We start from the raw sequence: 272,389 nt of genomic DNA on the forward strand, positions 1-272,389 counted from the left end.
TGACTGGTGTGTGGTTTGATGTGGGAAAGGTGTATTTTCAACTTTTAAAAAATATATTTTTATTAATTTTTTACAGAGAGGAAGGGAGAGGGATAGAGAGTTAGAAACATCGATGAGAGAGAAACATCCATCAGCTGCCTCCTGCACACTCCCTATTGGGTATGTGCCTGCAACCAAGGTACATGCCCTTGACTGGAATTGAACCTGGGACCCTTGAGTCCGCAGGCCAATGCTCTATCCACTAAGCCAAACCAGTTAGGGCTCAACTTTTTTTTTTTTTAATAATGGACCATTATTTGAGTCACTGACATTATCCTTGTAGATTTTTTAAAATAATAAACTCCTTTTGAAGCACCTATCCACTTTTTAATGAGCCAAATAATTTAATCATGCATCCCTAAAATATAAGACAGAAGACATTTAAAGAGTATTTCATGAAACTTCTTCTTTTATAAAAAAAAAAATCTTTATTATTGGAAGTTAATGAAACTTCTTTATTGTTTGTTTATACCACACTTCCTGCTGATCCGTGTTGTCGAGAGTTGGATGGGAGGGAGTGGGAGCTGTGGAACCCCTCGTCCCTGAGGACCACACAGTTCTGTTGCCATGGCGCTCTACTTGACCTCTGGTGAAGCATTTGCCTTCGATGACACTGCACACGGATCCATCTGCCATGAGCATGACCTTAATCCTAATGGAAAAGCAGGCTCCTAATGGAAAATTGTGAAACGGCATTTGGTTCTGGGGTGATCATCCAGATGGTCCAAGAATGAAAACAGAACACTTAGGACTTCTGATGGAACTCTTAGACCCCCAGGAATTAGGAAGAGGATTAGAAAGAAAAGGAGGTTGCTCAGTGGCCACAGGCACGCGGCCTGGACGTGTCCACTGCTGACCTGCGGAAACAGCGTGGGAAGACTCCAATAGATGGAAGGAGGGAGGGGTGCGTTTCCAGGGACCAGTGTAGACACCTCCTACATTCGAGGAAGAGGTGGCCTCCTCCAGGAAGCCAGGTTAATCCTGGCCAGAGTGGGGCTCCTTCTGGAAGTTAGGGGCATAAGATTGCCTTTCCTCTGTGCTTCCTTGCAACTTGAGCTGCAAACTTCTCAAGAAGGTTAAAAATGAGTACAGTCTGAAAAAATAACAATGAACAATGCTTACCTCTGGAAAGCAGGAAGGACGTAGTCAGGGAACTTCCTTTGCACCCTCGCACACTTTCTGGAGTGTGAACATCAGCACGTCTCACTGACTGTAGAATTCATGTTGTTAGCGAGTGGCAGCCGCGCGTCTTGGGTTTTCTGGCTCCGTACCAAAGTCTGTTTTTTGGTGAAGTGCTGTCTCCCCTGACTAAAGCGTCAGATTCATCGCAGAACATTCAGAAAACACAGTAGAATGGGTAGGAACCAAAGAAATCCCCACCACTCAGAGAAACAATCACCATCGAGTTTTTTAAAAGAATTAGTTGATTCCCTGTCACAGCAAATGGCAGAGCATATGGTTTTCACAGTAATTATGCAAAATTTATAATCTCTGTAGATCTTTGACTGTTTAATACCTCTTATTTTTTTTAATTTTTCAGTTACCATTTACATTCAATATTATCCTGTATTAGTTTCTGATGTACAGGATAGTGCTTAGACAATCATGTACTTTCACCATTAACTTTTGGAAATAGCTCTCCCTACTTCTTCTTTGAGAGATAAATTTCCTTCCCTGGAATACAGCCGTAAGCACACCATGAGGGCAATTCAGTAGTTATTTTTCTTATTCAAGCAACATTAAGACATAAGCATTTCCCCATCATTCAGTCAAGACCAGGTGAACGCCCTAGCTGGTTTGGCTCAGTGGATAGAGCGTCAGCCTGCGGACTGAGAGGTCCCAGGTTCGATTCTGATCAGGGGCACATGCCCCGGGTTACAGGCTCAATCCCCAGTGTGGGGGGGGGGGGGTGCAAAAGGCAGCCAACCAATGATTATCTCTCATCATTGATGTTTCTATCTCTCTCTCTTCCTCTCCCTTCTTCTCTGAAATCAATAAAAATATATATTTTTTAAAAAGGCCAGGTGAACGTATATTTTGCGGGGAGGTAAAAGAGAGTAAAGGGGGTCAATTACATGGTGAGAGGGGACGAGGTGAACACATAATGCGATATACTAGTGCAGATGAGGTATCATAAATTGTACACTTGAAACCTATATAATTTTACTAACTAATGTCACCCTAGTAAATTTAATAAATTTAAAAAAATTAAAAAGTTTAAAATTAATAATGATAACATTTATGCCATTAACTTTTTAAAAAATTCATTTGAGAGAGAGAGAGATTCTCATTGATTTGTTGTTCTACTTACTTGTGCATTCACTGGTTGATTCTTGTATGTGCCCTGGCCAGAGATCGAACCCACAGGCTTGGCATACCAGACAATGCTCTAACCATTGAACACCGGCCAGGGCATATGCTAATCAACTGTTAAGAAGGAAGAGATAATGAACTTACAGTAAATGCAAACACATTTTAATGACCTAGTTATCGTTATGGGTGTGTTCCGTGAATAAACATCTCATCTAATTAGGAGAGTAGATCTTTAAAAAAAAAGAGAGAGAGAGAGAGAGAGAGAGAGATTTTGGAGATTCTGTCTTTATTAATTCATTACCTCATTAAAAAAAATCTTTTCATTGGCACTCTCCCTTCTGGAAGCAAGCCCCTGCTTTTCCCTTGTCCTTTCCCTTAAAAATAAAATAAAATAAAAATATTTTCATTTAAAAAATCAGTCTCACCCTGGCTGGGTAGCTCAGCTGGTTAGAGTGTCCTCCCAATTCACCAAGGTTGTAGGTTCGATCCCCTTGTTAGAGCACATACAAGAATCAACCAATGAATGCATAACTAAGTGGAACAACAAATTGATGTTTCTCTCTCCCCCACCCAGATCAATAAATTAAAAAATTTTAATAACCAGCCTCACAAAAAAATAATAGTCTCACAGGAAGTTGCAAACTTAATACAGAGAGTCCCAGGCACTCTTAACCAGTTTGCCTTAATGGTGACATCTATACTAATAAAAGAGAAAGATGAAATTGACCGTACCTTCGCGACCCCCCCACCAGCCAATCAGGAGTGAGTATGCAAATTATCCCAACAAAGATCGCGGTTTAATTTGTATACACAGGGCCGAGCAGCCGGTGGCAGGATGCTTGCATCGTTGCCATGGCAACGGCGCAGGCCCGCACAGCCCCAAGCCACTCCGGGCCTCTGGGTGGTGTAGGAAAGTGAAAAGGTGGCTCTGGGCCAGAGCTGAGGCAGAAAGGTGGCTCAGGGGCAGAGCAAAGGTGGAAAGGTGGCTCTGGCCAGAGCAAAGGCGGTGCCGGCAGCCAGGGGAAGGAAGGCCCATTCTTGCATGAATTTCATGCATCAGGCCTCTAGTCTTCTATAACTACAGTGCAATATCACAGCCAGGGAACTGGCCTGGGCACCATCGATTTCACCAGCTGTTTCATGCACTCGTATGTGTGGTGACCTCAGTTTTATTGGTGCAGGCAGAGAAACCTAAGGGGCGATTGGCTTAGTATTTGTCCGAGCGGCACTCCTGGGGCAGCTGGGAAGGAACCCAGGTCTGTCTGCTTTGAAGCCTGCACTTTCCTGCCTCACTGAGGGATGGAAGGAGCAGTGGGACACGGATTTTAAGAAACAACAACTGGAACATTAGGAAATTTAAACATCAGTGTTGTCAGAGGATTTGTTTTTATAACCAGGAGAGATTCCGGCTTATTTCTGATATGAACCATAGGAGGTTGGGCAAACTGTTAAATTTCTACGGCTTTGGCGTCCTGTTTGTAAAATAGGGGTGACCCGCACAGCCCCTCCCCCCTCCTCCCGCACCCCCAGCTATTTGTAACATAGACTCAATTCCCACAGAAAGAAAAGTTCACTTCACACACACACACACACACACACACATTATTTTAATCTCAAAATTTAGTAGCCCTCCTAAAAAATTTCTGATTGGAGAAACTAATAGAAATTCCTGAATCTGGAGTTCAAAGATTTAAAATAAGCGAGTATAGTGCAATTACATTTGGTGTCAATTTGAACTGTGGGAGTTTGAAATAATGTGAAAACATGAGTAAGACCTCATGTTATGCCCCATAATTGAATTAAAGAACCCCACCCTGTTAAAAAAAAAACAGTCAAGAATCCCTCGATGCCAAAACTGGTGGGCAGGGGATTGTACACTGTTCATGGCGTTGCCACAGGGTGGCGCCACTTTCTCGGTTTAAAAAAATTCCCATCCTGCATGGATGTCCTGCCGGGCTTCTGAGTTCAAGCGGTCTTGGAAGCGCTGGGGCTGAAAAACACGTCCCTGTGGCTTCGTCACTCTTGCCGGAAGGTCAGCTGAGATAAAGCCCTAGGAGAAGGCCAGTCACTGTGAATGGGTGATATTAATTTGTTGTTGTTAATCCTCCCCTGAGGATGTTTTCCATTTATTTTCAGAGAGAGTGGAAAGGAGGAGGGGACACACAGAGAGAGAGAGAGAGAGAGAAACAATTGGTTGCCTCCGGCACTCACCCCAAGCCGGGCAGGGGATTGAGCCTGCAACCGAGGTACATGCCCGTGACTGGAACCGAACGCAGAATTCTGAAGTCTGCTGGCCGAGGCTCTATCCACGGAGGCAAACGGCTAGGGCGCAGTGACATTAATGGACGTGGGAGCCTCCTGCAAAATGACAGAGATGGTGCAGAGAGCGACAGGTCCGGAGAGCACTACAGAGGTTGGTGCTCTGAGGAGCAGGCTCCCAGCTTTAGAGGTGTTCGAAACTGGGGAAATTATCCTTGGGTTCTGGAGTTTTAAATGATGGGTTTCTCTAGAACCCATCCTCCTCCTGAAATGTGAGCCATCAGAGTCTGACCCCTCAGAGCAGAGCAGCTCTGCTGGAGGACGTGGCCCTTCCAGCCTGTCCCAGGAAGCCCCAGGATACAGAGAAGAAACCAACCACTTTTTAAGTTCCACTCGGTTCTAGGTCATGCTTATCCAGCTTCTCTCATTGGATCCTCACAGCTCTACCTGGTTCTGTTATTCACCCACCTGCCCCCACAGCTGACCCTTGGTCCGCGTCTTTACTTCCTTCAACAGATGAGGAAACTGAGGTTCAGAGAGGTTAAGCAATTTGCCCCAGACCCCACAGCTGGCCGTCTGTGGAGCTGGGATTTGAACCCAGGTCAGCTTGACACCGAAGCCTGCTTTTGTTCCCGTGGACCAGGGGGCGTCTAAGCGAGGCCTGTGCCATCAGAAATCCAGCAGGAAGAAGCAGATGTCTGTCTGTGAGGAGGGCGGAGGGAAGGTATTTCTCAACGAGGTATCGTTGATCTTTCATACACGGCTCCAACGTTTGGACAGGATGACTTGGAAGATTGTTCAGGTAGAAGCAGTCACACCTTCTCTCCAGACGTAATGTCACCATCTGTGGTTAATGTAGCAAAATTCTCAATTGGTGATTCACTTGTGAGACTTGATTGTAGTTGAGTCAACAGCTTCTTAATGTCATGGAGTCAAGGAGAGGTTGGTGTAGGCAGGGCAGGAAGGGCAGTAAATTGTGACACGCAGAAAGGGCAGAAAAGACAAATGCTTCCCAGTTCTTTGGAAATTGTGATGTGATTTAGCCACCCACACTCCAAACACAGATGGTGACCTACGAAGCACGAGACCCTGGATAAGGGACACATTGGCGGGTAACAGGCCGCGCCTGCCTTGTAAAACAGCGTCATTCTGAAAGTAGGGTGGCTGTGGTCTTCATTAAATTGAAAGTAGAAACGCAATGCAGTCTTCTACGTATGATTTAGGGGACGTACATACCATGTGTTTCTTTTCGAAATGCTTTTACATCTGTTATCTTAATCTCTCTCTGCACAACCTCCCTGCCTTGAACTAACTTTTATTGGAGCACTCACACCCTGCAGTTAATGTTTAGTGTATATGTCCATCTCTCCAGCTGGTTTATGACTTTCTTCAGAGAAGAGAGGCTGTGATATTTCATGCATCTATAAAACCTTAGCACTTAGCAAGGTATTGGCTAAGGCAAAAGATAGAACCCCTCTGGGTGCAGTTTAAGCAAAAAGGGGGCTTTGTTTCAAGGCTCCCCAGGGTAGGGGTGCAGCCACCTTTTGGAGGAACAGGAATCAGGCTCTCTGGCGGCTCCTCATCTCTTGCATCTGTCTCATCAACACCTTCTTCCTACAGAGTGTCTTCCACTGCTTCCTGGTCCCCTGGGCACTGAAAGCTTCATCATCCTACTAGAGGCCCGATGCACGAAGATTCGTGCAAGAATGGGCCTTCCTTCCCCTGGCTGCCGGCACTGCCTTCACTCGGGCTGGAGCTGCCTTTTCGCTCTGGGCCAGAGCTGCCTTTCCGCCTTTCCACACTGCCCAGAGGTTCAGAGCAGCTGGGGTGGTGCGGAACCCCTGCATCATTGCCATGGTGATGATGCAAGCATCATGCCCCAGGCCGCTCAGCGCCTGCGTATGCAAATTAACCAGACATCTTTGTTTGGGTTGATTTGCATACTCACTCCTGATTGGCTGGTGGGCATTGCAAAGGTATGGTCAATTTGCATGTTACTCTTTTATTAGTGTAGATTCCTCCCAATCTGCCCAGTCTCCAGGGATTGAGACTTTGATTGGTCTACCCTCAGTGAGGTGTTCACCTCTAGTCCAATCAACTGTGACCAGAGGGGTGTGGTTCAACTGTAGGATGCAGGTTGTTCCTATGGTAACTACAAGGCAGGGGCTGGCAGGAAGAGGCACAGTTCCCAGAGAAAAGGGTGAAGGGAAGAGGCAACTCAAACAATAGGGGGCCTGTATATACTTGGTGCTCCATAAATGCTTACTGATCTGTCTTGCTCTAAATGCTGCAGGATGCTGGCCTGATTTTAGTTCCCCAAACACACTCCCTCAGGGGATCGGTACTTTGTACACACTTCTTGTGAAGCTTTTTCCATGTTTTGTTATGGATGTTTTGTTTCAATCCCAGATTACGAACTCTTTGAGGGTAGTGACTAAATCTTATTCCTCTTTCCCTTCATCTTTAGCCCTATATTGTATCTATTAGACTATATATTCAATACATGTCAAATTAATATTGAATGCATGATTGAAGGAATAAATACAAGAATGAATTAGTGGCTAATTCAGTGAATCAGTGGATAGTTCAAAAGACTGGAGGAGAACACATGAAATGTTATGATTAATTTCCATGCTTTTCTGCTGAAGATACCCGAGGAGTTGGTTGCCCAGATCTTGCTTCCTTTTTTTCTTTGGTTACTTCTCCTTCCCCACCACCCTGTGGTTATAGCATCAGAGAGTTTGGTTTCCATCTTGGTATAACGACATCCTATTCCCTTGTCCCAGCTGATTGGACCAGGACTGGGCTCCTGACCCAAACTGAGCCCATGGACGCCTTCTCCAGGGATTCTTGAATTGGGACTAAGAGAGGCCAAGCTTCAGTCTAACTGCTTTTTTTCTTCTTCTTTTTAAAATAATATTATATAAAATATATTTTATATATTTTAGAGATAAAGTAAGGGAGAGAGAGAAACATGGATGTGAGAGAGAAACATGGATGTGAGAGAGAACATTGATTGGTTGCCTCCCACATACACCCAGACAGGGATGGAACCTGCAACCTGGGCATATGCCCTCACTGGGAATTATAGACTGCAACAGCATGATCTGAGATCCAGCTAGGTCCCCGTGAAGGACCTTTTGTATATATAATAAATGGGGTTTAAGCAATGGTGTGAGGGAATTGGTTCATGAAAGCCAATTGTGCACACATATTTCTTCAATGACATCACATTGGTAGCTTGAAATAAGCCACGGTGGCAGTATTGACACCACAGAAATTGGCCAACGCTACAAACCAGGGATCTGCACTAAGAGCTGGTTATTAAGCACTTACAAGACTGAAACATCTGGGCAAACACCTACCTACTCACGCTTCACAGCCCAGTACCGCTGCTGTGGGAAACCTCCTCTGGTGTTTGTGGGCACAGTGCCTCGGGGACACCATGAGACAACCCAGAGCTCTGAGGCTTACCTGACATAAGCCAAGGGTAACACAGACACCCGATGAGGCAATGACGGCCTATTGCCCCTGGAGTGAAGCCCAGGCTCCTTGGCATGGCAGGCTGGCCCTCTGAGCAGTGGCCCTTGCCCTCCTTGCATCTTTAGGCTCTTTCCTGCCAGCTCCTCTCCTCCCCTCCCTCCCCATCCCATCCTCACACCCTGACCTCCTGAGCCGCCTCGACCTCCAGCCTAGAGCCTCTACCCCTCAAGCTGTCAATCACCGGAGAATCTGATGAAGGTCATGGGCTTTCTGCCTAGGGGAACACACCCAGACACACCGACGTTCGCATCTCGTTGCAGGAGATTCATGGACCAAATACTTTCATTTCTCTGAAGCCTTTCCTGCCTCCCACATCCTGTGTGCCCTCTGCTTTACCCCAAACACACTCTACCTCAGCCCTTTCAGCACTTTGGAATTTGTTTATGTTTGAGTCTTTACTTATTTGAGCCTACAGCCCCCAGTATGCCCAGACAGTCTCCCATCCAAGTACTAACCAGGCCTGACCCTGCTTAGCTCCGGGGATCAGACAAGATGGGGGGCGCGGCCCGGGTGGTGTGGCCATAGACTATTTCTGAGTCTTTTGCTACGCTGGGAGCTTCTCCGGGAAAGCACATGGTACGTTCTTATTCCTGAGCACAGGGGTGACTGAGGTGTGTTCTGACGCCCAAGTTCTAATCGTGAGATCAGGGTGTAGCCGCAGACACCGCCTGCTGTCTAAGCACAAGGGTGCGTCACTGAGCGTGGCACCGGCACGGCTAAAGGGAGGAGGTGCCAACCAAGACGGGGGCCCACGCAGACACCGCGGAGCAGGGCTCTCCGCGGCCAGCATCGTCCCAGCACCATCCTCAGGTGCAACCGAACTGCCAGCCACTGTGCTGGGCGCTGCGCTGGAGGCTCAGCAGGTGTCCTCTTTTTAGTCCTCACAGCCGTTAGCGAGGCAGTATCGTCCCCCTTTTACAGGCGAGGGTACGGAGGCTTGGAGAAGTCACCGACCCGGCCCAAGGTCGCGTGAAAGCACCGAGGCCAGAGCTTCAGCCCCGGCCGGCCAGCGGCACGGTCCTGCTCGGCCTGTCAGTGCGCACTGCCCAGGCTCCGGCTCATTCTGGCTCGTCCAGGAAACAGTCCCCGCCTCACAAAAGATGTCAGTGCCAGGCTTTTCCACGAAGCATTAGGATGTGGTATTTCACACGTAAAGAGAAAACAGGTAGCATACACATGCCGTTTACAAAGTTTAATGAAACAACACCCATGCCTCCCAACTTAAAAATGCACTAACACATTTTTTTTTTTTTTAAATTAGGCTTCATCTTTTATGTTTGTAGAGATTCGTTATGTTTTCCCGTTGAAAACCTTTCTCGGGCTTAGTCTAACTAGAAACCTGAATACCCCACGTGGGTGCGCCAGTTGTCTCCCTCTGTCACCCTTTCTCGGAGGGTCAAGTCCTTGACTGCTTTGTGTTGTTGCTGTTTTAATCAGACTTACACCAGCAAGTCCTGTGGGTTTCACCTTCAAAATACATCACGGATCTGACAGCTCTTGCCTAAGCCACGGTCAGGGCTGGACACTGCAGGGACGCCTCGCTGCTCCCCTTCAGGAAGCCCCAGGGAGCTTTAAAAGGGGGAGGAGGTCAGATTCCGCTCCTCCCTGCTCGGTCCTGGCCCTGGAGACAGGACATGCTTGTCCTGCTGGCTCAGCCCTAATCCTCAGCTCAGACCCAGGGGCGGGGCCCGAGTCTGCTGTGGCCTTTGCCAGGCTGACCAGGCCCGTGGGCTTCCCTGGTCTCCCTCTCCACTCGATGTCTTTACGCTCCCTGTCCCTCTTCCCTACACGTGTCCCTGGCCCCTTCCTCCCTCCCGTAGGACCTCTGATCATTAGCACGTTTGCCCAAATGCCCCCACCGCTTTTTTTGTTGTTAATTCTCACCTGAGGATATTTTCCCATTCATTTTTCCAGAGAGAGTGGAAGGGGAGGGGAGAGGCACAGAGAGAGAAGCATCAATGTGAGGGAGACACATCGATTGGTTGCCTCCCACACGAGCCCCGACCAGGGCCAGAGAGGGAGCCTACAACTGAGGGAGGTGACCAGAATAGAATGCCAGACCCTTCAGTCTGTAGGCTGACATTCTACCCACTGAGCCGAACAGGCTAGGGCCCAAGTGCCCCCTTTTATAAAATTTTACAAGCATGACATAAATTCACAGACAATACAACCTACCGAGGCTCACACTTTTAAAAAACCAACAGGGTGTATTGCATGTCATTCATTCATTCATTCATTCATTCATTCATTCTTTACTTCCCCCAGGAAGTGGGGTGCACTATCTCAGAAGCACTGCAATGCTGGGTCGATGTGTGGAATGGAGCAAGCTCCTATTCCACCTCCCTGCTCCAAAACTCCATGGAATACATTGTCCTCTGGAAGAGGACGAATCAGATAATAGGTACTTAGGAAATTTAAAAGAGAAATAGCCCAGCCGGTGTGGCTCAGTGGTTGATTATCGACCTATGAACCAGGAGGTCGCAGTTTCAATTCCTGGTCAGGGCACATGCCAGGGTTGCGGGCTTGATCCCCAAATGGGGGTGTGTAGGAGGCAGCCGATCGGTGATTCTCTCCCATCATTGACGTTTCTATCTCTCTCTTCCTCTCCTTCTTCTCTGAAATCAATTACAAAATAGAAAAGTAAAGAAAATTAATGTTTAGTAATTTAGTACATATTTTAACATATAAATGTTCTGGCAGCTGTCTGCATTTGTACCCAGAGTTACTATAAATGTGGCAGTAACAAAGATAGGCTGTATTGACTCAAATTTCTCAAAGGTGTCATTCCCTAAAACAGTAAACAACTCTTGGTGCAGTCCCAAAGCAAACAGAATATAACTTTCTTTCTGTGTACATAGCTCTTGAATTCCTGAGAATGCAGTGAGAGATAAGAGATAGATCTGTGTACAAAATACCTTGTGTTTGATTATAAAACCAAGTTAGGTTCCAGGCCCGTAAACTTACAAGCAGGTTTTTCACCCACATGGATGTCTGCTGGCACAGTCCAGACTGCAGGAAGGGTGTCCGTCTTCAGACCGTCATCCCTCCGTCTGTCTTGTGTGTTGCAGGATGTCCTGTGTCCGTGACACCTGCCTGCTACACGTCTGGTGTGCCCCAAATCAATGCAACTAGAAAAGGGCCCCGAATATTTCAAATGTGTCCTCTAGGTGGCGCTAACATCCAGGCGAAAATGTAACAGAGCCCTCGGTTTATTTTTCTTCTCAGCACCCCGCACTCCCAACAGTATTTTGGTTGTGTATTGCTTGTGTTCAGACTTGTGTGAGCTGCAGGGGGGCAGAGCTCGTAGGTTCCCTGACGCATCCTCAACCCCTAGGACATGTGGGCCCTCAGGGAGGGAGGGGATGAATGAGAGGTGGCCAGGATTGCCCTCATTGACATCCCTGGACCCAGCATTACAGTGTGTTCAGAATCATCCCGAAGAGGATGCAAGGTTTGGAAGTCAAAATTGACTCACATCCAACTCCCAACTTTGTACAACATTGAGATTTTTGACCAGGGTGACCACCACCATCCGCTTTTTGTTTGTTTGTTTGTTTGTTTTGTTTTGCTTTTTGCTCAAATCACATTTTAAGCAACTCCTACAATAACAATAGTTAGTGACATTCATGAGGCATGCCCAGCCCTGGGACAAGGATCATCACTTCTGATCCTCTGGGAAATCTCTTGAGTGAGTGACGTGATATCATAATCCCCATTTTACAGATGAGGAAACTGAGGCTCAGTAGAGAGGCTAAGAAATATTCTCAATGTCATGCTCACACCAAGTACAGGGCCTGGGCTTTGAATACCAGACACTCACTGTCCCCCAGCCTGTGCACCCCTCCTGACACCCCCTGGAGCCAGAGACCTGGTCCACGGTATTGTCTGCTGTGTGACATTGAGTAGCCACTGAGCCTCAGCCTCCTCATCTGTGAAATGAAGGATCAGAACGAGTCAAAAAAGCTAATCTGAGCAGAGGTCACATAAATAGACATACTGCTGTCTACTTCAAGAGAAGAGAATTCGCCCCAGCCTGTTTGGCTCAGTGGATAGAGTGTCAGTCTGTTGACTGAAGGGTCCTGGGTTTGATTCTGGCCAAGGGCACATGCCCGGGTTGTGGGCTTGATCCCCAGTAGGAGGCAGCCGATCAACGATTCTCTCTCATCGTTGATGTTTCTATCTCCCTCTCCTCTCCCTTCCTCTCTGAAATCAATAAAAATATATATTTAAAAAGAAGAAGGCGTTAAAAAGGTCTGATTCTACCCCAAGGGAATGGGAGATTGAGCACAAAAGACAGAAGAACTTTCTGGAGGTCAGGCTGTGGGTGCCAGGAGAGCTGCCTTTGATGAGCAGACACCAGTCAGGAACCTTGTCCAGGGAGCTCCCAGCGGGTCTTGAGTCTGTCCTTCCACACCAAGATACCGGACGGTCCCCGACGGCACTTTCAGCTTGACCCACCTGCACCCCATGGCCCCCCACTGTCCCCTTCTTAAGGCTAAGATGCGCTTTTCTTTTCCCACTGAAAATCCTTGAAGGGCTTTCCTCAGGGGTGACGTGGAGGAAGCTGCTCTGACCTGTCCCACCAACCATTCTGGGGCCAGGGCGGCCTGGATATTTCTGGCTCTCCCAAAAGAAAACAAACCTTTACCCACTAATGTAATCAGGCAAAATCTTTACCCAACAAAACAAACAGCCCCAGCTCCTCTAGGACACACCCAGCTTTCCTAATAGAAACTATACCTTGGCATCCGATCTACACGGTAGTCCCACTCCCTGGAGAAGAGGACGGACTGACCCCAGGTGGCAGATAAAGGTCACAGTCGCACGGACGTGGCTTCAAATGGTGGATTCAGGCACGCTCTCCCATAAACAACGAATACTTCTTTAAAAGTTTAAGTATAGCCCTGGCTGGTGTGGCTCAGTTGATTGGAGCATCATCCAGCACACTGAAAGGTTATGGGTTCGATTTCCAGTCAGGGCACATACCCAGGTTTCAGGTTCCATCTCTGGTCGTGAGGGAGGCAACCGATTGATGGTTCTCACATCTCACATCAATGTTTCTCTCTCTCTCTCTCTCCTTCCTTCCTCTTTCTCTAAAATCAATAAAAACAAAATACTGATACTTTAAGAAAAGATTTTAAAATAAAAAGTTTAAGTATACTCCACAGCTCGTTTGGGATATACTTTAAAAAAAATTAGTCATTGTTTATCAGAGATTCCAATCGAACTGGCTTCCTGTACTTATTTCTATTTGCTCCATCGGGCAACTTTTGGGGCTGCATGTAATACGGCAAACAGCAGGGGGCTCACCCGGGTCTTTAAAGGCCGTGAGCAGCTGTCAAGGAAGGACAGTGCTGGTGGGTGATTCAGGGCTTCTTCCTATGTCGTTTACCCATGAAAACTCAGCCCCATTTGTCCTAAAAACAAGCGAAACGGAAATGGCTGCTGCTGAGTGGGTCTCACCGTTTGAAAAGCTGGAGGGAGGCTGAAGTCAGCTTCAGCCCTTGGGAAATACCTCTGAGATTCTGTTACTGAAGGCGTTGGCCACCGCTCCCCCCATGGTTCCTCTCTGAGGAGTCATTTGCAAGAACAAAATCCTAAGTAAGCTTCAGGGTTAAAGACATCAGTCAGCACTACCTGGAATAGCTGCTGTCTCTCTAGTCAGACGTACGTAGCCGTATCGGGAACAGTTGCTAATACTCAGATGACCGTGCTGGAAGCGAATTGCCGAGTCCTCACAATAGGATGGAGCACTGGAGAACAGCTCTGTCCGGTCTCAGGGGACCAGTTACGTGAGCTGATGGCCCATCACCAGGCGAGATACCAGGCTGTCGTTAAAACTAATGATTATTAAGACTTTTACAACAGAGAGCATACTTGAGGTATGATGATGAGACGGGGGAAAGCAGGATATAACATTAAAACAAAAACTCGTTACCTATTTACAGAACAGACACTGGGAGGAAATACATACTGTGATGGCTAGGTAATTTTTTTCTTGCCTGGTTTCTTTTTTTCTAAAGATCCTTTAATGGGTGTGTTATTCATTTTATCTTTAAAACACAAAACAAATTGAAAAAATCACCCAGAAACTTCACTTTCTCCCGGGGTATAAAAATAATATTTAGTAAGTGCCTCTTGGCCCTGGCAAGGTAGCTCAGTTGGTTAGAGCGTTGTCCGGATACAACGAAGTTGTGGGTTTGATCCCCAGTCAGGGCACATATAAGAAGCATCAGGGCACATTCAATGAATGCACAAATAAGTGGGAAAACAAATTGATGTCTCTCTCTCTCTCATCAATTAAAAAAAAAATTCTGAGCAATTGGAATATGGAATTGAGAAACACACAGAGCCGGCCCTCCAGGGTCTTAGAGTCACAACATCTTTTTTAAAAAAAATCTGTTTTTATTGATTTTAGACAGAGAGGAAGGGAGAGGGAAAGAAAGATAGAAATATCCATTAGAAAGGATGAGAATCATTGATTGGCTGCCTCCTAGCTGCCCCCTACCAGGACCCGAACTTCCAACCTGGGCCTGTGCCCCGACCGACCAGGAAGCGAACCAGAGACCTTTCTGTGCACGGGACAGCTCTCAACCAGCTGAGCCACACACGCCAGGGCGGGGAAGGCTGTTGTGTTTCTCGCATTTATTTATGCTGACCTCAGAGGCAGAGGAATTTAAAAATTGTACTCCCTTTCGTTGCGCATTATCATCACTGGTGCGTGCAAAGGGCCACTCTTGTTTATTTTTTTAGTCCAATATTTCCTCCTTCCTCCTAAGAATCCTCCTCCGTTGGTATGAGTTGGGGCACCTACAGAGGTATTTGTTTTCAAAAGCTCTTCAGTGAGCCATAGCCGGTTTGGCTTAGTGGATAGCGCATTGGCCTGCAGACTGAAGGGTCCTGGGTTCGATTCTGGTCAACGGCGTGTATCTTGATTGCGGGCTCCTCCCCAGCCCGGGTCCTGGTCAGGGCTCGTGCAGGAGGAAACCAATAGATGTGTTTCTCTCAGATCAATATTTCTCTCTGTCTTTCCCGCTTCCACTCTCTCTAAAAATCAATGGAAAATTATCCCTGGGTGAGGATTAAAGAAAAAAAGGCAAAAAAAAAAAAAAAAAAGCTCTTCAGTGATTCTAATGTTCAGCCAGGGACCCACTGATCTAGAGTGTTATTGGAGTTCTGAATATCTCTCGGCTCAGAACGGCCCATGCACCAGCGGCGTGGGCACTGCCTGCTAGAAATGCAGGGCCCAGCCCCCCCGCATCAGAGCCTACACCTCCAAGTGACACGCGTGCTCATTTAAGCTGCAGAAGCATACAGTGTGTGTGCTGGGAATCTTTTAGACGCAAGGGTGCGGAGGCACATGTGCTGGGAGCTGGGTTTTTCTTTTCTTTTTAAATTTAGCGTTCTCATAAAGCGAGTCCCTCTGCACTTCTTGTCTGGCACAGCCCAGAGGGTCAGACTGTGCCAAGAAAATCAACTCAGGACCTGAGAGGCCACCAGGGGCCTCTTTCCCCATGACCCCAGAGGGTGAAGGTCCCTGGGGCTCATGGGCTGCCAGGGGTGGGCTGTGGATGGCATTCCTTAATATAGTTAGTCAATAGCTATGTTTTCGAAGTGCCACAGAGGACTAAAGGAATGCCGCTAAATGTCTGGAATGGGGGGGCCGGATGGCTTTGGGAAGGACGTTTCCCAGGCTTCGGAAGGAGGACAGATATAGAAGGGGGCTGACATGGAGACAAATCCCCACGCACAGGTCTGGGCCGTACTTTTTCACTGCTTCTGCCATGGGAATGAAGGCAATGGTGTGAGCAGAGCGCTAGCACTGCCCACAGAGGCTCTGGTCTTGTCATCCTGGGAGCTTGGTCTTGCTCAGGCCACAGCAGAACTGGCCGCTGCTGACTTCTGCCCTCTGCCTTGGTTTACTGGCCTGTACAAAGGGCACGTTGCTGCAGCTAGCTGCATTTCGAAACTCGATTGCACGGCCTCTTCTGAGCATTTCCTTCCTTCTTTCCTCTGGAGGTCTCAAGAAGAGCGTTCCTGTCCTCAACCCTTCTTTGTCTCTTCCCACAGAAACGGAATCGGGGGAAGGCCAGCCTGAGGGGCCAGGCCACACTTGGCCATCAGCACGTGACCTCCAGCTGGGCAATTCACCCACTGGTGTCCTCAGCTGGTAAAACGGGGAGCACACAGCCTTCTTTGCAGGATGACTGCAGAAATCCTCATAGCCACGAGTTAAGGAGTTCGTTGGAAACCAGGTTCAGGGGCTTAGTCACTGTGCATACGCTAATGAACATTTCTTGAATCGAATCATCTCCCTCCCACTAAATCTAGCCCTGGCCTGTGTGGCTCAGTCGGTTGGGCATTGTTCTGTGCACCAAAAGGTTGCTGGTTCGATTCCCCGTCAGGGCACATACCTGGGTGGCAGGTTCCATCCCTGGTAGGGGCTTGCAGGAGGCAGCCAATCTATGTTGCTCTCACATCGATGTTTCTCTCCCTCTCTCTCTAAAAAATCAATTAAAAAAAAATCTTTTAAAAAAACATCTCTTCTATCCCACTTCTTCTAGGGATGACAGCCACTTTAGGTAGATAGTCTGATCGGTTTCACAACCTCCAAGGAAATAATGAATTCAGGGGAGATTATCAATTGGTGTTAAAACCAAAGGAAGTCTAAGCATATTCATCTAATGAACTAAGACAATAATGGGGAAAAGCCTTGATACACACAGCAAACAATATGTTTGCATCTTGAAACCAGACAACCAATGGGCCTGGGCTCTCTGTCCCTACGTGAGCCAATTAAGCAGAGAAGGGGTTGAATCGTAAGAGAGCATTTATTCCAATACTGCCGGCAGCACGGGAGAGCAGGTCAACCGAGAAAATCTGCTCTGCAGCCCCCCATAAACCAGCTGCTTATATTGGCTAGAAGGACAGAGGTTATATGGGGAAGGAGGCAGAAGGAATAAAAATGGGTAAAATGGTTACAGGTTACAGGCAATGCAGAAGCGGGGGTGAGGGAGGGTGGTTTGCAAAGGGTAGACTCCAGCCTTTCCATGATGATAGGCAGTTCTTGGATAAAGAGAATGGACGGAATTCCAAGGTTAACTCCCAGGTCCTGGGGCATACAATTCCCGGCCAGACCAGAATATGCTTTCTTTAATCAGAACAAAGCAATCGTGGGTTAACAAAGCATGATTAATATTTCTTATAACTATAGCTAGTTTCTACTATTCTATTTCTGCCCCCTAACACAATCTCACTGATAATACTGAGTCAAAGAGTTCTCTTCTTTTTTTTTTTAACAAGGGAAAACTTTTTAGTTTTTATGTTTTTAAAATATATTTTATTGATTTTTTTACAGAGAGGAAGGGAGAGGGATAGAGTTAGAAACATTGATGAGAGAGAAACATCGATCAGCTACCTACTGGGGATGTGCCCACAACCAAGGTACATGCCCTTGACCAGAATCGAACCTGGGACCCTTGAGTCTCTATCCACTGAGCCAAACCAGTTAGGGCCAAAGAGTTCTCTTATAAAATCCCAGCTCTAAGAAGTATAGAAACAGGCAAAACTGGCCTGTGTGATCAAAGTCAGAATAGAGGTTTCCTTTGTCTGTGGGCTACTATGTGGGTGGGGGAGCCAGCTGGGAGCTAGGGAGCTAGGAACATCCTCTGTCTGGATTCAGGCTGTGGTCATGTGGGTGGGTATGTATGTACAAATCTTAGCACAACCAGACCTGATGTATGTTCCGGGACACATAACACTATCTATAACATCCTTCAGCCAAACACTTTGAAGTTGAACCTAATCAAGACTTTAGATCTAACTTCTAGTTTCCAAGAAATGCAGGGAAAGAGGAACCAGCTTAATGGCACCATGAGGAAGCAACCAGACCAACCCAGAAGGCTAGCCCTTCTGTAGGACAATCGCCCAGTCCCTCGCATGGGAGAAACGGGTCAGACAGGCCCAGGAGGCACAGCCAGGGGCAGTACAAGGTCTCAATTTGGAACCTGGTTTGGACAAACCACTCGTAAAGTTTTAGAGGCAACTTGGGTATGTAAATATGGACATTTAGGTGACAGTAAGGAGCTGTTTTTAACGTTTTTTAAAAAATTTTAATATATTTTTATTGATTTCATAGAGGAAGGAAGAGGGAGAGAGAGATAGAAACGTCAATGATGAGAGAGAATCATGGATTGGCTGCCTCGTGCACACCCCCTACTGGGGATCGAGCCTGCAACTCAGGCATGTGCCCTTGACCGGAATTGAACCTGGGATCCTTCAGTCTGCAGGCCGACGCTCTATCTACTCAACCAAACCGGCTAGGGCTGTTTTTAATGTTTTAAAGTGCGATGTTGGGAAATGCTATTTTAAAAAGATGAATTTGAAAAAAATTCAAATTCATTTTCAGCTTGGTGAAGGACTAATTAAACAGAGGACACATCTGGAAGCAAGGTCTCCACAGAATGAGCAAAATGCTTTCAAGAAACGAGTTTGCAGCTTCTTGTACGCATTTGGAATGAAGGGGAGAGGGAAGGAAGATTGCATGAAGGTGGGAGGAAGCAAGGCAGGGGTCGGGTCATAGCGTAGTTAAGATTCTGTGCTCCCTCTGAGGGGGTCAGACTTTAGAAGGAGGGGCCCGAAAAGAGTAATTTCAAAGGAGGTGCACAGAAACAATGGACAGGGCCTCCTTAACACAGGGATTAACCTTTCACTACAGTTACACATCTGGGAATTGACTACCTACCATGACCTGCCCAGGTAGGAATTTATGATCAGATCAACCTTGAGATTACTTTTCATAAAACCCCCTTTTTCATCCACGGCTCCATGAGAATATAAGTTCCAGGAGGACAGAGATTTTGCAGCTTTCATCATTGCTGTATCCCAGTGCCTGGCACATAGTAGGCGCTTCATAAATATTTAGTGAGTGAATGAATATATATTATTTTAAAGGTGGGTCCATTGTATGGATGATGTAATAGTAACAGCACATGCCTACCACTCATAAGGCATGTCTGGTATAGCCCTTTATGAATTTAGTTCCTTCACAAATTTATATTCCTTTACAAGTTCAAAGTCCTTTATGAATTTACACTCATTTAAACTTCTGAACAATCTTATGAACTAGGCTTGAGAGTCACTTCCATTTAATAGATTACAAAACCAAGGTTCAGGCATTTTATTACCTCTCCCACAGTCACTCAGATAACGGGTCATACCCGTCTGGCGACATCTTGAACTAGCACATTTAACTACTTGTGCCAAACTGGCACAGAACGGGGACAATTTACTTCAGTTTTCTCCTACTAATAGACACCATCTTGTGGGTCTCAGATGAGGCAAGTAAGGTCCAGAGAGGTTAAGGCACTTGTTCAAAGTCACACAGCTAGAATTCAAGTCCATCAGCTGAATCTGAGGTCTGGATTCTCAATCATTACATTGTCTCACCTGCCAAAGCCTCCTTCTCTCCCAGGAGAAGGACTAGGGTTAGGAGGGCTTTCCGGGTGGCCCACTCCTGCCCCTTGGCAAAGTCCTTCCTCCCCAGGGTCCTCCTTCCACCACAGTTCCTCTCCCAGCTCTGGAATTCTCTCCCAGGTGGCCCTCGGCCATGGACTTGACCACTTAATCCCCTTAATGGTTCACCTGCCTCCCAGAGGGAATGTGGACATCTCTTCTTTAGGTTCCTGTTCTGGAATTTCCCACGTTTGCATCTTTGTTTGTTAATCCTCAACAGAGGATTTTTTTCCCATTGAGGTTTAAATTTTTTATTTTATTTTTTCATTTTTTTATTTTTTTTTTTTTAGAGAATGGAAGGGAGGGGGAGAGGCACACAGAGAGAAACATCAATGTGAGAGACACACATCAATTGGTTGCCTTCTGCATGCATCCCCACCGGCCAGCCGAACCTGCAACTAAGGCACGTGCCCTAGACCGGAATGGAACCTGCCACACTTCAGTTCACCGGCTGATGCTCTAACCACTGGGAAAAACTGTCCAGGGCCACGTTTGCATCTTTTGGGTCTGAGAGGTCAGGGACCACCTGGGGGGGGGGTTTACCTGACATTCATTCATTCAGTCACTTCTATTGAGCACTTCCACCTGCCAGGGGCACTATTACAATGAGACATCTCTACCCTGCTTTCCCTGTCCCCTCCACACCCCCACAACACCATACAGTTTAGACCTCATAGCCAAAGCTCTGTTGCAGCTTTCTTTCCTTTTTAAATTTGTTTTATAATTATTATCTTTTTTTTTTCCCCTTTTCTATTTTGTGTTTTCTGTGGCAGTTGGAAGTGTTCTCGTGAGGCAGGGCTTTATTGGGAGGTAAGATGGAGGACCTGATGCTCAGAGAGGCTAAGTGGCCTGCAAGGTCACACAGCAAGTGTGCAGTCCATCTGAGAGATGGAGGCAGAGGACAGGTCCGATTTCTCCTTCAGGCCCCGAGTGGAAAGCCTCACCTAGTTTTAACTTGGGAAACCAGGGGAAAGGTTGTAATTATGGGAGGCAGGTCTCTAGGGCTTGGGCAGGGTGGCTGGGGTTGTGAATCAAGGGCGTTGAGGCTGCCGCTGACTTGCACCCCAAAAGGAAAGGGTCTACTGAGTGTTCTGCCCTTTACCCTTGATGCTTCTAGTCCTGTCCCTTCCCCCTCCGTTGAAGGGGACACCCAGAGTGTGAGTCAACATCCTAAGCCCAAGAAGGCCCGTGGGTGTTCATGTGCCCGCCGCAGGGTCACCATCCTGGGCCTGGATCTGTCTGTCCTCGAGGGAAGAGATGATCTCACTGAATGCCGGCATCTCCCACAGCCCGCTGCGGTTCCGATGAATTACGCTGGGGGCGGGGCTGAATGCTGCCGGGGGTACAGAAATGCTTTTGATGAATGAAACTCGGCGCCTCGACCACTCCCCAAGGACAAGCAGAAAATGCCCACATCGCCGCTTTAAAAAGTAAAACCGCTGGGCAAGGGCCACCCCAAATCCAGTCCCGCGTTCCCCCGTCTCCAAGCTCCACAGCCAGAGCCGGGACACAAACTGGCACCACATCCCCAGGCGGGAAAGGCGCGGCGCCTTTAAGAGGTGGCGGGCGGCGCTGCCCCCTGGCGGCCGGCGCGGCCGCGCTTCCTCCGCCCGCGGGTCCAGCGGGCCGGCCGGCCGGGTCAGCGCGGCGGCGGCGGCGGCGGGGCCGGGCTCGGCGAGTGCTCGCGAAGACGAGGACCGGGACGAGCAGGGAGTGGCGGCGGCGGGTGAGGACCGAGGGCGGGGCGGGGCGAGGCCGCGGGAGGCTGCGGGCGGCGGCGTGCGCCCCGCCGGGTCCCAGCGTGCGGGGAAGGGCACGCGCCCGGCTCGGAACGGCAGTCTGCGCCGCCCGGGCTCTGAGGGTGGGCCCGCTGGAGAGGCGGGAGGGAGGAGGGCCTCGGGGCGGCGAGGAGCCCGAGCGCGGGCCGGCTCTCCGTGGCCGTCGCCGGAGGGTGGGTTGCTCGGCCCTAGGTGGCCGGAGGGCGGCGGGCTGGGCGGCGCCGGTGAGCGGGGCCTCCCCTCGCTCCTCCGGGCCGGCCCCGCTGCGGCGCTCGCGAACTTGCGCGCCGGCGAGCCCCGCGGGAGGCGGCGGGGGCGGGCCCGGCGCGGCGGCAGCCAGTGGCACGCCGCGCTGAGCGCCGCTCCCCCGCCCGGGCGCCCGCCCCCCCCCCGCCCGCCCCGGCCCGCCCCTCCCGGCAGGACTGCGCGCCCGGAGCCGCGTTCCGCGTCCCCGCCGCCGGGAGGAGGTGCCCGCACGCTCGCGGCGCGCGCTGGCCGCCAGACTCGGCCTGTGGGTGATTTCCTCCGGACCCGAGCTCCCCGCCCGAGGAGGAAGATGCAGACCTTTCTGAAAGGGAAGAGAGTTGGCTACTGGCTGAGCGAGAAGAAAATCAAGAAGCTCAATTTCCAGGCCTTCGCCGAGCTGTGCAGGTAAGCAGGGAACGGGGTTCCGGCGCCCGGGGATCCCTGGCCGGAGCCCGGCTCAGCCCCGGCGGCTCTTTGGGAGGTGAGAGCAAAACGCAGGGAGCAGTGCACGGGGACGCTGAGTCCGAGGAGCCAGGGGGCTGTGGCGGCCGCCGGTGGTGGTCGAGGGGAGCGGTGGCCAAGTGTGAGCGGTGTGGCACAGACCCGGGCTCTCAGGTGCACCGTGACCCGGGCGGGGACGCCTCCAGCCGCCCAGGGCTCGGTGGGAGCGCTGCTCTAGGCGGTGGAGGGACCTGGGAAATCGGGGGATCCAAGCTCTGCCGGTGGCTGCAGGTTACTTTGGACTGGAGTGTTTTTCTTCTGTCGTTCCGTTCCCTTCTCTTCGTGGAGAAGGGCACCGGTGTTCGGATGTTTGCGGACCACCTACTATGTGCCCCGCGAGTGCAGCTCTTGAAGCTGACAGTGCACGCACGTCACTGGGATAAGCCGATGTGAAGCGAGCAGCAGTACTCGGCTTGTATATGTGGTGATTTGCTGTCTCATTAACGGAGCCTCGCACTAGCCTTGAGAATTGGCCGGGTGGTGATTCTGGGCCACGTGTCTGAGAAGGGGGATCCATCCGCAGAAAGGTGGGGTACCATAGTACCAGGCCAGGGGTCCCAGAACTAGGGAGTGGCTGGTGCTGAGGTGCTGGGTAAAGGTATGTGGTATAGGATGGCCCTTCTCTACTTCTCCTCCTCCCCCCCCCCCCCGCCCCCCATGCTGGTGCTCAATGGTGGAGACTCAAGTGTTTTAATACGATGGCATTCTCAGTCCCTTACAGAAACATCCAGGGTTGGGTCAGGTGTGCCTCTCCTTGCCGCCCATTGGTAGCTTTGCCTTGGAGAAGCTGCGAGGGGAATCCCGATCTCCCAGAAAGCCCAAGATGATTCGGCTCCACCAGCCTTTTGCAAACTCTAGGTGGAAACCTTTTGTTATGCAGTGTCTCCAGTTGATAGACCTGATTCTTGAAAATGGGCCCTGCTTGCATTTTCATCCCCGCTGGGTCCTCAGACATCATGAAGAATTGAACACGTATGATTTCTGATCTCCTGATCGGAGGAGCGAGTGGCCAGTCAGAGCCAGCGGGGCCCGCAGCCCCTCTGTGCCCCTCCTGCCTGCCCCAGGGGCCTGGTGCTGCTTTGCCCCATGCAGGCGCCCTGCAGGCGCTCTCCTCCCCGCAGCCAGAGGGGCGCCCTTTACATAGGACAAGCAGCTCCCGGGTCTGCATCTTGGTCTGGGGATGGAGTTGGCTTCCTTCGTTCAGGCCCGCTTCCCCAGGAGAGAGCAAGCTTTCCAGGGTCAGTAGGACATGCTGAATACCTAAGGAAATCAGGAGGAACTCGAAGCCAGAGTTTTGAAAATGGGTCTGAGGACTTCTGGGACATTCAGAAAGGGCGCTTGAACATTGTACTGGTGGGAAATGTGCTCTGGACACGGAGGAAATGTGCTCTGGACACTGTTGATGTGGTTTTGAAGTGTAGTTCTGGTGTGAGGTGCCGGAGCTCCCCCTGCAGTCATCTGAAACTTGGGAAATCCCAGTTAAGACCTGGCACCCGTCTGCCTGAGGTTTGGCTGTCTTTGTGTCCCCCCAGGTCTGCAGCTAAATCAGGAGGCTTGTCACCTGGTTGGTGTCTTGCTCGGTAATTAGGAGGCTCTCATAAAACGGTTCTAGCCGAGACCCACGGCTAGGTCCTCCTTCTAGACTTGCAGATGGGCAAGTGGACCCATTTCCTTCCCGTGGGGCCCCCCCCTCATCCCCCGTCTTTAAACAGGAGGTTCAGGGCAAGCTATGATGTCAACCCTTCTGGGGGAAATCCATTGTGGAGTGTTAATTTCTCTGAAAGCATTGTTGCCCTTAAAGCTGAGTTGCCTTTTGGCCAAAATAATGTCTTTGGGGAGAAGAAAGAAAGTGTCTAGGCCAGTGATGGCGAATCTATGACACGCGTGTCAGCACTGACACGCGTAGCCATTTCTGATGACATGTGGCCGCTGAGGCGGCCGCATGCCGAGGATGAAACATTTGCTGCTCCTGAGGATGAGACATTTGCGAAATAATGTTTTTTCCTCAAAGTGACACACTACCCGAGTTATGCTCAGTTTTTTGGTGAAGTTTGACACACCAAGCTCAAAAGGTTGCCCATCACTGGTCTAGGCCATTTTAGAATCTCAGGCTGCTTTGTGTTTTCATTAGTGACCCTTTAGATATTTTGTCACTGAAGCTTAAGAAGGAAAAGAAAACATCAAAAATAGTTTTCCCCCCTGTTCTCGCCTTTATTATTTTCAGAGCAGCGCCCCCTGGTGGCCATGTTTCTAAACTGGGTGCAAAGTGCTCCCACCCTGGAGAGGGTGGCGGCGTTCTTGGCTGCTGTTGTGTTTGGTGGGGTGCTGGTGAGAGTTTGGTGGTCCCACTCGTGATGTGGATGGACGGTGCCACGTTTTTGACATTCCCGATCTGGGGGTACAGCGCTCCTGTGTTGATGGGTGATGAATTGTCTGTGAATTTCCCAATGAAGAAGTCCAGAGATCTTTGAAAATGACTGGGGGCTCTGCTCTGAGTGTTTGGGGCAGTGTCAGCGCCAGAGAGGCTGACCCGAACAGACCGGGATGGGTTGTTTAGGTGAACGTCAGGCCTTAAAAAATCTCTGAGCAGAAAGGGGTGTTGGAGAGCGTCTCATCCAGCCCTTTGTTTTACAGATGGGGAAACAGGCATGAGAGGGCGGCCGGCTCCACAGCTTTCTTCCTTGTCTTTAACTGCTAGAGTGGATCCAATCTGGAGACCTTGAGGCCCACACAGAAAGCTAACCCTTTCTCTTTGAGCACCTCTGACAGTAAGGAGGAGTTGCTGTCCTTGTTATTTTCACAGGCGTCCAGTGACTGCCATCTTGTCCCGGGGACACTTCCCTGCAAGGCTGAGTTGTGCCCTTGGCAGGTGTAATGCCTGCCCTCCGAGGGGGCACCGCACATGGATGGCATCAGTAGGTGTTTGGAGCCTGGTCCTGCTGGGACACCTTAGGGAAACATAAGGGCCCACCCTCGGTGCCCCTTGATAGGCGGGCCCTCTGACAAGTCAGCAGATGGGCCTTTGACTCAGCTTGTTTTTAGTGAAGCTGTGTGTTCCTGTGACTCGGCTGGTTCTTCCCCTCTCCCTGGGGACCTGGCTTGTTCTCTTCTACCCCCTCCCCCTCACACAGGAGCAGCTTGCTGCTTCCTCACCCCCACTTTGTGGCCTTTCCAGCATGCCCAGAGGGACTTCAGAGGACAGCAAAGCGGTAGAGCTGTTGGTTGGAATTGCTGGGTGATTTTTGTTGTAGATCTCCACAGGGCCCCATGTGGAAATGCTAGCTCCGTGTTTTCTGTCTCCTCCAGCGCCTTCTTGCCTTCCCACTCTTCTGTGTCCCGTGGCGGGAGCTGTGTGGCAGGGGGTGGTGAAAAGGCACATGACTTTATGGAGCATTGCGGTATAAAATGTGGGTGAACCTTGGTCCGTCCATGCTGTAATATTCGCCGACTTTAATGTGGTCCTTCCAGCGTCCTTATCTCACTTCGTCCGAGTCCCAGCAGCCTGGGGATGGAGGGGTGAGGACACTGAGGCCCGGGGAGTGTCAGGGACTTGTACAACCAGTTGGGCTTCCCTGAGCCCAGTCGTGAGGCCTCTGCACCCGGGAACACGGCTTCCTGGCGTGTTCTTCTCTGCCCAGGTTAGCCTGGGGCTCCCTGGAGGCTCCAGAAGCAGACGTCTGTGAGGTCCTGTCCTTGAGAAACTTGGAGGCCAGCTGGGCTGACGAGCTCGCAGGAAATAGTATGTTTCTGGTGCACTTCAGACCGTGTTATGGATGCCGGCTTTCCCACGGGGACCCTTCGCACACTTCCCCAGAAGGAATGTGGCCGGCACTCTACTGTGGCTCGAGTTCACGGAGGCAGTGGGTGAGGGCAGTGGGATGGAGCCCCTGCCCTCCCAGAGCCCTGAGTGTGGGGTGAACAGTAACCCGGCCTGGGAGGCACCCCAGGGAGCTTGAGGTGCCAGTGCCCCTTCCCCTCAGGGCCTACATTCCTTCACAAGGGGTTGTCGCTGGGTCCCTTCTGCGGGGATGGCTTACCATTCTTAGCTGGAATGCTTCTGGAGATGCTTAGCGGGGAGGAAGGCGGATCTTTTCCAGGATTAAATGATGCTGGTCTGTTTGTCTTACGGTCAGTGTTGGCATCATTGTGGGGGGTGGGGGTGGGAGGAGGACTTAGGTTTCCTTTGCAGCAATGCATGGGGACTGTCATAACCCAGCCTTGCAGATGAGTGCGTGCCGCAAGCGCCCGGGAGACTCGGCCGGGTAGACAGGCCTGGCTCCACCTGCAGCCCTGGGCATGTGACTTAACCCCTTGGTGCCTCAGTTTCCTCTTCTGTAAAGTGAGGATGATAACAGTACTTAGTCTGGGGATGTCGTGTGCATTAAAGGAGTCAGTGCGGGCATGTGGAATGCCTGGACCTCCGTAAACGGTGCTTGCTGCTATCCTTTTTCTGTTGTTGGTGACCTGGGGGAGTGGGTGAATGGGCTTCTGCCCGTGGATGCCTCTATTCCAGGGTGGTTGGCATTTGTAGACGTAGTGTTCTTGCTTTGGGCAGTGTGTGAGCGACCCTGAGGTCCATATGGATGCTAACTGACCATCCTGCTGGGTGTGGGCGGTATGGGTGTGTGGGCCCAGCAGGCACGGTTAAGGAGGGGCTACCCCGTGTCTTCTCCTTTCAGACGAGACCCCTCTGAACCTTCCAGCCCCCTGGAGGCAGGGGTGCTGTCCTCACCTGTTTAATAGATGGGGAACTAGAGAAAATTAGATGTTAAGGCAAGATGCTACTTTCATTTTGACCATTCAAGAAGAGTTTGTGTTGGGGTTCCCGAAAATGCCAGGAGTCTCTGTGAGCACTCACGTTATTATTATTGGCTAACAGTTCCTGCTTTCTTTGTCATTTTGAATATTAATACACGTACATGTTAAAAGAAAATCAAAGGACTCAAAGTACACAATGAAAAGTCGGTTTCCTTCTTGTTCTCGATTCCGGTCACCCAGGGACCGGCTCTTGGCAGTCTCGGTCGCAGTCTCTGTCCATAGGTGTTTTGTACCAAGGGGCACACACGTATGACGGTCTCTGCATACACACCGTTCTGTTTGTTTCACAGAACACCATGACTTAGAGAAACTGCACATTGCTGCCTCATTTGGAGACAGTTCTGTGTTATTTGTCTTATTTCTTTAATGGCTGTGTGGTTCAGCTCTTAAAATGATGGACCATATTCCTTTTCTTTTTTTTTAAGTGTTTTTTTTAATATATATATATATTTCAGAGAGGAAGGGATAGGGAGAGAGAGAGAGAGCGAGAGCGCGCGCTCTTGACTGGGAATCGAACCCATGACCCTTCAGTGTAGGGGCCAACGCTCTAAGCCAACGCTCTAATCACTGAGGGAGGACTGGACAATGTTGTTTTTATTTTATTTTTATTTTTTGAGAGAGAGAAAGGGAGAGGGCAAGAGAGAGAGAAACATTGATGAGAGAGAAACATCGGTTGGCTGCCTTGCCTTTTTCATGCTCCCCACTGGGGATTGAGCCTGCAACTTGGGCATGTGCCCTGACTGGGAATCGAACCAGCAACCTTTTGGTCCCTGGGACAACGTCCAACCAACTGAGCCACACCAGCCAGGCGAGGAAGGATACTTTTGATTTGCATTGCTCTTATGATGGTGAGATTGAGTTCACATTGTGGGGCTGAATGCATTAGGCAGGCACTGGGCAGAGCTGGGCTCACCTGCACACAGGCTGGGGCCCATTCCTAACCGTTGGGCCATCCTGCCCCCACTGGTTATTTCTCCCATGATTTAGCAGGTTTGGGGCATTCAGTAAATGCTCAGTGAAGTGCCTCATGAGAGTAACGCCTGAACAGTTGGATGTAAATAGGGCTTTTGTTCCTACTCATATTTTGAATTCAGCTGGTACACTAGCTTTTTTTTTAAAAGGAATGTTCTAGTACCTCCTTTGAAAAAGTAAGATTCATTTTAGAAAGCAAATCATTCTGGAGCTGTGTACCTACTCCTTCCCTGGCAAAGGCACGGTCTTAAACACCTTTCCCCTTTGTGCATGAGTTCCCCCCTCCCCAATCTTTCCCCTTCCGCTGGTCTTCGGAAAGCCTGCCTGGATGGGTGATGGTTGGATTCCTGATAGGGAAATCCAGGCTCAACAGGGTGGGGTGGCTTGTCCAAGGTCACACAGTGGGTGTGGCAGCTCCAAGACTAGTGCCCCCTCCCTGCTGAAGCCCCCTTTCAAATAGCCCCCCCCCCCCCCCCCCCCCCGCCCAGCTTCCCCGGACTGTGAACAGGGTGCCTGTTGGAGCGGCCAGGCCATTCCGTTGGGCTGTTTGATCCCACCTGGTGCTTTGTCTTGCCTGCACCGTGCCACCTCAGAAAGCAGCTGCCCCGTGGTCTGTGCCTCCCTCGCTGGGCCTCAGGGGTGGCTTCTGTAGGCCCGTCATGGTGCCAGGCCGAGGATTATGACACCTCCTGGGGGTGCCTCCACCCCTGCTTTTAGGGCTCGGGGGGTAGATATGTCATCGGCTGTGGAGATTTGAGAAACACTCCCATGAGGGACCTCTAGACTCCTGTCCCTGGGTGCTGGGTGCCCACCCTGGGTGGCCAGAAACTGTCCCACCCTGTTAACTGCTCTTGGTGTTCCTGGAGCCCAACCAGGTAGATTCTTCTAGGCCAGTGGTCGGCAAACTCATTAGTCAACAGAGCCGAATATCAACCGTACAACGATTGACATTTCTTTTGAGAGCCAAATTTTTTAAACTTTAACTTCTAACACCACTTCTTCAAATTAGACTCGCCCAGGCCGTGGTATTTTGTGGAAGAGCCACACCCAAGGGGCCAAAGAGCCTCACGTGGCTCGCGAGCTGCAGTTTGCCGACCACGGTTCTAGGGCGCCCCACCGCCCCTGGAGCGAGAATCTGGACACACAGACAACGTCCCTCCCAAAGATGGCTTCTGGGAGACGCCTTTCCCCCCTCACTCAGAATCTTCAGCTCTGGCTGGTTCTTTCTCTCTGTTGGACTTGCTCATGGTGCGTCCCTGTCTGTCTCTTCTTTGGAAAGTTGGTTCCACGAAGGTAGAGTCTTTGGCAGTTTTATTTGCTGCTGAAACCCCAGTGCCTATACCAGTGCACATAGCAGCTCAAGAGGCTTCCTGTTAGTGAATGCAGGAGCTGACTGTGAGGTTTGGAAGCCTTTTCCATGTCCCGGTGGCTCAGCCAAAAGCCACTTGTGACTCTGGAGTGCTCTGTGCCAGGAAGGAAACCCCAGGGGTGAGGAGATGGAAGGGATGGGGGTGCGGGGAGATGGATGGGGGTGAGGGGAGATGGATGGAGTGAGGGGAGATGGATGGGGGTGAGGGGAGATGGATGGGGTGAGGTGGTGTGTCCCAGGCCAGGAAGTAGCTCAGTGGCTTCATTCCTTTAGTCTTTTATTCACTCAGCAAACCCTGACCGTCCACCCTGACAGCTCTGTGCTGGTGCTGGTTTCCGCCTTGTGCACCTGGATGTATGGTAAGGAGATGAAGGTAGACCCGTACAAATGCATTTAAAATGCTGCAAGGAAGCCTGCAAACAGGAGAGCGCTGAGGCAGGGGTGGCTGCAGCCTCTCTGCAGGGTGATATTTAATGAGAGGGTCTGAGAGTCCATCCTCTAGAGGCTAAGGAGCAACAGGGCGGGTGATGTCAGCTGCTTAGAGGCCACATGGCCTGGCCTGCCTCTGACACAGCCTGGGTTCTGTGGGACCTAGGGCAGCCTTCCTGGGAAGGCAGCTGGTCTCCATGTTAGACATGTGGTCAAAGGGGCAGCAGGGTGTCCTCATAGCCTTGTTCCCTGACAGTGTGAGGGGCCATGTGGGTGGCCCTGGGATGGTCCTCCACCGGAGGCTGCAGCTGTACCATGGGGTCCAGGACAGGAGGCCAAATGCTCCACTCGGGTCTGGTCCAGTCCAGCCTTTGTGGCAGGAATGAGCAGTTTTGGGCCTTGAGGGCCTGGGGCAGGGGAATGGGTGGGGATCCTCTGGCCCTTGAAGACCCTAGGCCATGAATTTTCCCAGGGCTCAGGTTAGGCTCAGGTGCCCAAGGGCCCTGGATGGAAGCCACACCAGATGCTTGTTCTCTAATAGTCATTCACCTTTTTCTCGGCCAGTTTTTGCCCATCTTGTTCAACAAAGGAAGCACCTGGGCACCAGTGAAAACCACACATCCCTGTGTCTCCTCTTCCTCCGTAAAACTCTCCAGGGCAGGGGTCTGGGAGTCTCTCTCTTTTTAAAAAAAATATGTTTTTATTGATTTCAGAGAGAGGCAGGGAGAGAGAGAGAGAGAGAGAAGCATCAATGATCAGAGAAAATCATTGATCGGCTGCCTCCTGCATGCCCGCTACTGGAGATAGAGCCTGCAACCTGGGCATGTGCCCTGACCGGGTTCCATGACCTCCTGGTTCACAGGTCGACACTCAACCACTGAGCCGCACCAGCTGGGCTGGGCCGGGAGTCTCCTTTTAATACATGCCCTCAGGATTCCTCTGGGGAACCGAAACTGTCATTACTAGGCCTCACCCAAAGCTGGCAGGCATGCTTAACACCACGTTAAACAGCTAACGTGGACTCGTTACTCCGGAGCGCTGGTGATCCTGGAGCCCAACCAGGTAGATTCTTCTAGGGCGCCCATCGCCCTGGAGGGAGAATCCGGACACACAGAAGGGCATTGGCATGTAACCGGTCCCAGTCTTGTCTGTGGGAGCCCTTTGTGTGGGATGAGGTTCCTCCAGTTCCTAGAGCACTCGCCAGCTGCTGCCTCCTGAGCCCCGTCACAGAGCGAGGCAGGGCAGGACCCGTCACAGGAACACGTCACAGGAACACGTCACAGGAACACGTCACAGGAATACGTCACAGGAGCCCGTCACAGGAGTCCCGTCACAGGAACACGTCACAGGAGCCCATCACAGGAACATGTCACTGGAGCCCCGTCACAGGAGCCCGTCACAGGAACACGTCACAGGAGCCCATCACAGGAGCCCATCACAGGAGCCCCGTCACAGGAACACGTCACAGGAGCCTGTCACAGGAGCCCGTCACAGGAACCTGTCACAGGAGCCCATCACAGGAACACGTCACAGGAGTGAGGCAGGGCAGCAGTCCCAGGTGGCCTGCCCAGCTCCGCTGTGCTCACTACCTTTTGGGCAATCCTCTTTCCCCTTTAAAACAGGAATTGCCTCTGGCTGCTGGTTTGCACTGGGATGCATATGAAGGTGGATCCGGAGGCTGGACAGGAGCTGGGGTTTGCACAGGACTCATTCCTGGGGACTGGCCTGGTGCGGCGCTGATTGTCAGGCCGCTGCTGGGAGAGGGTGATCTCTGCAGCTTGCTCTGCAAACCCAGCGGCTCCCAGCAGCACCTGCGTGCTTGGGTTTTGGAGCCTGAGCCATGAAGCAGGACTTGGCACGTCCAGGCGGCCCTCCATTCGGAAGGGCTGTGCTGAGATCCCCCTCTGCTCATTCTTAGATCAGTGGTTCACCAGACTTCAGGGTGTAGTGAAGGCCAGGCCCTATTGCATCTACCCTCCAAGCTGGATGAGAACACGAGCCTCAGGGAGGGGAGAGATGACTTGCTGTCACACAGTGTGAGTAGCAGAGCTGGGACTCACCCTCGGGGCTGGTAGATGCCTGAAACCATGCCGTTTCCACCCTGCCAGGTTGCCTCCTGAACTTAGCATCTGGGCACTATTGTCTTGATACCCAGTTTCAGAAGAAAATCAGGCATTTTTTTTCTGAGCCGCCTCTGCATGCAGTTTTGGGCCCAGAGGGGTGGTGGGTGGTGGCATGGCAGTGAACTTGGAGCACAGGACTTGCCTAGCTGTCTGTGGATGACTGCTCCTCCATCTGTAAAGCGAGTGAAGTACACTCACCTCTGGGGCAAGTGCGTATGGCAGGTGCTTAGTCAATGGTAGGATTTCCCTCTTCCCCCAGGGGGCCATCTCCCAGGTCCTACCTACCAAGCCGGGGCCTGGGACTTCGATATGTTTTTGATGGGAGCCCCACTCCACACAGACTGGTGGCCTCCCTGCCTCCTCCTTCTGTCCTTTCCTGGCGCGGGGGTCCTCCAGCAGGGGTGACCAGGACATGCCCGGCATCCCAGCTCACTGCTCCTGGGAGGACGGGGCAGAGGTAGGTGGGTACAGGGAGGACGCCCCTGTGGGAGTTTCACTTTCATTTCTGCCTCACCCTGTTTCTGTCCTGCAGTGGAGGGCTGGGGTGTGGAGGCGAGGAAACATCCGGTCCCCACCCTGGGGCTCCGGTCCTAGTGCAGGTTCCTGGGCCGCCCCCTCTCCCCCCTCCCCCATGCCCCCGCAATGTCTGGAGCCATGTCCTGTAAAAAGCCCCCTCGTGTTCCGTGGTGCAGTCTCACGACATGTATTATTTAGTGTCTGCTGCATGCCATTCACGCTTGGGTTGTGGGGACCCAGTGAGCACTGCAGGGTCCCCTCCAGCCCCAGAGACAGCCTGAGGCCACGAAGGCTCCACCCTGCAGTGCACGAGGGTGCAGGCAGTGTGGATGCTCTTCTGTTCTCCCAGGGGGGCTTGGGGGCGTTTGGAGAGGAGAGCAGGGGGGCACGTTGGTACGCATGCGGGTGTTGGTGCGTCTCTGGATGCTGGTTCTGGAAGGGCAGCTCCTGCCCCCTAGGACCCTGTGCTCGTGGGCATCTCCATGAAGAATGTCATTGCTGTGGGACTGTTGGTTTCTCTCTGGATGAAATTTCTTTTTTACATCCCGGTCTGTGTTACAGGTGGGAAATCAAAGGCCCAGAAAAAAGATGCAGAGTTAGTCCCATGTTGTAGGGCGAGTAGGCAGGACAGCTTGGATTTGACACTAAAGCTTCTTTACTTTAAGATTCTAAGATTCTTAAAAAAATCTTTATTGTTGAAAGTGTCACACATGTCCCTTTTTTCCCCATTGACCCCTTCTACCACACCCTCTACCCCATCTTTTTTTTTTTTTTTAAATAAAATTTATTGATTTTAGACAGAGAGGAAGGGGGGGAGAGAGAGAAAGAGAAACATCAATTTGTTGTTTCACCTGTTTATGCATTAATTGGTTGATTCTTTTTAAAAAAATATGCTTTTATTGATTTCAGAGAGGAAGGGAGAGGGAGAGAAACATCAATGATGAGAGAGAATCATTGATTGGCTGCCTCCTGCACGCCCCCTACTGGAGATGGAGCCTGCAACCCGGGCATGTGCCCTTGACTGGAATAGAAACTGGGACCCTTCAGTCCACAGGCTGATGCTCTATCCACTGAGCCAAACTGGTCAGGGCCATTGGTTGATTCTTGTATGTGCCCTGAACCTGCAACGATATTCTAGCCAACTGAGCTACCCCGCCAGGACACAATTTTATTCTTAAAGTCCTAACATTCATTATGGGATTCTTGAAAAGAAAGGAATTCTGGCTATTCCTTCAGATGTTTCCACCTCCCTGTGGGCATGTCTGGGCAGGAGCTTCAGGATCCTGTTGGGAAGGAGTTCTTTTTCCTGCGAAATTGGCCCCCAAGCCCCCCGGCCCTCACCTTGACCGGCTCTCACCTTGACCGGCCCTCACCTTGACCCGGCGCAGCCATGCCAGGGCCTGTACTTAAGGAGTCTTGGGCACTCGGTTCTTTGCTGCTATGGGATGGGAGGAAGGTCCAGGCCTGAGCCTCTGGGCCTCACGGAGGCTTCCCTGCTGGTGAGGTCTGAGCTTTGTTCCCTTGCGGGGCTGATGTGGCTGCCCTGGCGTGGAGGGGGCAGGGATCCTCCTCCAAAAATACATTCCAGCCTTTGCTTGAGATGGCAAAGTCGTTCCTGGGAGGCATTGTTTTAGTGGTACAAGCACAGCTCAGCCCTGGAAATACCTGTTCCTCGAGTTCACCTACCGGCCTGACGCGGTGCTGGGAAGGCTCTCAGTCCGTGCGTGGAAACTGAGGCTTAGAGAGTGTAAATGACCTTCCCCGGGTTCAAGGCCGGTTCCCCTGGGGGCGGGATCTGAACAGCAGTCTGTTCAAGCCGAACCCTTGACCATGACAGTGGTTTTTCCCTTGTAAATGAAGGCAGAGGACGAGGATGGCTTTCCTTTAGTCTGAGTCCTTCTCCAACGGCCCGTCTTCGGTGTTTCTTAGTTGTTAACTTTTCTCCTTTTCCTTTTCAATTTCATTTGGATGCCTTACTTGCCTGGAGTCGGGAAATGTAGGTGCTGACTCAGCCGATACCCACCCAGGCAGAGAGGCCGGCCATGTCTCTGCCCAGCACCCAGCCACCATTCAGCAGCGTCGCCACCCGTCCTGTGGGTGCTGAGTTTGGCTGCCCCATTGTGAAGTGCTCTGTTCCAGACGGCCTGTCCGATTCCCAGGATCCTCCATTCTCACCTCATCCTGCTCCTTCCCTGAGCTGGTGCGATGAGGCTGCATGGCCCACTCTCCTGTCCCTTCCTGGAGGTCACCTTGAGAACCTCAGAGCTTTATTTATTGATGCTAGAGGCCTAGAAGGTCTTGGAAGCTCCTTGGAAAGACCCTAAAAAGCCTGGGGGGCTGACCCTCAGCCTCAGAAGGGGGCTGCTGGCTGCATTCTGGCTCTGACTTTGGTGATGAACCTCTCTGAGCCTTTTGGCTTCTGTACCTGAAATGGGAATTTTCAGACCAGCCTGCAGCAGGCTGGTGTTGCAGATTGGATGAGCGGTGGCAGTTTCAGTCCTTAGCACAGAGCTGGCCCTTGCTGAGTGCTCAGGAAATGGTAACTCTGTAATTCATGTCTGGAATCGGCCACGAGCTCTTTACCAGGAGCTTGTGTTTGAGTATCCCTCACATCTGGGCAGAAGATGGGCAAGCGAGGAACGTAGTCCCAGAAGCCTCCTGGGTAGGGCAGTGCTGGTGCTGTGGATGTCCTGTGGACAGCGTGTGGCTTGGTCAGTGGTGGGACTTGAACCCTGACTCAGCCTCTGACTGGACGGGTGACGGGGTGTGTTTTGGCTCCTTTCTCTGGGCCTCGATTTCCTCCTTGGTGAGAGTCGGGCCCCTGCTTGTGCATCGGAAGGGCTCAGCATGCAAACAGCCTCCTTTCCTGTGAGGGCCAGAGGGGCTCTGATGGAAGAAGGGGGCTGTCCCTCGCTCCTCCAGTCGGTGGTCACAGAGCCATGGCTACAGGTGATGGCAGAATAAATCTCTGCCGGCGAGGTGCAGAGGTCCATGATCTACAAGTCGGAAGGGGTCTTAGCTGACAAGGATTCGCAGCTCAGAGCAGCTGGCCTTGCTGGCTTGTGCACCCAGCGGCGCTGCCTGACGGGCTGGGCCTCAGCTCCCAAGCCCACAAGTGCTCCGCCTTGGGCCTCCAGGGAACCTCAGATCACATACGAGGCCAGGGTCTGTTCTGTTCTGTTCTGGGCCATGGCTGGCAGACCCTGCCCCTGGCTGGCCAGGGTGAGCGATTTTGGTCCGTGGGCTCAGGTGGTCTGTCTCGTCTTTCCTCCAGCCTTTCTGGGAGTGCTGAAGGGGCAAACTCCTTGCATTTGGGATGCTCCCCTGGGAAGGGTGGTGGTGGGGGGTGTGGGCAGCCATTTGGAACATGGGCATTAGTTCTGTGGGTGCCTCTGCACCAGCAATGTGCTTGGACTCCCCTGAGAGTGAGACTGTGGACGGGGCCACGTGCCTCCAAATCTGTCCCCATTGCTGGAGGGGAGGCCGCCATGGGGCAGCCATGTCCTCTGGTTCTCCTTCTCGGTCAGCTGACAGATGTGGAGAGTTGCCAGGCTGAACTTAATGATCTGAGTAGAAAAGCAATGTGTGGCTGATTCCTACAAGTCGCAGGCTGTATTGGTTCCGACAGAAACTCAGGGCCCACTGGGCTCAGTAGTAAAGGGGCTCCCGAAAGTGGAGATTTAGGCTCCAGGTATAGGAGGGTTCAGGGGCTCAGTCGATGTCCTCAGGACCTGGGCTCCCTGCCTGCCTGGCCTCTGAGTTTCATTTCAGGCCCACGTGGCGCAAGGTGAGCTCTCACAACTGACCTTTATTCTGAGCCAGACCCATGTGAGGAGTTCCTGTGTGTTATCTCATCTGATGTGCACTGCAGTCTGTCGGGTGGGGCTTTAGTGCCCCTGCTTTCTAACTGAAGGAGGCACAGAGGGGTCAAAGAACTTGCCCCCAAGGGTCACACATTTGGCCCAGCTGGGAGTCAGACCTCGGCAGGTTGGCTCCATCTCAGGCGCAGGCCCCCAGGGCCCGGGATTCATTCTGATTGTCCCTGATTGATCAGCCCGAACCACACGCCTGGCCCTGAACCAGTGGCTAGGGCTGGGAGTGCCCCGTTCCCTGCCACAGGGTCGGTGTGGGCAAAGGGATCCCCGTGCAGGAAGTTGGGGCCGTTCCCTGAAGACAGTGGGGTGGCTGTTGGGCAGCCAGGGGGAGGTGGGCGCTTTCTGCCAGCCTGAGGGTTTGCCCACAGTCTCCAGGGCCAGGGCACTGTTCCCCAGAGGGGAGTGAAGTGCCCCCAACATGCTGGAGCTCAAGGCTGGGTCCCTTGTGCCGACAGTCTCTTCAGGTAAACCTGAGCCTGGTTCATTCCCACGGCCAGCTGGCTGCAGGCAGATGTGAGGGCCCTGGGCCGTGTGCATCCTGGAGAAAGGGCTCCTGTAATCCTGCCTCAGGGATGGGGCTGGGGGTGGGGATGGGAATGGGGATGGGGATAGCGATGGGGATGGGAATGGGGATGGGGATGGGGATGGGGATAGCGATGGGGATGGGGATTGGGATGGGGATGGGGGCCTTGGGGGAAGGCTGCTTGCAATCCAGGGGAGAGCCTGATGGCTCTCTCCGCCCTGTGCTGTGCGGAACCTCGATGTTTGACACAGTGTTTTGGGTGAATCATTCTGTGTCACCATCGCTTCTCGCTCTGTTTCTGTCCCGTGTGGGAGCCTTGAGAAGGTGTCTTCCTCTGGGAGCCTGGAGGACTTGGCAGCTGTGGGCTGTTTGATTGGGGTTGTTGAGCTGGCAGGGCGCCTGTGGGCAGGGTGCTCAGCACACCTGTCCTGGCCCTCCCGTCAGAGCAGGCCGGTGCGCTGCCGGACTACGCGTTGGGGCGGGAGGCCACACACCAGGCCCTGCGCACCCGAGGGCTGGCTTCTGGAAGAGGGCTCAGGGTGCTGGGCCCAGTGGGGAACAGAGGAGCCTTGAGAAGCAGGGGCTGCTCTGCCCTGCCCAGAGCCCTGGCCCCGCTGCCATGTGCCTCTAGCTGGTGTTCCAGCATTCTCATAGGCCAGTGGCTCTTTTCAATGGCGTGGCCTTTGGACGCAGATAGAGGCAGTGCTGGTGGGAAAGCAGCGGAAGAGAGGGCTCCCCTGGGCCTCCTTTTTGCTGTGACCGCCATGGACAGCCAGCAGGGCTGGCCTGACCTGTGTCAGCCCCGAAGCACTGTAGCTTCCTGGGGCCTCTTGAGGCTGTCCCAGGTGGGGAAAGTGGGGCTGGGAGCTCAGGCCTTGCTCTGCTGTCTAGCTGTGTGGGCTTCCTCAGAGTCCCCAGCTCTGAAGCCCTGGGGAGCAAATTTGTACCCCACTGCTTTTGGTCTAGCGGGTGGACTGCCATTAGGACCCGAGTGTCAGGTTGTTTAGGTGTGTTATGTGAGGTTCCGAGGAGGGGTCAGTCAGTGTATCAGCTGGTAAGAACAGAGCAGGTGAAACCAAAACCCAGGCTGTCAAGGGCCGGCGTCCTGTGTGCACGCAATTCCATGGTCTCTCTAGAGCAGGCGCACATCTGACTTGTGAAAACCACCACAAAACCTGCGTTAAAAAGTAATCATGTGCAGATTGGGATGGCTCCTGCTGGCCTCTTCACAGGTGCCTGGTGACGGGGTGTTATCTCCTGTTGACCTTGGGCCCCTCTCAGTCTGGGCCTTGGTTCTGTTGCATATAAAATGGGGGACCCTGGGAGGTGGAGGCCCCAGGGCTAGAAGGCACCCATTGGGGGTAGAGGGAAGTGATGGAGGTCAGCCACCCAGCTAGAGCCTAGAGAGCTGAAGAGGGTGGTGTGCCAAGGCTGGGAGGGCCGGGCTGCTCGCTGAGGTCAGGGTGCACGTCGGTCTGCCGTCCCTGCCAGGAGTGGCATACTGAGAAGCTCAGAGTGGCACCCTTTCCACCATCCCCTGAGCCCAGCAGGGATCCAGAGTGACAAGAGTATGGAGTTTAGACTAGGGCAGAGCTGGGTTTGCATCCCTGCTCCTCCCCCTCTAGCTCAGGGGTGGGGAATGTCTGGCCGGGCCGTATAAGGCCTGAGAAATCATTGGGTCTGGCCCTGCCAAGGCAAACCGCAGGCAGGACTCGAAATTCAATAAATCGAGGAGCTTTTTTTTATAGCAGCATTTATATTAAGTGAATTATATTAAGTGAATGATGTTATAAATATCAAAATGGCCTTTGGCAGAAAAAAGGTTCCCCACCCCTACTCTAGCTGAATGGCTCATGTTACTCTCTGAACTTCAGGTTCCACGTCTGTGCAGCGGGGCCAGTGCTGTCCTGAGGGTTAAAGGAGAGGAGGAGTGTGGTGGTTGATATTGACCGGACGCTCACAATGTGCCTGGCATCATTCAGTCCCCCAGAATGTGGAGAGTCGAACACCACTGTCACACCCATGTTACAGATGGAAAAACTGAGGCACAGAGTACAGACCTGGCCATGGAGGCATGCAATCAGTGAAGCTGTTCTTGTTGTTATGAACTGGCTGTTCTTGGGACTTGCGTTTGAACACCAAATACCCTGGGGCAGAATCCTGAGCCAGCTGTGGAGGGGAGCCAGGCTGGTTCTGAGCTGGGTTTCCTGGGCCGGTGCTTTCCCTGGGCAATGGGAAGCCTTTGTCCTCTCCCCAAACCCCGGAGGGACCTGAAGGATAAAACATTTGTGGGGCAGTCGCTGTAATCACACTGCAAGGTACACTTGAAATTATATCTGCGTTTGAGAAGCTAATTTTAAAGAGCATTTCCCCCTTCATAATTATATGCAATCAGCCAGCCTGTGTTAAGGGGGGGGTGTTTCATTTTCCCTCAGCCGAGTGGCCATCTGCTTTTCTCTTCCTGGTCTATTCAGCATGCAGCAGGCCACCTCCCTGGTGGAGGGGCCACCAGTCCTTGGCTGCCTAGAGGTCCAAATGAAACCCTTCTGTGTGACTGGCATAGGGACAAGGGAGAAAAGTGGAGGGTGATGCTAGGCCTCTGGCTGGGTGGTGGTGGTTGCTTTCAAGATTGAGGTGCAGTCCTGGTGGGTGCAGCTGAGTTGATTGAGCGTTTTGCCATGCACTACGTTTCGATTCTCGGTCAGGGCACTTGCCTGGGTTGCATGGCTCTGTCCCCAGTAGGAGATGTATAGGAGGCAGCCGACTAATGTTTCTCTCTCTCCCTCTCCCATCTTCTCTCTCTAAAAAAAAAAAATAAAAAAAAAAATCAATATAACCATATTTCAAAAAATAAGAGGTTGAGGCGCAGGTTGGTGGAGAAGGTGGTAGAATATGATACTTTGGTTTGTACATTGTAGTAGCCAGGATTCTTGTGGCTGCAAGTAAGAGAAGAGCCAGATCAGATGAGCTTAACCAAAGAGAGAACTTCTTGGCCCAGGTTACTAAATAGCACAAGAATGGGCCCTCAGGCCCCGGAGACATGCCTCCTGCCCCTCTCACTCCCCCCTGGGGCTCTGCCACCATGGTCTTTTCTCAGTTCTTCAGCTGTTCTTTCCTGCCTCAGGACCTTTGCATATTCTGTTGCTGCTGTCAACCAGATTCTTTCTCCCTCATAACTTTAGATCTCAGCACCCATCCCCCTTCTCTGTCTCAATCGCTTGAGTGTTCCTTTCAGAACATTTCCACATGCTTATTTCAGTTATTGGCTTGTTCACCCTCCTGTCTATGCTAAGGACAGGTACCCTTTCCATCGTGTTCACTGTTTGTCTCGGCAGTGAAACCGTGCTGGGCACACAGTAGGTGCTCAGGAAGTATGCATGAGGTCAGTGGAATCAATAGAATACCTTGGATAGAAAGGTGGTTCATGAGAAAGCGAGGCACTAGGAGACATTTAGTTTAAGAAAACCTGGCAAAACAAACAAAAAAAGCGCCCTCTACCCACCCCCGTATTGGGGCAACTAGGATCATTCCTGGAGAGTTGTGGAACAGATTAATATCCTGCATCAGGGAAGTGTGCATGGACTTTTAGAGACCCCCTGCCCCCAGCACACAAGGATTGGGACGGAGCGGGCTGTGCCCTGTCCTTCGGGAAGGAGGAATTGTGTTGAGGAGGAGGCATCGTTTGCTGGTCCTTGGGCTCCTCAGGGGCCGTCCTCTCGGGCTGCCCTCCAGCAGGGTCATACAAGGAAGAGCCTGCCAGTGCTGTGGACAGTGGCAAGGGGTGCGGCGTTCCAGACGAGGTCCCAACAGGGTGGGCAGGTGTTTGGAAGTGTGGAAGAACCAGCCTGTCGGGGAGGGCATGAAGCCAGGTGTGCGAGGAGCAGATGGGGTGAAGATGGCTGGACAAGGAAAGGAGGTGGGCAGACGGGTGTCGCAGAGGCCTTGATGACAGGGTGGACGAGGGAGGCCTCAGAAAGACTTTGGGGGGCAGTGAGGTTATGAGTCGTGTCTCAGATGTAGAGGGTCACAGGCTGAGGGGAGTGTGCAGGGACAGCGGGAGGGTGGCCTGGTGGCCTTCAGGACAGAGGCTGCGTCTCTTGGCAGGGAGCTGCCCTTTGCCACACTCAAGCATTCTCTTCTGGCTGGAACCAGGGCTTCCTCTTTTTGGTGTGTCTCGCTGGTTCCTGGCTTTGGTTGGTGGCAGCTGTGACACCCTGCGTGGGACTCTCCGAGGGATTTCTTGAGCTGTTTGGGGCCTGTTACCATGGCTCCCAGCTGCAGAGCCTGGTAGGGCATGAGGCTGGGCAGGAAGGAGGTGGGGGGTATGCGCCCGCCTGCTGGGAGCAGGCTCTGGGGCTCATTCTTTCCTCCTTGGGAGGCCCAGCCGGCCTCACATTGTAACTCCTCTGCTTTCCTGGGACCTGAGTCCTGTGGCCAGCCCATTGCTCTCCTTGGTAGGTTCAGAAAGCTTCAGAGATGGGGAGGGACTCTGAGACCCGAGCTCTAACACCTGCCCCACACCCTAGTCTGCCCTCCGTGATGTGGGCATCCCGCCTCAGCTTGAATCCCTCCCACCAAGGGTGGTGACTAGATCCGACGGCCTCATGCATCTTCCTTCCTGTGGGAGCTGGCAGCCTCTTCCTAGGCTGAGCTGAGACCTGCTTCCTGTCCTCTGCTTTATAGAAAGGGTGCCCGCTGCTCGGAGAGTGTGCATTCGAGGCGCCATTGTCCTTGAAGGAGCGAGCTGTCAACCCGTGGGGAGGAGAGACAGGCATGCCAGTTCCTCTTGCTTCTGGGCCTTAAGTAACCCAGGGCACGGCCAGTGCCCACTCCGCCTCTGAGGCCGTCACAGCTCCTCAGGAAGTGCCTCTGCAGGCCACCCAGGGGTCAAGGGTCTGAGGAGGGAGTTTAGTCCCCACTGGGGCAATGGATGAGCAGGGAGGGGCAGCAGCTCTGTCCAGAGCAGCTTCTCCCCAGAAAGCCTCACCCCCGCAGATCTGGCTGGACCCCACCCTCACAGGTGGGGTGGTCACATAGGGTCACGTGATGAGGGTGGTCTTTGCTGACAGGAAGACCTGACTTTAGATTGTGGTTCTGCTGTGCTTATGTGCTGTGAGTCTTTGGATGTGTATTCCCGCTTTATGGAGGTATAACTGGCAAATAAAGTTGTGAGCTATTTAAAGTGTACCACGTGATGATTTGATATATGTATAAATCATGGAAGGACTTCCACCATTGAGATAATTAAAACACCCATCACCTCGCATATTTACCTTTTTAATTTTTTTTTTTTTGGTAAAACACTTCTCTCAGCAAATTTCAACTAAATAACACAGTGTTATCAACCAGGTCACTATGTACATCACTAGATCCTATGGCCTTATTCATCTTACTGCTGAAAGTTTGTACCCTTTTACAACTTCTCCCCATTTTTTCCACCCCCAGCCCCTGGCAACCACCATTCTACTCTATTTCTATGAGTTCAACTCTTTTTTTTTTTTTTCTTCTTTCTTTTTTTAAGCATTACCATGCAGTATATGTGTTTGTGTTTCTGTGTCTGGCTTATTTCACTTAGCATAATGTTTAGGCAAGTTTCTTAATTTCTCTGAATTTCCTCACTTAAAAAAATAGGACAGCCACCCTCTCTAATGCAGCTGTGGAAATTAATGCCACATTGACCATCGGAGTGCCAGCTCGTAGGCCCTCCAGCCCACCTCCTCCTCTGTTCCCTCTCTTCCTTGCTTGGGGAGAGCAGGCTGTGTGGGGAGCGTGGGCCCAGGAATTACTGGTGTTGTCTCCCATTTGTTTGAGTTGTGCCTAGGCCTTTGGAATCCTCCCTGGAATCTGAGGGTCTCAGGGGCACCAGAAGAAGTCGCTGCCTGACTCTAGAGTCCTTAGATCAGTGCATCTGGAAAGGGGGCTGGGGCTAGGGCCTGGCACCTGGGCCTGTTAATGGGGGCTGAGTGGGCTCTGTTGATGCTAGTGTGCCTGGGTGCTGGGCTCCGGCTCCAGACGCCTCTGTGTGTGGGGAGTGTCTGTAGCTGCTTGGAGCCACTTGGCAGGGTCTGAGGGACATGGCCTTCAGTGGAGCCAGGTGACCTTGGAGTGAGTGTATGTGTGTGTGTGTGTGTGTGTGTGTGTGTGTGTGTGTGTGTTGGGGTGCGGGGGTGGCAAGGTGTAGCTGGTCTGGGCCTCTCTCGTGGGTCTCCAGGTGGACCTAAGGGTCAGGAATCATCACCCCCTCACCACTTACAGCCAAGTCTTCCAGGCCTGGGGCTTCAGGTCTCCACACCCAGTCCCCTTCCTCCCTGCCCTGGGTGCTGCTTCCCAGGGACCCCAGTGTCTGTGTTGGTTATGCCCAGTATACCTTTGGAACCCTGCAGGCACTGTGGGGGCTGAGCACCAGCCTTTTCCTTGTTGACTGCTAAGGCCCCCAACAAACCTCTGGATGAATTCTCATCTGCCCACAGGTCACACATGGACACACGGAACGTCTGAGATTCGTGGGGTGGCAGAGTGGTAAGAGCCCTGGTTTTTAGGTAGACAGGAAGATGCCACTCCCCCCTTCCAATGTGTCCCCAGAACCTGAATATGGTACCTTACATGGGGAAAGGGACTTTGCAGTTGTGTTAAGGTTAAGGATCTTGAGACGGGAGATTATCCTGGGTTATCTGAGAGGGCCAAATGTAAACCACAAGGGTCCTTAGAAGTAGACAATAGGGTCCAAGTTACAGAAGATGTGACAATAGAAACAGGTCAAAGTGATGTGGCCACAAGCCAAGGAATGCAGGCAGCCTCTAGAACTGGGAAAGGTGAAGGCATGATTTTTCCCTACAGCCCCCAGAAGGAATCAGCCCTGCTGTCGCATTTCAGATTCCTCACCTCCAGAACTGTAAGAGAATATCTTGTGTTGTTTTCAACCAGTACGTTTGTATTGATTTGTTAAGTAGCAATAGGACCTGAATACAGTGTTCATATACTGTATATGTATGGGGCCTGAAAGGGGAGTGACTGGTCAAGGTCAGAACCAGGCTCCCTACCCTTAATCACAGACCAATGGATAAAGTTACTTGATTCCTTGGACCTGCTTTCCCACTCCCTCGCCTGTTCATAGTTGAGGGGTTGGCGAAATATTTGAATAAGGTATTTCAGAGTTTAAGTTTCTTGAGATTGTTGGTGAGGATAACTTCACCTTTGGTTTGATGTGACAGCAACCCTGGTGCTGTGCAGAGGGGCCCAGGAAACCCCAGAGGCCCTGGCTTTGCCCCAGCTGCGCATGGTACTTGCTGATGACCTGTGTTGCTAGCCTCTTTCCTGGTCACCCCCAGGGCGCAGCTCAAAGAGCGTCTTCTGTCACCTTCCTGTGCCCCTGCCATCCCCAGATGTTTGCTGTATTCAGGGGCCTGTGGTTCACACATCAGTCCGCTGACTTGCTTTCCTTGGCCACCTGCTTCTCTATGCAGGGCTTATGGCTTATGGCTTAGAGGTCTGTCTGCTCCTGGGCCAGCCCAGGCCTGGACAGAAAAGCCCAGCAAACATCTGATGACAGTCAGAAGGGAACTCAGGGCTTGTGCGGTTGGAGACCCAGCACAGGATAGAGACTCCTCCTCCCCCACAATGGCAGGGCTCAAGGAACTCTGAACCCTCCACCCTCTGGGAGTGTTCGCAGGAACGGTGGGTGGGGATGTTCAGTCTGCTGGGGAGCACAGCCTTCAGAAGTGTCAGCCACCCAAAACACAGGCTGGGACACATACCTGAGCACTTTTTTATTTTTAAAAATACATTTTTATTCATTCCGAGAGGAAGGGAGAAGGAGAGAGATAGAAACATCAACGATGAGAGAGAATCATTGATCGGCTGCCTCCTGCACATCCTCCACTAGGGATTGAGTCCACAACCAGGGCATGTGCCCTGACCAGAATCGAACTGTGACCTCCTAGCTCAGTGATCGGCAAACTGCAGCTCTCGAGCCACATGCAGCTCTTTGGCCCCTTGAGTGTGGCTCTTCCACAAAATACCATGGCCTGGGCGAGTCTATTTTGAAGAAGTGGTGTTAGAAGAAGTTTAAGTTTAAAAAATTTGGCTCTCAAAAGAAAATTCAATCGTTGTCCTGTTGATATTTGGCTCTGTGGACTAATGACTAGCTCAGGTCAATGCTCAATCACTGAGCCATGCCAGCCGGGCTGAGCAGTTACTGTAAGAGCTTTGGTACCTTGAGGATAGGTGCAGAAGGAACGATTCAGGCCTTGGGCAGGCTTCTCCCTCCCATGGGTGCCAAGGAGGAAGTGTCCGCACAGGAATGCCTGTCATCTTCCTTCCTCTGTAGCTACCTGGCTGTTTAGATGATAAATGACTTAGCTCTTGGGAATGAGCAACTGCTACGGAGAGTTTGAGCCTCTGAGTCATTAGACCTGAGGCAGGAGGCTCACCGCTGGAGGTAGTGGTGGTGGGAGTCTGGAACAGGCTCTTCCTGCAGCCTCTCTTGCTCTTATAACCTCCCCCTGCAATTTAGGGCCCATCTCTATTTAGGAGAAAGAAAAATTACAGCACTTGCAAGGGGGTAGTAAAAATCTTAAAAAGGACATCAAAGTAGTGAATATTTATATTAAAAGGTAGGGGTGTGTCCAGCACCATTAAGGGAATTTCAACATTAGTTTTCAGATGAAAAATTTGGGGTGATTTCCAGTCTGGAAGGGTGACACTTTGGATGCAGCAGAACACATCCTTGGGTAATCTCCAGCCCACTCCTGCCTCAGTTTCCCCATCCTGAACGTGGAGGTGTGTTTAAAGGTGCCTTAGCAGCAGAGGCCTCTCCACCCTGGAGGTTCTGCTTTCCCGGGAAGGTGAGTCCCTGCCTCTGCCTTCCACCCACATCCTGGGTTCCTGAAGAGAAGCCGCTTCCTGCTTCCCCGCTTCCCAACCAAGCGCTTGATTCGGCTCTGCAGGAACACAGACTCACGCCGCGGTGCACTGGGGTGCCCTGTGGCCTGCCCTCCCCTGCCTCCTCCAGGTGGGGAACCTATTGTAAGGGAAGGTTTTTAGACCCCAATCAGGGGAAGGGTGCCATCCCACCCTGCTCAAAAAGAGAGAGAGAGAGAGAGCGAGAGAGACAGAGAGAGAGAGAGAGAGAGAGAGAGAGAGAGAGACACACACATATGGCAGCTTCCAGTTTATCTGGTTCTTTCCTGGAGCTGTCCAAACAATTCAAATGTTTGTGCTGGCTTTATAATTCTGTTCATATGTTGCCTTTATATTGGGGCATTTCAGTTTCTGGAACTATTAATAGGAGGAAAATCCAAATTATGAAACTATCAGCAAGTGAGCCAGGCTGCCCAGGAAGCAAACGGGCAGGGATGGCTCTGGACTGGAGCCCTGGCATTGGGCGGCTGGGATGCTCATTCAGCAAGTACTTGAGAGCAGCAGCCAGGGGCGGGGTCTGCCGTGGGCACCGTCTCTGGCCTCAGGGGCTCACCGTTGGAAGCCAAGCACAGAGCAGTCTTAAGTGTCAGAGGGCTGAATGCCTAAAGAGCCGTCGTTGCTGCCCTGGGAGGGGCCAGGCAACGGCCTCTCTGTGAGGATGACCCTCGTTTGAGCTGTTTTTGATGGGTGAGCAGGGGTTTGCCAGGGAGGAAAGGGATTCTAGCAGAGGGAACAGCTTCTAGCAGAGGGAGCAGCTGGTGCAAATGCACTCAGTTGTGTCTGGCCTGAGTGTTTTTATGGAACAAGGTCCGTCCTGGGAGGCTTTGATGAGAGGAGGGACGGGCGCTATTTCCCCGCACCCTCACCCCCACCCCCGATACCTTGTATATACTTCCAAATGCCACATGCCAGGTACTATAAGAATTTGGGATGCAGACAGGGGACACAAGCCTTGTTTCCTCCATCAGGATAGGCCAGGTTAGGCTGCAATAACAAGCAACCCTGGGAGGTTTGCAACAAAGGTTTATAGCCTATTCAGTGATTACTCTGGAGCGCTGTGACTCCCCAGGGCTGGTGTCCTCCCTGTGGTGGCTCAGTGCTGGTCTTCTGTATCCCACATTCTTAACCTCGGCAACACGGACAGTTCAGGCCGGATAGTTCTTTGTTTTAAGGGGCTGTCCTGTGCACTGTAGGGCCGTTACTTTCTGGATGCCAGTAGAACTTTGCCTAGTTATGACAGAGAAATGTCTTCACGTTACTAAATGTCCCCTGGGGGCAGAATGGCCTGGGTGAGAACCACTGCTAGCCGAATAGTTTCTCTCTGGGTCCCGGCCTGGCTTCATTGCCACCAGCCCGGTTTCTTTCCAGGAATGGGTTTGGACTGGCTTTGGGAGTTGTCGGTGTCCTCGTGCTCTCACAGTCGCTGAGGTCCAGGAGGACTGGCCAGGGAGCCGGGCCCTGGCAGTTGAATGCTTCTACTTGGATGTGATATTGGCCAAAGCAGGGCACACCGCTCTGCCTAACCTGGGGGTGGGGCTGCACGGGGAATTCCTAGAGGAGGAGAGCTGCCAGTGCTGGTGGCCACCACTGTTGTCTGCCGGAGCTTTTAGCTAGGCCGCCTCCGCATCTGGGCTCGGTGCTGGGGTGCAGAGGCCCGGGGGGGGGGGGGGCTGCGAAGTGGGGGAGCCAAGGAGGGTGGGCTACGTGTTGGTGCCGGGGTGGCTTCTGAGGCAGCGGGAACAGCATGTCCTCTGCATGCACGGGTGAGAGGAGGCCCCCCCACCTGTTCAGGGAACCCCGGGGCCTTGGCAGGGCAGGGAGAGCGGGAGGCGGTTGCCTGCAGGCTTTGTGGGTATAAAGGGACTTTGTATTGGGGCTTCGGAAATCTGGTGATTACCAAAGTGTGCTCTGAACAGCTTGGATGAGAGTGTGCCTGGCTTAGCACGGGCATAATTACACACTTCGTCTCTAAGTGGGTGTTAGCTCTGTGCAGGTGCAGCTGCTTTCTCCTTGCCCGTTGGTGGGGGGAGCCTGCGTTTCTGGGTCGATTCCCTCTCCTGTGACATTGTTCCTTGGAGACCTGGTCTCCCTGCACAGCCGGCTGATCCTGGGGGCCCTCTCTTCAGGGGCGGCTTGCAAGTGGCTGTGACCTTGCACATTGCGGGAAAGCGGTTCTTGATGAGGGGCCCCGTTTTTTCAAGCTTCACTCGTTGGTCACTGCTCTGCCCTCTTTGAGCTCCTGGAATTCTTCCAGCTGTTACTGGACTGTCTCTGCTCGTTGGTCAGAGGGAACATCTGTGTCTCGGCCTGCATCTCTCTCCCCTGCTGATGCACCATTTCACAGGCTTCACTCACTTACTTGTAGCCCTCAGGTCTCATACCTGCCCGGAAAAGTCCTATTGGACCAAAAGGTTGTACCCATTTAACAGATGCGAAAGCTGAGACCCAGGGTGGCTCAGCAACATGTCCTGAGCCTACTGCTGGTTTTCACAGGGCCTTGCAGGTCTGTTGCTCGATGGGGGTCGTAGTTCCAAGGTGTCTAGTGATAACCTTCCTGATGTCACATCTATGGCCTGTGCCTAGGGCCTGACATGGCCTTGTGGCATGGGTGCTTCTCCTTTTTTTTTTTTTTTTAAATATATTTTATTGATTTTTAAATGCATTTTACTGATTTTTTACAGAGAGGAAGAGAGAGGGATAGAGAGTTAGAAACATCGATGAGAGAGAAACATCGATCAGCTGCCTCTTGCACACCCCCTACTGGGGATGTGCCCGCAACCAAGGTACATGCCCTTGACCGGAATCGAACCTGGGACCCTTGAGTACACAGGCCGACGCTCTATCCACTGAGCCAAACCGGTTTCGGCTGCTTCTCCTTCTTGATGGCCCTGCCTCCTGGGCTTCTGGGGAGCTCTTTTCTCTTCCTCCTGCCTTGGGTCGTCTTTGTCAGGCTCCTTTGCCATCCCCTCTCCCTCCAGGCAGGTCACCCAGGGTAACTTCTGTCAACTCCAGGACCAGGTGGCCACTGTCGCTTACTGAGGATCTGCTGTAGTAAGCAGGGCAGTGGCCAGTGACAGAAACTCGGTGTAAACTGGTCTCAGCAAAACCCCGCAGCTGGAAGCCCCGAGAAGACAGGCTCCAGGCCGTCTGGGTCAGGGCCTTGACCTCGGGCAGAGAATGCTGGCCTTTACCCCTGGCGTGACCTCGAGAGTCCGAGCACACAGAGGCAGCAGTGGCTGTGCCCTTTGCTGCTGGCAGTCCCCAGGACCCATCCTGGGAAGGGTCAGGGACGGCCTGGCTCAGGTTGCACACCCATCCTACAACTATGTGAGGTGCCAGGCCACATACCAACCCCTGGGGGGGGCGTGGCTGCCCCTCAGTTGTTTGCCCTTTGGAACCATGCAGGACTGAGGAGGGCAGATCTGAAAGTAGGAAGGCAGGGCAGAGCAGCCCCTTGGGCTGGGTTCCAGGATTCTCCTCATTTGACAGACGAGGAAACTGAGGCACAAGGTACAGTTGGGTCTGGTTCCATGCTCTCCTTTGGGGACGTACCCCACCTCTTCCATTTCGATAGACAGTTCCTGAACTGTCTGGTCAGCTGAGTCCTGGGATTCTCACCACCTCCTGGCACCACCGTGGTTGCAAAGATGGAAATGTGCCCAGGTTCTGTGGGATGCACTTTCCTGCCCTCTCCTGGGGCTGCCCGTGGCCTGCACCTGTGCCCAGACTGTGAGCTTCACAGCTCTTTATGGTTCTTTGTGCCCTTTCTTCCTGTCCCAAGATCGGGCAGGGCTGCCCTGGAATGAAACCTGTTCCCTCCCCCCTTTCTTGGGCAAATTTGGTCCTGCTACCAGCAGCACGAGGAGTTGCTTCCGGTGGACGAGCAGCCGTTCCCACACCTGGCCGCTCCCCAGCGACACCTGGGTGCTTGACAAACTCCGGTCTGTTTTCCAGGTTCCGAGTCTTTAAATGGGCTCAGAATCCAATCGAATGTTCCCACGCGTGGCAGCCCATGGCCCGGAGTGGGTGTGGCTGCCGCTGCTCTGAGCATTTGGAAGCTTTCCTGGTGGATCCTGAGCTCTCTCACTTCAGTCAGTCGATTGACTCATGTCCTTATCAGGCATCTGCTTCATGCCAGGCACTGGGAATGCTGGTAGCTAGTGTTACCTATCGTTTAAAAGATAGTTCAAAAAAAGTTACTTCTCTAGTTTTTGAGATTATATTAGAGGCACATGGCACAAAATGCCAGCGATGCAGGGGCATGCACAGTGAGAAGGAAGTCTCCCCCCACCCCCCTAGCCACACTTGGCCTCCGACAAGAGGCCACCCTGCGACCATTTTCTTGTAGTGCTTTCGGATTCGTTCTGTGTTCGTTGTTGTGCTTAACCCAGATAGTGTCTGCTGCGCGTAGGGTTTTACAGCTTCAGGTCACGTAGCCGTGTCTTAGAGAGCTTAGAGAGCGTGAATGCCCTATGTGTGCCTGGAGCACTTCCTCATTCTTTTTAGAGGGAAGGGAGGGGGAGAGACTGAGAGAGACATCAGTGTGAGAGAGACACCCTGATTGGTTGCCTCCCTCACGCACCCCGACCAAGGTACATGCCCTTGACTGGGAATGGAACCCGGGACCCTTCAGTCTGCGGGCCAATGCTCTTGCCACTGAGCCAAAACGGCTAGGGCCCTCATTCTTTTTAACTGCCACCTAGTATTCCCTGATGTGTGTGCCCCTTCTTTGGGGGTCGGGGAGAGCTCACTGCCCGTCCTTTGCTATCACAGACAGCGGGCGTGGCAGTTGACAGCCACAGCCTGGAACACTTGGCATGTTTGCATGTCTGTGGGTGGGATCCTGGAGTTGGGGTTTCCATGAGGAGCAGCTAATCACTTGACAACCAGCTCTCTGGTTTCTCTTTCCTTCTCTCCCTGCTCCTGCCTCCCTCCCTCCCTCCCTCTCTTCCTCGCTCCTTTGCCTTTGGTGTTAGGATTCAGCTTCTGGACTTTCTGGTCATGGCTGGTTTCAGGAGCCTGCTGCTTGGGAATGGAGGTTGTGGGTCCCTCTGTCCTGCAGGAGTTCCCCACGAGGAAGGCAGCCCAGCAGGTTCTCTACCTGCCCCTCCTTGTCCCCGGTTACACCAGGGTCCTGGAGTATGCAGGCCAGGCTTGCCCAGCTCAGGCCTCTCTCAGCTTGCACATCCGAGTAATGGGCCATCACTGCCCCTCCCTTGGCATCTGTGCGGTGGGCACTAGGGGTGCCTCAGCTCCCACACCGTCGAGGGGGTATGGTGCACGGGTAGGGCCTGGACTGACGGGAACTCAGCCCCCTCTTTTCTGCCAGAGTCACAGTTTCTCCTGTTCTTGGAGCCCTGAGCTACCCAGGAACTGTGCTCTCATTCCTGGGAGATCAACCCCACTTCAGGGTTTCGGCCTGTCCGTTCTCAGCATTACTTTGTTTCTTTTATGTTTCGGATTCCATCTGTTTTCAAAGTTAGAGACCTGTTTGTTTGTAGGACTGGGGGAGGGAGCGCTGTCTGGGAAGATGTCACATGCGCAGTGGAAATGACTAGGCTTCCTCGGGAGAATGACAGGCACACGCGGATAATCTGGATGCCGCAAAGATTAACTCAGAGGGAAAGACTCAGGCCCTGGCCGGCACCCAGGGAGGCCCTGCACCTGGTGTGGGTCACGTCCACATGCCCTCTGGCTCCTCAGTGTCCCTGTCTTTCCTGTCGTGCGGCCCCGCTCTTGTCATTTGGCGCTTTCCTGGGGACTTCTCCCTCAACTGTTTAAGATTTCTGGGGGGAGGGGAGGGTCGGGGGTCGGGTGGTACACTGAGCCCAACCTGGCTAGTTCCAGTTGAGTGCCGAGTGACGGTGGCAGTTTACTGCCCCTGATGCTCATATGGGGCCAGGACAACCTGGGAATGAGGCAGGGCTCCGAAATAGTGTGGGTTGTGAGCTGGTGACCGGGTGTGGCCCAGGTCCTGGCGATGCTGGCTGTCCCCCTGCCGCGAGCTCCAATGGCCCAGGGCTGTGCTGTTGTGTCCAGTCTGTCCTGGTGAGCCATCTCTGTTCAATCTTGCTGTCTCACGTAGTGGCTTCCTGTGAGGTTCCGCTCCTGGCCGGGCTCTCGGAAGGCTCTGGGGCCCACTTGTTGCATGATCGAGCCAACAAACGTAAGATTGGTAGGTGTCCCCTCAGCTGTGCCATGTGAGGTGACAGGGCCTGTTCCCTCAGGGCCTGAGCTGTGGCTCTTGCATTTGTTGTGCCCCCTGAGTGCCAGTCCCGGCCAGGCTGGGCGCAGGAACTGAGCTATGGTTTACATACTTAGGTTTACGGAGCATCTATAATGCTCGGGGGGCACCATGGCTAGGCCTGGGGCACACAGTCACTGAATCTGCCACGGTCCCTGCTCTAAGGAAGGGATGTGGGCCAGGAAACTGGATACTTGACCTTTGCTGGTTCCAGCCCTGAGTATCTACAGGAGCCCTAGACTTTTTTCCCGGAAAATGCGCATGGACATGGCAGTTGGCATGCCATCTACGGTATATACTGACTCCTGTGCTTCTCCAGCACTCCCCCCAGTGACAGAGGGCCGGGGTAGGGGGGAAGGTGGGTCAGGGCTGGCTTCCTGGGGGCATTTTTGTGCGAGCCCAAGCCTAAAGGCTGAGGTGGAAGGTAAAGACCAAGGCTTGGAGATGCGGCCCAGCCCTGTAGTCCTGCTTGCAGTGAGAATGTGGGGCGGGGAAGGCCAAGGTGAGTGAATCGTCAGGGAACCTTTGTTGCTCTGGGGAGACCCCCACCCCAGGCTCTGTAATGGGGCAGGTGAGTCAGGGCACTGGTATTGGAGATCAGAGGCCCTGGGATTGTGGGAGAGAGAGACGGAGATGAGGCCCAACCCCGGGGGAAGTCTGTGAGGCTGAGATGGTTGAACCAGGGTCAGAGGGTGGGCAGGGTGTCAGTGGGGCCAGAGATGGCTGGGAGTGGACAAGCAGCCGGAAGGACTGAAGGTTTGGGGGCTCCTGCATGAGGGAGAGTGGATGGGCTGGAGTGGGACAGGCTGGGCCAGACCTGGGAACCAGGCCAAGGTGTGTGACCAGTGTTGGGGGTGAATAGGGGAGTGAATATGGGGGTGGGAGGGGCCTCGGGCAGTGCAGGCTGGAGCTGCCCTGACAAAGGCCTGGCCAGGGGTTGAAGGGGAGATGCCGGCTGTGAGGAAAACTGGGGTCTCTGTAGGACCCTGGCCAAGTTCTTCTGGGGAACCACCCTCTCTTTCTGCCAGAAGGTGACTTTGAGGACCGCCTGGCAGTTCATAGGCCGTCCCCTTGCAGGTGAGGCCATTCTGGGGAGCGTGGCCTGAGAGGTGCAGCCGCCGGCTCTCCTCCCCTCCTGCCTTCAGCTGGCTGTAGAGAACATTCTGGAAGGACACTTCCTGCCTGCCCAGTAACCTTTGTTTTCTTTGTTTTCCTCCACAGGAAGCGAGGGATAGAAGTGGTGCAGGTGAGTACAGGCCCTGCCTCCCCCACCTTTCAGGCTGGGGCCTTTCAGCGCTCACCTTCTTCCCTCCTGGGGTCTGGGCGCTGCCTCTCGCCTCTTCACATGCATCTGGCCTTGAACTTCTCCCCACCAACCTCTGTGATTCCCTCCTGGGCAGGGCTTGGGTTGGGGCTGCTGGCCTGTCAGGTTTATGGAGTTGCTGTGGCTTTGTCCGTGGATGGAGCTGGCTGGGGGAAGAGATGAGGCTCTTGGGGGAAAGGGTAGGCAGGGTGAGGGGGGCATAGCCACCCAGCCAGATGTCGGTGGTCCTGATGCCCCCACAGTTTGTCTGTGCCTGTCCTCAGGCTCTGCTGAGGGAGCACGAGCACCCTGCTCTTGCCTGGGTGGTTTGGTCCTGGCGGTGAGCCCTCTCCTCTATCAGTCCTTCCTGTGAGTGGTGTCATCTCCAAGACCACTCCTGTCGCCCCACTCCCCAAGGCAGTGTGTGCCTTCCCCCTGGCACCCCTTTTCTGCTGTCAGACCACACCTGATCTTCCCATTGGGCCCCTGGCTCCTGGGTGGACTGAATCAGTGGGGGGCTGACCCCCATGTTGCCTCATCCTAGGGTGGACTTGGGTTAGGTGCGCATTGGCTGGAGGCAGAAGGAAGGATGGACAGAGAGAAGCTCTCCCAGGGGCTGGAGCTAACTCTGTGGCCCAGAGATGAATGTACCAGCCTGCCCTGAGGGTGGCTGGTGAAGTGGGGCCAACTGTCTAGCAGCCTTGGCGAGTTCTTCCTTCTGGCCTCCCTTTTCTGCAGCCTGTGGGTTGAACTTGTCACCCGGAGGCTGAGGTTTGTTTTCGGGGAGGAGGCAGTTCCTGGAAGCCTCATCATGGCTCTAGCATTTTCCTCCAGGCTCTTGTCTGGGCAGAGGTGCTCGTCTGCTCTGAGCTTTTCTGTGGCCCTTACTTTCTCTGTACATCAAAAGGGGGAAGTCAGAATTCAGGAATGGCCAAGAAGTTTGCCTTCAGGGCATCTCTGATTGACTGACTGCGGGTGCCTGGAGTTTTCTAAATCCAACTGGCTGAAGGGAGGGATTGATTGACAATGCCTTGGGGGCGGGTGGTCCTGCAGTGGGCAGAGGGGATGCGGTTGTAAGTTTGCCATTCTGGGCTAGGTGTCTCAGCTCCTTCCTGCTCCAGGATGCTTCGGCTTGTTTTTGTGTCTTAGTCCTTTCCGATGGTTACCTTGTAGCACCTGGTTCCTTTGCCCAGGCCTGGACCCGTAGTTGGAGCTTAGTATGCGAAGGACCCAGTGCCTCCCTGAGGTTAGCTCCAGCCTCTCTCCTCAGGGTCCACTTGGAAATTTGTTGGGAGCCGTTTTTAGAGGAAGTGACTTTATGTGCCCACCAACAGTTACACTGCTTGGAAGAAATGTGCATGTCCCCCAACACCTGATTCCTGTTCACGCAGATTCCAGATGGGACACAGTGGGATGCCACCCCACCGCTCGAGGGGGAGGCCTTGGAACCTCAGGGGGTGAGGGACAACCCGGGGGTCAGGGTGTTCAATTTACGTGGCTTCCCCAGGAGGATTTAGACTAAAACCTTTAATCCACTTAGTCTGTGGCTGGAACTGGAGCCTGGAGCCATTATTTTAGAATTAAGTACCAGGCAGAAAGTTATGAAATCTTTCTGGATGTATCTGCTGTTCACTTTGGTGATGCCATGGGGAGGAAGTGGTGACTGGTGACCAGAATGAAGCCAAACTGGATGCTCTCCACACCGGCATCTAAAAATAAAACCCACCTCACCGCTTCTCTGTTCACCTCTTCCTGGCGTCCCTGGGTGTTTGGAGAACTTGAAATTTCAAGACACAGAGAAACTCTCATTGCAAAAATGGGAAGGGAATCCATTTAGCTGGTTTTTAAAAATCAGCCAGGCTTCTGTGTGCCAGGTCTCCAGGCTGTGGCTGCTGGAGATGACTGGCCAGCCACTTAGGTGTCCGTGACTGAAGAGGTGCCAGCATTTCCTGTGTCAGGTGCCCTGATGGATATTCTCCCGTTTTGTGCAGCCACCTAGTGATGTGGGTGGAGTTTTCATGTCTGTCTAGAGATGAGGAAACTGAGACTCAGATGTTGTGACTTCTCTTGAGGGACTCAGCTGGTAAGTGAGTAGAGCTGAGAGTTGAATGCAGGTCTGTCCGTCTCCAAAGCCCGCATGCTAATAGGCTACTAAACAGGCCTCTTATTATCTGGGGATTGGCTACTGTTTAATAAAGGATGTTGGGCCTGTAGTCAGGAATGAAGACTAAAACGCTGGTTAGATCTGCAGTGTTTGCCCCTGTCATGGGAGTTATTATCTTCCTGCTGTTAAATGGCAGCAGTAACAGTGAGGGTTTCACATTGACTTGGTTCTTTGAGGTTCTGAGCATTGACAGCATTTACTTTGAACAAGCGTGTGTGTAACCTCTCCAGGGTGGCGGTGGGAGCACATTGAAGAAGTCCATTTTGCAGCTCCTCAGCTCCCTCATGCTCATTCCTGCAGCTGACCTGCTGGGGAAGGAGCTTGTAAACTGTCCTTCCCGGCCACCCCTTGGCATCAGCCGCCCTCCCATCTCCAAGGAGGCAGAGCACCGAGTGGGGAGCAAGACACTTGGGTTCATGGTTCTGGCTGTGTGACCTCTGGCCTGTAGTCTAACTGCTCGGCAGGCATCTCAGTTGGCCCGTCTGTTAGATGGAATAATAATGGTACCTGTCCCCTGGGAACGCTGTTAGTCTGCGTACAGTTCATTTGGGTAAAGCAGGAGGTAAGGAACCTGGCCCTGCGGGAAGCTGGTTATCTACAGCAGAACTGCACCCTCATTATCAGGTGTGAATCTGGTGTGTGATGGGGGAGGGAAGTGGGAGGAGGGTGCGTCACCAGGCTGGTCATTGTGATCCTGGGGCAAGTGAGGGACTTCCTTTCTTTGCTTGCAGTGAAACTGAAAGAGGACTTGATTGAGTTGTCAGCTGATAGAACATTAACAATGATTTTTGAGAATAAATTACTGTAATTCTTAGCATATAATTCTGAAGGAATTCAGAGAATGTGCTGAGGTAAATCTCTTTCCATTTCATCTTATTTATTTGAATGAGTGGTCTCAGCACTTATAGCTATACAAATTGAAAAATGGAGATAGAATTGATAATAAACTCAGTCTTATTCTAGCAATAGGTATTATCCATTCTGTAGATACAGGAAGCAGTTAAATTTCCATTCATCTCTTCTGAGATGTATTTCTAACAATGTTTTAATTTTTTGTGCTTATTGTTAATACAAATTTGTAATATATCTTTGTTGTATTAATTATGTACTAGTAGTAATCTTACCTAATAATAGACAAACATGCAAATTGACCATACCTCCACTATGCCCACCAGCCAATCAAGAGTGATATGCAAATTAACCCAACAAAGATGACAGTTAATTTGCATACACAGGCAGGCGCTGAGCGACCGGGGGCGGGTGGGATGCTTGTGTCGTTGCCATGGTGATGACGCAGGCGTTCCACCCCAACCCCAGTCTCTCAGGGCCTCTGGGCAGTGTGGGAAGGTGGGGCCAGAGCGGAAAGGCAGTTCTGGGGCTGGTCTGGAGTGGAAAGGCGGTGCCGGCAGCCAGGGAAAGGAAGGCCCATTCTAGCACGAATCTTTGTGCATCAGGCTTCTAGTCCTATATAATAAAAAGCTAATATGCAAATCGACTGAATGGTTGAATGACAGGTTGCTATGATGTGCACTGACCACCAGGGGGCAGATGCTCAACGCAGGCACTGCCCCCTGGTGGTCAGTACACCATAAGCCAGGCTTATGGCTGGCGAGTGAAGCGGTGGTAGTGGGAGCCTCTCCTGCCATCATGGTAGTGCCAAGCCATGGTAGTGCCAGCAGATACATCCAGAAAGATTTCATAACTTTCTGCCTGGTACTTCGGACATCCCCCAAAGGGTCCCCGATTGGAGAGGGTGCAGGCTAGGTTGAGGGAACCCCCCTCTGTGCACGAATTTCATGCACCAGGCCACTAGTACTCAATAAAAGACCTTCAAACATAAAACACTGAGAATGGAAACATCTGAGAGATGTGGATTGGAAAGTTGGAGGAGGCAAAGGGAACATTGCCAACTTCCCAGGTGTTTAAGAATCTGATTCTGTAATTTTAAGATGGATGGTGGTTGCTCTCAAATCGCTATGATATTTAGATTCCATTGGATCCATTTAAAAGAGAAACAGTAACAGTGTTATTTTGAAATGTTAATATTTACAGTATGTTGGAAATTACATCCTCTACAAGTATTTAAACTTATGATGAGAAATTTTAGATGTCAACTTGAAAATGTGCAAATAGAAACATAGTTTTAAACATTTATTTTGGGGGTTTGGTTTGAAGGCCAGTGTTTTCCAACATTACCCCGTTTACTTCTAAAAAAAATCAGGCCCTTCGGCAAGTACCGCTACAGAGAGAGATGGTGCCTGGCTCTCAGGCCGTCATGCAGAGGCCCGACCAGGCTGGACCACTCGGACTCCGGGTCCTCTGTGTCTACTGAGCACCAGAATGCCTCTGCAGTGGGCTTGTCTGCCAGCCGCTTGCCTTCCTAACCTGGGTCTGTTAGGGCCTAGGCAGTGGTCTGCAACTCATTAGCCAACAGAGCCCAATATCAACAGTACAACGATTGAAATTTCTTTTGAGAGCCAGATTTTTTAAACTTAAACTTCTTCTAACGCCACTTCTTCAAAATAGACTCACCCAGGCCGTGGTATTTTGTGTGAGAGCTACACTCAAGGGGCCAAAGAGCCACATGTGGCTTACGAGCCGCAGTTTGCCGAACACGGGCCGCCAAGGGATGCTTGATAATAAGGAAAACTTGCCATTCTCTGCTCACATAGTGTGAGAAGCCCCAGGTGAGGCCGAGGCTGGGAGCAGGCGTGGGGCAAGGGCTGTGGGACAAGAGGCCCCTCACCCTGTGTCCTGAGGGGCTGACTCCTTGTGGTGACCGTGATGGTTTCAGGCACCTGTCTTAAAGGAGGTGCTCACAGGTACCTGTCATGACGATGGTTTCAGGCACCTGTCTTGAAGGTGATGGTCTGCAGGTACTCTGCCTCGGTTTTCTCCTCTGTACCATTGTAATGAGGATGCTGGCTGCACAGTCCCTCCTGACTCTACCATTTCAGGTGTTAACAGTTGGCCTCACTCAGCCTTTGGGATGAGAGTCCCTCCCAGCTGGCAGGTGTGGATTGGGCAGCCGGTCTCTCCTTGCAGCAACATTCAGCAGTCTTTCCTGGGTGCCTGCTGTGTACCAGGCTGCAGGTGCAGGATTCACATGGGTCAAGGTGAGATTCCTTCAGCTCTGCAGTCTGCAGTGGATAACCAGAGGCCAGGGTGGGTGGGGATCACTGGCATAGGCCCAAAGGAGGGTCCTGACCCAGCATGGTAAGCCAGGAAGGCTTCCTGGAGGAGAGCAGGGGGAGCCTGGCTAGTGGTGATGAGCCTCATCCACCTCATAGACCGGGCCAGGGCTGATTCCACTCTCCAGGCTCTTCTTCTCCTCCTGTCCCGGAAACAGCTAGTTTCTGAGATGCCTAGTGCCCAGCATGGCCCAGCCGTCACTGCCCCTCCACCCAGTGAGCCTTTGTTGGAAGGAGGAGACATTCTTTGGCCATTTGGGTCACCTGTGGCCTGGGGGGCAGTGAGGTGGGGCTCTGTATCGGCCACGCAGGGCGTGTCACCAGGAGCATTTTCCACTCTGACCTGACCTGTGGGGAAGGCTTGCCAGGGAAGCCCTTGAGGTTTCATCTCTGGTCTCCACCGCCCCTTTTAGAGCAGCCCAGCATTGGGTGCAAGGAGACCTGAAAGAACAAGATACTCACGGCCCTGCCCACCCCATCTCCTGCCCCAGGCGTGCTCTTGGGGCTGCCTTTGCCCAGGTGTTTTCTAAGCGCAGGGGGAGGAGATGCCTCTTAGCCTGTGAGGCGTTGCCGTTTTATTTTAAAATGCAAATGAGCGAGCCGTAAGTGTGAGAAGTTCTGTCGCTGATTATAGATGCACTGATTATGGATTCACTGTCTTCCTTCCAAATTCCTTGAGAATTCAGGCTGTGAAACCCAGCCTCTGGAGCAGCCGCTGTTTCTCCGGTGGGCGAGGAAGCAGGTTTCCCCACTTGGCAGAGCGCGCAGGCGGGCAGCGGCCGTGCTCAGGGTCTCTCCAGAGTTGCTGCTTGCTTGAGAAGTTGGAGTTCTTTGTCTCTGCATTTGCCCTCTTTCTGCACAAACTACTCAGGGAAGGGAGTTGGAGGGTGGATGTTCAAGCAGGAAAGGAATTGCCAACAAAGAGACACTGAGAGCGGCCATGGGCCCAGGGCTGATGGACTGGATGCTGGGCACCTGGAGTTGGAGACTCAGTGATGACTACCCCAGCTCATGGGCATGCCCTGAGGGCTGGGAGGGCTTTTCTTTGCTGTGGTAGGGGCCTTCAAGGACATGGGGGCCAGCACTTAAAGGGGGGAGTGGACAGAGGGTGGAGAAAGCCTCACATGGAAATTGATGCCTCTTGGTAGGGAGTAAACTGGGTGCAGGTGTGGGTGGGGAGGTGTTTGAATGTCTTTCAGGCAGCGAGTGCCATGTGAACAAGGACACAGAGGCTGGGCAAGGGCTATGTTGACCCGGAGTGGTTTGGAGGCTCTGGGGCCTTGGCCACGAGGGAGTTGGCAAGCGACCAGGCCAGAGTGGGTGGCAGGGCTGGACCACGAGAATGTCCGGTGAGCTGTTCATGGGGCCCGGGGACAGGGGGCATTGAGGGGCTTCTATGGGGTAGAGTGCTGGCTCCAGTTAGGGGCCATGGGCAAGGTCCCGTTGGGAGGGCACAGAGGAGGTGACTGGAGGTGGGGAGCTGGGTTTTCTGATAGGAGGCTGGGACACAGCTGAGTGGGGGTGATGGGGTTTGGCAGAATTAAGGAAGTAGAGGAGGGCCGAGGAGATAGATGGCAGGGTGTGGTACCTGCGTGGATGTGGGGGGTGAGGGAGGCTGAAGGGTCAGTTCCCAGAGTTGGGGTGCAGGAGGAGGAGCAGAGGGGAGAGAAAGCTGGTTCTGGTAGGTGTGTTGAATGCAGGCAGGTAACTTTGGTAGTTGCCTTCATCCTACTCCTAGAGTGAGGGATTATAGAGCCAAATTCTCTGTTAAGCTTTAAAAAATAATTTTGTTATTTAGGTGATATTTTTCATGGTTCAAAAATTGTTTTTATCAGATATGCAGTTAAAGGTGTCAAATGATGAATTCCCAGCTGGCTTCCCTCTGCCACCCATACTCTCTCCAGGGTGCCCTCACTGGATTTTATTTCCAGGGAAAGAAGTCCAGGTGGAGCTGGGCACCTGTAAACATTTCTCCTTCCACCTGCTCCCTCCAGGTGCTCGGGAGCCAGGTGTAAAGGGCTTTGGGAATATTAGTTGCATTGGTGTTTATTGCGGGCCTGACATCCTTGCCACTGAATGAGCCCATGTTAACCATTTGGCTACCTCATGGGCAGGGGCTCCCCGAAGTCCATCCTGATCCCTGCCAGCAGACCCAGCACCTCAAGGGAGGGTGACTATAGGATGGGGAAGTGGTATATACTAGAGGCCCGGTGCACGAAATTTGTGCATGGGAGGCGGGGTGGTCCCCTCAGCCCAGCCTGTAGACCCCTTGGGGGATGTCTGACTGCCTGTTTAGGCCTGATCCCAAGGATTGGGCCTAAACCAGCAGTCGGATATCCCTCTCACAATCCAGGACTGCTGGCTCCTAACTGCTCACCTGCCTGCCTGCCTGATCGCCTCTAACTGCCCCCCCTCCCCCTGCCAGCCCGATCACCCCTAACTGCCTCTGCCTGCCAGCCTGATCTCCCCTTACTGATACCCGCCCCCCGCCGGCCTGGTTGCCCCCAACTGCCTCCCTCTGCTGGCCTAGTTGCCCCTATCTACCCCACACCCACTGGCCTGGTTGCTCCTTACTGTCCCCCTCTGCCGGCCTGGTCACTCCTAACTTCCCCCCCATCAGCCTGGTCACCCCCAACAGCCCCCCTGCCAACCTGGTCACTGCCAACTGCCCCCACCCACTGGCCCGGTTGCCCCCAACTCCTCCCCCTGCCAGCCTGGTTGCCCCCAACTGCCCCCTCCCTGCTGGCCTAGTCGCCCCCAACTTCCCCCCTGCTGGCCTGGTCGCCCCATGCAGCCTGCTGTTCAGTCATTTGGTCGTCCCTCGCTAATTTCCCTGCCGGCCTGGTTGCCCCACGCAGCCTGCTGTTTGGTCGTCTAGGTTGTGACGGCCCCTGGCTTTTTATGTATTAGGATATCGTATCTAATAAAAGAGTGATATGCAAATTGACCATCACTCCCATGTGGTTAAAGATGGCTGCCCCCATGTGGACACAAGATGGCCACCACAAGATGGCCAGCAGGGGAGGGCAGTTGGGAGGGACCAGGCCTGCAAGGGAGGGCAGTTGGGGGCAATCAAGTCTGCAGGGGAGGGCAGTTAGGGGTGACCAGGCCAGCAGAGGAGGGAAATTGGGGGTGACCGGGCCTACAGGGAAGGGCAGTTGTGGGGGGATCCAGGCCTGCAGGGGAGGGCAGTTAGGGGTGACCAGGCCTACAGGGGAGGGCAGTTAGGGGCAAACAGGCTCTCAGGGGAGCAGTTAGACATCAATCAGGCTGGCAGGGGAGTGGTTAGGGGGTGATCAGGCTGGCAGGCAGAAGTGGTTAGGGGTAATCAGGAAGGCAGGCAGGCGAGCAGTTGGGAGCCAGCAGTCCTGGATTGTGAGAGGGATCGGGCCTAAACGGGCAGTCGGACATCCCTCGAGGGGTCCCAGATTGGAGAGGGTGCAGGTTGGGCTGAGGGACACACCCCCCCGTGCACGAATTTCGTGCACCGGGCCTCTAGTATCTAATAATAGAGGAATATGCAAATTGTCTGGGACACCATCACAGTAACAGTAATGACCAGCAGGCTGCCTGGGGCGACAAGGCCGGCAGGGCAGTTAGTGAGGGATGACCAAACGACTGAACATCAGGCTGTGTGGGGCGACCAGGTCGGCAGGTGGGGGGGCAGTTAGGGGTGATCAGGCAGGCAGGCAGGTGAGCAGTTAGGAGCCAGTGGTCCCGGATTGTGAGCGGGATCGGGCCTAAACTAGCAGTTGGACATCCCCTGAGGGGTCCCAGATTGGAGAGGGTGCAGGCTGGGCTGAGGGGACCCCCCTCCCCCATGCACAAATTTCGTGCACCGGGCCTGTAGTATATGTGTGTGTGTGTGTGTGTGTGTGTGTGTGTGTATGTGTATATATACGTTGTTAATCCTCAGCCAAGGATATATTTCCGTTGATTTTTAGAGAGAGTGGAAGGGAGAGGGAGAGGGAGAGACAGAGAGAAACATCTATGTGAGAGAGACACATCAATTGGTTGCTTCTTGCACATGCTCAGACCAGGGCTGGGGAACCTGCAACTGAGGTATATACCCTTGACCAGAATAAAACCCAGGACCCTTCATCAGCAGGCCGACACTCTATCCACTGAGCCAAACTGGCTAGGGCTGATTTTTTTAAAACATCCCTGGGAGAGAGAAACAGATTGGTTACCTCCCCAATACATCCCGAATCTGCAGCCTGGGTATTTGCCCTGGCTGGGAATTGAACCAGTGACCTTACAGCGCACAGAACAACACTCAACCAACTGAGCCACACCAGCGAGGGCTGGGGCCGTTATTGAAATATAGGTTGTTCTTGGCTGTGTACTCAGCTTCCCTGTGGGGCCCTGAAGTCTGGGCTTGCTTGAGTTTCAGATAGTCTGGTTTCTGACTGTGTGTGATCTCACTTTCCTCATCTTTAAAGTGTGATGACACCACACAGGACCTCAGGCACCTACTAGAAGCTTAAGGAATGAGTTTATTTTCCTCATCCCTCATTATAAACAGTGTGGCTTATGGGGAGCGGGTAAGCTGTGGATGAATCTGTGCTGCTGAGAAAAGTTATTGTCAGTGTAAGGAATGTGGTCCCCCCACGTCCCCATGCTACCGCTTGGTTTCTGTTGTGATTTTTTAGCTTAATACCTTTTTTGAAGATAGATTTTATTTTATTGTTTAAAATTTGAAATGCGTATTTTTTAAGTGAAACATTGAAAATTATTTTCATTCTCAGTCATTTACTTAGGATATATATTTAACAAGTAGAGGTAGAGAAGTTGATGTATAAGCATGGCCATCATAGTGTTTTTATACAGATATAATAATAATACAGGGGGCTGAGGAGTTATGTAAATTAGGGTCTGCTCATTCAAATGCTTACAGTAGCCATTAAAAGAGATCTTTGGAGGACAAACATGGGAACATGCTCATGAGATGATGCTAAGTGCTGTCGATGTCTACTGGATGGTTTCAGTTCTGTCAGTTTTATTTTTATTCTGAGCTTTGTAGGCTGGCTGTCACCCACAGACACTGTCTCTGGCGTCGGTGTAGCTCTGCATGCGTAGAGGGCTGCGGTTCTCGTTTCTGGGCGTTATATCCCACCTTTGACTCGCTGAGTCAACTTGAGCAAGTCCTTAAAACAAAAAAGCGCTCATGCCAGGGAAGCTGGGTGCCCGAGCTTCCGGGCATGTTCTGATTGGACACCATTCCACACGAGTCTGACCCCAGCCACCTGATTTCAGCGGCCTCATTGGAGTGTAGCAAGTAAGCTCTTCACAGAAAAGCCAAGAGATGGAAGGAGGAACGTGGGCCAATAGGATGGGATGGAAAGGGCCAGAGCAAATTGAATGAGCCAGAAGCGAAGATTCTGCTTTGAAATTAGCCGCCTATTTTGAGGTTGTGCTGGGGTGAAGTCCAGGGTGGTCTGCCCATGTCAGCATTGCCATTGCTCTCACCGGGTGCTGGTTAGAGTGCCAGCCCAGAGCCACTGGATCCAGACCCCCAATTAAGCCCGTGCACAGTAGAGCAGCAGGAGGTTCCGGTGCAAACAGTGGGTGGTCATTGTTGGGGGCCACTTCCTGGAGCCTGCTCAGGTCCAGGGTCTGAGACTCTGAGTGCGATGGTGAATGGACGGGAAGAGCCTGGACCATGTGCCGGGCCCAGCTGGGTGCACAGCTGGTGCTGTGGAAAGCAGGATGGGGACAGGCGTTGCCTTCCGCTCAGGTCGCAGACCATGAAGCCTCCTTGGATCTTCTGGTTGGCTAAGAAGTTGGCATCTCCCTCCCCAGCCCCTTCCCCCTGCTCATGTTTCTATGTGCTGTTCGAGCCGCTCAAATGCCACCTTGCCTGGCACCTTCCCTGCTCCCCCAGCAGGCCCCAACCCCCAAGCTCAGGCTGCCTGTTGGCGTGTCCCCCTGGGCCAGGACCTTCCTGTGTCCGAGGAGTGCAGGACCGGGCCCTGCTGCGTGCTCTCTGCTGGGTGAGCGAACTGAGCCCAGAGCTGTTTCACGCAGGACAGGGCAGGCCCTGAGGGTCTGTGTTTGTAAAAAAAACTCTGGACTATCCTCAGCTAATATGTTGAAATCTTGGGAAATAAAGACAGGCCTGAAAATGAAAACCCAGAGGTAATCATTAAAACAATTACTTTGATATATTTTTTTTTCATGATTTTACCAAAAACAGGCTATTTGTTACATTTTGTGTGAATCCAAGTTGGGCTATCTCTGTGCCCATAGTTTTGCGACCTGCATTTAGGGGTTGGGTGGCCATCTGCTCATGTGATTTGATCACCGCTGACATGACTATCCCAGCAGCGGTCACTTCCCACCGTCCCTGTGTCTCTGCGTCTCTGCTCCGGCTCCTCAAGCTATGGAAGTTCTGGTTTGCTGTTAGGAACAGGGCTGCTCTTGTGTCTCTGCACCTCAGTGTTTGTGCACATCTCAGGCTCTCTCTTTGGATTGACTTCTAGAAGTGACGACACTGCGTCTCAGGCATCACGTCCCATGGCTTCAGGCCCTCTCTCATTGCCACCTGCTGTGCGTTCCGGGGAGGGGTGGGTCGGGTCCCAGGCCAGTGACTCGGTGGTTGCTTAATGCAGTGTCCCCATGCCTGGGCCTGTGTTAGATGCAGGGGGCTGGGGAACCCAGGGATGTCCAAGCGGTGTTGGCAGCCGCTGACACCTCTTCTGTAAGGGTGCTGGTATGGCCGTCACTCCACCAATTGGCTTGCGATTATAATGGCTAATGTTGATTGAGCATTTGCTTCGTGCCCAACAAGGTCATAGGATTTACATGTATTAATTCATTTATTCTGTACAACTACCCTGTGAGGTGTGTAATGTTGTTGTCCCCGTGTTATAAACGAGGAAACGGAAACAAAGAAAGGTTAAGTAGTTTGCCAAGGTTGCAATTACTGAGTGGAGGAGCTGAGATCCAAATCGAGGCAGCTTGGTTCCAGAAGGCTTCTTTATTGTTATAAGTTTTACTTTCTATTACGGAAACAGTCACACGACACACCAAATTGGAGAACATGGTTTGCTGAGTCCCTTCATGCCCGTCCCTGAGCGTGATGCCCGTCAGCACACGGTCAGTGTGGTTTCATGGAGACCCTGTTCCCTGGGCGGTTTCCGGGCAGGTCTCCGTGCTGTCAGTTCCTCTGTAAACGTTGCAGTCTGTGCCTCTGCCAAGTAAGGGCTAGTCCTTATTCTTAACTTCTGGACGGGCCTTTGGGGGGGGGGGCCACTAGGTGATGGGACAGCCTCCTGGGTCTGCCCTTGCACTGTGGGAGGTGGGTGAAGGACGGGGGTTGGGGGGGGAGGTTCTCGAGGCCCCAGCTGGCATCCTGTCTGCCCAGACGTGCATGAATTGATTGGGTCCTGGGGAATTGTTCATATTGGGACCCCTTCGGAGTGGCCAGCATAAGGGTGTTGGGGAGGTGATCAAAGGAATGTGAACTCAGCCTCACTGAGCTTGGAGACTTCTCTAAGCACGTTTGTGTGGTAACTAATTTAATCCTCACCACTGTCCAGGGAAGTACTATTATTAGCACTATTACTAGCTCTATTTAATAGACTTTTATTATCCCCACTTTACAGATGAGGAAACTGAGTCAGAGAGAACTCACCTTTGTCCCTCTGCTAGCAGCAGGAGGTGGAGCTGGCGCTCAGCCCAGCATGCTGGCTCCGAGGTCCATGCCTTGACCTCCACACCCACTGCTGGTTTTGTGTCTTTTCTGAAGCCAGTGCTTCCTGGCAGTTCCTGTGCATGGGGTGTCTGGATGTGTCTCCTGCACTGGGCCCCACTGCTGCCAGAGTGCCTTTCTCAAACAAGCCCCCTCTGGTCCCCGCTTGGCTGCAGCCGAGGGTGCAGGGTAAGACCCATTCCTTGGAGGGATCCATAGGCCCTTGACAGTCCGTTCCTGCTCTGGAGAACCCCGCCCGAGCCACACCCTCAGGTGCACCGCACAGCCTGTCCTGCAGCAATCACGCCCCTCTTTCTGTCCCATCTGGACCCTCATCGATCTGTCTGACCAAGCTCATGGCCACTCAAAGCCTGGACACTGTCCCAGAGAGCCCCTCCCTTGCCTGGGCCTCCAGCCTCGTAGGCACAGAAGCTGCCAGTTCCTGGTTAGTTCCCTGCTGTGGGGGCTTCCCTCCCTCCCCCAAGCTCCTCAGGGCCATGGACCACGTCTCGTTCTTCTGGGGGCTATGCCCAATTCCTGTACATTCTGGCTTATAGATGTATCTTACCAACAAATCTTTGGAAACCAGTGGGAAATAATGAAATATTACAGAAATACATGAATTGGAAAAGTTCTCATCATCTCATTCTTCAGCGGTAACTGCCAACTTATTCTTTTTTTTCCTGGTGCCTATACAGCCCCCACCCAGTTCTCTGACACGTACTTAAAAAACTTTTGAAATTGAGACGGGAACATTTAATGTGACAGTTCTGACTGGTGGCGCTTTTGGACGTAGGACATAGAATAGAAACATTTGAATATCGTGGAAGGTTCTTAACCTGCTCTTGGTGTTGTGAAGGCTGGGGCTGGGTGGGGGGTCTCGGCAATTTTTTTTTTTCAGCAGCAGGTTGATTTATCATGTAGCACCGTTTTAAAAGGTCAGAAAGTATACGTGAACTGGAGTTTTCCTTCTTATGGAAGTGCTAATTTATTAGCTAATTGGCCATTTTAACTATTCTCAGAAGAGATAAATTAGTTGCTTTCATTGACTTTATAGTCTAGGCATGTTCCCGGCTTTTAGTGTTCTGTATGCTTTCTCTTCTACTCTCTTTCCTCACGGGAAAGACTAGTAAAATAGAGGTACACCAAGCCGGAGTAACAGAGGAGGATGTAGCATTACCTGATGGGCCTGCTGCTGGGAGGATGCCAAGGTACCGCTGAGCTTCCTGGTAGCCAGTGTATGTGGGGAAATGAGATTGGCTCCCACAGAGAAGAGCTCTAAGTCCTTAGGACGGGGAGTAAAAACATGGAGAGGATTGAACCTTCATTCCGAAAATGTAGAAGAAGCTTGTCAGTGACACGAATAGGAAATCTCTGCCTTGACCTGGATGTAAAGGGAGAACTACAGAAGCAGAAGTATGGCGGCCATGAGTGTCTCATGCAAGGACATTGCACTTTGCAGGGGCCTCTCCTGGACCCCACCCGCCACCCCCTTCTGCTGGCCAGTTCCCATTCTCCAACTCCCTGTCCGCCCACCTGTGGCTGTACTGTGGAGCCACAGGATTTGCATTCCGCTGCCAGTAGCTGAGGAACTAACAATGGCCTGAATAAAATGGTCCATTCATTTCTGTTTGTGTCAAAGAAGCTGGATTCCGGCGGCCTAGGGAGCTCTGTAAGTCACATAGAACCCTTCCTCTGTGCTTGTGCCGCACCGCCCCCACACCGGCTTCTAGGCTCAGGGCACCTCCTGAAGATGGCTGCTGAGGCTCTGGCCATCACGCTTACATTCCAGGCAGGAGGAAGGCGGCGTGCACCCCCACGTCTGCTCTCATTAGGTGGCCTCCTTAGAAGTCCCACGTTACACTGCTGTCTACATTAGGACCAAGCATCCTGACATCTAGGGGCCAGCCAGCTGGACACACTGTCACCTCATGTGAACTTGGGGTTCTGTTACTGAAGAAGAGCATGAGGAACAGTGTTGGGCTGCAGCCAGCATGTCCAACACACTTGGGCTCTGGACTTAGAATTGGACAGTTACATGAGTCTAAATGGGTGTTGTGTAGTGAATGTGTGGTTCGGTGAGCCGGAAGGAAAGGATCTCTCTTGTTTGATGGGTTGTCAAGAAGCCAGAACTGTCTGCAGTACAAATTCATCGTCTGGTTTGCTAGAGCATGGCTGACAGGGCTGCTTGTCCTGCTGTGGTGCAGTGAGGTCCCAGCTTGGGTGTCCTTGGGTGTCTGCTGAACTTGGCACCCTGAGGCCCTCTCCTGGGTGCAGGGATGGCTGGCCGCAGTGCCCACAGTGCCAGTGTGCCCTGGCTCGGTGCCTTTGAGGCCACAGGCTGAGTTCCTTCCTCCCTCTTTCTGGGTCTCCCTGGGACCAGCCAGGATCGGGTGAAGGCCTCATCTCTGAGGGATGCTGGACCCTCGACCCTGGCCACAGAAGGCTCCTGGCTCCCCCTACACCCTGCGAGCTAGCTCACCATTGGCTGAGATTTCATGGCTTTTCCAGAAGCTTGTGCAACCCTTGGCTCCGTCTTTCTCCCCATTCAGCCACCCTCACATTGAGAACCCCCCTGGGAACCCCCGTGGCCCCATCTTCCTCCCGAGTTCCCTGGTGTCCTGCACAAGAGGCAGCAGGGGCAGCCCTTTCGGGGACCCACTGGCTCGCCTTCCATGCAGGCCTGTTTTCCAGCACGACCGTCAGTCTGAGCATTTCTTTTTGAACTTTCTGTAATGGCCTCAGAGCATACCCTATAAGGAGATCCCGGCTCGCACTGTGTCCGAGAACTTGGCGGTGGGGCAGGGCTGTCATCACTTCCACAGAAGCCACTTGGGAGGCGCTCAGCGGTCTGATGGGAATGGGGGGCTCTGGTCAGGTGTCCTGGGGGAACATTTAAGGCTCCTGGGTTCTCAAGACGACTGTGTGTGCAGTCATCACCTAGTAAGATTGTGTCAGGCTCTGAAATGCCACGTGACTGTTCCCAAGGCTTTGGTGTCTGGGCTGGGCTGTGAACCAGCCAGGTAACTCCTGTTTGTGCCTAGCCTGCACCCCCACTTGTCAGGTGAGAGCACTGAGGTTCAGACAAGCGGGTGTCTTTGCCCTGTGCCACCCAGGGAGCGAGCTGCAGAGCTGGGGTTGGATTCCTGGGTGCACAGTGGCAAAGCCAGGGCCTTCTCTGCTCAGGAGGCTGCCTCCCTGGACTGGGTCTGGTGAGCTGGCCCCTATGTAGCTGTGCAACCCTGGGCAAGTGGCAAAACCTCTCTGGGGCTCATCTTCCAGAAAGGGATGGGATTGATGAGTGAGATGAGGTGAGAGCAGGAGAGAAGGCCTCCCTGGGAGCAGATTGGGAGTTGGGGTAATGCCCTCTCAGCAGCTTCAACAGGTTCTCTTGCTCCTGAGATCATGTGTCTAATTTGGCAGAAATTTGGCCTCTGAGCCTCTCCCATCCTTGATGGGTGGGGCCGCTGGGTCCCTGGGCAGGAGGGTGGGTTTCCTGGCATGGAGCAGTCCTTGGCTCACGCCCTTCTTCCTGCCTGGGCAATATTCTCGCTGCAGTCCCTGCCAAGTGGGTATGTTATATGCAGTGTTTTGACAGGATCATCAGAAGCCTGGAGGGGAAAGGATGCCTTTGGGTTTGAGCTAATGGCCTAGGCTGGGGGAAGGGGGGCCTGACACAGAAAGCAGGGGCATACCTGGTGGGGGGGGGGTGGGGGGCACAGCTATTGAACTTTACAAAGGGAGGCCTGGCCCTCCCTTCAGCCCAAGGCATGATAAGGGTGGGTCCTGACTGAATATTCCCGGGTGACTGTTTCAGGCTCTCACTTCTATAGAAAGATGGGCGTCCCCAGGCCAGCTCTGGCCTCTGCCTCCTGGCTTTGCTGTCTGAGGTCTCTGTCCCCTCATTTGTCTGATGGGGACAATGACCCCTGACTGGGAGAAGATAAAAATCCCTGAGGTGTGACACGGCCAGCCAGGCTTCAGCCTCGACGGGGAGCCAGTCTGTTCCCAGCACCCCGCAGAGACCCTCCAGCTGGGCCTTTATGGACCGTTTGTGCGCTGCCACAAACAGGATGGAGCTGCCAAGGGGCCAGGCTGCCGGCGAGAGCTCATCTCTGACCCTCCTGAGGGGTTTGGAAATGTCTTTGCAGAAGGTCCAGGAGAGGCTCCGAGGTAGCTGGGGGGAGCCACTGTGTTTACCCGCAGCCCAGAGGCACCCTACACCATGTCCTTTGAGTTTTTCTCTGTGTGAAGAAATAGAACATGTGTTTATAGATTTTAAACAAAGTTATTATTCTTTTGTAATCTGCTCCCCACAAACACACTTAGCCTATCGGTGGCATTTCCCCTCTTGTTAAACGTTCTACTTAGCCTTGTTTTCTTAATGGCCGCGTAGTATTCCCTCTGCAGCTGAAGTGGCAGGTCCTCTTGGAGGGTGCTGGCAGCGGTCTGTTTGTCACTGTTATAAATAGTGACTGTGGCTCTGCTGTCATTGGGGCCAGCCAGTGGTGATCTCTTTGAGCCACGTAAATAATAAAGCAGGCATGTTGTTTTTGCAGTTTATAAAAGTAATATGTGCTTCTTGGGGAGCTCCCCCCCGCCCCCCCAAGCATTATAGGGAATTGTGGGAAGGGACCATGGCTTTGAAGCTTTACCTTCTGGACTTTGAATGCATCCAGGCACATAAGTGGCATCTGTTTCTCCTTCTTGTGTCCCCTCTTCCCTCCTTTCTTTCTGATTCAGGCCCCAGACCCCTCTCTGCTCCTTGCGGCTGGGCATTGGGGCCTGGCTGCCAACGGGCCCATGGGCGTTTTGCCCCGCCTGTGTTCCTGGCACAGGGTCGGGGACCAGGAGTATGGAATGGTTGGTCCCAGGTGCTCCCTGAGTCCCACTTCTTCCCAGCACTGCCAGGCTGCAGGCTGCTTCCTGGGCTGGGCTGGGCTGGGCTGTCTGCGCAGGGTCCTTCAGGAGGCCCCTCTGTGGTGCTTTGCTCCTCTGCGTCTGTGAGCCAGGGGGAAATTCAGACTGCATGAGAAACCTGGGGGCTGGGGAACTGCACCCCTACTCCATCTCCCTCAGGGCGGCAAGCATCACGCAGTGCCCAAACGACCAGACAGCCTTATCCACGTGAGAGTGTTGGTGGCCCGCTTACCAGCGAGTTACTTGCCCTGTGGACTGCAGCCTCCTCACCTGGAAAAAGGTTGTCATGGCACCTACCTCTAAGGTCAGGAAGACCAGGGAGATAGAGACTTGAATGTGGGGACCGATCACAGACGTGTGGGCAGCGTGAAGGGCCCAGATGGGGCTGGAGCGGCACCCAGAGCCTTGCTGTGGGAGCTGTTACTGCTCCTCGGGCCAGTGGGGAAGGGGCCTGTGGGGCTGCTCCAGACCCCGGCCCCAGGCGTGTTGTTGAAGCAGGGGGAGGGGAACGCATACCCCAGCCCTCTCTCCTGCTGCCCTCTGATCTCATCCTGGTGGCCCCTTTAGGCCGAATGGAGCGGGAAGCCTGGGATCCTGAGTGCTTCAGTCCTTAGAGGTCGGCCTGCCAACACAGAGCAGGGTGGAGGATGGGTGGGGTCAGCAGGGAGCGACCAGCACCCCTCTGCTCTGCTTTGTGACCTCAGGGCAGAGCAGCATTGTGTCTTGTGCCCCCCAAGGTGCCATCCTTGAGCAGTTGGGAGGGGGACCCAGGGTTCTCTGTCCGTACCCAGACTCCAGCATGGCACCCCACCCTTGACTTTCCGGCCCAGCCCTTCCAGCTGGCCCTGCGGCCGTCATCCCACGGGCCCATTTTCTGGTTGTGATTGACTCTTGGAGGGAGCTGATATACTCGCAGGACTGGGGCCCAACGGGCTGGTCCCTTCATTCTTTCCATCACTGGACTTTCGCCCAGGCCCCGGGAAGCAGGCCCTCTACTGTCCTCTGGGGCCACCGAGATGACCAAGCCTCCGACCACGTGGTACCATGTCTTAGACAGACAGCCCTAGGGCCGCTTCAGAAGAGCAGGGGTGAGGGGGCTATCCACCTGGAAGCAGGGGAGGGCTACTGCCGACGCCATGTGCCCAGCTGGTGAATCTCTGCCACCTGTTTGTAGTCACTCAGGAGACCAAGTATTGCTCAAGTGGAACTTGGGTCACAGAACCTGCAAGTCTGGAGAGAATGGCCGGGCGGGCACCGCCGGTGTTCCCAAGTTGTGGGACACTCGTGGGAGGAGAGGGCATTAGGTCAAGGCTGCTGGCGCTGGAGGCCCCAGGTCTGGGCAGCAGGGGTCCCCCTCCCCCGTATCTGGGCCCCGCTCCCGTTCCTTCTCTGAAATAATAGGCTGGAGGCCCTGATGGGATCTCTAGGGTTCCCTCTTACTCTCCCCTCCTGCGAATCTCTGACTCTCCAGAAAGCAGAGGTGGAAAACCTCCCAGTGTCCTCTCATCGTTGTCTCCTTACTTCTTCGCCTTTCATCTTGGAAACAGCCTGGTGAAGTCGCCGATGAGCTGGGGATCTGAGCCCTCCTGTCCCCTTGGGTGGTGAGTGAGTGTGTGTGTGCATGAGAATGTGTTGATCTGTTTGAAGGAAGCTCCTTTTGATGCTTTTTAAGTAGGGCAGATTTCTAGAGAAGTCAGGCAGCTCCCCACATCATACTTCACTTGGGTGTAATTTTTGTGTGTATAGCAAATGCACACGTGGTTGCTTGTGTGTGCACAGTGGTGCCCAGTGTTTTTGGAATCGGATCGACTTGGGTTTGCATCCTGTCTCTGACCTTGACCAGCTGTGTGACCTTGGGCAAGTCCCTGTGCTTCCGTCTAACAAGGCTCATTGTCAGAACAGTGTTCATCATACTTGCCCCACCGTCTCCCAGGCAGCATTTATGGGACCAGGTGGGAGAACACAGGTGCAGGTGCCTTATAAAGTGTGAAGCGCCCTGTGAGGTGAGCAGACGTGCGGGTGTGCTCTCCCCAGCAGCACCCAGCTCCGAGGCTCGGGAAGCATTCCCAGCAGCCCATTTCGTAGCCTTGCAGCATCATGCTGAAAAAATGCTTGCATGCGGTTTATTTAACTTTAAGTGGGGCAAATTCTGAAATGGGTTTGTTTATTGTCCAAGTTGAAATTTTAATTTCTCATAAATTCCCCACAAATTGCTGTAGTACATTTGTTATTTATTGAATCTGTCAGGGTTGTTTATGGCACTGAGGCCCGGGCTCCTGTGTTTGTGGGCTGTTGCCATGGTGATGCAGGGGTCTAAAGCTCTGGAGGAGAGGTCCTACTCCGAGGTGCTATGGAAGGTTCTGGAACAGGCTGGTGGTGTGAAGTAGAGCTGAGTCTGCTGCACTGAAGTCTGGCCTTGGCGAGCTGTTGAAGACTGGATTCCATTCCAGCTTTACTACATCCGGTTGGTCCCGCTTTCCTCCATTCTGCCCTTTTTTTGTTTTTTGTTAATCCTCACCTGAGGATATTTTGTCCATTGATTTTTAGAGAGTAGAAGGGAGGGTGGGAGGGAGAGGGAGAGAGAAACATTGATTTGTTGCCTCTGCATGTGTCCCGACCAGGGATTGAACCTGAAACCCAGATACGTGCCCTTGACTGTGAATCGAACCTGCGACCCTTCAGTGCACAGACTGGCGCTCTAACCACTGAGTAATTCTGCTCTTTAATGCTCCCACAATCCCTTGCTGCTCCTAGTGTGGTCTGGGAACAAGCAGCGACTACACCTGGGGGCACCTGTGGGAAATGCACACACTGCCCCAGACCCGCTGGGTCGGAGTCTCCAGTTCAAAAAGAAGGCAGGTGCCTTCTCGCCTGTGCCCGCCACACGCCCTCAGATGACGTGGAACACCCATGAGCTCCGGCACCCTCGGGTGCACACGAGAGGCCCTTGTGGTGATTCTTTGTTCCCGCTACCACTCTGCCCTGGGATCTTTATCACTCAGTCTCCCTCACTCCCCCTGCCTTGCCAGCAGTGGGCATCACCCCACAACCCTGCCTAATTCAGCCTGTCCCCCTGTCTTACACATGCCAGACTCAGCTTGCACTGCCCAGCCTTTTCTCTCTGGGGAAATATAGTCATCTCAGAAGAGGCAGCTCCCGAGACACCTCCTTGAAGCCCTCTGATTTCCCTGACGGGTCAGGTCCACTTCATCAGAGTTCCCTGGTGGCCCAAAGGCCTCACCTGCCTCAGCCCCATGGGGCTGCTTGACCCACTGCACTAGCTCTCTCCACTGATTGTGAGCTCACTGGGTCTCTGACTGTCCTGCCTTCTCTTGGGGCCTTGGCACTCTGGAATGCCACTCCAGCCAGCCAGTCTTCATAGGGCCAAGATTAGAGGTTGGACTTCCCCAGGAGCCTGGACTCTCCATCCCGTGGAAGGGACATTGTTTGGTAGGCATGGCAGGAATCGCCAGGAACTCTTAGTCTCAAGTTGAGGCCTGATTGGCAGCTGGGCTAGGGACTGGATGAGGGCTGGCCTCCGGCTTTGGGAAGGCACCTGTGGAGGAAGGGACCGGAGGGGTCAGCTGAGAGGTGGCCTGAGCTCCTGTGTGCAGGTGAGAATGCAGAAGCTCACTTGGCCTGTACGTGTTCATTGAGTGTCTGCTCTGGGAATTCTAATCTCAGAGCGTCCACGTCTATAAGGGCGAGAGATAGCAAACAGATAAATATATGAAGTGAAGTAGATGGCGAAGGGGGACAGGGAGAAAAATACAGCAGGGTGATTGATGGGCTGGGATTTTGGAACATCTCATGGTTGAAACTGAGCACATGCTGCCCCTTTAACCCCAGTTCTCCCGCTGGGTATATACCCAGGAGAAAGGAGTGCTCATGTCCACCGAAAGGCAGGCATGGGATGTCAGAGCAGCTGTATTCACAATAGCTTCAAAGTGGAGACAGCCCAGGTGTCCATCAGCGCTGGACGGACACGTACGTTGTGTTGTCGTCACATGATGGAACCCTGTACAGCACTGGAACGAACCAGACCCAGAAGAGCCCTCAGCGTCCCTCCCATCAACGTGAAGTTCCTGAACAGGCAGAACTGCTCTGGGGACCTCAGGCAGGCGCTGGTGACCTCCGGGGAGGGGACTGGGTGGGGATGTGACGGAGCCTGCTGGGGTCCTGCAGCCTTCTATTCTCAGTCTTGCTCTTGGATGTCAGTTTGTGAATATTCATCAAGTTGCTCACTTAGGATGCATGCTTTTTCTCTTGTTATATGTTGCACTCCAATAAAAGGCTTATAAAATAAACAAAAGGGAAAGAAAGCCGCGGGAGGCAGAGGGTGTGCTGTTTCCGGTAACACGTACCCTCGGGTTCTCTCTGGAACGTTGGTGCTCAAGCAGCAGTGCCTGTGGGGACAGGGAGTCCCCTCTGGGGCGAGGCTCTCCTTGTCATGGGTGGTCCAGGCTCCACGGAGAGGCCAACCTGGTGGGAAGCCAGCACCCCAGGGATGTCCTCCTTTGCTCCTCACGGGATCCTGGTGGGAGAAGCAGGCTGCCCTCGATGCCGGCATCTGTAATAAGACCTTCAGTGGAAGCTAAGTCTCCTGTGTTTGGCCTTCTAGAAAGGCAGTAATAAAATCTGTGTAAATACAGCTAATTTTGGGAGCGGTTTAAAAAGCACTTAAAGAGATCCCTCAGATAAACCCCAAGACAGTGCCATGAGCTGTCGGGATGATGAATTATTCTGCCTTTTAGATGTGGAAACTTTAGGGGCACAGAGCTCCTAATTGGCGGGGCTGGGATTTGAACCCCGGGTGCATTCTGTTCTCTCAACCGTCCACCCCCATGGCAACCCCCAGGCAGAGATTGTGGCTCCTCCCAAGGGAGCTCTGGCCGGTGCGCTCAGGAGTGGAATGTGCTGGGACTTCTCATAACAGACTTGCTCTTGAAATGGGTGGTAGTTTCTGACATTCTATTCCGTTTTCAGACTGAAAGACATGGCCATCTGTGCTTCCCGGTCCCCGTGCTGAGGCACAGGGTGCTTTTCCAAGCTCATTGGCTGGGCGCTGGCCAGAGGGGCTAGCACAGGTGTCCAGATTGGGCTCCATGAGGAACCCAAGCGGTATTGGGGGGGGGTGTGGTGGTGTCTTTTTCTTGTTGGGGGGTTACTGACCCCCACACACAGCAGACTATAGCAACAAACTTGTATCTGTTTTTTATTTATTTTGGGGATCTTCTTGTTAGATTTCATTTCAAGGAAGACATCAGAGGTCAGAGAATGTTTGAAAACTGCTGGTGTGGGGGCAGAGCCCGGGCCCTGGAGCCTGGGTCATTGAGGTACGGTGTGTGCAGAGTGCTGGTGAGCTCTGGGGAGCAGGGCGGCCCTGGCGAGTGAGCCCCGCTGTCCTTGGCTTGGCTGATTCATTGCCTGTCCATCAGGCATTGGGCTGTGTGCTGGGCTGCGGAGAGCTGAACAGACCCAGTCCTTGGTGGGGAGACACTATCTGGCTTCCGTTGACTTTGAATCTCTTTCCGCACTTTCTGGGCACTATCGTTGGAGCCTATGAGCATGTTAATCTGCACAGGTGCCTCTGCAGGCCTCATTTCCGCTGTTGGGTCAGCATCACTCACTTCCTCCCAAGTCCTGGAGGGTGTGCCACCTACTGGACACTGCCCATCATGGCGGGCTCTGCAACAGGTCTCTCTGGCTCCCTGGGTCTCTAACTGTCCCCATCTGACCCCATCTTTCAGGAATTAGGCTTGCTGAACCTCTTGCCTCCAGGACTTTATTTGGCACCTTTCTAAGTGGGTGAATGAAACGGGGAATGTTACTTATGCGAGGAGGGGCCCAGGAGCCAGGTAGGACCTTGAAGTGTAGGTGATGTGCTTTCAAAGGCCAACTGCAGGAACCCCAGCCTGCACCCCCTGACCTCAGCTGTCAGACTTTGTTTCTTTCTCTTGCGCGGTGGAGAGGGCTGAAGTTGCTCCTTGGGGCTCTCGGAGAACCACGTGGAATGCATGGAGCTCAAAAGCGAAGGGCAGCCCTGCCCAGGACAGGGATGCCCGGAGCGGGCACGGAAGTACCTGCCTCCTCCCCGCTCTGCACGAGGTGGTTGAGATAAGAGGGGCTGCATCCTGCCTATTTGAGGCTCTTGGAAGACAAGACTTTATAAATGGAAACTCAGTTCTGATTTTACAGACTGTCAGCCCCGATGTGAGAATGAGCGTAACTACTGGGCTTCCTTTCGCCGGCCGGGTAACCCATCCCTCCTTGTGTGAACTCGTGCAGGCCCTCCGAGCATCGCTTCTGTTTAAGGCGGTGAGCGAGAAGGTCTCTCCTGCCCCTGCCCTTGGCTTGCCCAGCAAGGCTGTTCCTCACTCGTCCGTCTTTTGCAGCTGGTGGAGCAGAGCAGGGGGTGCCCTTCCCAGCAGGAGGGTTGTCTGCCCCCTCCCACCCCAAGCAGGCCTACAGTGGTTGGGAAGCACCATGTTCTGTGCCTGGACTCACCAGCCTCCCTTTCAAACCGCTCTGCCCATGATTTCTTGGATCAGAATGAAGATGCTGCCCCATCTCCAGCCAACCAACCGGCTCGGATGCCTCTGTCCCTCCAACCCCCACATCTCATCGGTTTCCGGGTCCTGTTGACTCTCCCTTTGGAAGTTGCCCTGACAGTTCCCACCTGCATCTTTTTGTCATAGGTCCCCTGTCCTCCCTCACCTAGTATTGCCGATCCTCTGGCTGGCATCTCTGCCTCGTGGCCCACGCCCTCCTGGTGGAGTGGTCTTTCAGCAAGCAGCATTACCTGAGTCACCCCCCTGCTGTAACCTTCCCTGCTTTCCATGTCTTTAGGCGACTGTCTCAGCTCTTCAGATGGTTTGCCACGCTCATCCCAGTTTTGTCCTGCCACCCTGGCTACCTTGCCCTGCCCCTCCCCAAGTCAGACACCAGCAACTCCCAGCTGCCCCATCTCCGTGCCTCTGCACACACCCTTTGTGACCCACCCTGGCACTCCTGCTTTCATCCTCAGACACGGGTCAGGTGTGACTTCCTGGGGGAAGCGTTCTCACTCCCCCTTTGCCCCTCCTCTCTGAGGAAACCCTCCCTCCTCGGTGCTGCCCAGCTGTGCCGGGCTCCTGGCTCCCCGGATTCTCAGCTGTCTAAGTGACGTTCTCCCTTGCCGTTCCTTACCTCTGAGGTCATGAGGGCCCTCGTCTCAGAACCTAGCAAAGGACCTGGCACACGAGAGGCCCTTGACAAGTGATTCGTCCATATTTGTTGACTTTACCCTAAAGGCCAGCTTATAAGCCGCAGAAGTGTTTTTAGGACTTTTAAGGGGCACATGGGCTCCATATCTGGGAAAGTCGCCTTCTGAGTGTACCTTCACTCCATCTCCCGGGCAGACCCACGTGGCTCTGTGTGGCATTGGTGATTGACCCAGGCCCGTCATGGAAACACGGTTCCCTTTGCCAGAGACTTGCCCAAGGCTCCCTGTGGCCACGGTGCCCAGGTTGAGCAGTTCTGATCAGTAACATGTCAGGAAGCGGAGTTTCCTCTGTTACCAAGAGCAGCTGTTTGCCTGGGTCCTCTTTCCTGCCTCCAGGTATGCTCGGGGGCATGGTACCTGGACCTGTGGCAGCTATATTTTGACTGTGAAGTGATGGGCGTAGGAGAATAAAAACTTGGAAAGAGCCTGGGTTCTTGCTGACTCTAAGCTGTTGAAACACCCTAGGGACCCACCTCTCTACCCTTTCTGTCTTTGTGATTTAAACATTTTCAGTCAGAATTTCTTACAATCAAACACATCTTTGCTGTTGTTGTGAGCCTGGTTGAACTGTTTTTATTAAAGATCAAGTTCGCCTTTGGGACCCGGACTGGCCATCATTGAATCAAAACTTTGAAGGCTGAAGGCATGTGCCCGAGAGGCTGTGCCAGTGTGTTGAGTGTTGTTATGGTTGGTATTGAAAGTTTACATGCCCAAGGGAATGGCTGTTGGGGATCATGTTCATTTGGATGTATGTTACGTTAAAATAACAAATTGTACCTTGTGTATGATAAAACCTAAAGGCTGCTCAGGTTGTAAGCAAGATTTTCAACATGAGAAAAAGGACGTAGGAAACATGAAGAAATAGAACTTGTGAGCAGGTAAGTCTGGAAAAGTCCAGAGGTAGGTGTGACAGTGTCAGGCCACCACGCACTCAGCTGTGTGTCTTCAGAGACTTTCCTCACTTTTTAGGCTCCTTGCCTAGGTTGTGTTGGGGCTGGCTTTGCCAAGTCACGTGGGAATGGTTGCCCACACCACCATCCCACCAACTCAGCCACCTCACAGGAAGCAAGTGAGACTCTGTTTGCCCCGAGGCCTATCCAGCAGCAGTCTCAGGGCTGGTGTCTGGTGGTTCTGATTGGTCTGGCCTGGGTTACATCCCGGTTACTTTAGTTTTCTAGGCCACCACAACAAAGCAAAACAACAGAAGCTTATTCCCGGTTCTGGTGGCTAGAACTTGGAAATCAAGGCAGGGCCATGCTCCCTCTGATCCTTCTGGCTTCGGGTGGCCCCAGGTGTCCCTGGACTGTGGCAGCATCCCTCCGGTCTCGGCCTTCATGTTCACATGGCCACCCTCTTCCGCTGTGTCTGTCTTTGTATGGCGTTCTCCTCTCTTATAAGAGCATCGGTCCTACCCTAATGACCTTACATCTCAGCTTGATTACAAATCAGGCCACATTCGCAGGTAGTGGGTTAGGACTTTAGCCTGTCTTACAGGGGGTCACAGTTCAACCCGTAACACCTATTCCTACACCAGTCACTTAGGTCTGGATGATGGGATGTTCTCATTGGCCAGGCCTGAGTCACATGCCCACCCAGAAAGTGAGTAGGGACTCACCCCTCTGGAATTATGTGTCTTAAACGTACAGGCCTTGGATGCAAAACTGGCAAAAACTGGTAATGATGGTTACCAGCAGCCTCACTCACTTCAAGGCCCCGACTTTTCGGTTTATGATTCTTCGCAGCTCAGCCCCCACTTCCGCACTCATTCTTTGGTGCTGGGGAAGTGCAGTTGGTTCAGTTGGGAGGTGGATGGAGAAAGAAAGGCAAGTCACAGCACATAGGCCTTTGTGATTTACCTGCTCGCTGCTCACCCTGGGCCGAGGCTGACAATGGACTTGACGCCAGGCGGTACATACCGCCCTTGCCCATTTATCCGTCAGGTGGTTCCATTGACAAGAGCAACTGATGTGGGGACGCAGGCTGGGCCGGTTATTTAGTAACCGAGCTCTGAGGATAATGAGCGATCTGTTCACGGTTTGCTCCTTGGGTTGTTTCTCCGCTGCTGTGGGAGGAGTAATAATTGTCATGGGGGCAGGAAGCTCGTTGGCCTTCTCAGTCCTTAGAGAAATGGAAAAAGACCAGTTCTCTGATTCTGCCCCTTGCTTTCCAGGTGACCACTCATTTGGAGATTGTTTTGTTTGCACTGTTCCCCTCCCCACCCCACTCCAGTCCATTGTGCCGTCCCTCCCTCCCTGGCCCTTCCCTGTGGGACCTGAAGCCCAGAGCCTGGGCGCCTCTGAGCACGAATTGGCCCAGCGGTTCACCATTTCCTGTGTGCTGGCCTTATCTCTGTTGAGTCAGGGACATGGTTCAGGGTTTTCTTCTATCTAGAGCACATCGGGCCATATGGGACAGGAGGTTTTAGCCAGAGACGCAGGACAGATCTCAGGGCCCTGGGTTAGCACTAGTTCTCTGAGCCTCGGTTTCCTCCTCTACAAAATAGAAAGTGGAACTAGCCCGTGACCTGCCTGATGGGGTGGCTTCCCTGTACATGACTTCCTGTAAGCAAGTGTGTGTGTGTCTGAGACCCTGAGCACAGCCCACAAAGATGTCCTAAGCTGAGCTTACGTGGGCCTGGGAGGTGAGGTCAAGATGCTCTGAGAGTTGAGATAGAGTGTGGCTGTGCTTCAAACCACACACAGAGCATTTGCAGAAGAAAAGAGCCTGGTGGGGGTGGGGGAGGGAGAGAGGGTAGGGCTCTGTGTGTGCACGTGGAGGGCCTGGGCTAGTTTCCAGGACCAGGAGTGGACCAGCTCAACCAGAGTAGCAGCTGCACTGCAAGGCAGTGGCCAGTGAGTGCGGAAAGCAAGCTGGAGACAGTGGGTGTCCTTGGTTAGGAGTAATGGGAGCCATTGAAGGTTGTTTAGTGGGTGAGGAGAGCATTTTTAGGAAAGGTACTCTAGCAGTTCTGGTTCAAGGTGGACTGGGTTTTGCCCAGGCTAGAGACTGGACTTGGAAATTAGCTCTGAAGCAGTAAAAAGTCTGAGTTAGAGAGTTTCAAGTAATAAAAATACAGTTTAATTTTCATTACTGGTTCCTGTTCATCACTTCTTTGATTTACATGTAAACCAAAGTTTCTAATTGGCTTCTTTTTTTAAAAAGAAATATTTTTTTATTGATTTCAGAGATGAAGAGAGAAACATCAATGATGAGAGAGAATCTTTGATCGGCTGCCTCCTGCATGCCCCCCACTGGGGATGGAACCCGCAACTTGGGCATGTGCCCTGACAGAATCAAACTGTGACCTCTTGGTTCATAGGTGACGCTCAACCACTGAGCCACGCTGGCTGGGCTCTGATTGGCTTCTGAGTGCTGTAATATCTTTTAAGTAGGCACACCATCTCCTTCCCGCTGAACTTTCCCCCACTGAGGAGCCTTAGTTCTGGGGGAGGCAAGTGCACTTTAGGCCCGGGGTCTGCAGCAGTGCTCTTCGGGGTCACCAGAGGAGCTGAATGAAAAGGCTGCACTGACCTGCCCCTGCAGCGTCCCGGCTGGCCAGGCGGTGCACAGGCAGCGCAGGCTGGAGTTGCACGGGAGGCTGCCGGTTTTCCCAGAGAGGTCATGGGCCTCTTGGCCTATTTCTGAGAAGTGAGGCTTGAGGGTTTGATTTGATCTTGAAAAGCTGTACTTGTAGAACTTGAGATGCAGGTTTTCATTTCAGGCTGAAAGGGCTGAAGTCAGGGTTCTGGTTCTTTAGGGTACATCTTACAGGGTTGGGGGTCTTAAATGCACCCCCCTCCCCGTCCCCTATCCCCCTTCCCCCATCCCCGTCCCCGTCCCCGTCTCCAGAGCCAGACTAGTCCTGGCCCTGGAGCATGCGTGGCCCCTGGTTGGTCATAGTGTCATTGGATTTTCTTACAGCTTCCTCCTAACCAACCTGGGTGCTTGAGGTGGCCCCTCCAACTGGGCCTGTACATGGAGACCACACCCCTCTCTCCGGCTCACAGTGCTGTGACCACTCCTCCAGGATCTGAGACTCCCCAGAGTTGGGGTGGTCAGCATTGGTCAGTTATTGCCTGTGAACCCCAGGCTCTTGTGTGGACAGCTCTCAGTCCTTTATCTGGAGGGCCCTGGGGATGGATCGTCCATGTCTGAGTTTTCATCTGCCATCGCCTCATGCAGCAGCACTCAGCAGGGCCTCGGCTCAGCGGGTGCCGGAAAGGGGTTAATTAGCACTGGCCTAAGTGTGGGGCTGAGTTTTGTCCTGGACTTGGTAGTTAACCAGTGAGACTTCCATCGTGTTCCCCACTTCCTTGTGGCTGGCCCTCAGCTGCCCACTCTGTGCAGAGGGTCGTGGGCCAGATGTTGTACTTGGACAGTATCTGGCCTCCAAGTGCCGGGCTTGGCCCACACAGGATTTTACGCTCTTTCCTTTGAGTTAGCGGCCATATTTAAACCAGTTGCCCACAGTTCCCGCCATTCCTGCTGCCACACACCAGCCTCCTCCATGCTTACATTTCCTCTGTGGGCATTTCTTCTGTGCTTCTCTATTTGTCCCCCCTCCCCACCTCCCCGGAATTCCTCTGCAGCCACTGCAGTCTCTGGCCTCCCTGGGTGACAGGCAGGCAGAAGAGGAGAGAGGCCAGAGGCTGGTCATTCACAGGCTGGATTCCAGAATGACAAGAAGAGTTGAGAGTTCTGGGGAAGGGGAAAGGGGGGGATGGTGTTGAAAAGCGGACTTTGAGGCTGTGAAGGTCCCAAGGACAAAGTCAAAACCAGAGTTGCAGAAAGGTGTGGGTGGGCTGTTAGGTGGCTGGGGGCGCGTGGTGTGGGCAGGGCTGGGGCAGCTCCCTGTGGGGCCCTGGGCAGGACGCCAGGCCTGCTGCTGACAGGTCAGCAAGAGATTGTGGTTTGAGCATGACCTCTAGGACCCCGATGTGCTCCAGTAACAGGTACCTGGTTACAACACCTCCAGCCTTGGTAATCGAGTCTGGCTTTAATCAGGCCTTAGATAAGAATTTGCTTCCTCCCGGCCAGGCCCAGGTTGGCCGAGGCTCGGTGCACACTCCTGACAGGCGAACTTTGTTCCTGCAGGCGGGTAGGCTGGGCGGGGCGAGGCTGCCTTGCTAGTGTGGACCCAGCCTGGCATTTCGCCACATGATGGGGTCGCATGGAATTTCCTGTTGGTAATAGCCCTGAAGGAAATAATGGTTAGTGGGTTGACCCATGCCTGTGCTATTGCAATGACCCCAGAGAGCAGGCGGGCTTTTGCAATTTCTATCCCCACGTATCTTTAGCTTTCCTCCTTTTCCTCCTGCTTTCAGAAATCCGCCTGGCTTGCCTTTTCACCAGCCTCCCCCAGGGAACCCTTACTCGCTTCTCCACACACACGGGTGCATTGGAATCCTGGGCTCCCTCAGCTGTGTGACTGCTGGCAAGTCCTTTTCCCTCTCTGAGCCCCAGCTTTACATCCGTGGCCATGAGCCCACCTGTGGCCAACCTGGGTCAGTATTTTGTGGCAATGCGAAGAAATTTCTAGGACTTCGTCCTCAAGGTGTGAGCCTTGGTGGGCAGCCTGGTTTTCTTATCCTGGCAGTAGCTGGGCAAAGAAGGATTTGGACTTCAAGTCACTATAGGGATAGGTTTGAAACTTCAATCTTCTTTTCTTTGCTGTGGCTTCTCTCCCTTTCTCTGGCCATTAGCATGTCCCTCTGTTCCTGAGCCCCAACCCAGCATCCTGACGCCAGTACCTGGGTCACCCACAAACCCCAGGTCCCCCAGATATGCAGACAGAGCACAGGCCGAGTTTCAGAACTTTTCTTCAAGTTGGAAAAGGGCCCAGCTCAGCCCCGGTCCTGGTCCCAGCCTGTCTGTGGTAAGAGGGTTTGTCAATACCCTCAAAACAGGTGAGACTGCAGCCTCAAGCCAATGCTTTAGCGAGTTGGCTACATGTCAGCGGGTTTCAGAGAGGAACTGAGCAAGAACTCGGTCACAGGTTTTTGGAAAGTTATTGGAACATCTTATTTTCTAGCAGCACTAGGAAATTAGGTTTTCCACTAAATGCGTTTTTAGGTAGTTGTTTGGAACTTTCCTCTTTGTCTTCAGAAAAATCACTTTTCAGGTTTAAACAGATCCTACTCTTCTTTCCCTCTTATTTTTATTGAATTTATTGAGCTGACATTGGTTAATAATGTTACATAGGTTTCAAATGTACAATTCTGTAATATATCATCTGTATATTGTATTGTGTTTTTACCACCCAAAGTCGAGTCTCCTTCTGTCACCATTTATCCCCTTCTTCTTTCCTTTTTGTTTTTTTATTTTCTAATATTTTTTTTATTTCAGAGAGAGGAAGGCAGAGGGAGAGAAAGAAAGAAACATCGATGTGAGAGAGAAACATTGATCCTCTGCTTCCTCCACTCCCCCTACTGGGGATCGAGCCTGCAACCCAGGCCTGTGCCCTGACCAGGAATCGAACCAGCGGCATCCTGGTGCGTGGGATGGCGCTCAGCCAGCTGAGCCACACCAGCGGGCTTCTTTCCCTTTTAAAAAGTCTATGGGATGCAATTTAATCCCTTTTATATGTTATTGTACAGTTAGAAACAATCAAATGTTAAATGGTAGGGAGTTGGTTAAATGAGTTATGCTTTATTGATCTTTCAATGACAGTGGCTTAGAAGAATCTACAGTGCTATAGGAAAATGTTCATTATAGCATATTTAATGAAAAAGTAGGATCCAAACCTGTTTAGTATGATTCCAGTTTTGGGAAAAATACATCAACATTGGAGGTTTTGTCCAGCAACGTATTATTGGCTCTCTGCGATCAAGGAAGAATTGTCTGCTGCACACAAGTAACTTGGAATTTAAGAACCTCTTCCAGTGAATGAGCAGGTGTTAATGTGATCAGGATTTTTTAAAGCCTCATTACTTTATAACCACATCTGGTATCTTTCCAGCCTGCCTGGTTGTCACTGTCTCCACTGTGGGACACTAGACCTGAGCTCCTGGTGAGCAGAGGCAGCCCGTGTCCCATTCGGGGTTCACGGGGCGTCAAGTGGAGTTTTGCTATGCCTTAGGCTCTCAGACGGCACCCTCTGGAAGCCGGGTTTTTGTCCCAGCCTCGCAGTCTTCAGTCAGATGTTCTTGAGTCCAGGCCCGGCTCCCCTTGGTGGAGTGGAGCCTGCAGCTGGCTGTCCACTTCAGGCTGCTCTGAGCTGGGGGCAGATCTGGAGGTAGATGGAGGCCTGGCTGCCTTCACCTGTGGTAGCCACTTCGTTCCATCAGTGAGACCCGTCCTTCACGTTTCTGGAACTATCTAACAATCCTTACTAAAATTTGAAATTTTGTTAGAAGTTAGTGTGAATTTGACCCATGGCCAGGCAGAACCCCCTCCCCTCCCTTGGCAAAGCAGGCAGGTGGGGTCTGACCTCCTCCGTGAGGACGTGCTCTCCTTCCTGGTGACCATGGGAGGGGCCCAGAAGTGGCTTTGTCCTGGGGTCAGGGGAATGTCAGGGAGGCTTGCTCAGGTCAGGGGTTCCTGTGTGGCTCCCCAGGGATTGAGGTTGCCCCCGCTGGGCCATGCCCCTGAACAGGAGTTCACCCAGGGAGCAGGGAACAGCCCTCAGGCCGGCCTTGTCTCAAAACAGCCCTGACAAGTGGGTCAGTGTCTGAGAAGAAAGGAGCACTGTCGAGTGGGTGTGGGTGGGGCTGGGGCACAGCAGGGTCCTTGCTGCAGGGAGGCTGTTCTGTGGTCCACCCAGCTCTCCAGCGGCCACCGGGCACGTGGTCTGCGGGCTGCACCCCCTCCAGGTGGGTCCTTATTCTTCCCTCATAGTCACCTTTCCTGTGGCAGCTGCCAGTCTCTCCCGACCCCTCCTCGCTCTGCTTCTGCGAGATTTTTCTTAGCATTTCCCACGTCGCCCGTCGCCCCCCGCCCCCCGCCTGGGTATTGAGATGAGTGGGAGAGGAGGCAGCGCGTGGTTTTGGTCGTGATCCCGGAGCTGAGAGAATAGGGTCAGTGTTCCCGGGCGGGCACTGGGTCTGTGCCTCGGAAAGTCATTATCGCAGCTAGATTGGGAGACCCCCGCTCCCGGCCTGGGGGCTGAAACCAGTGAGTCCTACCCCTCCCCTCCCAGCGGGTGGGGTTCAGATTGCTGCCGAGACTTGTGGGGAGCAGTGGGGAGGTGCTACCAGCAAGCAGAACAAGACCCTGGAGGATCCCGTGGCCCATGGGATCCACACTCAGAGGAGCCACACTCATTCATTGTTGGAGATGTCAGCCGAACGTGAAATCAACTGTGTGTATCGAGGTGCTTAAGTCACAGTTCTGCTTGTTCTCTCAGTGTCTTTGGTTTTATCTTAAACCTCAACAAGACATTTGCAGTGTTTCTCATGCTGACAGAGGCTGACCATCATGGCCTGACCGCGTGTCCTTTGGCCATTTCAGCTCCTTGCACCCCATGGGCCTCCTGAGGCCCGCTCGATGCTACAAGGAGAGCACCCAGTAGGACAGGGACAGCGTTCATCTGGCTGTCCTCTCTCTCTGGCCCTCCAGGTTCCCGGTTCCCTGGGGAGGGGGCAGGGTTCGCTGACCACATAATGGACACTTTTTGCCAAGCCCATGTGCCTTGGGGAAGAGTGGCCTTGATAAACACCCTGCCACCTGTTCCCATCGTCGCTAAGGATGCTCCTTAGGAATAAGAAAAGCACGCATTTCTCATCAGAGTGCTCAAGTCAGGCTGGGGAGGGGGGCGCCTGGCAACACACATACCCCTCCTGCCAAGGCTTGTGTGGACTGTCCAGGCCCACGGTCCAAAGCCTGGGCCTCGGACCTCGGACCTCTGTGGAACCCTGGCCAAGCCACACGCCAAGTCCTGGCTTCCAGGCCCCAGGCCGACCTGGGTGGGTTGAAGCCTGGCTCTGCTCTCCCCCGGTGCTGGAATGTAGGGAGGTGCTGTCAGGCACCAGTCACGGTCAGCAGTGTGATTGCCATCCTGGATGGCACAGCATGCCCTGTAGGCCACTGCTTCCCACTTGTCAATGGGGACCAGCCATGCAGGTTTTTGCTGCCCTGAGTCACCCCCCCTTCCAGTAGTCCTGCTCTTCAAACCTGTTTCCAAGGTAACCCTGCCTCTTAGGCCATCTGCTGACCTCCCACCTCAAGAGGCAGAATCTCCGTAGAGTGTGGTCTGCGAGGTTCATTGGGGACGTCCTGGTAAATGTTTGCAGACAGCACACCACCGTCTTCACAGCCCAGCTCCCCAGCCACTGCCTCAAGTCGACTTCCTGACCCGGCCTGAGCAATCGCACCTTCGTTTCCCACGGCGCCCTTCTGGGCCATTCTGTTCTCCACGTGACAGTGTCTGCCCGCAGAGGTCCTCCCCTTGGCCCTGGGGGCGGGGCGGGGAAGTTAGATACACACGAGGCTTGGTTTCTGTGCCTTGAATGAATGCCTGTGAAGTGGGGTGACCAGGATCCCGGAGACCATCAGCAGCAGAATCGAGGTGTTTGTTTGAAAGGGGATGGTGAGCAGGACAGGGCACTACTGTCCTGGGAGACAGCAAAGCCCTGTGGAGAGGGAGGACCCAGGAGAGGTGTGCGCTCGCCAGGGGCTGGCTTGTAGGCGGTGGGTGCCCGCAGTGCGAGCCATCAGTGCTGCTTGGAGTGGGGTGGGGAGGAGAAGGCTGCCACGGTGCTGCCAGGCTAGAGAGGTGAGGGGGACCGTGGGAGGGCGGGACATCGAGGTGGAGGGAACCCCTCAGGCCTGGGCCCAAGGGGAAGGTGTGCGGGCGTGGGCCCCGGGTGCCGGCACTGACCCTACGTGCCCAAACCATGCCAGTTCCTCTCTGCCCTCACCGAGTTCACCTTTGCAGTTCTCATCTCAGTTTCTGACTGGACCCAGCCACAGACATTCGCCGAGTCCCCAGCTCACACAGGGTCAAGGTCTCGGGTACCCAGGTGACGAGGACACCCCTGCCTCCTGACTGGGAAAGCACAGCAGACAGGCCATCCCAGCCCAAGCTGGTCAGAGCCCACCTCCCATTTAATTTCTTATGAGAGGTTCTAGAAAAACACAAATGAGTAGAGGCAGAACTGGGCAGAGGAACTGGAGTCACCTTCGGAGGAGACCTGTAGGGTGCCCAGAGGGAAGGCGTTTTCTGGGTCAGAACCAAGGAGGGCCTCTGCATTCCAATAAGCCCAGTGGTTTGCCTTTGGTGGTGTGGGCTTTCCAGGCTTGCCCTCCTGCAGAGAGGGAGGGGTGGTTGCCATAGGAACCTCTGGTTGTTGCCAGCGCCTATATGAGGGGAAACTACCTCCTAAATCAGCCAGCCTGTGGGGACTGCTGGGGCCGGATGCTGAGGGGGCCCCTGGGAGGAAGGTGTTGGCTCAGGGGTTAGGGAGAACATTAACCTGCCTTCAGGCACTCTTCTCCCCATTCCCGGCTTTGGAGCACCCCCACCTATACCCCTGATGGGATTCTGTCCTGTGTGTGTAGCTCACCCATCCTTGGCCCCTGCCACTCTCGCTATATTATCTGCTGCTTCCCTCACCTCCGCCATTACTGCCCTAGTTCTAGACCTTTCTGTTTACCCCCTCCTGTGCCCTGGTCCCATCCTGCTACACACACCGGGCCATTCTCTCCCATCACTAACCCTCCCTGGCTCCTGAGGGCCTGGGGCTGCTGTGACCCTCTTCCAGCGTTGCCTCCGCCACTCTCCTGTCCTGGCAGGCTCCCCCCTCTTGTCTGACTCAGCCTCTTTACATGTGGGCCCTGCCCTGCCCCCAGTGTTCGCTTACTGGTTGGTTTCTCTCTGTGTCCAGCCCTGGTTCTTATGTCTGGGCCCGAAGGAGGTGCTGGGAATGTTGGATGCGGCAGAGTGAGGTTGGCCACTGCCATGGGACATTATCAAGGTTCCTGCTGAGATGACAGAAGGTAACTGTCTAGGCAAGGTCGCCCTGCCAGCTGACATAATGGCTACTGCTTAAAGATTTTGTAAAATTGATTTTTAGAGAGAGGAAGGGAGAGGGAAAGGGGGAGAGAGAGAGAAACATTGATGCGAGACAACATCGATCGCCTGCCTCCTGCATGCCCCCCACTGGGGATCGAGCCCACAACCTGGGAATCGAACTGGTAACCCCTCGATGCTCAGGACGACACACCAACCAACTGAGCCACACCAGTCAGGACGTGACTGCTTCTTTGAGTTCCTCAGGTGCGAGTGTGCTCAGGCAGTGAGTTTAAACTTGACATCCCCCACCTCAGGAAGCCGTCCTTGACCCTGGTCCTCCTCACCTATAGGGTTGCAGTAATACACGAGTTAAGCTTAGTCACAGGCCTCAGAAGAATCTGAGACGACAAATTTGAATTTGCTCATGTAATTTGTAGACCCTGGGAAAAACCCGTGCCTGGTTTCACTCCACCGCCCGCTTTCGGATGCAGCGCCCCTCGCGCCAGGCGGTGCTTTCAGGGATCTGCTTTCGCTCTGAGTCTCCTGGGCGTCTCTGTGTCGAGGCTTCTCAGCGGCTTCTGAGCAGCTGCTGCCCTGGTGTCAGGAAACGGACCCGGTTTAGCAGGAGGCCCAGGGCCCTCCTTACCCCCCAAGAGAGGGGCTGGCTTCACAGGGTACATGAGCTATCTTGCCATTGTCACCCGCTGCCTGGCTTCAATGCTGAGCTTAAAGGCAGCTGCTTGGAGGCGTGGGGTGCATTACAGCCCACAGAATATGGTCTCCCCATCACAAGTCTCAGCAGCTCCCCAAGGTCACCATGCGCTACTCCAGGATGCCGCTAACCCGACAATATCCACGGGCATCAGGCTGCCCCTTCCCGGTGTGGCGTGCACGTGATGCCTGGGGACTTCCAATTGCAAGCAAAAGTGGGTCACGCATCTTCTAGGGGCACCTGTGCTGATTCTGCCAAGTCTCCAGATTTCTGTGACCTGGCATTCTCCTCTAGATTTCTCCCAGTCGAGGTGGGAAGGGTTTCAACGCCCATTTCTAATGCTGTTGTCATTGTCCAGCGTGTACGTGAACACCTTGGAGCACCTGAGAAGCCCTGCCCTGAACACGCCTATTTCACCTGACACAATCCAGTGCCTTTCAAGGGATTTTGAGTACTTCTTTTTCCTGGGATGTGTTTGATGTTGTAAAGAATTCCTTCATTAACTTTGTATCAAATGCCAGTTTGGAAACTGCCCGAAGGACTGCTGTCTTTGGACTGGAAAGAAATGAATATAGAAAGAGTATTCTTCGGGGCTTAAACATTAATCTCTGCAGGCTTAGTAGACATTTGACTCACAAGTTTCCCTTATTGTTAGAGAGGCTGCACAGAGAGCGTGTATTTTTGGCATGGAGAATTCTCAGCATTTGTGCCCTGGGCTGCCAGTTGCCTTTCTGGGAGCAACATGGAGATAAAGGAAACATTGAGATGTGTTTTCCGTTGTCAGCAGAAAAAAACATCCTAGGCCAGGAGCTGGGGTGGAGCAGGGGAGAAGGAAGCTGGTTTGGGACATGACATGGGCATCCCAGCGGGGGGTGGGCTCTGTTCTCATACCAGGAGCTCTCGGCGCCAGACCCGGGGGCCTCAGAGGGGTCTGTAGTCCTCGTTGAAAATTAGACCTCCAGGTTACAGACAAGAAAAACGATGACCTCGCATCAGGGCATCAGTGCCAGGCCCCTGACCCATGGCCCCCTACTCTTCAAAGCGCCGTCCATTGAAGTTCTTACCTAAGCCCCCTGTTCTGTGGGCCATAAACATGACAACTGCTGGGTGCTAAGTGCTTCCAGCATGGATATGGCAGGGTGTTGATGCCGCACATGTGTTAGCTTCCAGAGTGGTCTCTTCAAAGGGAAGGGAGGCATAACTGCCCACTGAGCCCTCCAGGGGCTGGGGACACCCCAGTTTCGGATGGGCCCTTGGAGGCTCTGCACAATCTGCCCGTCCCCGTGTCCCCCTCGCGCTAAACGAGGCCCACTAAATGCAGCCTCTGCTCGGGCCCTCGCTGGCATTTCTCCTTCCCGGGCCTCTTGATCGGGGTCCTCCAGGCCTCAGCTCAGACGCTGCTTCCTTAGGGAGGCGTTGTGTTAGTTCCCTGGTCTGCGTGACATTTGCACAGACTGGAACTTTGGCAGGAGTCTTTGGCTGGGAGCTTCTCCAGTGGGTCCTGTGGAGTCCTCCCACTCCGAGCCCAACATAGTTGTATTAGGCCTGGGATCCTTGGGGGTCCAGTCTAGGCCTGGGGGGTGGGTGAGGGCAGTTTGGGAAGACAGTGAGGTGGTGGCTGTGGGGGAAGGAGCAGTAAGAGTTTGGTCAGAAATCCCTTGGGCCTGCCTCTTACTGGCAGTGACTTTGGCCGAGTTACCTAAACCAGGCGTCCTCAAACTACGGCCCGCGGGCCACATGTGGGTGTTTTTGCCGTTTTGTTTTTTTACTTCAAAATAAGATATGTGCAGTGTGCATAGGAATTTGTTCATGGTTTTTTTTAAACTATAGTCCGGCCCTCCAACGGTCTGAGGGACAGTGAACTGGCCCCCTGTTTAAAAAGTTTGAGGACCCCTGACCTAAACTGTCTTCATTTTCTTAATGGAGGGTAACATTTACTTGGGGGGTCGTTGAGTAAATGCTCAATGAATACTGTGTGAGTGAATGGGCGGATGTATGTCTGCGTCTCCAGCTCTGGGGAATGAATTCAGTGCATGTTTGCTGGTTCCTGGCACAGCTGGGCACTGTGCCAGGCCTTGCATGGGTCACAGGGAGGAACAGGGGCAGCATCACCGACCTCGGCGAGGGTGCCCAGGCCAAGGAGAACTCTTCTTCTGCAACTCACCAGGGGAGTAAGCATCGTGCTGGGGACCCGGGTGCTTAGAAAAGTCCCGTCTGAACCCGAGCAGCCATTACTAGTAGCTTCGGAGGTGGAGGGTCCAGCGAGAACTGTGACAGATGAGGACCTGGAGGGACCAAGAGCAGAGAAGGCTCCAGGAAGGGAGAGCGGACGCCCTGCTCCTTGAATGACTGCGGGAGGGCCTGCTGCGGGCCTGGCGGGAGCTGAGGCTTTACCAACATCTCGTCAGATGCTGGAGGCAGGTGTGCGTGGCTCCATTTTACAGATGAGGAAACAGAGGCTTAGGGATTGGAGGCCACTGACTGAAGGCCCAGGCTCTGTCCACAACTCTGTCTTCCTCCATCTGTTCCCAGTACTGGAGGCCTGGCATTGGGCAGAGAGTTTCCTGGCTGGCTGTGTTCCTCAGCACAGGCTAAGCTAAGCCACTGTAACCAACTACCCCATACCTCACAGGCTCATTACAGTGAAGCTTATTTCTGTTCCTGTCACATTCTGATGGAGCCCGGTGGCCTCTCCAGCTTACTGTCTATACCACCACCTCCCACACCTCCCTGTTATTTGTTTGTTTTTACGCCTCACGGGAAGGTATGTTTCCATTGATTTTAGGAGGGGGAGAGAGAGAGAGAACATTGATGTGAGAGAAACATTGATGTGAGAGAAACATCTTTCAGTTGCCTCCCACATACCCCTACCTGGGATCCAACCTACCACCTGGGTATGTGCCCTGACTTGGAATGGAACCCGAGACCTTTTGGTGCATGGGTCGATGCCCCAACCAACTGAGCCATACCGGTCATGGCCCCCTATTGTTTTGCCTCCTGGAACCCTCGTTGCCGCTGCCTCCCAGGGACATTATGAAGATTAGGTGAAGTAAGGTATGTAATGGCCCAACACGGCGCCTGGGGACTTCCTCCTCATCTTGGCTGTCCTGGTGGAGGTGACTGTTAGGATCACACCGGCACGGAGCCCCACAGGGCGGTGAGGCTTACAGTGACGCTGGAGAAATCAGCCTCCATGGGAAGAAAATCCAAACTGCTGACATCTGTGCAGCGTGCGTGGCTCCGTTCACGTGGGACCTGGTGCCTGTCCCCTCTGCGTGCTGGTGATGACTGTAGGAAGGATGTGTCATTGCCCTCACGCTGCAGGTGAGGAAACAGGCTTAGGGAGGTGAGGGAAGTGCCCTCCCGGGGGCTGGAGACTGCTCTGCCCTTTGCACCGTTCTGCCCGGGGAGGGGGTGCTGTGCTGGGGTGGCTCGGGAAGAGGAGAATGGGCCCGGGGAGGGGGTGCTGTGCTGGGGTGGCTCGGGAAGAGGAGAATGGGCCCGGGGAGGGGGGACTGCTGAGGCAGGACGCGGTGGGCTTCCTCGGGCCTGGGGACAGGACGTTAGCAATGCGCACGGGACAGCCAGCCTGCGTTCTGTGGCCTTGGACTCCCCTCCACGTGGGTCTCGATCTGCCGGTCGCTTCCACGTTCCTCTTTTCATTTTTTCCGAGTGTGTGGTTTTGTTTTCCCCTGAGGACAGGACCAGACCGGTGCCTGGCACATAGCAGGAGGGTTGGTTCCCAGCACTCGGGGCCCGGGCTGCAGGCACCACCGTGAACAGGAACTGGTTGGAAGTAGCCCACGTGGCTGAACCACACAGGGTCCAGGGACTCATCTGGCAGAGTTAGGGGTGGGCTTCCCTGGGGTGCTGGGGAGCAGCCACGTTGATGGTGTGGCTCTCTGTTCAAGGTTTCCGCCTTCTGATCTTAAGGGATTGGACACATAATCTTCCCCTTACAGGATAAATCCCCCTGTTGTCGTATTTCACCCAAGTACTAAAGTATAACTGAAAAACAATCCTAACAAAAGCCCAGCCTTACCTGGTTAGTTACCTGATGAGGCCCATCTGCTTCCATGTACTTTCTCCCCCATCCCCCTTCACTTCCATTGTTTAAACACATGGAAGAAGGAAAACCTTCGGGGACACTGTGAGGTTAACAAACAACCCCCAAGTCATAGTAGATGAGAACTGTGTGCTGTTATGTCTCATGCCACATGCCCAGAGGGGTCAGCTGGGGCCTCACTGAGTGGCCTCCATCAGGAATGTTGCCAGTCCCGTGCTAGAGGGCTCTGGAGGCCCTGGCACGTGGAGGTAGATGCTCTGCCACGGAAGTGACCCGTTTCACTGTTCCTCACAGCTCATTGGCCAGAAGTGGTCATGTGATGACACCCGGTTACAAGGGAATCAGGAGGAGCAGTCCTGCCCTGTGTCCTGAAAGGCACTACTTGCCCATAGTGACTCCTGTGCCCAGAATCCTCCCAGTCTCGGGTCTGTGTTTCCTTTCCAGCGTCACCCACAGCAAACGTGGTTCCACATGGTTGTGATACACACACCACACTTGTCTCTGCTGGACTTCTTCCATGTCATCCCAGTAACCCTTTAATGTCCCCTGGTGTGGGGGTGTCCGTCATGGCTTAACCAGTCCCCTGTTTTGGGGACACGCATTCTGTGTCTCTCCTCGTTGATTGGCCTCAGTGAATCTCTCTGGGCCGGGAGCTGATTTTTTTCTCAGGCCAGCATCCCAGGAGTGGGCCTGCTGGGTCAAAGGGTGTGGCCCTATCCGTTTTCAAAAATACTTTTTTATTGATTTCAGAGAGGAAGGGGGAGGGAGAGAGAGAGAAACATCAATGATGAGAGAGAATCATTGACCCGCTGCCTCTTGCACGCCCCTTATTGGGGATCAAGCCGCAACCGGATCCGATAGTGACTACTGTGTCCAGAATCCTCCGGATTCATAGGTTGACGCTCAACCGTTGATCCACGCCAGCTGTGCTCTCCTTTTAATCTACTCTTGAACCTGGCTCCCTAGCATCGGATGCAGCCCAGGGTTTTCTTAGCTCCTGAGAATTTGAATCCTGTTCTCCGGGAGCCGTGCTTGCTGAGCGGGTGTAACTTTCCTGGCTCTATGAAGTAAAGTCAGCTTGCAAATTGCCAGAACTTTAGAGCTGCCAGGTACCTCATCATGAGGCCATTTCGTCGACTGGGCCCCTTATCTTCTAGGGGAGAAAGGTCATCCACTCTTCTGCCTTAAACAGATGGCTGTTGACTCTCCTTGCCCCAGTAATTAGACACCAGCTACTGAGAAATTGGGGAATTGGGTGAGGGAGCAAAGGCCACAGCTTTCCCTCCCCAGCCTGGGTCAGAGGCTGCGGGGCAGGCGGCAGCCTCCTGTGACCCTTCAGCTCCTGAGCCCTCTGAGGCCCACCGTGAAGTCCTTTGTTATGCGAGTGGCTCTCGCCAGGGGAAAGCCTCGGGCCCCCTCTCCCCGAGCTGTCGCTCGCAGCCAGCCGCCATGAAACACACTACCAGTGCTGCATCCACCCAGGCCATGCTCCCTTTTGAAGTCTGTCCATGAGGCACCAGCTTCTGCTTGATGGGGCCTGTAAACATGGGAGGTGGCAGTCCTGTCCCCATCCTCAGATCCTTAGTGCGAAGAAATCAATCAGACCTACACCCTCGCCTTTCATCCGGGCCGTTTTGTCTGGACCTTGGTTGAAACAACACTTTTGATCTGGCCGAGTTCCACTTAAGTCACAGCTGAACACACACCACTCTGCGGGTGTGAATTGCGGGAGAAGGGATGGAAAGAGAGCCCCGGCGCCCACGACACCTTTTGGTTTAGAGGTTAATTATCTGGCTGTGGCTGGAGAGAGACCTGGTCCTGTGCAGCTGTGACTCCCTCTGACCGGGGCAAGTTCCTAACCTCTGTGACTCGGTGTCTTCGTCTGCATCCAGGTGCTTATTAGAGTTCTGTGTGGCCCAGACGCAGAGAGAGTTTTAAAATGTTAATCATCATTAACACCGACGATACATTTTATTGTAGCAACAAGTACTTTTGTGGAGTCTAATGTTAGTCAGTACGAGTGACCTAGCTTTGCAAAATTCAAATTCTGGCCTGTACTCGAGCTCTTGACAGAAAGTCAGGAGAATGTCCACTGGTCAGTAATAAGGCGGGTGGTAAGAGTAGGGATGCAGAATAGCTGACATTTGTCGAGGGTGCTGTTAAGTAGGAAAGACACACGTCTGTGTTTCTCCCTCACTCTCTTTTACACATTCAGCCCCGCCACACCAGGCAGTGGGAGTTCTTCTCAGATCAAGCAATTCTGCAGCACCAGCCGGGTGTCCTGCAGTGTGACTCGGTTCTGACACTGCCTACCTCGAGTTAGCAGATCCCACAGGTTAAAAGGACCACAAGACTGCCTCCCCTCCCCTGCTCCCTTCGGATGCCAACCTCAAGTCCAGGTTGTTACCTGTGCTCCTGACCAGTTGGCTAAAAATTGGAGGTTCCCACCACCCCATCCTTGGTATGATTGATTTGCTAGAATGGCTCACAGAACTCAAGAAACCAGGCCATGTACTGTTGACCGGCTTACTGTAAAAGGATATGAGAAAGGAGATGAACATACAGGTGGGAGAGGTGCATCGGGCAAGGTATGTGGGAAGGGACACAGCTCCCACGGTCTCCTGGAGTGAGCCACCTGCCAGCCCCTCCGTGAGTTCAGCAGCCCAGTAGTCCCAGACCCACACGCTTAGGATTTTTATGGAAGCTCCATCACGTGGGCATGACCCATCAATCAGCTTACTTTCCAGTCTCTCCCCCTTTCCTGGGGAACGGGGGATGGAACCGAAGCTTCTAGTCACGGCTTGGTCTTTCTGGTGACCAGCCCTCACCCAGGAGCCCACTAGGCTTTGCTTCCCTAGAACAAGACTCTCCTGTCATCCAGGACATTCAAAGGTGCTTGTTTCACCATTAGGCTCCTTGGCCAGGTCTGGCTGAGGGTGGACATGAGCATTGAGACCTCGGCAAGTTGTTAACCGCTGTGCCTCCCTCCTGGTCCCCGTCTCAGGCTGCTGTGAGCACTTAATGAGTTAATGCGTGTAAAGCGTTTAGAACAGAGCCCGGTTCAGAGCACGTGTGCGAGAGCTGCGCACCAATGTCAGGATCAACATCGAGGTTCCCAGAGAGGGGAGACCGCACAGGCCAGGCCTTCACCTGCCTGACCCCCACGCTGGCTTCACTGGGGCCTTCTCAGCGGGCAAGTCCAATGCAGCCTGTTTGGGCTGCTCAGACCTGCAGATTGTTTTCAGGTCACATAGCACATTGCGTTTTGCATCCACAGAGGAGCAGCCTGCAGGTGGAGGTCGGAGCCAGGTTTCCTGAGTCCCCAACCTCCCTGATGAGCCCCAGGGATGGTTTTCTGTTTCTTTCATGTTTAGCTGGTTATTGATCATGTCAGGGAAGCACGTGGGGAAGTTTGGGGAAGAAGGGAGAGCTGGGAATACAGCTGAGAACCCCCTGTCTTTGACTTCTTCCTAACCCCCTGCAGCCCCCCACGTTCTCCCTTTGGGGACTGTATTAGATAGGCTAGGCCAGTGGTCGGCAAACCGCGGCTCGCGAGCCACATGCGGCTCTTTGGCCCCTTGAGTGTGGCTCTTCCACAAAATACCACGGCCTCGGTGAGTCTATTTTGAAGAAGTGGTGTTGGAAGAAGTTTAAGTTTAAAAAATTTGGCTCTCAAAAGAAACTTCAATTGTTGTACTGTTGATATTTGGCTCTGCTGACTAATGAGTTTGCTGACCACTGGGCTAGGCTAACGGCTAGTGCATATACCGCCCCAAGTTTTGGCTTAACATACTGAATATTAGTTTATACCACAGCAGAGTCCTGCTCATGGGAGGCGCCTGGCCCTCTAGGCCTTGGCAGCTTCCATGGGATCCTCTGCTTCCTGCCTGCAGAGGAGGCATGAGAGGGGGTCGTGGGCCCCCCTCCCAAGGTGCCCGCCAGAGGTCGGTGCTGTAGGACACGCCCTTTTGGCAGAGGTGGTACCTGGGCCACCGAGGCGTTTGGAATTGACAAAGTAAGGAGTGTTCAGTGCAGGCGAGTTCTATATCCTGTCGCTGCCTTCTCCCCGGGTCTCACCTTCCTTCCCCACCCTCTCCCTCCTCCATGGCTTGGCCTAGACACCTCCTCTAGGAGTCTGCTTCGAACTCCCAGAGCAGGGAAGGGTCACCCTGCTTCATGGAACGTCCCTTCTGGTTGGTCTCCAATGTTCGGTTTTTCTTTAAAGCGTGGTTTGCATTTAGCACACATTGAGCCATCGATCTTCCTGCTTGGGGAGGGGTGAGTTGTTTGAAGAAGATGAACTTTTGAGCTGGGACTTGGAACACAAGTAAGAGCTCACTGTGAGGACAAGGGGCTCTGGGGGCAGAGGGGCGTGTCTCCCCGTGGGATACGGAGCTGCATGTGGCTGTCTCCCTCGCCTGAATCTGCCTCCCGAGAGAACCAGGGCTCTCTGCCCCACAGGAGAGGGCAGGGGCCTGGCACACAGCAGGTGCCCAGGAAATGCCTGTGGAAGAAGTGAGCGAGCAAGCAGAAGTGTTGTTCTGAGCATCCTGCATGGGCTGAACACCACCCTGTGCCGCACCCATGAACCGCTCTTCTAATCCATCTAAGCAGCCCTGAGCGGTGTAGAGGGAACATAGTCACATCTTTATTTTATGAACGGGGAAACCGAGGCACCGATCAGATAAGCGGCCCGCTGCAGCCTATCTGCGGTGGCCGTCCTCCTCCCGACCAGGCGGTGGGAAGGTGGGGAGGCGGAGCCTCGCTGCCTCGGCTGCCCCTGGCGTGACTGGGTTGCCTGTTTGAAGTCGGAGGTGACTTCCCAGCCACTGGGGTTTGCAGGCCTTTGTTTCTCCTCCCAGCCCTCCCCCGCTGCCAGCCCGCCTCGCCGCCCAGGGAACAGTGGGCCCTTGTTCCTCCGGTCTGAGCGCCGCGCAGGCAGCATCAGCATTGGCCTCCCAGGATGGCGTGACTTGGAAGCGCGGTGCCCGCAGACCTCCTCCGGCCTCAGTGGGGCCCTTTTCTGAGAAGCCTTGTTACTCACAGAGGGAGACCGATCGAGCCCCTTCTGTGGAAAAGAACAAGTCCCCGGGAACGTGTTTTCTGGGGACAGAGCGAGGCCAGAAAGACAAAATGACACAATGGAAATGAGTTCACTCTGCCTGAGCCCCTACCCCCAGCCCCTCTGGGGAACAGAGGTGCGTCCCCTTCTGAGGGCCCCCTCCTCTGTGGCACCCCCCTTCCTCTGAGGGTGCCCTCGCCTGGCACTTCCTGTCCTCTGAGGGCCCCTCCTGAGGGAGCAGCCTGTCTCCTCCTCCCCAGCCCGTGGGGGCGGCTGAAGCCCCGCTGGAGCCTCTCTGGCCCCCCGAGGAAAGCCGTGCTGGACAGCCCGTTCGAGGCGCTGGCTTAGGCCTCAGCAAAGACCCTGCCGGGAGGGATGGCCGAGCAGGGACCAGACAGGCCTGACGTGTGTCCCAAGTCGCGTTATCCTGAAAGGGTTATACTGGCATAAAAATGCTTGGAAAATACACAAAGGAAGGTGGCCGGCGTCCAGCACTCGACTGTTTACCTTCAGCGGAGCAGCCGGGAACGCGGAGAGCTTATTTTCCAAACAGCCCATGGTTGTCAGGTCTACAGGCCCTGGCTGATGCCGGGCAAGGATGAGACAGGGCATCTCCTCTGCCACCTGGGACCCCCGGCTCCTCGGGCTGATTTCCGTCCCTCGTGCTGCACAGGAGACCCGGAAAGTTCTCAAGGGGATGGAGTTTCTGACTGGCCCCGGGGTGCACTGCCCAGCATCCCTCATGGGACCTGGTTCTCTTCCGGGTGTAGCTGTCTTGGTCTGAAAATACTGGCCTCTTACTTGTGGTTCCTGTCTCGGCAGAGCCACTGGATACAGCACAGTGGGTCTGTGGCCGTGGCACCTTCTGAGAATTTGCTGTTCTTTTCCCACGTTGCCACCTCCACTGACTTCTCTGTCTTCTTTCACTTTCTGCTTTCTTTCTGGGAAAGACTGTAATATAGAATCTGCAGACAGAACCAGGAAGGCCCCAGCGGTTTCCCGTTTGGGTTGAAGGAGAAACTGAGGCCCAGGGGATGCTGAGCTGGGCTTTTGCACAGGCCCAGGAGGCCTGGCAGCTCGGCTGGGGCCTGAGCCCGTGGGTGTTGCTGTTTGGCTTCTGTCCAGGCCTCAGCTGGGCCACTTCCCAACTGCGTGGCCTTCGCGGTCATTTCTCCTCCCCAGCTCTCGGTGTCCTGGTGTGTGAAGGCGGGACCATCCCCAGCCCTGGGCTTGCTGTGAGGACCCCCCCTCTTTCCCGCCCGGGAGCCCGGAAGGGGGGGTCGGCCTCTCCATGGTCTGCTTTCTGTTTTGTTTTGTACACAGGCTAGTCACCATGGGAAGGGGAGTCTTCATTATTTTCTTTTTTTAATAGGGGAAATCCCTTAATATCTTTCCTGGCAGGCAGTAAAAAAGAGGAGTCAAGGGTATCAGCAGGAATGAGCTGGCACAATCTGAAGGTTTAACTGAAACAGTTTAAATCTGGGAAGGGTCACAGGAGGCACCCTGGGAGGGGGAGCTGTCACCACCCCAGGCCTGAGGGGACAAAGGGAGGGAGGGTGGCACAGGAGCCCTAGAAATAGCAGTGGTCTTTGGGAGGGGCTGCCCTGCCCACGGGGACTGGCTGCTGCCAGAAATATGGTGGGGGCATGAGGACGGTTAACAAACACCCAAACCTCTCTCTCTCTCTCTCTCTCTCTCTCTCCCCCCCCCCCCCCCCCCTTGCTCTCTCCTTCCCATCTCCCATTGGTGCTTCCAATTGCCTGGACTTGGTGGACAAGGCAGCCAGGTGGTTGTGGCTCCAGAGGACAGCTTCCCAGGGCGTAGGGGTGGGGGCACTGAATGACAAGCGGAGGCTCAGATCTGTTTTCGTCCCAGCTCCCCGCTTTCTCCTGAGATCCCAGACAGGTTCCAGAAGTCTGTTCTCCACCCATCTGTGAAATCGCTTCTCATCATGTGGCTGGGAATGAAATGAATGCACGCTGAGTTGTTAGCACGGTGCCTCTGAGAGCCATCATTGGTAGCTGTCCTTGTGACTTCTTGACTAACGACTTTGAAACAGTCAGCCTTGAATCCCGGAGGGAGTCCCACTTGGGAGGGTGGGGCTGAGGACAGGGGTGGGGTTGGTGCCTCATCTGGCTTCTACCGAGGCCATCCGGGGGGTCAGCCAGGTGCCGTGCTGGCGCCTGCTGCCTCCGAAGGCCTGGCCTTGCAGGTGGTGGTGTCCGCGTGCAGGGCGGCAGACATCTGGCGGGTCAGGCTGCCCTGGCTGTTGGCAGGTGCTCCTGCCGTGGGGTCAGGTGGTGCCGACTGTCTGTCAGCCAGCGGCTCTGGTCCCTGGGGGCCCTTGTGCTCTTGAAACAATAAACACATGCCAGTGGCAGCAGGGCGTCGCCAGTGGAGCAGGCGAGCCGTGTCCCACGGATCACAGGCAGCCCTGCGCTCCCTCACTTTGTCATGATCAGCCCGGTTCCAGTGTGGCGTGTAAGCAGCTGGCCTCTCGAGCGGCAGCTCTCAGATTTATGGAGATCACTGCTTTGCTAAGAGTTTGTGTCGTTTTGTGGAGTGTCCTCTTGGACCTCAGTACTCGTCTGGCTGTGTGACTTCACCTCGCTGAGGTCTTCCTGAAAAAATCCAGGCTGTCGGGCAGAGGGGGCGTGTGCAGTGAATTCTCTCTCTATAAAGCGATTTCACAGTGATGGTTCACTCGACCTTTAGGTTCTTGGTCACCTTGATTCCTTGTGTGTCTTCTGCACCCCGGGTAGCGTGGGGCTCGGCGACAGAAGTACAAACACGGGGCCTGCCCCGGTGGAGCTCTAGGATCCCCTTTGTCCTGTCTGTTTCCCACGAGTGCCAGCCCTCCCGCCCCTCGCTTCGTGCTGCAGGGACGTGCGGAGGGTGGGGACAGAGCAGGGCAGTGGGCTCAGGTGCTAACGTTCTTCTCTGTGTCTCCCCGTCACAGCTGAACCTCAGCCGGCCGATCGAGGAGCAGGGCCCCCTGGACGTCATCATCCACAAGCTGACCGATGTCATCCTGGAAGCCGACCAGAACGACAGCCAGTCCCTGGAGCTGGTGCACAGGTTCCAGGTGAGCGGGGACGAGAGGAGGGGAGCTGCGAATGGCTCGTGCGTTTCTAAAGCGGCCTGGCTGTGTGTGTGTTCCCAGAGTGGTTCTGCCCTTGCCAAGACATGGCTTGTGGTCAGGCACTTCCTTGCCAGGGCCTCCATGTGGTTGGGTGTGAAATGGGATTGAACCAGGGTATGGTTGGCACCCCCTCGGCCCTCTGCCTGTGTAGGCATGATTTACTGATCAGAGTCCTGCTGAGCCCAGGTGCGGCTGTACATCCTCAGTGCGCGCGCGCACACACACACACACACACACACACACACACAGCCACAGCCACAGCCACAGCCAGCGAGCGGTTCTGAGTTGGCACAGGAGGTGGAACCTCTTGCCACGCTTGAAGAAAGGGGTCCTTGAGGTCTTAGGATTGGAACTGCCTTGGTGGAGCCCCCTCTATGCTCATTACCTAGACACTGTGTGCTTGTCTCAGCACAGACCACACCCTCCTGGCCGTTCCCACCTCCCTGCCCCATTTCTCCAGCAGCCTGGGTCCTGACCCCATGGTGACCTGCCCACCACCTCGGGAGGTGCTGCCTTCGTCCCCACGGACTTGTCCTATATTTTCTCTGTTGTGGACAAGAACGTGATTCATTCCTCCGGAAAGCGACTCGGGGGTCATGAAAGACAAGGTCGTGTTATCAGTGAAAAGGCAGCTGAAGCAGGGCCTCCCCAGTGGGAGGGGACGCTGGGGCTCGCACTTTTCAGTGTGATAATTGGAGGCTGACCTCCTGTCTGTCTTTATCAGGACAAAGGGGACTCTCATTGCCACACAGTAGCCCTCTGCTGACAGCATTTTCTTCCTCCCCTGTGTTCGGGGTCTGTGACCTCTGCCTCCCTCCCTCCCTCCTTCCCATGGCTCTCGGCCCTCCCAGCTGACTCTGCCACAGATTCCTGCTTCCTGTGTGCAAGCCAGATGCAGCTGTGGCCTGTTTGTGGCCCAGCTGGTGGCCCGTTCCCTAGGGCGGGGGGTGCCGTCCCCATGTGGTGCCCTCCGGGGCCTTTGCCTTGTCAGTGGCCTGAAATGTTTCCTGAGGGCTGGAGGTCACAGGGAAGGGCATGTTCAGGCTCCCCTGTGGCCTGGCTGAGCCTGGTTTCTTACTGTAAAAACTAGAGGCCCAGTGCACAAAATTTTTACGCAGGTAGGGTCCCTAGGCCAGGCCAGCGGTCAGGGCCTATTGGGACCTTCCAGCTGCCGGCCGGGGCCTCCCTTCTCTGGCTGCTGGCTGCCGGCTGGGGCCTTCCTTTGTTCCGCACTGCTCCCTGGTGGTCAGTACACATCATAGCGAGCAATCAGTCTCCTGGTTGAACTCCCAAGGGGACAATTTGCATATTAGGCTTTTATATCTATAGATGGTGTTAGTACCAGGAAACCTCCCACAGTGTGGGAGGAGTAGGTGACACGGTGCACATAAAGTGCTTCACACAGTGCTCGGGCCCCAGCGAGTGCAGGTGATGCTTTGATCACATGACCTCCCTGAGCCTTACTTTCCTCTTCTGTAAAATGGGAATGCTGATCGGTCCTACTTCTCAAGGTGGGCGGGTTGCTGCGATGAGTAATGTTCATTACCTTAGAGAGCCTAATGTTTGCTGAGTGCTTCTATTGTAGCTGTGTTCCTGCTTCTTCCAAGACAATGGACTTCACAAGCCCCAGCCTGCCCATGCCCTGGCAGCTAGAGAACAACCACACCTGGGGGCCTCACATCCCACAGCCCGGGGCAGGTGACCACTGGAAGTAGAGGAGAGCAGGGACCCTGTGTTCTGGTCTTAATAGAAAAGAAGCTTATAGAGAGAGCATGTCAGGGGGATGTGGGGACGTGCAGTTTAAGGGTTTCAGCCACCGGGTGCGTTTCTCAGGGAGGTCTTGCCGGGTCCCTGGAGGCTGTCCCACCCAGGGCACACACACCCAGCAGCCTCAGATGACTGAGGTGACCGCAGGATAACCTCCCAGCCTCGGGATTTCTGGGATAAATTTTCACTGCAGTCTGTTCTGCATGAGCCGGATATCTGATAAGGACAGGACGTTTCCTCCTTTGTGAAGAGAACAATCCTTTGGGGAAAAGGGTGACAGGCTGCACTTTCCAGAGGCCCCAGGAAGAAGGGAACCAGGCGGGGGCTGGCATAGAGAAGGACCCAGAGGCGCCGGGAGAGGGCCAGGGAAGAGGCGGGCTCAGCGGCTCGCAGGCCTTCCTGCCACCAGGCACGGTGCTGACAGTGGTGACCTGTCCCACTTCAGGCCATACGAGAGTCAAGTCCAGTGCCAGACCACGTAGACTGACACTTGACCTTGATCACATGTTTCAGATTCCTGTTTTAATTCTTTTGAGACATTAGCAAAGAGGCCTGGGTTTAGGTGGGGAGGAGGGGCGCCGGGTCCACGGAGGCAGAGGGAAGTCCGTTTCAGAGGCGGGAAGCAGAGCCCAGGGCTTGGGTTTGCAAAGCTGGTCTTTGCATGTTTTGCTGAAAGAAAACAGTAAGATGGTTTGCTTCAGGCAGGCTCATCTCAAAGGGCCCTTTTCAGAGGTGCCGTTCAGGTCCCTGGGGAGGTGGTTGGGGTGCAGGGGAGATGGACAAGTCTGAGATGTCCTGGCAGCCCTAAAGCATTCTGCCTATGGGATGCCCCCGTTCAGCCTGCAGGGCCCGGGGTGGAGAGGGCCTCTCCGAGCGAGAGGCTGTGCTCTTTTCCTGGCTGCCCTCAGTGGACAGGTCGGAGTGTGGGCCTGGGGCTTATTGCAGATCACTAAAGCCAGTTGCCATAGAAACCACCAGTAAGCTTTAAAAAAAAGTTGGCCTCGAGGGCTTGGCTTGGAGAACCATGGGGATGATTCAGTTGTTTTTCTGTGCCAAGTTCATGTGGAGCCAGCAGCCTGGTGCCGCCAGCGCTCTGCCTGGGATGCAGTTCTCAGTGAACAGACGGGCCAGAGGTCTCGGGGGATTCACCACGTGGCCAGTGGGGCTGGAGCCGTGGAGGGTCCTTGCCCCAGGCCGTAGGGGAGCAAAGAGAACTTTCTTCTCACTGGCATGCTGGGCTACCTGTGAGGTGTGGCGGGTGTCCTCCTGCTCCAGCTCACAGTTGTCCAGAAGGGTGTCGGTGATTGCCTTCCAAGGGGCATGTGCAGTGTTCTCGGTGGACCTTTGTGACAGTTTCCTGTATGAGCTCAGAAGGGAAGGTTTGAGCCTAAACCGTCACCTCTTCTTCCCATCTTGATTAGCTGGAAGGATATGAAGTGTCCCCCGAATGGCCCCTGGATCCCATGTCTGAACACCAGGACAGCTTCCTCTGCAGTGGCACACTGTCGGCTGAGCTCCCAGCCCGGAGGGAGGCCGGGGGGGTGAGGTGGGGGGTGGGTAGACACCAGGATGTGCCCTCAGAGCCCCAGAACGAGGAGTTAGGAGACAGGCAGACCTGGCACTGCTCGACCTGGCTTAACCCTGTCCCACCCTCTCACTGAGGTGATGATAAAGCCTGGAATCTCTAATGTGGCCGGTGGGGCTGCCTAGTCTGGCCCCCACCTTCCTCCCCAGTCTCGTCTTGTCCCACCTGCCCTTCCGTGCCGTGCTGGCCCTGCCACCGCAGCCACTCAGGCTCTCTGCTCTTGCCCACCTCCGTGCCTTTGCACAGCCGTTCCCTCGGGATTTGTTCCCACCCCGGCTCTTAGCTCAGGTGCCCCTTCCTCAGGGATGGCCCCTGATTGTCCGACTAAGGACCTATCCCTATCCTAGACCTGCCCTCACAATGCCACGCTTTCCTTCCCCCCTTTGGGAAGGTTGTAATTCTTTTCTTTTAAAAAAAAATATTTTTATGGATTTCAGAGAGGGAAGGGAGAGGGAGGGAGTGAGATAAAAACATCAATAATGAGAGAGAATCATTGATCAGCTGCCTCCTGCACACCCTACACGGGGGATGGAGCCAGCAACCTGGGCATGTGCCCTGAGTAGTAATCGAACCTCCCGTGACCTTGTTCATAGGTCGATGCTCAACCACTGAGCCACATCGGCCGGGCAGAAGGTTGTAATTCTTTATCAGTTGCTACTGCCGGTCTCTCCATTTGGGGTTAGCTCCACAGGGGTGGGGATTGCGTCTGCTTCATGCGCATCTGGCATCCCTGTTGTCGCACACGGGCTTCCATGCGTGTGGAGTGAAAGAATATCGTGGGTGCTGGCCTTGTGCAGGGTGCCCTGGCGGGTCAGCGGAGGGAGCAAGCGGTTCCAGTAAGCTGAGGGAGGAGGCCAAGAGGGTTCCTGAGGCCATAGCTCTGCTCTTCGGGTGTGCATGGCGTGCTTCCAGGGTGGGCTGATAAGGTGGGAGACAGGGCTTTGTCACTCCAGGCTGTGGAGCTTGGACTTTGTCCTGCAGGCTCAGGGTGGGGGTGATAAGATCAGATGAAATTGGAGTGAGCGGGGAGGGGGAATGGTTGCCAATGCAAAAAGAACTCTGAGCGGGGGGCGGGGGGGGGGACACTAGTCATTGGAGCCTGGCAGATTCTGAGATGAAGAGGGAACTCCTGTCATTGGAGGCTCTGCAGTGCCCGCTCCTCACCCCAGGATTCCCCCTCACCTCAGGCCCCGTGGTCCCAGGCGCCCCCCCCACCCCCCAGCTGTGACAGGTTGAGCAGGGACCCATGAGGTGAGTGGGCGTCAGACTTAACTGTCAGCTGTTAGGTTGCATAAAATGGATCTGGGTGGGGAGCCCTTTCCTGGCTGTGGTGGGTGCAGCCGGGAGTGCACTTTGCCAGCTGGTCCTTTATCACGGTCTGACCCAGTGGTTGGCAAACTCATGAGTCCACAGAGCCAAATATCAACAGTACAACGATTGAAATTTCTTTTGAGAGCCAAATTTTTTAAACTTAAACTTCTTCTAACGCCACTTCTTCAAAATAGACTCGCCCAGGCCGTGGTATTTTGTGGAAGAGCCACACTCAAGGGGCCAAAGAGCCGCATGTGGCTCGTGAGCCGCAGTTTGCCGACCACGGGTCTGACCTAAAAGGTCACAGCACCGAGTGCTCTTTCCTTGCCCAGTCCCCCACCCCCACCCCTTATTTAAAAACGGGCTTATTGGGGTATAACTGACGCACCATACAGTTCTCTGAAAAAGTGTACAATCAGCGGTTGTTAGTGCATTTACAGTCACTCGCAGCCGCCACCACCGTCAGTTTTAGAACATGTTCATCACCTCAGAAACAGACCTGTCCCCTGTAACTGTCACCCCCGCTCCCAATCCTAGCAACCACCACTTTCTGGCCTCAGATTGCCCTGTTATGGACTTCCATATGACGGAACCACACAGTACGTGGTCCTTTGTGTCTGGCTTTCTTCACTGGTGTACTTGCAAGGTTCATCCACGTAGTAGCACGAGTCAGTGCTTCCTTGCTCCTTCTGAGTAACATCCCCTCTGCGCATGCATCCCGTGTTGGTCCGGTCACCGCCTGACGGACATTTGGTGGTTGCCATCGTTTGGCTGTTACAAATTACACTGTGGTCAACATTCACGTACGCATTTTGCGTTTATGTGTGTTTTTATTTCTCTTTAGTATGTGCCCAGGAGTGGAAACGCTGGGTCATGTGGTCGGTTGGGAGCCACCAGACTTGTCCCAGCAGCTGCATCGTTTTACATCCCCACCAGCGGTGTCGACCTCAAGTCCCCGCGGCTGGTGATGTCCAGCACTTTTCGTGTGCTGGTTAGCCGCCTGTTTATCTTCCTCGCGCCCCCCTTAGACTTTCTGTGTGCATGTCTAGAGCCCACCGATGGGCCTTTTTCCTCCTGTGGACAGTTGTCCCCCTCCCCCCGCTCCCCATAGCAGCATCCTTAGGAACCCGGATGGGAGCCCATTGCAGGTTCGAAGCTCTCCCACCACGTCTTGCTGGCTGGCCTGGATTTCAGTTCCCTCGTCTGTAAAATGTGGACACCTGCACTCCCTACCTGTGAGGGCTGTGGGAGGACTGAGCGTGTCAGCACGTCAGGCACCCAGAGCACTCGGGGCTGATGGTCCTGGAGGAGACGGCGACGTCTGCCGGACCTGGCCACGTCGGATCTGGCCACGTGTGGCCTGTCTCTCCCTGGAAGTGAGCTGTGGGCTCCACTTCCTCTTGGGGATGGCAGAGGGGAGACTTTCAAGGCCCTTCCTGCCCCGTCTGTCAAGCGGCCCCTGGAGCCCAGCCCAGGTGTATTTCTACCTGGGACACACCCCGTCGGAAGGTGGACAGGGCTCTGCGGCGTGTCTGGGACTTGGGATGATGGGGCAGCAGTCATCGTGTCAAAGGGAAGAGAACTCAGCAAAGCTCGTTCAGGCTCTTGTTTCTGCCCCAGAGTGGCACGTGCCCTGGACTGTCACATTTTAGTGGCCGCATCGGTCCTCAAGGCCATGACTGACTGCAGGGAGCCAGGGATGTGGGATCCCCTGCAGGCCAGGGAGCCAGACGTGAACAATAATACAGCAGCCCCTCAGCACTCTTTTCTTCTACAAACCAGGAAAGATAATGAAGCTGCCCCATGGGGTTGCTGTGGGGATTAAGTGTGTGACCATGCATGGTGCCCTCAGAGCATGCCTGCATGAGCGTACGCGCTCACCACTCTGCTGGAGCCTGGGTGCGATGACACACGGAAAGCACTCAGCCAGGTGGCACACTTAGTGGCACTCAGTATGACGGCCCATTATCATCATTATGATGAGGCCAACGCAGTAAGCTCTCATCGCCTTATCTGTGGCTGGCGGCCCCAGCCAACTTGAGAGTTCTTAGTCGTAATTGGAGTCAATGAGCCAGTGATTATGAAAGTGTCCCCAAATGGTAGCTGTGCTCTGCGACGGGCGCGGAAATGTGGCCTGATTTTAGCTTAAGAGGCAGGGCAGGTGTCAGCGGTCCTGGGAACCCCTCACCTGGGCCTTGCTTGCCCACCTGCCACACAAGGAACGTGCCGGGATGGCATTGGGGGCTGTGATATCCAAATCAGAAGGCTGTTGCTGGGAGCAGTGGGGATCACCTTCAAGGTCACAGCTCGTTTTGCTCCTGACCCCTCGGGCTCAGCTGCGCTGAATGAAGCCCTGTCAACCTCAGGTGTCCGTTGAGCAGACAGCAGCACAGGTAGGATGTTGTGGAGGTGGAGTGGGAGTAGAAGAGACAGGAGTTTTCTTGTTCTTGGTCTCCTAATCTGATTAAGAAGATAACATCTAAACCCATCAAAATTGGGAGTTTCAGTCTCTTGGGGGCGGAGTCTGGCGGCCTGTGGGCCTCTTGGTGGGTGGAGTCAGAGTAAGAACTCCAGGCGACAGGCGGTTACCATGGAGCCAGGGAGAGGCCACTGTTGTCCAAGCACATCCCAGGTGGCCCTCTCTCCTTTGGGCTCTTCAGTCTCTTATCTCCTTTGGTGCTTATATCCTTCCCTGGGAAGGTGGAATTACTTCCCCATTTTTCCCGTGAGGAAACTGAGGCCCTGGGATGTTAAGTCAGTTGCCCAGGCTCACTCAGTTAGAACCCCACTTGTGCTTTTTCCAAATACGCCTCAGAGGACCCCTGGGCGATGAGGGCCAGTGATGCAGGGTCAGCTGAGGAGGAGCTCACCGTCTGGGACAGCCTCCGACAGCTGGTGCCACATGATGAAACGCTGGCTGGCAGATGCCAGGGGAAGCAGAGCTGGGCATGTGCTGGTCCTGGCCCCAGAGGGCAGACCCTGTCCTGGGGTGGCCATGAGGTCAGCCTCCCCGTGATGCTGCCCTGGGTCCCAAGGCCCCTCCTCCCGTGGAGGGTCAGTGCACAGACGTCCATTGTGTTCCCAGGCGGCAGGCGGTGGCTGTGAGCCTTCTCTCTGCCCGGGAGGTTGGTGCCACTTAGTGCCATTAGCCAGCTGCAGGGCCTTTCCTGTGTGGAGAGGAGACCACGACTTTATGACCCTGTCACCAGCCTGGGGCAGAGCTGGACTTTGTACAGCACTGGGTGGTTTGTGTGGGGGTTGGGGGTGGGTGGTGGCCTCCATGGAAGCTGAGCCCTGGCCCAGCATGCCGGCTGTAGTCCCTCCGTGTGTGTGTGTGTGTGTGTGTGTGTGTGTGTGTGTGTGTGTGTGTGTGTGTATGTATGTGTGTGTGTAGATGGTCAGTGTGCTGCGGCACAGGCTTTCAGAAATACTGATTTTCCCAAAGTTGTAAAAAGAACTTGTATACGCATTATTTTAGGGATCTTTATTCGTGGCACTGTTGCCATGTTGGGCCGGATCAGTCTAGATTGTGGGGAACTGTCCTGTGCATAGTAGGATGTTTAGCAGCATCCCTGGTCTCCACCCACTAAGTGCCAGTAACACCACCGCCAATTGTAACAACCCCAAACCTCTCTGGACATTGCTGACTGTCCCTCGGGGGGGGGGGGGTGTCCTCCTGGTTGGATCCCTGCATTTCCCAGAGCACCCCAGCTCTGAGGGCATCATGCGTCAGTAAAGCCACCCTCACTGGGCACAGGGCCTGGGTTTTGGAGAACTGGGCCTCTGACTGAGAGGTCTGTATTCTCATGGGTTCTTCACTTCAGTGACACCTGCAGTGGAGAGGTCGCCCTCTGCCTTTCTGCTCCTGCCCTGAATTGGATCCATGACTTCTGCTTGCTTCCTCGCTGCCTGTGTGGGCTGCGTGCCCACGGTCAAGCCCAGCGTGGTCTCCTTTGACCTCAGGTAATAAATAACTCACGAAGCCTCGCACCGGCCCAGAGTGAAGCTGTGCATGTGGGACACGAGCTCGGCCTCTGCTGGCCCCAGTCCTCCTGGGCCGGACAGAGCCAGGCCTGAGGACCTTCTCTGAGCCCCTCCCTGCACAGTTCACACTAGCGGGGCCTGTGCCCCTGCCTGCCTCAGCCCCCACTCCCCTGGCTTCCAGCCCCTGACCTGTCCATGACTCTCCATTGATCTGGGAGATCGTTCATCAGATAACTGTTATGTCATCCATTCAACAAGTCTTAACTTACTTGAGCACTTACTCCATTCCAGGAATCATAAACGACATTGCAGATGCAATGAATAAGAGACTAGGTAGACCCCGCCCCTGCCCCACAAGTTGTATTTGTGTGTGTGTGTGTGTGTGTGTGTGTGTATGTGTGTGTATGTGTGTTGGGTGGAGGGAGGGGTGGGGGATGGGGCAGGAGTGATGCTAACAGAGCACAAGCAAATGGAGGAAAAAGTAACACATTCTCTGATTATGTTGTTGTTAAGTTTTAGGAAGAAGAAAAATCTGGGAAAATGGAATCACTTCCCCACTTTTTGGGTGAGGAAACGGAGGCCCTGGGATGTTAAGGTTGACTGGGTTCGCTCAGTTAGAACTCTGCTGGGGCTTTTTTCAGATATGCCTCCCAGGGGCTTTGGCCAGCAGCTAACAGCCCCCGAGGGGTAAGGACCCCATGATTCAGGGTCACCTGAGGAAGAGAAAGGTCACCATTTGGGATTATGAATCAATAGGGAGTTCTTATTACCTTACTAGAGGCCTGGTGCATGAAAATTCATGCATTGGAGGCGGGGGTCACTTAGCCCAGCCTGCCCCCTCTCACAGCCCTGGAGCGCTCAGGGGCGGGAGGTGACCCGGCGATCAGGGAAAGGCAACGCCCCCATCACACCTCTGCTGCTTCCACTGCCGGCAGTGCAAGCCTCGGCTGGCCCTGGTTACCTGAGCCTCGGGCGGCCCTGGGAGGCTGGGCAGCTGCCATTCGAGGCTTACCTGTGCCTTGGGCCGGTCCTAGGTGGCTGGGGGGGGGGGGGTGAGAGGACTGGGGGACTCCGGAGGCAGGCGCCCCTCAGGGCTGAGGGGACTGGGTGCTGCCATCTTGTGGCTGTGGGCACCACCATCTTTGAGGGCATGGCAGTCAATTAGCATATTCCCTCCTTATTGGCTTTGGGCGCCACCGTCCTTTGTGAGGTTGTGATGGTCAACTAGCATATTCCCTCTTTATTAGATAGGATTCTACAGCCTTCTGAGGAGTAGATACCAGCTCAGAGGCTGAAAGTTCTTGGAAAGCCAGGGGAGATTGGGGAGCAGGCCGAGGGGGCAGCATCTGTCCAGGCTGCTGGGCATGACGGGCACAGAGGTCCAAGGACATGGAATAAGCTGGTGCAGCCGGAGCACAGTGGCCGGGGGAGCGTGTGGAAACTGAGCATGCTCAATAGCCTCCATGAGAGGAGGCTGAGGTGTGCGGCAGGAAGTCAGGCAGAGGTCTGCAGTACCAGGGTCATGGCCAGGGTTGCCTGACAGCAGGAGCCCTCTCTGTTCTCGTGCAGCCAGAAGCGGTGGCTGAGTGCGGAGGGGAGGGCCCCGGTGGCCTCTGGCCATAGTGACCCTTGGTTGTTGCGGAGCTCAGCAGCTCACTACAGGCACGGCTGTGGTTCCAGACAGCTGCTCGCACTGCTGACAGTGTGGGTGCCCCGAGTTCTGGCTGTCATGCTTGCACACCCCCTAAAGCAGGCGGGGAGCCTGTTGGCCCTGGGGAGGCCTCGGCTGGCTCTGGGAACTGAGAGGGGGGCTGTGGCTACAGGGTGGGGCGGGCCAAGTTGACCTTTGGCTGGATACTGGGAAGCGATGGAGGGCGGGGCCGCTCACAGGCCCACCTGAGCAGGTGTGTGGAGGAGGTGCGTAGCGGCTGAGACAGGCGCTTTAGGAGTGAGGGGCTGTGCTGAGCTGGGGTGGAACCAGGTAGCCCCTTTCTGGTCCCTACTTTGCCCAGCTGTCTGAGCCAGATGACCATTGAGACCCCCTTCAGCCCCGACATGGCCCCTGAGTGGACATGCCAGCCCGGCCTGGCTTAGGGTCAGCCTGTGAGGAGATGCCATCTCGCACCAGCTCCCAGCCCCGCAGGCCCCTTTCCCTGCTCCGGAGGCTGTGTGTGGTCTCGGCGTCTCTCAGTTTGCCTGAGGACCTGAATAGTGGGTGGCACTGTAACAGGGAATATGACGTTTGTCAGATGAACAACCTGACTGGGCACCTTGCCAGCCTCCGGGGATGGGAGATGGAGACGCCTATGAGTTTGGTGCTGGAACCTGGGGACAGAAAGGGAGGCATTGTTTCAGTGGGGGCCTGGCAGAGAGGAGGGAGAGGTATTTGCTGTCTCAGATAATAGTGTGCAGTTTCCTGCCAGGCCTCTCTTCCGCATTCTGGGCTATATTTTGGCAAGAGCTACATTTTTTTCCTGGATCTCCTGTCACCTCTGTGGGACCATGGTTTCTCCCAGTCCCGCTTGCTGGCTGGCTGAGCCAGGCGTGTGACACCTCAGGTGGTCTGGGCGTGTGAAATCCAGGTGGATGCATAGTTGTGGGTGGTGTCTGCCTTCACCCGGGGGTGCCTCTGACCCAGAGGCCACCGAAGGCACACTGGGGCGAGTGTGCAAAGTAGCACCCTCGAAAACCCATTGTTCATCTGGGTGCTCAGGCCCAGCCACACCCTCTCTCTACATTCCTGCATCTGGAATGGGTTCCTTCCCATCCTTGGTGGTGTGTGTCCCCTACAGTTCACTCGGGGTGCTCCAACCTCGCCTTGTCCTTCTGAACCCCTGTTCTGTGAGCCTTCCGCTCACCAGCAGGGTTCTGCCTCAAGGAATCTTCCTCCGCCCTCCCTTAAAGCCCACCTGTTTCTCCCACCTCCAGCCCAGCCGGGGCGGTGAGTTTTACCAGTCTGCCAGCGACTGGCTCTGGGAGATTCTTTGGTGGCTTTGCTGTGCGGTCTCCGTGTGGCTCCTAGCAGTCCCAGCTGACTGCCTTTGGTAACAGGTAACACGTGCACATAGAACAAATTCAGAACAGTCTCCTCCGGTCTTGCCTTGGGCAGCCATTGGCTCCGGTGGCCTTGAACCTTTTCAGGGGGTTCTGTGTCATGTTTTACAAACTTGCTGCAGTGATCAAATCCCCTTGTATGGCTATGTTGTGTGCACATGTGGGGAATTCTGAGGCATAAATACCTGGAAAGGCACACGCTGAGTTTATGCATTCTTAATTCAGGCTGTTGCCCAATTTCTCTCCATAGAAGTAGGGCCAGTTGAACTGCCACCCACCGAGTGCTGGTCCATGCTCCACTACTGATCAGTTTCATCCGGCACGGAGGCGCGGAGTGTGGGAGAGAGCGTCAGGGCCCTGGGAGGGGCTGCATCTGTGCCAGGTGCACCCAGGCTGTTTGGACCTTGAACCTGGCTACCCTGCCTCTGTCTGGTGCTCGAGTGCTCACACTTCCTGTTTGTCTGCTCTAGTCCCTGTGCTGCGAGGCCCTACCACCCCAGCCTGAACTTGTGGGTTAAATAGTGGTTCCGAACAGCAAACAGGGCGATGGGAAGATTGCACCGTAATTTCCTCACTCCGGCCCTGAGAGTCACAGCGATTGTATCGTGCCAAAGGCCTGGCAGCCTCGGTCCTCCGAAGGGGAAGCCCTGTGCACGTGCCCCCAGGCCAGCACTGCGTGGGACGCGCTGCTCTGGCCTTGGCCCTTCCAGGGTCAGTCCTTGGGCTCGCACACGGTTGATGGGTCACTGCAAAACTCAGCGCTGGCCCATCACTCCCTGCTCAGGACCCTGTTGCTTTAGGGTCAAATCCAATCTCCCTGGCTGGTCTGTCTCCAGCTGTCTCTCCTGCCCTCTGCCTTGTGTAACTTTCCCGTGAGACCTTCGTCCACCTAGCCATGCTGGGCCCTGTCCCCCCTGCCTATTTAAAAAAATACATTTTTATTGATTTCAGAGAGGAAGGGAGAGGGAGAGATAGAAACATCAATGATGAGAGAGAATCACTGATTGGCTGCCTCCTCCACGCCCCACACTGGGGATCAAGCCTGCAACCTGGGCATATGCCCTGACCAGGAATCAAACCGTGACCTCCTGGTTCACAGGTCAATGCTCAACCATTGAGCCACACCAGACAGGCTCCCCCCTGCTGTCCCCTTTGCTTGCAATGCCTTTCCTCCTCCGCCCCTCAGAAACCCTCTGACTCCCCACCCTCGCACTCATGTGCATTCCCATGTGGCGACATTCCCGCGTGGTAACTGTTACCACCGGGCACCCACGTCTCCCCACCCAGGAGCCCCCAGTGAGGGTGAGCAGAATGGGGCTGCTCTGCATCTGAGGAGGAGATGCCCCCACACACACTTCTTAGGGCTCTCACTCTTCCTGGTCTCCTGCTCCGGGAGGCCTCAGGCGGAGTGCTCAGACGCTGGGCACTGCTCTGGGATGCAAAGGAAGGTGGGTTAAGACCAAGTGTCAGCTGTTGGGGAAGCCTACTCTCCCAAGGAGCGATTTCAGGAAAGTTAGAGAAGCAGCATGTGAGGAGATGCCCTCTGCATGCCAGGCTGAGCCCTGCAAGACACGTAGGGCCACCTTAGGCCTGCACAGGAGGACAGCGTGGTCCCTGACATGGAGCCATTGTCTGTCTGTCACGTGTGTGCCTGTCCTGTGGGCACATGTCTCCCTGCCCTGCTGAGATTGGGTCCTGGGTAGTCATTGCACTGTGTAGCTGCAGTTTCTTTTGCACAAACATGGAGTAAATGGTGGAGGCAGGATTTGAACTCGGAACTTCTACCTGCATTTCCTATTGGATGAGAGCAAATCCTTGCATCTCAATTCCTGCTCATTTCCTGCCCATAAATGGAACTGCAGAGGAAACAGTATCCCTGATGTTCATCCCAGTCCTCTCGTTGGGCTTCAGTCAGCGGGGTCCACTGTAACCCTCCCACGGACCCAGCACGTGCCAGCCCTGGGGATCCTGCGCGTCCTTCCCTTGGTGCCACGTGGATCCTCATCCCAGAGGTCACTGTGGACTTGGACGTCCAGTCGTGTCATTTGTTCACTCTGCCAAGAGGAGTCTGTCCAGGGCTGGGAACAGATGCAGAGACTCCGGCCCAGCGTGTGCTCCTTGGGGTGGAGGAGGAGCAGATGGGGGCACAGCCTCAGCTCTGCCACTGCACGGTGTGACCGTGGGCTGGTTTCCACTTCCTTCTCCTTTCTGAGAAGGAACCTTAGGTCGTGCAAGATCTGACCATCTGAGACCGCCTCTGGGAGAGGGAATTGCAAACTCTGTCCCACTTTCTCTTGTTGCACCGAGTGCTGACATCTGACGCAGGGGATTGGGGCCCCTCGAACGGCGTGACAGGCTCGCTGTCATGGTTGTGCTTGCATAAGAGTGGCTCCATCCGTGTCTGCTGAGATACGACCACCCAGGAAGCCATCACAGAGACCCAGTGCAGACTGCTTGTTCCGCGGGGGTCTGGGCAGTTCCCAGCCTCATCACGCGTCTCCCACCGGTGGCTCCCAACTTCAGTCCTCTCTCTCCCACTCTAGACCTGCCTGACTGAGTGAGTACAGATGAGGACAGAGGCTTATGGAGGCCCATCATTTCAAGGACACTCCCGGATTTTACCCCAGGTCTGGTGGCCTCCAGCTCCTATGCACATAACCTTTTCCCAGCATTGGCCTCATCTGACAGAGGAGGAAGCCAAGGCCCAGACAGAAGGGGGCTTTTAGCCCAGTTGGCACAGCTCAGTGGTTGAGCATCGACCTGTGAACCAGTGTCCAGGAGGTCATGGTTCCATTCCCGGTCAGGGCACGTGCCCAGGTTGCTGGCTGGATCCCCAGTGTCGGGTGTGTGGAGGTGGCTGGTTAATGATTCTCTCTCATCATTGTTGTTTCTATCTCTCTCTCCCTCTCCCTTTCTCTGAAATCAATAAAAAAGTATTTTTTTAAAAAGGGAGCTTCTTGCGCTCTGTGGTGCCCCTCCTCCATCCCACAGGGGAGATTTCATTTCCGGGGCAATTTGTCAAGTTGAATTTCCCAGTCCTGCCAGAGGTTAGAGGTTGGGCGGTGCCTGGCTGGGCTTTTGGGCACACAGCCCAGCAGGCAGCCTTTTTCCTTCTGGGTCCTGAGTGAGGTGAGGTGAGGTGAGGGGAGGTGAGGGGAGGTGAGGTGAGGCGGGTGGTGTCCTAGAGTCACAAAAGCACCTAATGTCGATGTTCATATTATTGTTTCTTTTCTTGCTTGCGCTTTTGGTATCACATTGAAGAAGCCAGTGTAGAATTCGAGGTCAGGAAGATTTACACCGTGTTTTCTTCTAAGAGTTCTATAGTTTTAGCTCTCACCTCATAGGATGGTGTGCATGTTGTGAGTCCCAGATCATGCAGATATTGTTATTATAAAGTCCCTAGTGGCCTGGTGCACAGATTCGTGCACATTGAAAGGAAATTAATTAGAATTCCTGGGGTGGCGCCACTGCTAGAAGGGCGTCTGAAGAGTGAGTGGGGTCCCTCCAGCAGGTGGGGGGTCCCTCGGCCTGGCCTGCGGGGATTGGGCTGAAACCGGCTCTCCGACATCCCCCGAGGGGGTCCCAGATTGCAAGAAGGCACTCTGCAAAGCTGCTGTCAGTAAACCAGATTTGGGGCCAGCAGTGCCTCAGGAACAACCTAACCCATGGCCAAAGGTGGAATTGCATGGCTCTATGAGGAATCGGGTTCCCTCCCCTCCCTCCTCTCCGGTTCCAGGGTGCATCACCCGAGAACCGCCACTGCTAAGTCACCACAGCTCGGCAGCTCCTGTGTTGAGCATCTGCCCCCTAGTGGTCAGTGTGTATCATAGGTACCAGACGATTGGATAGTCACTTAGCCTTATATATATATACACTAGAGGCCTGGTGCATGAAAATTCATGCACTGGAGGGGGGTCCCTCAACCCGGCCTGCCCCCTCTCACAGTCCGGGAGCGCTCGGGCAGGAGGCAACCCGGCAATCAGGGGAAGGTGACGTCCCCATCACACCTCTGCTGCTGCCACTGCCAGCAGCGCAAGCCTCGGCTGGCCCTGGTTCCCTGTGCCTCAGGTGGCCCTGGGCGGCTAGGCAGCCACCATCTGAGGCATGCCTGCGCCTCGGGCCGGCCTTGGACAGCTGGGGGTCTGAGGGGACTGGGGGACTCCGGCGGCAGGTGCGCAGAGTGGCTGGACCCGCCTGGGGATGGGCCCAGCCGTGCCACGCACCTGCTGCCCCAGGGGGGCTGAGGGGACTGGGTGCCGCCATCAAGAGGCACCCCGCCTCCCACCGCTGCGAGGAGGTGCCCTGCAGGGTGCCGGGACCAAGAGGTGCTCCATGCACCTCATGGTGACCGGTCGTTTGGTCGTGACGCCTTTTGGCTTTTTATTATTATGACTAGAGGCCCGGTGCACGAAATTCGTGCACTGGGGGGGTGAGGGGGTGTGCCCCTCAGCCCAATCTGCACCCTCTTCAATCTGGGACCCCTCAGGGGATGTCCAACTTCCAGCAGTTGGACATCCCTCTCACAATCCGGAACCACTGGCTCCTAACCACTCACCTGCCTGCCTGCCTGATTGTCCCTAACCCCACTGCCTGCCTGCCTGCTCACCCCTACCTTGATCTCCTGCCAGCCTGATTGCCCCTACCTTGCACTCCCCTATCAGCCTGATCACCCCAAACTGCCTGTGCCTTGGCCCCCCGTCTGGCCTCCCTCTGGAGGCACCACCCCCATAACCCCAATGCTGCTGCCACTGCAGCTGGTTATGGCTGCCTGAGCCTTGGCCTTTGTAGCCACTGCGGCTTTGTCTGGAAAGATGTCCGGAAGACAACCACTCTAATTAGCATATTGCCCTTTTATTATTATGATATTATCGATTATGCTTATTTTTATTATTTATTTTCTGTGATCGGGATTCCCATCTGGGTAGGATGAGTCTTGCTCCTTCCTGAAAGATAGTGTTGGTGTCTGACCGTGCTTCTGGCATAACCAGGGTGTTAAAGAAAGGGAGGATCTGACTACCGAGCTCCCTTCCCCCATTTTCCCCGAAAATTGTCGTTATAGGACATTTAAAACTAACTGAGAGGAGAATGCTGCAGTGTCCTCCTGAGTACCATCACCCAGGGTCACACATTAGCAAATTCTGACCCCCGCGTTCCATCTCTGCCACACCTGTTTCTTTTGAAACAAGTACCAGACATTGTGTTATCTGTAAGTAGTTTCTGTGTGCACCTCTAAAAAGGGAATCACTACTTTCTAGAAAGGGACCGCAGTGTTTTGTGGGAGTGGGCCAGAGCCCCTGTTACCTCCCGAGAATCCAAGGGCAGGAACTGTGAGTGGGCATCCCGCCTTCGCTGTGTAAGGAGCAGGTTGGCTGGCTACAGCGGCATTGGGGACTGTCAGGACCTGGGCTGTTCGCAGAGGGGTGCTCCCTGGAACCCCTGCTGCTGTGGGGTGGGGGTTGTGTTCTGCACCAGGCACCAGCAGGAGGGTCGGCCCATCCGTGGTGCCGAGCTGGTGGCATGCCCCTCTCTGCCTGCTGGGTGGGCCTGGGCAGGAGGAGCTCAGAGAGTCTGTGGGTTACAGAATCATGAGCATCCTTTCGTATACATGATCTCTGTTGCCCACCAGACCGCCCTGGGATATTTTTTATTATTTTATAAACAAGGAAACAATCTTGGACATTACTTGTAGTGTCTTTTTCACAAACATGGGGTAAATGGTGGAGGCAGGATTTGAACTCGGAACTTCTACCTGCATTTCCTATTGGATGAGAGCAAATCCTTGCATCTCAATTCCTGCTCATTTCCTGCCCATAAATGGAACTGCAGAGGAAACAGTATCTCTGATGTTCATCCCAGTCCTCTCGTTTGGCTCAGATTCTCAGCGCGGAAACCTTGACTCCCTCCAGTACTGCAGAGGGACTGGCAGCCTCTTGGCACCAGCATCCTATAGTATCCTATGGGCTTGGGCTTGGGGGATGCATCTGCTGGTTGCTGCTCCTTTGTCCCCTCAACAAACAGTCGGCATTCTCTAGACCTCCTCCTGGCCCTGCTGACCCACGGCTGTATATTTCTGCTTTTCCAGACTCTGTCCAGTCTGCTCAAAGCCAGGCTCTCCTTGTTAACCTCTGGGATCCCTTCCTAGGTGTTCTCCACAGGCTCTCTCAGGGAACGTGTTTACCATCTGCCATGGAGACAGTTTGGGCCTTTCCCCCTCTGCGTGCTAATAAAATGGTCCAGGGCACTCACCCGTCCAGCAGTTTGTTTGGTAATTCTAAGAGACTTGTGAAAAATGCATGAGGCCTGGGATACAATAGATAAGCTGAAATTCTTGAAGAAAATCCACTTGTGGATAGCGGGGTGACTGGAAAAGCCCTTTCTTTGCCCTCTCTGTCCTCGTCCCAGAAGAGATCAAGTTTAGGAATAATTCCAAAAGCTGGTTGGCGCCTGCTTGTCACATATTCTCCCTTTTCTTCTAGCTTCTTCCCCTCGTGAGTTTGGCTTAAATTCCTGTCTTAATGGCTCTGAGTTCCCTCTTCAAAGGTCACTGCCCTGAGGCATAAAAGTGGAACCAGAACCGCCAGCTACTCCGTGCTCTTCCTGGGAAGGGGTCATGTTTGAGGGGGAGGCAGTAGGAGGACCACGTCTTGTGTGACTCAGTAGTTGGGGGAGGATTGGGCCTGCCCATCAACACAGCCTCTCTGCTCCGGCCTCCTTATTGGAAGGCAGGAGGGGGTGTGTCCCTGCCCTTGCCTGTGATGCCTCTCACACGCGGCTCTCTGTCCTGTTCTAGAAAAGCCCCTGTGTGGCCTTGAAGTCTGTGTTTGTAAACATGGGTCCTTGCTTTTCTCCAGTGTAGACTTGAGTCAGGGGTGAGAAAACCGACACAGTGCCAAGGGCTGTGGATGGAGTGGGGTTTGGTGAGTGGATGGCCTTTCAACAGGAGGACACTAATGTGACTTCATACGTACGTGTGAATGATGGTGTCTCCTTGGCAGCGATGACCTGGTTCGAAGACCTGGTTTGGAGGATCCTGGTTTGGAGGATAGGAGGATGGGGTCAGATGAAGGAATACTGGGCAGTTGCTGATAGGGAGCCCACGTGGGGAGGTGTAGGCACTCAGGTGAGGCCAAGGTGTAGACCAGAGAGAGGAACGGGCATGGCCCCTTGACCTGAAGGATAAACCTTCTTTCAGGACACCTCATAGCTTCGCTCCACATCCCCTGTGGGTGGCAATGCCTGCATCGGCTGCTGGCTCATTCTGCCGAACCAGGGCAGTGAGCCAGGCGCTGAGCTCACTTGCCATCAGTCACCTCTCTCAGGAGGAGGAGGAGGGGGAGGAACAGGCCGTGAAGGTGGCTTTGATTTCTGCATTTAGACCTCAGAATGCGGGGAGAGGACCTACTGAGGGTGAGAGTGTGTAGGCCCCATGGAGGTCACAGGTGGGAAGGAGGCCTCCCATGAGTGTGCACTCTACCTGTTAGGGACAGACATTGTTTTAAACACTCAGAGAAAAGGACACAAATGAGCCCCTAACCAGACCCTCTGGTGTGAAACTCAGTGGGGAGCCGATTTCAGAGAAGTAGATATGAATCTCTGGCTTTTGTGTTGGAGAGCTCTTAAAAATGATTGCTAGGAACCAAAATAGGCTCACTGGAAACAAGAATAATTCTAAAGGGAGCTTTATGTTTGCTGATAAGGTTACTGGAAAAGAAGCAGGACGGCTTTTCCCCTGGCCTTTGCTTACCTCACAGGCTGATCTGGTAGACTGGGAGGGAGGCGGGTGAATTAAGCTTATATACTCGTTCCTTGGGGTGGCCATTACCGAGTGCTCTAGAATGGTAGAAATGTAAGCTCTCGCCGTTAAGGCGGCTAGAAGCCTAAAATCAAGGTGTCTGCAGGGTGGGTTCCTTCGGGGGCACTCGGAGAGCGAGCATCTGCTCCGTGCCTCCCTTCCAGCTTCTGTGGGGCCAGTGGTCCTTGCCCGTCTTGTAGCTGCATGGCTTCCATTGCTGTGTGCATACGGCCTCCTTCCCGTGTGTCTCTGTGTCCAAATTTTTCTCGTCTTAAAGACACCAGTCACTGGATTAGGACCCATCCTAGTCCAGTATGAACTCATCTTAACTCGATTACATATCTGAAGACACTGTTTCCAAATAAGGTCACATTCAAAGGACCTGGGGTTTAGGACTTGAACGGATCTGTTGGGGGTAGGGGTGGGGACACATTTCAACCCACAGTAGCAGCAGCTGCTGATGGGCCTGCCTTACCCGTCTTCTCACTGAGCTCGTCTCGTGACGCCAGCATTCCACAGCTTGAGCCTTAGAGCTGTCGGTTTTAGAGCCAGAGGGAGAGTCTCACTGCTGTGTTGGCCTCACACGCTTGCTCTCACCCATGCACGTGGCTTGGGGCTCCGGCAGTCACAGAGGTGACGGTGGCAGGGCCAGAATCCCCGGGTTCTTTTCCTAGAAACCTTCTGCCCTGTCTTGTTGAATTGTTACGGATAGTAGTTTCTGGTTCCACATGCGCACTCGTGTTCTTTCCCCAGGAAGGTTGCGACTTCCGTAAAGGCCAGTTCTGTTCCTCTTGCATTTCCATCCTCGGCCGTGAAGCTAGTGGGGATGAGAGCAGCACTTGTTGGAGTGAGCACCTGAGGGCCAGCTGGTCCCCGTGGCCAGTGTCTCATCGCCAGGCCTTCCCACAGCCCCTCTGAGTCTTGGCATCTCACTGCCGCCGGCCCTGCCTTAGCGTCCTTATCGGTGTGGGTGCTGGGCCACTGCGTGCAGCCACGGGTGCAGTTGTGCGGGGAGCAGCACTGGTTTCAGGGTCTCAGCACTGCTCTACCTTTCTTGGGTGTTTTCTCAATTTGGGTTCCATCTTGAGTTTGGGCTCCATCAGGCCTCTCCTTCCGATCCCCTGGAAACTGCTCCCAGCTTCTCAGTGAGGAGAGCGCTCTTTTCCCAGAATTCTCAGCAGGAGCTCTGAGCCTGCCTCTGATTGGACCAACTCGGGTCACATAACCTCCCATGAGCCCTGATTGGTCTCACCACAGCCCTAGGATCAAGGGGCCCAGTGGGTGGAGGCCCCAGAGGGGACTGAGGGCTGGTGGGAGAGTGAGAAGACGGGGCGGTGAGGTGGGGGGTGTGGGGTGAAGTCTTGCTTGTTATCCACTGTTCAGCCTCTCCTCTCACCGGAAGGCATGTGCTTTCCTTTCAGGAATACATCGACGCCCACCCTGAGACCATCGTCCTGGACCCCCTTCCTGCCATCAGGACGCTGCTCGACCGCTCCAAGTCCTACGAGCTCATCCGGAAGATTGAGGCCTACATGAAAGGTATGGCCGCAGGCGGCTCTGCTGGGGCCCGGCCTGTGGTCACTGCCTGGGCGGGAGGGGCTCGGGTCTTTCTGAGCTCGGGACGGAAGCAGTTGAATTCCAGGGGCCACCCATTGTGGGGAGGCCCGTCCTCCCTCTGACCAGCAGAGTTGGGGAGTGAAAGCCCGAGTGCTCCCTGGAGAGCGGCTGCAACCACTTCCACACAGCTTGGCTTTGTTGTCTTGAAGCCACGGAGTGGCCATGAAGTGTCCCCGTAACACAGCGGTTAGAGAGCAGGCGTGTGTGTGTGTGGGGGGGGGGAGTTCAGGGCGGGCCGGTGAGTGCAGTTATGTAACTGGGTGAAGGAGACAAACAGAGACATTAAAGGGCCTTTAATCAAACACACAGAGCTGTGTAATGTGGCGGCTAGACCTCGCGGGGTACGCCGTGTTCTCGAGGCAGGAGCCTCCCTCTTCACCGCAGGAGCTTCTGCTGCCAGCTGTGGCCTCCTGTCCCTGGGGACCCCCTCCACACCTCCGGGGCAGGGCAGCTCTGAGGAGTCGGACTGCCTTTCCAAGGTGTTTGTTTATGCTTTTTGGAAAGATTCTTGTTAACTGTCACCCCTGGTTCTCTGCCAGGCCAGGCGTTCCCGGCGAGAGCTCTAGTTTAATTGTAAGGAGATGCGCTTTGCCTGCGCCTCGGGCGTTTAGGGATGCATCCCGGGTTGGAGAGGCAGCCCCTGCTCTTCCGTCCAGACCACGCGTGTGGCCTGCGCACCCGGCCTGGAGCCCTGACCTGGGTGACCTGCCTCAGGCGTTGTTTTGTGTGATGGTGGGACCAGTGGGCAGTTTGGCTCACAGGACCGTGATGGGAATAGAGAGCAGCATTTACTGGGTGTGCCAGGTGCCTGGCACTGGGTTAAGCCTTCTCCTTATACTCTCTCTCCGTGTGCTCATGAAGGAGGCCATGGTCTCCTCCCTAATTTTACAGACAATGCGGAGGCTCAGAGAGGTCAGCAGACATGCTGGCATCACAGCCCATAAATGGCTTCATAGCCAGGTCTCTCCCCAGGCTCCCTAGCTCCTGACCCCTGAGCTTGACTGCCATGCCCATGGCCAGAGGCCCTGCATCGAGCAAGCACCTGGCATAGGTGCAGCCACGGACCCTGGCTAGGGGAGTTGGTGAGTTCTTGTATCTTTAAGGAACGTGCCCTGTGAGAGAGCTGGGTGCCTGACCTGGTCGTCCTATAGGGGCTCTCGAGGCCTGACTCCCTGGGCGCCTGGCATTCATCAGGTGGGGGGGTAGATCGTGGAGCTGACTTCCAGGGGGTGGGGGCAAGTGGGCACACCAGCACCCTTTCCTTCTTGGGGCTCGAGAGGTCAGTGACGATGTCAACTTCCCTTTTCTCGTGTTCCTTTCCTGGGTCCAACCAGCGTCCCAGGTGGGAAGGAAGAGCTAGAGTGATGTTTTGGGTGAATGTTGGTTCTGGAAAGAAAATCCATCCCTTCCCGCGAGGTGTGTGTTGGACATGGACTGTGTGTGGAGGGACAGGAGATTGTATGAAGAGGTGAGAAGTCCCGATGAGTGGGAGGAGAGGCAGGTTGGCAGCCATGGCTCGTGTCCTCAACAAGCCCATCCGAAGAGTGCTGGTTCTGGTCCTGGTGGAATTAGGGAGGCGCCTCGAAGGAGGCTTCCTCAGAGCAAAAGGGCCATTCCCCGCTTTTGGAGGGGCCAGAGAGATTGTATCTGAATCTGGGCTTTTAAAAAATATATATATTTTAAATTGATTTCAGAGAGGAAGGGAGAGAGAGATAGAAACATCATTGATGAGAGAGAATCATTGATCGGCTGCCTCCTGCACTCCCCACACTGGGGATTGAGTCTGCAACCCAGGCATGTGCCCTGACCGAGAATCAAACCGTGACCTCCTGGCTCACAGGTCGACGCTCAACCACTGAGCCACGCCGGCCCGAATCTGCACTTTGCTGCTGTGCGGTCTTGGCCAGGTCCCTGCTGGTTTTCTGTGAGACGTAGGTAACAAGTGGTTTATCCATGGGCTGCCGGGCTGGGGTAACTGGGATGATGTCTGACGACAGGTAGCATGGGGACCAGCCCATTGGGGTCACGGGAATGGCAGCTGCTGTTGCTGCTCCCTTATGATGGAAGGGGGCAAGGCATCTGGATTGGGTCTTGAAGACATCGGGGCTGAGGGTCAGAGGTGAGCCTGGGCTTGGAGTATGAGCATGTACAGACTTGGGAGCAGGGGGCCAGTGGGGGTTGGAGGGGTGGGGGCTGGACCGCAGGGTGCAATGATGCAGGGCCGCCCTGGTCGGCAGGTGCAGAGGGAGTGACAGCCTGGGTCTCCCAGGCAGGGCAGGAATATGAGCAAAGTGGGGAGAGAGCTGAAGTGTGGGGTGCTTGTGAGAGACTTGCAGACCATCGACTCAGAGTGGAGGCTTGAAGTACCTCATGCAGTGGGGGGGACTTCATTCGTGGACAGTCATTGAAGGCATGTGGGCTGGTGAGTGAGAATACATTCTTTTCTTTTAGTTAAAATTATTCTCACCTGAGGATATGTTTATTGGTTTGTTCGTTTGTTTTGTAGAGAGAGAGAAACATCAATTTGAGAGAGAAACATTGATCAGTCCTCCTGTACACATCCCAACTGAGGATGTAATCCGCCACCTTTTGGTGTACCAGACGACGCTGCAACCAACTATGCCACACCAGCCAAGGCCAGGATACATTTCAGACAGATGGGTGCAGACCTGGCCTGGAGACAGGTTCTAATGGCCATTACCTGTGTCCTGTTGTGCGGGGGACATTCACCCAGCCACAGGCCCAGGGGTGGAATCAGACCCCACTCTGCTAGGTCCAGGAAACCTCAAACCTGGATGTCCTTAGCTCAGGAGCTGCCTGCTGGGGGCACCCCGCCTCCAGGCCTAGCAAGAACTGGTGGAGGAACCCTAAATACGGCCTTTGTCTGAGGCCAGCAGGAACTGTGTGGGTGGGTGGGCCGTGACCGCTGCACCCTGGGTTTTCCTTATCGTGCATGCCAAGCCCGGCTGGTATTATTCCAGGAGGGCAGTCCGAGGCTGAGACTTCCTATAGAGTGTTTTCCTGCCCCCTAACTCCCCCCCCCCCCGCCACCCCAGCCTCGGGGCTGTTCATGGGTGAGGTGCTGGCTCCCCCTACTCCCCCCTCCCCCGGGGCTGTTCATGGGGAAGGCTGCTGGCCCTCCCCCCGTCCCCCAGAGGCCAGCTCCTCTGCAGATGAGAACCTTCTCTGGGAAGCGCATCCCTGGCGCTCCTGCTCCTCCCTCCCCCCCCCCCCCCCCCCCCCCCCCCCACTGCTGAGATTCCTGGAGGGACACAGCCCTGAGGCGGCTGGAAACAGCTATGATTACCCTTTTAAATCCCTCAGACGGGTCCAGCAATCAAGGTGACACTGCTCTTGTGTTGGGAGCAGGGGCTTCACGGAGACCTCCAGCCCCGCTCTCCTGTCCTCGGGAGCTTGGGCAGCTGCAGAGAAGCCTGGCAGGTGGGAGGCCCTGCAGTGGGGCGGGCCGTGGGCGCTGGGCCATGGCTCAAGGGGAGACTGTTCCAGGAGGAACAGCAGAGCACAGGGGTCCACGCTCAGCAGCCCGCTCTCTCCATGCAGAGCATCGGCTGTGGGGCGGGTGAGGCCTGCTGCCCCGAGCTCCAGCCGCACCTGTCGGGCCCTGTGCAGCCTCGGGTGGTCGGTGCCGTCTGTTTTACGTTCCCTGAGCTCTTCTCATTCTGAGTCTGCAGGGGAAGCAGGGTCCTTTCTCTAAGTCAGACCTGACAGTCTCAGACTATCCCCGCCCCCCCACCCCCCTCCCCCGTTTGGTCTCATGTACGAGCCCAGAGGAAGGTCACCCGGTTGGTTCTGTGTGGGAAGCAAGGACTGAGGCTCCTTCCAGCTCGTGGTGGTGTGGCCCTCCTGGTCCAAGGTGGTGCTTAACCTCAGCCATCACATGATTTAGACGTGGGGGTGGGAGGAGGGGGGCTAGGAACAAGGAAGCAAAGGGAAGCAGCCCTGGCTACCGTTAGGAAAGGTCTGGAAGTTACAACACGATGTTGGCCAGGTTCACACACCGCTGGCCAGGACGTAAGTCACACCCTGAGCTACAAGAAAGTGGGGAAATGTGGTCTTTATTCTGGGCAGCTATGTGCCCAGCTAAAATGCTAAAATGGATTCCTGCCTGGGGTTGAGTGACCTAGAATGACCCTTTTCCCTGCTGCGGGCCGGGGGGCGTGACCCCAGCCTGTGACCTCAGCAGTAAGTCCTTCTCCAAAGAGGTCAGTGGGCGCCGAGTGTCTCACCCCAGAGCGCCTGGACCATGGTTCCCTCGTAGCCCACTGCTTCTGCACCCACACCCCTTAGCCAGAGGCACAGATGGCACTGAACCCGGACCAATTCACACCAAGGGCGGGAGCCTCCCAGAAAGGAACCTGCCTGGGGCAGGCGGAGAGGAGGGCACGTTCGTCCCGTGCCCACCGTCACAGGTCTTTTTCTCAGTGACACCCGCTCTGCCTTTCAGGCCTGCGACTTTGAGATGGGCTCTGCCACCCCATGCCCAGCGATTCTGGGCCAGGCGGTCGCCAGCTCCTGTGAGAAAGCACCTGGGCTGTGATTGGATGATACAAGTTTGTCCCCTTGGTCCTGGGGCAGCCACTGGGGACCTGCCTCAGACCACAGGGCAAAGGGGTCCAGAGGCTCTTGCAAGCTGATGGCAGCTGCAGGCTAAGGGTCACTTTCCTGGTCTCCTTTTCCCGAGCCTCCCACACGTGTGCTCTGGAGGTGACAGATGGCCATTGGACGCGGGCCTCTCTGGGGAGGGCTGTGCACACCACAGCCTGAGCGACGCTGCCTGTGGTTTTATGGGAATTTAATCAGGGCGGGATTGAAATGGAGTAATCCAGGCACCAAGTGAGAGAAAACAACATTCCCCACAGCCCAGGAGAAGTAATTCCCACGGAGCGTCTGCCCTGGGTGTGTGTGTGCGTGTGTGCGCGTGTGTGTGCGTGTGTGTGTGTGTGTGTGTGTGTGTGTGTGTGTGTGTGTGTGGAATTGAGGGGCCTTTCACTCGGAGGTGGGGGCTGGCTGTCCTGCCCACCCGTGGCGAGCTGCAAGGTGCTCTGGGTGGGAGAGGTGTGGGTGGGGAGGGGGCTTGGAGTCAAGGCCTGAGCTCAGGTCCCCATGTCCTCTGCGTTGTGTGGCTGTGCAGGTCACCTTTCCTCTGAGCCTGTGTGGTCAGCACACAGGCAGGCACAGTGAGAATCACCTTACATGGATCAGCTGACTGAATTATCACCATGACCTATGAGCTTCTGTCACCCCATAGTGGTGAGGACACTGGAGTGCATTGAGCTTATGTTGATTGAGGCCACAGAGCTACTAGGGTTCAGAGCTGGGATTCGAACCCACACCTCTGGCTGTGCTCTTAGCCAGTGTTCCTGAATGGGACTCCCAGTCCTCGTGGGTACTGCTTCCTCCATGAGCCCGGCAGGGGAGAGGAGGGGAGTGACCAAGGCCTTGGATATAGTAGGTACAGTGGGGGCTCTTCTGCCTGAGGGCCAGTGATCCCCAGAGCCTCCAGAGCCTTCCACATTGGCAGCTCGCATGGCTCCCGGGCGCCCTCTGGTGTCCAGGCAGTGGCACTGCCCAGAGAAGGCCCTTGGTGTCCACCAGCAGCTCTGCCCTGTGTTGTGGAGGGAACAGAAATCCTGCCTGGTTGTTGAGAGCAGCCGCACGCACGTGTGGAGTGGGTCAGAGCAGGGCTGTGGTGCTTACAGGCCTGGCTCACGTCTCAGCTCCCTCGTGTGGCCGGGCAGTGACTGCCGTCTGAGCTGTTCGTGCGTCTGCAAGGCTGTCAGCCCCACCGTGGGGAGGTGCGGGAAGGTCCCGGTCCAATCCCTGCAGCAGTGCGGCTCGGAGTTAGATGCTGTTAGATGGGACTCCCAGTCCTCGTGGTTTGGGGTGGTGGGTAGTGGGGGGCTGGAGTCGAGGAGGACCAACAGGATGGGGGTATGCCTCCACAGACTGCGTTCCTGGGTCAGGGCTGGCTTCTAGCCCTGGTTCTGTGCAGGAGGCTGGAGTTTTGGATCAGCCGCTAGGAAAATGCCTCACACCTCACGTGGGTTTCTGAGGAGTTGGCCCCTAGGATGCCTGGCAAAGCTGAGAAGACACTGCCCCTATCAGGGGGTCTGGTGTGAGGGAGGACAGGGCACCAGGCCAGGCCAAGCTCCTGGAGCAGGTGGTCATGGAAGTGGCATGGGTCCCCTAAGCTGATGGGGAGGTGGGGCCTTTGGGTGGGCACTTGGCTCCTGGTTCCTCTCCCAGAGAGAAACTGTTGCTGCCAGCAGCCACCCAGGCAGAGACCCCCATGCAGGTGAAGGCGGAGGGCCCTACAGTAAACCCCCCGCCCCCACACCAGGGCAGGCTGAGCACCGGCTGTGGGCCCAGCCCAGGTAGGTACCTCCTCCACATCAGGAGGCTTATGGGTCTGAATCCAGCCCTGCCCTGGGGAAAAACTGCTGGCTACGTTGTGACATGCCATCGATAAAGAAACATTTCTACTTCAGTGATGGGCAGTGAAAAAACCGTGTCTTAGAATCAGTGGAATAGAGCCCAGCTTTCTGCAGGGCTTCTGGGAGGGGCCAGCTCACCCAGCACACACGGGAGTGCCGACCGCAGGCCCCCCAGGGCGCTCACCTCCCGTGGGCACAGGCACCGATCCGACCTGGAGTCCCCGTCAGCGGGCCGGGCCCTGTTCCCTGGAACTCAGACCTCTTCAGCCTCAGCCTCGCTTCCCAGATACGTTCTAACAGTGTGAAATCCAGCTTTCTAGACCCTTCTCCTGCACAAATAAATACTATTTGTGCTTTTCAAAAAATAGGAACAGTGTCCTGTTACATATGTTCTCATAAGACTTGTTTTTTTCTCACTTAATAGATATCTTGGCTTCTTCCCACGTCAGCTCGTAAAGATGATGGAGGTCAGGTCTGCCCTGCCCTTCTTGTCGGTCGCATATTTCAGCATGTGGGTGAACGCGTCGTAACTCACTCGGCTATATTGGGCTTGTTAGGTCATTCCAGCTCGATTTGGGTTTTTAAGAAAATAAACTGCAGTAAACATAGATCTTTGCATACTTCTAGAATTAATCCCTAGAAGTGGAATTTTTCCATCAAAGACTATCATAAACATTTCCCAGGTTGGCAGGTCTGCCCGATGGCTCTTCAGAGAGTTTGAACAAACTTGACTCCTAATTGCGCCTGCCTGCCAGGGAATGACGCCTAGGTCAGCTCGCATTGCTTCCACTACTGGCCACACGGAGCAGCTCTGCACGTGTTTATTATCAGCCGTTTGCATTTCTCTGCGTGAATCTTTTCGTGTCGTTTGCCCATTTTTCTGTTGGGTTTTTGGTGTTTTTCTTATTGATTGGTTAGAGCCCCTTTTGGATTAAGGAAAGGGTCTCAGTGTTTCAGAATATGGACCGTTTCGTTGATGGAAGCTTCCTCTTAGCGCTGGGGCCAGGCTCACGTTTTCTGCTCTGCTTTTAAAAGATGTGCTGCCAGAGGGAGCACTTCAAATACTATTTTAAAAATGCCTTGGGAAAAAAAAGGCTGCTGCGTGTGGGAGTCGGAGCTGAGTGGGGCCAGCCGTGTCTGCCTGGGTCCGGAAGGGGCCGTAAATCACTGGGAGCAGCTGCCGCGGAGTTAATCCGCGTTTCCAGCAGCCGTTGCACAGGCCGGAGCCGGCTCAGGAGTCTCCGAGCCTCCACCTGGGCCGTGTCTGGCTCCGCTGCAGCGCTCTGGCCCCTCGAGATGAAACCGGTCACTGGCGCGTCAGACGGGAGGAACACTGCTCAGCCCCTGACCAGGCCGATGTCTGACCGGGAAATGTCAGGCGGGTGATGACGGGGCGTGCACAGCAGGGGACAGAGTCTGGGGGCCATTTTAGGGTTCTGCCCGTCACCCTGAGTACACAGGAGAGTTTTCCTTGCACCTGTCTAAGTTAAGTTAGATTTAATTGACATGAAGTCTCTCTGTCTCTGTGGCCAGTGCATGTGGCCCTTGACCAAGCCCTCCCCGTGACATCGCTTGCCACATCGGCCCTCACTCCCCTCGCTGCAGCCATGCTAGACTTCTCAGCAGCCCCCTCTTGGCCTTTGATCTTTGTCCTTGGTTCCCTCTTCTGGAACACCCTCACTATTTCTAGCTTTGGGATTTGGCTCAGGCGACCTCCTCCAGGTAGCCCTCCTTGCTGCATCCTTCCTTCCCTGCGTGGACCTCAGTGCCCTCCCTCTCTGTTCCTATAGACCCCTGCTGCCCTCGGTCACAGCAGCAATCCCACTGTGTGTTGTGTTCTCTCACTTCTCTCTTCCTACCCAACTGAAGGCCTTTGGGGACCTTGAATCCCCAGAGCGGCCTGAAACATAGTAGGTGTTCAATAAATGTGCAAACAGAGGAAGGGTGTTTTCAAGAATACAATACAGGAGAAGCAGACACACGAGGAGCTGACCTGTGGCAGGTGGGGTGATGGGCTGGGGCCAGGGAAGGTGGGGTCCCTGGCCATCTGTGGCAACAAGCTGCTGAGGAGTGATGCTTGACGTGGGTCTGAAACGGCCTGGCAGGAGAAAGGGGGGCTGCCATTCCAGAGAGCGAGCAGGGTGGTCGGGAGAAACGGACTGTCTGTGCTGCCGGAGAGGTCACCCGCCGCGTCCCAGCGGCCCGCCGATGCAGTTTGGACGTAGCCCGTGGTTGGAGGCAGGAGGCTGCTGCAGAGCTGGGGGAGAGATGCTGAGGGCTGGTGGGGTGAGCGGGAGGCAGTGGGCAGGAGCAGAGGGGACAGCCCAGAGATATTGGAGGGCTGGCGTTGTCAGGCGTTGGTGACAGGCATTGTGTTTAGGGTGGGCAAAGGGTGAGGAAAGGAGAAGGAAACACAGTACACGCCACAGCCGTGTGCGCATAGCCAGCTGGCGGAGCAGGGCAGTGCTGTGGGCTCCGGTGAGCGGATGCCTCCATGGGCACCGAGAAAGGCCGAGGTGGGGCTTGTAGTCTCCCAGCGTTAGTAAGCCTCCAGCCGGCCGGGCTCCAGGCTTCAGCAGCAAGGATTCCGGCTCAGCAGTGGAGGTGTGAAGGGAGGAAGGTTCAGGAGGCCAAGGCCAGGCAGGTAAGGGAGCAGGTTAGCAGCAGGAACGGAGCGGTACCCTCTGTGAGAGCCCTGCTGGTGCTGGGCGCAGCTGGGGCCAGGCCCTCTCCCCCTCTCACCGGTCCCACTGCCACATTGGGTGTCTGGAGCCCCCCCCCCCCCAGTCCCTCCTCTCCCCTACCCCTCCTCTTGAGCTTTTGGAAGAGACTGCTGTGGAGTTCTCACCCTGTGCCTCAGAGCTCAGACCCGGGCCACTCACACTGTCAGGCCGGCTTGTCCTTGTCATTTTTGCTCACCCCTCATTGCCAGCTCCGGTTCTTTGGCCCTGCCGGAGACCAGCCGCTCAGATCCAACTTGGTATTCCAAGCACAGGGTGCGCCTCAAAGTCATGCCCCCTGCCAGTGAGTGAGAGAGGCCCCGGCAGATGGACGACGAGCAGGCTCGCTCTCCCTCCAAAGCTTGATGGAAAGAGCGTTGTCTCTGGGCAGGAAAAAGCACTGCTCCTGTCTCCATGCAGAGCAGCTAGGCTCTCTAAGGTGATCCTGGACTTTTAAAAAGAGTGGACCCTCAAGTAATGACACCAGCGACGATGGTGATGGAGGGAACTGTGGAATCTGCCAGCTGGTACCTGCTCCGTGCCGGTTCCTATTGTGTTTTGTATATTAACTCATTTGATCCTTACTGGCAGGACTGCTCTTCCCCCCACTTTACAGATCAGGAAACTAAGGTACCAAGAGGAGAAGGCACTTTCTCAAGGCCACACAGACCCCGGCAGCCCAAAGGCTCTGGCCACCAGTGCCGGGGACACACAGCCAGCTCAATGGCCTTGTCTCCTGGGCTCTGAGGCAGGAACAGAACCGTCCCTAACCCCTTCCAGGCCCAGAGTCTCCAGGGGACTAGGAGGGTGGGGAGAAGTGATGAAGGGCATGGGGGAGGGCATGGCTCTGGAGCAGGCTGCCTGTCTGGGACACCCGCTCTGCCACATCCTGCTTTTGACCTTGAAGAAGAACTTAACTTCCTAGGCCTCAGATTCCTCCATGGACGGGCAGCCCCAGCCCCACCTGTAAATCCAGCTTCCCCCGAGCTGCCTTTCAGAGCCCAGTTCCCCGTGGACCACCTTGTTGGTCTCTGTCTGAGCGCCTCAGTGCTGCGATGCCAGGTAGGACCTTCTCTCCTTACCCCACTGGGGGCACCTGACGCGAGACAATCCCAGCTCCTGAGAGCGCCGGCCCCGTTGTAGGCTCCACATCCTGGATGCTGATTGGACCCCAGTGAATAGGGGAGCAGACCCAACTCTAACAGCAGCACAGCCTTGCTTAGTGCTCATCGTGCAACCACACATGCAGCCAGTGTGCAGGGACACACGGCAACCTGGGTGGTGGGTGAGCCTGTTACCCCATGTTACAGAGATGGGCCTTGGGGCACAGAGAGGCAAGCAGTCAGGGTGGGGCAGTGGGCCTAGGCTCAGAATCCAGGCACTTAGTCCACCGCGGCGCATGCCCACAGCCACGAGGGGCGAGGGGCGAGGAGCGAGGAGAAAGAGGAGGAGGGGGGCTCTGCTTCTCCTGGGCCTGACCCAGAGCCCTGGCTGATTTCCACGTGGTTTCCATGAGTCAGGCTCCCCAGGGCATGCTGGCTGCGAGGCTGGAACTTTTCACATGTTTCTCATCTGGGGCTTTGAATGGGCATGAAGATACATACGACCTGTTGTCCAATTGTTTTCACCTTTTAAAGCCCAAAGATCCCCCCTCCCCCCAATTCAGCACCTGGCCTGCAGGGCCCCTGGGCTGCGGGGAGATGAGTCTCCTACTGTAAAGGAATGCAGAATGTGGAAGTGGGTATTAGGGGACGTGGGGACGGAGCAAAGGACAATTTCTACGTGTAACTGGGGGAATCAATACTAAGAGCAGATATTCTGACGAATCTGGAGGAAGTGGGCGGGGCGGGGCGGGGAGGTGAGTCCTGGGCAGTGAGGGTGTCCCAGAAGAGGGGGTATCACTTGGGGCCTCGTGTGTGGTTGCTGTGATGGGGTGCTGGGGCCCTTCCTGGCCAGGCCCGTGGGTGGGACATGACACTGGACAGTGGGAGCAGGTCATTGTGGTGAGGACGGGGCCCAACTGCGTTTCCTCTCCTCCGTGGGCCTGTCATACAGGTCCTTCCTGGCCGCCTCTCCTGGCCCCGGCCTGTGGCTGCTTTCGCAGCTGTACTTGATTATTCTGAATTACTGGGTGGCTGCCATCATTGTGAGCCAAAAAGCCATTGGGGTTGTTTTCAAAGCTTCTGTCAGGCTGGAACTTGGTTCACCCGGAATACACGGGATGTCTTTTCCTGTTTAGAATTCCAGAGCATGTGGCTCCTGCCCCTAACAGTGTAACAGCAGCGGGAAGGTGACTTTGAACAATCGGGCACCGAGTCATGATCGCTGGAGCCTGCAGGTTGATGGGCCAGGCTTTCAGGCTTTGTCCATTCAAGTTTGTGACCACATTTATCAGGGCTGTGCCAGGCCAACAGCGCCACACAGTGGCAGGTTGGGGAGTTGCAGGCCCCCTTTCTTTCCCTTGCTGGTTAGCCCTGCCCACTCCATGCTTCCCCCCTCCTTCCCTTGCCAGTGCTTGCAGCCCGCTTTTATTTCTCTCTCACTTCATCCCACACATGCACGCTTGTCCGAGAGATGGTTCTTGCTGACGCCTGCCTCCTCTGAGCAGTGCTGGGCCAGGGGTAAGGCCCAGTATTGACCCCAAGGAATGTACTGTCTGGTTGCTGACTCAGAACCAAAATGTGGAAATTTAATAGGTACAAGAGCTGAGCCATCAGACAAGGTAGTGAGTGGCGTGCAAGAAAGACGTTTGTACTAGAACACACGAGACTGCTGGTAGGAGAGGCCTGGTCAGGGGCCATGGTAGGAGGCGGGCATTATTATAAGACAGCTGTTCTCAGGAACTTGCGGGAGTTTTAGGATGCTGGGGTGAGTGGGTTGTTGCCATGGAGGAGGGGAGCCCCGGAAGTGTGTGCAGGGGATGGAGGGGAAGGATGGAGAGGAGAGCACTCCACGGGGCCAGGGTGTGGCTGGGAGTGACCTTGGGCTCTGCATTCTGAGAGGAGCTGGGAAGTGTATTCATCTGATCGGGCTGCCATGGCAAAGCTCCACGGGCTGGTGGCTTAAACAATAGATGTTAAGAAGGTCAAGGTCATAGATGTTAAGAAGGTCAAGGTCAAAGTCAAGGCAAAGCTTGTTTCTTCTAAAGCCTCCTTGACTGGTAGGTGGCTGTCTCCTCCCTGTGTCTTCTCACCTTCACCCTCTGTGTGTGTCTGTCCTAATCTCCTCTCATAAGGACCCCAGTCAGATTGGATTAGGTTCTGCCCTCAAGCCTCAGGTTAATTTAATCGCCACTTTAAAAGGCCCCGCCTCCAAATATAGTCACAGTGTGAGGGACTGGGGTTCAGGGCTTCAGCATGCGAATTTGGGGGACTGTAGTGCAGCCCATAGCAGGAAGGTGAGCAGGGTCAGGTGGCAGAGGCCTGGGAAAGCTGTCACTCAGCGGCCAGCGACAGTTCCAGAGCCTCATTACAGAGGCGGGCGCTTTGGAAAGAGGGCCCAGGATCCAGCAGCCGTGTGCCACTTGGGTTTGGTGGTGGGGGAGGTGGGCACGACGCCAGGAATCTGGTGGTTTGTGGGGGAGAAGCTGGTGGGGCTGAGGGTTGTGGTTGCTGTGATGGGGTGCTGGGGAATTGTTTGCTTAAACGGAGGAATGTTTGGTGGCGGCTGGGAGCAGCCCCAGTGCTGGGCCACAGCGCCTGTCCTGCCCCTGCCCCTGCCCCTGCCCCTGCCCCTGCCCCTACCCTGGAGCTGCCCAGACCCCGGGTGGAGCTGTATTTAGGAACTGCTTCATAATTTAAAAGTGCATTTTCCAGATGTGGGAGGGGGCAACCCCATGAAGTAGCTACTGTTGTCCTCATTTTCCAGCGAGGAAACGGAGGCAGGGGAAGTGCCGCAGCCAGGGTCACGCAGCTGCTAGGAGGTGGAGCTGCGATTCACACCTCGGCAGCCCAAGTCCCTGCAGGACCTCCAGGGGCCCAGTCTGTGCGAGGGGGCCCATCATTAGTCACTGAGGTGAGGGGCGTAGGCCTGGGCAAGCCCAGCGGGAGGGGCCTCCTGGATGTGCGGGCAGGGGGTGCTCAGAGGAGGCCCCCTGACCACAGGCGGGGTCCCCAGGCCCTGAGCGACCAGCATGTGCACAGGCTCAGGCCTGCGAGTCAGGGCACTTGTCTTCCCCACCTCTGAGATGGAGAGAACCTGAGTCCTGCTGCCCCGGCCCCGCTCAGTGACACAATGGGCCTCCTCGCCCTCCTGCAGAGGCTGTTTCCTGCCATACAACATGGGGCCTGGAACAGGGAGTAGCCCAGGAAAGCCAGCCCCAGCCCAGCTCTGAGAGGCAGCGTCTGGGTGCCCGGGGCCAGGAGGTGGGAGCCCTGGTGTTAGCTCATCCACCATCTGTTGGGGATTCACCGTGAACGTGGTCCCTGCTTCACGGGCCTACACTCTGCCTGGAAGGAGGGCGCCACGTGTGCGGCAGCTCTGGCGCAGGCGGAGGGTTTGAGTGGGTTGAAACTTCCCCCTCCAGCAAGGCCCTCTGGGATGTCGCCTCCTCCCGCGGAGCCCTCCCTGGGCGCAGTCAGAAGTCTCCCCTCTGAGCCGCACACCCTAGTGCCAGGCTGGGGCTGCTGCCACCCCATCCCAGCTCTCCTGGGGTTGGGAGTCCGTCTGCTGGCTAGAAATCTGAGCCACATGCTCTGCCCGGCCCTTGTCTCTGTTCTCCCCTTGCTGGGAGCTGGGGGTGGCAAAGGGCCCCTTGCCACTGCCTGGCTTGTGGTGGCACCTGGACCCGGAGCCTCCCCTCCCCTTGCGAGGAGAGTGTGAGCGGATGGCAGCACCAGGCCCGTGCCCACACCCCAGAGAGGGGCTGGCTTCTTCACCGGCATTTTGCAGACTCTGCGTCACTTCCTCCTCATTCCTGATTCTCACTCAACTCCAGCATGTGGACAGGGCTGGCCTATTAGGACCCCTGTTCTACTCGTCAGGAGCCCAAGACCTGCACAGCCACCCGGAAGGCCTGGGAGCTGCTGGAGTTAATTGCATGCTGGTCCTGAGCCCAAGTGCAGGGCCTTAGCTCACGGTGTCATGCATGTGCCTTGCCCCCAGTCCCCCCCCACTCCCCGGGCAGCCTCGGTGTCTTCCTCCCTCAGCTCACTCTGCTGGGGGCTGCGCTGGCAGAGTGACCTTCTTGCCGGATGGGGTCATTCATGTCGCCGCCATCCTCCCTCACACAGCTACGGCCCTCATTGCTGCAGGTGGGAACAGGCTGGGGACCCGTGGTCAAGGCCCTTCATTGCTGGTGCGCCGGCTAAGCACTCGGTCCTTTTGGGAAACAACACGACACTGTGTGGCAAGAACCATAGAAACGTCGACTCCCACGGACTCCCAAACCCACCCCTGGGAGCCTGGTCTGTGGAAAGGACTTATCCCCAGCACAGGGCCTTGTGCCTGAGAGATGCGCATCGGAGTCCTGTCTGTGGGGGGAGAAAATTGGCACAAATGTCAACGTCTGAGCAGAGGACATGTCGCCAGTCGGTGACAGGACATGCAGAGTCACGGGAAAGCGGTGATGGCAGCGTCCAGTACGAGCAATGAAAAAGGAACCTTCAGCCGCAGTCCTGGCAGAGCAGACACGGGACGCTTGTGCCGGGGAACGTTCTTTGGAGAAGTGAGGCCAGGCGGAGGGGATGGGGTGACTGCCGTGCCGTTTTCCAACGGGGGAGCGGGAGGGATGGCAGGCGGGCGTGAGGGCGTGCGGCAGGCTAGGTCTGGCATGGGGTCGGGTGCCCCGCGGAGGCTCCCTTCACAGCCACAGGCAGAGCCTTGGGGGGCGTAGGCCTGGCACCGTGCTGGGCACAGGGAGGCGGCCAGTGAGGGGGAGGTTGGCAGCGACACACCCCGGGATGCTGTACACGGACCGGTGGCCACGACCCAGCATCTCCTGTGGGTGACCCCAGCTGGCCTTGCCCAGCGTGATACCAGAAATAGTGCCCGCCCTGCTGGGTGCCTGTCAGGTACTAGGGAGGCATGGCTCCTGGTTACAGACGGGAGAGCGAGGCCCTGCAGAGTTCAGTCATTTCCGAAGCTCACAGCTCATGAGGAGTGAGCCCAGGTTCAGAGTCGGGCTTCAGAGCTACACGTTCCAGCGCCGCCTGCCCTCCCCCACCCCACTGTCCTCGGGATCCACCTGCTTGTCCTCGACTGTGGCTTCTTGCTAGTCCCATAGCAGGCAGGTGAGTGTGGCCACTGACAGCGTGCACAGGGCTGTGGTGTGGGACTCGGGACTCCTGGTCCTCACCCTGGGCCTGCCAGCAGCTTGTGTGTGACCTTGAACTGTCCTCTTCCCCTCTGGGCTCATGGACGCGGTTGGAACTTGCCCGTCTCCAGGGCCTCCAGCTTCGCCCTCTCTGGTGGCGGAGAGGGAAGACGGACGTGTTTCAGTTTCCCAGGGGCTGAAGTTTCAGCTCTGAACAGCACAGCCCACCATCTCACCAAAAAAAGCCTCTTTCCCGCTCCCATCCAGAAATACAGACGGCAGATAAATAAGCACCAGCAGCCTTTTTCGGGAAACCAGAAATAGCTCCGGGCTCCCGGTGCCGCCGTCTCCTCTGCCTCTATTTGGGCCAGGAGCTGCTGGCGGCGGTCGAGTTTCCCAGGGTTGAGCCGCCACGGTTCGTCACGTGGGCCGGGCTGGCGTGTCTCCTGCCCCCAAGGTGCTGGCTTCACTGGTTCCTTCACCGCCTCCCACTCAGCCAGGCGCCCTCGGTCCCCAATCTGACTGCGTGACCGTCCTCATCGCGGGCTGGTCCAAGCTGTGCTTCCGACAGCAGCATGTCCGTCAGCCGGCCTTTGCGTGGGCTGTCCCTCTGCGGGGGATGTGCCTGCCCCCACCCAGGCCGTCCCCTCACCCTCTGTGTCCGCTCAGCCCCACACCCCGGGGATGTGCCTGCCCCCACACAGGCCTGTTCACCCTCATCCTCTGTCCGCTCAGTCCCATACCCCAGGGATGTGCCTGTCCCCACCCAGGCCGTTCCCTCACCCTCTGTCCGCTCAGCCCCACACCCCGGGGATGTGCCTGCCCCCACACAGGCCTGTTCACCCTCACCCTCTGTCCGCTCAGCCCCACACCCCGGGGATGTGCCTGCCCCCACACAGGCCCGTTCCCTCACCCTCTGTGTCCGCTCAGCCCCACACCCCGGGGATGTGCCTGTCCCCACGCAGGCCCGTTCCCTCACCCTCTGTCCGCTCAGCCCCACACCCCGGGGATGTGCCTGTCCCCACACAGGCCTGTTCACCTTCACCCTCTGTGTCCGCTCAGCCCCACACCCCGGGGATGTGCCTGTCCCCACGCAGGCCCGTTCCCTCACCCTCTGTCCGCTCAGCCCCACACCCCGGGGATGTGCCTATCCCCACGCAGGCCGTTCCCTCACCCTCTGTGTCCGCTCAGCCCCACACCCCGGGGATGTGCCTGTCCCCACGCAGGCCCGTTCCCTCACCCTCTGTCCGCTCAGCCCCACACCCCGGGGATGTGCCTGTCCCCACGCAGGCCCATTCCCTCGCCCTCTGTGTCCGCTCAGCGACGCACTGGCCCACACCCCCACCCCGTTTCGCGTTTTGTGTTTCTTGCCAGTGCCGTCTCGCTGTCCATTTGACCTGTCAGTGAATCAGGATGTGCATCGTCTGTGAGCTGCACGCGGGCGGGCACCTGTGTTCATCACTGTATCTCTAGCTCCTAAGGGTTAGTTGAGTCCCAGCACGTTCTTTTGTTGCGAACGGTTGTTGAGGCCAAAACAGGAGCAGCAGTCGTTTCTAGTTGTGATTTCACGGACACGTCAGGATGATTGTGATGCAAGTAGCCAGAAAGCGGCTCCAGCAGCAAACATCAGTCTGCGGTCCGGAGTCTGGGGAGGAGGCAGGCCGAGGGTCATGGGTTCCTTTCAGCCTCTGCCCGAGCTCAGGACTGGCTTCCCCCAAGGCGAGCCCAGGTGTCCCAGGTGAGAAGGAAGGCCTGGGAAGGGGGCAGGGCTGGGTGGGGGCTGGAGAGGGGAGTGGGGGTGCTTGAGGGGAGTGAGGAAGCAAGACGAACAGGCGAGGCTGCCTGGATGGGTCGGGAGCTGTTTTGGTTTCCACCTTCAGTTAGGTGGTGAGAGGGCAGGGCTGGCCTCGCCACAGAAGGAAGGCTGTGCAGCCGCGGGCACGCCCTTTAACCTCCCGGCCCTGGTTTCCTCCTCGGGTTATTTTGCAGACTTCAGTGATGCACGGCTTACAGCGGGAGACATGCGCTAAGAGCTCAGTGCGCAGCCTCGATCCTGCGGTCATTGTTAAGCCGATACCGCGTGTGGCGGGGAAAGTCTCTAGTGAGCCCGAAAGCGTTCTGGTGTGTGGGGTGAACATCCGGGTTGCGCGACAGCGTCCTGTTGTAAAGCTGTATGAGTGTTAACGTCCTTGCGCCCAGATTAAGGCTGAGGAGGTGGGGGGAAGGAGTGGTTTTTACTCTCCTTTGGTCTTCAGGTTGTACAGTTATATGTTGGCTTTATAATTACAGAAATGTTATCAGGAGGTGTAACTTAAAAGTATGCTGTGCTGTGTGTGTGTGTGTGTGTGTGTGTGTGTGTTCACACGTAACTGTGGAGTTTGGGGCATCAGATCGGGGGAGCGGGGTATGGAGGTAGCCCCCGGGAGGTGCATCTGTCCCGGGAGCTGCTGACGGCCTTTCCTCTGCCCGCAGATGACAGGATCTGCTCGCCGCCCTTCATGGAGCTCACGAGCCTGTGCGGGGACGACACCATGCGGCTCCTGGAGAAGAACGGCCTGACCTTCCCATTCAGTGTGTACCACCCGGCTCCGCTGGGAGGGCGGGCGGGGCCCCCTGGCTTTGCACTGTGTGTGTGTGGTGGGGGGGGGCGGCGGGGGGAGTAAAGGCCTTGGCTGCCAGGGAGGGCATGGCCTGGGGTCCGGCTCCCGCACGCACTGGGGAAATGGGTCCTCGGGCAGCATCGGTCCAGATCCCCCGAGTGCAGTGCTGGCCACTGTTGAGTCAGCGTGTGGCCCCTGTCCCACCCGCCCTTCCCCGGGGGCTGCGGGAGTTTTGAGTTTCCCCCGTAGCTGCCGGGCTGGGCTTTGCGGATGGATGGATGGATGACCTTGCTGACTCCTCTGCTTCTCTCTCCCCACCCTCCACCCACAGTTTGCAAAACCAGAGTGGCTCACGGCACCAACTCCCACGAGGTGAGTGGAAAGTTTGACCACCTGACAGTCTCTGGGCCCCGCTGAGTCCGCTCCATCCACCCCTGCTCCTCCCCGGCCTGCTCTGGTGGCTCTGTGGTCTGTCTGCAGCCTCCCCGCGTGCCTGTCCTTGTCCCCAAGGCCCGGATGGCTGTGCAAGACGCCACTTGAGCCCCTGCGGCAGCTCTCACACCCACCTGACCTGTCCTTGGCTTTCCATGTTTTGGCCCATCGGTGTCACCACTCCCTGGTGCCTGCTCTGTGCCAGGCACCGGGCTGGGCCCCTCCTCGGGCTGCAGACAGAAAAGATCCCCTCACTGCCGACAAGGACTGGCCGTCCTGCTAGTTTAGAAAGGGCAGGGGAGGAGGGGAGGAGGGGAGGGCACCGTTCTGCTCCCTCTCATCCATTCCTTGTTCACCCAGCAGTCATTCCCGACCCCACCTCGGTGCCCGGGAGGATGCTGAGGATGGGAGCTGAGCCAGAGTGGGCGACAGTCGCTGGGCAGACAGCAGTGAGGGGTGGTGGGAGGCAAGTGAGGAGGCCCCTTTGGGGCAGGAGGAGCAGACAGCCGGCAGGGGCTCCGTGGGGTCTTTGCTGCCCTCACTACCCTTGGGAGCCACACCTGGGACGAGGCCTTTGGCCCTCCACGCCCCCGGCACTGGACACCCTCAGGGGCAGTAGACGTTCGAGCCACAGAGCAGGCCTTTGGGAGAGCCTGACCCTGGCAGTCCCACCGCAGTGCTCCCTGTGGAAGCTTTATGCTGTGCCCTGATCCCTGGCGGGTATTTATGGGGCCCTGCCTGTAAACACGCCTTGTCGGTATCTGCGGTACATGCTGCGGTGGGGGCTGCAAGGCCAAGGGGCACCTCTGCCGTGGGAAGAAGAGGGGGCAGGCAGTGATGGCCTGCTGCAAAGGCCAGCTGCCTCCTACGGTGGGAGCCCTCGTGGGCCGGCCGGGGCTCCGTGCCCGTGTGCTCTGTGCCAGGCCCCAGAGGGAGCAGCCACCCTGCCCTCCTAGGCGCCAGCACTGCCTGCCAGCTCCCACCTGGCCCTTGCCACCACCCAGCGGTCCTCTTTCTCTGCGGGCCGGGGCCGTCGGGGTGGAAGGAGGACTAGTCATAGGTGACGGAGCAGCCCCGTCAGCACAGCCAGCTGCGCGGAGGGGGCTCTGCCGTTCGCACAGACCCGGGCTGGCCTGGCCCCGGCCCCGTGTGCGGCCGCGCTGTGTGGCTTGGCAGATGGGCCAGCCTGTCCGAGTGCCGGGCCCACACTAGTAACGGGTGGTGGCTGTGGAGGATAAGGGCGTCGCTGCGTGGGCCCCGCACAGGGCGTGTTTGACGCACCTGCTGGTCTTCGCAGAGGGGCAGAGGTTCAGACGGACCCTCAGGCACGCGCAGTGCCTTCTGGGGAGGCTGTGTCACCCCTCAGCCCAGCAGCCCCAGCCCCCGCCCACCCCACAGTGTGCTGTTTCAGGGAGGGCTCCTCTCCCACCCTCCCCCGGAGGAGGAGACACCAGGGGCTGGTGTGGGCTGCGGGCCGCCTGCTTCTGGGAGGCTTTAGCATCAGAGGGGCCCCCTCCAGTGGGGTGCCCTCCACAGCAGGAGCCTGGGGGCGGTGGGGCAGGCTCCTCCCCTCATCGGGTGCCTGGGGTGTGAGTGCAGCGAGGACTCCCTGGCTGTGTCAGCTCAACCTCTGAGGGCACTCCGTGCGCCTGGCTGGTGCTCACAGAACTGTTCGGTGTTGTGTTGTTTTTAAGCTGAGGTGAGCACACTGTTTGCGCCACAGTTTGGACTATCCCTCACTCGTTTTTAAACCACTGAGCCAACGCTCAAAGCTCTCCCCACCCCCAAACCTGCCCCTGGGGGTGATGCTACCAGACCGGTGAGGAAATGGGGCTCAGATAGGGCAAGTCCCTGCCGTGCTTGTGCAGCGTGGCGCTGGGACTCAAACCCACGTCTGGCCTCTTACCGTCCCTTACTCGCCTCAGAAGGCTACGGAGATGGTCACCGCGGGGCCTTTTGTCTCCCATGGGACCTGGGTCTCTACTCCTTCCCCATCTAGCTGGGCCCAGGCACATTGGTGGCTCTGTGGCGTGGGGGCAGCAGTGGGGCAGGCAGCAGCTGTCCAGCTGTTATCCCTCCCAGCAGCCTCCGGCATCGGTGGCCCCTCTGGGGCCTGCGGGCTGAGGGATCAGCTGCGGCCGCCAGAGCAGGGCAGTTTCTCTGGCGGTCTCTGCCCTCCCTCCCTCAGTCCCCTCGCAGACCCTCCCGTCGGGACTGGGAGCAGCATGTGCCCGTCCGCGTGTAAGAGGACAAGGCTGCGTGCTGGGCTGACCCAGTCACATTCCAGCAAGCCCCTGAGCTGCTCAAGGCCGCGGTTTCCTCCTCTGTAAGGGGCCCAGCTCCGAGGCGCACGGTGAACGCAGGCGTCTCACGTGGTCAGGACGGGGCCTGTCGTGGTGCTCAGTGAGAGGCAGCCCTCGTCGTCACAGGCCTTGACCCAGCCTCCCAACTCCTGTTCCACAGTCTTCTGGTTTCTGCCTCTCCGTCCCGGGCCGTGTCCTGGGCTGTGTCCCCGGCAGTGTGGAGGGTCCTCCCAGGAAGCCATGAGGTTGAGTAGCACATAGCCGGGGGTCCCGTTCCCTGGACTGCAGCGTGAACGGGGGTTCGCAGTGCAGCCCGCTCAGCCCCGCATGGCGAGCCCGGTGTGCGGGATTTCCAAACCCCACGGGAGTGGATTGATCCCAGTGTTCCTCCAGTCCCGCTCCACTCACCCGGCTGAGAGTCCTGCGGCGTCCCCAGGCCGTAGGCAGGGCCGGGTGCACGTGCGCCTGAGGCGGGAGGGCGGTGCGCTGACGCCCCTGGGCCTGTCTCCCCAGATGGCCATCGTGTTCAACCAGGAGGGCCTGAGCGCCGTCCAGCCGCCCTGCGTGGTCCAGAACTTCATCAACCACAACGCCGTCCTGTACAAGGTGTTTGTGGTTGGCGAGTCCTACACGGTGGTCCAGAGGCCCTCGCTCAAGAACTTCTCCGCGGGCATGTCAGGTAACCAAGCCTAACGCCTTCTCAGCTTGCCCCGAGCTCAGGGCCCGGCTCGGACACAGCGTCGGTTGAGCACTAACCCGACACCTGTGTGGTCTGTGGAGGGGAAGCGATATCTGGAGGTTGAACGAATTGTGTGCCGTAATGAAGAGATCTTGGAAAAGAAGTGAACACCCCCGTCCCATCCATTCGAACCACTGTAAACTCCAAAAAGCCCCCCACAAGGTTGCTTGCTGGGGACCCTCTGCCATGAGACGCCGGAGGAACATGCTGGAACGGATGACGGGCCCTTCAGGGAAGGGAAGGAGGGAGGGGCCGCTCCTGTTTTGAGGGCCCGACCACTGACTACGTATCCCGTCTCCTTTTCCAACTGGGGAAACACCGGGTTACTGGCTGCTCCTGCAGCCACCGAGGCGAACGTGTGCCCCGTCAGAGGTCAGCGCGCAGGGCCACGGGCTCCCAGCTGCGGGCCTCGGGCAGGCAGTGGGCACGACACCTCGCTGTGCCCCGCGGGTGAGGACCGAGTCAGTGGCTGTTGTGGATCAGTGGGGGACGGTCCTACGTGTCCCTCGGGGGACACGGCAATGGCGTCTGCAGGCCGCTGCCGTCCGTGGGGGCAGCTGAGGAGCCCTCAGGGAGGCTGGTGGCTCCACAAGCCCAGCTTTGCCTCCGCGGCTCCCCTGCCGCCTGGGACCGTGGCCGTTTCGCAGACTGGCACTAGGGTAAGGATTTGCTTGTGTTGGGGCTGCTCCCATGAATGTCCTAGTGGCTGAAGGCATCCCCCAGGCACGTTCCAGAACCTGTTGGAATGGTGGCAGCATCTGTGGAGAGTGGCTTTCCGGAGGATGTCGGTTGCCGGCGTGGTTTGCTCAAGCGCTCTGTGCACTCGGCTCCGCACGGGAAACCCGCCACTGGCTGGGATGTCCAGCTGCGCCACCATCTGCCCAGACAGATGGGCCTCCTGAGACCTTGCTGGGGCTGCCTGTCAGTCCTCCCCGGCGCTCAGGCCGCTCTCCTGAGTGAAGGGCAGCCATTCTTGTCTTCCTCTCAGCCGTCGTCCCCTTTACACACCCAGAGCAGACACTTTGGAAATGTCCTCCCGAGTGCAGGCGGCCTCCCAGCCAGGCTGGGCTCCAGGACGTGAGGCCCTTGTCAGGGTTCAGGGCATCCCCGTCCTCACCCTGGTCCCAGCCCCCACCCACTGGGATTGGATGACGTGGGGGTGGAGGACAGATGTCTGCAGGGGTCTATTTGTGTGTGACTGTACACCTGCAAGAGGCATTATGTATACATACACACACACATTATATATAAAACATATTTTTATTAATTTTAGAGAGGAAGAGAGAAAGAGAGAGAGAGAGAAACATCAATGATGAGAGAGAATCATTGATCAGCTGCCTCCTGCACACCCCACACTAGGGATCGAGCCCACAACCTGGGCATGTGCCTTGACCTGGAACCATGATTTCCTGATTCATAGGTTGATGCTCAACCGCTGAGCCACGCCGACTGGGTGCAAGAGGCATTCTTATCAATTGTGGGTCAAAAGGGGCTGATTTTTTTTTTAAATCCCCATTTCAAAAAAATATGTGCTTTAAATCTTTGGAAATGTATTAGATTAAGAATAGCCATACCTTATGTTGTCTCCTTTCTTTTTTCTTAAAATCACCCCATCTCTTAAAGAAACTCACCATAGTTTCCGTCCTTTCCACGCAGAAAGTGCCCCCTTTCCCTGCTGGTTGCGAAGCGCTGGCCCGTGTCCAGGGCGTGGGCTCCACGTGGCCGTTTCCAGGTTGCTAGTTTGCCATAAAATGTGGGCCGGGGCCGAGTGAGTGAGCAAATACACACCGAGCCGGTGGAGGAATGCTGTTGGGTCTGCCCACCACTACCCCAGGGCCGAGGCCCTGTCGCCGTCTTCGGCACCGCCCCGCGAGCTGGCGTGGGCTTTGTTCTTTTTGCACGCGTGTTCTCAGCCTGACAGCGGCCCTCGAAGCTGGACCGATTGACAGGCGCCTCGGGGCTCCAGCTCTTTCCAACCCCACCCCCTTCTGGTTCCCATGGCCCAGTGTGGTGGCCCCCGGCCTCCTCTGTGGCTTGGGGAGCTAGGGGAGCTGTGCTCTTTGGCTTCTCGGGTGCACTTCGGTGTGTCCGTTTTAATGTCTCTGAAGTCGGTGTGTCCCACAGCCAGTGGCACCTGGCAAGTTGCGTCGACTAAAACTGAAGTCAGGTTCTTACGCGGGAGGCGTTGGCCTGTACCAGCCACCAGGAGCTCTTCTGTTCTCTGCCTGTGGGTCCCAGTCTTGGGGAGACCGCTCCCTGCCTCCACCCCTGCCAGGGTCAGAGGGCGCTTCCTCTGCGGACACAGCGCCTTGACTATGCTTTCCATCCGGGGTCTTTTTCGCTTGGGGAGACAGACAAGAATGGTACCACTTCCCATTGAGAGGGTCAGCGGGCGTTTTTCTGCAGAAGGCCAGATAGTAAATATTTCCAGCTCTATCCTGGTTATCTCACGCTGCCACTGTAGCGTGAACGCACTGCAGGCACTATGTAACTGAATGGGCACGCTGTGTTCCAATAAAACTTTATTTACAGATGCAGGTGGCAGGCCAGGCGTGGCCTGCAGCCTGTGGTTTGCTGGTCCCTCACCTAGAGCCTCTGAGGGATCCAGCAGTAGCCACACGTCTTGCCTTCCCGGACTTGGGTTTTCCTGCACCCGAGGAAAGAAAGAATAAAAGGATTAATTGAGGCACCTGATAAGTGGGTCCCGGGACACCACTGGGTGAAGGGCGCCACTTGGACAGGGCGGTCAGGGCAGGTCCCCCTGCAGAGGTGACCAGTGTATGGGAACCTGAACCAGACCTGGGTCGCCATCCACGGCTCTGTGACGTCCCCACCCCCTCCCCCAGAGGGAGACAAGGGGCTGAAGGAAGTGGCCGTGGCTCATGGCTGCACCACTGGTTACAGGATATTTGGGGGCTAATCTTGTCATTTACTCTCCTTATTTTGAACCTGCTGTTCTCATCTATAAATTGGGGGCAAAAACACCCATATTCCTCTCATTGCCTCCCTCCCCTGCAGGGAGGTGGTGACGGCCCTTCACCAGGACAGTCCGGGAGCAAAGAGTGGATGGGCCCCACATCCAGGGTATTCCTGCCATCAGAGTGCCAGGGCCCGGCCAGGGCCATTTTAGAGGAATGGGTATCTTTTCTTTAAGAAAACGAGCTCAGTGGGGCTGGGCCAGGCTGGGTGCAGGGTGAGAAGGTGGGCAGTGCCTGCTGAAGTTCCAAGTGCCCGTCCCAGCAGCTCGAGCCCTGCTCCAGCCTCTGGCCCGGGGGTGCTCTGTCCCCACGGCTCACCCTTGGCTGCCGGTGCTTAGGAGTAGAGGTCGGTGAGCTGCTTGGCACGAGTCCTGCCGGGTGTTTATTTTCCCCAGGCTCCTCCCCAGGACCGTCTCTCATGCCCCCGGTCTGGACCGGCTCTGGTTGGAGCGGCGGGAGGACTGTCGGGCACTCCTGGGCGGCAGGGGGCCTGTGTGCCTCGCTGGCAGGAAGGACGCCAGGTACATCTCAGCGCCTGCCTGCTTGGCCTCCGCCCACGTCTCTTCCTCGTGCATGATCGTGGCATCGCCAGAGTCCCTGGTGGGGGCTGTTGGCAGCCAGAGCAGGTGCCCCTCGGCCTGGGCCCTGGCACACGATGGTGCTCAGCCTTCCTGTCCTGGTTCAGGGGCCGCATGGGGGCTCATGGGGGTGATAGGCAGCCTTTTCCAGGACCTGGCTCCAGGCTCGTGGTTTGCGATGCTTACGTTCGGTGCCCACTCTTCTAAGTGCTTGAGAACATGTTTCTGCCTGGCCGACGACCTTCGTTTCCTCTCCCAGGGGTGAACACACAAACCGGCCTCGTCGCTCCCATTATTCTTGGGATCGGCCTGCCTGTCTAGGTGCCCCGTGGGATTGAGGGACATGAGGTGCAGTGGAGGTGGGCATGGGTCGGGGAACGGGGCGGAAGGAGGTGGAGGGCATTTCAAGGGGCCATGCCAGTTTCCAGAGCCAGGCAGGTGACTCTGTGCCTTCTTGGGAGTTACCTACAGACGCCCCCGTCTGATTTCCTACTTCCCCTAAGTAGTGGGGAAACAGCAGGACCCTTTGTGTTGTCAGCATCCCGTGCCAAGTGCAGCCTCACTGTGTCTCCGGTGCTCCCGGGAAAGGAGGCCAAGGGCAGACACCGGGAGGGCCGGGGAGGCTGGGCGAAGTGGCATTCCCGGCCGCTTCATCCCGGCCTTTGATAGGCGGGTGTGTGTCTTTTCCTGCTCACGGAGCCACACACCCGGATTCCTGATGCCGTGTCCACAGGACACGGTGTGGGGATGGGGCAAGCCTTCAGGTGCTGGAGAGAACCAGACCTTACCCTGTGGGGCTCATTCAGCCAGTCATTTTTCTATGCGAAGGAAATTTGAAACAGGAGCCCTGAGCGGGCATCTGTCCGTCCGTGGTGTAGTGTCTCCTTGGGGTGGGGGTGCCCAGCTCACTGGGGCGTCAGGTGGCTGCTGCTGGACACCGAGCCTGAAGGCTGATGCGGCCACCGTCACTCGTGGCTGGGGTGGTGCTGCCCCCTGGTGTTGGGCGGTGGCGTCGCCATCCCCTCTTTGAGCTGCTAACTGGCTTCTCCGTGTGTTCGCTTTTTCAGACCGCAAGTCCATCTTCTTCAACAGCCACAACGTGTCCAAGCCGGAGTCGTCATCGGTCCTGACGGAGGTATGTCCCTGCTGCCCCGGTGGCTGGTGTGAGCCTGGGGCGGGTGTGCTCCTGGGTGCGGGGCCCAGGGTCGAGCTCGCCCGTGGGCAGGGTCGGAAGGGCCTTCCAGGCTGCCCAGGGCGAGGGCCTCCAGAGGCCTCTGGCCTGCTGGCCCCGGGCCTTCGTGCTGACGACCTGCGTGCCCAGGCCCGCTCACCACCAGGTCAGGCCAGGGGGGCTTTTCCAGCTCTTCCCCCGTCAGGAGGAGCTTGATACCCTGCTTTTACTAATTTAAAAGAAGGGGCGAGAGGCAACGCCATCTCCTTTCTCTTTCCTTGTCTGCGTGTATCCCGGGCGTGTTAAGAGCCCACTGTCACTTCTGTGGGTGCTGGCTGCTTCTCGGTGGTGGTGAGCTCAGGGTGCTGGTCAGTGTTGCTGTGTCAGGCTCCCTCCTGGATGCCCTGGGGCATCGCAGCCAGGCCTGGAGCAGCCCCCGGGGCAGGGCGGGCTGGGCCTTGACCCCAGGCAGTCTCATCCCGGAGCTGGTCTCCAGGAGTCGGGGACTTGTTACTCCCTGGGGGCCGTGAAGCACCCTCTGCTGGGTCTCCTGCTCCCCGACCGGCCGTCCTCCTGTTCGGGAAGGATTTGCCCGTGTCCCCTTCCCTGTCCTCTGGCCTCACCAACGAGCTCCAGAAAGGCCCTGCCTGGACCCCACTCCCTTCTGTTCCACGCCCTGCCACCTCCTCCCGGCCGGCCACCTGTCCATCTCTGGTTTCCGGTTCCCTTGAGGAGCCAGCTGTGTGCTGAGGGTGGACTGCCCACAGGTGTGGACAGGGCCTGGAGGGAACCCAGCGCCCTTCAGAATGGTGAAGGGCGTTTCTCAGTCAGGGAAGCTCCGGGAACAACCGGGTTTCGCCCAGTGCCTCCTGGGCCTGGCTGTGTGCATTAGGAGATGGAAATAAACTGCACAAGAAAGGGTTTAAAAGGGGGGGGGGGGTGGGTGTGTGTGTGTGCGTTTGGTCTCCTAAGCTTAAGACACGTTAGGCGAGCCCAGTTCCCACGAAGCTGTCAGGATTGCTCGGGCTGGCAGAGGGAAGCCGGCATTCCACAGGCTTCCGCAGTCACTGTCCCTGCCTGTCCCTTGCACCGCGCGGGACATTGGCCACTGCGGCTGTAGCTGATGCCAGAGGGCCCCACGCAGAGTGACCCACCCAAGTGACCTTGGACAATCCCGTCTCCCACTCACCTGTCTCGGTCTGTGAAGGGGGAGATGGAGAGTCCGCCCAGGGGCACTTCTGGGGCCGCCTCTGTCCCTGTAGGGTCTGCGTTGTCTCCTCCCCGCCCAGCTCATGGCTGCTGTTCAGGAACTCCTGGGACTGAAGGGAAATGCAGTCAGCTGTCCTCTTTCCATTTAGGACACGAGTCTCCTCACACCTGCAGGCTGGCCGGGACCGAGAGCTGCACCCCAGACACGCCCCACCCTCCTCCTGCCCACCCGGGGCCTCCATCCCCTTCACTGTCTCCTGCAGGGAGCCCTGCCTGGCCTTGAAGCCCGCTCCATCCACAGCTGATGACCCAGCGTCCACACCCAGCGTGCAGACCCCAAACACCAGGATAGGGATCGGTTAAGAGTGCGGACACTGACTAGGCTGCCTGGGTCAGACCAGGCTCCACAACATCCCAGCTGTGAGGCCCCAGGGCAGTCACTGTGCCTCTCTGAGCCTCAGTTTCTCCCTCCCACCGCAGGTGGTGGTGGGATTCAGGCACTCCTAGGAAGTGCCAGGCAGTGCAGCTGTGATGGCGGTCCACATGCACACGGCTCCCTCCCTCCTCCATCACTGCCTCATGTCCAGAGCATCATCGTCTCCTTTCTGTTTGTGCCACGGGCAGGACTGCCATGCCTTTATCTCGTCTAGGCGGCTCTTTGGGTTCAGACACTGGAGGGCTCCGGGAGGGTGCCTGAGATTCCTGACCGCTGAGAGAGGCTGTGTAAACAGCGGGTCACGAGACTGCGTGCTAACGCAGCAGCCAGGGCCGTCGCTGCCAGGCCTGTGCTGTGAGCCTTGAACATTAGCTTTGGATCCTCACCACTGTCCCACAGCGAGGGCGTCTGTGCTACCCCGCTGACCGGGTAGAAAACAAGGCCCAGAGGGTCCCTGAGGCCGAGTGGCCAGGAGGCGGGCGGGGCGCAGTGGTGAGTGCCGTCACAGCCCCTTGGGAAGAGTTTTCCCCATAAGATGCCAAGAGAGAGATCTGGGCATGGGGGGGGGCTGCCTTTTGTGCAGAGGCGGGGACGGGGGAGGACTCACCTAGGAGCACAGACACTGCCCACGTGAGGGGTCCCTGCCCACTGAGGGGTCCCTGCTTGCACGGGTCAGAAGTTCCCGCCCACCATGCAGCTTCCTGTGCTGGGACAGCGGCCCTTTGTCCTTGGTGCCCAGGGCTGTCCGCAGCCCTCCGGACCCAGCCTCACTTTTTTTAAAGTGAACAAGTCAGGGACTTGGAGTACGTTTACCGTGTGCGCAGTCACCCCCTCTTTCTAGTTCCAAATGTTTTCATCACCTGCAAAGGAAGCCCTGCCCCATTGCAGTCCCTCCCTGGCACCCCACCCCCCCACCCCCCAGCCCCAGCCCTGCCAACCACTCATCTGCTGTTTGTCTCTGCGGATCTACCCCTCCTGGACCCTCCAGGTTAAGGGAGCCGTGCAGTATGTGACCTGCTGTGCTGGCTTTCTCACTCGCCTGCTGCTTCCCAGGCCGCCGCGCTGTAGCATGGGTGGCGGAGGAACACGCCGTGTGTGGGTGACAGTCTGTTTACCATCCTTTGATGGACATTTCGGTTGTTTCTGCCTTTGGCTCTTGTGCATCATGCCGCTGTGAGCATCAGCATGCAGATACCCACTTTCCGCTCTTTGGGTACACACCTAGGAGTGGAATTGCTGGGTCATAGGTAATTCCTTGTTTAACTTTTGACCCAGCTTCACTTTTATTTCTGATGGGTCAGTGCCCCTTTGGCCCCTGAGCCCACAGCCCTGGGACTCCAGCAAGTAGGGCACCTCCCGGGAGCCCTGCTCTGACTGACGTGAGGTGACACGGCGCTGTCCCCCTCCCCGCAGGCATGTCTGTCCCTGCCACATAGCTCCTCAGGGTTCCTCCAGTAGTCGGGGTGGGAGCCTCATTGGTCCTGTTTCGCAGATGAGCCACTGAGGCACAGAGAGGCCACGTCTGATTCTCAGTCAGGGCACATGCCCGGGTTATGGGCTTGATCCCCGGTGGGTGGAGGGCATGCAGAAGGCAGCCAATCGATGTTTCTCTCTTGTCAATGTTTCTATCTATCTTCCTCCCTTCTTCTCTCTCTAAAATCAATAAAAACATTTTTTTAAAGGACTTTAGAAATGGCCAGTCCCGGTGCTGGTCTGTCCTACCCCCTTGTCTGAGGGTCTCTGTGGTGTGGCTTCGCGCCTCCCCACTTATGGCCTGACTCGTGTGTGTGTGTGTGTGTGTGTGTGTGTGTTGTGTGGTGTGTTGTGTTGGCAGCTGGACAAGATCGAGGGTGTGTTCGAGCGGCCGAGTGACGAGGTCATCCGAGAGCTGTCCCGGGCCCTGCGGCAAGCACTGGGCGTGTCTCTCTTCGGGATCGACATCATCATCAACAACCAGACAGGGCAGCACGCTGTCATCGACATCAATGCCTTCCCAGGTGAGTGGCAGGGGCTGGGTCCCCGGGCAGGTGACGGGGCAGGCTCCATCCTCTGTCGGCGGAGCCTGGGGTAAATGCAGCCCCGCTGGGCCTCAGTCCCCCTGCCAATGGGGCTGCAGGTTGTGGGGAGAGTGAAGGTCGGGTCCAGACATCCAGCCAGGTGCATGGTGGGCCCGCAAACACGTGTTCTCTTGCCTCCTCTCCTGACCCTGACCCTCACCTTCAGCATTAGCTGCTATTGGCCAAGCCTTAGCCGAACCCTGGGTCCCATGGAGACGGAGAGCTGAAAGGACGCTGGAGGGAACCCCCACAGGTCTCCGCAGGGCACTGAGCCGCCCAGAGAGAAGCTGTCCCAGATCATGCCTAGTTGGTGCAGGGCTGTGCTCCTTACCCTTCCCGGAGCCGCTGTGCTCCCTGTGGCTGGCACGTGCTCCCTGCTGTCTGCTGGAGCCCCGAGCGGGGGAGCACATGCTGGGCCCTTGTGGTCTCGCCTCCGCGAGGGGCTCAGTGGGAGACACCACCACTGTTTGGGGGGCGTTTTCAGGGTGCAAGGAAGCCCTCACGCACAGGGAGGGCACACAGGGCATCAGGCCATGGGTGAGGGCTGCGTGCTGGGCTCCAGGAAGTTGTAGCAGTGGGTGGCATCAGCACCCGCCACGCCAGGCAGCCCTGGGAGCTTTGCTCGGCTTACCGGTGGTGATGGGGAGGCTGGGGCTGGATGGCTTGTCCAAAGTCACCGCTACCCAGTGGCAGAGCCGGGATGGGCCTGCGCTCCTGACCACAGCCGTCCTGCCTCTCGCGCCGGCTGCTCCATCCTGGCTCTGCCTGCAGTCCGATGGGACAGCCACCCAGCGGGGCAGTCTCGGTGCTCCCTCTGCACCGCGGGGTGTTCCCACCTCGCAGAGACAGAGGAGCCTGGCCTGAGCTGGTGCCCCGGCTGGTTCACCTCTCGGTTGGAGAGCTGTGGGCCCAGAGCAGCCTGCACGGCCTCCTGTCCACCCTCAGGCCTCCGTCCCCCACCAGCAAGTACACACCCCGCCCGGGGCCTCCAGGCCTCACCAGGGGCAGCAGAGCAGTTGCTGAGGGAACGGCTTGTCCCCTGGTGCATCCTGACGTGGCTCCAGCCCCTCCCACGCTGTGTCTGTCCCCTAGAAGCCTGGGCACGCCTGCTGGTGGCTCCCAAGGGGCCTGGGGCCGCCTGCCCTTCTCCCCCAGCCCAGGGCTGAAAGAAGCCCCAGCCCTGGGGCGGGGTGCCCAGCACCACACGGGATTCACGGCACAGGTGGGCCAAAGGGCCTGCTTCAGATCCTGGCTGTCACTCGGAGGCCGGTGCTCTGTGAGCCGTGGCCGCCATCACCACCTCCACCCTCGTGACCAGTCCCATGTCCGCCTGGGCAGCTCTTCGTGCCTCTGGGGCCAATCACTTGACTCCTCTTCATCTGTGACGTGGGGCAGCGAGCTGTGACGATGAGGCGAGGGCACGTGTGTGCATGGAAGCACTGTGTGTGCAGCTACTTCACCCATTGTTACTCTCACTGTGGGCACCAATACGAGTGAGCAGACGAGGCCGCCCGCCCTTCAGCACGGGCAGGCCTTGGTGTGAGGTCCATGCACCCTGCCTTCCTGAACCGTGTTCGCACCGTGGTGGTGGGCGCAGTGCGTGGGGCAGGTGTGGGCAGTGCCAGCCCCTCTGAAGCGGGCATACTGGCCTTCAGGGGCACGCTTCATGTCCTCACCCTCGTTCTTGCAGCCCTTTGCCTGGTTCTTGTCCTGCCAAATTGGCTTAGGAAGGTGGGGGCACCCACCCCAGGTGGCATGTCTTTTGAAGTAGTTTTCGGGGAGTCAGCAAAATCCTCGCCCTAGATTCTCATTCTGCGCGGCTCCCAAGGACTCCTGTGCTGACATGTGCATTCGCTTCTGCGGTGGGCAGTGCAGGCCCAGCAGTTTCTGTTCAGGACCCTGGGCCGCACTCCGTTAGGGAAGCCGGAGCCCGTGTGTGGCCTCGCGGGGGTGCTCCGTCTGCCCCCCGGCTGTGATGCTCAGGGCATGGGCACATGCAGTACCCCGCAGGTATTTGGGGGGTGAGGACTCAGTTTTGGGAGCAGCTGCTATGGATCAGGCATTACCCACTTTCCAGCCCCCTTAGTCATGCCCACAGGAATCTCCCCGAGTTCGCAGCTCACGCAGGAGGAGGCTGAGGCCGGCCACGTGGCGGGAAGGGGAGGTGATGGTTCAGAACGTGAGGAGGAGTGGGCCTCGGCCAGGCCACCTGATTAAGGAGCCTGTGAAGCTGTGCCCGAGACGGACAGCGTGGGGAGTGTTTCTCCTCGGCTTCTCACACGCGGGGGCAGCACATTCAGGGACCAGCCCTTTGGAGCCACGCGCACCAGCTTTGAGTCCGGCTGTGTCACTTCCAGCAGCCTTGTCCTCTGAGCCTTCTCTCCCCTCGGGCCGCAGCCGCCTCCGGCGCCAGCTGGCTAAGCCTGGTGCTGTCCGTCTCTCCCACCCCAGGCTACGAGGGCGTGAGCGAGTTCTTCACAGACCTCCTGAACCACATCGCCACGATCCTGCAGGGCCAGAGCGCAGCCACCGCAGCCGCCGGGGACACGGCCCCGCTGAGGCACAGCAGGCTCCTGGCGGAGCAGGCGGACAGCCTGACGGGCGAGCGGACGTGCAGCGCCAGCCCCGGCTGCTGCAGCAGCATGATGGGCCAGGACCCGCCCTGGACCACGGAGGATGACGCGGGTGGCGTGGGCGCGGGCAGCACCGCCAAGCTGCCGCACCAGAGACTGGGCTGCACCGCCGCCGTGTCGCCCAGCTTCCAGCAGCACTGCGTGGCCTCCCTGGCCACCAAGGCCTCCTCCCAGTAGCCACGGAGCGCGGGACCCAGAGGGCGGCGTGGGCCACGAGCAGCCACTGGACCAGCAGCCCCGGTGGTGACTGACATCCTCCTCAGTTCCCAGCGGTCTGATTTCCCCCGTTTTTACCTTGTTTTCTGGTGTCACTAAGTGAGGGGGGCGGGAAGAGCCTGGTGGTCCAGCTCCCGGAAGAGGACCCTGCCCGGCTCCTGCTGTGCAGATCTTCACCCAGTTCACACGCATGTGCTTCAACACTAGGTCTGAGTGGAGGGGTGTGTGCACATGTGCGATTGCTGTGTGTGTGCGAGTGTGTGTGCACTTCCGTGTCTTGGTCTCGATGGCTGCTGCGGACCAGGCTGGGGCCTGCAGGGGGCCACCCCTGCTTAGGCTGCGGGCGCTGAACGGAGCAGATGGACGGTTCCCCTTCACTCCCCTCCAAGCCCCACCCCCAGGCCGGCCTCCTCCCAGCTTTGAGAGGAGCGGGGGCCCAAAACCCCACAAGCTGTGCAGCTGCCCTTCCCAGAAGCATGAGCCCCGGAGGCAAGAGGCCGCAGCTGCCGCTTCTGGGGGGCTCCATGCTGGGTCTGGGCTGTGGCCGCTTGCTTCCTTCTCCCAGAGGGAAGGGGAAGGAAGCTTCCCTGGGGAGGCCAGGCCCTGGATGCGCTGCCTCCCTCACGTCCAGTTCCCTGGAGCCCCTCCGCCCCTCACCACCTGCCCGCAGCCCTCAGGGGCCTCTTCCTTGACCAAGCGCTGCTCGTCGGACCCTGGAGCAGACTGCCTGGTTGGGTCCCCCAGGCTGACCCAGCCTGTGCCAAGGATTTGTGCCATGACTTTGGGCAAATCATTCTGAGTCGCCAGGCCTCCGTGGAGACCAGAGCTCTAAAGGGCAGGCTTGATGCCCCAGGCCCTGCGATGCACCTGCTTTCCCGAGAAGTGGACCTGGACGGACCTCCCCTTGGCCTCGAGGCAATGTGGGGTCCCCCTCCCAGGCAGGAGGAGCCGCCTGCCCCACCCCTACCCCGCAGGCCCATCCCCTCCTGTACTCACTGCAGCCCCAAGCACTGAGCCAGCCAGCGGGGAGGAGGTGGGTAGGGAGCAGCCAGAGGCGAGAAAGCAATACCCTCCCCAGCTAGCCACCCAGCCCTAGGGTGGCACACAGGCCACCCGCTGGTTGTCGCATCCCAAGGCCCACCTGGCAGCCCCTCCTCAGAGGAGGTGGTGTCTGTCCCAGGACAGTGAGCTCTGGGAGAGATGCCAGGACCCGCCGAGCATGACCTTGGTCTTAGGTACCAGCTGACTTTGAGGAGGGAAAGGCCTGGCTGGCCCGCGAGGCCGGGAGGATGGCCGGAGGCTGCTGAGCTGGGCGCCTGGCTCAGCGGGGAGCAGGGGCTGCCCACCTCGGCCTGGGGTGGGGGTGGCTGCCTTCAGAACTGCCCGCTGTCCTGGACACGGGCCTGCTGACTAACCGCGTTTACACGACTGAGTGTGGAACCCCAATTACAATGTCTGCGTCACTTCCTGGCTGCCCGAGCCCTGGGGAGCGGGATGCGTGGCCGCCTCTTGCACTGCTTTGTCTCCAGAATAAACTACTGAAATCAAACTGCACTGTGCATGTGTGTACACGATGTTGCTAAAAGTTTGTCATCCCCGAGTCTTAATAAAACGGCTTTACTTTTTGAATAAAATTCTAATCCCACTTTGCCTCCAGAGCAGGTGGGGCCTGCAGTGTGACCCTGGCCGTCTCGGTGCCTGTGTGATGGATGTCACCCTCAGTGTCACGCCTGTTAGCACCCAGGCCCCAGGTGTCAAGTCACTGCTTTCTGGTGACTCGGCGTTTTCCACTCACCTCCTGCGGGTGGCGAGCACGGTCATTGCTTTTTCCGGGAGCGGAAACCGAGGGGGCGGCCAGGGGGTGGGGAGGGGCCCAGCTGCACCCACGCATGTACAGTCCTCTCCCCGGGGCTGGGGACCACCGTGCGGCCAGCGGCAGCCGTCTCTGGAAGGGTTTTGGGGGCCATGTCAGGGAGCACAGTGGAGGGGAGGGGCTGGGGAGTGATGAGCACCCCCCATGTCAGCGGGGTGCACACTGACACCGTCCAAGAGCAGCTTTCCCCTTGGGCCTCCTTGTCACTGGCCTCCACCGCATGGGGCTGAGGCCTTGGGGTGGGTCAGAGGGTCACGTGGGAGGCCTGTGCCCTGGGCCAGTCCTTGGGGATGTTGATTATGTAATGATGTGCCCCATCTGAGGCAGGCACCGGTGTCTGTCCCCCCAGGAGCCCAGAGGAGTCTCCGAGAGGGGGGTCCTCGCCGACGGCAGCAGCAGGTGTCCGGGCTGGCAGCGCCTGTGGGTGGGGCTGAGCCCGGAGCCAGCGGCGTCAGCTGCAGAAGGCAGGCCCAGCTGGCGTCCCTGCATTCACAGAGGGAACCTTGGGAGAGCTGTCCTCCGCTCCGGAGCCTGGGCTTTGGGGGGGCTGAAGGGCCGGCAGGAGGCTGTGGGCTTCAGCCGGCTGGGGAAGCGGCTGCTATCTGTCCTCGCCTGGAAGGCAGGCCCTCAGCTTGGGCACTGCCATGAGTGCTGCCACGAGTGCCTTAGAGTGGCTTCACTGGGCTTGGCATCTGCTCTCTCCTCCGTCCCCTAGAAACGGGGCCTTCACCCGGTGAGGTCCTGGCAGCCCCGCTCCCTTCTCGGGTCACAGGTCACGGCGCAAGGGCCCTGAGCTGCAGAGACCTTGAGCTGGGAGCTGGCTCACCACCATGGCTCACCCCGAGGCAGAGAAGTGCTTGGATTCTTGACAAAAGTTCTGGCCGCCTCCCTCCTCCGGCAGCCTGGCCATGCTCTTATCCCACTTACATCTGCCCAACCCGAGCCCGAGGGAATGTGGCCTTCAGATGTAGGGACGCCCCTAAACAGACTGTTCAGAGGGAACTGACTGACAGTACCTCCTGGGCCCTCGTCCGGACCACGAGGGGCCTTTTCCAGAGTGGTCTCATCTCCCTTTTCTTCCAGAGTTGACCCTGACCTGGCAGCCAGAGCCCTTCTCCCAGGGCCGGGGTGGGGGTGGTGGCGGGGGGCGCGGACCCCTTCTCCCAGGGCTGTAGGGGGAGGGCGGACCCCTCTTCTCCCAGGGCTGTGGGGGGGGGAGGGCGGACCCCTTCTCCCAGGGCTGTGGGCGGGGGCTGGCCCCTTCTCCCAGGGCTGTGGGGGGGGGGAGGGCGGACCCCTTCTCCCAGGGCCATGGCGGGGGAGGGCAGACCCCCGGCAGCTTCTCTCTGGAAAGGCTTGTGCAGCAGGCAGGGTCTCACCAGGCTGGCAGCCCTGGCTTTGGTGCTGACACCTGTGCTTTGTGACAAATGCCACGTGCCTCAGCCCTGTTCCCAAGCAGCGTTTCCCAGAGCCCCAAGCTGGCTTTGACCGACTGCACATCCGTGCACATGACGCTTCCATGGACAGGTCCACCACATACAAAAGCACGGCTTCTGTGCAAGCCCAGAGCACCTTGGTCCACGGCTCTGTGGCGTGTTTGCCCGTGGAATTGGGGTTATGGCCCGCAGGTGGCCCGTCTGGGAGGGGTTACTTCAGGGACGAGTTCCCTCATTTGCAACCTAGTCTGGGGAGTAGGTGTCCGATACCTGACTGACTAGTGAAACCCTCGCCTGCTCCACGAGAGGCCCAGACTTGCCAGCCCCTCCAGTGCCTCGTGTTGGCGTCACCCTGGTTTCCTGACCCGTCTGCCTGGGCCTCTCGAATCCCCGCCAGGATCTGCTAACCCCGCTTGGTGGACGAGGAAACCAAGGCTCCAAGAGAGCCGGGAACGCTCGCCGAAGCTCCCTCGCTGGGCCGGGGACTCCAACTCCAGTCTGCCGCCAAACCCCACATCTCGGGGCAGCGGCTCCGTGAGGTCAGGGCTTGTCCGTCCACCTGCGAGCTCAGGGCTGCCGGGCCCACAGTGGCCACTTCAGATGTCTGCCGAGCGACCGGACAGCCCTGACGCTCAGCGGGTCCACACCGGTCCCGCGCACCTGCCCGATCCGTTCTTACATGTGACCCTGCGCCCCACGGTGAAATGTTTTGGGCATCACCCCTGCCCGTGGCCTTGATGAGCCCTTTCACCCTGTGAGCCTCAGTTTCCTCATTCTCAAAGCTGAGACGGAGCCCTCGTGAGCCGTTAAATGTGCAAGAACTTCAGACGCCCGATTCCTGTGCACGTGCCAGGTCGGGGATGGCGCTCAGGCCGAGGGCGCCTGTGGCGTGGTGGCAGGCACTCCCCCCAGCACCACGGGGAGCTGAGGCTGTGTCCCTCACTGACCCCGCCTTTTGGGGGCCCAGCTCAGGTGTGGCTGGGAAGTGGGGGAGCGGAAGGAACCCGGGGCCCCTTTGCATGTGTGATTTAATCCCCACACACTTCGAGGCAGATGCCAGCACTCGGTGACACAGAAGATGGGAAACTGGGGCAGTCCTTCGCCCTCGATCCCACGGCTGAGAAGCTGCCCAGAAAGGAGTCGCCCCAGGGGAACGGGACCTCCCCGTGTCCCTTTGCCAGAATCCCACCCATGCCACCCCTCTGAGTCACGAGGGGGCAGGTTCAAAGAAACAGGAGAGCCCAGAGCAGATTTATTTTCCTTTTTAAGTTGTGTACAGGGTGTATTACAGTCAGGAATGCTCAACCTTCCCCGAAAGGTCAGAGGTTATTGCAGTTGTGCCCAATGGCTCTGATGTGGAAGGAAAACTTGTAGAAAGCTTCCCGTGTTCAGAGAAAGGATCATCGTTTGAAGTCGTGGGGGTCTGCCCTGGAGAGGGGCGCACGGGGGTCGGAGCAGGTGGAAGGAGCAGGGGCAGCAGCTGGGCGGGCGCGGGCGGGCTGGGCTGCCGGGAGCAGCGCACAGGTCGGCCGGCCAGGACCTGCCCAGGGGACAGCGGAGCCAGGACCACGGGGCGCCTCGGGGCCCTGGCCGGAGGGGCCAGCCGGCGCCTCACCCCCGCCGCAGCGCCTGCAGCTGCTGGGCCACCTTCTCCAGCTCCGCCTCGATGGCTGACAGGCTCTCCAGCTCCTGGTCCTGGGGGAGAACGCCGAGGGTTATGCAGGGACCGGCCTCCCCCTCGGCCTCTGCTCTGACGACGGACAGACGGACGGATGGCTCCGGGGTGACCCCAGGCCTGGGTCCCGTCTGCTCCAGGCCTCCCACCTCAGCAGCCAGGGGCCCATGACAGGGGCTAGAGGCTGTGGGAACTGCCCCACCCACCTGCCTAGGCTGGGCCTCATTCCTTGAGCCCAATCAGGGGGGTCGACAGGGTGGTTCGAGGGCACGTTCTGTGTGGCCTGGCTGGGTGCCCCGGCCTCGGGAAGCTTCCAGGTCCCCACAGCCGGGACTGATGCCCATGAGACTGTGCCCTCGAACTCAGAGCGGGAGTCAGGGAAGGCCACCCCCTGGCCTTGACTTGGGAGGGGTGGTCTTCCCGGCCCCGCCCCTCCCAGCACAGCCAGCCCCACCAGGGCCCATCTGGAACAGACGTCAGTGGTTGCCACGAAAACAGGAACCCGGAGCCCTCCGTCTGGGAGCAGCCACTGGGGCATGAGTTCTGTGATGCGGGGCCATTTCTAAGAAGACCCTTGGGCTGGGTGGAGTGGTCCCCGTTTCTCCTCCTGCAGCCCAGGGCTCCCTCTGCCTGTGAGGAAGGGAGCTGGCAGGCGCCTCGGGGCCCCTCACTCCTGTCAGCTTCTGAGTGTGGGGAAGGGGGTGATCGAAGGGGCCCAGCCTTGCTCTGGGTCCAGCAGCCCGGGGTGAGGAGCAAGTTTCTCTTTCCTGTAGCCCCGCCCCCTCCGCCTCCTGGGGCTCCGGCCACCGAGAAAGAGCCTCCGTCTGTCCTCTCAGCTCCAAGGGCCTGGTCCCAGACCAGAGAGAGGGGCGGAGACCAGAGGAAGGGGCCAGATCCTCTCTGGAGGGACAGTCCCAGCCTCCTAAGGCCTCCATTCCCTCCTGGGCCCTGAGGCCTGAGCCACTGACACCCTCTCCGCCCCCCACGGCCTCCTCCAGCTCCAAGGCTGTTGCCAGCCCTGCCAGGGACCCCAGCTCCCACCCCATCCCCTCCTGTGGGGCTGCGTCTCTGCGCCCCATTGAGCTTCTCAAGCAGCCCTGGGCACGGCCAGGGTTTCCGAGCTCACCTGGGTTCTGATCGGATAATGAGGTGAGCAGGAAGGGGTAACCCATGAGGTTCAGAGGAGAGTGACCTGCCCAGGGTCACAGAGCCAGGAGGAGGCAGAGCCACCTGCTTCCCCCTCACCACCAGCAGGAGGTCCAACTGGCCCTGCCCCTCCCCCTCTGCTCCTCAGGGCATCCCGGCTGTCCTGTCTGCCAGTCTGCCAGCTTCGCTGGGTGCCCCTGTGAGCCGGGCTCCCTCCCTTCCTGCCTGGCATGCCCTTCCTCCTGCCCCGTCCAGCCGGCCTCGAACCCGGGCCCCCGCGTTGTCTCCGGGCTCCCTGTCTGAGCACCTCTCCAGTCCCAGACTCCAAGGGGACGGGAACCCTCCGTGGGCAGCAGCCCCCTCAGCGGGGCCCGCACCCCGAGGCCCGCCCTGTACCAACCTCCGGTCTGCGGTTGGCGCTGCCCTCCTCCTCCTTCTTCTCCTCTGGGTAGCTGCGCACCTGGGGGGGCAGGCCCCCCTCGGGGTCCTCCTGGGAGGATGGCCTCCAGCCACGACGCAGCTGCGGCCCGGGGCCCCCGAAGCCATAGCCCCGGGGCCGGAAGGAGAGCTTCATGGAGCGGTCGGGGTCGTCCTCGTCCTCCCCCTCCAGCCGCTTCTCCGCCGTCAGCTCCTTGGCCAGCTGGTCCATTTTGCTCCATCGCTTGGCGTCCTCCCACTCCGTGGAGAGCCGCTCATCCTCCGGCTCCGGCTCCCTGCTCTTCCCGCCCGGGAAGAGGCCCCGAGGGGCCCCTGCCATCTCCTCCTCGGGCCGGGACCGCTCCCGGTCCCCCTGCCCCTCGGGGAACTGAGCTTCCTCAGCCCCAGGCTTTCCGGCTCCATCCTTGGACCAACCTGGAGCAGGCGGCGGACAAGAGCAGGAGATGAGGCAGAGATCGTCACCTTCCCCGGCCCCGCCACTCCCCGGGCCTGTGTGTGGCCACCGCTGACCACAGCCCCCATCCTGGGCGCTGGCTCAGCCTGTCAGGATTCTCCGTGGAGGGAAAAGCCATCTTCACACCAGGCTTCCCAAGACCCTCTCAGAGCCCAGAGGGGTAGTTGACTGGAGCCTGCCTCTCCTTCAGCCCCAGCACCCAGGAGCCCGGACTCAGGGGGTACCGTGCTGGGCAGGAGGAAAGACCCTGACAAGGCCCATGGGGAGCCAAGGTCTTTCTCAAACCCTGACTGAAGCGGACAGCTGTCCCAGAGAGGCCTGTTCCCATTGGTCATGCTGTCCCTCTGTCCCCAGAGCCTACCCACCCCCCCTGCCAAGCCTACCCACTCCCCCTGCAAGGCCTACCCACTCCCCCTGCAAGGCCTACCCACCCACCCTGCAAACCCTACCCACTCCCCCTGCCAAGCCTACCCACTCCCCCTGCCAAGCCTACCCACTCCCCCTGCCAGGCCTACCCACTCCCCCTGCAAGGCCTACCCACCCACCCTGCCAAGCCTACCCACTCCCCCTGCCAGGCCTACCCACTCCCCCTGCAAGGCCTACCCACTCCCCCTGCAAGGCCTACCCACTCCCCCTGCAAAGCCCCTCCAGCCTCCTGGGTTGGGGAGGGGATCTGTGTGGAATAGTAGAGATGCATGGTTTGGAGTCAGACAAACCTGGGTTGGAATTTCAGATTTTACTACAAATTAGCTGTGTGACCTTGGGCAAATGACTAACCCTCTCTGAGCCTTAGTTTCCCATCTGGAAAATGGACATAAGGAGGTAGAATGAGATTATGGATGAGCCCCCCGCACACACACACCCGGCCCCCGCTCTCCTACACGGTTGTCGAGGTCTCAGACATCATACGTACTCTCGGCCCTCCGGACCGCCTTGTAGCCAAGGCTTGGGTGGGGGTCAGCTGCTTCGGTGGGGCCTTCTCCTTCGGAGAGAACCTTCTCTCCAGCCTCCTCCTCGTCGTCCTCCTCCTCCTCTTCTCTCCTTGCCTGCTGTCCTTGCTCCGCATCCTGGCCCTTCTCTCTGTCCACCACATCCTGGGAGGGGCCCTCGCTGTCCCCCTCGGCCGGAGGATCTGGGTGTTTCTGGCTGGGGAGGCTGGCTGGGGGATGGGTGTTGGCAACCCCCTCCTCCCCTGGGACCTGGCTGTCCTCCTCGTCCTTGGACCCCTGCCCAAGTTCTGGGGCGGCCTGGGGCCCGGCTCTGTCCATGTCTTCAGCATTCTTCTCCGCCTCATTAGAATCCCCCCTTTTCTCTGCATCCTTGGAGGACGTCTCTTCTGTCCCTTCTGCAAAAAGAGTAGAGCAGAGTCGGGCCCCAAGGACCAGGCTGCACCCGGGGTCTCCCCAGAGCCCGGTTTCAGATCTTAGTCACTGTACCCCTTCAATTCCAACAAGTCCAGCCCGTAACACCCGCGGCAGAATGAGGGTTACCCTCTCCGGGTCTGGCTTTGACCTGAGCACAAATGAACTGTTTCTTTGTCATTCTACCTCTTAAAGAAGGAGGTGATTTAAAAAAATAAAGACCTTGAAAATGACCCCAGAAGGTAGAGCCTGAATGGAAAATTAGGACATCAGCTGAACTGCTGTGTGATCGTGGGGCAGTCCCTTAACCTCTCTGTGTAAGAGGCACCATCACTGAGACCGCATTGTCCCCTCCCTGCGGGGCCTGTTTTGAGCATCCTGTGAAAGTGCTCAATTCTTCAATAGTTGTCGTTTTCATTAAGGGGTTTTCTTGTGGTTGCTCTGAAGACAGCCTTTAACTAGTGGAAGCCCCTCCCATCACTGGAATGGTTGCCTTTGCACAAGCACTACCTGGTCCATCCTGCCATCGGGCGCCGGGACTCCTGGCGAAAGTGCTCCCATCCCACTTACAGAAACTCACACCCATCCTCGGAAAGGGAGGCCTGACGTGCTCCTGAAGTCCGTGGGCGGCAGAGCTGAGCCCCGAGTCCATCCCAGCCTCCCGGTGCCGAGTACGGGGTGCTCTTTGTGCTGACACGTGGCTGCTTTCTTATTGAAGCTTCCAGACACACACACACACACACACACACACACACACACACACACACCACTGCCCCTCCCACAGCCCATGGCCGGCATCCACAGTCATCCGGACACTCGCTCCCTCGGAGCCAGCGTGCGAGTCCATGCCATGCCCTAGGCAAGCAGCCACTGCGGGGAGAGCCCACCAGCAGGCTCTCCGAGGGAAGGCCCCCGAGGACCCGGCTCCTGGAAACGGGCCTTATTCACCCCCCTTCCGCATGCACAGGGCAGGGCCTGTTGGGGCAGTTTGTGGGTGTTTGCAGGTAGGAGGATGAGTCGGGGCAGTTTGTGGGTGTTTGCAGGTAGGAGGATGAGTCGGGGCAGTTTGTGGGTGTTTGCAGGTAGGAGGATGAGTCGGGGCAGTTTGTGGGTGTTTGCAGGTAGGAGGATGAGTCGGGGCAGTTTGTGGGTGTTTGCAGGTAGGAGGATGAGTCACAGAGAATCACCTTGACCTACACGATGATCTCTTTGACCCCTAAAAGCTCTCTGGTTTCAAGAAAGATGATTCATTTGGTTGGAGCGTTGTCCCATACACTGAAAGGTGGTGGGTTTGATTCTCAGTCAGAGCATATTCCCAGGTTTCAGGTTCAATTCCTGGTCTCTCTCTCTCTCTCTCTCTCTCTCTCTCTCTCTCTCTCTCTCTCTCTCTCTCCGTCCCTCCCTCTCTTCCTCTTAAAAAAAAAATAAATAAAAATCAACGATGAACATATCCTCAAGTGAGGAGTAAAAAGAGAGCTGACCAGGTTCATTCAGTGTTTCGAACCTGCTCCTCTGGGACCCTCCTGCAGCGTGGCGATGGTAAGGCACCACCGCACCCCGGGAGGCCGTGTGCCCGGGGCAGGCGCCCTCTGCGGTGCCCACCTGCCAGGCCGGACACTTCCTGCTCTGAGTGTGGTCGCGGTGGGCGGATGGGCCCGACGGAGGCTTCGAGTGAGGCGGGCCCGGATCCACAGGGGCCGTGATGCCTCGGACAAGGTGCTCAACCTCTCTGGGCCTCGCTTGTAAACGGAAGGAAGTAACCGCCACCTTCCAGGCGTCCAGGAGGGGCTCCTGCCTCCTGGGACCCGCCATCTGTCAGGGCTGCTGTTACTCTCCCCTCCCGCCCCCGCTCTCTGGCCGGACTGGCCAGCACTGACCTTTCAGCTCGGCCTGGTCGTTCTGCTGCCCAAGAACCTCTGAGAGTTCGTCCTCAAAACTGCCGTGTTTCTTCTGCGGACGCGCCCTCTCCTTGGCCCCTGGGAGGAGGAAAACGTCCCATTTGGTCTGAGCTGGCGCATTTGTGGAAGTGAAGGCCTCCATTTGCTCATCTGTGCACTGGGCACGCCCGTTCCAGGCCTGCCCAGCGAGAGGCGGAGGCGGTGAGAGCGTGGGGACGGCGGAAGGGCTGGCTGTCCCTGTCCCCTCCGAGCTGGGGCCCATCCGGTGGCCATACCGCCTCCAGACTCAGTTTCTCACCTAGGAAATGAGAACAAGCCTGCCTGCTGCCTCACAGAGCAGCACAGACTCAGATGGAGCAGAGGGTCCCAGGGGCCGAGGCAAAGAGGGGGCCCCCTCAGGACCTGGCTGGGAGCTAGGGAGCTCTGCAGCAGGTGGCCATGGTGACGGTTACCCTCATGGTCCCCGTAAGTCCAAACACTTGGGAGAAAGCCAAACACGTGCCCGAGTCCAAGCCCAGGGCTGGCACCTGCTGCCATGAGCCGCACACCCCCTCTCCCCGTATCAGCCTGAGGCTGCAGCTGCCACCCGGGACTGTCCCCTCCTGTGCCTGGCTCCTGGCCGTGGCCCCTTGCCCAGGCACCCGGCACTCTGCAGCTGGCACTGATGTTCCCCCCAGGACGGGAGTTTCTGGAATGGCCATAGGAGCCTGACCCAGTGGTTGTGGGCAAGGGAGTGTGCCCAGAGGAAAGAGATCCTCTTTGCCACCCAATCTCGAAAGCACGGCCAAACTCCAGAGCCTGGGCGGCATTAGGAGAGCTGCGTGTGGTCTTGGCATGTCCCTAGCTCACTGTGTGGCCGAAGGCAAGGCTCTCAACCTCTCTGGGCCTTGATCTCTTCCACTATATCGTGGCCGACCTGACCAGGTGGCATGGAGGACCCCGCCGTTCCACTCTCTAGTTGAACAGAAATAACTGCGGACCAGAGAGAATCAGGACCTTCCGCCCTGACTTCCTGACGCTCGGTCGCTGGAATTTACCCAGATTCATGCACGGCGGCTGGAAGTACCTTGGAGAGCGAGGTCTTGGAGCTCTTTCAGCAAATTCTGGTGCCGCAGGATTGAGAGGATCCGCTCATCTGCAACGAAGGAGGGTGTCATGGGCCGCGGCCAGAGGACAGCGAGGGAGAGATTGCCATCAACCGTTTCCGCTGAGCACAAGGACTTCATTCTGGAAACTCAACGCCTGGGTGGCAGCGGCAAGATGGGGTCTTGCGATAACACTTTTGAAATGACCCCTTTCCCAGGTGTCGATCAGTTTCCTACCACAGCAGAAAGGTCAGCCACTGTCCCCGCACCCAGACCCTGGCCGAGAGAGGGCAGCCCCGAGGTGAGGTACCCACCTCCATGCCTTGGCTCGTGCTGGCCAATCCCCCGAGTGCCTTTTCTTCATTTTTCTACCTATTGGTTTACAACTTTTAACTGACAACCCCAATGCTAATGTTGGCTCCATCCAACAGCTGCTCAAAACTTGACTGCCTGCTTAGCAAAGCTTTCTCCTCATGCCCACCTGCAATGCTGCTTTTTTCACCACCTATCTATAAGGTGTCTGCCAGGTGCCAGCAGCTGTTCTTGGCACGGGGGATACAGCACACAAAACCCTTGTCCACAGGGAGCTTGCGTTCTGGCGGCTGCTGTTCCAGACCTGGTTTCATTCTGCGCAGAGTCTTAACTGTGTTCCTACTTGTCCCTCTGCCCATCTGTGCGCACAGGGCCAGGACCTCCTTCATCTCCCTGTACCCCTCAGAGTGCAGCACAGGCCTGGGCGAGGCTGGCACTTGGTCAGGGACAGTTGAGTTAAATCATTGAATTCCATCAAAAGCCACACCCCCATGTCCTAGCCTTCCAGCCCAGCAGGCAGCAGCCCCTCCCCCCAGCCTGGCCCATACCTCCTCGGAGTGTCTCAAAACACTCCTGGCTCACAGGCATGGGGCTGGGCTTGGAGAGCGTGTCAGAGATAACCTCAACGATGCACTTCATCACCTGGAAAGAGAGTGGGGCAGTTGGGGTGGGTTTGGGCATGGGACTCAGCCCCTGAAGGCTCCAGGGCAGATTTCTAATGAGGACATAAGGGCATTTGCTCTTGTCTTCAAGAGCCCATGGATGCCTGGCTCAGGGGCACAGCTCTGCTTTCTCAGACAACAATAGCAATGACAAGAGAAAACCCTCAGATGGTACTTACACGCCAGGCACTCCAATCCCCTGGCCAGCAGGTGCCCCTCTGAGGGGGGTGGGTACCTGGGGCCTTCTCATCTCCAGGGGTTTCTCTAATGATGGGGAAGCTGCTCCCGGGCATCAGACATCTGTTCTGCAAAAGCATCTCCGTCTTGCAGACGCCCACAAACTCAGCTCTGTCCAGGAAGCCTCTCTGGACCACCCCGAGGAGAACAGAGACCTTCCCTGGCTCTACCCTGGCTGGAAACAGGACTTGGATGCCTGTCCCCCAACATCCACAGTGCTGTCCCATGGCGGGAGCGACAGCCTCATGGTCTGGCTCCACATTCACCCGTGGATGAACCTGCTGGCTGGAGGTGGGCACATATTGGCTATCTCTGGATGCCCATCCCAGGCCAACAGCAGCCCTCTCTCAGAAGGTGCTGTGGATAATGGGGCACCTGATAAATGGATATTGGAGGATGGTGCCAACTCTAGTGTGGTATCCTAGCGGTGTTATCTTGGGAATGACCTCTCTGAGTCTCAGTTTCCTCACTTGTGAAATGGGAGTGAGAAGAACCTCCCAACTCACCTCCCAGGGTGACAAGGCACAGATGGGAAAACACTCTATAATGCTCAAGTGCCACACACACCCAGGGAGAGATACACAACTCCCAACCTGCTTTAGCTGGCTAGAGCTGGGGTGGGGTGGGGAGGCAGGAGGTGTCAGACAGGCATCAGGCAATGCTGGTAGGTAGAGAGGGCATGGAAGGCTGTGTCTATGGATACCAAGGCAACCAGTCCAGGGATCCAGGATGGCAAGCTGGCAAACAGGCTGTACAATTGTCTCAGCATCCTGGGGATGGAACGTTCAGGTCTCTGTTCTAGGGCCCCTGACCCCAGGCTCCTGAGTACAATACGATGACCTAAATGTCTCCTAGGAGGGATCTGGCGAGGAGGGCCCTTCAGCCTGTACCTTGCATCTCCCTGCAACCCCAGACCTTGCACCGGGAATAGCAGACAACCAAGAGATCCCGAGACCAGATTCTGAGTGAGAGAAACTGGGTCTGGACCCCAAGAACAATAGGGAGATTAAGGAGGGAAGCTCTAGACATAACAGCGCCCATTTACTGAGGACCTACTGTGTTCCAGGTACCTCACATCTGATCCCTACTCCTCACAACTCCCCACAAGGAAAATATTATTACAGATGGGAAAGGGAGAAGCTCAGAGAAGTTAAGGGATTTCCCCAAAAACTCACAGCTAAAACGAGTGGTAGAGGTTTAATACAGGCTAAGGAATAAGAAACACAACCAAGCAAATGGATGCCTTGTGTTTTAACCATCGCCTCTCTGGAATGGAAGGAAACGGCTCCTGGAAAGGTGGGAAGCAGACATTTACCCGACTCTCAGGTGGAGGTATCTGTGAGCACCAGACACTGGAAAAACAGCCCCGGCTCAGGAATGAATTTCAAGTGTACACCTAACAGGAAGTATCTCTTGCTGGCTACTGAGCCTCCATCAGCGTCTCCTAAGTCTCTTTCCTGAGTGACATCCACCGTCAGCCCTAACTGGCTGGGACCCGGGGTGCAGAAGCCATAAACCAAGGTTATTTTCATTGTGGCTCTTTGGGAGAGCCATGGCTTGAGTGCCTGTGGGGTGGGGTGTGTTGCTGGCAGAGCGCTGGGGGGAGGGGAAAAGCAAAGGGGGAGGTGAAGACCTGGTTCTCCCATGTCTGTGGACAACCACAACCACAGAACAGAGAAGCCATCCCAGCAGCCCTCGGTGGGTCTGCCAGATTCGGGATGTTCGATGGTGGGTCTGGCACCCCAGCCCAGCAGGCAAGACACGGGCCCCATTGGGCTGCAGACCCAGCTCCGAGGAAGCTGGGGAAGTCCCGCCGCGGGTGGCAGGGCAATGGGGCAGTCTTGGATCTCTTCTCTTGCTAGCTGTCCCCAGGCCCAGAAGCCGCAGTGCTGGCTCTTGGCTTTCTGCCAGCTCACTTCTGCAGCTGCCCAAGAACTGGCTGAAGGTGTCCCCTGGAGCCTCCTACCCCTCCTGGGGCATCCCCACACCCCTTCTTACCTCGGTGTCCCTTTTATTCACAGGGCTGTTCACAGGGAGGGCCATGACTGGGAAGAAAAAGAGAGAGAGAGCTGGGGTCACTTCTCTGTTCTGAGGGGAGAGGCCAGTCCTTCTTGGCCAGGTTCATCAGGGGCCTATCACCTCTTTGCTCCCCCTCAAAACTGCCCCCCCCCAAATGAGATGCTGGGGCTGGTTTGTTTCCCTTCCCTGGCAGCTGCCCCATGAGGGTGTCTCCCAGAGGCTGCACTTGAGAGCCTCAGCCCTTCCCTTTGGGAAAGCTGCTCAGAACGGGAGCTGAAGGCAAGTGTGAAAACAAGGCCCAGGGCTGAAGGGCTTGGGGCGGGAGGAGAATGCAGGGAGAGGTGGCGAGACCCAGCGGTGAGGGAAAGGAGATGGAGGAGAAGGAGTGTGAGATGACGCTGAGAGGAAGAAGTCAAGGGCAGGAAGACGGGAGAGCGGTAGGATGGAAGAGGGAGAGAGGCAGAGCGGCAGCCCTCCCATCTCCCCCAATGACCTTGGCCAGCCAGGGCGCGGAGCCGGATGCAGTCCGGACGCCCAGCCCAGGTATGAGGTGGGGGCACCTAGGGGCCTGCCTCGCGGAGTCGGGAGTCCAGCCCCAAGGATCGGGTCTGCGGGTTCCGGGCCCAGGACGCCTAGCTGGGTCTGGAGGGAGGCGGGCGCTGTCCGCGGTGCTGAAACTCGCTGCACGTAGGGGAGGGACCGAGGGGCGCGGACGCTGCGCGGGGCCTGGACGCAGGGCAGGCAGGGCCGGAGCAAGAGGGGCGCCCAGGACTCTCTCCCCCACACTCCGCTCACCTTGCCCGGCGCAGAGCAGAAGCGCCAGGACCGCTGCGGAGCGCATGGCGAACCCGGGACGCCGAGCAGCTGGAGGTCTGGGGCCGGGCACGGTGGGCACCTGGGCGCGGGGTGGTTGGACGGGCGGTGCGGGATGGGCTACCGCAGGCGCTAGAGCGGGGATGGGGGTCGCAGAGTCTGTGTGCGTCCGTCTGTCGGTCCACCCACCAGCCTCCCTGCACAGAGTTCCGACGCTGCAGTAGCTACAGCAGAGGCGTGCTCGCCCGCTACCGCTTATATACCCCCACCCCGGAAATGACGTCATCGGACCGCCCCCTGCCCCTTGCTCCACCCCTCTGGGGGTCCGGCCGCCGTTCGTTCCACCCCCATCCTCACTCCTCTGGCCCGCGCTGCTCACAGCTAGTAAGTCTGGCTACGAGGCAGGCATCTGGCCTCCAGGAGGTGGCACCGGGGACTTGGCTGATTCTCCACCGCTCAAGGCTCCACCAACTTGCTGTGTGTCTTGGGCAAGATACTCCTGGTCTCTGGGCCTCGTGTTCCTCCACTGTGCGCCGAGGCCCCTGCCAGTCCTCGCACAGCACGCCATCCTTCCTCCGACCCCGGGCATGCTCCCCCTGATCTCCATGGCTGAGGTGTGCTCACCATTCAGGGGCTCCCTCAAATATGTAGGAGGCCCTAGAGCAGCTTCCCGACCCCTGTCTGAGTAAGGCCTCTCTCTGGCAACCCAATCGTGTGCCTTCATGACTTGTCATTGTACCAAATATCTGTATATTTATTTGAATAACATTTCGTCTGCATGGCTTTCACAGTGCTCAGCACGGCACCTGGCACAGAGAAACGCATTTAAGAGATGATGCTGAATATACTGAGTGGTAGTTCAACCCGTGCTTGAGCGAGTCCTGGGCTATGGCCATTGTTGGGCAGCTCTCCTGGGGGGTGGTGAGGGGAGGAGTGGAGGCCAGCTCTTGATGTCAAACCAAAAGAGGTGACCTTGAAACTTCTACTCGGTAGCCCTGATCAACCCCTTAGGACCACCTTCTTGCCGCTGAGACCCATCCTGTGTTTGAGAACAGCTCTCACCGCTTCCTGAGTGTTCTCAAAACCCGCGTGCTGTGTGTCAGGTTGGTTCCCTGGCTTCTTTCCCTCTGCCCTCAAGCCCTCGTGCTCGGCCACATGGGTAAGGCGCTGGAGGGTCACTGCCCAACTGCCGTGAAGAAAGCTGAACCGCTTTCCAAGGGAGTGGGCCTCTCTCATGGAAACTTCCAGAGCCGCTGCCGGCCTCTAGGAACGCCTGTTCTCCAGGAGCCAGACCTGTTTGTCATGAGACTGAGCACAATCAGCCAGCAAAGATGTCCCAAACCAGCCTTTATGAGTGACAGTGCCACTCGTTAGCATTTGCACTGTGCGTCACAGCTCTTCAGGATGGTCCATCGCTGATGCCTCGCAGCACCCTGGGCCTAAATCAGAGAGGGATTTGATTCTTCTGTGCAAATTTGCAAACTGCAGAGACCCGGGAAGTGGTAGTGAGCACCATGGCAAGTGAATGGGAAAGTTGGACGTAGAGCTTGTCTTGCCCAAATACCCCATGTGTCCCGCCGTCTCATGACCTCTCACATGCCATTCCCTCTCCCTGGAAGGCTTCCCATTACCATCCCACTCCCTCCCCTGTGGCCTGGCACACTTCCACACCTTTTAAGTCCTGAGGTAATTGCTTCCTTTTCTTGCCTCCACAACACTTCGAAGATTGAAAACATCTGCCTTTAGGCCCTGACCAGGTAGCTCCGTTGGTTAGAGCATCGTTCTGATATACCAAGGTTGCCGGTTCGATTCCCCCATCAGGGCATGTACAAGAAGCAACTTATGACTGCATAAATAAGTGGAACAACAAACGGATGCTTCTCTTTCTCTCTCAAATTAATACGTAAATAAAGAGAAAATATTTGCCTTTATCTCATTACACTTTGATTTCCTTAGTGTTTGGTCTGCATCCTTTTCATCTTGGGACTTTGGTTCCTGGCATAGTGCTGGGCACATGGTAGGCACAATGGAAAAACAAAAGAAGGAAGAAAGTCACAGCCCTTGATCCCATCTTTGGGCTGGACCAGTTAGGTCAGGATAAGCTTCTGGAACAAAAACCCCTAAAATACAGTGGGATAAGATGGGTCTTATTTTTTTTTTTTAAATATATTTTATTAATTTTTTACAGAGAGGAAGGGAGAGGGATAGAGAGTTAGAAACATTGATAAGCTGCCTCCTGCACACCCCCTACTGGGGATGTGCCCACAACCAAGGTACATGCCCTTGACCGGAATCGAACCTGGGACCCTTCAGTCCACAGGCCGACGCTCTATCCACTGAGCCAAACCGGTTTCGGATAAGATGGGTCTTATTTCTCTGTCACACAGCAGCCACGAAGTGAACAGTGAGACTCACTCATGGGGTGGCTCCACATGAGATTGCCATCTTTGATACCAAGGCAGCTACTCTAGTCACCACCATTTATCCGTCATCACATAGGGACAAGGGGTGGATGGAGGCCAAGCAGCTTCTTTGTAAGGATATGATGCATGTATCACTTCTCCCGTGGGTGAGCACTCAGGCACAGTTGTAAGGGAGGCAGGGCAGACACTGGGGTGGTTCTGATTCCTAAAGGAAGGGGGATACTGGAGGACAATGACCATTCTCTACTACACAACCATGGGGATGATGACAGTAACTAACCTCGTGGAAAACTTCCTGTGAACCTGACGCTGTTCTAAGAGTTTGCATCAGCCCTATGTGAGAGATGCCATCATCGCACTGTTTACAGGTGGAGTTCTGCAAGAGGATGAAGCCCGGATGCCCGAAGGCACTCACCATATGTAGTGAATTGATGCCTCTTGCATGCATCTAGAATGGCACTAACTATGCACCGCCCTTGGGAGAATTGACGAAATTGTCTCCCAGATAAGCTCTGTGTTGTATGGTTCTGATGGGGAACCGTGTATGGGGCTGTTGATGGGCACATTGTAAGGAGCCAGGCACTGGGTTCGATTCTTGTCTGTGTTTGGGTTCCTCAAAAGCAGATGCCAAGACAAGGATTTGGGATTCCAAAGAGTTCACTTGGAAGTGATTCCAGGAAGCACAATAAGGAAGTAGTAAAAGGGACAAGGAAAAGAGAAAAGCCATTGGTGGTTGTGTTGATGATTGAGTCACCTCTGAAGGCAGCACCTCAGAATTGAGCCAATGGGGTGAGGAAGCTGGGTACTTTCCTTCATTGGGGGTCTCTCCTGGAGGCTTGTTTTACCAGCGCTCTGCTCTGCTCTGGGCTGCAGGAGGAGGGAATCAGAGAGGAGTATGGTCTGCTCTGAAGATGGGCTTAGCTGCCCACCGTGGAGTCACGTTAGAGTGCCAAGGGGCCAGCAGGGCTCAACCTGCGCATTGCCCACTGGTTCCCCAAGATCTGCTGCCAAACTTTGATCCACGCACACGATATATGGTTATCGCTACATACACATACTGCCTTGGTTTTGTAGGTGACGTGAAGCATTGAGCTGAATGGATGGTGGAGCTGTAGCATAGCTCACTGAGAGGAGGAGATGGAGAAAAGCGAAGTCAGGAGCTCTTTGCATTGTGAGTATGCCAAGGGCACGTGGGTTAGCCGGCTCCACCTTCATCCCAACTCTCTTGTGGTGGGCAGAAATAGGAAAACTAAAAACTACATTTCCCAGACGTCCTTGCAGCCTAGGACCCGGTTGTGATTTAGGTTCTACCAATCAGAGGAGCAGGAACTGGATTTGGAGTTGTGTGTGGAGAGAGACAGGATGCAGAGCTACCCTGTTGCCGGTGTGGGGTGTGGAAGGGACAGGGTGGGTGGCACTGGAGACAGCTGTGGTGCCAGCTTCCCGCAGCTCCCGTGGCAGCGCAGTTCTGACGAGGTTTTGCGAGTGGTTTCTGGAAACACACTTTAGAGTCGGCTTCTTCAGTTCTTCCAGTGATTCTGAAAGCCACTTAATATCCTGTTTTCTGAACTGAACCCTGATTGAAACAAGGAAATGGCCAGTCAGGCCAGCGAGCAGTTCTGACAGCAAATAGCAACACTGGAGTGGAGGGTGGCCGGTGGATGGGGTGCTGACAGTGGGAGTGTGCGTAGGCCCCTTGTCACTGCGTTGAAGGAAAGGGACAGTGCCAGGCACTATTTATTTCCAATCCCCAGACAGCACTGGCTCAAATCCATCCAAACCTGCAGGGTTTCATCCTGGGAGGGTGCACACTGTGGCATAAGCACGCCTGCGGACTTCCCTCCTCACTCCTCCTCCCTCCGCCCCCCACCCCGGGCCCTTCCCCCCTTCTCCACCTGGAATTCCCGTGAACCCTGTCCACTCGCGTGGTTGACTCAGGGACCCCAAGCCCAGATGCTGACCCCCACGGGCTCTGCCTGGGGTGAGGGTCTGACAGCGCCCTGAGCCTCGATGGTCCTCACTCCTGCAGCCACACGGAGCTCAGTGCCCTTCACGCCTCACTCACCCCTTCTCAGGCCTTGATAGCTTTCCCTCCATCCCTGGCTCTGGGCTTGATTGTTCTTTTTTTAATTTTAATTTAGTTTAGTTTTTTTTTCAATCACCGTTAACATTCAGTATTATTTTATATGAGTTTCACGTGTGCAGCATAGAGGTTAGACAATCATATACTTTACAACGTGTTCCCCCGATATTTCCAGTACCCACCTGGCACCTACATAGTTATCACAATGTGACTCACCCTGATCCCTAGGCTGTGCTTCACATCCCTGTGACTATTCCGTAGCTACCAACCTCTATTTCTCAATCCCTTCACCTCTTTCACCCAGTCCCCCTCCCTTCTGGGAGCCATCAGTCTGTTCGCTGTACCTCTGAGTCTGTTTCTTTTTAAAAATTTTTTTAAAGCATTTTTTAAAAATACATTTTATTGATTTTTTACAGAGAGGAAGGGAGAGGGATAGAGAGTCAGAAACATCGATGAGAGAGAAACACCGATCAGCCGCCTCCTGCACACCCCCTACGGGGGATGCGCCCGCAACCAAGGTACATGCCCTTGACCTGAATCGAACCTGGGACCTTCCAGTCTGCAGGCCGACGCTCTATCCACTGAGCCAAACCAGTTTCGGCTCTCTCTCTTTTTTAAAAAAAATGTATTTTATTGATTTTTTACAGAGAGGAAGGGAGAGGGATAGTTAGAAACATCGATGAGAGAGAAACATCGATCAGCTGCCTCCTGCACACCTCCTACTGGGGATGTGCCTACAACCAAGGTACATGCCCTTGACCAGAATTGAACCTGGGACCTTTCAGTCCACAGGCCAACACTCTATCCACTGAGCCAAACAGGTTAGGGCTGTTTCTGTTTTGTTGGTTCATTTATGTTGATTTTTAGAGTCACATGTAAATGAATCTTGATTGTCTTTTTAATTAATTTGGAGGGTGGCTCTTCAGACTCCTGCCCTCCTTAGGAGGTGTCTTGTGAAGCCGAGCTGGAGTGGGGGGTGGGGGGAGCCCCAGACTCCAGGGTCAGCTGGACGTAGAACTTCCCCCAAGCTAGCCCTTCCCACGCTGTGCCCAGTGTCCCCACCTGAGGGGTGCACGCTGTGCTGAGTGTGACAGATCTGAACCACAGTAGCTGACCCTCCGCACGCATCGACTGCTTTTCTCTTCCCACGCCTGCGAGCAGGTGCTATCATTCTCCCCTCTTAGACTGACTGGGAGGCGGAGGCTTAAAGAAGTTGCCAAAAATGCCAAGAGGCCATACAGCCTAAGCGGCAGAGGCAGGATTCGGCCTGGAGCTGTAGTGCGGGAAGCAGTAACGTAGACGTTTCTTTCTTTTGAAGAGAGTAAGTGCTGATATCACCTGGTAAAAGAGGCAGCTGAGACACGGAGGTGAACAGCACCTTGTCCCAAGTCACACAGCAAATCAACAGCAGGCTGTGATGGGAGCCAGGCTCTCCTAGCGCCCCCCCAACCTTCCCCCCCCCCCCCACCCCGCTCAAGGTTCTCCTTCCTGGACAAGGCTGCCTTCCTCTCGAGGTCCCCGGGGGGCTGGGGGACGCCCCTGGGGCCTTTCCTGGGTGCCAGTGACCTTGCGGAGGCCGCTCTGGAGACAGTCACACAATGGCCTCTCTTTCAGCCTCTCTCCCAGAACTGTTAGGGGGCTGGGAAGGGGGGACAAGCATTTATGGAGCATCTACTGTGTTCCAGGCTCTGTCTGGATGCTAAGTGTGTGCTTGGGAGGCGGCGATGCTGTGAGAACAGGAAGAGCAGCCCTGGCCGGTGTGGCTCAGGTGGTGGGGGTCAAGCTGCACCGAAAGGTCGCTAGTTCGTTTCCTGCTCAGGGCACATGCCCGGGTTGCGGGCTCAATCCCCGGTGGGGGGTGTGCAGGAGGCAGCTGATCGATGTTTTGCTTTCGCATCGATGTTTCCCTCTCTCCCTCTTACTTCTTCTCTCTCTAAAAAAATAATTTAAAAAAGGAGAAGAGCAGAGCAGGGTCAGGGGCTTGGGAATAGTCGGGCGGGAGGGGTGGCCTCATTAAGCAGGTGGGCAGGAGAGGCCTTGTTGAGACCATCACTTAAGCGAGGCCTCGAAGGGCTTGACGGAGAGAGCCCCGTGGCTTCCTGGGACAAGAACATCCAGGCAGAATGCAGAGCCAGAGCAAAGGCCCTGGGGCCGGAGTAAACTGGCAGGTTTGAGGCAGAACCAAGGGCCGAGGCGGCGGGAAGAGGGCGAGTGGGTGGTCACGGGTGAGGCGGGATCGGGCCGGATTGTGCAGGGCCTCGCGGACTGGGGAGGGTTTGGGCTTTGAATCTGAGAAACAGGAGCCATTGGGAGAAGAGGGGCAGCCGAGGCTGGGGATGATGGGATGCCAAGGGCATTTTATGGAGGTGCCCGCAGTCCTAGCTAGCTCCCAGCTGCCCCCACACCCACCGTCCCGGGGCCTGCAGAGAGGCTTCTGAACGAGGAGAAGCCGTGCCACCGGCTGTCCCAGGGGCCAGAAACGCCCCCTTCGGTAGCACCAGATCCCAGGAGTGACCGACTGCTCGGACATCTCATGCGGGAGCCCGGCCAGGGGGTCCCTGGGAGCCGCTTTCTCCTGTCCCGCAGGGAAAGTGGCAGCTGCTTATCTGACGGGGGAGCCAGGGCCCTGGACAGCAGAGTCAACACGCCCTCGGCCTCGGCCGGCTTACAAAGCCCTGTTTTCCAAACACTCCGCTCCCCGAGCCCCTTATCAGCCTCCAGGTGGCAAAGCCCGGTTGCTGGGCAATGCTGTTTGCCTGCGCGGAGGCCGGCACGGTGATTGCATCAGGCCCTCTCCCACCTGTCTCTGCAAACATCTCCGGGGGCCTCCAATTAAGGTTCTGCTTTTCTTCTCTGGCAGATGTTTGTTTTAATCTAATAAAGCTGTTTACAGGCCGCAGTGGGTGGACGAGGGCTCAGGGGCCCCCGCCCAGGAGGCCGGTGGGAGATGTGGGGGAGGGTGCCTCGGGCACTGTGCCCTGGACTCGAGGCTGGCTCACTGGAGACGTGAGGACGGCAGGTTGGACAGAAGGACCCGCCTGGACCAAACTGAAATGCGAGAAGTCTCCCGTGCCTCCCCTCCCTCCTGTGTTCCACAGCCATCTTCCCACAGGGCGCACGCGGCCTCACTCCCTGCAGGACGTCCCGTGGGGGGCTCCTCTGGGTCAGAAACACGTGTGGCCGTCACAGGGAGAGCAGCGGAGGTGGGTCTGCACAGACGCCGTAGAGAGATGCTGTGGAAGAACGGCTTAGCCATGTGCAAATCCCAGGGTCCCGCCAAGCAGACCAGACATTGGCCACTCAAGGTCTGGGGAGATGGCGGTGAGCGTGAGGCTCAGAGGGGTCTGACCACGTGGCCACAGCACCCCTGCCCTAAGAACAGGGTCAGAGCAATGTGGGGGGGGGCTTCAAGGAGGGGCCAGGTAGCGGGGACTCTGAGGGAGAGACAGCCCCCTTTCAGGCCCTAAGCTCTCAACCCTATGGGCCCCCAAAGGCTTTGTAGGGCCCCCCAGAGAAGAGTCTTCAGGTGACGGCAGGGCCCGCCTGGTGCCCAGAGTCCCTCCAGCGGGCGGAAGCAGCTTGTGCTGCTGGAAAGAGCTGCACTGTGGCCTCAGGAGACCAAGGTCTGAGTCCTGGTTCTGCCCCGTGTCACCTTGAAAAAGTCACTTAACCTTTCGGAGCCTCTGCTTCCTGTTCCACAAAATGGCCCAAATAATGCCTGTGTGATTTCTATGACTCTAACTGAGAAAACTCAGTCACTGACATCTGTAGCACTTGCTATGTCTGGGGTGGCTCAGGGGTGCTGATAACAAAAGGGAAAGTTCCTGGGTGCTCACCATATGGGGTGTCTCAGGTGGCTGTCACAGCTCCCTCCTCTCTCTCTCTCTCTCTCTCTCTCTCTCTCTCTCTCTCCTCTAGTGGGGCATTTGGTTCATGTGGTTCCATTTGTAGTTCACTGACTGACTAAATGAGCTACTTTCTTCCACTTCAGCATCAGCAGAGCTGGGCCCCCCAACTTCTGGGAGCGCCTCAGCTTTCCCATCTGAAGAATGGGGATGTTGGTGATAGCACCTGCCTCTCGGGCTCTGTGACGGTTCATGGAGTCGCGGTGAGTCGGGTGTTTGGACACAGGTCTGGCCCAGAATGAGTGCTGAGTCCAGTCAGCACCGACCTGCTCACAGTAACTTTAGGAGGTGGTTTCCTTTAGGATCGAGTGCCTGACGTTGAAGGCGATCCAGCTCCCACAGCAGTATCTAGTGCCCTGCAGAGGTGCGCCCTGGGGCAAGGGATGTTGAAGTAGGGCAGTGGAGAGCTGAGGCTGGGCTGAGTCTGCTCTGCACAGAGGGGCAGGGGGAGAGCTGATCCCTCAGCCTCAGGCTCTGCCCCTCGCCAGCCGGCCCAGCTGGGGGCAGCGGTGCAGGCAGGGGGAGCTTGGGGAGCTCGGCCTACAAGGAGGCCAGGGAGCCCCTATGCCTGGGGCCTGCAAGGCAGTGCAGGAGTCTCTTCTCTCCCGACTACTTCTTAGCCCATTAGCTGAGCAGCCCACCCCCCAAAGCACAGGCTGTCCTCCCACCTCTCCTCACTCCCCCAGCTGGGTTCCTGTTTCTCCTGCCCCCAGACCCTACAGGAGCGGGCAGAGAGTCCTGGACCACGTGGGCTGGATCACGGACCCTCCCCTGACAGAGACCTAGATAAGCCCAGGTGTCCACCTGGTGTCCACAGCCTCGTCCACCTGTCCAAGACCTTCCCGCCTGGAGGTCCTCAGAGGCGGTCAGTTGCTATGGTATCCCGATGAGGACGCTCTGAAGAAGCCACGCCCCTCCACCCTGGCTCCCAGTCCTCTTGGCTCCCAGCTCCAGGACAGGTGGTTCGGGCTGGCAGTTCGATGAAGCTCTAGCTCAGGCCCGGACCTTCCCAGGCTACTCAGCCACCTCATCCTGGGATCCCCGTGAGCGATCTGACTCCTGAGGCACCTGTGCCCATTAGTAATGATGACCGAGGGCACACAGGACCAGGATACTGAGGCCAAGAGCTCAGTGAGAGCTGAGCCGCGAATGCTCTGTGCCAGAATCGCAAGTCCTGTGAAGTCCTTGGAGGTCAGCTTGTGTCCCCACAGCCTCCCCAGCAGCAGAAGAGGAGCGTGAACGGTGCACACACAGAACCACAGGGCTCTGAGCGCGGCCTGCCTTCTCACGGAGAAAGACAACCGGGCACTTCACTGTGGAGTGAGATTCCACCCACGACTAGCAGAATGCCCAAAATTAAAAAGACTGGCCCTCGATGGTGTGGCTCAGTGGATAGAGCGTCGGCCTGCGGACTGAAGGGTCCTGGGTTTGATTCTGGTCAAGGATACATGCCCGGCTTGCAGGCTCAATCCCCAGTAGGGAGGGTGCAGGAGGCAGCCGATCCATGATTCTCTCTCATCATTGATGTTTCTGTCTTTCTCTCCCCCCTTCCTCTCTGAAATCAATAAAAATTAATTAATTAATTAATTAAATTTAAAAGACTGCTTGCACCAAGCGTTTGTGGAGAAGTGGAGGAACTTGAGCTCGTACACTGCTGGAGGGGATGTAAAGTGGTGCACTTACTTTGGAAAGCAGTTTGTCGTGTCTTCAAAGACGAAACCTATACCTACGGTACGCCCCAGCCATTGGACTCCCAGGAGTTCCCCAAGACAAATGAGAACCTTCAGGGCTTGTCCGTGACAGTTCAAAGCAGCTTTATTTGTAATAGCCCCAAATGGGAACAAGCCGGATATCTGTCATCAGATAAACGAGTGAAACGCTGCAGCTTCTCCATGTCATGAGCTGGAGTTGGCAATAAGAAGATGTGAGCGGTTGATATGCACCTCGTGTGGATGGCTCAAAATAGAAGCCAGACAGAGAGTACAGACCGTACCATCCTGTGTATATAACACTCGGGGACATGCACTCGAATCTGCAGTGACAGAAGGCAGATCGATGGGTGCCTGGGCTGTGGAGGTGGGGCGGGGAAGGAGAGGCCACAGGGCCAAGAGGGAATCTGGGGAGGCAATGGGTGGGTGGGTCCCCTCGCTTGACTGTGGTGATGTCTTCCAAGGGGGACACATATGTTAGAACTTTTCAAGTTGAACATTTTCAATAGGTGCAAATGTATGCCAAGAAAGCGCCTTTTTCAAAAAGCCGCCACAATGTGGAATCACTTTGTTGAACACCTGAAACTAATATAATATTACTAAAGGCCTGGTGCAGGAAATTCATGCATGGGGGGGGGGGGGGGGTCCCTCAGCCTGGCCTGCATGCTCTTGCAATCCGGGACCTCTGGCTTCAAACCGCTTGCCTGCCTGCCTGCCTGATCGCCCCTAACCACTCACCTGCCTGCCTGATTGCCCCTAACCACTCACCTGCCTGCCTGACTGCCCCTAACCACTCACCTGCCTGCCTGATTGCCCCTAACCACTCACCTGCCTGCCTGATCTCCCCTAACCACTCACCTGCCTGCCTGATCTCCCCTAACCACTCTGCCTGCCTGCCTGATTGCTCCTAACCACTCGCCTGCCTGCCTGATCACCCCTAACAGCCTCTGCCTCAGCCCCCGCTGTGGCGGCTTCATCCGGAAGGATGTCCAGAAGGTGGTTCGGCTGTCCAGTCTAATTAGCATATTATGCTTTTATTATTATAGATGTGACTACTATATTTTAATTTTTAAAAAGCCCACCAGTACATACCTTTAAAAAAAAACAAGCTCCCACAGGATCCAGAGTACATGGAGAGTGCATGTAGTACATCCAGAGTACATGGAGAGTACATGGTGGGTGTCTGCCAGGCCAGCTGGCTGGATTATAGTGGGGACGAGAGGGTACGTGCCCCTGACCAGAATCGAACCTGGGACCTTTCAGTCTGCAGGCCGACGCTCTATCCACTGAGCCAAACCGGTTAGGGCTCTTTCCCTATTTTAAATAGCTAACAAGCCAGTTGGAGAAAAATTGTAACCATAAAAAGATAAATTATATGCAATCACTTTGGAAAACAATTTATCCTCTAATAAAGATATATGTCTATATACCAGAAAAAAAAAAAAAAAGAGTTATGGTCCCCATCTGACCCATGAGACTCTGACACTCGGACAGGCTATGTGCCTGAGGCCACACAGCAAGCCCAGGGCAGGGTGTGTGCCCTATCCTGCCTCCTCCTCTGGACCCAGCACATTTCCTGCGGCACAGGCTGTGCTCCCGGGAGTCCTCAGGGCCTGTCAGCGCGCCCTGGGCTGAGGGACAGGGTGTCCCTCCACCTGAAGATGTAATCTCTCCCCTCATCACCCTCCCCCTGACAGCGGCCCCTTGGCCTGTGCCTGTCGCCAGGAGACTGGCTTAATTTGCAGAGAGGCCATGGTTACAGCTCTCCCCAGGGAAGCAATAAAGGGTGAGAGGGAGATAAGGACAAATGCAATTTCCTAATGACCTGTTATCTGTGACAGAGGACTCGGGCCACACTGTGACTCCCCCTCTCTAGCTTCTGAGGAGGCTGAAGGGCCTGTAGCCCAGGGGAGTGCCCCAGGGCGAGGGGTCACTTAGGAAGCGGGAGGGGTGGGAGATGGGTAGCAGTCAGGTGGAGTGGAGTGGGGTGGGGTGGGGTGCGGGCTGGGGAAGCACCCCCTTGGTTCCTGTCCCTGTGCTCTCCCTCAGCCCAGGACCCACAGCAAGTTTGGAGCCGGAGCTGGAGAGGGACCCTGGACGGGGGCACGGGCACCAGCTTTGTGCACGGACAGACCTGGATGGGAAGCTGATGCCAGCTGGGCTCAGTCACCCGACCTGGGAAATGGGGGTAACAGCAGTCCCTGCCTCACGATAATGGCCTGTCCCCTTGCTGTCCTGGTTTATTTTCTCAGCACACTGTGCAAAGCAGAGACTGGACAGGCTTCGGAAGGACTCTCTGTCCCCTGAGAGGGGTGGGTGGGGTGGAGAAGTGGGGGAGGCCACATCTACCGAATGTGAACTGAGCCACGCACAGGCTGGGTCCCCTCAACCCCACACCAGCCCTGAGACTGCCACGCCACGTCACCAGCAAGGCATTGCGGCCTTGCCCGATGGTCGCTTTCCCAAAGTCACGGAAAGCAGGGAGAGAAAGAGGCAGGCCTGAGCCCAGGCGGTCTGGCCCCCAGGTCCATGGCCCTGGGAAGCTCCCCACTGGGTTTCTGGGGTCTTTCCTTTTCTGAGTCCTGTGCCCCCTTCCCCGCCACCCGCTTCCCACCTGGGAGCCTTGCTCCAACAGGGGTCCAGGCTCAGGCTCTTTCTGCTACGCAAGCCATCTTCATGGCCCTACACGTGTGAACTGCGCTCTACCGTTAGCAAAGCCCCTCCCATCCCGCACGCCATCAGTGTTCCCGAATCCCTCAGGAAAGGAGAGGGCTGCTGTCACCCCCACTTCATAGACTTTAAAATGACAGCGGATGGCTCCCTTCCCAGGGAGCAAAGGGCTTTACACACATTGGACCACTTTACCTGCACATCCCCCCTGAGACGGACGTGCCATCGGCCCAGGGTACCGATGCTGCAGCTGAGCCGAGAGAGTGAAATCCTTTGCCTGCATTAACAAAGCTGGGGTGTGGCTGAGCCAGGACTTCCTCCCAGATCTCATGGCCCCCAAAGCCCAAGCTCTTCGCCACTTTGGAATTGAACTTGAACTGGGTCTAATCCTGTTTCAATGAATGGTGTCAATCATCCTGACATCTAATCTGATCTAGCGCAAAGTGATGGTTAATCCCGCCTTCCCCAGCCCCTCCCAGAGGAAGGGTCTGCAGTTCTTTCTGGAAGGTTCAGTCCTGCCATTTCCTGAGCCAATCAGACAGCATCCATTCATTCACTCATCCCTTCACCTAAAGGGCATGAGCACGTGCTTGTCCCAGCAACGGTGTAGACGCCGGTTTCTGAGCGTCCGTAGTCACGGGTCCTGTCCTGGGAGAGTTCACCACCTGGTGAGGAGAGAGAGGAGCAGGTTGGTTAGAAACCTGCCCCCTCTGTGGGCTGCACACTGCAGAGGCCCACATGGACCTTGGTGTACTCAGCACAGAGGAAAACTGTCTGTTCTGAGTTTGCTGCTCAGCAGTTTCCATGGATACCAGATCACAATAACGAATTAGACCAAATCAAGTGCAAACCAAGTGTCTGTTTCAATCTTTGATATGATCTGCTTCCAGCCTTTTATCCCCCCTGCATTCATTTCAATCGCTCATTCAACGTTAACTGAATACCTATAAGGCTCTATACTTGAATGAATAAGGTAATAATATTTGTAACAACTGCCACCATGAAAAAACAAACCCCCAAAATAACATGTATCGAAAACTTATTTTGTGCCAGGCATTGTTCTAAGGATTCACATGCATTCATTCATTCCCCCACCACAGCCCTTTGTGGAAGGAACTGCTATTGTGCCCTATACAGGATGAGGAGACCGAGACAGAAGCAATAAGGATTTTGCCCACTGAGTGGTATTGGGCAGGTAATCATCATCAGATTTCTGGGTAATCTATATATATAAAAGGCTAATATGCAAAGTGTCCCCTTGGGAGTTTGATCTGGAGACCGGGAGTTTGATCGCTCGCTATGAGGTGCGCTGACCACCAGGAGGCGGTGCAGAATGAAGGAAGGCCCTGGCCAGCAGCTGGAAGGCCCCAATTGGCCCTGACCGCCAGCCAGGCCTAGGGACCCTACCCGTGCATGAATTTCATGCATCAGGCCTCTAGTGTAAATATAATCAGATCTAGAGTTAAGACCCCCCCCCCCCCAGCAGGCTGCCTCTTCTTCCTGGTCCCTGATTTCAGCATCAATCTTGCACGTGGTTGTGCTTTTAATGCAAAGCCCCATGAAAATAAACACGTCGCCCATAGGCTCAGGGCCTGCAGTCTGGCTCCAAGACTGTGCCTTCGGTGGCCCAGCCAGAGTAACTCAGTGGTTGAGCATCTACCTATGAACCAGGAGGTCACAGTACGATTCCTGGTCAGGGCACATGCCCAGGTTGTAGGCTCAATCCCCAGTGTGGGGCGGCAGCCAATTGATGATTCTCTCTCATCGTTGATGTTTCTATCGCTCTCTCTCTCCCTCTCCCTTCCACTCTGAAATCAATCTATATATATAAAAAGGCAGTGACCGTAATGACCGAAGGCTCGACTGAACACCGGAAGTCAGTCCTACAGTCAGTGCTGGGTTGTGTGGCGACCCGGCACTCACTTCTGCTGCTGCGGGCACGGCGACCCAGCACAGACTGCCGGGGGGGCTGCGATCAGGCCTGGAGAGAGGCCTGGAGAGAGAAACAGGGTCTGATCCGTAGCCTCCATGGCAGCTGTAGATCAGCCCTTGCCTCTCTCTTTCTCTTTGGGCCTGGCCAGCTGCGTGTCTCTCTTTCTCTCCGGGCCTCCGCGGGGGCTGCTGATCAGCCCCACCTCTCTGATCAGGCCCAGAGATAGGCCCGGAGACGCTGACTGGCATAGAAACCGACCAATCAGAACCAAATCTGGGTGAACTGTGAGGAGCCAATGGCTGCCTAGGAGGCAGAGCTTTTGATGCTGACTGGTATAGAAACTGACCAATCAGAACCTAATATGGGTGAACTGTGAAGGCAAAACCTAAGGTGGGGGCTGAGGAGGGGTTTTAAGGCAGTTGGGGATGAGATCAGGCCAGCAGGGGAAGGCAGTTGGGGGTGAGATCAGGCTGGCAGGCAGAGGCAGTTGGGGGCAAGATCAGGCTGGCAGGGGAGACCAGTTGGGGGTGAGATCAGGTCGGCAGGGGAGGGCAGTTAGGGGCGATCAGGCAGGCAGGCAGAGGCAGTTAGGGGCGATCAGGCAAGTAGGCAGAGAGGTTAGGGGTGATCGGGCAGGCAGGCAGAGGGGTTAGGGGCAATCAGGCAGGCAGGTAGGCAGGTGAGCGGTTAGGAGCCAGGGGTCCCAGATTGTGAGAGGGATGTTCGACTGCCAATTTAGGCCTGATCCCCTAAACTGGGGGTCAGACATTGCCTGATTGGAGAGGGTGCAGGCTGGGCTGAGGAACCCTCCCTTCCCCCCTCCCCCCCCACATGAATTTCGTGCACTGGGCCACTAATAAAAATATATTTAAGGAAAAAGACTCTATCCTCAGTGGACTAAACTCAGAATTGAGGTGTGGGGACCCACCCAATGGCTCTAGGACAGGAAGTCTTTGAGAAGCCTTGGGGTGGGTGTGTGACTCCTTTTCCCCTCTGGCCTCTTCCCCGATACCCACACATCCCTTCCCTCACACGTGATTGCATGGAAGGCAGGTGCTGAGCCAATGAGAATCTCAGGGGATGTGAGCAGGACAGGGTGCTGTGAGAGCCCCATTCTCACGCAGAGATAGTGGAAGTCAGTGGACAGAGGAGGGTCCTCCTTGCTGAGATACGAGTGGACTATATCCAGACGTCATAGTTCCACTAGAGCCGTGGGGACAGGGACCCTTTCTTTCTTTTTTAAAATATGTTTTTATTGATTTTAGAGAGAGGGAGAGAGAAACATCAATGAGAGAGAAACCTCGATCGGTTGCCTCCTACACGCCCCCTACTGGGGATTGAGCCTGCAACCCAGGCATGTGCCCCAGGAATTAAACCAGCAGCCTCTTGGTGCACAGGATGATGCCCAACCACTGAACCACACTGGCCAGGCCAGGGACGCCTTTCTCTCCCCAACCTGTCCAACCGCAGAGGCCAGCGCCTTCCTGACTCTCCTGCCCTCACGACCACTGTCCAGACCACTCTGACCATAAGATCAAGGGTCCAAAGGGACCAGCGATCACCTTCATGGGAAAACCAAGACCAGCCCGAAGCAGCTCCTCAGCATCGGGCTCTGCCTGCCCTGTGGCCCTGACCTTCACTCCCTGGCTCCTGATTCCCTATAAAATCTCTCCATTTCCCTGGAACGTGGCCTGGTCCTGGGGCCGCCCCTCCTGCCCGCCTTTCTCCTGCCCCCCTTTTTCCTGCCCCCTCGCCTCCCCATATTGCGGGGGTAGAGGCCTTCCTGAGGGTCTTCACATGGAGAACAGCCTTTGGTTTGTTCCGGAAACGTAGCATCAGAGGAGCCTGGGACTCAGAAGGCCTATGCCAAGTCTGGGGCTTTGGGGGGCCAGGCCGGGAACCTGCCTCTGGTTCCAGAGCCAGTGGGAACTCTGCAGCGGGAGGTGATCTCGCTCTGGCGAGGTGGGGACCAGGGACACCTCCCTCAGCTGGGGGCTCCACCCGGTATTCTGAGCCCCGTGTCAGCCTCGGTGGGCGTGCAGTTAGTGGTGGTGACAGGACTCGAACCCCGGCCCTCTGCGGCCAAGGCTGGGGCTCCTTCCTGCTCCTCAGTGCCTCTTGCCACGGAAGGTCCTGGGAGAGGCTGGAGGCTCCGAACCCACGGCTGTCTTCTGTCCCTCGGGACCCCGGGCACGCTGGCCTCGGGAGGAGCCCGGGAGGCCCGTCTCTGTGTCCCTGCGCACCCCCTTCGCACTTTCCTGACTTCTGGACAGTGTGCCCCGCCAGCACGAAGCGCCTCCCGGGCCCCTGGGGCCGCCCCCACCCTGCTCCCCACACCCGAATCGGTTGGCACCACGTTGCTGCTATTTCCCCCTCATTTTCATGCAGAGCATTCGCCTCCTTCCAAATGGGACGGAGCTTAGAAGAAAATAGCTCGCAGCTGCCCGAGGCACGTGCCTCCTTTGTTGGCCGCACAGGGCGGCTTGCGCTGGGTTTCCATGTGGCTTCGTGACAGGCGTGGCTCTTCCTCCAGCATCTATCGTGGACGCTACTGGGGCTCTGCCCCTCGTGTCCCCAGCCCTCCTTGGACATCGGCTGCAGCACTGTCCCCGGTGAGGAAAGGGGCGCTCTCTTCCCCCCGGAACCACCCTCCATCAGTGGGGAACAGCGGGCAGGGGTACACACTCCAGCCTCCCACTGCTCAGGATTGTTCCTCAGAGGTCCCTGGTGAGAGGGGGTCTAGCGGCCTCCACCAGGGACCAGCTTGCTATGCACGCAGGGTTGGCGTCCCCTCCTTGCCCGTCTCCCTCTCTGGCTCCCTCACGGTAGCTTCCTGGGCTCACCTCCCAAGTAAACGCCCTGCACCCAGGCTCTGCTTTAGGGAGAAGCCAGAAGTAAGAGCAAACTGTGAGTGGGGCTGGCGGAGAAGGTAAGAGGAGGGCAAAGCCTTGGCTTAGGCGTCAGAAGACCCGAGTTCTAATCCAATGGCACTGTTTCACCAGCACCTCGCACAACGAAAACCAGTGAGTCCAGTCTGCAAGGGAACGGGTGTGAATGGTGGCAGGTACTACTTTGCTTGCTTTGCAGAGTTGGAGACAGTGGGTGGCATTTTTAGGGCTCACCGACAATTTCTAGACAAACTCTGTCATCCCCTGAGAGTGTGAGCATCCATCTGACTTTCGTTGGCGGTGAAATGTGAGCGGAAGCGATGTGTTTCACTTCGGGATGAAGCTGTTTGGAGTCAGATACTTCGTTTCCTTCCCGCCCCCGGCCAACCCTGAAGCTGTGTGTGGAGAAGGAAGTGTCAGAAGACGGAAGCAGCTGGACCAGTGGTTGGCAAATTCATTAGTCAACATAGCCAAATATCAACAGTACAACGATTGAAATTTCTTTTGAGAGCCAAATTTTTTAAACTTAAACTTCTTCTAACGCCACTTCTTCAAAATAGACTCGCCCAGGCCGTAGTATTTTGTGGTAGAGCCACACTCAAGGGGCCAAAGAGCCGCATATGGATCGCGAGCCGCAGTTTGCCGACCACGGAGCTGGACTATTGAGTCATCTCACAGGGGACAGTGACTCTGGGGTTTTCCAGACTGGCAGGGTGTGTGTGTGTGTGTGTGTGTGTGTGTGTGTGTGTGTGTGTATGTGAGAAATAAACTTTTGTGGTTTTGTTTTTTTGAGCCACTGAGATTTTGGGATCTTACTTGTTGCTGCAGCATAACCTAGCTCATCCTGACTGATACACAGACCAAGCCCCAAAGGAGCCAATGGCAGAGCTGCGCCTAGAACCTGGGCCTTTCCTCTCCGTCCAGGTAACTCTCACCTCTGACAGAGGCCTCTGCTCAGCTCCCTGGATCTGGCAGCAGGACAGTGTGTCCTACTCCCATGGACCCGTCTCAAGTGAGCTCCTTAAAGCCTCCGCCCCTAACCCACCCCCTGGCCTCAGCGTTCTCATTCCTACCAAGAAGAGTTTGGACAAGGTCAGTGTTCTGAAATGGCTCCGCAGAGCCCCTGGGTTCCTTGGAGGTGTCCTGGGTGGGGACTGGTGGATGGAGGCCGACTCCTGCCCTCCTCCTCTAAAGAGAACAGCTCCTCCTGCATCTGTTTTGCATTTGGGCCTTTCACATTAGAGACGATCCATTGGTAGCAGTTTGATGCAAGTGATGCTGGCTGACCCATGGACCCAGCAGTTTGATGCACGTGGGCCTGGCTCATCTGTGACTTCGGGATGAAGGCATTTTACCTGCAGGCACCTGGACTCATCTGTTCCCACCAGCCCTGTCCCAGTGCCAAGTTCCAGGCCCCCGGCCCTGACTCCCAGCCATCTCATGATGCTCAGATCTCTGATGTGAACAGTCCCAAGAGGACACCCTCTGTGGACGTGGCCTGTGTGGCCAGGGTGTGTGAGCCACCACATACCCACGTGGCTCCTGATGGATCAGCCAAACCCAGAGCTGTGGGCTGTGGACGGGACAGAGGGTAGGACCGGGGGTCTGGAGACCTGGTCTCTAGCCCAGCTCCATCACCCTCTCCCCGAGCGTGTTACCATTTCTATGAAAGGATATTACCCAGCAGTTGAGAGCCGGACCAGCACTGTGCCAAGCAGGTGACCGGCCGTAATAAAGAACGTGCCGCGTGTGGCAGAGAAAGGGAAGGGTGAGGGCTTTGGGCTGCAGGAGAGAAGTCAGGGGCAGGGGAGCTCGCTGCGAAGCTCCAAGAGACTCTAGCAGAGAGGGTTAGCGTGATGTTTCCTCTAGTGATGGCCACTGCTGAGCAATGTTTTCTGTGTGTTTCTCTAGAACAGCAGCCCCATGGAGGATGAGCCCACAGAATGTTGGGACTCTGCTCTCCTGGCCTGGACATGTCTCTGACACTGACATTCCTTCCTATTGGGAGTTCGGAGGATGCTGGAGGCAGTGGTCCTGCTGACTCAGCCTCCCTCCCGTCCCCCAGCTCACGCCCTTGAACTTTGGGGAGCCTGGAATTGCGGAAACCTGACCCCACCATGCTAACGACACCCCACCCTTCCAACTCACATGATCTAATTATACGTCATTCACATTTTTTCGCTTAAGCTCATGATGAGAGAGAATGATAGTTGGTCTTTAATAATAGAAACAATTCTCTCTAACACGCACCCCAAGGCTAATGTCTCTTGGGTGTCATTTTTGAGTCCTGATGTGAAAACGTTGTTTGTTTTAAAGATTTTTCCAGAGTCACCCAGACACTTACACACGACAGTCCCCGGATACACCATTTCCCTGGGTGTATGAGTTACCTATTACTGTGTAACGAATTATGTCCAAGTGTAGTGCTTAAAAGAACAGTAACCACGGATCTTGCAGTTTCTGGGAGTCCCGGAGTGGCTGAGCTGTGCTTCTGTCCCAGCATCTCCCGTGAGGGTGCAGTCAAGACGTCAACCTGGGCAGCAGCCTCATCCGAAGGCTCCACGGAGGCCGGGGGCTCCGCCTTCCAGGTGCTCACTCCTACCAACGAAACATTGGCACTGGCGGTTGGCAGAGGCCTCCGGTCCTCATTCCACGGGCCTCTCCTTAGGCTGCGTGCGTGTCCTCGTGACACGGCAGCTGGCTTCCCCCAGAGAGAACGGTCCAGCCACGACCTGGCCGCAGAAGCCAGTCGTGGTCAGTTCTGCAATGTCACAGGGGTGTGAGGATGAGGAGGGAGGATTATTGGGGGCCATCTGGAGGGGTGCAGAACTGGGCCACCCGCTAGCTGTGACTAGGGCACCTTCTTAGCATCCCTGCCACCCTGGGGAGAAGGGCTTGCCCCACCCCTCTCTGCATGAGTCAGTCTCATCAGAAGGGAAGGAGCATCATCACCATCCCTGTGGGTGGCTGCTCCAACCCTCCCCCCAGCCATGGGGCTCCCCAGACCCCTAAGTGGAGGCCAGAGCAAACAGCAGCCTCAGGCCTAAGCTGGACACCAGGGCAGTGGGCTCATCTGCTTCTCCCCCCGAGTGCAGGAGACACGGTGATGGTTGTTGCGGGGGAAGGGGGTATTACTATATCTGAGGCGGATCCTTTGGTTTTTTTCTCTGATGTCATGTGCGATACCAGGTTAGATCACAGGGATGGGGTTGGATGGGACCCTGTGATGGAACAGGGGTCAAAGCTACTCTTCCTAAACATGAAATGTGCAGGAACCAGACACACATCAGTTGGTTGCCTCCTGCACATGCTCCAACCAGGGCTGGGGCACGAACCTGCATCCCAGGTATAGAACCCGAGACCAATGCTGTACCACTGAGCAACACTGGCCAGGGCAACCAGGGCTGTTTTAAAAGCTCATTTAAAGTGGTGTAGCCCAGCCGGGGTGGCTCAATGGTTGAGCGTCGACCTAGGAAGCAGGAGGTCATGGGTAGATGCCCGGGTTCCAGGCTCAATCTCCAGTGTGGGGCGTGCAGGAGGCAGCCAATCAAAGATTTTCTCTCATCATTGAAGTTTCTATCTCTCTGTCCCTCTCCCTTCCTCTCTGAAATCAATAAAAATATATATTTTAAAAAGAAAGAAAATGGTGGTGTAGGAGGGAGCAGGGCCTGTGGACCAGACAGGTTCAAATCTTGGCTCCAACACTGGCTATTTTTCTTTGGCCAAGACAACTGGATGTTCTGACTCTCAGTTTCTGCGTCTGTAGAATGGGGATAATAGTGTCTACTGCTAGTGTTGAATGGGAGAATGTGGGTGAAGCCCCAGCACACACCTGGCGCTGAAGGTGACGTCCTTGTACCGATGGCTGTTAAGCTGAAGTCCATGAGAGGAAGAGCAGGAGGCAGGATTGCTACAGGGCAGCGGGGGACAGAGTGACTGAGGCTGTGGGAAGCCTGGGCTCTCTGTGGGAGAACAGGTGGGGGTGGGGGCGTAGCTGGGGCTGGGAGCTTTAGGGAGGGGGTAAGAGGGTGCTGTTACCTAGATTGGCAGCCTGAGAGGCTCTGGGTTCCTGGGGTGGGGGTAGAGGCTGCTGTTTGCTCTGGCCTCCACTCTGAATCCCCATTCACAGGTTGCCTGGCAACCATTGTTCATTTAATCACCATTGCCTTTGAAAATAAAAATCAATTTCCTTTATGACATGAGCAGAGTGTCCAGGTTCACCCCCATGTTTAAATAGTCCAACTTTGTTGCTCAAAGATTTATGAACAAGGATGTACACAGAGCATTGCTTATCATAAGAAACGTGTTTTAGAGGCGTTGACCCCACGTGTCTGCCCGAAAGGTGTGATTAAATTAAGGCTCTTTCTCGCCACAGAATAATAAAAGCCGCAGCTGGAGAGCTGGGTGCGCCAGCGCGGAGACAGCCCCACAATGCGCGTGAAGTAACAAGCATGTCACGGAACACTGTGCCGTGTCTCGCCGTTTTTATTGAACAAAAGAGAGCGTGTGGGCGCGCACATGTGCCCATCAACAAAAACATTCTGGAAAAATACACAGCAAAATGTGCACAGTGATTTCCTCTGGGGAAGAGATTGTAAGTGATTTTAATTTTATTTCCATCTTTCGGGATTATCTGATCTTAAAAATAAAACCAGCCTGTGTTCCTTTTTCAATCTGTGAAACCAGTAATGTCATTTCTCTTTGCAAATGGAGAATTCTAACTCTGGGGGCCAAGGGGCCCTCGGGGGGGCCGATGAGGGTTGAGGCGACAGGGCCAGAAGGGCCAGGCTGGGTCCAAGTGGGGGAGCAGGTAGGGGCAAGAGCCAGAGGTGATGAGAGCCCTCCAGGTAGTGAGTCCCTGCTCTGGTCTGGAAGCTGAGGAGGGGGATCCCCACTGTCGTGGAGGCCGGACCAGATGCCTTCTAGGTTCCAGGAAGTGGGCAGATTGAGCCAGTTCACTGTGATGGCGGGAGAAGCAGGGCATAGACAACATGCTGAGACCAGCCGACGAAGGTCAGGGCCAGAGGGGAGCCCACCTCCTTTGACACTCCTCTCCCTCACCCTCTCTCCAGGCTTGTCCCCTTAGGTTCTCTCAGCTTCACACTCTACACTAAGCTTGTCAAACTCGCGGCCGGCGGGCCGGGTGTACTAGTAGGTGGGAGGGTGGATGGATAGATGGATGGATGATGATTGGATGGATGGATGGATGGATAGATGGATGGATGATGGATAGATGGATGGATAAATGAATGAGTGGATGGGTGGGTGGGTGCATGATTGGGTAGGTGAGTGAGTGGGTGGATGAATAGATACTGGAATACATTGTTCCTTTCAATATATGAACATGTAATTTCTCCCATCTTAAAAACAAACAAAAACTCCCTTAACCCCACTCCTGCTCCTTTCTTTTATAGCAAAGCTCACAGACCAGGCGTCCGCCATGCAGTCTCTATTTCCTCTCACATCTCTGCAGCCTCTCTGTCAGGTTTTCACCGCTCCCCTGAAACTGTGCTGGACAAGCTGGCCAAGGACGTCCGCCCTACACTTCTCTCATTACTGAACTCTCACAACATGCGGCACACTTCTTCCTCTTTTTAAAAAAGTATCTTTATTGATTTCAGAGAGGAAGGGAGAGGGAGAGAAAGATAAAAACATCAATTATGAGAGAGAATTTTTGATCAACTGCCTCCTGCATGCCCCACTTTGGAGATCGAGCCCACAACCCAGGCATGTGCCCTGACCCCAAATCAAACCGTGACTTCTTGGTTCATAGGTCAACACTCAACCACTTAGCCATGCCGGCCGGGCAAGAGTATGCATTCTTAATACCATGTGCTACTATTCTGAGCCTCAGTGTCCCCATCTGTAAAATGGGGAAGATAATATAGCTGTGGTGCAACTCTCACAGGTTGTGTGAGGCTCATATAAAATGATGTTTATGAGTGAATGTTCTTTCAAACTATAAATGTTAACGATTCTCTTTTTCTCTCCACTCTTAAGAGTCAACATCTCACAGGACAGGAGCGGAAATGAGGACTGTAGAGGTCATCAGGTCTAACTCATTATTCTACAGGTGAGGGTAAGAGATACTTAAGTTTAGGAATCCAGAGTCACATCTCAACACGTGTAGGATGGCTTTGAACACAAACCTGTGGGCTGACCTCTCAGATTGTAAGGAACAGGGTCTGCAGAGCATCCATCTATCTTTCAATCCATTCATCCTTCCACCCATCCTTTCTCCCATTCACCCACCCATCCACCCATCACCCACCCATCCACCCACTCATCCATCACCCACCCATCCATCACCCACCCATCCACCCATCCATCCACCCATCCATCCACCCACCCACCCATCCATCACCCACCCATCCATCCACCCATCCATCCATCACCCACCCATCCAAACATCATTCATGCTTCCATCCATCCATATATCCTTTCTTCCATCCATCTGTACATCCTTTCATTCTTTTTTCCATCCACCCATCCTTCCCATCACGCATCCTTTTATGCATTATCCATTCATCCTTTCATTCTCTATTCACTGACCCTTCTTTCTATCTGTAAGTCCATCCATCCTTCCACTCATCTATTTATCCTTCATCCCGTGATTCATCCATCTATACATCCAATCATTTTTCCAACTATTCATCTTCTCACCCCGCCATCATTTTACATAGATCACATCCCAAGGGTCTGCCGTGTGCCAGGCTCTGGGCTTGGAGCTGGGAACACGAAGACATCTCCCTGCCCTCCTGGCCCTGCTGTCAGGCCTGAGGAGGGGACGCCAAAGGGATAATGTGGCCAAGCAGGAGGCTCTGGGTGCCTGTGAGTGCGCAGGTCCTGGAACTCTGTGATTAAGCAACTTTCCAGAGGTTCCACACTAGTAAGTGGGGGCGCCGTCCCCAGAGCCCAAGTTCCAGTAAGTATTCTTCTACCCCACCATGCTGTCCCTTCCTGAGAGACTAGCCTGATCGTTGTCAGCTGTGGGCAGAAGATGCTAAGGGGGGAAACGCCAGGGCCAGGATTCACGCAGTGAGGACACCATGCTGGCCATCCTCCTGGCCACCCCTGACGCCAGTGACCTCTGCAGGAACCAGGCAGGCAGGCTGCGTGCCAGCAGGCAGGAGGCTGCAGGGGGGGGAGAACAGTTAATTTGTAAGACGTGCAGGCCAGCCAAGCTTTTCGCATTAAGCCCCTTTATCTCCTCCTTGCAATTGCATTCGATCAAGGCAATAGAAAGCAATTGGGTTAAGTGGTGAAGTTAATCACACTGCAGCCATCAGAAACCACGTACTGCCTCTCACTCACTGCAATCGCGTTCTGCTTACCTGGAAAGCACGCCTCCTCCAGCGCAGGATGCCCTCAGCTCCCTCTGCAGGATGATGGGAGTGACAGAGTATTAGGGCTGACCCGCAGCTCCGGGAGGGTCTGGGCGGGTCAAGTCTGTCATCTCGCCCCCACGAGAGATGAGAGAGAGAGAGAGAGAGAGAGAGAGAGAGAGAGAGAGAGAGAGAGAGAGAATGTGATGAGTTCTGTTTCTCATCTATTCCTCCCAACCATCCCCCGGGCACAGGCTCACCTGCCTGGCACAGAGGCTGCCACTGCCACTCAGAGCAGTGAACTTGCTCACCTGAGTTCCAACCCAGAAGCTCTGATGCCCAAGCCTTTGCTTCGATTCGTTTGAATCATTTCTAAATAACCGTATCTTCAATATGACTTTTGCAATTAACATTTTTTCCATTATACTAACCAGCCTCCTGAGTCTTCTCCATTTTATCTCCTAATCTCTCTCTGTAATTTGCTCCCCTACCCACCCCCCACTCACCCGGGCCACCAGGTTCAGGCCCACATAACTTGGTGCCAGAGTCCCTGCCTCGCCCACTCCGCCCCTATGACCTCCGGGGCCCCAATCTTGATGTCCTCTACTTTTCTGCTGCGAAACTGCCTGGAGGATCGTTCTCAAAAGCAAGTCTGGCCAAGTCTCTCCCCTGCTGACAGTCCCAGTGGCTCTGTCGCCCAACAGCTCTGGGCCCTTCCCAGGGGTCTCCAAGGGCAGAGGAGCGACAGTGACCAGGGAGGCACCGGGCTGTCTTCCCGTCAGATTTGCTCTAGAACTCAGCCCCAGGTTCACAGGGTGGCACACAGGCCTCGTCCTGCCCCTTCTGTTCAGGCTCCTTCCTCAGCCCCCACTACTTGCAAAATAAAAATATAAGGATGGCCTGGCCCCTGTGGCTCAGTGGTTGAGCGTCCACCCATGAACCAGGAGGTCAAGGTTCGAATCCTGATCAGGGCACATGCCCTAGGCCCCAGTGGTCAGCAAACTCATTAGTCAACAGAGCCAAATATCAACAGTACAATGACTGAAATTTCTTTTGAGAGCCAAATTTTTTAAACTTAAACTTCTTCTAACGCCACTTCTTCAAAATAGACTCGCCCAGGCCGTGATATTTTGTGGAAGAGCCACACTCAAGGGGCCAAAGAGTCGCATGTGGCTCGAAAGCCGCAGTTTGCCTACCTCGGCCCTAGGGTTCTGGGCTCGATTCCCCAGTAGGGGGCGTGCAGGAGGCAGCTGATCAATGATTCTCATCTTTGATGTTTCGATCTCTCTCTTCCTCTCTGAAATCAACAAAAATATATATTTTAAAAATCTAAGGATGGCGGTACAGATGCAACGCCCTTCACCCTGCAACTCTGCCCTGTCTTCCCTCCCACAGCGCTTCCCAAACAGAACATGCACTTCCAACCCTCTGCCTCCTCAGGGCCTTTGCACACACTCTTTCCTCTCCCCCAAAACCCACCCTCTCATCCTGATCCTCTCTGGCTCTTCCCATGACCAGAAACTTCTTGCATTTTAGGTTTGGGCTTCAGGACCATCTCCTCACAGAGGTTACGTTAAGTCGGGTTCATGTAAAGCAGAGCCTGAGATGGGGAGGTGCGGCGAGTGAGCGATTAAGGACTCACTGGAGTAGGAAAGGGAGACTGAAGGGAGTTGGGGAAGCAGGAAGTGTGTGATCCTCAGTCTGACCCCACAGGGAGCCTCAAAGAGTCAACTATAGCTTGGAGTTTTCCTTGACTCCAGTAAGGGGTCTGGGCTTTGAACTCCTGCACCAATCAGTCAGTGGCCTTGAGCCCCAATCCCCTGCCAGAGGGACCTACACCCCAGGCCTCTCCTGCTCCAATTGTTGGAGAGTGGGAATTTTTGAGCATTCCAGAGAGGCCGTGGACTATGCCCCAGATAGAGTTGTCAGTGCTGACACTAGGCCAGGCCTTGAGATATGGTCTCATGGCCCCTTCCCAGCACGTAGCCTTCTTTCACAGAACACTGTCAGCTTTCTGAAGAACAGGATGACCCTGTGAATAACATGGTTGTCATTGGCATGATCCTGACGTTGCTTGGGAAAAACTGTTTTGTCTTGGGTTACTTGTTCTGCAAAAACCGGATGTGGTTAATGTGCTTAAAAGCAGTCCTACACAAAGGGTCGCTGCTGCTCTCTGGTCTCCCTGCGTGGAGAATGGCAGAGCAGTCGCCGGGTCGTCCGGCCGCCCGGCTAATAAAGGCTCCCTAAATTTTAATTTGGTCTGGGCTCCAGTGGTCATTCACTCGCATCCGCTCCACAACACAATGGCCCGAGGGCAGTTCTCTGAAGAAAGCAGTGTGCCCCCTAAGAAGCAGAGCCAGTTGACGGATCACTTGTCTGCCCCAGAGACCATCCTCCCCCACCCCTCCAGAGAGAGTCTTTCCTCCTTATTCATAATCGCAGCCCCTTACTCTGTTTTCACAAATAACTTGTGTCTCATTTTCTTATTTCTTCGCCTGTTGGTGGTCTCTCCTGGAGACTGAGGGCCTTAATGTCCTTTCTCCAGCTCTCAGCACCATGCTTGGCATTAGCGCTAACAGGCAGTTCTGGAATGATGAGTGAATGAATGAACGAACGAACAGGCACAGCCAGTAAGTGGTCAAGTCTAGACCCAAACTTAGAACTCCAAGCCCAATTCTTTCCACTCCAGAAACAGAAAAACGGAGTGAATCAGTGGCCAAGAAGGAAGCTAGCGAAGTTGTCAAAAAACAAAAGGGCTTCCATCCCAGTTGTTTTTATGGATGAATTTCAAACTGTCACATGATAAATAATCCCAAGGAATAGATACACTTCGGGGAACACAGAAGAGTACAGAGAGCCGCCCAATTTATTTTATAGAGTCAATATGGCCCCAAGTGATGTCTGAATTAGAGCAAGAACTATAGACTCGTCATGAAAACAGACCGACTATACTCATTTCCCTTGGTCTTAACAACAGAGCTCTGGGTTTTAGTTGAGCATGTCGGCGTCTGGAATAAAAGTCAACATTTCGAGAAAGAACCAAGATGGCGGCATAGGGAAATGCCTGTACTTGCTGCCTCCCACTACCATATCAAAATTACAACTAAAATACAGAACAACTATCATCCAGAACCACAGGAAAGCTGGCTGAGTGGAAGTACTACAACTGGAGAGGTAAAGAAGAAAGCGCAGTGAGACTGGTAGGAGGTACAGAGGCATGGAATGGGCTGGTTGGGCACCTGGGTGTGCTGCTTTTTTAATCAGGAGGGAGATCGCCTCTTTGGAGGTCACCTGGAGGAGTAAGGAGCCCCAGCCCCACACCAGCCCCCAGCCCAGGGTCCCATAGCTGGGGAAAGAAGTCCATAGGGGCTGGGCCATAAGGACGAGGACTGTAAAAACCAGTGCGGAGAGGGGCTGAGTGACACACAGGCTGCTGGAGCCCCAGCTGCTCCTCTTAAAAGGCCAGCACCACAACTGAATTTACAAGCTCCCACTTGCTCTGAGCTCCAGTGCCGGGTGAGACTCTGGGGGACCCAGACACATACGGGGAGAAACTGGACTGTCTGGCATCAGGACAGGAACGGGAGGGTGGCTTTCTTCCAGACAGAGGTGCTTGCAGCAGTCATTGTTCCCATGCTGGGACTTCCCTGGTGCAGGAATGACTGGCAGCCATTGCTGTTTGCTCTGCCCTGGAGATTCCCTGAGACCCCGCCCCACCCAATTTATAACCCCACCCAAGCTGTGTGCAGCAGCTTTTGCATATGAATGGCCTGTCCTTTCTCAGCCTAAAACCTGTCAAGCTGCAGCTGTGTCAGGGAGCCCCAAAGCTATCAAAAGAAGGTCCAAGGCCGGCATCAGCATCAGCCTGCCTTACTTCGCAGCTGGGCCTCACCTGGGCACTTCCAAACGCGATACAAAGAGGAGGAATCTGCAGATCTCTCTGTAGTTCCTGCTGGGTGGCCCCAGGCAGTGGCTGACTTTGCACCTCCTTAGAGATCCAAGAGCCAGTGTACCCAGTAGTCAGTGAGAGACCATACCAGATTACAACTCTTCACATCCATAAGAGACACAGTGAGCACCAAAGCCCCACTGAAGCAAGTCCTGCCCCATAAGGGTGTCTCCTGCACAGTAGCTCTTCCATTGTAGACACAGCTGGTCCTCACAGCCAATTGACCTGGAGGTCAATTCCTCCCAGTGATACCAACAGCAATCAAGGCTTAACTACAACAAGACTGTGCACACAGCCCACAAAGGGGTGCACCAAGTGTGTCCACCTCAGGTGATTGGGGAGGCTGAGTCACTGGGCCCTATAGGACACCTACTACACAAGGCCACTCTATCAACTCAAGGAAACTTAGCAGCTACCCAATACATAGAAACAAACACAGGGAAGCAGCCAAAATTCAGAGACAAAGAAACATGTCACAAATGAAAGAAATGGAAGAAAGCAAACCACTGGATATAGAGTTCAAAACCACAGTTATAAGGTTACTCAAGAATCTTCTAGAAACCTCTGAAGAACTTAGTAAGACCTTCAAGGATCTTAGTGAGAATTCCAAAAATATGGAAAAGGACCAGTCAGAAATTAAGCATACACTGACTGAAATAAAGAATAATATACGGAGATTCAACAGTAGACTAGAGGATCCCAAGAATCAAGTCAAATATTTGAAATACGAGGAAGCAAAAAACACCCAACTGGAAGAGCAAAAAGAAAAAATAATCCAAAAATATGAAGATAGTGTAAGGAGCCTCTGGGACAACTTCAAGTGTATCAACATCCAAATTATGGGGGTGCCAGAAGAAGAGAGAAAGATATTGAAAATCTATTTGAAGAAATAATGACAGAAAACTTCCCCTACCTGGTGAAAGAAATAGACTTACAAGTCCAGGAAGCGCATAGAACCCCAAACAATAAGAATCCAAAGAGGACCACACCAATACATATCATAATTAAAATGCCAAGGGCAAAAGACAAAGAGAGAATCTTAAAAGCAGCAAGAGAAAAACAGTTAGTTACCTACAAGAGAGTACCCATATGACTGTCAGCTGATTTCTCAACAGAAACTATGCAGGCCAGAAGGGAGTGGCAAAAAATATTCAAAGTGATGAATAGCAAGAACCTACAACCAAGATTACTCTACCCAGCAAAGTTATCATTCAGAATTGAAGGTCAGATAAAGAGCTTCACAGATAAGAAAAAGCTCAAGGAGTTCATCACCACCAAACCAGTATTATATGAAATGCTGAAGGGTATTCTTTAAGAAGAGGAAGAAGAAGAAAAAGGTAAAGATAAAAATTATGAACAACAAAGTGACAACAAATACATATCTATCAACAAATGAATCTAAAAATCAAATGAATAAAAAATCTGATGAACAGAATAAACTTGTGAATGTAATAGAATCACGGGCATGGAAATGGAGCAGACTGACAATTCTCAGGGGGAAGGGGGTGTGGGAGGTGCGGGAAGAGATTGGACAAAGATATATGCATGTATGCAATACCTATGGATGCGGACAGTGGGGTGGCGAGGGCCTGGGGTGGGGTGGGAACCGGGTGAAGGGGAGCTATGGGGGGTGAAAAAGAGAGACACCTGAAATAATCTGAACAATAAAGATTTTTTTAAAAATGTCAACATTTCTCAGAAGTTTGGATTCCATTGTATATCAAAACAATAATCCTATATAATAAAAGTGTAGTATGCAAATTGTCCCCTCGACAATTCATCGGAAGTTCGACCAGGGGATGGGGCCAGCCAGGAGAAGGGAGGGAGGCCCTGGCTGGTGGTGGTGGCAGGCGACTGGGGAAGGGAGGTAGGCCCCGGCGGTGGCAGGCAGCTGGGGGAAGGGAGGGAGTACCAGGCTGGCAGCCGGCAGCCTTTAGGAACCCTACCAGTGCATGATTTCATGCACTGGGCCTCTAGTATGACATAACCAAGTGGGATTTATCCCAGGAGTGGGTATCTACAAAGTGTATCAAGTATAATATAAACCCATATCAGAAAAAGCACACAATGACCTCAGTAGATACTCCAAAAGCATTCAATAAAATTCAAAAAATTCTTTTAGAAACTCTAAAAATTAAAAACTCAAGGAGATTGTCTTAATGCAATAAAGAAGTATCTCAACTTAGGTGCTCACATCACATTTGAGTCTAAAGAATTCCCATTAAAATCAGGGTTCAAACAAGGTGGTCGCTATCCCTGTAGCAAGCGTGAAGCTTAGCAATTAAAGACCTGAAAAATAATGTCTTGTACAAGATGGAAATTTTTCTCTCAGGCAAGAGAGACCTGGAGGTCGGGATCCAGGGTAACCTTGTCTCTAGGGAGGAAACTCTGCCCTGTGTATTTCAGCCCCCTGGGCTTGCCTGCCATCGTTAAGTCTGCGCCGTCCCCTGTGGCCGCTGTAACAAACTGCCACAGACTTAGTGGCTTAAGTCCACACACATTGATTCTCTCGTGGGTCTGGAGGTCAGAAGTCCCGACCTACAGGGTCTCACTGGGCTAAGTCCAGGTGCTCATGGGAAGACTCCAGAAGCAAGAGATAAGACGCCTCCTACAAGTGCCTCAAACCCGGGCCTGTGGGTGGGCTCGGGGTCCTGCCCCGGCGGAGACTGAGGAAAATAGTTCTCTGGTGTCAGGACAAAGGCCACCGACACCAGTGAAAACATCCGGAACCCATTTCCGTGACCTCGAGGGAAGCACAGGCCGTGGCCACACAGACTGGGACCTGTCGCCTGCTCACATCAGGGCCGGGAACTCAGGCTTGCTTGTGATCACGGCTGTTGTCCCCCAACACGGCCCTCCCCTCCCCCGGAGAGGCTCAAGCCTGCCTGGAAACGGCCCCGTGTCCTTCAGACACTGGGGTTGGGCCTGGGCTCGGGGGCCACACTGGGCTACGCTGGTCTGCTCACATGCTCCCTTATGGCTGAAAGGACCAGGCCAGGGACTCCAGTGTGGACCAGGGCCCAGGTCGTCCTGGGAGGTCACCATGGATGGGAGGACACTGAGCGGGGCAGGGCCTCTAGCAGAACGTGAGAGCCACCTGCAGGGCCCAGTGAGGTCAGTCTCCTGGGGATGGGGGACGGCACTTGATTGGGAAAAATACAGCTTCGACGCACAGTACAACCACATCCCCAAGCCACGACCCTGACAGGCGGTAACGTTAACAGACAAGCCTCCTCCAGACTCACGGACGGACTGGGAGAGCGCGTCCCAGGGCCCCCCTTGTCCCCATCGACGACGCTATGGCGGCTTCCCGGGGCTCTGTGCTTGGCCCTGTTACGGAGGCCTAGCTGCCTTCCTGTACTCCTGAGGGAAGCTCAGAGAGGTGGGGCAACTTGCCTGGGCTTACACTGCAGCTAAGTAGGGGCAGGGTCGGGGTTTAGGACCGTGTGTCTGACCCCTGGGGGCCAGAGAGGGAACGGCTCTCCCACAGCTGGTGGGGGCAGAGCGGGACTTGACCCCTGACACCCCGTCCCCTCACCTGTGTTTTGTGGGCAAGGAGCTTATTTCACGGAGGTGGGCTCCCCTCTATGCCGCTCTGCCTGCTCTGCCACAAGCCATCCCTCCCCTCAGGCCCGTGGTCCCGGCTGCTCTTCAGTTGCAAGAGGTCCCTGCAGGTTTTGTTAAATAGCAGCTCCCCCTAGTGCACTGAAAATGCCTGGATTGGTGGTGAAAGAAGGGAAAACGGAGAGCAAGCAGAAAGGAAGGAAAGGAAAGAGAAAAGAGAAGGGACCTTTCTAACGTTCTGGGAGCTGTGACTTGAGTCCCAGGGGTCCTGCTGGCGCTGGCTCGGGGGTTAGGAAAGGAACTTGGGGTGGGGAACACACAGTACTGGTACAGGTGGTGTGCTGTGGAACTGTGCACCTGAAACCTGTGTAACTTTGCTAATCAAGCATCCCAATAAAGTCAATAAAAAGGGGGGGGGGCGGGTGGGAAGGAAAGAGCCAGCATTCCTTGGGGGCCTTGGGAAGAAATGTCCCAGTATTTGTGACCAAGAGGCAGGTGCATCCAAACACCAGCGGGAACCAGAGCCGCTGCCCAGGCCCACTCCCCGGCGCCCTCTCCAGGCTCTCACAGTGGCTGCACAGGAGCTGGGCCTCCTGCACCAGCTGAGCCAGCCGCCTTCAGTTCCTGGATCGGAGAGGCTGGCCAAGCTCATCACTGCCAACCAGAGATGCCCCTGGAGGCCGGGTTACCTAACTGATTCCAAGAAGCCAGCACCACGGAGGAGCCGTGGAACCCCGTGGCCAGCACCCCGACTGAGACAAGACCCAGAGAAGGATGTACGTGTCCCACCCCAAGCGCGGACCCAGCAGGTCAGGAACAGGGCTGGGCTGTCCACTCCCATCCCTATTGTCCCGATCAATGCAGTCATTCCTAACTCTTTCCAAGCCCCAGGAAACATGGGGACAGAGGAGCACTAAATGACACTATAAAAATGCCATCAGAAAAATCCAAAATGCCCAGCCTGTGTAGCTCAGTTGTTGAGCATCAACCTAAGAACCAGGAGGTCATGGTTTGAGTCCCAGCCAGGGCACATGCCGGGTTGTGGGCGGCTCCATTCCAGGTGGGGGCCACGCAGGAGGCAGCCGATCAATGATTCTCTCTCATCATTGATGTTTCTATCTCTCTCCCTCTCTCTTCCTCTCTGAAATCAATAAAAATATATTTGGGGGAAAAAAAGAAAGAAAAATCCATAATGCAAAATCTCTTCAGGACAAATCACCCAGCTTCTTCCATAAATAAATTGCCAGGGAAACAATGAGGGAGGGGGCAGAGACGACAGAGGCGCATCAACCCCATGCAAAGCGCCGCCCCGCCTGGATCCGATTTGACCAAACCTTCGGCACACAATTTTCATGGCAGTAAGAAATTGTTCTTCTTCGGTGTGATCCGATATCAGGGCCATGTTTAACAAAATAAAGAAACCTTAACTCCTGCACACCAACGCAAGTGTTTATAGAGGAAATGATTCGGTGTCTGAAGTCTCTTCTACACTAACCAGAGGTGGGGAGTGGCCAGGGGTGTGTGCACGAGGCCGGGTATGATGACGGTTACCTGGAGATTCATTATCCTGTTCCTTCTAACTTTTAGGTAGTTAAATTTGCCCTCATTTACAAGATTAGCCCACGGCCCTAACCGGTTTGGCTCAGTGGATAGAGCGTCAGCCTGCAGACTCAAGGGTCCCAGGTTCGATTCCGGTCAAGGGCATGTACCTTGGTTGCGGGCACATCCCCAGTGAGGGGTGTGCAGGAGGCAGCTGATGGATGTTTCTCTCTCATCGATGTTTCTGACTCTCTATCCCTCTCGCTTCCTCTCTGTAAAAAAAAAAAAAAACCTCAATAAAATATATTTTTAAAAATAAATAAAAAAAATAAAAGATTAGCCCACGAAAGAAGGAAAACAGCATGTGACTCAGGGGAGTGCGGCCGTGAACGTTGAAGAAGTTTCTGTTTTTAATAGCTGCCTTTATACGGCTGCTCAATAAAATCTACATATTCAATCGTAATTATGAGCCGTCACGTGGTGCCCTCGCAGCGTGACAGCTGCTTCCCTGCTGGTGTCTTGGAGGCAGGGGGAGGGGAGGGAGAGGAGCCGTGCAGAGGAGGGACCGCGCTCAGCTGGGTCCGGGCTGGGCCAGCAGGGCCGCTGAAGCCCAGTGCGGGTGCGGTCTGCCCCTGCAGCGCCCTGGGAGCTGTCCCCGTGCACGGCCCCTCTCCCGGGACACAGCCTGGCCTCTGCTGCCAGGACCCATTGATCAAGCGCAACCCTGGGGCGGCTGACACGCAGCAGGCGGCCTCTGGGAAACAGAGCTGCGTTGGCGGAGGGTCAGGCCCACAGGAAACGTCAAACCCAAACAGGAATCACATTCATCCTCCCCGGAGTTTGGGAGGACGGATGGGGTGTCCTCGCCGGGAACAGGCAACTGTGTTATTTCAAAACTCCGGCCAAGGGGCTGATCGGGGACACGGCGCCTGGAGGATCCAGGTCACTTCTTTTCCCAGGTCCAGGGGCCGCTTGGGGAAAGGTCACATCTGACTCCTAAAATGCGGGTATAAATTCATGGGATAAAGCGGGACGCCCTGACGGGCACAAGAAATGGGGACCCCTACAGGCAGCGCACAAAGGGAGGTACACGGATGAGCAATTCACACTGCAGCTTCGCCAGACACCAGACGTGAAAATAACCCGGTGCCGTTTGGGGCCCGTCAAGTTGCCCGAGGTTTTGGAAAACACGTGCTCTGCCCGGCTCACAGGCACCAGAGGGACTTGGCAGTTCAGCCTCACGCGGTCTGTCTGCGTTTGGATCAGGGGGAGGGCGTGACTTCAGGGGACGTTATTGGAGTAAATGGTACATTTTGAAGATGGGATTATGGATTAGAGAACGGTAGTATTGAACCAAGGCTAAATTGCTGACTTTTGTAGCTGTTCAGTGTTTACACAAGAGGTTGTTGGGAAACACAGCCTGAAATAGTTGAGGGCGAAGGGTCACATACCTGCAATTCACTCTCAAATTGTTCAGAAAAAAAGGGAGGAGGACGAGGAGGGCGCAAATGGGGGAAAGGTTAGCGCTTGGTAAATCTGGGTATAGAGGGCGTTCTTGGTACTATTCCTGCAATCTTTCTGTAAATTTGAAATTACACGCAAAGTAAGGCTGGGCCAGTGTGGCTCAGTGGTTGAGTGCTGACCCATGAACCAAAAGGTTGCCAGTTTGCTTCCTGGTTAGGGGACACGCCCGGGGTTGCAGACTTGACTCCCCTCTCCCCCGTAGGGAATGTGCAAGAGGCAGCCGATCAATGTTTCTCTTTCACATCGATGTTTCTCTCTCTCTATCCCTCTCCCTCCCCGTCTCTAAAATCAATGAAAACATATTTTTTTAAAAAAATAACTTTAAAGAAAAAGTAATTAAGTGCTGATCAGTGCTGGCAGGGAGCAGGGACCTGAGAACCCTTGTCGGGCCAAAGCGAGAGGAGACCAGCGTATGCGTGCTGAAGGAGAACGAGCAATAAATTGCACTTTTGACCCAGCAATTCCACTTCTAGGTAGTCAGTTAGCCTAAGGCAGTGGTCGGCAAACTGCGGCTCTGTTGACTAATGAGTTTGCCGACCACTGACCTAGACTCTCGATTCCAATAATTACAGGCTGTTGTTGTTCCTTGTGATTAAGCCCCTATCCCAGTGGTCGGCAAACTCATTAGTCAACAGAGCGGCAAACCGCTGCTCGTGAGCTGCATGGGGCTCGAGAGCCGCAGTTTGCCGACCACTGGCCTAAGGGAAGGACCAGAGATGAGCACAAAGATTGCGCTACAAAGATGGTCACGGAAGCGCTGCGTGCTCAACAATGGCTCGGGTAAATGACTGATGGTGCGTTTGCAGGATGGAACACAGCGCACCCATTGAAATGGTTGTTTTCATAAAACCCTGAGGAAGAAAAGACTCTGCAACATCCTGTGAGCACCAGTCAAAACCAGACCAAACTGTGAGCGTGGGCATGTGCCCCTGTGTCTCCACGTCCAGCTCCTTGAGGTCGGGAATCAATGCTTTTTCCTGGTCGGAGTCCTGGTGCCTAGGACAGTGCCTGACCCCCAGGAAGCGGCAGGAAGAGTTTGTTGCATGGGTGAATGAAGAACCTCGGTAAAAAGGACCCGGAGGAGGTGCTTGTGCAGAGCAATATTTCCAGGAGGTGTGAATACAGGTGATCTTATTTTCCTTCTCTCGGTCTACCTGTACGGTGTAAATGCTCTACACAGAATGTCGACCAGTTTTCCAGTAAATTATTTAAAACAATAAATGCTAGTACTTAAAGCCATTGAGAGTTATTTAAAACAATTGTAAATTATTTAAAACAGTGAATACAAGGCAGGAAAAAAAAGCAGCCTCGATCTCGGGGGGCATGCGATACAGGATCTGTCTGAAAAAGGGTCCTAACCCCCCTGGAAATGCCTCCAGCCGGTCCTCGGAGCCCATCAGTATCCCCCAGCCCACGGCACGGAGGGGGCTGGGACCTGACGCCCGTCCCTGGATCTCCGTGGCCTCGGCTTCCTCCCCTGCGGCGCGAGGTGAGGATCCGTGTGGCACCAGCACAGAGTGGGCAGCCAGTGCCCCTTCCAAGCCCCTGGAGACCTGGCACGGGTGGGAGCAGGTGGTTGTCCCATTTGAAGACGGGAAGACTGAGGCCCGGACGCTGGAATCCGAACCCCAGAGGGGCTGATTTTTATGGCTTCGGTCCCTCCACCCCTGTGCCCATATTCATGACCCCCTCCTGAGCCCGCTCTGACACTGCCCAAGAACTGCCCTGCCCGGGAAGGTGACACTCGCACGTGTCCCCCGTCCCGTGAGCTCCCTGGAGAGAGCAGCGTGTCCCGCCAGGGTGATAAACGGCCGTTCTCAAGTGCTGGCTGAGCCGCGTCACCTCGCTGACCACGGAGTGATCACCCCCGACCCCTCTCCAGCTGAGAGCCTGTCCAGGCCCCTCGGGAAGACACGCAGCCTGCGGCGTGCTCACTGCGAGACGGCGGCTGACAAAACCCAGGCTTCGTTTCTAATGAAGAGCGAAGGGAGGGTTTTTAGATGAATGGGCCTCCTTTAGAGCCCTTGTCAGTGGACAGGAAAGCTGAGCAGGAAGGACAGAGTTCCCGTACTGCGCGCCCTCCCCCTGCAGGCTCTTTGCGGTGTGCGGCACATTCCTTCAAGCCGACGAACCAGCGTGGCTCCACCAGTCTACCTTAAAGTCTGTGGGTTACAGAGGCCACTCTTATTTAAAAATATATATATATTTTATTGATATTTTTACAGTGAGGAAGGGAGAGGGATAGAGAGTTAGAAACATCGATGAGAGAGAAACATCCTTCAGCTGCCTCCTGCACACCCCCTACTGGGGATGTGCCCGCAACCAAGGTACATGCCTTTGACCGGAATCGAACCTGGGACCTTTGAGTCCGCAGGCCGACGCTCTATCCACTGAGCCAAACCAGTTAGGGCCACTCTTATTTTTAGTTGCGGTAAAACACGCAGAACTCAGACAAACGTGCCGTTGTAACCATTTCTCAGGGTGCAGCTCGGTGGCATACAGCACGTTCACACCATGTGCCACCGTCACCACCACCCAACTCCCCAACCGAAGCCCGGGCCCGTAACACGAGCTACGGCTCGCTGAGCGGGTGCACACGGTGTGTGCTAAGTGTACAATGACACGCAGCCAGCGCCCGGTGTGTGCAGAGTCCGCTGCCCTGAACACCCCGGTGCTCCGCGTAGCCACTGTCCCTCCCTCCGAACCCCTGCCTCCTTCCTCCTGGCACACGTCCAGCTGGACACACTTCCCAGCACCAGCCAGGGCACCATTTCTCAGCAGCAGAATGGGACCAGAAGTGACTCGGGCATGATGAGAGAGAATCATTGATTGGCTGCCTCCTGCACGCCCCACAATGGGATCGAGCCTGCAACCCGGGCTTGTGCCCTGACTGGGAAAGGAACCGTGACCTCTTGGTTCATAGGCCAATGCTCAACCACTGAGCCACACCAGCTGGGCAACATTTGTGTTTTTAAAAGAAAGTGGGAGAGAGGGTACGTATTTGGATTTGTTTATATATGTACTAGAGACCCAGTCCATGAAAATTCATGCACTGGGGGAGAGGGGGTGGTTCCTCAGCCCGGCCTGCGCCCTCTCGCAGTCCGGGACCCCTCAGGGGATGTCTGACTGATGGCTTAGGCCTGCTCCCCGGGGGGATAAGGCCTACGCTGGCACTCAAACATCCCTCTGGCAGCCCGGGAGCCGTTGGGAGATGTCTGACTAATAGCTTAGGCCCGCTCCCCTCCTAAGCCGTTAGTTGGACATCCTTAGTGCTGCTGCGGAGGTGGGAGAGGCTCCTGCCACCGCCCCTGGGCTGGCCAGCCATGAGCTGGCTTCTGGCTGAGCAGCGCTCCCCCTGTGGAAGCACACTGACCACCAGGGGGCAGCTCCTGCATTGAGCGTCTGCTCAGGTGGTCAGTGAGCGTCATAGTGACCAGCCGTTCTGCTGTTAGGGTCAATTTGCGTATTACCCTTTTATTATATAGGAGGATAATAGGACTTCTGAAAAGGATCCAGAGGAACCCAGGGCCCATAGTTACCTATTTTGCCTGTGGATGGGGGTGGGGTGGGGGTGGGAACTGGGCAGATGGGGGTCAGGGTGCAAGAAAGACTGCCAGTCTGTCTCTTCACACATTTTGATGTTAGAGTCATGTGAAAGTGTTACCTATTCAAAAACTTAACTAATTCCTTTTTCCATTTTATTGTAACTCAAAGTTCAGATATGCCCCATCCAGGCTTCTGATGCTGACTCTAGCCTGAAAGCTGCCCACTGAAGTCAGAGTGGCTCAGGGTTCGAGCTGTCGTGTGGCCTCCATGCACAGAAGGCAGCTAGGCCACACCCCCTCCCAGGACTGCTGCCCGCATCCGGCCTGCAATGCCCAGCCCAGGCCCAGCCCTCCATCTGCCACCCAGACAGGCAAGCTGTTCACCCTCTTCCTGCCAACTGAGCATCCTAATTACACAATAAATACTAATTGCCCGAGACTAGAATCTTCCGCAGTCATAGACGTTAACCAAAGTCCCGCCTAATGAGCCTTACCATTAATTATCTGTGCTCGCTGCTCCAAATTTAATTAAGCCTTGGCAGGAAATAGCACTCGACAGAGGATGATTGAGGAAACGGAATTTGCAAAGATGCCCTCTTCTCATCGGGCGGCCTGGCAAAACTGCTCCACGTCTTCCTTCTGAGCGCCCGGGGTTTTCCCAGTGAACAGGAGACACCGGCGAGGGGAGCCTGCGTTTATCCAGTTGAACCAGACATGGTTGCACATATCATCTCATCTAATCCTTGCAATCATGGCAGAACTCGGTCTCTACTTCCCAGATGAGGAAACAGAGGCTCGGAGAGGACCAGTGACTGGCCAGGCAATTGGCAGAACCAGGTCGGTCTGAGTTGCAGGCCCATCCTTTCCCACTACTCGTTGCTGGAGGAATGGTCTTAATGATACGCTGACCTTGAACTTGTGGGTTTCCCCCCCAAAGCATTTCCAAGCAATATTTCATTTTAGTTTCACGTTTGTTTACTAAGAAAAAAGCTGAAGTATGTGAAGCTTAGAGAAATGGTGATGTACACACAGCCCCACAATGGACCTGGGTCAGATTGCCTGGTTCTAGTCCTGGCTCATCCTTCTGGGGTTCCTTAAACTTCTTGAATCGAAGGCTTGATTTCCACATGAGTTAGAGTAAGTATTGCTAGCTGCTACAACAAGCAACTTTCAAACCTCAGTGGCCTAGAAGAATAAGAGTTCATTTATTGTTCACTCAAAGCAAGTGGGTGGCCCTCAGGGGACCTGCCATGAGCAGTGGCCCAGGGACCCGAGCTCCTTCCATCTATGCAGAGGTTGTGAACCTAGGGTCCACTGTTGTACCCTTGAGATGAAATTCAGGGGGCCTATTAACTTAAATGGGGGAAAATACATGATTATTTTCTTTATTCTCTAAAATTTAGCATTTTTCTTTAATGATGAATCTAGACAACAAACCATTTACCTGTGAATTTGCTACCAATGGAAGTCGCAGATATTTCTATATCACATTACAGTTGTTGCAGACATCCTGGATTATTGACACTCATTCATGACTTTGAAAGTAGCAGTGTTAAACTGCCACTAGCTTGCATGTGATCAAAGACTTCCTGTGTATAGATGCTTGGTTTGAAGCAGTGGGCCTATCTATCATTACTGAACAACTATCTATCTATATAAAGTCTAAGCGACATTTAAGGTGGACCGACCAGTTGCTATGACGCGCACTGAGCAGGCAGGCAAGTGGTTAGGAGTGAGCAGGCAGGCAGGCAAGCAGTTAGGGGCAAGCAGGCAAGCAGGCAGGCAGGCAGGTGAGTGGTTAGGGGCGAGTGGTCCCAGATTGCGAGAGGACTCAGGCCAGGCTGAGGGACCCCTCGTGCACCGGGCCTTTAGTGTAGTAATAATTGTTCAGCCACAAAATGGTAGCATTGCAGCTCTCACGTGGGTGACCTCTACCTTGCTTCCCAGCATTCCCGATTGATGATTGTTTGTTGATCAGTACACAAATAAGCAAAGATCTGGCAGGAACCAATTTAACCAAGTGATTAAACTTAGCATCACTGGCGTTGTGTGCCTCCTGAATGGATGTGTCAACCCGACATCACCGATATAGTGTCCTTCCCCAAAATATTAAACCTGGATCTATCATTAGGAATCAGACAAATCCATACTGTGGGTCCTTCTACACGATAAATGTCGAGAAGTCTGGGCACAGTTTAGCTGGTTCTTCTGTTCTGGGTCTTACATGGCTGCAATCAAGATGGCAGCCAGGGCTGTGGTCTACTCTGGAAGTTCGACTGGAGGAACATCTGCTGGCAAGCTCACTCAGCAGAATTCACTTCCCTGCAGTTGTGTAACTGAGGGCCCCAACTTCTTGCTGCCCATCAGCTGGAGGCTGCCACAAGGTGCTACATGCTACCCACAGTCCCCTGACATGTAGGCTTCCTCAACACGACCCCTCTCTCCATCAAGCCAATGAGGAGAACCCAGTCTGCTAGGACAGAATCTTGCACTGTGAAATCACCAGGCTGGCGTCCTAGCACCTTTGCCTTATTACATAACCAAATCGAGACAGTGGCATAGCATCACATCTGCCATATTCTGTTGGTCCCACCGGCACTCATGAGGAGGGAATTACACAAAGGCATGGACGCCAGGAGGTGAGCAATCACTGTCGGTCAGCTTAGGGTCTGGCTGCCACAAAGGGATGGAAAGAATCCATTCAACAACTGCCACCCCTACCCCTACCCACTGCTGAACACTTATTTACTGAGTATTTACAGGTGAGCACTAAAGCTGATCTCTTCCTAACTTAACAGTAGTTATCACTGGGAAGGACGTGGATGGGATGGTGCTAAAAGGGCACTAGAACTTTTTGGAATTTTTACAATGAGCATGTATTATGTAACTAGAGGCCCGGTGCATGAAATTTGTGCACTGGGGGGGGGGGTTGGGGGAGAGGGTGTCCCTAGGTTAAGAGCCCAGCCTGCACCCTCTCCAATCTGGGACATCCCTCTCACAATTTGGGACTGCTAGCTCTTAACCGCTCCCTGCCTGCCTGCCTGATTGCCCCTAACTGCTCCCCTGCCAGCCTGATATTCCCCTAACTGCTCCCCTGCTGGCCCAAATACCCCAACTGCCCTCCCCTGCCAGCCCAGGCACCCCTAACTGCCCTCCCCTGCTGGCCTGTTTGCCCCCAACTGCCCTCCCCTGCAGGCCTGGTCACCCCCAACTGCACTCCTCTGCAGTCCTGGTCACCCCCAACTGCCCTCCTCTGCAGGCCTGGTTGCCCCCAATTGTCCTCCTCTGCCAGCCATCTTGTGGTGGCCATCTTTGACCACATGGGGGTGGCCATCTTGTGTGAGGGCATGAGGGTCAATTTGCATATTACCTCTTTATTATATAGGATTTTAAATACAATTAAAATTAAAAAAATGTATACACTGTGACTTCTACTATAAGCTGCTTTTTTCTCCACTTCTGGACTTTCCTACATACATACACATACACAATGAGGAAAAAAGACTGGAAGGAAACAGGCCAAATGTAAAGACTTATTAGTTTGGACTGTTGGTCTATCAATGCATGAGGCTTTATTCTTTTTTTAAATTATTGATTTCAGAGAGGAAGGAAGAGGGAGGGAGGGAGGAGAGGAGAGAGAGAGAGAGAGAGAGAGAGAGAGAGAGAGAGAGAGAGAGAGAAACATCCATGATGAGAGAGAATCATGGATCAATCATGGATCGGCTGCCTCCTGCAAGTCCCCCACTGGGGATCGAGCCCACAACCCAGGCATGTGCCCCCAACCAGAATCGAACCTGGAACCCCTCAGTTCGCAGGCCGACGCTCTATCCACTGAGCCAAACTGGCTAGGGCGAAGCTTTATTCTTTATACTTTACTGTATTTTTCACAATTAAGGAATATTACTTTCATAATAAAAAAAACACCCAAATGATTTAAAATGTTTTTGTAGGTCTCATTTCATGGCTAAAAATAAAGCAAACCCTCTTGTTTACCTTCTGCAGAAAGGCAATTTCCTGCTTGGGTGGCTGATGGAGTGTCGGCTCCTAGAGAGCAGAGAAATAAATCGGATGGCAGCAGGGAGCACACACCTGCTTCCTCTCACACTGATACAGAACAATTAACTCTCATCAGAACATATCTGGCTTTGCCCCAGGACTAAGTGTTTTTTGAAAAAAATATGGCAGGTTTTCTCCAGTGACTAAAAAGCTACTGGAAGGTTCTAGCCAAGATGGGAAATAGAAGACTCTGTACCAGACAGATCTGGTAAGCAGACATGTTCAGCAACCAGACAGTTCAAGCCCATGGCTATCTGAAAACAAACAAAAGATATGTTTGATCTCATTTTTATAGCTAATTGGAGGACCTTAATGGGTTGCTAAACTTGTTTGCTTGTCTGTAAAATCATGGAATTGATTACGAACTTCTATCAAAGCCAACTGACCTGACCACATCTGCAGACAAAACAAACAAACAGAACTCAGACACCCCCTCCCCCCAACACCCCAAATGAGGCTTTTCAAGCTTGCTGCAGCAAGGGAGAATGTGTCCTCAGGGGCACCTCCGTAGGGGAGACTAGAGGGGCTTCTCACCAGGTTTGTGTTGTGTTGGATGATCGTGAGTGGCATTAAAGAGTCAGGGGCCAGCCCTAGCCATGTGGCTCAGTGGGTAGAGCGTCGGCCTGCAGGCTTAAGGGTCCCAGGTTCGATTCCAGTCAAGGGCACATGCCCAGGTTGCGGGCTCGATCCCCAGTAGAGGGCGTGCAGGAGGCAGACGATCAATGATTCTCTCCCATCATTGATGTTTCTCTCTCTCTCTCTCTCCCTCTCCTTTCCTCTCTAAAATCAACAAAAATCTATTTAAAAAAGAATCAGGGGCCAGTCTGGGTTGGATGCTGTCGAGAAGCAGGGGCAGTGTGGTGACTGAGTGCCTCCCTGACTCATCCAGGAGGAGTTACAGGGGGGATTGAGTCGTTATTGGTGAAACAGCAGCCATTGTCCAGAAAGAAGCGATGCTTGTTGGGAGAGGGGGGTGGTGAGCAATTTTCCTGCTCGCAGGAGTGGCCCTGACAATGGGTTGTTCTGAGTATTGTTTATGCTCTGCTGGGGGCATGGCTGGCTGTTAGCAGGGCTGTTTCCCACTTTCTCAGCCCATCCAACTTTAAAATACACCACCTGATGAAAAACTGACATTTGAATACATGTTCAACTTGGTAAATGCTCTTTTTATCTACGGGGAAACTCTATGTGGCTCTTTCAGCTTCTCCATTCTTAAAGACGAGGAAATTGAGGTCAGGGATGTTTTTAGTGACGTGCCCAGCACCACAACTCGTTCAGTAAGCCAGAAAATAGCAGCCAGTTTTAAGTTTATATTTCTTTGTTGTCACACGTCACTGTTCCTCGTTAGTCCTAGTTTTGAAATTGTTTATTCCAAAAATTTACATCGAGTACTTGATAAGTGCCTTGCGCTCTTCTAGGCTCTGAAGATACAATAGTGATGAGATAGATACATCAAGCTTAGAGTCTGGCTGGAGGGAGGGAAAGGGAAGAGGCAATTCAATTCCGAGTAAGTATTATGACTAGGGAACCGCTGTGAGCTACGGGAGCTCGTGACCAGGGAGGGACACTGTATTTGTTCTTTTCTGGCCTCCAGAGGCCCCGTGCATCCCTTTGCCAATGGCCCCTTCACCTGTCTCCAAGCCCAGCAGTTGAATCATTCTGATTTCTGACTCTGTCATCGCTTCTCTTTGTCTGACTCCGCTGCTTTCTTCTTCCATTTTTTAAAGACCCTTACTTTGGGCACAGCTGGGTAATTCAGGATAATCTCCTTGTGTATGATCCTTAATTTAGCCATATCTGCAAAGTGTCCCTTTTGCCATTATTCATGGGTTTCAGGGACATCTTTGGAAGGGTCATTTTTCTGCCTTCTGTAGATACCTACCCTAATATTTATATATTCTTTTTTTTTTGGGGGGGGGAGAGCAGGAGGGGTTCCAGCTTTATAGAGAAAGTGGCATCTTAGCTGACACCAAGAGGGAACAGGAGCCAAGAAGGGAAGTGTCCTAAGCAGAGGAGACCAAAAAGTGATGGGGGATGCACAAGTTCATTGATTTGGCATTCTTTGTAATCCCAGAGGAAAACTACCTTCTCGGGTTCAGCCTGCCCTCACCTCAACAAAACGTATTCTCTACTATTTAGCATTTGCATGTGGAACAGCCGTAGTCTCTAGGTTTATTCTGAAACCTGGGCTTTTAAAGGTTTTCCCTAAACAAGGTGGTGGGTGGCTCAGGGGCAGAAAGTGTTACTGAATAGCCGAAACCGGTTTGGCTCAGTGGATAGAGCGTCGGCCTGCGGACTCAAGGGTCCCAGGTTCGATTTCGGTCAAGGGCATGTACCTTGGTTGCGGGCACATCCCCAGTACGGGGTGTGCAGGAGGCAGCTGATCGATGTTTCTCTCTCATCGATGTTTCTAGCTCTCTATCCCTCTCTCTTCCTCTCTGTAAAAAATCAATAAAATATATTAAAAAAAAAAAAAAAAAAAGAAAGTGTTACTGAATAGAAACAAAAGGGGATTTCAGATTCAAACTCCTGACCTTGGCCGACAGGTCCCTACCAGATCGGCCCCACATCGGCCCCACATGCCTCTTCCATGGCCCTCACTCTGTTCCAGCCATGCTGGCCTCCTTGCTGCTCTGCTCCTGTAACACACCAAGCATGCCCCAGTTCAGATGCTTGGCACTTCTTGAACCACCTGCCTGGAAAGCCCACTCCATGTGTTGCAGGGCCCGTCCCTTTATCCAGGTCTTGCACAATTGTCACCTCTGCCTTCCTCCCCATCCCCTCTCTTTGTACCTTCACCTCATTTGATCTGTATTCATGGCACTTACACTCAGTGACGTGTCTGTGGTCTGCCTTCCCGTCTGAATGTAAGTTTCACCAGGGCAGGGACTTCTGTTGTTCACCACTCTATTCCCAGGTCCCGGAGAGGGCCAGCACACAGGTCCCCATACTCTGAATGACTTGGTAGTCTTGTTCTGGCTTAAAATTATTTTACCACTTTAAAAAAAAATTCATTTCAGAGAGAAGAAGGGAGAGGGAGAGATAGAAACATCAATGTTGAGAGAATCATTGATCAGCTGCCTTCTGCATGCCCCCATGGGGGATTGAGCCTGAAACCCTGGCATGTGCTCTGACCAGGAATCGTACCATGACCTCCTGATTCATAGGTCGACACTCAACCACTGAGCCACACCGGCCAGGCACTTTTTTTTGAGACATCTACAAATGAGGCTTCTGTATGTAACACACGTGACACTCGAAATGTTCTTACAAAAGGAAGTTTCACTTGCTGTGAGGTGTTGGAGTCCGTGTCTGTGGAAGTGCAGAATCATTTACTCTGTTTACTTAGGAGTTCAGAGGAATTAACGTGTTCGGAATAACCACTAAGATTTCCTTCTCTGTCACTTCTTACAGCCTCAAGTGCCTTAGGCCTTTAGTCCCTGACCGTCTTCTTCGGCTTTTCTAGTTCTTTCCTTCCATTCCATCCAGACCAGGATGCCCCTACTGGCCTTTTCCAAGACAGCTGGCCTCTCGCCGTGGGAGCTGCAGCCGATGAGGCACATTTGAGTAGTCCGCTGGTTCCCCCACAGGGCGAGATGGATGTAAGCCTTCCTAAGTCCAGGCCAGACTGCCCAGCCCAGCATCCTGCTCGCCATCAACAGCACAGACAGGGTGAGCCTGGTTCCACACATTTTAACAAAGCCCCTGCTCCTCCTTGGAAGATTTGTTCTGTAGCAATAGAAATGGTGATTTTTGGTAAGCACAAAGTCTAGAGAAAGGGAAATTTTCTTATGACAACAAACTTATTTTTACACTGACACATAAATACCGAGCAGTACAAGAGCTCCGGGAACATATATGTGTGTGTATGTGCACATACATAAGATGTCCTTAAAGGACCGCATTGTATTAGGAAGGAAAAAAATTCCTCCCTCACACAATCCTTTTAATTAGGCCAGAGACAGTTTCGTGTTCTCTGAGGGTAAGGGAGAACCCTTAAAAACCCCCCGAAAAGTCTGTTAGTGGTCAAGAATACTGAACCTGAAACTCAATGAGAGATTTAAGTAATAATCTCGGAAGCACTTTGTCAAACTATTTCCAAAGCCAAGAATGTGTAAAAACTGAACAAAAGATTTAGAGCCATACCAACAAAAGCCAGGACATGCGGAGACGGGAAGTCTGGAATACATGATGATGGAGCATGTGCTGTTTTCCATTTTAAGTATGTAACCTGGTTTTAATCATTTTCCAGAAACGTTTCCAAATTAGAGAGAGGGGGGCAACCTTTAAAAGATATTGACAAACCCCGCCTGGCTCACTGGTTGAGCATCGACCCATGAACCAGGAGGTCACAGTTCCATTCCTGGTTGCAGGCTCCATCCCTGGTGTGGAGTGTGTAGGAAGCAGCCGATCAGTAATTCTCTCTCATCATGATGTCTCTCTCTCTCTCTCTCTCTCCCTCCTCTCCCTTCCTCTCTGAAATCAATAAAAAAATATTTTTAAAGAAAAAAATTGTTTAAAAATAAGGTATTAACAAGACTAAACTCTTTACTCTGTGTAAGACCAGATCTGACTCCGCAGCTCAGACTCTGACAGGCTGGCATCGCTGAGAACAGACCCGATACAAATCCTACAGGTTTGTGAGTTGACACCCCCACCCACACCACCTCAGGCCCACTTCTAGATGACGTGGTCCTTTCTGCCTGTTCATTCATGCTAAGCTGAGAAAAAGCCCAAATCACCTAGGATGACCTTTAAACATTTTCTGGTACACGCAACAGTGTACCATAACGTTTGAACAATTCATAACTAAAGTCACAGGTCAACGGACCTCACAGCAGAGATCTCATTAGGAACAGAAACTCCGTCCAGGTTTCCAGCGGGGCACTGGCAGGAGGCTTCAGACCCTCCTGACTGGAAGGACGCCACTCACACAGCCTGAGCCACGCGCGGGGTGAGGCAAGAGGAGGTTACAGTTGTGAGGATGTGAAACGTGGAGTATTATTTATGGATGATTGTGTTTTTTCCATATGAACTGTAAACTACTTTTGCCTATTAATTACATTTGAAGAGAGCCCACGAGAGCCCAGGGGACAGAAAAAGAACTGAGACGTGCAGAAAAAAAGAAAAGTCAGAACAGACATTATACTGGACTTAAAGCAAAGAAAGTGTCTCTCTTCAAAGAATAACTCTGTACTGTCTCTGCACTGGAGTGTTTTAAAAATGCAAAGGTTGCTGAAACAGATTCGATTCCTAAATGCACAAGCAGGGGCTACGGATGTGCTGAGGTAGAGGCTGGAGGTGTAGGCTGAGAAAAGGAACAAGGGCGGAGGAAGGCGATGAATGACTGAGAATGGAAGGTATTTGGTGCAGGGGTCGGGGAGGGGGAACCCCACACTGGGGAAGGGGCAGCCCGCTGAGAACCAACCATGAGTGATGCCAGCTGCTGCCACTGCTCTGTCATCTGGCCATCTGGAAGGGTCTGGTTTAATGGGGATAAAAAACTATTATTTTTAAAAAGATAAACACACAGTAAATTTTGTGTTTATAAGAAGATGTATACCAATCAGGCCTTTAACATGTCATAAGTAAATTTGCAAAGTTTTCCCTGGCCGGCGTGGTTCAGTGGTTGGAGTGTTGGCTTATGCCCTGGAGGGTCTCAGGTTCGATTCCCAGTCAAGGGCACGTACCTGGGTTGCAGGTTTGATCCCTGCCCGGCCCCCCTCCCCGAGGTTGGGATGCATGCAGGAGGCAACCAATTGATGTATCTCCCTCACATTGATGTTTCATTCTCCTCTCTCCCTGCCCCTCCCTTCCACTCTCTCTAAAAAATAATGAAAAATATATCCTCACTCCTTGGGTGAAGTATATCAAAGGGAAAAAAAGTGTATTTGCAAAGTTAAATATAGGAAAATACAAAAGCAGACTGAATTATCAAAAAGAAAACCTTTATTTATGTCACTAAATACAATTAGTTTCCCTGATTACAACCCATAATGAGTATCAGTAAAATACAGGCTGGTCTGTACAGAGGTGAACCTCCCAGCATCTGTGTGTACATATATACACGGAACCACCAATCTCAGGAAAAGCAGAGCTGAGCTTGTTAAATTATCGTCTGTTTTAGAAACTCTTACCATTTGAAGGACATTAGAAGAAGATTTAGGTGGCAGAGTACTTGTATAATAACTTAAAAAGTTAAAAGCTTGTAGTGATAAAATAATCTTGGGCACCCTCTTCAGGAATTTGAAGCAATTGACCTTTTACAGATCCAAAGTCTGGAAAAAGACAACCAATCATTGCAACAACTAGGTTCAGTTCATTTGCCATGGGGTTGGTCGTGGTGCATTTCCGGTGTGTAAGTCAACAGAACAATCATGACCCAGAGGTGAAGCAAAGCCTAAGAGAGAAAAGATAATTTGTGGATTAGTCAACGATCCCATCTCCACCACAGGCCCAGTGTGAGGCGCATGGAGGGCAGGAACCACGTCTTAGTTGTCTGTGTACGGTGTTCCTGTCCAGCACTGTGTCTGCAACACTCCAGGGGCTCAGAACGTGTTTACTGGGTACTAATGAAGAAACAGATGTACAACCGATGGAGGGTAGTAGTTACAATTCCGGCACATTGCTCAGTCAAGTGGAGTAAAGTCCTCAACTCATTCATGATAAGCACATGTCCCCAAACAATCAGGTGATTAATGGCTAGAGAGCCATGAAGTGGCTGGAGAGGCTTTCTAAGAGCAGTTAGAGCTGGTGTTCTGAAAGAGGGCTTGGCCATGCGTTGGTGAAGAGGGTTGGGAAGGCATGCTCGACAGGAATGCTGTGCCAGGTTTCAGAGGTGATCTGGGGTCCAGCACAGGACCTCCACCGACACAGTCCCACTGGCTCCCTCGTGGTCGGGGGACAACGGCATGAGGCTCCCTCGCTCAGGCATCACTGGCGTGAAGTATCACGTCTCATGCTGACAGGCAGAGTACGTGTTCCTCAAAACCTCCAACCGGAAATCAACCCAGATGTGGACATATTCTGAACCCTTTCTGAGGCCAATCTTTTTCCTCTCATTCTCTCCATCCCCCTCTTCTTAAAAACTTTTTATTTTTTAAGTAACTCTTCCCTCTAGTGGATCAGAAAGAAATTTCTTTCTAAGGGTGCTTTTATTCCTTTTGAAGAAAAAATTGACTGTTTTAATTCAACTCAACTACTTTTAGCATCCCCATTCAGAACAATGAGTGAGTTTTTTAGGCTCACAGGACACATGAAATGGCATGCCTGACTCTGGTAACCATTATTAGAGCTAAAAAATATGAAAGAAAATAAATCAACCTTGAGACCGTTTTAGAAAACAAAGCAAAACACATGGAAAGCAACTTTACATCAAGAAATCAATTGTTTTGTATTGTATTTTTTTATCATAAGAGGGGCTTAGCAATGGAGTTAACTGTTAAACTGCACTGAAGTTAATTTTATTGTAGGAAAAGTCTTTGAGCAATTTATATTTTAGACATAACAAATTGTTATCTTCACTTGTATTACTAAAAATGAATTCTCTTTCAAAACTGATTGCTAAACTTTTAGTCAAAAAGACCAGCAGCTGCCTGGCTGGTATAACTCAGTGGCTGAGCCTCAATCCATGAAACAGGTGGTTATGGTTTGATTCCTGGTGAGGGCACATGCCTGGGTTGCAGGCTCGATCCCCAGTAGGGGGCATGCAGGAGGCAGCCAGTCATCATCACTGATGTTTCTGTCTCTCTCTCCCCCTCTCCCTTCCTCTCTGAAGTCAATAAAAACATATTAAAAAAAAAAAAAAAAAAAAAAGACCCGCCGCTGAAAAAATCAAGTGCAGCATTGTTTTTTTAAACAAGTTCACTTACCATATATATAATTACAAAAACTCGTGCTATGGGGTATCTTCGGAGAAAAATTCCCAGACGGATACTGTGCAATGGTGGTGGGGTGGAGAGAAGAGAAGAGGGTTAGACTAACAATAGATCTACCTGTAGTAATATCTAATAATGCTTTTTAACATCCCCTCATTTATACTAGTTCTGTGGCCACCATAAAGATCTATTTATAGATTAAATAATTATTTGAAATAATCATACAGAAATGCCATAGTGTAAGCAAATACTTTTATCATTACTTGGGTTTAGCTGTTAAACAACTTGGTCCCTCTCTAAATTACTTTTCTTTTAGGAACTAAAGTTATAAAACATAAGGCAAATGTGAAAACAAGAATAGGAAAGTCTAGTTGGAATCAATCTGCAAATTACTAATCAGAAAGCTTTTGTATGGACACATGCTTCCCAAAGACACAAAACTACAGAAACTCAAGTAAACACTTAAAACAAATGAAGTGTGAGGAGCAATATGATGTCCAGACCTTGCCACTCACGCCTTTTTACATTTCCCTCTATCAAGATGGACACAGGTACAAGCAAGTACACCTTCTCTACCTTTCTGTTTCTTTGCCACTAGCACAATGCCTTGCATACTGGTTCTTAAAAGTTATGTAGGCTGAATAAACGAAAGTTGAAGTAGATGTGCATATTAATTTGGAAATGACTATGGCATCCTTGGTCCATGGCTTTGGGAATCTTAGTAAATCCTCTTCCTAATATGTAACACCACAGCTATATTCTGATACATAAAGGTAAGAAAAGATTGCTCTCTTATGCAATAGTTCATTGAAACCGTGTTTAATTATAAACACTAAAAGACAAAAGAGTTTAATAGGATATTTAGACATGATGCTATATATAAACTATTAAAACATTTTTTCCTTTAAAAGATAATAAAAGACAGATTATTAATCTTTTATTATTATATCACGTAACAGTGAAATTATTATTTATGGTTAGCACATGTATGAAAATGATAACGGGGGTGGTTTAGATTAAATGTGCAGGAGTCGTCCCCGAGCCTCAATGAATGTTTGGTGGTTTCTTCTAGCAAGTCTTTTGCTTCATTTATTCTGATTGCTAAGTACGGAGCTCCACCTTTATCTGGTGATTCAAAATCATGATTCTCCTGTGAGCTGTTCTAATCTCGGCCTTGCCAGCAGATGGGTTTACATCCAAAATAAGAATAGCTTCTCGCCTACTCATTTTCTGTTCAAATCCTCCTTTATAGTAGGATGAAAGGCTAGGTGTGAAATCTTCTGCGATTACTTGTTCTACAGGTTTCCAGACCTGAAATACACAGTGACCTGCAAAAGCTGTAACACCCAGTCCTACAGCATCAAGCTTTTCGCCATCCTTGGTCGATCTCCATGTCCACCCGTTTGGTCGAGGGAGGTGAGTACTCAGCATAACATCAGCACTTGCCAGTGGGGGTGATGCTGCCAAGGGCAGCCATGGCACTGCGGCAGAGGGAGACCTAAAACCTTTCTTTGACAATTATTTAAGAACTTTATTAATAGGTGCTTGCAGTTTGTTGACTTTAAAAAAAAAATCAAGTTGTAAACTTTTTTTACAAATTAAAAATGAGGTTCTTAAAAAATCTCAACTTGCCAGATATGTAACAATTTAAAAACCTCTAAAGGTGTATTAAGAAAAACTAGGCTTTTTTTTTTTTTTTTTAACATGTTTGTCATTACCAAAAAAGAGACATCTTTAGGTAAAAATAATAAAATCCCCATGCTGCATAGCTGGTCCACGGGCAAAAAGCAAGCACTTAAGGTCTTCAGCTCCTATCTTTTTTGTTGTTGTTGTTAAACTCACATGAGGCTATTTTTCCATTGCTTTTTGGAAAGAGTGGAAGGGAGATATATATGTGTGTGTGTGTACAGGGGCAGCGAGCAAATCCACAGCCCACGTACGTGCCCTTGACTGAGGATCAAACCCAAGACCCTTGGGTGCACGGGCTGACGCTCTAACCACTTAGGAACACTGGCCAGGCTTGGTCATTTAATACTGCTAGAATTTTATATTCATTTCTGCTTGTTGGATGACTAAACCGGATAGTAGAGATGGTAAGCTGGCGTTTTCTCAGCCCTGCTCTGCTCAGCTTTGGGAGCAGATGAATTCTCAGCTGGTGGACCAGCTGCTTTAGTCTCAGTATCTGCACAAGGTATCTGCACAAGTTGCAGCGGTACTGATGTGGAGGTAGCTGTTGACCTTGGGTCTCTGGTAATCCTGCTGGCAATTGTGTGGAGGACTCTCTGACGTGGACAGCATCTAAATGCTTATGGTCTGCTGCACATTTACTGCCTTGCACTGGAACTCCACAGGGGCCTGTAACATTCTCCTTTAACTACATCAAACCCCACAGCCTCTCCTTCTCCTACACTGTGAGGGTACTTCCTGGGGTTCTTCTTCTTTATGGCCGTCTGGTGTACAAATTCATCTTCTTTGGTGTCATTCCTGTTGATTAAACCATATCCGTCTCTTACACTGAACCATTTTACTGTTTCCAAAATCTTCGTTGCAATGATTTTGTCTCTGCTGGCAGGTGCCCAGGATATGAGGCTACCTGGGCTGGCGCTCCCTGGGCCACTGCCCGTAATGCCAGGCTTGGTGCTGGCAGTGCTGAGGGTGGGGGTGGCAGGCCGCGCTGCTGATGGTTGGGGTGATGGTGACTGGGGCTGTCTGCAGCAGCTGCGGCTTCTCCCAGGGTGTGATGGTAACTAGGCCGGAGCGATGGCAGTGGTGCTGCTCGGAGCTCTCTAGGGTCCTCTCTTCACTCCCGATAGAGATCTAAAACATTTTCTACATAAGGTAGATGTCTGCTAGTATAAGAAGTTTATTTATAAGTATATACATAACATAAATTATGTATTATTTATGTAATATATAAAAACATATTACAATGAGTACTGTTCATTAGTAGCATCTTTTATTCTAATCAAATGACAAATTATTGAGATAAAGCATTCAAATGGATGCATTTACATGCGATAGACACTTTCTCAATGAAATTTAATGAGTTTTTAAATAGAGTTTATTATAGAAAGAGGATTAATCATCTTCAATAAGTATAGGCACTGGCAGACCTCTAAAGCAATTTCATGACACTGAAATACCATGAAAGGAATAAGGTAAATGTCACTTTAAATATCAGCCCTATCTGATGGGACTCACAATGATGGAAACCACTAGAAAAGGTTATAAAAATATTTGATGGTCCATCACTCATCGTTACTGGCAGGACTTACCTAAATTGGTCAATTGAACTAGCAGCTTTGCGGACTCTTCCATACATTCCTGCCAGACTGGTTTCTGTGTCATTAAAAAGAACAGGAACATTTCGTAGACGTGCCCCTGTTTAAACAAGAAAATAATGAATGGAGGTACAGACAGCAAAAATGAATTTTTAACAAAATTACAGTTGAATATACATTAAGTTACTTATGAAAGAAATTCTCAAGGCCAACTTCCTAAGTATTACATCCAGAGATAAAATCATAAAAAAACAGGTAAATTTGATTATATGAAATGTTTGAACTTTCATACCCCAAAAAATCAAAATGTAAAAACTAAAAAAAATTACTTCTCTATGGAATTAGCAAAAATCAAAGTTTATAAATACCAAGTGTTGCCAATAGTCAATATTAATGGACGCAACTCCTGTGCTAGTAAGAATGGCCTTTCTACAAAGCCGATGACTCCCACATTTCATCTCCAGCCCAGCCCAGACCACTCCCAACTCTAGACTTGTCCAATCATCTGTTCCATTTCCATCTGGATGTCTAACAGTCATCTCAAACTCAGCATGCCAAGACCATGGTACTGACTTCTTGCCTCTGCTGCCAACCCACTCGTCCTGCAGTTCTCCCCATCTCAGACAGGAGAACTCCATCCTTCCATCTGCTCAGGCCCCCAACCTTGACTCCTTTCTTCCTGTCAAACTTCACAATCTGCCAGCAAATGCTGTCAGCTCACCTTTAAAATGAATCCTCACAATCCCCCTCTGTTCTGAAGCACCCTCATCTCTCACATGGATTAATACAACAGCTCCTCCTGGTCCCCTGCCTCCACTCTTAGTTCTTTGTAGTCTACTATGGACACAGCAGCCAGCGGTATCTTGTTAAAATACAGGTTATATCAGCCACCCTTCTCAAGATCCTCCAGTGGCTTTCCCTTCCTTCAGAGAGGTCGTCCTACAGGCCTGAACAGCCTCCTCCAAGTTCTCTGAATTCACCTTACACGCCGCTCCCCTCAGTCCTGCTGCCCTGGCCTCCCTGCTGTTCCTGCAACATTCCCGCCTCAGGGCCTTTGCAGCGCCTGCTCTTCTCCCTACCTGGAACACTTTTCCCGTGGATCTCCTCACTGTCCACTATCTTACCTCCTACCTTTTCAATGAGGTCTCCCTTGACCACCCTAAAGTACAATCCCATCTCCACAGTTGGCACCCCATGTCTCCCTTCCTCGGCAGCACATATCACCACCTCACATCATTCATTTACTGCCTGTGTCCTCCACCTGCATTCCTCTCCACACCACCAGAATGGAAGATCCACAGGGCAGAGATTTTGGTCTCTTTTGTTGCCCAATGTCTAGGATAGTACCTGGTATAAACTAAGCACTTAGTAATTATTTGCTGATTTTGCCACCAAAAATCAAAGCGCCTTCAAATGTGTATACCTATTGACCCAGCAATTCCATTTCTAATCATTCATCCCAAGAAAATAAAAGAGATGTACAGAAAATATTTTCCTCAGAACTGCTATATTAGCAACAAAAAATGGCAACAATCTAAATTCCCAACCATAAGGAGAACTGATCAAACAAATTACAGTATTTACACAATAGATTCCTATAAAGTAATGTATAAACTATTGTATAAACTATATTATGAAACTTATTTATATGAAAAAAGTTAAAAATCAATAAAACAGATAACATAAACTTGTATAGGGAAAAAGTCTAAAAGGACTTTCTAGGATTAAGGCTGCTGAAGCTCACACTAAAATCTTTAACATCCCCCCCTTTTTTTATTTTTAATCCTCACTTGAGGATATGTTTTCACTGGTGATTATTATTATTATTTTTTTTTGAGAGAAACATCGATCAGTTGCCTCCTATACATGCCATAAGCAGGGATCAAACCCTGACAGGGAATGGAATCCTCCATCTTTTGGTATATGAGATGACACTCCAACCAACTGAGCCACACTGGCCAGGGCTTTAACCTTCTTTTTTAATATGTATTTTGGGAATACAGATTCTCTATTAAAATCATAGAGCATGGATAATATACTTATATGACTACTAGAGGCCCGGTGCACAGATTCGTTCACCGGTGGGGTCACTCGCAATCTGGGACCCCTCGGGGGATGTCAGATAGCCTGTTTGGACCCGATCCCCACAGGCCTGATCCAGACAGGAGGGAGTCCGATCCTGTGCACTGAGCATCTGTCCCCTGGTGGTGAGTGTGCGACACAGTGACCAGTGGACCAGTCATTCTGTTGTTCGGTCGTTCGGTCGCTTAGACTTTTATATATATAGATGTATCAGATTTAATATTCGTAATTATAGCCCTAACCGGTTTGGCTCAGTGGATAGAGCATTGGCCTGCGGACTGAAAGATCCTGGGTTCAATTCCGGTCAAGAGCACATGCCCAGGCTGCAGGCTCAATCCTCAGTGGGAAGAGTGCAGGAGGCAGCCAATCAATGATTCTCTCTCATCATTGATGTTTCTATCTTTCTCTCCCTTCCTCTCTTAAATCAATAAAAATATATTAAAAAAGAAAAACAGGAGTTCTTCAACCTATTGCTCAGAAAAATTAAAAAATATATATTCATTAGTTATGGATTGGAAGATTATAAAAGCAAATTTTGCTTTAAGATTCCTGAAAGTCCCTCTGTACTGAATCATTTGCTTTGTCTGCAACATCCTACTGAGCATCCTATGTATTTCAATATGACTATGGGTCCTCAGGCCTCTTTCCTCCAAGTCCCACACCAGTGAGGGATATTAATCAGTCCACAGTCCAATTTATTAATGATCATATCCAACAGCACATGGCCCATCTTCACATAAGGAGAAAAGTGGGTGCTTCGTTGGATGAAACCTCTTTCTTAATAAAACTGGTATTTTTTTAACTTATCAAAATCATGTTTGAATTAGCAACATTATAAATTAAGGCAACAAAACATTTTTGTTTTTGTTTTGTTTTTAATCCTCACCCGAGGATATTTTTCCATTGATTTTTAGGAAGAGTGGAAGAGAGAGAGAAAGACAGAGAGAAACATCAATGTGAGAGAAACACATCGATTGGTTGCCTCTCCCACGCACCCTGACCAGGGCCCAGGCTGGGAGGAGCCTGCAATCAAGGTACGTGCCCTTGACTGGAATTGAATGGCCGTTCTTTTTTTACCTTCGCCATTGTCAACTCCAGACATATTGATGGAAGACCCAGTGCTCCCAGCTCCAGTGGCCGATTTCATCTGCTGCTCGAGGCGCTCCAGCTGGAAGACCAGCGAGTTCTTCTCAGTGCTGAGGCTTTCCAGCATGGTCTGCTTCTGGATGAGAGTCTCTGTCAGCTGATGGAGTCGACTCTCCAACTCGGACTGGCTGCTATTGCTTAGGGTTTTATTGGTAAGCTGAAAGGCAACAGTTCATAAAAGCATTACATAAAACCAGTCATACAACACAGAAACCACACTGCCACATCCCCACAGGTGAACTGCGGTATTCACTGATTTCTCAAAACTCTGTAATGATTCTTTCATTGACTACAGAAGCAATTTTCAAACTGTATTAGTGGGTCACAAAATCAACTTGGTGGTTCAATTGATGCATTAAAAAATAGAACAGAATGGGAGGTATCAGAGCGTACAGCATATAGTATGTAAGAGTATTATTTTTTGAAACTTCTGTATTAATTTTGTGCACTGTAAGAATGTGTGAGTACTGAGACATGATATAAACCTTACTTCTTACTGTAACATCACGGTCAAAAATCTGAAAGCTCTGATCCATGGGACATAGTTGAAACATTTCGACCTGGATAACTCAACGGTTGTGCAAAGACCACTCACTTCCAGTGGTTTTCATCCCCACTCTGCGATTTCCTCACTATCTGACTTGGACAAACTGCTTCTGAATCTGTTTCTCTGAATCTGTTTCCTCAAGTGAGGACGAATGTGCTTGTTGTCTGTCTCCTCGTGTGTTAACTGAAGATAATAGTGCCTGTTGCACATGGTGTTTAGGGATATTAAATGAGAATTTTCCTAGTAGGGTCTGGCTGACGGTTCTTAGTAACTTCCTTCATTGCATCTTCTATTTGTTCTCATGTGCCACCATTTCCCGCCTCCACTCAGCTGTCCACATTTCCTGCTTGGAAAATTCAGTCCCCTTCTCTTATCTAGGTTCTACCTGCCTTCAAAGCCTCTTCCTTGAAGCCTTTTCCAACAACTCTAGCCCAAGCTGACCTCAGCCTTCTTTCAGACTCCCACGGACTGCCTCAGCATTTACCAATCACTTTGGTAACCCTGTTTAAAGGAGTCCATTACTTATGGAGTCAATCGCTTGAAGAGAAGGGAGGAAAGGACAGTCTACAACCACAGAGTAAGTGAATGCACGATTTCGGCAGTTAGTGATCCAGACTGGTAACTCTGGGTGCTAGGCACCGGCTGTTTTCTTTATGTTTCTCATTTTCAGAGTTACAAAGAGGTCTTGCTGACTTCCTGGAAGACCTATCAATGCTAATAGAAAGATTTATCCCTGGATTTCTCTTAGGAAAGAGAAAACACATTTATGAAACTGGCAATCAGCACAATCCCCACTGAAGTTAGAAGGTTTTGAGATAATTTACATCTCCTCAAGTGACTCTGGCTACAAGATCTATAATAATAAAAGTGTAATATGCTAATTAGACTGGACAGCCAGACGTCCTTCTGGACAACCTTCCAGATAAAGCCAGGCTGCGAGGGCTGAGGGCCGAGCCCCTTGCACAAATTTCATGCATCAGGCCTCTAGTACTTCTATAAGAAGTAAGCCACAGAATACAGCAAGTGCAGACTCATAGGCATTAGATGAAAAGTCGGTATCAGGTTGAAAATAACATTGTACCATTGCAACAAGAAAACTCAGATGAAAATATGAAAAAGAAGATCTTACTGTATTCTCTGGAAAAAATGTGCCTTTACAATGAATGGTATCTTTGCCCAAGTTGTAAATGACACATACCTGATTCCTAAGTTTCTGAATTTCTTCTTCTCGATCTTTAATTCTGCTTTGCAATGTATTCTTTGTTCGATAAAGATCTTCTTCTATATAATGGAATTCCTACAAAGTGAGGCACAAAATAAAAGTTAAAACAGCGTTCCTATTCCATCGCCAGAACCTAAAACAGTGCCTGACACATAGTAGACACTCAATATGTGCTGAGTATATACTGAATGAATAAATGAACAGATTTGGATGGGTCTAATAAAAAGTTATACTTCAGTATCATGTATCAATTTGTATATGAACGTTTAAGCACAAGTCTTTACGTGGTCATATGTTTTAAATTTTTCTAGAATTGCTACTGGATCATATGATAAGTGTATATCTAATTTAAAGGAAAAAAACCTGCCAATTGTTTTCTGAATTGTTTTCCAAATACCTGTACCAGTTTGCATTCCAACAGCAATATGAGAGCATGCCAGTTCTTCCACATCCTTCCCACATTTGGTGTTGTCAGTCTAAGTGTAGCTAATCTAGTTGGGTATGTGGTGCTATCTCATTGAGGTTTCCCTTGCATTTCCCTAATGATTAGTAATTTGTGAATAAGCAGCTCAACATCATTAATCATTAGGGAAATGCAAAGGCAATATCTTGTACCTTTTTTGCACTGTCATTAATAAAAGTGAGAAAGAAACAAAGAAATACCTCTGGGTTCACTATCAACTGCATTAAACCACTGCTAGTCTGTATAATAAATATGATCATTCAGAGTCAAGTCGGAATTTAAGAACAAAGCACATTCCAGGAAAGAAAAAGTAATTAGTTAGCTAAATACCTTTAAAAGCATTATGAGGCATAGGGAATATAGTCAATTATATTGTTAATAACTTTGCATGGTGCCAGATGGTAACACTCTGGGGATCATTTTGCAATGTATATAAATATGGAAACACTATAATGTACACTTAAAACTAATGGTGTATTGCATGTCAATGATACGTCAATTTAAAAATGCATTATACTTCACTGTGCTGGGAGCTTCATATAGCTCCTTCAGTAAAGGTATGAAGACATACATGTGAGATGGACTTAACTGCCAAAGACTACTTCAGACATTTAGTTCAACTTGCTCATTTCACAGACTGTAAAAACTGAGATAAGTGAAGAAAGAGAAAATGGCCCTAGCTAGTTTGGCTCAGTGGATAGAGTGTCAGCCTGCAGACTGAAGCGTTCTGGGTTCGATTTCTGTCAAGGGCACATGCCTGAGTTGTGGGCTCGATCCCCAGTAGGGGGCTAGAGCAGAAGGCAGCCAATCTGTGATTCTCTCTCATCATTGATGTTTCAATCTCTCTCTTCCTCTCTGAAATCAATAAAAATATATTTTAAAAAAAAAAGAGAGAATAAGCCTAACCAATGGACACAGACAACAGGGGGGTGAGGGCGTTAGTGGGGGCGATAGGAGGGGTAATGGGGGATAAGGACACATATGTAACACCTTAATCAATAAAGAAATTTAAAAAAAGAGAGAGAGAAAATGAGGAAGGTAATTAGGGTAGGAGAATAACAATTTATAGATATGCCTTATTTCTAAAGCTCTAGACTAGCACAAAATTTAAGGTTGAAATGATCTAAGCTGATAAAAGAGCACTACAGGACATTTAACCCTAAAATTAAGTACTTCACATCAGAACATCTGATTACTAAGTAAACAGCCATAGCTATATTCAGCTCCACTTTCTTCTACTTACCTCCCTCATTTTATAAAAGGGCACTGGAAATGAATGTGGTTGAAACCATGTGCCATAATAAAATGAAAATTATCTCACTAATCATCAAGAACATAAAATTTTTGCCTTTAAATATATATTAGATCCTTAAATAAATTAAAATGCAATTTCTGAAAGGATAGCTAATCTTGTAATTAATTTAAGATAGCCCATGATATACTCTGTAGGTTGCTACTCAGTTTTTCTCTTAATATGCAGAAAACAGATTTAAGTGCTACTTTCAAAATAAAAACAAATATTTCTCTGAGAATTGAACCACTTTCAGAAAGAATCAATCCTAATGAAAAAAAATCTGCCAGGCTAGAATGGCTCAGTTCATTGATTGCCGTCCTGTGCTCCAAAAGGTTGCCAGTTCAATTCCCAGTCAGGGCACATACCTGGGCTGCGGTTTTGATCCCCAACTGGGGCATTTATACAGGGCACCCAATCAATGCTTCTTTCTCACATTGATGCTTCTCCCCCTCCCTTCCCCTCCCCCCCCCCGCCCCACCCCGCATGTCCTCGGGTGATGATTTAAAAAAAAATCTTTAAAGGACATAAATATGCAAAACTGGAATAGTTTTACCTTCTATAAAATAAACACGATAGTGATTTTATTATGTGAAATGAACTAAGATGATGTAAATTAAGTGCCTATAACAATGTCACTGCTCAGTAAATTACAGATGTTTCTAGTGGCCCGGTGCATGAAATTCGTACATGGGGGGGGGGCTGTCCCTCAGCCCGGCCTGCACCCTCTCCAATCTGGGACCCCTTGGGGGATGTCCGACTGCCGGTTTAGGCCCGATCCCACAGGATCAGGCCTAAACTGGCAGTCGGACATCCCTCTCACAATCCGGGACCACTGGCTCCTAACCACTCACCTGCCTGCCTGGTCACCCCTAACCACTCTGCCTGCCAGCCTGCTCACCCCCAACTGCCCCCCCACCGGCCTTCTCACCCCCAACTGCTCCCCCCGCCAGCCTGATCACCCCCAACTGCAACCACCTGCTGGCTTGATCGCCCCCAACTGACCCCCCTGCTGGCCTGCTCATCGCCTACTGCCCCCAACCCCACCGGCCTGCTCACCCCCTACTGCCCCCGTGCCAGCATGCTTGCCCCAAACTGCCCCTCCCATTGGCCTGATCACGCCCAACTGTCCCTCACTGCCGGCCTGCTCGCCCCCAACTGCCCCCCCTGCTGGCCTGCTTGCCCCCTATTGCCCCTCTTGGCAGCTTGCTTGCCCCCAACTTCCCCCATCGCCAGCCTGATCACCCCCAACTGCCCTCCCCTCCTGGCCTGATCACCCTAACTGCCTCTGCCTCATCCCTGCCATTATGGCTTTGTCTGGGCTGCAGCCACGGAGCAGGCTGGGGCAACCAAGGAAGCCAAGCCTCCTACCTGCTCTGTCTGGCGCCACCATCTTTGTCACATCAATTTGCATATTCCCTACTTATTGGCTGTGGGTGCCGCCATCTTTATTGTGAAGTGATGGTTAATTTGCATATTACTCTTTTGTTAGATAGGATTAATATTAGATATCGAATCTTATTCTGAAAATGTGGCTACAAACATGTTTAACTGTGTTAATATGAAACCTATTATATAAGTACTAGAGGCCTGGTGCACGAATTCGTGCACAGGTGGGGCCAGGCCGGCTGGGGGGCAGGGCTATGGGCAGTTGGCTGGCCAGCCCCACCCCCTGGTCAAACTCCCAGTCAAAGGGACAATTTGCATATTAGCCTTTTATTATATAGGAGCAGGACATTAAAGTAAAATATACTTGGGGAGCAGACAACTGCTAATTGAACAATGAAACAGAATCTTAACCATGATTTGTAAATATAATCTGTATAAACACTTTTTCTCAATCAGAAAAAGTAATCTAATATGGTATTAACGTTATATCTCTATTAACTAGCAATTATTGCTGTGTCCAGAAAGTACAAATGTAGTAAAGTACAAAAATCAACTGATTTTATTTTATTTATTTATTTACTTATTTTTTTAATATATTTTATTGATTTTTTTACAGAGAGGAAGGGAGAGGGAGAGAGCGTGAGAAACATCGATGAGAGAGAAACATCAATCAGCTGCCTCCTGCACACTCCCTACTGGGGATGTGCCCGCAACCAAGGTACATGCCTTTGACCGGAATCAAACCTGGGACCCTTGAGTCCGCAGGCTGACGCTCTGTCCACTGAGCCAAACCAGTTAGGGCTAAATTGATTTTATTTTTAAGTTTTCTATATGTATATACTCTGACAAACAAATATAAAAAAATACAGAGTAATAGTAAGAAAAACTCTGGGACAAGAATCCTGGATTCTATTCTATTCCGTAATTAGTTGTGTGAAATTAGGCAAGTCTCATAACAATTTTGTGCCTCTATTTTTCAGCTGTTAAACAAACAATGAGAGTGGGACAGCAGTGGCAGTCAGGCCTGTCTACCACTAGTTCTCTAAGCATATCCCCTAAGAATGCCAGGAAGCTGCTTTACAGGGACGTGTCCTCGTGTGACAGCTGGGAGACAGTCTTCTCCGATAATCAATCTAAAATCCTTACCTGCTTCTGTCGGTCCAATTCTGCCTCAAGTTCTTGTTTAGATGCTTTATGTCCAGCTATTTGGTCTTGCAGATCTTGCAACTGTTCTCTTGTTGATTCTGCTTCACTGACCTGCTGAGCCTCCATATCCTAAAAAGATGAATCTTATATGTGAAAGCAATCATTAACTGTTCAGTTCAATATGTACTGAGCAATCATCACGCACCATGAACTGGAGTCAGCAGGTATAGGAGGGACAAAGATGAAAGAAATGGTATCAGCCTAAAAGGAGCACATACACTAACACTTCATTATATAATACCAGAGGCCAAGTGCACAAAATTCACGCATGGGGGGGGGGGGGCCCCTCAGCCTGGCCTGCACCCTCTCCGATTCGGGACCCCTTGGGGGATGTCTGACTGCTGGTTTAGGGATCAGGCCTAAACCAGCAGTCAGACATCCCTCTCGCAATCCAGGACCGCTGGCTCCTAACCGCTCGCCTGCCTGCTGGCCTGATTGCCCCTAACTGCTTCTGCCTGCCAGCCTGATGCTCCTAACTGCTCCCCTGCTGGCCTGATCACCCCCAACCGCTCCTCTGCTGGCCTGATCACCCCTACCTGCTCCTCTGCCAGCCTGATCACCCCCTAACTGCTCCCCTGCCGACCTGATTGCCCCCTAACTGCTCTTCCCTGCCAGCCTAATCACCCCCTAATTGCTCCCCTGCCAGCCTGACCGCTCCTAACCACCTCTGCCTTGGCCCCCGCCACCATGGCTTTGTCTGGAAGGATGTCCAGAAGACATCTGGTCTAATTAGCATATTACCCTTTTATTAGTATAGATGGCAAATGGTGAGAGCAATGAACAGGGTAGCATAGCTGCCACAGCACATAAACCATTTGGTTTAAGAAGTACAAGAAGATGGGGGGTGGGGTGGCAGGGGAGAGGTCAATGGGGGAAAAAGGAGACATATGTAATCCTATATGTAATACTTTAAACAATAAAGAATTAAAAAGAAGAAGAAGAAGAAGTACGAGAAGACAGTGCCCCACTGGGAGATTTATATCTGTATTCAAAAGCTAACAGTTTCAAAAAGAACTGAACTGCCTGGCCAGTGGTTGAGCATCTGAAATCAATAAAAAAATATATTAATAATAAAAAAAAGAACAAGAATACAGGTTCTGGAATCAGACAGACTAGGGATCGCATCCTGGCTCTGCCCTTTTATAAGTCATGGGAAGTTACTTTCCTCCACCATACCTCTATTTCTTCAAACTGTCAAATGAAACTATATTATTTCCCTTACAGGGTTATGGTAAAGAATAAGTGAAAGAATATATATATATGTGTGAGTGTGTGTGTGTGTGTGTGTGTGTGTGTGTGTGTATTGAGAGCTTAGTGCAGTGCCTATCATGAAAGTGCTCAGTAAATGATAGCTATTGTAATTATTAACCATTCTCCCATTTTGCTAGACCTAGACCTAATACTATAATCTTTATTATAGACATGATAAACTTCTTGAGAAAAGGTAGAAAAATGGGTTAATGTCATCAATGAGGTTGGGGTAAGGATGAGATACTAATTTTTATTAATTCAGAAGAGGAAAGGGAGAGGGAGAGAGATAGAAACATCAATGATGAGAGAGAATCACTGATTAGCTGCCTCCTGCACGCCCCCTACTGGGGAGCAAGCCCAAAACCCAGGAATGTGCCCTGATAGGGAATTGAACGGTGACCTCCTGCTTCATGAGCTGATGCTCAACCACTGAGAGCCACACCCGCTGGGGAAGGATGTGATATTAAATAAACAAATCATATTTCTCACAATTCTACCCAAAAGATATGCTATGAAGAAGGCAAGGTCTGAATAAAATTAGCATTTACTCAATTTCTAAGTTCATGGGACTAAAACTGTTTAGAATTGAAAATTATTTACAGGAAAAATATCCTACTTTAAAGACCACAAGGATAGAAGTCTTTACCGGCTCTTCTAGTTGGCCAATAAGAAAAAAAAAACACAGAAATAACAGCAGTTACTCCTTACTGAGAGCCTTTTACACATATCCTTATTCTCAAAATAGCCTTTATCTGCATTTTATAAATGAGAAAACTCAAGGTCAGTGAGATAAACTGCCTTGTGCAAGGTAACACGTCAATTAAGGGCCCAAGATGAGATCTATCTCCAGATCTGACATTCAGGCCTATGCTCTAGCCAAGCTAGCCTATTCTCACAACTTCCACACTTTCCTTTGTGGTTTATGTATGTCTTACAAATCAATAATTCTGAATTAATGCATGGATGAATTGCCTTTGTGAATTTTTTTTAAAGAAGGCTTGCTACCCTGTACTTTATCTTCTCTCATCCTCAGAGACTCCTCCTATATTTATGTCAAAGACCCTATGTTTAAATTAATGGCTCAATTTACTCTTAGATTAAATATAGTAATTATAAATAAACTATAAAATTATAAGATTATGTATAAATTATAAAAGACCATCCCTGATCCCATTTTAATATCAGAAAACATTCCAGTTATACAGACAAGCCAAAATCTAATTTGTATTTAACTTTTAGAATGTCAGATGCCGAAGTATGAAGATTCTGTCTGGTTCCCTGTTACAACTCCAAGCCTAGAAGATGCCTGGCTCATGGCAGACACTTGGTAAGCGTTTGTTGAATGAATGAATCTGGTTACCTACATTTATTATTGCCATAACTTGAAGTCAATCAATGGACAAGATACCTATTGCTTTAGGTTCACTTCTATATGGTGACTATTATTCCAGAAGTTCCACGTGTTATTTCACCAATACCCTTTCCCTAAAGTAAGGAATCCAGCACCTCTTAAACTACTAACAGCTGGGGGTAAATGGCTGTCTCTGAAGTGAACTGTAAGGAATCTTACCTGTAACTCAGACCTCAGCTGATGTATCTGACCCATCAGTTTCTGTATTTCTTCCCTTTGCATCTCCTTTTCATGCCGAAGGTCTTCTAGCTCCATGCTATTAGCAGTATTGCTGTCCAGGCCTTCAAAACCAGATCCTTCCTTTAAGCTGTTAATCAATTTTTCTTTAGACTATTACATTAAAAAAAAAAAGAAATATTTTAAAGCAAAGCAGAGATTAGCTTGTATATTGAATATCATCTATCATACCAACTAAACCACTATGGAAATATTCCAATTATATCCTTCATTGAAGAAACTAATGGAGGAAATCCATTGGGATAAAAACAAAACAGAGTCTTGCTATATAATGTCCTTGGATTTTAATCCCCAGAACCATGTTATTGAAAAATTATTAAGATTTTTCTCATATTGCCCTAACTGGTTTGGCTCAGTGGATAGAACGTCGGCCTGCAGACTCAAGGGTCCCAGGTTCGATTCCAGTCAAGGGCATGTACCTTGGTTGCGGGCACATACCCAGTGGGGAGTGTGCGGGAGGCAGCTGATCGATTTTCTCTCTCATTGATGTTTCTAACTCTCTATCCCTCTCCCTTCCTCTCTGTAAAAAATCAATAAAACATATTTTTAAAAAAAGATTTTTCTCATATTTTTTTCTCATTCTTTCTCGCCCTTACTTTTCCCATCACAATCCACTCAAATACTGATGGAGCACCTATGATGGGTTTGGCATTGTGCTAAGTGTCCTGTGTAATAAAGATAGTGTCTCTCACTTTGGATAGTACCCTCTGCCTTATAAACTAAAGGGGAGGTTACAGGTATCCAGGAAAGGACAATAAATGCAAGCAGAGGAGGGATATGGTAAGGTCACTCTAGAGTTCCAAGGAAGGGAAACCACTTCTGGGGAAGAGAAAGAGAAAGCTTGACGTGAAAGATAGCCATTATATTGGTCTGAGATTGGCTAGGATTTTAACAGGTAGAGAGAAAACAGAGTGCAAAGCATAAACCTGCAAAAGCACGAAGGCTTATAAGAACATTTCATTGAGATGCACTCAGAGAGTATGTTAGGACCCATTTGTGGGGGGTTTCAGATGCCAGACTAAATGTTTGAATTTTATTTGGTAGGCCAAAACAAATGACCAGAAAGTAGACAGGGAAATGTTATGATGAGAGACGTGTTTTAGGAGGCTTAATCTGGCAGTGGCATAAAGCAGGTGTTCACAAACTCTGGTCAGCGTGGGCCATTTCTGTCTGTACAGCCTGCAAGCTAAGAATGGTTTTTACATTTTAAAAGGATTATAAAAGATAAAAACAGCCCAGCTGGCATAGCTCAGTGGTTGAGCATCAACCTATGAACCAGGAGTTTGGTGTTCAATTCCTGGCCAGGGCACATGCCTGGGTTGTGGGCTGGATCCCCAGTGTGGGGCTTTCAGGAGGCAGCCAATCTATGAGTCTCTCTCATCACTGATGTTTCTGTCTCCCCCTCTCCCTTCCTCTCTGAAATCAATAAAAACATTTTAAACAGATAAATAAAAGATAAAAACAAAGAATATATGATGAACACCACACATAGCCCACAAGTCTGCAATATTTTTTCTCCCTTACAGAAAAAGTATGAGGACTCCTGGTATAAACGATGCAGTGGAAAAAGAGATTTGATGTGGAAAGAGCAGTTCAAAAAGTGCTGTAATTGTAGGCTAGTAGTAAGGACCATCAGCTCTTTCACCTTAAATATAAGTATAAATATAAGTATTTGAAAGCCATTCTCCATCAAAAACTGTTGCTTTTTTATGTGGTATAATGAGTGACTTCTTCAAAATTTTCTGTAGTTTTCAAATTATCTATAATAAACATATTATTCTATATATGTATATATACACATACATACACACACACACACACACACACACACACACACATATATATATTTATGTATATAAATCTCCCCACAGGGTTAATGCCCAGAGCCTCTGCTAAGCTTCAGGTCTGTATTTCTGATTGCCTTCTTGAAATTTTCACATCAATTTTTTTAGAATATTGCCATTTTATTATTATTTTTTTAATACTCACCGGAGGATATTTTTCCATTGATTTTTAGAGAGAGTGGGAGAGGAAAAGACAGAGAGAAATATCGATGTGAGAAACATGGATTGGCTGCCTCCTACACACCCTCTACTGGGGATTGAGTCCACAACCTGGGCATGTGACCTGACCGGGAATCGAACCATGACCTCCTGGTTCATGGGTCGATGCTCAACCACTGAACAACACCGGCCAGGCTTTATCTCCTATCTCTTTAATCTCTAATACTTTATGCACCAGCAATAGAGAACTAGCTGTGGTTCATTAATTATGCCATGTTCCCCAGGGCCCCTTGCTGTGTCACAGGCTGCTCTATCTGAAATCTCTTCCCTACCACCAGTCTTGCTACTCATCCTTCCAAGTTCCTCTTCATTTCCGGGCAGATTTTAAGGGCTTAATGCATCAATAACTCCATCATATCAATTACTGCAGTGTCTTTCCACTAAACCGAACAGTCTTTTTTAAGAAAGAGGAACATATTTTAAGCTTTGTACCTCAGCATCTACCATAGTGCCTAGGGAATAGTTAGGGGCTCAATCAGTACCTTTTAAGTGAGTTAATAAATTAGAATGATACAACAAAAATAATTAGAAAGAAGAGTTTGAAAGAGACGGACATGATATTTCATGAAGATGGAATAAAAAAGGTGCTTATAACCAATAGGAGGTGGGGGATAAAGGAAAAGATGGAGTCAAAATGAGACCACACTTTCAAGCTCTATTGCCTAGGAAGATGGCAATACTTACCGAAATAGGAGAATGAAGGAGAAGCAGGTTTGAAGGTTGGAATGTCCCATGGCAGGTATTTGGAAACTGGGGTAGAAAAGTTAGGACTGGACACATGCTGAAGTCACATTGAGGCAGAAGCAGAGTGAGTATATGATAGTGCAAAGTAAGAAAGAATAACAAAAGGGGCTTAAGAACTTGAGAGAACTCTTCCTCTTTGGAGGTTGGGAAGAAGGCCCAACAGAGACAGAAACATCAGTGAGAGAGAAAAAAGAGAGGTAAGGCAGTGCAGGCTACATTAGAAGGCAAGAGTGTCAAGAAGGTAGGAGGGTTAACATTACCAAATGCTCTACCAAAACCAAAGTGGGTGGAAATTAAGAAAAGGACAGAAAATACACATTTAGGTCATTAAAAACTTTTGAGAAGACAATTTCAGAAAAGTGGTGAGGACAGAAACTATATATATGGGGGAGTTAAAGTTAATAAGTCTAACATGAAGACAGCATATATACAATATATACAATAATTCTGCTAAGAAAGGAGAACAGGGAAATGGATCAAAGTGGTCCAAAAAGCCGAAAGGCTTTTTCTTCGTTCTTCCACTACGAAAGCATGTGCCCTTGAATAAGCTGAGCCAGAAAGGCAGCAGCAGAAAGACAGAGCAAGAGGACAAACTTGTGGAGAAAGGGCTTCAATAAGCTGGGAAGAGATGGAGTCAATGCTCAGGAGGAAAAATTATCCTAGAAAAATAAAATGAAAGGACACGTTTTCCCTCTGAGAGGGAAAGGAAAGAGAAGTTGAAAACTATACTAGTTGAGTACAGTCTTTTTTAGTAAAGAAGGTAAGGTCACCTTAGATCTAATGAAGGGGAACAAAGATTTAAGAGGCAATTCTGAGAGCTGGAAGAGACCTAGACCAGTTGTTCTAAAAAATTCAAGAGGATTATCAAGGAAGAATAAAATGGCTGTTTTAACAACAAACATTAATATTCTCACAGTGATTATTAAGGTGATAGGTTGAAGACCTGAACTAGGTAGTGGCAGCATACATTTTAAATAAAAAAGTGATAGGAATAAGAGACATTTCTTCCCTTTTTATAATATTTTTAAGCAGAGTACTTAGAAATATTGTTCATGTTTAGCCAACCCAGTTAAACATGAACAAATCATCCCACAGACTTATAGTCTCAAAGTGTCTCCCAGTTAATGGGCATAAAACTTAACATTCAAACGTGTACATTTCATGCTTACTTGGAGTATTCGAGCAGCTTTTTGCTTGTAGTCAATTAATTCCTGCTTATAGGACTCCAAGTTGGACTTATTCATCTTGACTTGCTGCTGTAGCTCATCAACTTTCTTCTTCTCATCGGAATACTTTCTTTCTGCCAGAGTAACTGCTTCTGCCAAATTCTGACGTTCCACTTCCATTTTATTCAGGCGTGCGGCAAACTCACTCTGAAAAATGTTTTTATATCATCCTTGTAACAGTCTGCTTTGAGATATATTTTACAACCATCCATTCAGGTATCTTATGGGACTTAGTAACTCGCCTGATAACCTAACAGGCAGATAAAAAAAAACACTCGCCGAAGCCGGTTTGGCTCAGTGGATAGAGCGTTGGCCTGCGGACTGAAAGGTCCCAGGTTCGATTCCGGTCAAGGGCATGTACCTTGGTTGCGGGCACATCCCCAGTAGGGGGTGTGCAGGAGGCAGCTGATCAATGTTTCTCTCTCATCTATGTTTCTAACTCTCTATCCCTTTCCCTTCCTCTCTGTAAAAATCAATAAAATATATTAAAAACAAACAAACAAACAACAACAAAAAAAAACACTCTTCAGCCCGGCCAACATGGCTCAATGGTTGAGCGTTGACCTGTGAACCTGGAGGTCACAGTTTGATTCCCAGTCAGGGTACATGCCCGGGTTGCAGGCTCGATCGCCAGTGTGGGGTGTGCAGAAGGCAGCCAATCAATGATACTCTCTCATCATTGATGTTTCTCTCTCTCCCTTTCCCTTCCTCTCTGAAATCAGTAAGAATATATTTTTAAAAACACACACACACATAAAAAACACTCTTCATTTATTAGAAACTGTGCTCCCAAACACAGCAATGTATCAAAATAATTAAGGAGTTTGTTAGAAATATAGTCATCCAAGGTCTCCCCAGATTTACTGAATTTCCAAGATTGGGCTTGGAAATTTTTTTTTAAAGAATTTCCCAGGTGAATCTGGTCATTTAGATATCAGATCTGATCTGATATTAGCTGATCAATGAAGAATGGGGTTTACAGAAAACTAGAAAGCCTATTAGAAAACAAACGGAAGCCCTAGCCCAGTGGTCGGCAAACTGCGGCTCACGAGCCACATGCGGCTCTTTGGCCCCTTGAGCTTTTAGCAAAGGCCAGCTTAGGAGTACCCTAATTAAGTTAATAACAATGTACCTACCTATATAGCTTAAGTTTAAAAAATTTGGCTCTCAAAGAAATTTCAATCGTTGTACTGCTATTTGGCTCTGTTGACTAATGAGTTTGTCGACCACTGCCCTAGCCAGTTTGGCTCAGTGGATAGAGCATCAGCCTGCAGACTGAAGGGTCCCAGGTTCAATTCTGGTGAAGGGCACATGCCTGGGTTGTAGACTTGATCCCCAGTAGGAGGCATGCAGGAGGCAGCTGATCAATGATTCTCTCATGATTGATGTTTCTCTCTCCCTCTCCCTACCGCTCTGAAATCAATAAAATTTAAAAAAAGAAAAAAAAAACAACAAGAAGCCCTAACCAGTTTGGCTCAGTGGATAAAGCATCGACCTGCAGACTCGAGGGTCCCAGGTTCGATTCTGGTCAGGGGCATGTGCCTTGGTTGCGGGCACATCCCAGGAGGCAGATGATAGATGTTTCTCTCGCATCAATGTTTCTAACTCTCTCTCCCTCTCCCTTCCTCTTTGTAAAAAATCAATAAAATATATATTTTTAAAAACACAAATAGAAGACCTAAGTAAACAGTTATATCTTTTCAAACAGCATGGCTAATGTTTTCCCTTTATTTTAAAATTTCTAATAAGCTAATCAATGTAATATTTTAACTTAAGAAACTTTTAAAGCACACTCAAGAAAACATGTCTGTCACTTACTAGCCTATGTGGCTCTGAGTTTTATATTTTACCCTTCTTCTCAAAAGCTCCCATTACTGAAATAATGCAGGAGGTGAAGCAGAAGTCAGAAAGCATTTATTGTTACATGCCAATGAACTATAGCCCACAAACCTTCGACCCAATATTAGCTCCTCTTTTAAAGAAAAGGAGCAAGAGAACTACTGCTGCTGTCTACTGAGCATGTGCAATGTGTCTAATTCAACTGGGAATGGAATTTTTATTAATAAATTTTATTTATTCACTTTAACTAATTTAAATTTAAACATAAAAACTAATAGTCAATTCAATTAACAACAGATTTATTCAGATATAATTCGCATACCGTAAAATTCACCCTTTTAAGGTATATAATTCAGTTGTTTTTAGTGTATTCACAGAGTTATGCAACCATTACCATTATCTAATTTCAGAACATTTCTACCCCAAAAAGGAATCTTCTACCCATTCCTCCTTCCCTCTCAGTCCCTGGAAACCATTAGTCTACTTTCCTACTCGATAGGTTTGCCTATTCTGGACATTTCATACAAATGAAATCATGCAATATGTGGCCTTTGTGTTTGCTTTCTTTCTTAGCATAATATTTTAAAGGTCATCCATGTTTAGCATGAATCAACACCTCATTCCTGAATAATATCTCCTTGTATAGATGTACCACATTTTGTTTATCTACTCAGCAACTCACAGTCATGTGGACTGTTTCATATTATGAATAATGCTGTGATAAAAAAAGCTGTGGTATATTTACACAATGGATTACTATGTGGCTGTAAAAAAGGAACTCTTACCATTTGCAACAACATGGATGGACCTGGAGAGTATTATAGTAAGCGAAAGAAGCCACTTAGAGAATGGTAAGTATCACAGATGTCACTCATATGAATCTAATGAACAAAATAAACTGACGAACAAAATAGATCCAAAAACAAAGAAGCATGACAAATTTCAGAGGGAAGGTGAGAGTGGGGGAGGGGGCAATTAACAGGGGAACTTATATGCATACTAGTGGCCTGGTGCATGAAATTCGTGCATGGAGGTGGGGGGGTTGTCCCTCAGCCCGGCCTGCACCCTCTCCAATCTGGGACCACTGCCAGCAGTTGGACATCCCTCTTGCAATCTGAGACCGCTGGCTCCTAACCGCACACCTGCCTGCCTGCCTGATCGCCCCTAACCACTCTGACTGCCGGCCTGCTTGCCCTCAACTGCCCCCTGCCCGCGCCGGCCTTCTTGCCCCCAATTGTCTCCCCTTGCTGGCCTGATCACCCCCAACCTTCCCTCCCACTGGCCTGCTCACCCCCAACTGCCCCCCTGCCGGCTTGCTTGCCCCCAACTGCCCCCCTGCCAGCCTGCTCGCCCCCAACAACCCCTCCGCCAGCCTTCTCACCCCCAACTGCCCCCCCCTGCCGGCCTGCTCACCCCCAACTGCCCTCCCCACCGACCTACTCACCCCCAACTGTCCCGCCCCCCCCACCGCCAGCCTGATGGCCCCTAACTGCCACCCCCTCCTGGCCTGATCGCCCCTAACCGCCTCTGTCTTGGCCCTGCCACCATGGCTTTGTTCGTAAGGACGTCCGGAAGGTCTCCCGGTCTAATTAGCATATTACCCTTTTATTAGTATAAATTTATTAGTATAGATATGCATAGCCCATGGGTAGAGGGGGGTCAATGGGAAAAGAAAACAAATGGATCATCTATAATACTTTCAACAATATAGATTATTTTTTTAAGAAAAAAATGAATGCTATGAAAATTCTTGTACAAGTTCTTGTGTGGACATATATTTTCAATTTTCTTAGGTACATACCTAGGAGTTGAATGGCTGGGTCATATGGTAGGTCTATATTTAACGTTTTAAGGAACTGCCTGTTATTGAAAAACTTCTGAGTATGTTTAGAACAATGTAGGTAACGGATTTATTCTTTCATCTATAAATTATATGAACTTTTAAGTACAAATCAAATATTTCAGAAAAAAATGACTGAATTAAGTGTAAAACACTGTATTTTAAAGACTCAGTAGGTAAAAAAAGAATGCAAAAAAATCTCATTAATAAATTTTAACATTAACTATATGAGATGTAGCACTTTATATATAATGTGTTAAATTATATCAATAAAAAAATTTTAAAACCCACATTAGCTGATATTTACTTCAGGGCTAAATTATTTTCACCTCTTTAATAGCTAGCCTAGATCAGTGGACCCTGGCTGCCCATTGGATATATCTGTGAATCCGTAAAACCAAAACACCAAAACCTATGCCCTACCTCATACAATGGGACCACTCTCTGGGAGTGAACACTGGGCATCAGAAAGTAGAAAGAGCTACTCAGGTGATTCTAATGTGTAGACAGGGTTGATAATCACTGAACTAGATGCAAAAATTAATTTAAGAGTAAAACTTTCAATATTATGTACAATTTTGTCTTAAAATCATCAGATTAAACTGGAATCACTAAAGGCTTAAATACAAAGAATAAACCAGATGCTCCAAATCAACCCTTAATCAAATAATGGTAATGTTGGTTGCAAACAACATTAAAGGAAAGATGTTTACCTCTAGTGAATATTAACTATTTTAAGCATCTTCTTCCCCATAGAGGTGTAAAGGCATGCGCATTGACTTTGCCTTTCTCTCTCTTAAGCTCCAAAGGCCCTTCTTTCTGCCTCTGTAACTTGTTTCCTGAGCCCACGTGGCCTAGCTACCTCTGTAATTTTCTAAATAAACTTTTTCTTATAATTTGGTAAACAAAACAAATCTATTTTAATTGTATTCAATATATAAAATTAAATAAATTTAGCAAAGATCAAGCTAAATTTTCAAATATTTTGTTTCTGTCACAGAAACAGAATTTTCTGAAATACACTGCAGAATTTTATTAAAGAGTAAATGTGCTATGAAACAGTGTAAGGTCAAATAAGAAAAGAACTCTGTTGTCTCCCATTCTAACCTGCATTTGCTTATAGCTCTCCTGCTCTCTCTTCAGAGTGGCGTCCGCTTCATGCAGTCTTTCCTGAAGGGTTTGCAGAGCTTGATTCTGCAGGCTACTACCTTCGCTGTGATCCTGCGTTATTCTAAACGAAAATGCATCACTTGAAATAACTCATTTCCACAGGGTACAAGTGACAAGGTAGAATAATTTTTAGAGTGTTGGCTTGTTAGCACAAAAAGGGTAGTTGACTAAAACATTCTTAACGAAATCTTTTCCCTCTAATGGAATGTCATCTATATTTTTAGGCATCCAAATATAAGTACACACCACTTATATTTGACACTCTTCAAATATTTTTAAATTCAGAATTTGCTAACAATGCATCTCAAGATTCAAATAATAAATCCACTTTTAATCACACATATTTCCAACATTAATAAAAGCTGAATTTTCCCTCCTATAAATTTCCAAAAGTTAAATTTTCATTAGGTAGTATGCACTACAGTGCTTATCATTACTTGTACTGGAAAGGGAGAATTATTCTAGCTCATTTTTTCATTGTTAACAGCATTAGCTACCGTGACTTTTCACTCTGTAAGGCTTCTAAAGCTTCTGTGCGAGTCTTCAGTAGCTGGTCAGCTTCCTGGAGTCTCACTTTCAGCACAGCCAGCTGGGAATCCTTTGCAGCCACCGCTTCAGTCAGGTCATCTACTTGGGCTCGAAGTTCTCGAGTTATTCGATCACTCTTTGAATGGTCAACATTCCACTTTTCAACTCTTGCTCTTGCTTTGTTTAATTCTAAAAAAAAAAAAAAAGTAGTTTCTGTATTAGAGCAAACTTTTTTTTTTTTTCAGAGCACACACAAATTCTCCTTTGAGTCTCTTTAGAACTTTACTTCTTGCCGAAATTGGAGCTTACAAATATCTTCAAAGTTTTTGCTCCCATTTTTCAAGGCCAACATTCACATCTGTACTAGTATTACCTGTAACAGGTTGGAAAGGTGCATGATGCCAACTGCTCTTCTACAAATGTTTTTTGGGAGATATATCATAAAGCATTTGGAGACCAAAAACCAGAGATAGCAGAAAGTTTTAGGTCAGTGAATTTGTAGAGTTCTGCTAAAGACAACAAAGAATGCAGACCCAAATGAAGGGTAGATAATGTACACCCCAGCAAGACCAAACCCAACAAAAGCAGCACAGAAAAGAATCTGTTTCTTTCCATTACTGTGGCAAAAAGATTCTAACCTAGAAAACTGATTCAGAAAGAGCAATGCAGTGCAGCTTTCCATACCCTCATATGCCACCTATGGTTGAGTTTGCCAGCAAAACAAACTTTGTTTTTAATATTGAAGCAAACGCTACAGGATCTCAGGAAAAGCTCTATCTCTATGTCTACATTAGTCTGGGTAAAGCTTTTTCTAAAAGTCAGTCTAACAAGACTTAAACTCTTCCTAATGCACTCTTCAGGGCCTTCATCCATGTCTTGGCAAAACTTTTCCTACTCTCCCACATTTCTTCTAATCACCCCCGGGAATCAAGGCAGAGATTTTTCCTTTTGTTTTCTCCTCAGCCACACTTACAATAACACTAACATATATCCCCATCATTACCTCTGTCATGGGATTACTTTTTAATTACCCATTTCTGAGCAATTTGAGGGTTTTGTACCCTAGGGCCACCGCACTGCACAATTCCAGAGGGTACTATTCAAATGAAATTCCATATTCATTTTATGTCCCCTAAAGCAGGGCAACACAGTGACCTCACCGGCTAGTGTCCACTACCTTGTTAAATCCTGCCTTTGGTTCATGAACAATTCCCTAGAAGGTTCAAAACAGATCAGCCAAATGAATCAGATGATTACTAATGTTCTGTTCTCCTGAGTTCTTAAATGTCATAGCTCCTAAAAGAATGACCAACTCTAGCTGGTTTGGCTCAGTGGATAGAGCATCAGCCCATGGACTAAAGGGTCCTGGATTCAATTTCAGTCAAAGGAACATACCTTGGTTGCAGACTCGATCCCTGGCCCTGGTAGGGGTATGTGTGGGAGGCAACCAATCGATGAGTCTCTCTCACATCAATATTTCTCTCTGTCTCTCCCTCTCCCTTCCACACTCTCTGAAAATCAATGGAGCCCTAGTCGGTTTGGCTCAATGAACAGAGAATCGGCCTGTGGAATGAAGGGTTCCAGGTTTGATTCCGGTCAAGGGCATGTACCTTGGTTGCAGGTTCCTGGCCCTGGTTGGGGTGCATGCAGGAGGCAACCAATCAATGTCTCTCTCACATTAATGTTTCTCTCTGTCTCTCCCTCTCCCTTCCACTCTCTCTAAAAATCAATGGAAAAATATCCTCGGGTGAGGATTAACAACAACAACAAAAAGGCACAAGCTTTGCCCAGCTGGTGTGGCTCAGTGATTGAGCATCAACCTATGAACCAAGTCCCTAGGGGCAGGAGTTCAACCAACCAGGAGTTAGACATGCACTGACCACCAGGGACGGCATGGAACATGGCGGTTGTCGGTGGTACGGCACTGGCAGTGGGCAGCAGTGGAGGCACTGCCGGCCCCAATGGGCCCTGACAAGAGCGGGACGGCAGTGGGATGGTGAAGCAGGTGAGCGGGCGGTGCTAGGCCAAGAAGAATGCGAAGGGAGACCCTGGCCAGCAGCTGACAGCTGCTAGGGACCCTACCCATGCACAGATTTCATGCACTGGGCTTCTAGTATTAAAAAAAAAAAAAAATGACCAAACAAGCCCATGTTTTCTTTTTTGGGTTGGTGAGAGGATGATTGGTCCTATTTGCAAATCTGGACCCTATATTTCTATGAAAACACTATTTTACAAGTCTCATCTAACATATTTCTTGAATGTGTCATGACCGGGAATTGAACCCACAACCTTGGGGTATCGGGATAATGCTCTAATCAACTGAGCTCATCTAACGTATTTCTAATAGCTTAGCTGTAATCAATGTTTTAGTTTATTTTTGAAATGTTAAATTTCTAATCTTGGGCAATATGAATAAGGCTCTACCTTCTTGAGTTTCCCTGGCTCTTTGATGTAATGAGGCCATTTCTTGATTTAAAGACTGAACTTCATTCCTCAGCAGTTGATTCTCCAGTCGAAGATTAGACAGTTCATGTGATTTGCCATCATCAGTCGATAATGGGTTGTGATCAGCGCAGGAAGCATTTGATGATACATTGTCCTTTGAAGAATCCTCTTGGATTTCATGGCCAGAATCTGAATTATTAGAGGCTTCTGTGAAAAGGGAGTACATTTTTGTTACATTGAAATGCTCACTACATAGATATTAGTAGCCTACTTTGGTAGAATGCCTTTTGGCTCATGTGGACTTCTATAGCTAAAATACCATAAAAAGTAAACTTAAATTCTCAAAAGACTTTACTCTGATGAAATTTCACTCTTATTAATAGAGCATATAGACTTATAAGGATCCTGGATACACTGAATGGTAATAAAGAATAGATACAAGAATACAGTTCTGCCTCAGTTGGTGTGGCTCAGTGGTTGAGTGTCAAACCATGAACCAGGAGGTCATGGTTCTATTCCCAATCAGGGCACATGTCCGGGTTTCAGGCTCGATCACCAGTAGGGGGCATGCAGAAGTCAACAAATCAATGATTCTCTCTCATCATTGATGTTTCTATCTTTTTCTCCCTTTCCCTTCTTCTCTGAAATCATTTAAAAAATATACTTAAAAAAGAAAAAGAATACAGCCTTAGCTGGCTTGCCTCAGTGGATGGAGCGTCAGCCTGAGGACTGAAGGGTCCCAGGTTTGATTCTAGTCAAGGGCACAAGCCTGGGTTGCAGGCTCAATCCCCAGTAGGGGGCGTGCAGGAGGCAGTCAATCAATGATTCTCTCTCATCATTGATGTTTCTATATTTCTCTCCTCCCTTCCTCTCTGAAATCAATAAAGAAATATATATATATTTGTTTTTTTAAAGAATACAGTTCTGGAAAGTATAAAATCAGGGATAATTTAGGTGATTAGAATTAGTCTCACTTTTGTCTCCACATTTTTTTGAAGAAAAAAAAAGTCTCAATACTGAAAATATTGGAAAGGCACAAAAGAACAGCTGTGGGTTTCAAGGCAAGGAGAGTTAATAATAGGTCAGAGCAGTCAGTTATATAGCAAACTAGAATCTAAATGCCTTACTCAAAGAAACCCTCAGATGAATCAGAAATTCATATTCATCCTGTTTTTAATTTGTTACTAAATATGATGCAAATATATTTTTCCTTACTCAAAAAAAAGATACTAAAAAATGAACTATAGTTAATGATTAAAATGGACTAAAATAATGACTTTACCAAGGAAGCTAAATCAATAATCCATTGGGGAAAAATGATCAAAAAACTTGAAAAGCTACTTCCCAAAAGATGAAACCCAAATAGTCAAATATTTGAAAAGATGCCTAACCTCATAGAGCAATGAGAGAAGTAAAAAAATAATGAAATTTTCACACCTGATTAGAAAAATATAAAAAATCACATTGAAAATAATCAAATTTTGGTGAGAACACAGAGCAAAAGAAACTCTTAGTCACAGCTGGTGAATTATAAATTGGTACAACCTCTTAAGAAAACAACTTGGTGTTTGTTACTAGTGTAGTTGAACACAGTCACATCCTACAACACAGCAATTCCACTTCTAAGGAGCTGAGGGTGGGCTTTTCAACCTGGGCTGATTTTGCCCCCCCAAAGGACATTTGGTAATGTATGAAGACATATTTGGTTGTCACAACTTAGGGTGCTACTGTCATCTAATGGGTTAAGAGGCCAGGGACGCTGCTGAACATCCTACAAAGGACAGGACAGTCCCCCATAACAAAGAATTATGCAGCCTAAATGTCAACAGTCACAAAATTGAGAGACCCTGCCTTAGAGAAACAAAACAATTATTGTAACTTCCATGTATTAACTGGTTCTCTCACTAACATCCCTGTCAATCAGGTTGATCCCTCCTTTACAATTAAAATGTAAGCTGTTTTCCTTAAAAGTAGAAAAATAATTCAAGTCAAATCTAGGCTTAAAAGACCTCTATTAGTATCACATTGCTATGGTACTTGCAATTTTTTTTAAAATATATTTTATTGATTTTTTACAGAGAGGAGAGAGTTAGAAACATCGATGAGAGAGAAACATCGATCAGCTGCCTCTTGCACACCCCTACTGGGGATGTGCCCACAACCAAGGTACATGCCCTTGACCGGAATCAAACCTGGGACCCTTGAGTCCGCAGGCCGACGCTCTATCCACTGAGCCAAACCGGTTTCGGCGGTACTTGCAATTTTTACTGGCCTAGCAACCACCTAAAAAACAAAAAAAAATTTAGATGCCCTGACTACATTCCCAGAAAATCTGAATCAGGTCTGGGGAGACACCCAATAATTCATTTTTTTATTAAGCACACAAGTAATTCTAATGCAAGAAGTCCAGGGACCACTTTTTAACAAAAAATGATTTATAGGAATCTATCTCACACTCCGTGTTCCCAGAACAACACTAACAAACTTAAAGGATCTCTGCAGGGGATGCTGTCTCCAATCCATTCTTAAAGACCAAGTTCCAATTACAGACCCTCTGAACCCTGACCTGAAAACTTAGGCAATTAGTTGCTTTCTCCTTTATGTTTTCACCACCCTCTGGCAATACCTCAATTACTGCATTTATGACACTATATGTAAATTATGTTAACATGTCTATCTCACCCACTAGGTCCTGAACCACTTCATTCACTTCCATATCCTGCCACCCGTTAGGTTCTCAATGTTTGTATAACCACTGAAAAGATAGCTGAGAAGAAATGTAGAAGTGTGCATAATTAATCAACCGCTACTGCATGCGCCTGTCTTAAAAGCCCTAAATGGTCACCTCTGCCACTTTTTTTATCTTACAGAGACAAGGCACATTTTATTCACTGGCAGCCAAGACTGTGGGAGAAGCTATAACATTTAAGAACATAACAGGCTTCCATTAATCACCAACTTTATAGGGAATCCCTGCAGGAACCTATCATATTTATTGCCATTTAAAAATGGTTAGTAGGAAAAAAAAAATGGTTAGTAGGTACTTGAATTAGCCACATTAACACGTTAACCTCCTTTCTGCAGATGAGCAGATGTCCAGGTAGAGGTAATTTCACAGCAATTTTAATGAACTTGGATCACAGTTCAGTCTCAGTTTTACTTCTGGGGGGAATACAGGAAAAACTGATAAAGAATACATGTGGAAAAAAAATATATATGTGAAGTACAGCCTCCTGTCATTTTTATAATCCCAATGACAAAAAGAAACGAACTGAGAAAGTCCCAAATCCAAAATTATGTTTTCTTTCGTATTTCAGAGATGTTGTTTTTTCGTACCTTAAAATATGTTAGAGGATCATTTTGGATGTAATTTCTCAGATGCTGGGGTAATTACCCTACAGACAAAATTCAAAGGTCCCTTCTATGACTGCATATTGACCTACTATGGTACATACATGCTGTCTCCCTTGTGTGTACCACACATTTCAGAGAGCCTGCCCTTCCACCAGTGGGGACAGGTAACAACACGAGGACGAGAAACACTACCAGAATGTATTAGGCTGTGACGACACATCCAATCTGCTTAACTCTAAAAGAAATAGAGGACTGATTAGCTACCATGGCTTTGGCTCCCAGGATTTTCTTCAGTGGTTTTGATGGCGGTTACGCTGGTGTTCCCGGCGCTGGCGCTTGTTGCCTGAGAACTCGGGAGGACAGGGGTCCTGCCCCTTTCTTTTTTTATTTCCACCCTCCCAGTAGGTTCCTTCTGTGAACTATTAAGAAAATCAAACAGCAGCTCATCATCAGGTTCTGACTTTTTTCTCCGAACAAACTGGGATGAAGGCCTAGGAACAGATGAGTTTTCAACAGAATGAGAGGCCTCGACTGATGTCCTAGGTCCTGCTTTCACATTTGTGGTGCCAGCTAGGATGGTGGCTCTTTGATTTCTAATGTTATCAGCTGCTGAGGAGATATAATTAGCTTTAGATCCAGTCTGGTAAGTCAAGTCTGCATTTTGCTGGTGAAGTTCAGGATAGTCAGTATTTTTGCTGTATATGATGCTGCTGGTGTTCTCTTTTCTACTGAGAGCTGTTGCAGCCCCTTGATCGACTCGGTTTAAAAGATCTTCTGCCTTTCCAGCAAGGTCAGCAAGCCAAGACATGATGGCAGCAGGATAATCCTATTGGTGAACCTGTAAAAAGGACACGGAGTGATCAGTGTGGTGTGACAGCAGAGCCTAGAGTCAGTCTGGGTTGAATGCCTAGCCCTGCTTCTTCTTAGCTATGTAATGTTGAGCAAACTACTTTATTGAAACTGAGACACTTTATCTAGAAAACGAGTAAAATAAACGTACCTACCTTATAGGATATTTTTAAGATGAAATGATACATAAAAACACTCTGAGGAATGTTTGGCACACAATAGGCACTCATTTTAGTAGTTCCTAGTACCATAATTACAACTACCACTATTGTTATTACTCCTATTTCAACAAAGGATAAATGTTAATGGAGCAAAAGCATCCAAATAGCATCTAATACAGCAAAATTTCAGTGCAACCAAATAAAAACAATTCCCTGAAGTTTGTTTTACTGTGCTAAAACTTGAAGAAACTTCTGATTAATACAAAATCTATTTTTTTAAATGCAGCACTACAATGGATAATTTAAGGTGTGCACATATCTGTCTAAAGCACACTTTCAATAAGTAAAATACTCAGTACCTACTATGTGCACACTAAGCTAAATTAAGAATTTAAAAAATAAGATTCCATAGACATTCATTTGATATATGTTTGAGTACTTACAGCTTGACACAATGAATCTGAGTAATGACAAGTAATTAATCCGTGTGATATAGAAGAAAGAGTACTGTATTAAAAAGTTAACAAACAGCCCTAGCCAGTTTGGCTCAGTGGATAGTGTCGGCCTGTGGACTGAAGGGTCCCAGGTTCGATTCCGATCAAGGGCACATGCTGGGGTTGGGGGCTCAATCCCCAGTAGGGGGAGCGCAGGAGGCAGCTGATCAATGATTCTCTCTCTCCTTCCTCTCTGAAATATATATATATATATATATATATATATATATATATATATATACTCATTATATATATATTAAACAAGAAAGTTAAACATTTCTTGAATGTGCACATTGTTCCTTTTGCCTGGAACCCTCTTTCACTTTAACTCTGGTTCTTAATCTCCCCTTGAATTGTCATCTGCTCCCCAAACCTTTTTCTTTCCATCTAAATCAGGTCTTATCATTCTGTGTTCACACGTACTCTTTTCTGTCATGGGCACTTTTTTGTTTTATAATTATGTTTCTTTTTCTTTCTCTCCCTCTCAGGGAAGGGGAGTAGGTGGGTAAAGGCCCTGTCTTTTTCGCTCACCAATTAATTCCCAGCATTTAGCACACAGTAAGCACCCATAAATATTGCTGAATAGAATTGTTATGTCAGATGCTGTGCAAGCATTCATCACATGATTTTCACAACCACATTATGCGATAAGTAGCAACACATGTATCTTTTTTTTTCCCGCAAGTGGGGAAAAGGTTTAGAAAGATCGCAGAGTTTAAATGGCAGCTCAGATACTCAAGTCTAAATCAGCCAGACCCACTTTCTAATCCCTGCATTTCCCATCTAGTGGCTCAGTATCTGAATAACCTCAAGAAACCCTCTAAATCTGTTCCTTATGAAAGGAATGGGACTACTAACTCCCCGGGTAATTTCACAGAGTTTAGGCGAAATCAAGTGAAAATGGAGCTGAAATGCTTTGTAACATAAAAACCCCCTACAGATGTAAAGGATCCCTTATTCTCAAGCAAACACTGGTGGTATCGGAGGCAAAGTCTCTCTCCTAATAAAGCAAAAACACTTCTTAATTCCTTACACGGCACCTCTCATTTTAAAGTTAACAGGGCTTTAAAGCAAAGGCCTGTGGCGTCACGGTAATGACCCAATTAAACCAATACCGAGAAGGGCCCTGGGCACGGGCCCGGTTGACAAACACCTCGAACGGACTTCAGAGGTACAAACCCCTCCAATAACGCCGCAGCCAATGGCCCAGGACACGGCCCAGCGGAGGTGAAGAGGGGCCGAGGGGACGTGGGAGGGGGCTGGCGGCGCCAGGGCCGGCTGGGAGGACAGGTGTCCCCTCAGAGGAAGGGAGGCTGGGGTCAGCGGGTCGGTCCTAGGGAGTGACAGTCAGTGGATCCCAGGGAGGCGAGTGCAGATCCCCACTTCGCTCCCACCACCCTGTCGAGCCTCCGGAAGGGGAAGAGCGGTCCAACCAGACTGGGGGTGGGGAAGGGAGGAGAGGGGAGGCCCCTAGACAAAGTCGGCTGAGGCCCCTTTCCTCAGGCCGTCACCCAGCGGAGACCAAAGACTCCGCTAAGGGGGACGCCGCCCCCGCGTCTCAGGCCATTAACGCCCCAAGCGGACCCGTCCTACCCACTGGGCCCCCGCCTCACCTGAGGACTCCGGAGCGGCTGCACCTGAGGACGCCTGGGCCGCCCCCGCAGCAGCCCGCCGGGAGAGAGCCCAGGCTGAGCAAGCCTGGTCCGCACCGGCCCCGGCCCTGCCACGGCCCGGCTACTCTTCCGGGAGACGTGGAAGGGCAGCGAGGACCCCAAAACAGAGTGGCTTCCGAGCTGCCTGAGCGGCCGAGAGCTGAGAGCAGCCACCTGGAGGCGATTCAGGCGGCCGCGCCGGCGGCTGCGGGGACCTCGCGCCTGGCCACGCCCTCTTCCGCCTGCGGCAAGAAGTCAGGGCGGGGCAAGGCCTGCGTGCGTGTGACGTGACTCTATTCCCGCTGACGTCAGCCTGCACGCGGCGGACACAACACCGGAGGCCACGCCCATCCCACCAGCGGGGCGGAGTCCCACTGCAGCTCACGTGGGTGTCGAGGGCCGTGCCCAGCCCGGAAGGAATTTGAGGCCTGAGTTGGGCGGGGCGTGAGGCTCAGGTGGACCAGGCAACATTCACCTTTCTCTTTTCCTGGCTTCGCCCCGCAGGTTATGGGTGAGGATGCTGAGGCCCAGGGCAGGAGGTGAGGATGCATACTAGTAAAACAAGATCCCTGATTTCACGGAGCCTCCTTTCTAGTGATAGAGATAGATGTTAAGTAAATCAATGAGTGAACAAGACCATTTCAGAACATTACCAGGGTTGTGACGCCAAGAAAACAGAGAGAAGTGACTGGAGGTGGGGGAGGCACTTTTTTAATTGTGTGGTCAGAGAAGGACTCTGAGGCAATGGTATTTGAGCTGAGACCCAAAAGATGGTGAAGGGCTTTCCATACAGCAGTTTTGTAGTTATGTTATTACAGTTCATTGAATGTTTGAGAGTAGTCTAAAATCCACATTCAGTAATTCACCAGATACTCAGCACGTACTGTGTCACAGGATTGGGCTAATTTAGCCCTAATGGCAAGTCTACAACAGAGTCCCAAGGATCCCCATTTTCATGCTGAGGAAGCTAAAGATCAGAGGGAGTAACTTGTCTAAGAACACCTGCTCTAATAAGGAGTCCATAGGACTCCAAAACCTGTGCCCTTCGATTTATTGTCTGAAGATTACATATCAGGAGTAATCACAAGTTTTCTTCCTCACAAGTCAGGATTAGCCCAGTCTAGTGGACAGAAAAAGTTTCAACAGCATGGGAGGTAATAACACCAATAGCATCTAACAGTTATTGTGTCCTTATTAAGTGCAGAATATTGTGTTAAGCATTTGAATGTGCTTCACCTCATTTAATTCTCACAGCTGCCAGGAAGGTGCTATTATTGTCCCACAGTAGGTGGTATTGTCCCCAACTACTAAGTAGCTCTTTCTGTTAAGGATTATATATCACCACCTGTTGCCAGATAACTGCAATGTGTCCTATAAGTGTCCTCTCCAGCCTCACTGATGTCAACATGGATCATGTGACTTCCGTTGGCCAATGGAATGTGAACAGAAGTGCCTTTCAACACATCTGAGCAGAAGTGTTAAGAGTCATTATGTGTTTTCACTAGCTCTCTTGGTCTTTTTCCACTCTCATGAGAATTCCCTGTCCCGGATGGGGCTGCTCCCTCCCTCCCTCTGGGTCCTGGAAGGAAAAAGAGATGTGAAGCAGCCCACATCTAACATGTCACATGAGTGAAAAATAAGCCTTTCTTTTAAAAAATATTTAAAAATAGATTCTTTATTGATATCAGAGAGGAAGGGAGAAGGAGAGAGAGATAGAAACATCAATGATGAGAGAGGATCACTGATCGGCTGCCTCCTGCATGCCCCACATTGGGGATAGAGCCCGAAACTCAGGCATGTGCCCTGACCAGGCTTTGAACTGGGACCTCTTGGTTCATAGGTTGACGCTCAACCATTGAGCCACACCAGTGGCAAAACTTTGCTTTTGGATGCTCTGAGACTTGAGATTATTTCTTATACAGCCTTACCTAAGGAAATCTGATTAACATGTACCCCCATTTTAACAGATGAAGGCAGTGAGCTTCAGAGAACTTTAGTTACTTGCCCAGGGTCATACAAGGAGTAAGTTGTACATCTGGGATTCCAACCTAGGCCAGTGTGACTCCAGAAACAATGTTCTTAACCACTGAAGGGGTGAGAATGAAAGAAGTTGAAGTAATGAATGAATAAGAATGTCCAGTGAATTGAGATGGCATGGTAAAGACGCAGAAATCAGATGATCTGGGTTCTTACTTGGCTGTCAACTACTTTCAAGTGAGTTAATCTCTCTGACCCTCAATTTTATCAGGGTAAAATAAAGAAAAAGGACTGGCCTGGCCAGCATAAAAATAATAAAATAAAATGTATAAACCCCTGGCTGAGTTTGATATCCACATGGGAAAAAATAAATCTTAACCCCTTGCTATAGACTGGATGCTTGTATTCCCCTAAAATTCATGTTGAAAACTCAATCTCCAATGTGATGGTTTTTGGAGGTGGGGCCTTTGGGGGTGATTAGGTCATGAGAATGGAACCCTCATAAATGGGATTAGCACCCTTATTAAAGAGACCCCCCAAAACTCCCTCACCCATTCTGCCATGTGAGGTTATACTGAGAAGATGGCCATCTATGACCATCTATGAGGACCAATAGCAGACCCTCATCAGATGCTGAATCTGCCTCTGTGCTAACCTTGGACTTCCCAGCCTCCAGAACTGTGAGGAATAAATGTCTGTTGTTAATAAGCTACCCAGTCTATGCTATTTTTGTTATAACAGCCCAATGGACTAAGCCACCCTTACTTTATACCATACATAACATTTCAAATAGATTATAGATCAAAGTGTGAAATGTAAAATAATAAAGGTTCTATAAGAAAACAGGTGAGCCCTCACTGGGCAGCTCAGTTGGTTAGAGCATTGTCCTGATGTGCCAAGGTTGTGGGTTTGATTCCTAGTCATGGCACATACAAGAAGCAACCAACGTTTGCATAAATAAGTGGAACAACAAATCAATGTTTCCCTATCTATCTCCCTTTCTCTCTCTAAAATAAATAAAAATAGAAAATATAGAACATCTTCATGACCTTGAATAGACAAAAATGCCTTGAACAAGATACAGATAAAAATTGCCACATACAAAGAAAAGATTGATAATTTGGACTTTGCTAAAATTAAGAACTTTTTTAAATAAAAAACTAGAGGCCTGGTGCATGAAAAGTCATGCACTGGAGGGGGAGTCCCTCACCCTGGCCTGCCCCCTCTCACAGTCTGGGAGCCCTCAGGAGGCAAGAGGCGACTTGGCAATCAGTGGAAGGCAACACCCCCATCACACCTCTGCTGCTGCTACTGCCGGCAGCGAAAGCCTCAGCCAGCCCTGGTTACCTGAGCCTTGGGGGGCCTTGGGCGGCTGGGCATCCACCATCCAAGGCTTGCCTGTGCCTCAGGCCAGCCCTGGGTGGCTGAGGGAACTGGGGGACTCCAGAGGCAGGCGCGCAGAGTGGACGGACCCGCCTGGGAGGGACCTGGCCCTGCCTTGCACCTGCCGCCCCTGCAGGGATGAGGGGACTGGGCGCTGCCATCTTGTGGCTGTGGGAGCCACCATCTTTGAGGGCATGGCAGTCAATCGGCATATTACCTCCTTATTGGCTGTGGGCGCCACCATCTTTGTGTGAGGGTGTGATGGTCAATTAGCATATTCTTTCTTTATTAGATAGGATAAGAGTGATAAGGCAAGCCAAAGATTGGGAGAAGATACTTACAATGCATATACCTGAAGAGGATTTAGATACAGAATATATAAAGCTTTCCTAAAAATCAATTTTTAAAAAGGACAAGCAACCTAACAAAAAAATGGATTAAGAATTAAGCATTTCAGTGTGACTCAGTGGTTGAGCATTGACCTATGAACCAGGAGATCATGGTTCCATTCCCAGTCAGGGTTGCGGGCTAGATCCCCAGTGTGGGGCCTGCAGGAGGCAACCACTGATCAATGATTCTCTCTCATCATTGATGTTTCTATCTCTTTCTCTCCCTCTTCATTCCTCTCTGAAATCAATAAAAAAACATTTTTTAAAAAAGAATTAAGCACTTCACAAGACAAAATATCCAACTGGCCAATAGCACATGAAAGAGTGTTCAATACCGTTAAAGATTAGAGAAATGCAAATTAAAATCACAATGAAAAATTTTAGCATATCCACTAGAATGGCTAAAATGTAAAAAGGTGAAAAATATCAAGTGCTGATGAGGATGTGGAGCCAGCTAGAATGCGTGTGCATTTCTAACAGGAGTGTAAGTGATAGGACTAAGTGGAAAACTTGGACTCTGTCTATTAAGGCTAAATAGGATAGCCCAGCTCTATGACCTGGTGTAGGTCTATCCTATGAGTTAGCAGTGCCACTCAAGAGAAATGGAGGCAAGTGTCTGCCCAAAGACATGTACAGTGAAAAACAAGAAACCATAACTACATGCAACAACATGGATAACTCAGACATAGCTGAGTTAGAGATATGGTGGTGAGTTAAAAGAAGCCAGTCCTTGCCCAGCCTGCGTGGCACAGTGGTTGTATGCCAGCCTATGAACTGGAAAATTATGGTTCGGTCCCCAGCGTGGGGAGCGCAGGAGGTGGCCAGTCAGTGATTCTCTCTCATTATTGATGTTTCTGTCTTTCTCTCCCTCTCCCTTCCTCTATGAAATTATATATATATATATATATATATATATATATATATATATATATATATATATATATATGTGTATGTGTGTGTGTGTATGTGTGTGTGTGTGTGTGTGTGTGTATTATATATATATGTTCTCAAATACTATGTTCTGTGTAAAGCTATTTATACAAAGGTGAAGACCAGGCAAAGCTAATCTATGTTTATAGAAGTTATAATAGAGGCAACTACTTTGATGGGGAGGGCAGATATTGACTAGGAATGGTAAAGATGGAGGCTACCAGGATGCTGATAATGTGCTATGTCTGGACTTTGGTATTGATTATAGGTATGGGTAGATATGTAAAAGTTTATTAAACTCTATACTTAACATTTGTTAAGTTTATTGCAAAGATACTATACCTCAATTAAAACAAATGTGACCTTTGTAATAACTCCTTTCACTTATCATAATGTTTTCAAGATTCATCCATGTTGAGTAAAACACTTTTAAAAAATATAAATAAATAAATTGAGAGAATGAGAAGACATGCCACAGACTGGGAAAAAATATTTGCAAAAGACAGATCTGATAAAAAATTATTATCCAAAATATACAGAGAATCCTTAAAACTAAAAAATAATCATGTACAGGGCACATACATACGTTGTGGGTTTGATCCCCAGCCCAGGAGCATAGGGGAGGCAACCGACCAATGTTTCTCTCTCTCTCTCTCTCTCTCTCTCTCTCTCTCTCTCTCTCTCTCTCTCTCTCTCTCATCAATAAAAACATATCCTCAGGTGAGGATTACATTTTTTTTAATGGGCAAAAGACCTGAACAGACACCGCATTCAAAAAGATACAGATGCAAATCAAAACAACAATGAGGTACCATCTCACACCTGTCAGAATGGCTATCATCAACAAATCAACAAACAACAAGTGTTGGCGAGGATGCGGAGAAAAAGGAACCCTCGTGCACTGCTGGTGGGAATGCAGACTGGTGCAGCCACTGTGGAGAACAGTATGGAGTTTCCTCAAAAAACTGAAAATGGAACTCCCATTTGACCCAGTAATCCCACTCCTGGGAATATATCCGAAGAAACTAGAAACACCAATCAGAAAGGATATATGCACCGCTATGTTCATAGCAGCACAATTTACAATAGCTAAGATTTGGAAACAGCCTAGGTGCCCATCAGCAGATGACTGGATCGGAAAACTGTGGTACATCTACACAATGGAATACTATGCTGCCATAAAAAAGAAGGAATTCTCATCATTTGCAGCAACCTGGATGGAATTGGAGAACATTATGCTAAGTGAAATAAGCCAGTCAATGAAAGAACAATACCACATGATCTCACTCATTTAGGGATAGTAAATAACATTATAAAGTGGTGAACAAAAAGATAGATACAGAGACAGTAAAGCATCAAACAGACTTTCAAATTACAGGGGGAAAGTTTGGGAAAGGTGGGGGAGTTATGAAATCAAACGAAGGACTTGTATGCATGCATATAAGCATAAACAATGGACGCAAAACTCTGGGGGGGGAGGGCATGTGTGGGTGTGGGGTGGGGGGGTAATAGTAAGATATGTACACATATAATACCTCAATAAAAATATTAAAAAAAAAAAAAAAGATACAGAGCCCTAGGCCCTTTCAGAGTAATCGTTTCTCACCCTGCGAAGGAGAATTTCTGGAAAGGAGCCCGCCATCCTGTGGGGGTGGGGGCGTGGTGGGCTGTCTTTTGTGCGTGCTCTGCCTGGAAGCCCAGGCGTCACCTCCAAGAGCCGGGAGGGACCGGCTCGGAAAGAGGAGAGCGCATTTGCTGAGGTTCTGTGAAGGTTGGGCAGGGTCTGGGGCTGTAGGGTCTGGGCAGGTCTCGGTTCCGACCTCTACGATCCAGGGACACTTCACGCTGTTGGTGCTTTTAAGGTGGAGGATTGCACCCTTCCCCAGCCAGTTCTCTGTAGCCTAAGGGGAAGGGTGTCGAGGACAACAGACATGCCCAGAGCTTATAGAAACATCCCTTCTGAGGAGTCCGGGAAGCTCTCGATCTCTGAGGCCTGACCTGGTGGGAACTGCAGGGAGATTCACATCAACCACGGAAAGGAAAGTTAGCTGGACCTGGTTCCCTAACAGAACTGAGGTTATACCTCCTATGCGGGTTCCATGGTGAGAATTGCAGAATCTGGGGGCTGGAAGAAGGAACTTGGTGTCAGGTATTTCTCTTTATGGGTGGAAAGAAATGCCCCAGATTTGAGACTTTCCCTGTGGTATGTAGTGAGTGGAGGAGCCCAGCTTTCCTTACTGTAAGGTGCATTCGTGAGCAAACATGTATTAAGCCTCACTAAGCTTTTCGAGCTGGTATTATTCAGTAAAGGGGAACCATTCCAGTATTACGGGGGCAGCATTAACCCTATGGGAAGCGGTCGAACTTTGCTGAGAAGGGCTGCTTGAGTGGAGTCTGAGGAATGGGCAGGAGCTGGTGGGATGGGGAGGCTTTCACCTGGAAAACAGCATGGGGAAGGCGTGGGAAGAGCGCTGATTTGGGAGGTGGAATACTGGAGCTGATGGAACAAGGGGTTTCATGTGGGCGGTGGGTTTCTTGAGCCCTGAGAAGAGAGAAGTACATTTAGCAGGGCCTCCTGTGCTGCTCCAAGAGATTTGGGTTTTGTTCTGAAAGCTGAATTCACTAGATGCGTGCCTTAGATACTCTGTAGTGTAGAAAAGCAAGGGACAGTGAGCAACCACCCTAGGGAGCTCATGGCAGTAATTCCCAGGAGAATTGCTGAGGGTTTAAAGAGTGGCAGTGGGAAGGGAGGGGAGAGGAGTTGTGAATTGCTATGGAGATGGAATACACCATACCCAGTATTCAGTAAGAATACATTGAAAAGGAAGGACTCTGTTCCTTGAATTTTCCAACCTATGACTATCAGTTAAGGAAAATGTCCAGCATTTTTTAAAACTGCAGATGTTGCTTTGTAGATGGTAATCGAATCCCAGTTTATGGTGGGGAAATTGTCACATGTATCAAAGGTGTTGAAATCAGAATGATTAAACATATTGGACTCTTGTAACCCAGTAAATGCAAATTAAACCCATGCTTAGATCACTTTATATTCATCGGATTAGAAATAATAAAGTTTGAAGAGGAGCATGATGGGAGACGCTGAAGAGGGTGCTTTTTGGCAGGCAGGACCCTCCCCTGCCCCAGTTTCGTTCAGCTTCATTCGCACGGCTGCCCAGAGACAGCTGGCAGACCAGGGAGATGGCCGGGGTGCGGCTCCCAAAGAGAAGGGTTTCTTGAAGATTGTGGAAGGAAGGAAACGGCAGAGTGTCAATCCCTCAGAAGCCCCCAAGGAACTCGTCATCCCTTTGATTCACAATGGCCCTGGAAGGCTGCCACCAACCCAGGCTCCCGGCCCATCTGCTGAGGCCATGGTGGATGGGGTGCTGTCCCAGGCTGTGAAGGAGCTCACTGAGGAATCCAAGAAGTCTCTGGATGAGAAAGAGCATGAGGGTGTTGACCCCGCACTCCCCATCTCCATGATCCCGAACAGATGCATACCCATTGAGGAAGGGGCAGACAGGAAACCCTGGGCCAAGACAGCACCCAGAGAGGCAGATTATGAGGCCGTCCCTGTGGAGGCCGGTGGGCTGGCCATGTTGCAGGGCATGGGCTGGAAGCCTGGCCAGGGCATCGGCCGCACCTTCAGTGAAGCGGTGAAGCTCCGTGTCAACACACCGAGGCCTAAAGGGTTAGGACGAGGCACCAACCAGATGGAGCTCCAGGCCCTGGCCCTCACCAGCCCCCTCCGCCTGCTGAGGCCAGATGCGGAACACGGGAAAGATAAGGAAGACCAGCCTCAAGGACTGGCCCCCGGAGGAGCTGTGGTGGTTCTTTCTGGCCCTCACCGAGGCCTCTATGGTAAGGTGGAAGGCCTCGATCCTGACAATGTTCGGGCCGTTGTTTGTTTGGTCATGGGGAACTGCCTGGTCACTGTGAATGAGTACTTTTATATATATATATATATATATATATATATATATATATATATATATTTTATTTTTTTTTTATTGATTTTTTACAGAGAGGAAGGGAGAGGGATAGAGAGCCAGAAACATCGATGAGAGAGAAACATCGATCAGCTGCCTCCTGCACACCCCCCACTGGGGATGTGCCCACAACCAAGGTACATGCCCTTGACCGGAATCGAACCCGGGACCCTTGAGTCCACAGGCCGACGCTCTATCCACTGAGCCAAACCGGCTATGGCTGAATGAGTACTTTTTAAGGACTGTTTCCCAGCAGGAATTTGATAAGAACTCCTTGGATCCCAGCCAGGTGAGTAAGACTTCTCCAGGGGGAACAGCCTTGTCCTGGGAGACCTTCCAGGATGAAGACCTCCCCACCCAGCGGGGAGCAGAAGAGAGGAAGAGGAAACACCTTCCGGGCCGACAAGAGGAGCTTACATCCAAGAGGGAGAAAGCAGCCTCCAGGAGGCAGCACTGGTTGCACAGGGACCTGCGTGTGCGGTTCGTGGACAAACTGCACAAATATAACACCAAGATGACCATTGAAGACGTTTTCAGTCCAGATACTTGTATGTGTCAGACAGATGAAGGCCAGGTCCTGGAAGGCGTCAGGGAAGACATGCTGGAGACCCTTGTCCCCAAGGTCCAGGGCCGCCGAGTGATGGTGGTGCTGGGGCCCCAGGCTGGGAGGGTGGGCCACCTGCTGCGCTGGGACAGAGAGCAGAGCCAGGCCGTGGTTCACCTGCGGAGAGAGAACCAGCTGGTGGGGCTTCACTAGGATGCTGTCTGCGAGTACACGGGTCCCCGGGACTCGGACGAAGACTGACCCATGGATTCACTCCATTCCCCAGGCAGTTACCAGCCGGTGCTGTGAAAAGCCTGTCTTTGGAAGGTGGGGAGGTCATTGTTCCGTCCTGCACTTGCAGGTGCTGCCCTGGACGGTACAAAATGGATAGGCCAGAAGGCAGGCTAGAAGCAAACCTAGTATTTACCAGCATTACTATAAAATAAAAACCATTTAAAAAATGATAAAGATTGATGCTATCAAGAGATGTTAGGTATTTGAAGGAAGGATTCACTACGAGTGGAAGTGTACCTTCAAACACTGTAGCTACTAGCAAAATGGGTATATCTTAAGAGTCAGTGTTTCTACTTACAGAAAGTAGCCTAGAGAAACAGACATTTGTGTATAAGAAGAGTATTAGGGTGTTTATTGGAACATCATTTATAATGGTAAAAAAAATCGAAATAGACTAAATGTCTGTTAGTAGGGGACTGTTTATAAAGTGGATATATATGTTTTCTAAAAAGTATAATAATATATTGATTGGAAAGAAATGCTAGCTTCCTATAGTGGTTACCTTGTGGTGTGGGGAGAATGGGACAGCACATGGGGAAAATTTCATCTTTAACGTTTTGTTTGTTTTATGGGGAAAGAGAGTTAACAGATTTACAAAATATTAGCTGTTGATGGCCTTTGCTATGTAATAAGATGTTTTGTGTTATACTTTGTACTAGATGCCCGATGCACGAAGATTCGTGCTAGAATGGGCTTTCCTTTCCCTGGCTGCCAGCACTGCCTTTCCACTCCGGCCCAGCCCCTTTCCTCTCAGACCCCGGAGCTGCCTCTTTCTTCCCCTCCTTCCCACGCTGCCAGAGGCCCTGAGAGACTCTGGGGGTGGGGCAGAATGCCAAGCGTCCCGTCCCATCACTCTTCGGCTGAGTATGCAAATTAACCTCCATCTTTGTTGGTTTAATTTGCATGTCACTCCTGATTGGCTGGTGGTATAGCGAGGTACGGTCAATTTACATGTTTGTCTATTATTAGGTAAGATATTTCTGCGGTTCAGTATCTACCCTTCAATTTCTTACAACATAAATTGGAACAAATTTTAACTTAATTAACATGTAGCTATAAAAGTCATTTAGGGAAAAGACTATAAACTACAATGATACCAGGTTTCAAAAATGGAAATTCAAGTGTTAAATAAGCAGAGAAAATAAAATTTGGAAAAACCATTAACCATTGGCCAATCTTACTTTGCTAGATTTCTAAATTTTTCTTACCATTAGTAGATTAAAAAATGAATTTTTCCCTGTTTGGGTGGTTTGGTTGGTCAGAGTGTCTTCCTGTATATCAAAAGATTGCAGGTTCGCCCTAACCAGTTTGGCTCAGTGCATAGAGCGTCTGCCTGTGGACTGAAAGGTCACAGGTTCGATTCCAATCAAGGGCATATACCTTGGTTGCCAGCACATTCCCAGTAGGAGGTGTGTAGGAGGCAGCTGGTCGATGTTTTTCTCTCATCGATGTTTCTAACTCTCTATCCCTCTCCCTTCCTCTATGTATAAAACATATATTTTAAAATATATATATTTTAAAAAAGATTGCAGGTTCAATTTCTGGGCAGGGCACATGCCTAGGTTGCGAGTTCAGTCCCTTGTGGGCTGGTATGGGATCAACGGATCAGTGTTTTCGCTCTCATATCCATGTATCTCTCCCTCTCCCTTCCTCTCTAAAATCAATACAAACATATCCTTAGGTGAGGATTAAAAAAATGAATGTTTTACTATTTTGATGTACGATTATTTGCTTATACCTTTGTAATGTTAAAATATAATTTATAAATAAAAGGTAAAGTCCATCACTCCATAGAAATATAAGAATGAGCAAGTGAGTTAAAGATTATATTTAACTCATTCATGAGGAAACTTGTAGGTCAGAAAACAGTGAAATGAATGTGCAGATGGAGGCAAAACTGGCTTATTTCTACAGTGGGAGAAGTCAGTCCATCCTCCACTTGATAGAATTAATTTGAATGTCTTTGGACAAGAATCATTTGCATTGTTGTTATCCAAAGTTTATAGAATTGTAAGAAAAATTCCAGTAGAATTTTTAGATATTAGATACCCTAGAAGGACATGCTCTGATATAGAATCTAATTTGCCACCGAATCAGAAATTTTCCCTATAGGGAAAATAAATTATTAACCTGAACAAAATACTTTTCTAATTTGAGAGTTCAGATGAGATCTAGTTGGATTTTAACCCAAGTCTTTAAACAGGAAATAAAAGGATCTGAGAACTGAACAGTCTCTTCCTAATTCAATTCTACCATCTCATTTCACAGATGGATAATAAAGGACCAGAGAGGCCCTCAGATCTCCCCTAAGTTAGTAGTTATAAGTCCTGTGTTAAAGAGAAATTGCATAGGACACTTGTTAAAAACAGCAAGATGGGTTTTTACTATATTTCAGCTGTTTCATTAGGGGAGAGAGACTCTGGTATAGAACTGAGCTTAACTCTGAAGACAGAGGACAGCTGGGACTTAAGGGCAAGAGGGTCAGTGGAGGAAAATTACTAAGAGGAACTTGATTAGTTATCAAAGGTGGGAGATTCTCACAGGGTTTTTGCTAAAACGGCTCCGCAGGCCAAGGCTTAGTTGGGAAGAGGGCTTAGAGGAGCTTGACTCAAGTTTGGTCACGGAGGAGGTCTTGTAGCTCTTGCATGTTGTCAGCCGGTACCACTTTCATGATTTCACTGTAAACTTCTGGAGAGCAGAGAGTAGGATCCAAAACCTTCAGGTGGGAAGGCTCTTTTCAGATGTCATTGTTTAGCTTGGTTTTGATGGTTCGCTGTTTCTAACCCAGAGCCAGTAGCAAATCACATCTGGCAGTGAGAGGATACAGCCAATTGATGGTGGTTAAGGTGTGGGCTTTGGTGTCAGACCTAGGTTTGAACTTGACTCTGCTATATAGATGGTCATGTGACCGTGGCCTTATTTCTTATATTGTTGGTGATAGTTTATCTCAAATGGGTATTCTGCCTCAAATCTCCCAAATGGATCGAACCCCACTTGATGGTAAGCTTCTTGAAGTAAGCATAATCCTTCAGTTGAATCACTGACTTACTGTAGCCTGTAACTGAAGAGGTTCACAGGACCAAGTGGGAAGAGCAGAGGTTTCGTCCCTGGAGGCTTGTGAAACCCTTTTGTAAAGGCTTGTGCATTGACCTTAGTTTTGTGTGGGTCAGGGTGTCTTTGATTGTCCACGCGTGCCTTAGGATAGTAGGGTGAAGAGCACTGTGGGTGTCCTCCTGGAGGAAGCATGGAGGCTCCAGGTGTGGAGTGTAGTGTCCCCATCTGTGGTTACAGGGCCTCCCAGACATTCACATAAACAACTTTTAGGACAAGCCAGGCGATGTCGTGGAAAAGGCAGTCTCTGGAGTCAGATCTTTATCACTTTCCAGCAGTGCCACTTGCCAGTAAGTTTCTCTGCCTCTGAGCCTCAGTTTTCTCAGATGTCTGAAGGGAGGAATGAGATTGGCCTCCGGCTGCTGTGAGGCTTGTGTGAAGTGCCTTGCACATTACACGGCTCAGAGCAGACAGCCACGGTATCCCACTCTCCCACCCTGTGCTTGGGGGGACTTGCTCCTCTCCCCTGGTTAGAGTATCAGTTGTCTGTTCATTTTCTCCCCACAAATGTCTAGCAGACTAAACACATAGCCCCTAGCAGTACACCTCGGAGATCTTTCCACTCTTAACACATTGAGATCTGCCTTAATCTTTTTAAAGGTTTCATGGTACCCCCTTATAAAGGATGCACCATAATGATTTAACTGGACAGTCCCTGTAGATGAAAGTTTATGTTTAGCTATAGGGTGGGCTCCTTCACCTCCTTAAAATCTTCCCCCTTTGGAAATTATACTTCTACCAGGACTCCCTCTCCTGCCTTAGATTTCTCCTGGGCGCTCATCATCACCTGTGTATTTCAACAACTACCCTCTCTTGCCAGCCATCTTGTGGCAGCCATCTTTGACCACATGGGGCGGCCATCTTGTGTGGGGGCGTGAGGGTCAATTTGCATATTACCTCTTTATTATATAGGATATTATCTTACCTAATAATAGACAAACATGTAAATTGACCGTACCTCTGCTATACCCACAGCCAATCAGGAGTGAGTATGCAAATTAACCCAACAAAGATGGCAGATTAATTTGCATATGCAGGCGAGGATCTACCGGCAGGGGTGGGAGGCCTGCTATAAGGGGGAGGAAGGAGGGGCAGAGGGAGCTATAGGAGCGGTGTTCTGGCCAGGAGCAAAGCCAGGGGAAGGAAGGCCTATTCTTGCACGAATATTGTGCATGAAATTGTGCATGGTACCCTGCTGCACTCACTGCCCTGCCTGCCACCCCGCCATGCTCACAACCCTGCCCACCTGCCTGCCACTGATTGCTGTGTTCGCCACCCTTCCCACCAGCCCGCTGCTGCTCGCCACACTCGTTGCCCTGCCTGCCTGCCACCCACCTTGCAATTGGAGCCTGTGGGCCATAGGGGAGGGACCGAGAGGTGCTCAATGCACCTCATGGTGACCGGTCGTTTGGTTGTCCTGGTTGTCACGGACACTGGCTTTTTCTATATATAGATATTGTACACTGAGTGTTCAGAGATCATAATATTATATATCATATATACCATATATTTAGCAGTTTATCTGGCCTACATCAATGCCGGGAAACAGTAAAAGCTTAATAAATATTTTTGAACAAATAAAGAGTGGATGAGAATAGATGTAAAACAATGCAAGCTCTCACATGTAGGAAGCGCTCGATAACTGTTTCCCAACTCACAAAAAGCCAGTTGCTTCCCCTGCCTTGTGACGAATTACTAAAAACACAGTGACCCCTGCTGGAATTTGCATCTGAGCCCCAGAGAGCATAGCCGTCCACTAATGCCAGTGCCAAGACAGGAACATCTAGATGCAGAAATAATCAGCACCTACGAGGCCTTCTGATGGGCATTCATGACAAATTCCCAAGGAGATATTTCTGACGGTTACAAAAGCCTTCGGTTGGTACCACATCTTCCAAAGCAGGGACTTTCTGCTGCCCTGTGGCCGAACGGGGAACTTCAGGCAGTTTGGGATGAGCTTCTTTAGTCAGAAGGAAAGTGCGGGGCAGCTGGGCTTTCCCGGAGCCCTTTGACAGAACTCTGTGGTCATTTGGCCAGGCCCCGGCACTACCAGCATCTTGGGCTTCCATTTTTTAGAAACAAGAAACAACTGGGGTGACTGCCTCGTTTGGTGGCTTCTGCGGGGCACCTCTCCAGAGCCCAACCCTGCCTGGCCTTGGTCCTCCCATTCTGACACGGCCCCTGCTTGTAACCGGTCACAGCTAGACCCCGATGATTTGGTCTGAGCACTCAATAAACATCTGTAAACTCCACGAGGGCAGGCTTTATCCATTAAGTACCCCCCCCAATACATTAATCCACATTCAGCACAGAGCGTGTTACTAAATAGTTGTTGAAGGAATAAGATAACAATTGCTAGCACTTATAGAGCACTTACTGTATGCCGTGCACTGTAGAAGCCCACACACTTCCCATACATCAGTTCATAAATTAGGGTGACCCACTCGTCCTGGGATGCTCAGGACAGACCCTGGAACTCCCTCAACCCCTGAAACGTGGGGACAGCTGGTCCCTGTATCCGTCAGCTCAGGCTGCCATAACTAGCCCACAGGCTGGGGGGCTTCAGTAACACAACAGAAATGAGTTTCCTCACGGTTTGGGGGCCTGGAAGTCCCAGGTGACGATGCCATCAGGGTTGGTTTCTGGTGAGACCTCGTCCTGGCGTGTCTGCTGCTCTCCCTGTGGAGAGGGTTGGTCTCCTCTCGTCTTAGAAGGCAGAGTCCCCTCCGAGGCCCCTCGCTCCTGGGATGCCGGCTGTAGGTCCCTAGTACTTCCTGGACACACGTGGGCTGTTACTTTTAGAAGCTGAGTGGGGCACACAGGCGTACCTCGTTTTATTGCACTTCACAGATGTTGCGGGTTTTACAAATTTGAAGGCGAGAGCCTTCACCAGCAATAAGATGACAACCCGCTTTACTGCAATACTCGCTTTATTGTGGCGGTCTGGAACTAAACCCACAATTCTTCTGAGGTGTACCTGTACTAAGAATTCTTTCCAGGTTTGTAAACCACACCAGGGACACAATTACGGCTCATGACTTAATCACAGTCCAGTCTCACAGAAGGTGGGTCTTACCAAAGATTAAGATCTGGGCTGAACAGCAGGGGGCAGCAGAGAGTGCCATTTCTGCCAGAAGGTACCCTGT

At 52.7% G+C, this 272,389-nt stretch overlaps 4 protein-coding genes, 3 long non-coding RNA genes and 1 pseudogene across 9 annotated transcripts; 4 read left to right on the forward strand and 4 right to left on the reverse strand.

The window, feature by feature from the left end:
- Nucleotides 1-21,267: 21,267 nt before the first annotated feature.
- ITPK1 (inositol-tetrakisphosphate 1-kinase) lies at nucleotides 21,268-157,967 on the forward strand. The gene is made up of 11 exons (XM_054715812.1): nucleotides 21,268-21,394; nucleotides 21,867-22,097; nucleotides 53,203-53,227; nucleotides 102,267-102,392; nucleotides 123,364-123,481; nucleotides 141,460-141,558; nucleotides 141,919-141,959; nucleotides 144,836-145,001; nucleotides 149,685-149,752; nucleotides 153,268-153,430; nucleotides 155,942-157,967. The coding sequence occupies exons 2-11, from the start codon at nucleotides 22,003-22,005 to the stop codon at nucleotides 156,298-156,300; spliced, it is 1,260 nt and encodes a 419-aa protein (XP_054571787.1). The 5' UTR covers nucleotides 21,268-21,394; nucleotides 21,867-22,002; the 3' UTR covers nucleotides 156,301-157,967.
- Nucleotides 72,025-72,758, forward strand: LOC129149099 (uncharacterized). The gene is made up of 2 exons (XR_008556051.1): nucleotides 72,025-72,340; nucleotides 72,724-72,758. It is a non-coding gene; the product is annotated as an uncharacterized LOC129149099 (long non-coding RNA).
- A 3,292-nt stretch (nucleotides 157,968-161,259) lies between the features above and the next one.
- CHGA (chromogranin A) lies at nucleotides 161,260-171,776 on the reverse strand. Of its 2 annotated transcripts, none has more exons than XM_008159944.3 (8): nucleotides 171,731-171,776; nucleotides 170,915-170,961; nucleotides 168,566-168,659; nucleotides 167,687-167,755; nucleotides 166,600-166,698; nucleotides 164,275-164,706; nucleotides 162,870-163,321; nucleotides 161,260-161,343 (listed from the first exon to the last, which is right to left on the reverse strand). In XM_008159944.3, exons 1-8 carry the CDS (start codon nucleotides 171,774-171,776, stop codon nucleotides 161,260-161,262), a joined length of 1,323 nt encoding a protein of 440 aa, XP_008158166.2. The 2 variants fall into 2 exon arrangements, with proteins under 2 accessions (XP_008158166.2, XP_054571426.1); XM_054715451.1 differs by having other exon boundaries at nucleotides 164,275-164,282; nucleotides 166,596-166,698.
- A 19,799-nt stretch (nucleotides 171,777-191,575) lies between these two features.
- LOC114229116 (uncharacterized) lies at nucleotides 191,576-193,477 on the reverse strand. Its single transcript, XR_003615197.2, has 3 exons — nucleotides 193,398-193,477; nucleotides 193,192-193,269; nucleotides 191,576-191,957 (listed from the first exon to the last, which is right to left on the reverse strand). It is a non-coding gene; the product is annotated as an uncharacterized LOC114229116 (long non-coding RNA).
- Nucleotides 193,478-220,792: 27,315 nt separating this feature from the next.
- Nucleotides 220,793-256,783, reverse strand: GOLGA5 (golgin A5). 2 transcript variants are annotated; one of them, XM_008159945.3, is made up of 13 exons: nucleotides 256,591-256,783; nucleotides 253,738-254,311; nucleotides 250,099-250,326; nucleotides 247,644-247,863; nucleotides 247,084-247,207; nucleotides 242,241-242,444; nucleotides 238,187-238,357; nucleotides 235,306-235,434; nucleotides 230,993-231,091; nucleotides 229,179-229,404; nucleotides 226,014-226,119; nucleotides 222,733-222,796; nucleotides 220,793-221,261 (listed from the first exon to the last, which is right to left on the reverse strand). In XM_008159945.3, exons 2-13 carry the CDS (start codon nucleotides 254,279-254,281, stop codon nucleotides 221,181-221,183), a joined length of 2,196 nt encoding a protein of 731 aa, XP_008158167.2. In that variant the 5' UTR covers nucleotides 254,282-254,311; nucleotides 256,591-256,783; the 3' UTR covers nucleotides 220,793-221,180. The 2 variants fall into 2 exon arrangements, with proteins under 2 accessions (XP_008158167.2, XP_054571790.1); XM_054715815.1 differs by lacking the exon at nucleotides 222,733-222,796.
- LOC129149100 (dnaJ homolog subfamily C member 15-like) lies at nucleotides 223,663-225,606 on the reverse strand (annotated as a pseudogene).
- LOC129149101 (uncharacterized) lies at nucleotides 256,783-257,207 on the forward strand. Its single transcript, XR_008556052.1, has 2 exons — nucleotides 256,783-257,014; nucleotides 257,134-257,207. It is a non-coding gene; the product is annotated as an uncharacterized LOC129149101 (long non-coding RNA).
- Nucleotides 257,208-264,397: 7,190 nt separating this feature from the next.
- Nucleotides 264,398-266,051, forward strand: LOC129148958 (G-patch domain and KOW motifs-containing protein-like). The gene is made up of 2 exons (XM_054715453.1): nucleotides 264,398-265,240; nucleotides 265,500-266,051. Exons 1-2 carry the CDS (start codon nucleotides 264,398-264,400, stop codon nucleotides 266,049-266,051), a joined length of 1,395 nt encoding a protein of 464 aa, XP_054571428.1.
- Nucleotides 266,052-272,389: the final 6,338 nt, after the last annotated feature.

The sequence above is a fragment of the Eptesicus fuscus genome, chromosome 5, assembly GCF_027574615.1.
Source record: "Eptesicus fuscus isolate TK198812 chromosome 5, DD_ASM_mEF_20220401, whole genome shotgun sequence".
Classification (NCBI taxonomy): domain Eukaryota; kingdom Metazoa; phylum Chordata; class Mammalia; order Chiroptera; family Vespertilionidae; genus Eptesicus; species Eptesicus fuscus.

Bases quoted from the DNA above. Each gene is read 5' to 3' on its own strand.
- ITPK1 (XM_054715812.1), top strand. From the start codon at position 22,003: ATGCAGACCTTTCTGAAAGGGAAGAGAGTTGGCTACTGGCTGAGCGAG. The intron at 149,753-153,267 runs GTATGTCCCTGC...TTGTGTTGGCAG, and splicing joins CGTCATCGGTCCTGACGGAG to CTGGACAAGATCGAGGGTGT. The intron at 153,431-155,941 runs GTGAGTGGCAGG...CTCCCACCCCAG, and splicing joins CGACATCAATGCCTTCCCAG to GCTACGAGGGCGTGAGCGAG.
- CHGA (XM_008159944.3), bottom strand. From the start codon at position 171,776: ATGCGCTCCGCAGCGGTCCTGGCGCTTCTGCTCTGCGCCGGGCAAG. The intron at 166,699-167,686 runs GTACTTCCAGCC...TCCTCCTCCCAG, and splicing joins CCAAGACCTCGCTCTCCAAG to GGGCCAAGGAGAGGGCGCGT. The intron at 163,322-164,274 runs GTACGTATGATG...CGCCTGCTCCAG, and splicing joins GGCGGTCCGGAGGGCCGAGA to GTTGGTCCAAGGATGGAGCC.
- GOLGA5 (XM_008159945.3), bottom strand. From the start codon at position 254,281: ATGTCTTGGCTTGCTGACCTTGCTGGAAAGGCAGAAGATCTTTTAAAC. The intron at 242,445-247,083 runs GTTAGAATGGGA...AACATTTTTCAG, and splicing joins AGAGCTATAAGCAAATGCAG to AGTGAGTTTGCCGCACGCCT. The intron at 229,405-230,992 runs GTATGTGTCATT...GTTGCCTTTCAG, and splicing joins TTCAGAAACTTAGGAATCAG to CTTACCAATAAAACCCTAAG.
- LOC129148958 (XM_054715453.1), top strand. From the start codon at position 264,398: ATGGGAGACGCTGAAGAGGGTGCTTTTTGGCAGGCAGGACCCTCCCCT. The intron at 265,241-265,499 runs GTGAATGAGTAC...CTATCCACTGAG, and splicing joins TGGGGAACTGCCTGGTCACT to CCAAACCGGCTATGGCTGAA.